Genomic DNA, 284278 nt, shown 5'->3' with positions numbered 1-284278 from the left:
AAGATTGCGCCACGTGGATGGACAGATAACGTTTTGATTTTCCTGACGTTAGATTGGCCGGAGCAGACGACGATATTTTTCGTTTCCGTGGTTGGGGGAATAAGAAAAGGATTGGATGCCCTTTTTTTTTATAGGACAGAAATGGCCTTGAGTTATTGAAATTTTCTTGGAGCTTCCTTTATGGTATGGGTATTTAGGAACAACCTTAGTCTGGCTGAAAGTGAGAAGTTGACAGATTTGCTGTTTGTTTTGTTCTGTTTTTGCATCATTCTGATTGGCAATTGCATGCCTCTATATATATATATATATATATATTATTAAGATAACTGTTACAACACAAATAGATTATATAAAATAAATTTATAAATTAATGTAATTTTATAAAATTTATTAGATCTATTTTATAATAAAAGTAACTTTATAATTTAACGTATTATATCAAGTCACATCAATTTATAAGTGTAGGTGACGATAACATAAAGATTTGACATTCAAGTGATGGTGTGATATACAGTAAATTTAGTACTAAATTGGTCAAAACGACTCCAAGAAAGACGAAGAGATAATCAATACACATCAGGAAGGCCGTGGAGACGACATGATTAAGTTCATGCAGCACTTGTACAAGAGGTGTGTCCAACACTACAATGGCAATTAGGATAGGAGGCAAGGCTATATTAATGTGAAGCATATCTAAAAGTAAATTGGTGTAGATAAGTAATGTAAATGATGTATTCGATCTACACACCGACCTAAGAATAAAATAATTCAATTTAAAAAAATTGGACGATGCTATAAGGGCAACTACATGTCTACAACAGGAAGTAAGGCTACAAGTTGAAACGAATCCAAAAAGATTGCTTTATTAAGTACAATTTATTCCTTGCAACTCGAGCACAAGTAATCTAAATTGCTAGTGATTGAAAATTTGCATGCTTGTCACGATGAATATGTACCCGAACACTGTCCACATCGCAACCCCACACATTGAGAATTGGTTTCTCCAAAGCATTGGATTAATTCTCTCACCCATGACTTTTGTGTAAGGTCTTTCGTGGTATTAATGGCGCATGCGATATATGGGGTATGTGACTAGGGTGAGGTTGTAAACAAGGTAGTCTTAGAAAATTTAAAGTACTTGTTCACCCAAATCCGAATCAAGATACCCAACTATACCTGAATCCATACCCGGGTTTATAATGCGATCTACGTACCTATTTGAGTTAATCAGATTATAACCTAAGCGGGCCGGTACCTAATCTTACATGATTATAAAAATTCGGTATCTAGTTGCTTGAGTTATAATCGTGTCATCTTTATAAGTTGACCTTTTTTAAATGTTTAACCGATCATAAGTACCAAGTATTAATCTAATATTCGTGTTATATAATTGTACCCGCATCAAGGTAGGGGCGGGTATGAAATCCGAATATCCCACCCCAATAAAACCCGGCCGGCAAATACCTAGCTGAATGAATAAGGCCGTTATCATGAATGCCAAGCTAGCACGCAATTCATCAAGACTCAAACGTCGAAATCATGCAGGTATTTGCAGGAAGGAGTAAATTGTCTGAAAGTGTCGTGTATTATTGATCACTGATTCAATGTAGGCAACTGTCAAAGCTAGCATCTTTCCTAGCCTAGCCTGCCATAAAAATTCAAGATAGACATTATTATTCTAACGTATCTAAATTACGTTAATGTCTCCAGTACTTTTCCTTGTAGACCTTATCTTATGCATGTCTCTATCTATGTTCACAAAGTCTTCCACTACCAAGTGCCAACCAATTCAGTGTAGGTATAGTACTGTATACATGTTGGGCGACAGGATAATTAACTTTGAGGGATATTGTTGATGATTGAAGGGGTTGTGGTCACAGCTGTTGAAAGGATAGAATTCGAGCTTTTCAAACCCTACTTTTGGAGTGGCAGCGGGTGAAATCAATGTTTGGTTATCGATTTTCATCACACTTAATTATTTATGCAACCTTTTTAATTTAGAATATAATACTCTAATTATTCTAGTAAAAAAATCTCATTTATTGTAGAGAAATAGTAATTTATTAATCTTATAAAATAATGTGACTTGTTATAATTCATCATATTATAAAATTATTTTTATTATAAAATAAATTTAATAAATTATATAAAATTACGTCAATTTGTAAAATTATTTTTATATAATTTCTTTGTAAATGTAGCAGTATTCATAAAAAAAACCTATACCCATAAAACTAGACTCAAAGCGTCAAATATTATTAATATTTAATTACAAAATTATATTCATCAACTTGAAAGCACTATATCATCAATACGAAGGAATGATCCAAGAGATTCAAAATTACACAACAAAATCAAAGCATTCCAAGCTGTTTTATTGAGAAAAAACAAATATGATATAAATATAATATATTTTAAATAATTGTTAATTTTAAGTGTGAAGGAAATAAAAGTATATCATGTTAAGGACAAAAGTCTAAGATATCAAAATAACATTACAGACAAAAAAAAAAAAAAAAGGATGTCTTCCTCTTATATATACATATTATTGAACAAACATTTATTGGCTGCAAATCCTTTATCAAGGCTGAAAATTTCTTGTGTTCCTATGGGGGGATCAGAGGATGCATGGGTTCAATGATCGAGTATGTCGGATATAAGTGACTGTCACTTCTTTCTGTACTTGGTCAATCAGAAAATATCTTAGAGCTTGTGCTCATGATTCTTTTCGAATATGCCTCTTTTATTTTGCAGGGGTCTCTCTCTCATTTCTTTAGAATACGTACCAATCGAGTTAGGTCTGTTGTGGCGCTTAACCTGTTCGAAAATTACATAAAATAATTTTAAAGTAATTTAATAAATTACTTATATTTATTGGAGCCTCTTTTATAGAATTTGTACAAGATTTATAAAAAATCTATAAATTCTCATCTCTCCCTCACGTCTCTCTTTCTTTCTCTTCTCTCACTGCCCTTGATCTTTCACCGCAGTGAAGATAAGTTTTATGCACACTTAAGCTCTCCTATTTATAGGAGAGCAGATCACTACGTTGCAGCAATCTGCTGCATGATGCTTGGGGAGGTGCCTAACAATATAAAAGCACCAAACGGTGCCTAACATGCCAAATTTGAGAACGGTGCATGTGCAGCAACTATACACCACCTGCACTCACACTTGGGTTGACTCAACAATCACCCCCTCCACCCAAGTGTGCCACACCAGGCTGCTTGCAAAGTGATTCATTCTTCAAATGAATGCACCTCTTTCTTTGACATGAGAGATTTCTGCTATCGAATACGCTCCAATGCATCTTCAGGTACGTCTTCAAATGCTTCTCCAAATGCATCTACAAATGCATTAGCATCGTCTACATCCACGGAGCTTGCAAGGAATTTTCTTCAGATGAGATATACAAGTGCTTCACTGCACAATCTCAACTCTCTAGTATTCTTCTTTCACTCGAGTCCATGAGTCCGCACTCATGTACACCTTGAGCAAACCGAGCTTAACTCGAGCCACAACCGAGCGAACAATCTACTTGGTGCCTTTACAGCTTTCAAATCAGGCTCCATAATCCTACAATCACACCAATCTCCAACTTGGAGACTGATTTTCAACATGCTAGCCTCTATCTCCAGCATGATCCCTTATCATCTATACAATTTTACAGCTCATGTCTTCAACTTAGAAGACTAACTAAAGTGATGCATAACTTTAGTTCATCACGTACAGTGCCCTTAATCAACACATACATACAGGGCAACACATCTCCTACTGCACTAGGAATCAATAGTCTCGCACGGATCTTGACACATATCAGAGAACCTGTTGCTGAGGTCTCCATCTCTGACTTGACTGACTCATCATCCTGCTGCTGTCTTCAGTCGCATGTGCCCATCTTGTGTGCAGTCTCCGACTTGCATAATCTCTCTTTTTGCAAGATTTTCTTCGTAGTTCACTACCTTCATTCAGCATGATATAGTTTAAGGTAGTAACCACCATGGAAGTCTGATAGTCTTGGCAGCCATGTGATCATCAATTTTAGGTGTAGATATCAATGGAACATCTGACGTTTTGTTCTCATCTCTCACACTTTTGCTTCATGTCATGGTCTAGGGAGATTTCTTCATGTCCTTATCTAATTCACACGACTATTACCACAAGCCAATATCAATGAATCATTGGTGACCTTCCATATCTCTTTGAGAAAACACTACTGAATGACTGCTGTCTTCAAGCTGTCTTTAACAGCATTGTGCACTGCAAGAAATGCAACGCCATGTATTTCTTCAGTCATCATATTCACAGCATCATTCACAATTTTCTCCTGATTTTAGGAGTCTCTTGTGGCCTGTCTTGCCATAATTTATAATGAGTCATCTGTTATCCAGATCTTGACTTGCATCTGTCCTTACTATCAACATTCAGGACCAACAACTCGAGATCTTGCCAGAATCTCTTCTGCGCACCTCCTCATCTAGGATAAGATCTCTTACATTGAGAAACTTCAACTTCGACTTCTTTGCAGAATTACTCATAGCCATTCTCATGACCTCCCAACCTTTTGACCACAACGTCAAATGTTATTGGGCAACAATAGTACCTTCTGCCTCTTCTGAAGTTGAACAATTTCTTCATCAGCACTTTGTTATTTGCAACTGACTTTTCAAAGAAAGCCACAATGAGATCCGTTGCGGTTCTCTTCTTAATAACATTATGCTCCATGAGTTGTATGACTGCCAAAACCTGCTGATATAACAAGTTAATCAGCATCGTCCAATGATTTGAAATTTGCTCCTCAAACTTCATGATCCCAACTGGCTTAAATCAAGACCAAACGAACTGAGTCCGGCAACATTGGACTCCAACTAGTTGACATCAAGCCCTAAAACCAATGAGTTTGGCACGACTCCAACTGGCTGCAATCAAGCCCTAAACACATGAGTCCATCATGACTCCAACCGGCTGCGATCAAGCCCAAAACAAATGAGTTCATCATGACTCTGACTAGCTACGATCAAGCCCACAACTGATCTGCAACTATGAATGGTTCAGATCGAAAATACCGATGGCGAATCTCAACATTCCCATCGTACCAATGAGTCCGGAATGATCCAAATAGTTTGTCAGCACTATTTGATCATCGTAATGGAACTCCAACTGGCGTGGATCTAGCCCAAAATGATCTGCAACACGTGGACGGTTCAGATCGAATGTACCGATGACGAATCTCAACATTCCCACCGTACGGATGAGTCCGGAATGATCCAAATAGTTTGATATCACCATTTGATCATCGCAATTAGACTCCAACTGGCGTAGATCAAGCCCAGAATGGTCTGCAACACATCGACAGTTCAGATTGACAGTACTGATGGAAAATCTCCATATTCCAACCATACGGATGAGTCCGGAATGATCCAAATAGTTAGAAACCACTATTTGATCGTTGAAATCGGACTCCGAATGGCTTAGATCGAGCCCAAAAAAAGATCTAAAAAACGGACGGTTCAGATCTGTCTGGCGCGTGGGATGCACGCGCTCGGGTAGGGCGTCTGGGGGTGCGTTGGCCCGTGGACGACACGCGCTACAGCAGCTGTGTGCGAGTGGGGGCGCGTGTATTACACGCGCTAAACCTGTGTAGGGCGCGTGGGGGGCGCGTGTCCATCACGCGTCTTCAACCTCTGGAGCGCGTGGGGCGTGTGTGGCTCAGTCTTCTTCTTCCTCCAATGCGCGTGGGGGCGCGTGAATGACAGCAGATGCACGCGCTGACCTTCTAGGGGCGCGTGTGGACTCCTCCGACCTCCGTTTTCGATTCCGTTTGCGGCAACGGATTCGTCTAGACGCGAGGAACACCCTGTAGTTGTCAAAAATTGATTTTGAACAACTTGAATTTTCGGACAGCTCGAACCAGAGCTCTGATACCAATTGTTGTGCCTCTTAACCTGTCCGAAAATCACACAAAACAATTTTAAAGTGGTTCAGCAAATTGTCTACGTCCACTGGAATCTCTTTTATAGAATTTGTACAAGATTTACAAAAAATCTATAAATTCTCATCTCTCCCTCACGTCCCTCTTTCTTTCTCTTCTCCCACTGCCCTTGATCTCTCACCGCAGTGAGGATAAGTTTTTCTGCACACTTAAGCTCTCCTATTTATAGGAGAGCAGACCACTACATTGCAGCAATCTGCTGCATGACGCTTGGGGAGGTGCCTAACAATACAAAAGCACTAAACGGTGCCTAACATGCCAAATTTGAGAACGGTGCATGTGCAGCAACTATACACCATGTGCACTCACACTTGGGTTAACTCAACAAGGTCATCTTTTAAGATAAGAGGATTTGAAGGGAAGGGAAAGGAACGAGCTGCATGTGCACTACTGTCATCAACTTTGGAATATGCCATTCCTTTGATTCTTTCTTGATAAAATCAATGACAGTGCTCACTTTCTAATATTCTTGTCTCGGAGGTATAAAGAGTTAAGTGCTATGTATATATAAAGATTTTACCAAAATAAATTAATTATAAAATGATTTAGTTTGACGTGAGATGTTAAATATTTTTTACAATATTTTACAATATAACATAACATGATCATACACATTAAGATATCTCAATGTAAATCTTTGCAGTAGAAATAGGCTTGCCATCTGATCGAATTCATTCATCCTTAAAAAATAACACTCATATTTTTACTGGTGATTTCGAAGAGAAGTGCTTCATTTACAAACAAATATTAAAAAAAAATCAATTCACAAATTGTTGTGGTTAAATATGATGCGCTTGATTGTAAAATTCTTTAATTTCTTTATAAAGCTGTTGAGTTTGGCTTGATTTTCTACTGAAAATATCATTCTAGAGGCTTGGCTTGACTATTGCTCAACCTTGAATTGACTGTGGCTTGATTCTAACTCAAGAGACCTTAGCTCGATAGTCTGTTCGAGTGAATCTTCAGATAGAGAATTTGCTCGACACCTGTTCAACAATTAGTTAGAATAGGAAGTAAACCTATGAGTTTACTTGACACTCAATTTGATTGAATGTTCTGAAATTAGGGTTCTCGGGCCATGGACTATAAATACATATTTTTTTCATGTATTTTTCAACTTATCAATAGTCGAACATTGTACAGAGAGAGAATCATTTTGTGAAGAATCCTAGGAGTTTATTGGGTATATTGAGACTTTGGAATTGAGGATTTTGTGATTGATCTCTTGTACTCTATCTTTGTTCATACTAAATTCGTTGAGATCGACTTCAATAATGGACATAGGCTCACATTGATCCGAACCACTTATATCTTAATATTCTGTGTGATTAATCTTGTTATTTCTTTTGTTTGCTTCCGTTGTTATACTTCAAATTAACTTTTAATTACCACTTTATCACAACAAAAATAAATTTAACGACGCATCATATTATATAACATTAATTTATAAATTTATTTTTATCAAATTTCTTTACAAGGCGCTAAGCATTTCTCCGTTCCAAATGCACGAGCTAGTCGAGCCTGCTGGTCATGCATTTTAAAATCATTTTACAAATTATTCAGCTTGATCATTTTAGTTTGTTTGGCCTATGCTTTTTGTTTTGACTTTTAGAAGGGAGATCTTAAATATGGGGGGAGATACCATAATTTGGGTCGACCGTCGACGGATGGTGCGAACTATTTAGGGATGAAAATCTTCCCGTTCTGGCCGGCTTGACGAGGTAATGCATGGCAGGGTCTACCTCTTGTCTCTTGAGTACTGGACAGCCCGTCGGTCGATTAGCCATCCAGCAAAACAGTGCTTACGAGATTATTATCACGTAATCATGATCGATATGATGATCCTTTTAACGTAACATCATGTAAAATCCAAATCGAATACTTTAATAATTCTCATGACTAAAATATCTTGTCTAATATATTGACAAGCACGGGCAGAGAGTGCCCTATATTTTACTCAACAAAGCTAACCTTTGTTGTCCATATATATATATACATGCGCATGTATATATATATATGGATCGATCCCTACCATCCATATGGTCCCTACCATCCATATATATATACATGCGCATGCATCGATCCCTACCATCCATATGGTCCTCTAGAAGCAAGATGGGGAGATTTGAATATGACATCCAACTAAATTTAGCTGGATGGTGGTCGATGCATTATCATGGATTCATGGGTAAGTATTTCCTGACTACAGGACTGTGAAATCACCACAGATTTCTTTTGAAAAACCCCTTCTGATCAATGCTGTGCAAAATTTTATCTCAGCTTAAGTTGGAGACAAATGGTGGTGGGTTTGTGACACGTGTACCAACCACACATGAGTGGCAGCCTAGTAGGGAATCTACTAGAGCTCAGTGCAAAAGTCTCCAAGATTAGGTCCGGTCATCATAGAAACTTTCCCAGTCAAGAGAAAGGACTAGAACAAAAAATATGAAATAAATCAATGAATATTTACTAATGTAATAAGGATATATCTCATGACAGCGTGCAACGCACCTCTCGGCCTTAACCATTGCTTTGACAGCGGCTACAATTGATTTTCTAGCATTCTTGTAATCATGCTCTACTTACGTATATTCAGTGCATGATCTTAGGCTAGACAAGTTTCCATATTTATCCTGACAGCTACAATGTAAATAGCTTATATATATGTAATGTTACGACATGCAATACGGCAGAGTTTTCCTTCATAATATATATTGTTTTATGGTATCAGAGCGTCATCCGTGACCTCTGTCAACTTCCTCTCTAATGGCCGGCTCTTCTCCCCTGTCCGTCAACCCAGCCAACATTCAAAGTTTAGTGACAGTGAAATTAACCAAAGACAATTATCTCCTATGGAAAACTCAAGTCCTCCCATATCTGCGTGGACAACGGCTTTTCGGGTTTGTGGATGGATCTACTCCTCCACCACCTATAACCATTCCCGATCCCAACACAGCCACCTCTTCCGATACGACGGTAGAAATTCCAAACCCAAAATTCACCACCTGGTATCTTCAAGATCAGGTAGTACTTAGCACCTTGGTGTCTTCCCTGTCTGAAGGCATCCTTGCTCAAATGGTCGGCCTTACCACCTCCAGAGAAGTGTGGTTGTCACTAGAGAAAATGTTCTCTGCGCATTCAACCGTCCGTGCTATCCAAACTCGTCAATTCATGGCAACAACCAAGAAAGGTAATCAGTCTATCTCTGAATATTTTCAGAAAATGAAGTCTTTTGCAGATACCTTAGCTGCCATTGGACAGCCTCTGCTTGATCAAGAGTTCACAGCGTATCTACTGGGTGGTCTCGACACCACCTATGATGCTATCGTCACCTCAATTTCCACTCGCATTGATCAAATGCCCATTGAAGAAATGTTCAGTCATCTTCTCAACTTTGAACTCAGACTTGAACAACACCACTCTACGCTTGAAGCCACCGTAGGGACAGCTAATGTAGCAACGAGACAGGACTCACGTTCACGAGGTGCGAAACAACCACAATATCAGCGCTCCTCTCATCAACAATATCGGGGCCGTGGACGCAACACCCGTGGACGAGGGAATCATTTTTCCTCTTCTGGCCAATTTTCGCCATCTCAGTCCAACAATACTCGGCCAACTTGTTAGGTATGCAACAAAACTGGACACACGGCCATCCAGTGCTATCACCGATTTGATCAAGCCTTTCAAGGACCTCCTCCCAACATGGCTGCATATCTGACTGCACCTTCCTCTGCATCTGATACAAACTGGTATCCCGACACTGGCTCAACAAATCATCTCACCCATGATCTTCAAAATCTCAACCTTCATGCTGAACCTTACGTTGGCAATGATCAAATACAAGTGGGCGATGGGGCAGGTTTGCACATTCAACACATTGGTTCTACTACTCTGGATACTTCTACTCGTTCTTTCTCTTTATCCAATTTATTACATGTGCCTACCATTAAGAAAAATCTTTTGTCTGTTCGGCAATTCACTGACGAGAATAACGTGTTTATTGAGTTTCATTCCTCTTATTTTTTGGTGAAGGACGAAGCCACGGGGACAACACTTCTACGCGGCAACACTAAAGATGGCTTATACACTTTTCCAACCCCCTCACACTCCTCTCCTCAGACCAATTATTGTCAACGTGCTCCTCTTGACGTCTGGCATTGTCGCATGGGACATCCCTCATACGCCACCGTTCGTCAACTCGTCTCAAAATTTTCTCTTCCAGTTTTAACAAATAAAAATCCCGGTGTTTGCCCCGCTTGTCAACAAGGGAAAAGCCATCGACTTCCTTTTTCTCCTTCGACGTCCATTTCTCAAATGCCTCTTGACTTAATATTTTCTGATGTATGGGGACCTTCCCCAATTTTATCCTCAAATGGAAATAAATATTATGTTTCATTTGTTGATCATTTCAGTAAATATACATGGCTTTTTCCCATTTCTCAGAAATCCGATGTCATGAAAATTTTTATTTCTTTTCAAAAGCTTGTTGAACGACAGTTTAATTGCAAAATCAAATCTGTCCAAACCGATTGGGGCGGTGAGTTTCGCTCCTTACATACTTTTTTTGCCACTGTTGGAATCCAACATCGCGTGACTTGTCCACACACTTCCGAACAAAATGGCTCAGTTAAAAGGAAACATCGCCATATCGTCGAAACCGGCCTTTCTCTTCTATCTCATAGTAGTGTTCCTCAGCTCTATTGGGATGATGCTTTTCTTACCGCCGCGTACCTTATTAATCGTCTTCCCACGTCTCCTCTTGGCATTTCTCCACATGAAAAATTACATAAACAAGCCCCTGATTTTTCCTCTTTCAAAATTTTCGGTTGTGCATGCTTTCCTTTCCTTCGTCCTTTCAACAACCACAAACTTGATTTCCGATCTAAACTTTGTGTTTTCCTTGGCTATAGTAATCTTCATCGTGGTTATAAATGTCTTGATCTCACTTCCGGTCGCATTTTCGTCTCTCGTCATGTGATATTTGACGAAGCTTCTTTTCCGTTTCGTACTCCTCCTCCATCGTCTGCCACTTCATCTGCGTCTCCCTCTACAACATCTTTTCTCCCTTTCGTCTTCCCTCCAACCGACACGGACGCACTCCCATCTCAGCCTGCTTCCCTTCCTGCGTCTTCTCCTTCAACCGAGTCTTTCCTTCCGTCAGTCCCATCTGAATCAACATCGTCTGGACCCTCCACTCCTCCTCCCGACTTCCTACAGCCCTCCTCTGTCTCTCCCCTGCCATCTGATAGTGCTGCTGCCGAAGAACTCCCTCCACTTCGTACTCACCCCATGAGGACTCGAGCTCAGAATAATATTGTCAAAACTAAAGTCCCTACAGATGGCACGGTTCGGTATCCTCTTCCTCGGGCATTACTCACCTTTGGCTCTGTTCCTGAAGCACCCACGTGCTACTCCGAGGCCTGCAAATTTCGAGAATGGCGTGCTGCCATGGATGCTGAATTTTCAGCTCTGATGAAACAAGGCACCTGGTCTCTTGTACCCGTGCAACCTGGAATGAATGTCGTCGGCTCCATGTGGGTTTTCAAAACCAAACATAAATCAGATGGAACTCTCGAACGGCGTAAAGCCCGGTTAGTCGCCAAGAGATATCATCAACAGCAAGGCATTGATTTTGCTGATACCTTTAGCCCAGTGGTTAAACCCACTACCATCCGGTTGGTCCTCACCATTGCTGTCTCTCAAAACTGGTCCATCCGACAGATTGATATTCAAAACGCATTCCTTCATGGGACCTTATCTGAAGAAGTTTACATGAGCCAACCTCACGGCTACATCCATCCCAGCTTTCCTCATCACGTTTGCCGGCTCCACAAAGCTCTCTATGGGCTGAAACAAGCCCCAAGGGCCTGGTATTCTCGGCTTCATGACCATCTTTGCACTCTTGGTTTTCAGAACTCTGCCTCGGACAACTCTCTCTTTATTTCTCGGCATGGCTCAGTCACTACATTTGTGTTGGTTTACGTCGATGACATCTTAATTACTGGCTCTAGTCCCTCTGCAATTAACGATCTTATTTCTGCTCTCAGCCTTGAATTTGCAGTAAAAGATCTTGGAGGATTAAGCTACTTCCTGGGAATAGAAGCTCTGCCCGTTGCCGATGGACTCATTTTGTCTCAAAGCCGTTACATTACCAACTTGCTGCACCGAACAAACATGCATGAAGCCAAGCCCGTTTCTTCACCTATGTCCTCCTCTCAGAAGTTGTCGTTACTTTCTGGTTCTTCTTGCTCCGATCCCTCCCTCTATCGGAGTGTCGTTGGTGCGCTACAATACTTGTCGCTAACACGTCCGGATATTTCCTTTGCAGTGAACAAAACTTGTCAGTTCATGCACAACCCAACCGAAGAGCACTGGACAGCAGTCAAGCGAATTTTGAGGTACCTCAAATTTACAGTTGATTTTGGCTTGTTAATTCGTCCGACTACTTCCACACAGCTATCCATCTACTCGGACGCCGACTGGGCTGGCTGTCCTGACGATCGTAAATCTACCTCTGGCTTTTGCATCTTCTTGGGTCACAATCTTATATCCTGGAATTCCAAAAAGCAACCGACAGTCGCTCGTTCCAGCACCGAAGCCGAATACCGAGCCATCGCCCATGCCACAGCTGAATCTCTTTGGCTTATTTCATTGCTCCGCGAGCTCGGTGTCTTTCTTCCACAGCAACCGGTTCTGTGGTGTGACAACATCGGCGCCACCTATCTCACTGCCAACCCCGTTTTCCATGCACGTACTAAGCATGTCGAAATCGATTACCATTTTGTGTGAGAAAAGGTTCAACAAAAATCACTTGACGTCAAGTTCATTTCTAGTAAAGACCAGTTAGCTGATGGGCTAACCAAACCACTTGTTTCCACTCGGTTCTCTTTCCTACGAGACAAGCTCAACGTTTGTTCAGCCACGTTGTGCTTGAAGGGGCGTAATAAGGATATATCTCATGACAGCGTGCAACGCACCTCTCGGCCTTAACCATTGCTGTGACAGCGGCTACAATTGATTTTCTAGCATTCCTGTAATCATGCTCTACTTACGTATATTCAGTGCATGATCTTAGGCTAGACAAGTTTCCATATTTATCCTGACAGCAACAATGTAAATAGCTTATATATATGTAATGTTACGACATGCAATACGGCAGAGTTTTCCTTCATAATATATATTGTTTTATAATGAAATCCTAAATTCTGAATTGGATGGCGTTTGATGAGTTATGGAAAAAAAAAAAAAAATCCTCCAAATTTTGTTCTCTTGTGCAGAATGAGGCCAGTATATGAGCATATATTATGCAGCAATGAATGATATATTGCAAGGCTGAGATACTTTCATATCTGCATCTTCGAAATACCATTTCATTGTTTCTATTTTTACAGAGACACACCTTTTTTGCAATGAAACCTATAACTTGAGCCTCTCTGATATTGCTTCCAGGAGTTCTTCACAGAAAAGCCATGGGAATCTGCCCTGCTTCTTCATTAGGGTACCTGATTCCAAGATAATATGCAGCTAAAAGAAAGAGGTAAAACTGGTCCTAAATCATCCTAAAATTATGATTCTCTGTGCACCAGTTGTTCGTCATTTGATTTGATAAGCATCTAAAGCATATGTAAATCTGTAAGCTAGCAGTTAGCAGTCACTAGAATGCTACAAATATGAAAATTTAAGAAAGTCTTATCTTTCTGCCTTCACTTTATAAATCTTTTTCTCCACTAGTAGCATGCCTAGTAAACCCAATAATTTGGGCCTGACTCTCATAAAAATCCCAACAGATCTTTCAAAAAACAGAAAAGAAAGGAAAAATTGCCTTGCGTATGAGTTGGGCATCCTGCGGTGACGCGATGATTGGTGCTAATCTGTGCACATAGCCTTGTTTCTACCTACAATGATAAATTTCTCTCATACAGGACACAAATTTGGGAGGCTATTGATATTTTTTAAAATATGAATGAAAAAAGAAACACTAAAATGGCACCCTTGATATTCAAGCTCTTTAGACAGTCAAGTCCCCCTTTTCAGCAATATTAATGCAAGTAAGAAGCTTTCTCCTAACAGATTTATCCTTAATCTGTTTGTGCGTACTCTGAAGTTAGATCACAGTGTTTTACTTCTATAAAAAAGTACTCAATATCATTTGGATGGTTTGTACGTAATTTGCTTGTGTTTGGATAGTAAGAAAATTCCTATATTTTGTAACCATCAACTTTTCGCCTTGAGAGAGAGAGAGAGAGAGAGAGAGAGAGAGAGCATCAATTCTCAGCAAAATACCCTTCTATTATGGTTCTCTGACCCGATTGAAGCCTTTTCTTTTCCTAGCGGCTCGATTTATTTGCATTCTTGTTTCACACATAAGGTGTAAGTTGAGCAGTCAATACAACTTATTCAAACGATCAGAAATTTGTTCAATGCTAGCTACCTTCCTTACTGCAATGAGGTCTTGAACTTAATATGAGCTGTCTTGATGTGGTGTAATATTTTGGCAAAAGTATAGAAGCAACAGCATTGTGAGACAAGTACGGAAATAACAAGGAATTATTATTCAGCAGAAACAGTAGTGACGCTTCAAGACAAACACCAACTCAGCAACGGAAGAAGACACTGGACTGGTTCAGAGACTGGATGATCCTTTGGGATGATATATGACAATATGATTATAAGCGTCTAGAGTCAGAAAATCATCCAGTATTGGGGCAGTGCATTGCCGGGTGAAAATCTTGCAAGCCTCCTTGTACATTCCTTTCTTAAACTTCTCTTTGCCGACCTCACTCTCAATCCTAGCCATCTCTTCTTCCACCACCCTTCCAAAGAGCTCCTTTGTCACTTTCACCCCAAGTCCATCTCCATTCAATTCCACTTCATATTTCAGCCACTGCCAGTTCTGAACCCTGCTAATCTCAGCAGTTGCAGCATCTTCCATGAGGTTGTAAAGCGGCACTGACCCTGATCCAGTGAGCCATGCTGCCAAATACTGTATCCCAACTCGAGTATTGAGCCGAAGACCATCCATGGTGCGCACTCCTCTAGGCCTTTGCAAGAGGTCTTCTTCAGTTAGGGTGGCCGAGTCTTCGCGCTTCATGGTTTGGATCTGGTTAGGGGCATGGCCCATGTTGTTGGTAAAGACTTCCATGCAAGCTGGGATCAGTCCAGGGTGGGCTGCCCAGGTTCCATCGTGCCCTGCCTTCACTTCTCTTAGCTTGTCCTTTTTCACCAGATCCAATGCTGCCTCATTTGCTGCTGGATCATCCCTAATAGGAATTTGTGCTGCCTGTTCAAGAAAATAAAAAAGTTCCCAAATTTTACTGAGCTACAAATAGTCCCAAACTGATAAATAGCTACAAATAGGAAAGTATTAGAAGTGTTAGATTCACAAAGAAGCTGTCTCTATTTTAGTAAAAGAAGTTTTAGAATCTGATGTATCAATGATCCATTTGACTGGGAACTAAGGATTGCATACCATGCCACCCATGGCATGGACACCACGCATATGGCACGTCCTGATGAGGAGATCAGAATAGCTCCGCATGAAGTGTTGAGTCATGCCAACCTGAACCCTGTCTGGTAGCAGGCGATCCGGATGTGCCTGGAAGGTCTTGACATAGCTGAAGATGTAATCCCATCTTCCACAGTTCAAACCGACAGAGTGATCCCTTAGCTCATACAGAATTTCATCCATTTGAAAGACTGCTGGAAGTGTTTCGATTAGAACGGTGGCCCTGATGCTCCCTCCTTCTATCCTTGCCATTTTCTCTGCCCTCTCAAACACGCTGTTCCATATTTTCGCTTCCCTGCAATAAGAAAGAGCTTAATTTCACTCTTCCACAATTCGTCTGACTCTGCTTTTGGAGTAATTTTAAGAACAAGAAATGCAAGCATCAATTTTTTTCGTCAACTTTTTACGTACCTTGAATTCTCCATCTTAGGAAGATAGAAGAATGGCCCAAACCCAGCACCTTGGTTGCGGCGGAATGCTGCATGATTGTGGTAAAAGTAGAGGCCAAAGTCCACAAGGCAACCGGTAGCAGGTTCACCATCAATAAAGATGTGTGCCTCGGGCAAGTGCCAGCCTCGCGGGCGGACAAAGAGCTTGGCTATCTGATCATTCAGCTTGTAAACCCTGTTTCTGGCCTTGTCATGAAAGGTTATACTCCCATCCACAGCATCCTTCAAGTTTACCTGCCCTCTCATGAGGTTCTCCCAACTTGGTGACAGTGCATCTTCAAAATCGGCCTATGAAATTAAACAACAAACCTTTATTCTCAGTTTCCATTCAGTAAACTAACATCAGATTTGATTACTATCTAAAGACAGAAACTTCGTTCAATGATAAGGTTTTTTTTTTTAACTTTACTCATTAATCTGCAGGACCCGACAACATGTATCAGTGCATACATGTCATAATGAGAATTACAATCTCTGTTTTTCTCCAAATAATGATCAAATTTAGCTGTCTATATTCCCTACTCAACTGTGTTAAAATATAATTAAAATGATATCATAGCATGCATATGAATCCTGAGTTCAAACCCGACTCTACTTAAACTATTTCATATATGCTTAGACAAATGGTGGTTTAGCACTATTAACATTCTCGAGAGCAAACCGACAGACGTACTAACCATGAAGACTTTTGCACCAGAGTTGAGTGCATTGATGATCATTTTCCTCTCCACGGGTCCTGTAATCTCCACCCTCCTATCAGCAACAGATGGTGGGACTGCAGCACACTTCCACTCTCCTTCCCTTATGTTCCTTGTGGCAGGATCAAACCCCGGCATCGCCCCCTCATTGTACCTCCTCTTAGCTTCCCTCCGACATTCCAATGCATATTTGATATGGCTTCGGAACTCACGCTGCAAATCCGCAACAAACTGCAAAGCATCCTTTGTCAGGATCTTCGCAAACTCTTCATCATAATGTCCCCTGATGTCCACTCCTTCCGGCACGTCATATCCCGAAACAATCTTCCTCGCCATGGGAGTGGGATTACCAAATGTCCCCAAGTCCATCATCTTCTGTGCTTTTCTCTCAACAAAATTGAACTTTTCTTTCAGTGGTGTGGAAATGCGAGAGGCTGGAGAAACGTATATATAGAGAGGGAAAGTTTCTATTTTAATCGGTGCCCAAAAAACAGAGATGCGGATAGCTATGTCTAACGCTATCGTTATGGGATTATTTTAATTTTGGAGTGCATGGCTTTATGCGCGTAATGATGATCATGGGTGACGCTATTATTCTGCATGATGGGCGTGGAGGATAAGGGAATCGCTTCGAGTGTTGTGCCGGCCTCGGGAGATGCAGCAGCTATCGGTGAGTCACTAGTAATAAATCAGAGAGTCACACGGAGGATTTGAAGGATGATTTCAATTTCAAAGGATTGGCAGGAGTTGCTGCTGAACATTCGGATGAAGACTTGGTTGTAAAGATTAAGTCAAATATTCTGTGAATATTAGCATGTTATACTGAAGGAAATGCTAGCATATTATACTGATTTGGGCAATTGAATTTAGATTACCTAAAATTTCTTTGAGGTTTTGTCTTTAGAATGGAAAAAATAAAAAAATAAACAATTTACAAGACATCAACATGTTTATTGTTAGCATATTATCAGTCGCAAGGGCAACTTTAACTAGGAAAGTTTTATTTGATTATTGTATATTAAATTTAAAAATTTTATTTATATTTACAATTTTAGCTACGTAACCATACAACCATACGCGTGTCAGTAGTTGAAAATGATAAATATTTTTTAATTTTAAATCTAAAGTTAAAGTTAAAAAAAAATTACTAATAAAATGAAGAGGCTGTTACTCAATATATATAATATGTACATAAAATTATATGATAAAAGATATTTATAATCATAAATTGTGCAATTGCTATCTAATTATTTTAAAAAAAATAAAAAAATATGAGATATATATAAAAAATTAATTTTATAATAAAATTTTTTATTTTTTAAAACGATTATGTGATATTTACACGAACAACTTTTTAATGGGCTTGAAAGCTTTTTTTAATTGTTGAAAGGTTGAATCAGGGATATGGGCTTTGCTCGCTGAAGAACAACTTTGCATTGTCGCAATGTTACAAGAGGGGGCCTAAAAAACTTAAGAGGGTAGTAGAATGGGCTATCTTTAGCCCAAAGTGGAGGCCTATTAGGGTTACTGTCGGAAGCATTTGGCCCACCAAATACAGCACCGCCCACCTAACGATTATATATACCACCACATCACAAAAACGCGTCTTCAATTACGGGAAGAGCAGCCTCTTGAATTTTGATTCTGAAGCTGTCGGTTTTCGATCGTCTTTTTTCTCTCCGATTGCTGTCGTCGTTACCGTGTTTCTATCTTCTTTCTCTCACCGGTAAGGCCTTTATATACCTGTGAAATTCCTGAGGCGGCGGTACAAGTACGATATTGATTTCTAGGGTTTCGTTCGTGATCTGATTCGTTAGCTCAAATCCCCGATTTTTGTCTTGCCTATTCTGATATCTTCTACTGATTTTCACCTATTATTGATCGTATTTGTATCAATTTTCATACACAATTTGTATTGTATTGACTCTTAGTCTGCTTTAAAAAATTGGATTTTCGGTTTTGGGGTTGGGGTCGTAGTTAAAAAGTAAATACAAGAAAGAAAAAAGAAAATTGACTCTCGATTTTGGGTGTTGTGTTTTGTATTCTGGATTTGTTGGTCGGGGTTTGTATTTCTTGTATTTTTGAGTTTTATTCTTGATTGAGAAGAGTTGTGGTTGTGAATCACATGGCGGCAGGGCGAGTCAATGTTTTCAGGAGAACGGACTTATATAAGCTCTCCGAAAGAGAGTATGACTATTACAGGAATGATTCTTGCGGTGTGGAATACAATAGGGCCTGTGATCGTGCTGCCAGACGTAAGAATGGGTATCATTATTCATCAAGAACTCGTGATTCGGGGTCTAGAAGAGACAGGTTTGGCGCTAGGACTGAAGACCGAAAATTGGATAAGTTCTCTATCGGTAATGAGCTCATGGTTCATAATGATGGGGTGCGGATGCCTCCAGAGAAGAAGAGGAAGTTCTCTCCAATTGTATGGAATAGAGAAGACAAGGACGTGAGAATTTCATCTAAGAACAGAGTTGTCCCAGTTACTTATCCGTCTCCTCCTCGGCCATCCTCTCCCAGTTCCAATAGTGTGGCACTGGATGTTGATTCAGATGTCAGTATTTTAGAATGCGATGTCACAGGATGTGAGGTTTTGGGGTTGGAGAATTCAGCAGATAAGCCTGTTGTGGCAGATCTGTTGGTAGGTTGTTCTGGATTCAGTTCTCAAGCTGATTTGCCTCCTTTGGCGCCGTCAGAGCAATTTGGGGATGATGAATATGGAGAAGACAATGTGGAAGAGGAAAAGGTTACTCAAGCACCGAATATTGCCATGTCGAGGTGGGCGTCTGACAGTGATTCTCCCTCGAGGTCGAGTCCTGAAAGTGGGGAGATTCGAGTAGGACTCTCAGTAGGTGGTAGGGCTAGGTCATCTGGATCGGAAGGAGAAGGTTCTGTTGCGGCGCTTGTCACTGAAGATGCATTTGGTGAAAACGAATTTTTAGATTCTGATATGATCGATATTGATGAAAAGAGAGATGGTCATGACTATGTTAACCATTCTGACTCGGACTCGGAGGATGGTGGTGGTTCCCATCAGATTAAAGAGCCCAGCTTGCTTAACCAAAGAAGCATAAACATGCTTCAGAGTTGCAGAAGTGTATTTGAGTTTGAAAAACTTAACAAAATTAATGAAGGAACTTATGGTGTTGTGTATAAAGCCAAAGATAAGAAGACGGGGGAAATCGTGGCCTTGAAGAAGGTGAAGATGGGTGTAGAAAAGGAGGGTGGTTTCCCTATTTCATCTTTGCGGGAAATAAACATTCTCTTGTCTTTTAATCACCCTTCTGTAGTTGGTGTTAAAGAAGTTGTTATGGATGATCTTGATAATGTTTTCATGGTTATGGAGTACATGGAGTATGACCTCAAGGATCTCTTGGAGGTTATGAAACAGCCTTTTAGCATAAGTGAAGTTAAATGGTTGATGCTACAACTATTAGAAGGTGTCAAATATCTTCACGACAATTGGGTGCTTCATAGAGATTTGAAGACATCAAACCTTCTTGTGAGCAAGGAGGGTGAGTTGAAAATATGTGACTTTGGGTTGTCTCGCCAGTATGGTAGCCTGCTGAAGCCATATACACCTATTGTGGTCACCCTTTGGTACAGGTGAGCTCTGGCCATTTACTTGTTATTTGAGAACAGTTGTTATCTCTCCCCTAATTTAATTTTTTTGCATGTCTGTCTGAAACTGGCATGGGTAACATACAGAATTGTGATTTGTCCCATTGACGAGTCTTGCATTCTAAGTCCAGGACTTAAGTTTGCCCATCCTTTTCCCCTCTGGGAGTGTTAGTTTAGTTTTCTAGATGAAATGTGTTGATGTCAAATAATTTTTTGATGTTTCACTCTGCAGAGCACCTGAACTACTGCTCGGTGGAAAACAGTACTCAACAGCTATTGATATGTGGTCAGTGGGATGTATAATGGCTGAATTGGTGGCAAAGGAACCACTTTTCAAAGGGAAAAATGAAATTGATCAGCTTGGCAAGGTTAAACTTGCTCCTTATTTGCTGCATCTTTTTGTTTTCTCCAGTATATGTTGTATGATTTATTTTTGGGTTGTCCAGTAATGCAGTTGGTTAAAATGTTACAGATTTTTCAAATTCTTGGTGCACCAAATGAGAAAATTTGGCCTGGACTAACAAAATTGCCAGGAGTTAGACCAAATTTAAAGCAACCGTAAGTCTCTCTCTTTTTAACCCTCCTGCTGTGGCTTTCCATTGCTTTTGCCGAACCTGCTCAGCTTGTGGAACTTTTCTACAGAACTATATGGATATCAGCATATTTGCACTCCTGTCGTAGTAATTATTGAATTTGTTTCAGGCATAACCTATTGCGGACCAAGTTTCCTGCAAGATCCTTCACAGGATCGCCAGTTCTCTCTGAATTGGGATTTGACTTGTTGAACAGCCTTTTAGCATACGACCCAGAAAAGGTAAATTGTGTTTGCAAATTTTTGAAGTAGAATTTGATTCCACAACTTGGGGGGGTTTTATGCTCCTGAAACTTATGAAGACCTTCTTGTCTTTGCAGCGGATAACAGCAGAGGCTGCCCTAAAGCATGATTGGTTTCGTGAGGTTCCTCTTCCTCGATCTGATTTCAAGTGTAACTTTTCTGTCTGGCATGGCCAAGAGAGGTAGTATGGCAAGCTGGAAACCTAATAATACTTAAAAGAGTGAAGTTCTCAGCTTTGTGCAATAGCTTCTTTTGCAAACTTTATATCCACCTTATTGTTCCTAATTGTTGGTCATCTTCAAGAATACCAGAGAGCAAGATCCTTTAGAAGAGCAGTGAGAAAGGAGTTTGTCTTGGTCAAGAGTAGTGGATTGATGCATAATGGTCTTTGGGAAGGTTTGGAATAACAACTAACCCTTTTGTTTTTGAATCTACATCCTTCCCCCTCCCTCAGTTTACATATGCCAGGGATACCTCATTGTAAATGATGAAGCCGAGGCTTTAAATATTAATACAGTATCGCCTTCTATCATATTGCAGCTTCTTGTTCTTTTTAATACAGTATTTCCTCTTCTTTTTAATCATTATTTGTTAATGATATGACAATCAACTTCCTCTGTAGAGAATTTCATTAATTTATTAGACAGCTAAAGGAAGGATTTCTAGTATCTGTTATTTATTACAACCATTAAAAATTCCGGAATAAGTATTGTTATGTTCAGATGCAATTTTTGTATCCTCGTATCTTAAAAAATAAATAGTGATTAAATAGATAGAAAACATTTTATTAATTTTTTTGTACTCTGATTGATGGACGATTTTATGTGGTCTCTGGAGGTATCGGAGGGTTGCTTTGTTAGTTGTGACCTCGTGGATGTTGAAGACCCTGGACTAGTCAACACTCAGCCAAAGCAGCTATGTTTCTGTTTGCAATTCTGTACCTTGTGATTTTAATTTTCAATCCCTGCGCATTTTGCATACTGTGTTCTGATAGGAGGACGTTGAGGTAAAATTTACCTGTGCCTCCATTAAGTTTTTATTTTGGTACAGGTGCTATGGTTGAAGTATGTATATAATCAGTTGGCAGGTCTTTTTTTTTAAGTTGAATGTTCATTATGATGATAATTAGAACTGCCATGTCACTAGTTATATTCAAAATTTTATAGGTTATAGATTGCTATACTAACGGAATTAAATTGGAAGGAAAAAATGTCAAGTTTTGCATCCTGCATTATGTAATTTGTTGGCTCGTGATGATAACTATGATTTCATACCTTTATTATCATTATTAGTATTCGTATTGTTCCTTTCTTTCCACCTTTTCTTATTATTTTCAATTTTTGTTGGTACATATGAATTGAGTTGAACTATCACTTGCCGGGGGGGTGGCAAAGGTGTCTTCCACTTACGAAGGCAAGGCACTTTGCCATGCAACTTCATCCTTTGAGGCAGTTTTGCTGGTATGTTCAGGACTTGCTCTTGCCGGTTTTCTTATGGCATACTGTTTGTTTCTATTAAAACTGCGGTATCTACATATTGCTCGTTGACAAAAAGCCTTTTTAATAAATTCATGCCGGTTGGAGACCATAAGAAGTAAGTAATAAAGTATTCTTTATTCGTCTGAGGTATAATAAAGCGATGCGAAAGCTGTGTGATCACCTTGAAAGTCTCTCTCTCTCTCTCTCTCACTGGAGTAAGACATCTAATATCTCTGAGTATCCTAATTTTAATATGTTGACGGTAAATTATTTTTTCTGAACTCTTCTCCCAGCAAACACAATTACAAAATAGACAATTCTGCTCGTGCAATCCCACTCTCTTTGGCTGTGTCACGGTATGTCCCAGGTTTCCTATCAAAGCTACATGAGATGGGTTAAAGATGTTAACGATGATTATGATGATTGATGTAGGAGGTAAGGATTACAGGACTGACATTGCTGAAGGACATCATGTCCCAAAATTTCTCTGGAAACCCAAAATGGCGTAGATAACATGGAAATATTGTATATTCATTGATGGTAAGTAGGAAGATGGGTTTTCATTACTGCCCAAATTTAGATATATCTGGAAATTGTATGTAGTAGATTGGGTGGGATTGTTGTACAGCGGCGGTAGGGATAAAGATGAATTGATTTTGTGAATCCTGATTCATGAAATCTATATCCGGAATTGCACTCATTTCACTTATATCTTTTTCGGGCAGGTGCCCTCATTTCAGGGGTGACAAGTAGTTATTTGCTATTCATTACCTTTTGCTATTTTTCGTAGAAAAACAATCAATAAAGAGGACCGACCATGTGACATCAAAGTTCATTGTTTGTAAGCAACTTTTGATGTATTATCAACTTGTTGCTGCAAAAGTGGAATTATTCAATGAATGAAACAACCGACCATGTTACTCGAGTCACAGTTTATTCTACAAATTCCCCTTTTAAACGGTCGAAGATTACAACTCTTAAAGATTTCTATATTGAATGGCTACGGACCTATAGGCATTACACGATGCTTTGTTGGAATTGTTAGTATTACATACTTATTATTTTTGCGTTATATTTGTTAAACTCGATTTTAGAGTTGTTTCAACTCAGACTTATTTTAATTACTATTGTAATAAACAAAAAATTTGATAAAAGAAAACAAAGGAATATATAAAAAAGAGAGGAGTATTTCAGGCCTTAAATATTCTAATCTATCTAATATTCAGTGACACGAACTCTCAAATTTATTTATTTTTAATTATTTATGAAACATCTTTAATCATTAAGAAAAAAATAAGAAAAATATAAATTTGCTAATAGTTTTTTTCTTAACCATTAAAAATATAATATATATATAAATATATTTCTATATATATATATATATGTATATATGAGTGAAAATATTTAATAGTCATGGTATTATTTTCCTTTTTTAACTTATTATCAAATATTATTTGCCGCCGCAAAAAATGAAGACTTCTTTTATCTACATACACTTTCTCCCAATTCAACAAGGAAATTAAATCATAAATCGGTGCCTCTGCATTCCTCATTCCTTAAGTGAATTGAACCATGTAAACGAGCTTCCTTTTAAAGAGCAGAAAACATGTATTCTTTAATGGGAATTATAAACGTATAAATGTATATTTCCTCTTGAGGAAATTATAAGAAGATCTTGGGAAATTACAGCCCACGACCAGTACACTAGCCTAAGAGAATTAGTACAAGAGAGAGAAGATGAATTCTTCGGAAATGATACAGAAGAAGACCTTCATCACTCTGTTTGTGAAATTGACTTCATCTCTGATTGTCTTACCACACAAAATTAGTTCAGTAATATATGTTCTGTGTCTGTCAGTTACACCTAGCGGCAAATTCCAATACTACGTCAAATATCGATACCATTTGAAATCTCCAACAGAAGCAAATGGAATGCAAAGTGCGCAACGGTCATCCCTGTTAAAACTTTGAAGGAAAATAAAATGAGAAACACAACACTTTGCTAAAGCAAGTGTGAACTGCTTTGAATTCGAATTGTGTTAATAAGTGTCTTTACATGGGCTCCTTTTATACACATCTTAACAAAGTACAAAAGCTAGAAAGTAAGGAAAAGACAAGTGCTTTTCTGTTACTGCTATACAAGGTTTCTTTTACACTTTACACTAATGCACTGAAACACATGATCATCTTCACATTAAGGACAAGTTAAAGTTGTCTACTGCCTTGGTGTGCTTTCTGCTATGCAGACATTGCAGTGTGCAGGCTGTAATATCTTTTGCTTTGATGTTGTTACTGTGCTTCATTAAGGTGGCTGCAGTACCTTTAGTTTGCTTTCTCAACTTTGAGACTCCCCCTCAAGATGGGCATAGATGTTTAAAATGCCCATCTTGGACAGTAAAAATTTGAATGGTGCACTTCCTAATGCCTTAGTAAAGATGTCAGCAAGCTGGAACTTTGAGGAAATATGCACGGGGTGAATGACCTTGGCTAACACCTTTTCTCTAACAAAATGGCAATCTAACTCAATGTGCTTGGTTCTTTCATGGAAAACAGGATTTTTTGTAATGTGCAAAGCTGACTGATTATCACAGTAAAGGATGGCAGGTTTGGTGTGTGTGATACCAAAATCTTTTAACAAAGAAATCACCCAAATCAATTCACAACTTGTTTGAGCCAAGGCTCGATACTCTGCCTCTGCAGAGGAGCGTGAGATGGTGGCCTGTTTCTTTGATTTCCAGCTGACCAATGAGTTTCCAAGAAAAACACAAAATCCAGTCACGGATTTCCTTGTTTCTGGGCAAGCAGCCCAGTCTGAATCGCTATATGCCTTGATGTGGAGATCAGATTGGGAAGGGAGGAGAATACCTTGACCTATAGATCCTTTTACATACCTTAAAACTCGATGTGCAGCTTGCATATGAATTTCACTTGGTCTGTCCATAAATTGGCTCAATATGCTTACTGCATAACTGATGTCAGGCCTTGTTATGGTGAGGTAAATCAGTCTCCCTATGAGCCTTCTGTAGCTTGTAGGATCTTTCAATAAGTCTGAGGGTGAGTGTGAGAGTTTGTGGTTCAACTCAATAGGTGTATTCGCAGGTTTGCACCCGAGGAGACCTGCAGAATCCAAGATTTCTAGGCTGTATTTTCTCTGACATAAATGAACTCCAGCAGTGGACCTTGCAATTTCTATGCCCAAGAAAAATTTGAGGGTTCCAAGGTCTTTGATTCTGAATTGAGAGTGCAGATATGCTTTGACTTGGTTGATGGCTTTGATGTTGGAACTGCCTATGATGATATCATCAACATAGACAAGTAATGCTATGAATCCTTCTTTAGTGTTTCGAGTAAAAAGGGAGTAATCAGACTTAGAATGTTGAAATCCAATAGAAATAAGGGATTCTGAAAATTTTGAGTGCCATTGCCTAGAAGCTTGCTTGAGTCCATAAAGAGATTTGTGGAGCTTGCAAACCATTTTTCCCTTTGCTGTAGACTCCCCCTTACTGTGATAACCAGGAGGCATTTCCATGTATATTTCTTCATCCAATGTTCCATGAAGGAAAGCATTGTGGACATCTAATTGGGAGAGGTGCCAATTGAGGGCAGCAGCCAAGGCAAGGAAGATTCGGACAGTTGTAAGCTTGGCAACTGGACTAAAAGTTTCTTGATAATCAAACCCCTCTCTTTGGGTGTATCCCTTTGCCACTAATCGAGCTTTATGTCTCTCTATGGATCCATCAGATTTAAGCTTGATTTTATACACATATTTGCACCCTACTGCCTTCTTGCCTTCAGGCAGCTTAGTCAAAGTCCAGGTTCCATTGTCCTCTAAGGCTTTCAACTCAGCATTCATGGCATCTTGCCAATGTTTTGACTTGACAGCTTGTTGATAGGATTGAGGTTCTTGAAGAAGAGAGATTGAGAAAGCAAATGATTTGTATTGGGGAGATAGATTGGAATAGGTGAGATATTTGTGTAAAGGGTGTGAGATAGACTTGGTATGAGCTAGTTGGCAGTGATAGTCATGAAGGTAAGCAGGGGGGTTTCGTGATCTGTCAGATCTTCTAAGATGGACAGGTGAGGTGCTTGGAGAGGAAGGTGAGGAAGGGATATCTAGGTGCTGTTCAATGTTTGGTGAATGGGGATTAGTGTTGAGAGTTAGAGTTGAGGGATCAAGGCTTTGGGGTGTGAAGGTTGAGAGTGTTGGTTCTGGTATGGGAACTGGGAGAACCAGATTTTTAGTTGGAGTTATGGGTTCAGCAACTTGTTTTTGAAATGGAAAAATTGATTCATAGAAGACTACATCCCTTGAGACAAGGCATGTATGATCCTGAAGGTCATAGACTTTATAGCCTTTAATTCCAGGAGGGTAGCCTATGAATATACACTTTCTTGCTCGAGGGTCTAGTTTTCCTCTGTTGTTCTTCACAGTAGAGACAAAACATAGGCATCCAAAGACTTTTAGGTGGGAATATGATGGAATGGATGAGAAGAAGGTCTCATATGGGGATTTGTTGTTAAGCACAGGGGTTGGGATTCTGTTAATGATATGTGCTGCTGTTAATACAGCATCTCCCCAGAACTTTAATGGAAGGGATGCTTGAAAAAGAAGGGATCTAGCAGTGGAGAGGAGGTGTTGATGCTTTCTTTCTACTACCCCATTTTGTTGAGGGGTGTATATGCAAGTCTTTTGGTGTATGATGCCATGTGAGTTATAAAAGTCTATCATTTGAAATTCCAACCCATTATCAGATCTCACTTGTTTGATTTTAGCATTAAATTGAGTTTCACACATGTGAATGAAGTTTTGTAGAATGGTCCTGGTTTCTGATTTGAACTTCATTAGGTAGACCCAAGTTACTCGAGTTTTGTCATCCACTATGGTTAGGAAATATTGGTGACCTTGAATGGATGGTTGAGAATAGGGTCCCCATATATCACAGTGAATTAACTCAAGAGGAAAAGATGTAGAAATGGTGCTCAATGGGAATGACTTTCTTTTCTGTTTTGCTAAATGACAGATTGTGCATTGTATGTTGCCATTGCATTTTACATTTGAGTCATGAGATTGAATGATATTCATCCTCTGGTGAGGTACATGTCCTAATCTAAAATGCCACAAATCAAAATCTGGTGATTGGTTACAGCTTGAGTCTTCATTGTGAGGGAGGTGGATGTTTTGGTTTGTTGAGGTGCTTTGAACAGCATGGCATGAAGGGGTTTCAGGCTTGAGAAAATAGAGGCCGTTTGATACTTCAGCAAGACCAATCGTCATCCATGAAGACAGGTCCTGCATGAAGCAAAATTTTTGGAGAAAGATGAGACATATAGGGGAATCCTGGGTCAGCTTGCTAGCAGATATGAGGTTAAAGCTGAAACTAGGCACATACAGAACATCATTTAAAATGAGTTTGTCTGAGACTTTGCAGGTACCAATGTGTGTAACTTCAGCATAGGTTTTGTTTGGGAGGTGAACTCGAGTTGGTTTCTTAGAGGTGACATTAGTGAGTAATGAAATGGAGCAGACCATATGGTCTGTAGCCCCAGTGTCCAGGATCCAATGTGTGTGTGAGTTTTGATTGTGATTTGCAGAAGAATCAAGACATGTTTGTGGAGAAATTTCACTACTAGTTTGAGGGATTATACCTGCCATGTTGGAAGAGTGGTGAGTGTGAGTCTGGGCATTTGTGGAGGTTGAAAAGTCATTGCTGAGTGGGTTGATTGGTGAGTTTCTTTCCTTCAAGTTGAGCTGAGAAGTTTGAGCATTGACAAGAGTTGCAATTTGCTGAATTTGTGCTTCAGTCAGGGGAAGCTGTGGAGTCTTTGAGGTGCTGCTCTCATGTTCCTGAGTAGTAACTTGGTTTACTGAGTGACTTCCAGGTGAATATCCTTGTTTAGACTTGGTGAACTTGAAGTTGGGTGGGAATCCAACTAGTCGATAGCATTTCTCCTTTGTGTGGCCCATCTTCCCACAATGGTAACAAGTGACTTCTAACTTTTCTTTCTTCTTGTTCTGGCCATGATAAACAGCCAATACAGAGGACTCATTTAGAGGCAATGCAAAGGTCCTAGCTTGCCTTTGCCTTTCTTCCTGCAAAACCAAGGAAAAAACTCTGTCTAGTGAGGGTATAGGACTCATGAGGATGATTTGTCCTCGAATGGCATCATAGGTATCATTGAGTCCCATTAGGAACTTGAAAACTGTATCTGTTTGTTGAATTTCACCAACGGTATCCAATGTTTTGCAGGTGCATAGACCACATGAGCAGTGTGGCAAAGGCCTGTAGTTGTGTAGTTCTTCCCACACTGCATTGAGTTGTGTGAAGTAGTCACTCACAGGTTGTGTTCCTTGAGTAATGGATCCCAGTTGCTGCTGCAGCTGATATATGCGCACATTATCAGGTTGTGCAAATCTAGCCTTAAGTTTTTCCCAAACTTCTTTGGCTGAGCTGACATAAAGTACATTTGATGCAATTTCTTTTGAGATGGAATTCAAGATCCATGAAAGGATCAAGTTATTGCATCGAAGCCATGGCACATAAAGGGTGTTGTTGAGTTGAGGGGTCTCAATGGTCCCATCTAGAAAACCGAGTTTATTTTTGATTGAAATAGCTAGGGTGAATGATCGGTTCCAAGAAAGATAATTTGGTCCCATGAGATGAGGTGTGACCACCACAGTATTTGCATTGTCACTGTGGTGTAAGAAAAATGGGCTATTAGGATCTTCTGATGGAGAATTGTGATGTGGTGCTGCCTCAGCCATAGGAGCAATGAATTACAGATGAAGTGAAGCAGAAAAAAAAAGGGGAGAGAAGATGATTGAATGATAAGGTGATGAGAGTAGCAGGTTCAGACCTGCTCTGATACCATGTTAAAACTTTGAAGGAAAATAAAATGAGAAACACAACACTTTGCTAAAGCAAGTGTGAATTGCTTTGAATTCGAATTGTGTTAATAAGTGTCTTTACATGAGCTCCTTTTATACACATCTTAACAAAGTACAAAAGCTAGAAAGTAAGGAAAAGACAAGTGCTTTTCTGTTGCTGCTATACAAGGTTTCTTTTACACTTTACACTAATGCACTGAAACACATGATCATCTTCACATTAAGGACAAGTTAAAGTTGTCTACTGCCTTGGTGTGCTTTCTGCTATGCAGACATTGCAGTGTGCAGGCTGTAATATCTTTTGCTTTGATGTTGTTACTGTGCTTCATTAAGGTGGCTGCAGTACCTTTAGTTTGCTTTCTCAACTTTGAGAATCCCGGCGGAATCTCTGTTAACAGTGTCATTTGGTAGTGAAAGTAATGGTCTTCCCGAGTACAAAAAGAACCAGTGAGAGCTCAATAAAAAAAACTGTATTTAGAAGTGCCCTATCAATTGTCCATCCGAATATGGTCACCCCCCCAAGGTTGGACTGCATATACATAACTGCAAAATCGAGCGAGCTTGATTAAATACTATTTAAGTATTTCAATGTGTGGATGATACAGATTATTTTTGTGATGTGATCATCCTTTGCAAGGTAAATGACTCGTTGGTCTTAAGAACCATAAGACCCAAATGCAGCAGATTTTGACAGAGGGAATTATGCAGCAGAACCTAATCAGTATAATGGGCTGATCCCTAAAACATGTCTCTTTTAAATCTTGTCAACAGAAATCTTGGGCTTATCTGTGAGGAAGAGAGTAATTATAGGTCTCCTGAAGACTTGCAGAAAGTAGCTTGTTAATACCACTTGCATCAATTTTTAATGAACCTAGACTGTCCGAACCAAAAATAGCAAATAAAACCATGAATTATGAGGAGATTACCATGGAGAAAGGAAGTAAATGAAAGTAATAGTTAAGTGAGATTATAATCAGATCTATCTTCAACTGTAATAAGAAAACCTTAATAGATAATTTATGAAATAAAAAAATGCTCTGCACAAAGTGTTTATGGACATACCGAGAGCTTGTCTCTTATGGTACAAGGACATGTTTGAAGCCAGTTGACTATTTGTGGGCACTGGGACATAATCGATCGATTCCATATCACTTTCTGAGTAATTTATATGCAATGGACCTGCTGGAATAGCGGCTTCCATGCTTCTGACATTATTTGAAATTCCTGTTTGAGATGCATTATCGGAGTTGCATGTAAGTAAAGCATGCCATCTGCTTGTAACTGATGCAAGACTTTGAGCTCTATGTGAAATCTTTGCTGCTGACTGCAGAAAGATTATGATCCCAACCAGCTCAACAATAGAGCAGACCTATCACAGCCGTAATTAAGCAGAGTAAGAAGGAAGCTAAAGTGAGTTCTTGAAATATTACACAAAAGAGTGTAATTTATCACTTAGTTGTGGGGAAATGCTAAGTGCTTCTATGCCCATATATAAAATCAATGAGAAGACGAAAACCAGAAGAAAAGCCTCAGCTAAAATGATTGCTAGTATTGGATTTGGAGGTTTTCTAGTTCAGAATATTGTCCAGTAGGACTGATCCATCCACATAAGAGCCCCTCCCTCCTTTTACAAGTACCCTACCACATATGAACCTTTATAATCAATGACTATAATTCAGTCATGGGTACTTTGTTGGAGATGATGATATTGCCAAAGAGGAACAAAAAGCAAAACTTTGTCAGATGAAAGTGATTATGTAATGGAAGTAAGACAAATGCATGGCAGCAATTTTTTAAAATCAGATCTACAAACTATATATGAGAACTAAATTATGCTACAATCATGACACTCAAGCTTGAAAGAGCATATTTGATTCACCCTTACTGCAAAATCGCCGCCATTGGAGAAGTTGATAATTCCTTTATTTCCTGTGGTCTCTAATAGAGCCAGAAATTGACTAGCCGTCACGAATAAAAACTCCAGAAGAAGAAATATTCGGAACCTGTGGCTAATTTTGGATAGATGATGCTTGAGTCGAATGTGTTCCTCTATGTACAGAGAAACATCCAGATCGCTTTCTAAAAGCTTCCCATAGTTTTCAAAGTGTATTATTTGCAAGTTGCACACCAAATTGAAAAGAACTGTGCCTGATAGATAGATTATGGCTGAATAAGTCCACGATACCAGCAAGGCAAATAATGTAGCAATGGATTGCCACCATGAGTCATTGTGCACATAGACCATATGAATGACCTCACGAGCAGTCTTCAAAAGGAAGCATGGTAATAGCCACACTGCCAACAAGCGGAAGAAACCCTAAACAAGAATAACTCTCAATACAACAACTCATTGGTGCAGCATAAGTTGAATACATAAGAAAAGGTCTGCCCCAAATATTAGTCTAAATCAACTACTCCCATTGATAAAGCTCACGGGACGTAGTTATGAGTGACACAACGAAAAGGTTTTTCTTTTTTCTTTTTTGGTGCAAAGAAGGGAAAGGGGAAAGTCGGAGATGGTAAATAAATCCTCTGTAAGAGCGATTCTCAGTCGAGTTCTACTGCAAGTAGGCAAATTTCATTTAAGACCTTCTAGTCATTAATCAGTAAAGAGCACGATTTTCATGAATTCCCTAATCGTGCAAGTTTAAACAATCTCAAGTGCAATAAACAAATCTAATCGCCATAAATAGATGTTTCCATTTATATGGGAAAGAACATCAAATTCTAATCAGCAGTTCAATTATATGTATAAATTTGAAAGGCTCTTGGTTGTGTAGAACAAGAAAGAAAGAAAATGAATCTTTACTCAAAGCATCAATAGATTCAATGCCCCACCTTCCCAAAAAAAAACATAAAAAGAAGGGGGAAAAAAGTAAGAACGAAAGAATCAAGTTGAAATATCAAAAGGGGAGATTTGGGTATTGCTCACGTTGATCTTCTGCAAGTATTCTTCGCGAAACTGTGCCATATTACCATGGTACCGATCGACAAACAGGAACTTTTTAACACCATACTTGCGAAGGTTATGAGAAATGCATAATAGAGAACTGGCTGCAACTAGAGACTCAGAAACCAGAATCTCAATCTCAAAGCTTTTGATCTCATACTTCTCGCAATCAGAACAATAAGAACGCTCGATCAAAGCAAGAGGAAGTGCAACACCCAGGAGAAGAAATGAAACCCACGAGAGGGTGAAGCTTATAAAAGAGAACTGGCAGAAGCCAAAGATTCTGAGAAAGGTTTCTAATCGGAGGAGGGAGTGGTCAAGTTGGGTGTCGTCTAGTACTTCTTCATGTTGGTGTGAGTCTACTCTAAGCGGGGTATGGGCTGATTCGGCTGAAGAGGCTTCTGTTTGCTTGTGAGGAAGTGCCATGAAGTGAGAGAAATGTCCGTTGCAAACTGCAGAAATGGTTCTTTTTCACAAACTGGAAAGGCCGACAACGAGTTTAACAGAAGGGTATGGATTTCAAGAGAGAGAGAGAGAGAGTTGTTGGTGTGCATTGAAGGTGAAAGTGGGACAAAAAGCAGATTAGAGCCAAGAAGTCGTTGTAAAGCAACGTGGGAAGTGTTTTTATTACAGTTTGAAGAGGAGTACGAGGAACCAGATTAGGCTCCACACAGATCCTTTGGATATTAGACCAATACTTGACAAATTAAAAATGTCTAGATATCTTGATAAAAAGAAATTTACAAATTAATATGGTTTGTTAGTATGCAGCAGATCACAAAACTCTTTCAAAATCCAAGTCTACATCAAATTAGAAATGTGGCTTGTTGCTTAAGAAAATGTTTGAATCGAAATCTTTCTTTTGTTAATCGTGCGAGCCTACCGAAACTATACCAACTCAAATTTCAATCGAAGAATTTCGTGTTATTTGAGTTGAAATCGGACAAAGACATTAAAGAATCTCTTCTGAACTTTCATCAATTGAAAATGACCGATTTGAGTGGATGGATGGTCGGCGGATTTCACGACTCCATTGAAACCTAACGGTCTCTGTTTTTGGCAAATTCCTGATTTCTGGGTATAAGTCCCACTTTTTATTGGGACAAATTTATGTCAGGCTGAATTGAAATATCCATTTCGTAGGCAGGCCCTCTTGGATATGAAAGGCATCTAGAAAAAAGAAGAAGAGCGCGGTCTAAGCTATACGAGGAATGGTAGGTTTCCATCACATTTCAAGCCTTTATCATGGTTGGAATGGCAGTACTTGCAGACACTGTAAAAGTTGCAGAAGTTGGGAAACGCCTTCAACAAAGTAGGCTGCAATACGGCGACCGCTGTGGCTCCCGCCAGTTCCTTTTATGGTTTTTTTTTTTTTTTAATTATATATATTTATATTTTAATACTTTTAAATATTTTTTTAAAAATAAAAAATTGACAATATTATTAAAAAGCATTTACTTAATCGTTAAGTAGTAGTAGTAATAATAATAATAATAATAATAATAATAAAAAAAAATCCGAGTAGTACACTAATGAGGAGAGTAGAATTTTCTAATAAAGTAACACCCCTTTTGGTGGTTTTACATATGATCTCATTTGATATCATTTTATTTTATCTCAAAATTTAAGTATCATTTAAATAAAAATATTTTTTAATTTTTTAATTTCATTTTATCTCATCTCAAGAATTAAATATCATTAAAATACAAACACTTTTGAATTTCAAATTTTTAATTTTTTCATCTAATCATTATAATTTTCTTAAACTTTTGAACAAAATACAAAATATAATTCAACTTTTTCAAATCTCGAAATAAAAATTATATTAAAAAATTATATTCTAACAATATTTTAACTTTATAATATTCTTATTCAACTTTTTCTCTCTCATTTTATAAAACCAAACCATTTCAATATTATTCAAAAACTATTTTTATTTTCACAAAATTTCCATCTCAATCAACCTACAAACGAGGCCTAAAAACTTATTGGAAAAACTCACGAGTTAAAAATATTGTAAATGACACAAAAGTAGCGTACATCGAGTCATTATACATTAAATAGAATGCTTAAAAATAGTGTCAATATTAAAGTCTTGATTTTCAAAGTTTGGTTGAGCCTTTTGATATGCTCCCCTTCCCTTTATTTCACAAACTTTGCTTGATGGAGAGAGAAACAAAGAACTCTTCATACAGCATTTTAAAGCAACCCCAATCATTAAAAATCATAAAGTACATGTCTTTGAACTTCTTTTAAAATTTCAATAATATTTCAACATTAAATAATAAGAAAAGTGTTACGGTTACAAACAGATTCTATAAAAATAAACTTATAAATTGACATAGGTTCATATAGTTCGTTAAATCTATTTGATTAATAATGCAACATCAAGCCACATTAATTTATATATTTAAAAAATAAAGAGATTTCACAAAATTACTAAATATACAAGTTAATGTGGCTTGATGTTGCACGTATTGAAAAGTAGATTTAATATATCAGTGGAATCTCTTTATTTTAAAGCATTTGAGACAAATGCTAAAATTAGTTATAGTATTTTTATTTGATAACTTTAACTTAATTTGCATATATTACTTAATAAAATAATGGCGGAGAATAAGACTTCATACTTCCAAATTTATATATTATCAAAGATAATTGCCTAGCTAAGTGGATGTGAAGTGATCCCAAAACTTGGGAAAGAGCTCAACATGACAACATCATAGGAATTCCAAATTAACTGAGGATCAGTATCAGTTATCTGTCCCAAAAGATTGTTGAGTTATGAATAACAATCAATGGCAGACTAATTTGTTCCAAATGCATCCAATCATGAAGATTAGTTTCAATCTGGAATTGTAAGGGAACATCATAATCAACGCAGTTGTAAAGTTGCAAGTAACTTCCACAGCCTCGAGATTTCGAAGGAGCAGTAGACAGAGACGGGAACGAAGGTATTAATTAGAACTAGGAGAGACAATCAAAATCAAATTCATTTTTTGTCTTTCTATGTGAGAATTAAAGAATGACGTTGTGTCATGGATACAGTGCAGGTTGCGGCTCAGAAACTCATGGTATGATGAAAATGAGCAGGAGCAACACCTAAAAGATCATGCTCAGATCGATCTTGGAAGAACCCTACAATGGAGAGAAGATAAATGAAGGCCCCGGAGCTATGGAATCACAGAAATGCAGAAGAGAATATAGAGAATGAGAATGACTTTGTACAATAGGAAACCATGATATAAATCATATATAGACACTGTTAATTGTTAGTGCAATATAAGGAGAGTATTGCAATACAAAGATAATAGTACAACTGAACAAAATAATGTATATGGAAGATCGATCGTGGGTGGACTAAGGTATGAAAAGTGTTACAGTCAAAAGAGATCCCACAAATAGACGTGGCTTGATGTGGATTTGTTTTGTTAGAATCTTTTTGTAGCTATAGTACTTCTCGGTAGGAAAACGAGGATCCATGCTAACACCCTGTCAAATGAGGCTAGTTGAATTGCCTGCTTCTTTTACCATAGCCCCTTCAACTATATATGTGTGTGTGTATATATATATTGTTTTGAGTATATATTGAATGATCATAGTCTAGAGGAACCAAGAGAAAGAGCACGAGTGACCAGTTCCCTCCTCAATATCTTTCCCGCAGGAGATTTTGGAATGGAATTGATGAAAGAGACGCGTCGGACCTTCTTGTATGGTGCAACCTGCAAACAGAAGTGCATGCACCAGACCAGGTCTGATCAATTAGTAAGAACACCAACAATATTGTGCAACTTGTGCCTGCTAATGATCCTGTATACACTAATTAAATGATGAACATAAAAAAAAAAAAAGTTGAAACATATATACAAGGGAGGATCTTCATCATCCTCCCTTGGAAGAATATGTGATAAATTTAGCCAGGTAATTAAGAGATATATGTCTTTGTTTTTTATCCTATCAAGATTTGGTGGGAAAAGAATCAATCAAGAGGTCAAAAACTTATGATGTCTCATTTAAACAGCTAAGAATATCATGAAATCTATAGATCCAAATCACCCAATGTCACCAGTTGATGTCCAAAATTACGGGTACATTCCAATTAAATTAGGCTTTGAATTTCATCATGAGTTGTCTCTATTGAATTATCTGGAAGGAAGGTCACCTGTTTTGCCATGAAACCTATAACTTGAGCCTCTCCGATATTGCTTCCAGGATTTCTTACCACAAAAGCCATGGGAATCTGCCCTGCTTCTTCGTCAGGGTACCTGCTTCCAAGGCCCAAAAACATGTTAAGCCGTCCTAAATCTTTCAAAAAAAGGGACCCCTGGCAACAGTTTCTCGTCAATAGACAGGCATAAAAAAAATATGCAAATCTGTAAGCTAGTGCAGATAACAGTCATTAGAAGGCTACAAATACGAAAAATTAATCAACTTTTATATCTTTCTCATATGGAAAAAGATGCCAAGCAATACAACTATATAATATACAACAAGACACTTACGGAATCACAGCAGCATCTGCAATTTCAGGATGTGATAGAAGTAAATGTTCCAACTCAGCTGGGGGAACCTACAAAATAAATGGAGTGATTGAGATGACACTGCCTACTATAACAACTAATGTTATTTTGTTTGAACTTTGAAGGCTATCTCCAGATCAATCACCTGATACGCTTTGTATTTTATCAGTTCCTTTAATCTGTCAACAATGTAGAGAAATCCCTCTGAATCGAAATAACAAAGGTCCCCAGTCTTCAACCACCCTTCTGAATCCAATGTTTCAGCAGTTGCCTTGTCATCACCAACATAACCTGCGTACACACACTCCATGATTCTGTTCATCAAACAAAGCCATTATCTTGTTTAATGACATATAAAACACAGCAATTGTCACGTAAAAGCCCGCCTTGTCAATTAATGTTAAAAAAAAAAAAAAAAAAAAAAAAAAAAAAAAGGTTGTAAATGGAATAACTCAGTAAACGACCGTCACCATTCATGACTGTTGGCCCTCGTAACCAGAGCTCCCCTTTCTGGCCAGGAGGTAAAGCCTCTCCAGTAACAGGATCAACTATCTTGGCTTCCATATTTTCAGATAGGCGACCCACTGAACCATGCCGACGGGACTCCTCCGGTGTCACCATTACGGCCCCCCCTCCTCCACTCTCCGTCAAACCGTATCCCTGACATAAAACAACAAGAAAAGGTCTACCTTTGACGAGATCTTTGAAATGTAATGTTCACCAACATTTATTGAGAGCCAGCCATCTGAATATAAACAAATAATAGTCGGCAAAGAGTTCTTTTACACGATGATAGTAATTCTACTTACTCCATAAATGAAAGCCTCCATTAACCTAAACCTTCATATAAATATATATATATATATATTTATTTATTTATTTATTTCCCAAAATCTTAATCATCCAATTAAAAATAGTTTAGAACAACGACATACAATTGCTACTACTTTAGAAAGGAAAATACTAATTATATGTTGTGCCTTGAGTTGTCCTGAAAATAAACACAAAATAGATAGAGACAATATTTAAGTGGTTCGGCAACTTGCTTACGTCCACTGAGCGGAAACACTATATTTAAAACAACTTTATCTCAAATGGCACTACACACTTCTCACTTCACTCTCTCAATAGGAATAATTTTTCCTTCAGATGACCTCTCCTGAGGTTGAACTCATCTCCCTCCATATTACATCGCTGGACACAAGCTAGAGATGTTCAATGTCCATTTCACGTGCAAACATATGGGAGGAACACAATCATGTGAATTGGACACCACCAATATATGGGCACACATAGTGGACAGCACACATGAGGTGGTCCCTCAATATTATATATAAGTAAATTTATAAATTGATGTAGTTTGATATGGTATATTAGATTATAAAATTATTTTTATTATAAAATAAATAATTTTATAAATTTATTTTATGTAATCTGTTTGTTTGTGTGATTGTAACAGTTATCTTCGAATAATAGTTAAATTTGTTAGATATGTGTGTGTAGATTCACCCACGTACAAAAAAAGACAACACTCACCTGCATAATCGTCACGTTGGGGAACTTATCCGCGAAGCGCTCGGTGACCTCCTTTCCGAGTGGTGCGCCGGAGGATCCTAGCAGCTGGAGCGAGCTCAGATCGTACTTGTTGACGAGGTCAGACTTGGCCAGCGCCACCACAAGCGAAGGCGTAACCGGTATGAAGTTGACCCTATACGGTGTGGCTGCAGTATCTCAGTCTGAATTTGAGTCTGATTCCGATCCTTCTCCAGCAGGAGCTGTCGAGACTTCGCTAATTGGGCGATCAAGTTCCGGTGAGTTAGCAACGCACCTTTGACCCTCCCGGTCGTTCCCGAGGAGTACAGAATCGCCGCCGAGTTTGACTGACTCACTTGGACTTGCTGGACTCGGTCAGTGCCATTATGACTTCCGTTAATCATTGAGAGAAACTCGGGGGAGTCGAGGAGTATGGTACCTAGAGGAAGACTGGGGAGCTTGTGGGAAGTAGAAGAGGTGGCGAAGGCGATGACGGGGTTACAGAGTCGGACCTGGTAAGAGATTTCAGAGGCGGAACCGAGCGGATTAGAGGATGAAATGGTGACCCCTAAGGCCAAGAGAGCGAAATAGAGAACCGGAACGTGGAGGGAGGGAGGGACGAGAATGAACGCAACGTGGCCTTTGGACAGAGAGGTTGAGCTTCGGAGAGAGGTCGCAAGGGAATGGATTTGGGACAGGAACAGGGAGTATGATACATGGACTCCGGTGGAAAATTCTACGAGGAAGGTGGTAGTAGAGTTGGAAGCAGGGGATCGGAGGAGGAGCTCAGAGAGGATGAAGTCGGCGATGGAGAGCGGTTGGGAGAGAGGAGGGAGTGGGACCCGGGGGCGCAGGCTTTGAAAGGTCTTAGTTTTATGGCAGAAGCCGCTGTTGGGGTCGACGGGAGTTCTGGGATTTGTTTGGACGTCGGCCATGGAATGTACTGGCGGCAGCGGCGTCGGAGATTGGAGAGCATTTCTGCAGGTAGCTCGGATATATATAGAAGAAGAAAGATGAGGTAGTTTAACGTTTGAGTGTGACCGTTGGTTCAAATTGTGGACTGTTGTAATTAAGCGTTTGACCACTAACTCATAGTTATAATAATATCTTTTGCATTGATATCTATTATAAACTTTTACGTATCATTATAACTATTTTTTATATATCTTTTACATTTATTTATTTAGAACTTTTACATTGATATCTTCTTCTCTTCATAGGAAAAAGAAAATAATATTGAGCATGTATATAATATGTACTAGTGGAGGCCAAACGGCACGTTTGCTTAGTTGTGTTTTTTAATTGTCTTATATAAAAATTTGTTTAGAGCAAATTTGAACAAAAAAACAAAAATACAAACAGAATTTTTTTTTTCTATGATCATTGTAGTTCTCAGCCATATTGCAAAGGGTCAATAGAGAGAATATTGAAATTTTTGTATTGCTGCTGATTAAATATTTCTAGATCTGCAGCAAGTTGAATCATCTATTAGTTTTTTGAAATTTATACTGCAATAGTCTCTATAAAAGGCAGATGCTCCTATATGTTAAATATTTAATGTGATTAGAGAATGAATAAATATGTAAATAATTAATTTACAAAAAAAAAATAAAAAAATAATTAATATGCTCCTATATGTTATATATTTAATGGGAATAGAGAATGAATAAATGTGTAAATAATTAATTACAAAAAAAGTAAAATAAAAAAATAATTAGTATTTTATTATAATTTAAAGTTGAAATGTTTCATGGTATAGAAACTGTAGGAATGAAGAAATTTATTTTATGAATTTTAAGTTGTGAAATTTAGTTTAATGTGTTTTTTTGGTATTAATTATTATTTTGCATTTAAATTGATCTTTACTTTAAATTAGTTTAATGTTGGACTTTAATTATTTTATTTTATTAATATTGAGTTGTAGTGTTTTTATTTGGCTCTTATTTATTTTTTTATTATACATTTTTCTTTTGTTGAACTCTTCTATTTTCGGAGTAGGCCTGTGTTGAGTGTATTTTATTTTTCTTTTGGGCCCAGTCCAACTCGTGAGCTTTCAACTCAACCCACTAAATTGTTGTTAGATTTCCCTTCATTTTGGGCCCAAGCCCATTCGGAGACCCAGCCTAGCCCGTGAGCCATGAAACCCAGCCCTCTCTCCTTGGCAATACAGCGTCGTTTGGCATGCCTGAGGGCTTCTTCTTCTTTTCTTTCTTTCCTTCTTAGCGCCGTTCACTTCCCTTCTTCTTCTTCCTTTAGCTGTCATAGCTCTCTTCCACCATTCTTCAACTGGTAATTTTCAACTGGCAAGTAGAAAATATGTACACTATTATTTGGTTTGATTGAACTAAAAAAAAAAAAAAGGGCTGAGTTTCATTTGTTTATGCTTCATTTTTTTTCCTAATATTTTTAAATATAGATGAAGATGGATGGATTTGGGAGAATTATGTCCGCATTGATATAAAATAAAAGTAGATATATTTGATACTATGTATATATGTGAGGTCAAATCTCGCATTGACCAAAAGTAGTGGTCTTAGATATGAAAATTAAATATTCGGTGAAGTGAGAAGAGAACACGAACCAGCATGTATGCGGAGTTTTGTTGCTGCTTGACTATCGGTGAGGTGAATGGAGTTCTGCTCAACTGTTGGTAAGTGCAGCACTGGTTTTTTTCAGTGAAGGGCCAAATCGACTGCTTTACACCCAGTAGATTGACGCACCAAATCGACTGCTGCAATTCTTTTTTTCGGTGAGGTAAGTGCTGATGCTAAAATAGCACGTAAGTGCTGTAGTTTTGTCGGTGGCCGGCGCCATGAGGAAGGGTAGCAGGTGGATGCGAGATTGGGGGCTAGGGTTCAGTTTGGTCTTCGCACTTCACTCTTCATAGTTTACACACAGAGTCAGGGGTACAACACAGATAAGCGATATTTACTTGTACACGGACACACATGGATAAAAAAAAGGGAATTAGAAATTTATGTTTATTCCTTAACAATGTGATGGACATGTTATAAACCATCTTGTATTGTATGACCACATTTAGTCGTCGTAATTGACTAAGTCGTAGTCGTCAATTGAGACTTTTATAACCCTATAAATATTGGTATATTGATATCAGAACATACAATCAATGAAAGAAGCATCTCTCGTTCTCTCTCTATCTTTGAAACTCTCTCTCTTTTCTCAATGATTCACAACACGTTATCAGCACGATGCGTGAAAAATCTTCCTTACGCCGCATGCTTGCCGCGATCTAGGACTTTGAAAAATATGAAGAAGCTAGCTTGAGTAGATACCTTATCTCCAAGCTTGCCAGCGAAGGAGGTTTTACCGCCGAGCCTGGAAACGGCGATGGCCACGATGGCTGGGGCTCCATTGGGGCCTTGAGGAATCCTGAAGCTTCGGCTGAGGAAAGAGAGATCAGTGGCCATATTCGGATGTTTGAACGGCGTTGTACGGACCACCGTTGGATACGCTGGCGGATCCAAATCGAATCAATTTTGTGCCTTCATGGGTTCAGAACAAGCGCCAGCTGCTGGTCTTTTTCCTTGAGCACTTCCTTCGCCAAGGTTCTCGTCTGCCGTGGCGAGGAGCAAGGGCCTGTCCGTGCCTCCATGGAGGAAGAACCGATACATGCAGAAGATGGGTTCGGAGTTGAAAGCCATCACTGAGGGCTTGGATTTGGGCAAATCCTCAACAAGCTATGATCCACTTCCTTCTGTATCAACGTCACACTATCCTCGGCCACAATCCTCAAATCTCTCGAATTTTATTTCTTTTATGATCTAAGGATTTGTTGGTTTTTGGTATAAACGGACCGCTTTGGTGGGTTTCATCATATTCTCGGGACCCAAAGAATATCCGGTGGGTTTGATCCAATGTGGGTTTCATCATCTAAAGCACTCTACAGAGCCTATCTACGGTATCACTCTCACACTTTTGGTGTATACTCTGTTCTTGCGAGTCTGCGCAAGAATCAGAGAACAGGGACGACGAGGATTCAAGGATGGAAGGAAAGTCCTCGCCAGCAGCCCACGTTTTGGGCTTGTTGGCAACATTTGAACAAAGAAAAAAAAAAAAGAAAAAAAAATGAAAGAGAAGGAGACCTACATCAGGCACCTTTGGAGCTTGTGCCAAAATAAGTAGGACCCACGCCTCGCAAGCTATATTCTTATTTTTAATTTCGTGCTAAACATTTCAGTTTCGTGGGTTGTGTTTTTTGACTTTCTGACATGTTTATTTTATTTGATAGGTGATGATTATTGAGCACATTTTCTGTGAGAGATTGGACGACCGGATTAGGTATGGAGGGTTCGTCCATCCCCACCAGAGCCAAGAATAGATCCGATACCACCAATCCCGATCTGCCATGCCAGTCCTCTATTTGTTCCCTCTCTACCATGCTCGTCGATCTTGAGGAAAGAGAGAGAGGGGCTGTGAGGTGGTGTCGGCTTGAGGAAGAAAAAGTCTCCTTCCTCTGTATTCTGTAAATTCTAAAAATCTTTAATCTTAATCTCACAAACTCAGATGCCAAGAATTGTAATGAATCTTGTAAGGAACTTTGAAAACAATAAAAAATCAATGCATAGAATACAAAGAATTTACGTGATTCGATCCTAATGATCTACATTCATGACAGCAACAGTCAAGAGATTTGAATATGCACTTGACTTGTTCAATTAGATTTGAATCTTTACATGCAATGAGCATGTCATCTATATACAATAGTAGATTTACTAAACTTTCCCCAAATTGCTTGTAATACACACATCTATCATACCCACTTCTCTTGAAACCATGTTCAACCATGTGTAAATTAAATCTTTTGTACCACTACCTCAGTGACTATTTAAGTCCATATAAAAAAAGATTTCTTGAGTAAACACATTTGATTTCTGTTGAATTCATTAGTAAGCCCTTTTTGTGGTTGCATGTATATTACCTCATCGAGTTCTCCATACAAGAAAGTTGTTTTTACATCCAATTGTTCCAAGTACAAATCTTCATAAGCAGTGTAAGATAACAATAGTCTTATGGAGCTATGTTTTACAACTGGAAAAAAGATTTCATTGTAGTCTATTCCTTCTCTTTGAGTGAACCCCTTAGCTACTAATCTTGCCTTATATTGTAGACCCTCAATCCCTAGAATGCCTTCCTTTCTTTTGTAGATCCTTTTGGATCCAACTAGTTTTGATTTCTCTGGTTTAGAAACCAATTTCCAATTTTTATTCTTATTAAGAGACTTAATTTCCTCATGCATGGCTAATTTCCACTTATGAACCTCTTTGTTTGCCATAGCCTCTTTATAAGTCCTTAGTTTCATGTCAATAACCTCTTCTACGATAGTTAGTGCAAAAGCAGTTAACTCTGCTTCCATACCTCTGAGGAGGTCTAATTACCCTCTTTTGTTTGTCCCTTACCAGATTATAGGAATTAACTCCACCTTGATTTCGGTCATCTAAGCTTGTTTCCTTAGTTTTTCCATATTGATCATCCAGTTGAACTGGTGAGGTTTCAGTTTGCTTCACTTCAAGTTGTATCTTATATAAGATAGGATCTTGTGTTGATTCAGTTTTCCCTACTTGTACTCGAGCCATTTATTGTTCATTGAAGGTCATGTCCTTGCTGATTATATACTTTTGTTTCCCAGGTTTATCAATCCACAGCTTGTAACCTTTGACTCCTTCAGGATACCGCACAAAAATGCACTCTAGGTTCTAGCTTCTCTGTTTTTACGTGCATAAGCCACACATCGAAACACTTCAAGTACTTATACTTTAAAGGTTTTTCAGACTACATTTCTTATGGGGTTTTGAAGCCAACTGTCGTCAAGGGACTTCCCACATGTGAAGTCAACTCAGTATCTCATTCCTCGAGTACAAGTGAAGTCCTCTATTTATGTAATACAAAACAAAACTGATTAAATGAATAAGATTCTGTTCCCTCAGCATGTTAATATACCCAAGACTTCCAACACATGTGCAGGCTGTGCAGCCATATGCTACCATGTGCTTTATGTTAGTTTCGGTTTGGTAATTTAATTTGAGATTAAATATTAAAATATTATATTTTAATATTATTATTATTTAAAAATTAAAAAAATTAAAGAAATTAAATTATTTATTATATTTTATATGAGAATTTAAAAAAATTATAACGATAAAATGAAAATTTTGTAATTGAATGAAAATTTTGAGATTTCTTGAGGCCGGAGAATCTTCTATTATTGTGTAACATGGTGTGCCATGTGTTGAACGTGATTTGGATCTTATCGTGTCATTGGGTAGCAAAGGAAATTAATAGTAGAAAATTATAAAAATAATTCTCAGTTGGATTATGATATGTCCATATTAAAGATTGCAATATTTTGATCTAATTTATATTAAATCTACAGGTGTAGAAGGTCCAACAACAGGTCACCCTCTTTATTAAATACTCCTCCTAATTAAGAATGTCCATGTTTTACTCTAGGGAAACTCTACTCTCACAAAGCATGTCCTGCGAGTTTTTTTGGACCGAATTATTTTTTATTTAATTTAATTTATTTAATAATTAAAAAGGTATTTTTTAATAATTTTATAAATTATTTTACTTGTAAAAATATTTAAAGGAATTTAAAAAAAAAGTGATAAGAAAATCTTGGTAGACTATTCGGTGGCGCTAGCTAGGACTGTTCATCCGGGTTCCAACCCGGGAACCCGGGTACATCCGGGCCGGAAACCGGGTCAAAATGTTCCCAAACCACCGATTGGTTACTAGGTGTTTTCTTGGATTTTTTGGGTAAAGGTGGGATAGAATGGGTAGGCTGTTGTGTATATGTGGATGAAGAAGTTGGTAGATTCCCATGCTCTTCCACATCAACTGAAAGAGAAATGGAGTCACTACCAACCCCTTGAGTTGTACCGACATTACAACTCACAGAATCTTCTTCCATCTGTTACTGAGTAACAAACACAGTAGAATAAAAAATCAAACACAGCAAACAAATAACTGAACATTATATAAACAAAAAAAATAATATTGAGTTCAGAGACTAAAGAAATATTTTCAAACTCTGGTCATAAGGGGCACTTGGCCCTTGTTTTTCTGCTGTTGATTTGTTTCATGAGGCACCTTATCAATTAAACTCCAAGATTGTAAAGTTAAAGAGAGATTTATAATATAATTTTTATTTTAGAATTTAAAAAAGTTAAATTATTATTATTTTTTATTTTGTTTAGAAGTTTAAGAAAGTTATAATAATTAAATAAAAAAGTTAAAAATTAAAAATTAAAAAATATTTATATTTAAATATTAATATAAAAAGAGATGAGATAATTTCATAAATTTGTGAAGGCAAACTCTGGTCCTTGTTTTTCATAAGGGGCACTTGGCCCTTGGCCCTTGTTTTTCTGCTGTTGATTTGTTTCATGAGGCACCTTATCAATTTAACTCAAATAAGTCTATTGGATGTGAATATCATTTCAATTTAACTCAAATATATTATTTCTAAAATTTATTATCTCAAAATTAAATTCATGTTTATCATCTCAAAAGCAATAAAAGATGTTTTAAAAACAAGATGGTAACATGTTTAGTAGAATAACACAATTTATTAGAGTATAATGCAACATGTCAATTTATTTACAAAAGTAATCAAGAAATTTATTGATGGACATGGCAGTCAAGTAATCATCTAATTACATATAATTTAAACATAACATTTTACATAATTCTCTTCTACTGTACTAAATATACACACCTATGATATTTGATAACCATTAAGAAATTGAAGTACAGGGTTGAATCATACTTAATGTGTCGTGGGAAGGTGTGGTTACCTTGCTTCAACTTGGCAAGGGGGGTTCATCTCTTATATGCTTTGCATGATCTTAATAGGTATTAAAAAGAAGGTGAAGCATTTTCCATCCAGAAATCTTCTTATTTATATTGGGATATACAGAAAGTAGCTTGACAAAGCTTTGAAAATTTGAATAGTGTTACACTGCTTTACTTAATATTCTCAAAATCTCAAACAAGATAATCCAGAGAAGGAAAGAAAGCAATCTCTGGAAAGAAAGCAGTACAAGATGCATTACAAATTAAATTTCTCACGCTCATAAGGTTTCACCGTTTCGTTGGCAATAAAAACAATTAAAAATGTGAAAGTCCCAATTAATTTTCTTATATTTCCTCAAAATCATAAAAAGGTTGTGCAAGATTGGCAAATGTGAAAGTCCCAATTAATTGAAAAATAAATAAATAAAGAAATTCTATGCAAAGGCTAATGTCCATGAATGTTTCTAGGAATTAATTGGTGGGATTTAGTAATAAGTAAGATCTTCTCATTTTTACTTAAAATGGATATGTTTGTTCAACACAAAACATGAGACTTTGACATAGTCTGATATTTCATAAAAGCAAAATCTACTGTGAACAGAATTTATTTATCTATCATAAAAGCAAACGTCACAGCTCTATCATAGTGGGTTAATTTCCAATTTCATTCAGCCATTCTTCTACATATGGGATTTCAATTCTCTCTCAACCCAAATGAGCAGAGACAAAAAATAAATAATACTACATGTACCAAAGCCATACATCTGGTACCTCTATTTCTAGAAAACCCAAACAGATAGGAAACAAAAAAAGGCAACATATAAGAAGAAAAATCCCTTAATGCTATCGGCAGAGAAGGAAAAAAAACAGAGAAGAAAACAAACACAGAAGAAAGAAAATAAACCCTAATGCTATCGGCAGTCTAAGCTAAACAAACACATTATATAAGCATCTACTTACAAAGATCAGCACGGGGATGACGATGAGGCACGAGGGTGAACAAGCTAGAGTTTCGGAGAGACTCAGAGAGGGACGATGGCTATGGTTTTGGAGAGATTGAGAGAGGGTTCGGCGCGAGAGAGAGGCAGGAGATGGGTTTGGCGTGAGTGAGACGGGTTCAGAGGGTAGGGTTTTTTTTTTTTCTACCTTATATACACCCGGTTAACCGGGTTCCGGATTATAACCCGGGTCTCATAACCGGGTCCAGACCGGGTAGTACGGTCATAGGAATGCGGGTTTCAGCCCGGGTCAAATCTGGGCCGAAACCCATAACCGGGAACCCGGTTTTCCGGGTTCCGGTCCGGGCCGGTTTTTAACCGGCCCGGATGAACAGTCCTAGCGCTAGCACCACTCTTTACATTAAAAGCTTGTTGTAAAGCTTGTTGTACAGGTGACATTGGTAACAAAGCTTGTACGGGTTTCTTATTAAGAGGTCGCCAAAGATCTATGAAGGATTAATAGTACTTATTATTAAGGATGACGGATTAATAGTTGTTTGAGTTACTACTAAATAGTCAAATAATTATTAAGAGTAATTCTACGTATAATTATAAAGTACGTGAATATCACGTAATCGTTTTGAAAAAAAAAAAAGTGATTTATTATTAAAAATTTAGTTTTTTTTTTTATATAGATTTCATATTTTATTCATTTTTTTCAAAATGATTATGCGGCAGTTGCATAATTCACAATTATAAATATCTTTTCTCAATTATCAATATCAACTATCCTTGAATTCTTTAATAGGGATGGGGTCTGAGCTTGATGGAGCACCTACAGCTTCCTCTCGAAGAGTATTACATAATAAGCTAATACTTATAGATATATCTATTATATATATAAATGCCAATGTGGAAGCTACAATGTTTTCATCTAATATTTTTAATTCCAAATTTACTCTCTTGCTTTTACTATTTTACGTTTTAATCTCTCTGTTTTCCCCTTTCTCTCTTTGTCTCTGCTCCCGATTCCCCTCCCCTACCTTAACTTCTCTTTCCATCGAACGCCACAGTTGCAACCCAACCAACGCCACCCATCGGCTCCCCATCTCACTGAAGACTTTTCCTTCCCCACGGACCTCCCTCTCCTCTCTAGTCCCAAATGTCACCATTACTTTACCACTATTGGTTTTGGAAGTATATGTTTGATCATTAATGTGAAAAACACTATTGCTTGCTTCGATGGCTTCTTCAATTGCAATTGGGATAGAATCTGGTCAAAATGCACAACCATCCATCAACAGTTAGGCATGGCCCATACTCCATAGCAAAGCAAATCCCATCACAACAATAAAATATCACGAATCATTAAATTTCCCAAATATTAAAGACAAAACGCATGGTCTTAAATATCATTGCGGCGGGGAACTCATCATTGACAGTGTGCTCATGGTACCGTCGACTTGTGGCAGCAATTGGTGAAGAAGGTTGTGAAGGAAAAATCAGGAAGAGAAATGGTGTGTTTCGGCATGGCTGTGGGGAGAGAAAGAGACGGTCGGATGTTGGGGTTTCGGCGTGGGGTGATGTCGTTGATGCTGCAGCGGTGGCTGCAGGTCATGGTGGTGGCCGACGAGAAAAGAGGGTGGCTATGGTGGAGAGAGAGAGAGAGAGAGAGAGAGAGAGAGAGAGAGAGAGAGAGAGAGAGAGAGAGAGAGAGAGAGAGAGAGAGAGAGAGAGAGAGAGAGAGAGAGAGCGCTGACTGGACATGAGGAGTGAGAATGAAGAAGAAAATAAAAGAAGGGAAAAAGTTAGGGTTTGGTGGGTTTTAATCTAGGCCATTTATTCTAGGATTTTAAGACCTAATTCAACAGTGAGGATTTAATTATAGATTGAGCTACGTTTTATTTTTATGATCACTTTTTTCCCCCTTATGGATGGATTTAAAGTTGAATAATAGTATTTTTATATTAGATTTTATTTATAGATCACATTTTTTTTTTCTCTTGTGATCAGTGTTGGATTTTTTCATGTACAGTGTTATATGTTGGATTGTGATAATGAAAATGAATATAATTGTTGAATATTATTGAAGATTATGAAAATAAAATAAAAAATTAATTAAAAATAAAAATTAATTTCAAGAAATATAAATAATAAAAAATAATAATATTTTATTATTATAGAGAATGTGATGGCTAACTTAATGACGATTTTAAGTTTTGAGTGATTAATTAAAAGTAAAAAAAATACATATTTTTCAAATTTTGAAGATTAAGATAGCTAATCCAATGCAAATGCTCTAATTAGCTAATTACTTAGCAAATAAAAAAATACAAAAAATAAAAAGTCAATCATTTCAATGGAGGTAGCTCCTTGAGTCCTTATCAATGTTTTGAATATTGTACCGGATGTCGTACCGGTTAAGACACTGAAACGAAATATTTCGGTACCATTTCGTGTACCATTTCGGGATAGTCGATATATAAATAAATTATATATATAAATATATATATATATTATATTTCAAAATAATATTCTATATGTGAATAAATTATACATGAATACATATGTATATATAAATTATAAATAGTCTGGTATGAATTGAGGGTAAAAAAAAATGAGATTATAGCTTAAAAAAATGAAAAAGAAAAAGATAAAGGTATGTGACGCCCCCAAATTCTGTTTGGGATCGGATGGACATTTGAAGCATCGAGACATGCAACATAAGATTACCTGCCCCCGTTCATGACATATAAGATGTAATGTTCATAACATGCATCTAACACTATGCAATATTCGTAACGGACAATTTTTTTCTTTAGCAATACTATGCACCAAATTGAAATATCACAAATGTTTAAAATATACTTTATATATAAAAACTCATTGAATAACTAAGATCACAATACTGGTTCAAAATGGTTATGATCCAAAATGTACTGGAGATGTAACTTCATCGTACAAGTAGTAATTTACGTTAACTACTATATTGACATTGACGTCGTACCGTCACTCAGTCAACTATGTCTAGTTGGTCAGCTTCTGATTCTCCTTCAGATCCTATAACAAGATCTACCATTCGGGAGGAATGGTAGTTGGGACTACCTGTGACGCCCCCAAATTCCGTTTGGGATCGGACGGACATTTGAATCGTCAAGACATGCAACACAAGGTTACCTGCCCCCGTTCATGACATATAAGATGCAATAATCCTAACATGCATCTAACATTATGCAATATTCGCAGCGGATAATTTTTTTCTTTAGCAATACTATGCACCAAACTGAAAATATCCCAATACTGAAAACTTACTTCATACATAAAGATCCATTGAATAACTAAGATCACAGCACTATTCCAAAATAGTTATGATCCAATAGTATTGGAGATGCAACTCCATCGTATAAGTAGTAATTTAACTACTATATTAACATTAACGACGCACCGTCGTTCAGTCGACTGTGTCTAGTTGGTCAGCTCCTGATCCTCCTTCAGGTCCTGTAACAAGATCTACCATTCGGGGGGAATGGTAGTTGGGACTACCACAGTGAGATTTGATTACAAATCTCAGCAAGTTAACAAAAAACTTCCATACAGACTAATGATGCATGTATGACAGTAAAAGCATAAATGCATAATCATATTCATAAGTAATTAAAGCATAACTTAGTATACAACATAGCATAATTGACATAGCTTAAATTGAATCATGAACTGAACTTGACTTGACATGAACTTGATCTGAAACTTGACTTATCATGAACTTGCTCTGAAACTTGAATTAACATGAAAAATACATACTCCACAGTTGTTGTGGCCCCATGTATTCTACGTGTAAATACATACTCCACAGTTGTTGTGGCCCCATGTATTCTACACAAACTTGACTTAACATGAAAAATACATACTCCACAGTTGTTGTGGCCCCATGTATTTTACGCATCACAATTGTAGTTAAATACATACTCCACAGTTGTTGTGGCCTCATGTATTCTACACAAACTTGACTTAACATTTAAAAATACATACTCCACAGTTGTTGTGGCCCCATGTATTCTACACAAACTTGACTTAACATGAAAAATACATACTCCACAGTTGTTGTGGCCCCATGTATTTTACGCATCACAATTGTAGTTAAATACATACTCCACAGTTGTTGTGGCCCCATGTATTCTACACATCATAATGTACTCAAGATGAAATGTGACTGGAATACGAAAGGACTGAAGTCCTGACATAACATAACGTGACTTGAACATAACTTAGAATACATGACCAACTTGAGATAGAAACATTTCGTAACATGGCATAACATATAATAGACAACATATTTAACATGACATACTTGCAACAGTAAATATTACATGACTTGACTTACATGTAATAAATGACATACTTAGCATGACGTACTTGTAATGTACAGTAATACATAACAGAATATATTATGTAACAGATAAAAATTGATGACAGAATAAATTCTGTATAATAGACAATTACATGATAACTTGACATGGCATGACACATATGATAACATACATACATACACTGTAGTTCCTTTACTTAGCACACATAAACAGTAGACTGCTAGTAAGTTAAAAGCTAACTTACCTCGATCTCCGCGTTTCTTATAAAACTTCAAGTGCGATCACGAGGAACTGTAATTAGTGATTCTAAAAATTAGAACTAAATCACTAATAATTTGAAATATGGAAAATACTAACTTAAAGAGTAAAATTTTCATTTTACTCTCTACATGTGGGAAAATGACCGTTTTACCCATAACTTAAGGATTTTGCATACTAACTCCAAAAGTTTCCAAAATTTACATTCCTCATATAAATTTTGTCCTAAACTTAAATATCAACTCAGAAAATTTAAAACAAAACACAACTATGAAAAACACACTATGGCCGAAACATCCATAGGCCATTTCCCTTGATTTTTGTTGCAATTCCTTCCAACTTCAAAACTCATGCTTAAACCAAAATTTTGCAACAAATATCTTCCAATTCTAAGTTCAAAACCATACTTAAAACATCCATTTAGAAAAAGCTAATAATTAACACCAAACTTTTTTATAAAAAGATCTAAGCACTTGAATCATAAATTTTGACCTTAAATCAAAATATCTCCAAGAATTTCAAAAATCAAATCTTACTTCTAACATATTCATAATATCATCCTAACATCAACCATGCTTTAAATCATCAATCTAAAGTCACCAAAATCACAAAATAACATTTGGAGTTTTTGGTTTTACACTTAGTCCAAAAACAGAAACTTTTTCCTCAACTAGTTTTGATAAATCTCTTGATCTATGACTTATAATTGTATGATCTTCAAACCAAACCATCACATGGTTTAAAAAGATGTCCTAAAACATATATAAGCTTCTAATTCAAGATCACATGGTTAGAAATTAACCAAAAACATAAATTTAGCCAAGAATATCCACACTTTGGCTTATTTGAACATCTCTTTGCATAAAATTTCATATCTTTGAAACTAACATCAAATATCTTTAAAATAATAATATAACATGTATATAAGATGCTTAGGATTCTCCAATAAAATTATCAAAGTCATTAGAATAGGTTTAGACCACCAAAGAGTTAAACTTTCTCAAAACAGAAACTGTTTTTCCTCTTCCAGTTTCTAAGTTTCTAAATTTAAGAAAATCTTTCATCAAAACCTTTAATCATGCAAAACTCCTCAACCAATAGTCATATATACATGTTAACAATACTCCATAAAAATTTCGGACCAATATCTATCCATTAGCTTGGTCAAAAACTCCAAACTATAACATACTCTCCAGATTCACGCCCAGGATGACCTTTCCATGGTTAAAAATACTTTTGACCGACCAAATGACCATGGAATGATACGAAAAAATACATCTACGGAAACTAGACTCAAAGAGGAACAACTTATATGAAGGAGACTTTATGATAAAACACTTACAAAAGCTTCGAAATAGGTGTGCAAAAGAACTCCAAAAAGCTGTCCGAGAGAGAGTGTTTGGTATTCTTTCAATGGAAAGCATAAATGAAGATAATTTCGTAGGGAGGGGTGGCTGGAGATACTTGTGAATAAGATATGGAAGAGATAAGGCTGGAGTGAGAGTTAAGTATAGGACTCTCTTACCCGAAATGAGAGTTAAGTGTAGGACTCTCTTACCGGAGTGAGAGTGGAGTGTAGGACTCTCTTACCTAATAATATCTACAAAATTCAACTCAAGATATTTTTACCCAATAATATCCACGAAATTAGTTTAAAATATTTTCTAAATGTGGAGTAGAATTGGAAGAGTAAGGTGGTTAAAATCTTTCCATGTGTATTTTAAATCTATGTTCTTAAGATATTTTCCAAATGTGTATTTTGCTTAGGTGTCATGATCTCACACCTTGATTTCATTCACAATTCCATCTAATGGTTTCTCTTTGTGCTAAGTATCTAATACTATTCATTATGTGTGGTTAAGATCTTGCCAAGTATCCAAATAAAATTTCGCTAACCTAATTTGGACATTTCACACTGTGATTTTGAAAACACTGCGTTTAGTACGTTTGCCGAGATTACTATTCACTCCAAAAATAAACGTAATAAACTTAGTACTGAAAAAATCCTAAATATTCAATTAAGCCTAGTGGTGTAGACTATAATGTATTCTGACACTTCTAATTATCTCAAATAATTAAAATTGTATTTCTGGCACCATAGTGAGTGGTAACACTAACTATGTTGACAGGCTAAAACCTATGCGATTAGTCGATTCGTGTAAACCTACGGAATTTTCACGAGGTTCTTAAGGTCAAAAGAAATTCCACAATTGAATTTCTAGCGGGCTGTTACACTACCACAGTGAGATTTGATTATAAATCTCAGTAAATTAACAAAAAACTTCCATACAGGCTAATGATGCATAGATGACAGTAAAAACATGAATGCATAATCAAATTCATAAGTAATTAAAGTATAACTTGACGTACAACATAACATAACTGACATAATGTAAATTAAAACGTGAACTGAACTTGACTTGACATGAACTTGATCTGAAACTTAACTTAACATGAACTTGTTCTGAAACTTTACTTAACATGAAAAATACATACTCCACAGTTGTTGTGGCCCTATGTATTCTACGTGTCACAATACAATTAAATACATACTCCACAGTTGTTTTGGCCTCATGTATTCTATGTGTAAATACATACTCTACAGTTGTTATGGTCCCATGTATTCTACATGTCACAATACAGTTAAATACATACTCCACAGTTGTTGTGGCCTCATGTATTCTACACGTCACAATGCAGTTAAATACATACTTCACAGTTGTTGTGGCCCCATGTATTCTACATGTCACAATTGCTGTGACCCTATACTTTATGTGTCACAGTTGTTGTGGACCCCACGAAACTGAATGTAATTCAAGATGAAACGTGACTGGAATACGAAAGGACTGAAATCCTGACGTAACATAACGTGACTTGAACATAACTTGAAAGACATGACCAACTTGAGATAGAAATATTTCGTAACATGGAATAACATATAATAGACAACATATTTAACATGACATACTTGCAACAGTGAATATTACATGACTTGACATACATGTAATAGATGGCATACTTAACATGACGTACTTGTAATGTACAGCAATACATGACAGAATATATTATATAACAGATAAAAACCGATGACAGAATAAATTCTGTATAACAGACAATTACGTGATAACTTGGCATGGCATGACATATATGATAACATATATACATGCATTATAGTTTCTTTACTTAGCACACATACACAATAGACTGCTAGTAAGTTAAAAGCTAACTTACCTCGATCTCCGCATTTCTTATAAAACCTCAAGTGCGATCAGGAGGAACTGTAATTAGTGATTCTAAAAGTTAGCACTAAATCACTAATAATTTGAAATATGAAAAATACTAACTTAAAGAGTAAAATTTTCATTTTACCCTCTACATGTAGAAAAATGACCGTTTTATCCATAACTTAAGGATTTTGCATACTAACTCCAAAAGTCACCAAAATTTACATGCCTCATGTAAATTTTATCCTCAACTCAAATATCAATTTAAAAAAATTTAAAACTAATCACAACTATTAAAATTCTATAGGGCCGAAATTCTCATATGCTATTTCCATTGATTTTTGTTTCTAATTTGTTTTGATCAACCTTTTGATTTATGACTTATAAATATGTAATTTTCAAACCAAACCATCACATGATTTAAAAAGATGTTCTAAAACATATATAAGCTTCTAATTCAAGATCACATGGTTAAAGATTAACCAAAACATAAATTTAGCCAAGAACATCCACATTTTGGCCTATCTGAATATCTCTTTACATAAAATTTCATATATTTGAAACTAACATCAAATATATTCAAAATAATATTATAACATATATATGATATGCTTAGGATCCTCTAATAAAATTATCAAAGCCATTGGAACAGATTTAGACCACTAAAGAGTTAAACTTTCTCAAAACAAAAACTGTTTTTCTTCTTCCAGTTTTTAAGTTTCTAGATCTAATAAAATATTTCATCAAAACCTTTAATTATGCAACAAATCCTCAACCAATAATCATATACATATGTTAACAATACTCCATAAAAATTTTGGACCAAGATCTCTCCATTAACTTGGTCAAAAACTCCAAAATATAATATATTCTCCAATTTATCTCCTAGAATGACATTTCTAGAGTTTAAATAATATTTGACTGACCAAATGATCTTCAAATGGAACAAATAAGTTATCCACGTAAACTAGACTAAAAAAATGAATAACTTATATGAAGAAGACTTTATGATAAAACACTTACATAAGTTTCGAAATGGGTGTGCAAAAGAACACCTAAAAACTGTCCGAAAGAGAGTGTTTGGTATTTTTTCAATGGAAAGTATAAATAAAGATAATTTCATGGAGAGTGGCTGAAGATACTTATGGACGAGATATGGAAGAGGATGAGGCTGGAGTGAGAGTTGAGTGTAAGTCTCTCCTACCCAATAATATCTATAAAAATCAGCTCAAGATATTTCTATCCAATAATATCTATAAAAATCAGTTCAAGATATTTTTATCTAATAATATCCACAAAATCAGTTCAAGATATTTTTACCCAATAATATTCACGAAAATTAGTTCAAGATATTTCTTTTTTTTTTATCCAATAATATCCACAAAATCAGATCAAGATATTTTCCAAAGGTGGAGAGTAGACTTGGAAGAGTGAGGTGGCTAAGATCTTTCCATGTGTCCAATTAAAACTTTTCTGACTATATCCAATAATCAATAATACTCTTCTAATACCATATTGAATAATAACACTAATTATATAGTTAGATTAAAACCTATACGATTAATAAATTTGTAAAAACTTATGAGGTCTTCACGCGATTCTTAAAGTCAATAGAAATTTTACCATTGAATTTCTACCGGACTGTTACATGATACAGGCCGAAATACAGGCCAGTATGGTCGGTATTTTAGCCGGTACGAAATAGGTACCATACTTGTACTGGTCTAGTGACCGGTACAAAATATACCAACCAATACGATACGGTACCAAAAATAATGGTCCTTATAGCCTAGAGGAGACAATATGGGGAAAAAGATGCGGCTTCCACTCCCGCATGCAGTTCCACTCAAAAGCAAGAAAAATAAATTTTCTCATCTCTCACTATTGGTGGATCCCGTCTATTTCAAAAACCAATTGGAAAGTTGAAGACAAAATAAATTATCACATTATATATCTATATCAATATTAATATGAAAATTAATATAAAAAATCAGGCAAAAATAAAAATAATAGGAAATAGTAAATGAGAAGGTGAGAAAAAAAATTTAAACAAAAGTTAAATTAAATATAATAAAAAATGAAAAAAAAATATCGACTTTACATATAAGCCAACCTTCTCATCAGGTATATAATTATAACTGTTAAAAGTTTAACAAAAGTAACTGATAAAAGTTTAACAAAAAGAGATTTTGAACGTTTATAATGTTGTTTCAGTTACATATAGGTATACATGTATATATATGGAGATATAATGCATAAAAAATATTAGAAGCATTTATAGTAAAAGGAAAAGAACTAAACATTTCATTCTAAATAAATTCATAAAGATTACATTAAATCAATTAAATTAGTTAGTAGGTCTAAGAATAGAACCAATCTATTAAAAAATTCAAGCTAAAGAGAAAAAAAATTTATTCATACAAAAAATATATGATGTTAACTATTTTTGTCAATACATGTACATTTATATAAATATTAAAAAATAGAATAAATTTTCTACATATAAAAAGGAAATAACGTATTAGAAAGTAGAGGACAAGAAAGAGTGGTAGAAGAAGACAAAATCGACAACAAGCAAATTCAAGAACATTTAAATAAGACCTTAACTTGTATATAAAGTTTATGTTTTTTTATAGGCTGCCAGGGTGACACTATTACAGAATAAGCTAAGGGCCCGAGCCCATTTACTAACCCAACTATTGGACTAACCCACACTCGATCAGACTAATAAAGACCGAAAGACAATGGCTGGCCCATGGCCCACGACAACAAAAGACAATTAACAAACACAACTCAATCTAAAGTGCTTCGTCTTCCTCCAGAGCCCTTCTTCCTCTTCACGCCGTCTGAACCTTAGCTTGTAACAGTTTGTGAGAAAACTTAGGAAGATGCCTCGTACGACCACATTAGAATGCCCTGGTTGCCCTTCTCTTCGAGCAGTAACCTTCGACGCGCTTGGTCTCATCAAAGGTTAATAATTTTGTTGTTACAGTTCTCTAAACCAATCGAAGTTGGCGTTTTTATTTTTGGCATTCCTATGCTTATATACATAGATTTATGTATACATAAATACATATGCTTTGAATAATAGTTATCGAAGCCCATGGCAAGCAAGGAGCGGTTCCTAAGGTGGTTGAGAGGTGGGGTGAACCGGACTCCTCGAAATGTGTGGTCGCCGCTTCTATCATTGACCGTAAAATGGATCCGGTCCGTGTTAGGAATTACGAATTCTCGCGTTAATCGAATATTGCATTTTAAGCATGTGTATATGGCAATATGTTTTGGTTGATTTGTTTCTTAAACATTTTAGTTCCGATTGTTAGATATTTTTTAAAGTTTAATGATGTTCAAGGAGTTAAATGTAGAATTGGGTTTAAAAAAAAACCGTATAGATTGCGTTTCTGAGCTTTTATATCATGGCAGCTGTTTTGATTTTCACTGGGTTTCTTTTGCTGTTGAAGGTTTCGCATTTGAGTTGCTTTTTATGAAGCTAATAGAGTTCAGTTCATTTTAGTAAGTTAACAAATAATTTGTGACTTCAACTTTTGCGTTAACTGGGGAAAAGGATCTTAAAAATTGCATTTGTAATTGTTCTTGAGTTTTTGGTTTTAAAGCATTGCACACTCTTGCTACTGTATGTGTGAATGCTCTAGCCATTCCCTTGCCTAAATGTGGTGACGATGATTAATGGCTGGCTTGCCAACACAATGGTGCATCGGTTCCCTTTATTGCAAAAAGTTTTAGTTTGTATGAGGATGATATATACTTTCAAACTTTATATGGGTGTGAATTCAGAATGTTTATCAATCAACCTTTAAAAATGTGATTCAGGTTCTTAAATCCTTTACTCTGGTACAGTTCTTCCATCATTCATTCTGAATATTGATGTTGTCAACGGTTCTCTTATTAATTTTTTCCGTTGCAGTTATTAGCAGTGGCAAGAAAAACTGGTATGGTGAGTTTCCTTTCAAGACTATGAATATGTGGGACCACATTTTGATTTTTAGGCTTATTGGAGTGTCCACTGATTATTTGTGTTCTTTATTTCTACTGCAGATTGAAGTTCTAAGCCCGATTAATGGGGATCTTCGTTTCATGGTTTCAAATGTTGACGATGCTGGTCTTCTTCGACCTGAAGAGGATGCTGTTGTTGGTTTGCATTTATTTGCCACACAGAAATCAGAGTCGACATCCAGGTACTGCAAAATTATAGGCTTTTGGGGTTTTGTTACCTGGTCTCTACCATATGTGCGTTAACTTATGACCTTTGGGAATTCATGATCAACCATTAGGTCTTGCGCTTTGCTTTCTTGTACAACAAAAGGAAACACAAGTATGAGGTCAATTCAAGTTCCTGATTCACCCGAAGTTTCTGCATCTATTGGTTCTTCGAGAACTTGGAGTGTTTGTGCTTCTGGCAATATTTCATGTTCTAAAGTGGATGGTAGTGAAAATTATGCTTTATTTGGTGGGTGAGTGCTCTAGGGCCCATAAGTTTACATTGGAGTGTAGAAGCTTGAATATTAACTACATCTTCATTTCGGTACTCAGATATCATAGCATTTACAAGCTTATTGATTTCAAAAATAATGTTTTTCTTGTGACTCATCACAGGAAGGGTGTTGAAGTTAATGTGTGGGATCTCGAAAACTGTGCTAAGATCTGGACTGCTAAATCAGTGAGCCTTTCCATGATCTGTTATTGAAAGAAAATCCAACATTGATATTTTTTAACATGCATTTTCCTTGCATTTATTTCAATTACCTCTACCCTGTGCAGCCTCCTAAGAACAGTCTTGGTATTTTTACCCCAACTTGGTTTACAGCTGCAACATTCCTGAGTAAGGATGACCACCGTAAAATAGTGGCTGGCACCAACAGCCATCAGGTAATCTTTCAAGCAAATTCTTCTTTCATGCTGGAGTGGATTACTTGATATTTCAAGCAGAATAGTGTCTGAGCAAATGGAGCTTGATTCTGTCGGGCATTGGGGTTTCACCTGTACTTGAATTTTCTCCAAATGAAAGAATATTAAATGCCTACATATTTATGATCATGAAATATTAAACTAATAAGGGCTGGTAAGACTATTATCTTATGAATAAAACTTTTTGATTACCTATAAAAAAGAAGGCTGGTAAAAAACCACTGATGGTTATACACTCTATATAGGGAATGGGTCTGATTGATTTTGTGATATACATTTTTTTACTACCTGTTACCATTTTCAGAACTTTGAATGTCTTCATATTGTATTCATGTTTGTTGTTCTTTAGGAGGAAGTGCAATATCTTGTTGTCTACTCTAGTTGCTCTATCTCAATTGTGATTATCTTGCCACCCAGAAACTTATATTTGTTGTTCTTAACAGGTTCACCTCTATGATATCTCTGCTCAGCGAAGACCCGTTATCTCATTTGATTTCAGGGAGACTCCCATCAAAGCAGTAGCCGAAGATTTAAATGGTTATACAGTCTATATAGGGAATGGGTCTGGTGACCTTGCTTCTGTTGACATGCGAACAGGTAAGTACCATACCATCATGTAGTTGCAATTTATTTACATTCAGAGGACGAATTTAACGTTCTCTCAATGCAATCAGTTAGTATAGGTGTCCTCTTTGTTAAAATAATCGGATCTCTTGGACTAGAAAAGGGAGTATTTTCTTTACCATCTGCATTTGTATACTTCCTGTGTACTTGTCTAAATAAAATTTTCTTGCCTACATAAAAAATTTCTTTACCATCTGGCTCATGTACATTGGTGCTTATCCTCACCAAATGCTTGCCATATAGTAACCAAAATTGTTACTTAAAGCGATCATGTTTTATTGGGATTTTGTTGTTTTTTTTTTTTTTTGGGGGGGGGGGGGGGGGGGTTGTTTTCGGTGTCTGTGTGGGTCGGTGCACATGAATTGGGCTCATTCTTTTGTATTTTTAATTTTTTTCTCTCCTCCATGTACGCTCAGATGGTGATGCATGAACTCACATGCCCTTGCTTACATGTGTGGAAAATGGTCTTATTTAATTTCTAAATCTTTTGAGGGATATCAACATTTGTAATGCTTTTTCTTAGTACTGTTTTGCTTTAGATTGTACTAAGGTTTATTCTGTTGTATACTACCTGTGTACTTGGGCTATGCCTATTTACTTTGAATAAAATCTCTTTTTTCTATAAAAAAAAAATCCAAAACATGAGGCACCTACTTCTTACGGCCAATATGATCATTTCATTTAGCTTCACTTCAATTGTTCTCTTCAACATACATGTATTCTGTGTTCTTTAAACAACATGATAGTTTCGTCAACATAGACAAACATCAAAATGAGTATTGAAGTGCAATGAATGTAAACTCAAGTTATCTCTAGAATTTTATAATCTCTTGATCTGATCTACTCACTTTTTTATGGATGTTTATGTCAGTAATGACCCCACATTGGTCCTTTTTCTTTTTATATGTGAGAGAATTATTTTTGAACTTCGAAAATGTTAATTGTGTTATTTATAGATTTTTCTGTACTCATAAAAGAAACATATTGTATTGTTTTCTAACTATTACATTGCATTAAAGTATTTGTTGAAATTGATATATTGCTTTTGCTAATTTTATTCTCACATTGGTTACTTTGAGTGATCTTTCCTGTAATTTTATTGATGAAGAAAGTATTTCATCGCAGGCAAATTGTTGGGGTGCTTTTTGGGCAAATGTTCTGGAAGCATCAGATCTATAGCCAGGCACCCGGACTTTCCAGTGATAGCATCATGTGGTGAGTATGCTACATGGTTTTCCTTCCATGTTAATTTACGTAGGAACTCATACTGAAACACATCCACGCAACCCCATTCAGAGCACAAAAAAACAGAGAAGTTTAGTTAGAGTTTCCTGCAATTGGCATCTCATGTAATTCAAGGAGAAAATCCCCCAGTCTGATGGCCCAAGGAGATTTGAACCTTAGACTTGAGAGGAGCATACCCCCAAGCCTAAGGCCTTTACCACTTGGGCCAACTCTTAGGGGTTAATGTTGATCTTAGTTTATACTCGAATGACTAGTTATATTATCTTCTAATCAGTGACACTTTCATTCTTTTTTTAATATATTTTAACTGAAAGGGTGTAAGTAGTTAACACTTCATTGGTGCTTTGATAAACATTGGTTAAATCATCGTTTAGCCTTTTGAAGTTCGAGTACATTTTTTGAGAAACAAGTTTTCTTGGCTACAAAAACTAAGAACTTGACTGATTTGTAGGACTTGACAGTTATGTACGCTTTTGGGATGTAAAGACAAGACAACTTCTTTCTGCGGTATGTTTATAATATAAATTTCCTCACCAGATTTACAATTTTGTCATTTGTTATTGGTCATTGTTTTGGCATGACTGCACTGTCTGTCCCGAAGGTCAAAACTCTTGATTCTGTTTCGAGGCCTAGAACAAATTCCGTGCTCTGATATAAATGAATCTGAAAACTTGTATTTGAGCTAATGATTGATGTCCTAACCATGTCATCTTTCTTCTTTTCAAGGTATCAGTGAAGCCATTTTCTGAGGATTTATCAGTTTCCTTGTGGTTATGAGGCCAATGGGAATTTTTTTTCCTTCTTTTATAGATAGATTCAGTTCATTGCTTCTACCCCACATTGCAAGTATATGTTAATTAATATGCTGCCATCTTTTCTGCAATTTGGCTCTTGTTGAAGAGGCATTCTCCATCTATGTTTGAAGAATCCAAGGCGAGATGGTCAATCAACATGACAGTGTCCTAAATTATTATTTTTTTGATAAGTAAAAATATTATATATATCAAAAGGAGTAACCAAGTATATTGAACGTATACACGAAAACACCTAGCCCATCTTAAAGAGCCCCTATTGACCCAAAGAAGCCCATGGAAAATAACCCAAAATACACTAATCCCAAAACAACCCAAAATACCAAAAAAAGGTACACTGAACCTCAACCCCCTGTTTCCCGTAGAACTAATGCCCAAGCCAAACTCCAACCCCAAACCCAGCCACAACCCCTTGTGTTTCCTGTCTTCACACTGCCCTCCCTTTAGACTTCCCTCTACTTGAGCTGCCTTCCTTAGTGTCGTAGTTGATTGCCCAAGAAAGACGCTGTAACTCCTTGTTTTTCTTGAAACTTTTGGTTTCAAGCGCATGGCTTACCTCGATCGCAGTGGAAAGCTTGGAGCTGTTCAATGGCTAATATATGCTAACCAATCAAACACTAAGCATTCTTAAACATTAACTGGCTCTTGGTCCATCATCAACAGTCATACGTTCACACTAGGGTCTATTGCTGTCTGGCTTGAGTTGTGCGTCTTTCCACTTTCATGGTTGGAATATGTTACTTCTCTAAGTTAGGTGGACACTTTCACAGAGATTGTGCAGTGATCAGAGTTTGATTTTCATTTTTCGGTTATATAAGCCAAAAATATTATAGTGTAGTTTAAACCCCAAGGGGTAGCTCAGTTGGTCAAGCCTTGGGTTTGCTCCCCAATGGTCACCAGTTCGAGTCCCCTCAGGACCACTAGAGGTTTACCTGGTCGTTAACTTCAGGGCCTCGTGGGATTAGTCGAGGTGCGTGCAAGCTGGTCCGGACACCCACGGATATCAAAATAAATATATATTATGGTGTAGTTTACAGCTATGAGTTTCCTTGTTGTCTGGCAACCCTGTAAGTAAACTGCATTTGTTTGCATCTAATCATTTTAATCTTTATTGTTGGGTGTAGGTTTTCCTGAAGCAGCATCTTACCAATGTTGTCTTCGATTCCAATTTTGATGGCGAAGGTTAGTTTTCCGATTGTCTTAAACCATGACACGGTCTTTTATACTCTGTTGCTCTATAATTAAATGATTAGCGGTATTCTGTTGTGTGAAACATGAAGTGATTGCATTTTCATTTGATGACTAGAACTTATAGTTGTTCTTTTGGTAAAATGACGGGAGATATTTTATTTTCATTAGAGGTCTGGGTGCTACATAGTTAATATTATTTAACAAGGCTTTCTACCTAAAAAAAAAATTACCAAGGCTTTCTAAGGATCAGATATGCTTTAAGTTGTTTGATAGTGACATATGATGCCAGTTTCTGAAGTTGCTTGACCCTGATGTTTTGTACACCTTTGCCTGGTAATTTACATGATGGTCTAAGCCTCCTACATATACATTTCTTGTTTGTACAAGCAGGATTTAAACCTTCTGTGGCAGATCCATCTCTAGATGCCGAACAAATTGCAAGTGAGACTGAAATTAGAGATAAGGAAGAAACATTGCCTGTGAAAAGAAAGAAGGCTTTAAAAAAAGATGAAGCGAGCAAGACGAAAAAGGCAACAAATGAAAACGAAGCAAGCAAGGAGGTATCCATAGAAAACGGACTCAATAAGAAGGTATCCATAGAAAACAAGAGCAGCAAGATGCCAAAATCCAAGAAAAGAAGCAAAAGATCAAAACACGAGGTTCTTGACGATGCATCATGATTGGGACGAATTCCATGCTTGTGTAAAATGCAGTGGCAGAGTCAAACCAGACGTGCATTGTTATTGAGGTACAATGAAAGAAATCCAAAGAGTGGAGGACAGCTGCTGCGAATCCAATTTTTGCCAAGAAATAGATTAGGAGTGAAGTGATGACATTGTAATTCGTTCGGCTACGAGGTGAAAATACAGCTTAGCGTTTAAGCCATGCTGAGGAAAGAAAATGATGTTAATTTATTTGGTATGGTGACCTGTCCTTAGATTCCAGCCTACATATATATGCAAAACATGATTTTTGGTCGGATCAATAAACATTGGGACAGTTATTGCTCTATCTCCATTTTGTTTTATTATAAAGGACAATGTTTCATCCTTGCTTACTTTTGTGCTCACCATCACACTTGCCTTTCATACAAGTCAACTTACCTTTAAGCATCTAAGTGCAGATTAAAGATTTGTTGGTGATGCATTGCGCCCTCCCCAACGTTAGCTGGCTGGTAATGGAGGTTAAAATACTTATCCAAGCGGAATTTGAATCTTTTGTCAAATCTTACTAGCCTATAATACTTAAAAAGTTAAATGTTCATCATTTATTCCTTCTTGGATGGGAATGGGAATACAAAAAATGTAACAAAACAACTCCTTTTTGGTACCACAATTACTTGCCAGATAAAATGCTTATTGCTTAACCGTGATAGATCGCACAAGTGCTTTTGGATCATAACTGTGCTTTCGATCATAGAACCTACAATCTTTGAAAAATGGAATACAATGCTTTATTCACTAGAATAAGATTATTCACCATTACCAATTACGTATTTGGAGATCAAACTTGTAAGTTAAGCATCAGTTTCCACATCTGATTATGAAATCGTCAGAGAGTACAAATAAAGATAATAGGCAAAAGATTCACTTAATAGTGATCTGCTCAATTATGCTTACACTGTCAGAAAGATCAAATGCAAATTGCTTCAAATGAGTATTGCGTTCTGCAGAAACCGCAAACCAAAAGCAAGAGAACAGGTATGGAAAACATGGTGGCAGCAAGTTACTGAGATGCAGCTTTCTCTTTCTTGTCTGACAAGAGCCTATCAAAAAGAAACCAAACAAAACTAACTTCATTATTGAAGTTATTGAACTGCAAATGTTTGGTTAAAAAACAATGTTTACTATCAAATTGACTTTCTGGTACAAGAAAGTAAAACTAATGAAAGCAACTCAGAAGTTGCATATGCATACAAGCATACCAATTGAGCTGTCCCTGGGCCTTGGAACAGTTTATAAGAATTTGGATAGGGCAGAGATGTCTCAGATTCAAAGAAGACTATTTGAACAAATGAAAATAAGCTTTGATGTAATACTACTTGAATAAAATGATATCTGAAGCTTAAATAAAGAACAAAATAAAGGTGCCACCAAGATTTCTAATCATTTTTCTTTCTCCACCCCCGCCAAACCCTCCCACCCTTTTTTGGGGCTACATAATGAACTGAAATAGACTTTCTTTGTTGATAGCAGCGCAGATGAAGAAATAATAGAGGAAACAGAGGCTGAAGATGAAGTTTTCATATTCACATATATGGTGTGTTTACTAGGCAACTACTGATATATATATATATCAGATTTAAAAATGAATAAAATAATGTAAGCTAATTTCCAGCTCATGTAACAAACTATAACAGAATATTTCTCATTCTATTAATCTGGTGCAGCCGTAAGTATTGGAGATGAACTTGTATCCTGTATTCTCAACATCCCCCCGCAAGATGGAGAGTAAATGTTGATTACTCCCATCTTGAGCAGCAGCCGATTGAAAGTGGGGGAGTGCAATGGCTTAGTAAGTCAGTCTGCGAGCTGGGCTGAGGATGAAACATGTGCAGTAACGATCTGACCGGCTAATATTTTGTCACGAACTAGATGACAATCTAGTTCGATGTGTTTTGTACGCTCGTGGAACATGGCATTAGCCGCAATGTGGAGTGCCGCAAGGTTGTCACAATGCAGAGTGGCTGGCTGTGAAATGTCTATGTTTAAATCATGAAGCAAGTAGCGAAGCCACGTTACTTCACATACAACGGATGCCATAGCTCGATATTCGGATTCGGCAGATGAACGTGAGATAGTGTGCTGTTTCTTGGACATCCAGGAAACGAGGGAGTTTCTGATGAAGACACAAAACCCTGTGGTGGAACACCGTGTGTCTGGGCAATTTCCCCAGTTGGCATCTGAGTAAGCAACAAGTGCAAGTTTTGATGAAGCTGGAAAAAACAGACCTTGTCCTGGGGTGCCTTTGAGATATTTGATGACTTTGGCAATGGCGTTATAGTGTGGTATTCTGGGAGTTTCCATAAATTGGCTAAGCAAGTGGATGCTATAGCTGAGGTTGGGCCTTGTGTTTGTGAGATACAGCAGCTTGCCAACTAATTTCCGATACAAAGCAGGATCATGAAAAGGTTCTCCATCATCTTTGCTGAGTTTGATGTTTGGTTCCATGGGAAGAGGTGATGGTTTGGAAGCCAATAAACCAGTTTCGAATAAAATATCTAGTGCATATTTCCGTTGACAAAGTTGAATACCATGTTGTGAACGTGCAATTTCCATGCCAAGGAAATACTTGAGTGCACCGAGTGCCTTTATTTTGAATTTGGTTGCCAGGAAGTGCTTGACAGCTTCTCGGGAAGTAACATTAGAACTCATCACGATGATGTCGTCGACATACACGAGGAGTGCAACAAAGGATGTAGGCGTTTGTTTGGTGAATAGACTGTAGTCCGATTTGGACTGTGTGAAGCCAAACTCAGCAAGGGTGGAAGAGAGCTTTGAATGGACGCTTGCCGCAAGCCATATAGGCTTTTTTGAAGACGACATACTTTGCTGGAGGAGGCTGCAGGGTGGCTGGGAGGAGGCTTCATATATATTTCTTCAGCAAGTTCGCCATACAAGAAGGCGTTGTTGATGTCGAGATGCTGGAGGTCCCAGCCTTTGATGGCGGCAACAGCAAGGAGGCAGCGTATAGAAGCCAGTTTTGCAACCGGCGAGAAGGTGTCGTGAAAATCTATGCCTTCACGTTGGGTGAAGCCTTTTGCGACCAAACGAGCCTTAGCTCTTTCAATTGTTCCATCAGCATGAAATTTAAGTTTGTAGATCCATTTACAATCAATAGGCTTCCTACCGAGAGGGAGGTCAACGATGGACCAAGTTTCATTAAGCTCTAAAGCAGTGAGCTCCTGTTCCATTGCTTTGCACCAAAGAGGATGTTTGGCGGCTTGGGAATAAGTGGATGGTTCAGTGGTAAGAGATACGGAAGTGGTGAATGCTTTAAAGGTAGGGGAGAGGGAAGCATAAGACAAAAAAGAAGAAAGAGGAAAAGATACTTGCTTACCTTTGGTCGTGTGTTCATCAGGAGCTGTCACCGTGGATGAAGATTGGGTTGAAGCTATGACTTGTTGGCAATGGAAGTCATGGAGATAGGGGGGAGTCTTTCGGATCCGAGTTGATCTACGGAGAGGGGGAGTGGATTGGGTGGGAGGGGAAGTGATAGTGGGAGATGATGTGGTGGTGTCAATTGAGGGAGAGGTATTGTCGACGTAAGTATCTGGGAAGGGATATGGGGTAGATGGTAATGTAGCTGGGATAGGGGCAGGTTGGTCCATTTGGGATGTGGAGGGAAGAGGGGTGGTTTGTTTGAGAGGGAATGAGTCTTCGTGGAAGATTACATCACGTAAGAGGAATATTTGGTTGGTGTGAATGTCAAGGAGTTTGTAGCCCTTGACTCCATAAGGGTAGCCAAGGAAGATGCATGGGCGAGCTCGGGAATCAAATTTGGTTCGTGTGTGAGGGAGGGTAGAGGCATAGCACAAGCAACCGAAGACTTTGAGATGAGAGTATGGAGGTTTGCGATTGTATAGAACTTCAAATGGAGATTTGTAATGAAGGAGTGATGTGGGTGTTCGGTTTATTAGGTAGACTGCTGTGATGATGAATTCGGACCAGTATTGCATAGGGAGGCCAGATTGGAATTTGAGCGCACGGGCCACATTCAAGATATGTTGATGTTTACGTTCGGCCAAGGCATTTTGGTGGGGTGTAGCCACACATGTGAGCTGATGTAAAACACCTTTGGTTTGGTAAAAAGATGGCATTTGGAATTCGGCACTGTTATCGGATCGTATGGTCTTGATACTTGTTTCAAATTGGTTTTGAACTAGAGAAAAAAAATTCTGAAGGGAGAGTCGAGCTTCAGATTTTGATTTTAACAAGTATATCCAAATGCACCGAGTGAACTGATCGACAATGGTAAGAAAAAATTTAGTCCCATCGTGAGCGGCAGATTGATTTGGCCCCCATATGTCTACCGAAACCAATTCAAAAGGTTTAGTTACTTTATTTTCAGATTGAGGGAATGGTAATTTGTGATGTTTTGCTTGTGGGCAAATGGCACACGGATTGTTGTGATCAAAATGAGGCTTGGATTTAAAAATTGAAATGTCATTTAATACGTATTTGGTCATGGAGCTATGTCCAAGCCGATAGTGCCATAAGGTAAACATGTCAAGTTTTGTGCTGTGTGAAGTGTAAGCTGTGCTAGAAGGATGTAATACAGGGTGAGAAACAAATTGTAAGGCCGTGGTATGTTGTTGGGGTAGCTGGAGATGTTATAAGCCATTAAGTACAGTCCCCACTCCAATCGTCCTCCAAGCTGAAAGGTCCTGAATGAAACAAGAGGTAGAGGTAAAAATTAGACAACAATTTGAGTGAGTGGATAAAGCCTTGGCAGAAATGAGGTTGAATGAGAAATCTGGAACACATAAGGCATTTTTAAGAATTAAACAAGCAGAAAGATGCACATCACCAATGTGTGTGGCTACCGTGTTGTGACCATTAGGGAGCTTGATGGTGTGATTAACAGCTGTGATGTTGTGAGTAAAGAGATGGGGACTAAAGATCATATGATCTGTAGCGCCCGTGTCAAGTATCCAGGAGGTAGTGGTTTTGTGATGTGTATTGGTGAAATTTGAATAAGAAATACCAGACATGGGAGACGTGTTAGAAGTAGTGGAACTAGCTTGCACGTGGTTCACGGCTGGTGAGGAATGAATGGATGATTGGTTGAGCAAAGCAAGGAGGTGGCTGTACTGCTCCTGAGTAATAGGTGGTCCATTGGTGAGCTGGTCCTGCTCGACAGAAGATTGATTTGCCGAAGATTTGGATCTGAAATTGGTCTTGTGTCCAGGTGGAAATCCATTGAGCCGATAGCATTTATCCTTTGTATGCCCTGGGATACGGCAGTGAGCACACACTGGAAGATTCGGATTTGCCTTAAGACACCTTTCGAGAGAGTGACCAGGGACGTTGCAATAGGAGCAGAACAGCCGTTCTTTGCGTGATGATTGACGCTGGTCAGGAACTCTAGCAACCATGGCAAGTGGTGCAGGGACAGTATGTAATTGTCTTCGGCGCTCCTCGTGTTGAACCAAAGAAGTCACTCGATTCAACGGGGGTAAGGGATCGTGGAGTAAAATCTGAGCACGAATAGAGTCGTAAGAGTCATTTAAACCCATTAAAAATTGCATTACCTTGTGGCAATGTGTATTTTCCAGCAAGGTTTTGAGTGAACCACAGATACACAAAAGCATTGGTTCATAAATTTCCAACTCGTCCCAAAGGCATTTGAGCTTGTTGAAGTATTGGCTCACTGAATCGGTATCTTGAATCAGTGATGAGATAGATTTGGTTATCTGAAAAATGCAAGGAGCATTTTGGATTGAAAATCGCTCACGAAGATCCTTCCAAATGTTGGCTGCCGAGTCGGCATGTGCAATTCTGGATCAAAGGTCTGGACCAACAGAGTGTTGAATCCAGGCGATGATCATATGGTTGCAACGCTCCCATGGGGCAAGAAGAGGATCAGATTCACGAGTGGGTTTTGGAATTTTGCCGTCAAGAAAGCCGAGTTTATTTTTTATGTTGGGAGCACGTCGCAGAGTGCGCGCCCAGGTCACATAATTTTCCGTAGTGAGGAGGTCGGGAACTAGGGGAGAGGAAGCTCCTTCTCCAGGTTGAATATAGTATGGACTGGCGGGATGGTGGGGGTTGGTTTCAGGGGAGTTGGTTTCAGGATTGGAAGACATTGAAGAATCGGATTCAGAGTCGGTATTGGAAGAAGTTTCATTCATGGCTCTGGTACCATGTTGATAGCAGCGCAGATGAAGAAATACTAGAGGAAACAGAGGCTGAAGATGAAGTTTTCATATTCACGTATATGGTGTGTTTACTAGGCAACTACTGATATATATATATATATATATATCAGATTTACAAATGAATAAAATAATGTAAGCTAATTTCCAGCTCATGTAACAAACTATAACAGAATATTTCTCATTCTATTAATCTGGTGCAGCCGTAAGTATTGGAGATGAACTTGTATCCTGTATTCTCAACATTGTTGAGTTTGGAAATGAATGGACTTCAATGGAAGCAGGTCAAGCAGACCCCTTATCTGTTTGACATTATGCTAATAATTTGATTCGATTCACATTTCAGCGCTTCTCATTTACACCGCAAACTTACGTAACAAGGGGACATCATCTTTCTCGGACATCTTTAAGTAATACAAAAGTATATAGGAGAAACAGAGGAGGTGAAATTATAGTAATCCAACGTTAATCGCACGCTAGTTGTTACTTACCCCTGACCCTTTGCCCATCGAGAGAGTTGATAGAGTTGGACGGTCTCATTCGAGACATGGCATGTCAAAAGTAGATAATTGCGGGGCTGTACCATCCACGCAAATCTCATGAACAATGCCGAGTAGATACACATTGCTACAAGCACCCAATTAACAGCGAGATTAGAATCTTGACCAGATAATATACATGCCAAGAAAATCCCAAAACTAACTTTTTAACCAGACATATTCAACCTGCTGTCATGTTGCCCGAAATCATCTCCGGGGGTTTCTTCATGTCCGCCAACCCCTGTTAAAATCCGCAGGACATAAATTTAAATGACTCACAAAAGCGTGAAAACTAGACCTCCACTTCATAAGAGCGAGATTAATTTATTAACTAGGATATGTCGAACACGCAAACAAAACTCCACATATAAACTTAAATAACAATACAGAATCGTGAAAGCAGAACATACAGCAGCTACGAATCCCCAATTGGCAACAGGTCCCCAGAAGTGAGTTGTTTTCGGACCAACTGGACTGTTCCAGAATGCCCTGAAAGCAGCCATGTATCACCAATCCTTGCCTGAATAGCCCTGTAACAGTCGACAATAAAAAATAAAAAATAAAATCAATAATTCAAAGTTGTTCGAGTACGAGAAAATTTCAAGATTCAGTTGACAACCGAGAATATTAAAGAAATTTCTGGGGACCAATAGCTGAAATTTGGTCAAACACAAACAGAGAATAGATAAATTTTGCTCAACAAGTGCTAGGGCATAGTTATATCAAAGCCCAAATCTGCATGTATCACTTTCGCAAGATAGAAACAAAAATGCGATGAAGTTGATGAGATTCATCAGCTAAGAACGAAAAAACCCCTAACCCTAATACCTTAGGAAGATGGAGACGATCAACGACTAGGTAACAGAGAGGCTATGGGAATTGGTTTGGTGAGGGAGGGGTTGGACGATCTTTGTAACAAACTTAAATAATTTTGATAAAATAATAGCTCGCTTCAAGTGAGAACCTTCCCAGTTCCCCCAAAAAAAAAAGATTTTATTATTTTTTTAAAAAAATATATTTTTATTATCTTTAATTATTAAAAAAAAATACTAATTTTACTAATAATCACTAAGTAAAATTTTTTTAAAAAAAATTAAAATATTTGAACAGTAATATTAAAAAAAATTAAGTAGAATTTTCCATAAAACAAAGAGTTTAAAAAACAATCAAATTGTATTTACCACCTAATTATTACGGGCATAAACCCACTACGGTTAATAATCTAAGGTCCAAATGAAATTAACAAATATGCTGTGAGGTATTAATAAAAGAAAGAGAAAACCTTCATGCGTGAAGTCTGATTTTACATCTATTTGTTGATTTTAAATATACGTTGTGAATCTGGTGTATTTGTTGCTCTATAATCATATGTAGATGTTTCTATTTCTAGGTTGTGGAACATTTTTTTCTAAGTTGTAACGCTATAATGGAAGATTCAAATTACATAGTCTATATTCTAAAAAGATTAGTCAATAATATAATTAGAGACTTATTGAAATTTTATAAAAAACAAGAATTTTTCATTCTCAAATAATATATAATCTCATACATCACCTATTATATTCTTATCATAAGAGGTATTACATTACCATTATTGGGTCTAAGAAATCGGGGGTTGATCTAGTGTAAATAAGAATAGTTATCCACTTAGACCCTATTTTTCCCTCGACTCTCATGATTTTTAGATTGTGATTTGTGAAACTTGCTAAGGCAAGCAAGAATATTTCAAGCTTGTCATAGACAATACTCGATCAAGTCCACTAGTTGTCCTCCTCCCCCCTCCAAGGTACCACCTACTATTCAGCTTCAACCTCATTTTCTTGTAACACTTTCTCTAGTAAATAGAGATTATGATTTTGGAATTTATTACCGAGATTCGACTTAGGCATGTTTAGAGTGTGAGATGAGATAAAAATTTTATAAATAGTAATAAGATAGTTGTGAATAATAATGCGATAATTTAAATTAATATTTTATAAGATTTTTGAGAAAATAGTTCAGTTTATGTGTCTGAAAGTCCCATTCTATTGTTACAATTATTGAAAATAGACGCACGAGAGTGTCCAAATAAATAACTCTTCAATTAAGAAACAGTGTTCAAAACTCTTCAAAATGAAACCAGGCATAACTTCTTATATCTCCAAAAGAATCAACATGATCATTGTACTACGTAACAGGAAACCTGAATATTAAGACAGGGTGTTACTGAAGAGAAGTAGAGAACAAAGAAAGCATAACTTAATAATTATAACCAAGAATCATGAGAACGTACAGATCACGAGGCAGCCTTGCATTGCATGGGCGGCTCTTGAGCTATTAATATTGGACGTGGAATCTTACCAAAACGTTGTTATATGCGACAGCATACGCCTGCTCATATATATTTCCATCGATCGATCACACTAGGTAACCAGGCCCATCTCGCGCGCTTGATCATCAAACGATCATGGGACAGGTCCTCGAAGGCTTTGCTGTGGCAATGGGACAAGCCCTACTAGCAGAGGGAGCAGTAGTCATCCCTGGTCTCATCGAATTCTTGAATGCTTCACCAACTGCTTTCCACGCCATTGGTAATGAAGAACACCCTCCATTCCTTGCTATTTCACATGCATATTTCAAAGGCGTTCCTTTCTTTATTTTCCCCTAGTGATAAACAGATTAAACTATGTTTCGGAGGAAAAAATTAAAAATATTGACTTGTCTATGGTACGATCGAGAACACAAATTCAATATTAATTGGTGGCATGGTTATATATAATTTATTTATTAATTTTCTTGTGACTTATTGGTTTACTAATAATAATTTATTTATAGTTAAAGGATGTCGAAATTATAAAAATATAATCAATTTTATCGATTATATATTTTACTTTATACAAAGAAAAATAATATGTTAATAAATCTCTTGATCTTAATAAGCTCGATAGAAACTCATTTCTTTCTAACTTAAAATCCACCAAGACCCGTCTCTTTTTCATTTTTCCTTAGGGGAGGAGTGATCGAGCTAGCAGCTCCTCCCTTCCTCTCCATTCTTCGTCACGCACCATTGGTATTTAGGTCATGTTTCTAGTTTGTTCTTTCATTTCTTATTTTCTTCAAGCTCAACCAAGTTTCGGGTTAATGCTTTTCTATGAGCAGACATACGTGTGTGCTCCACCACACCGTTCTCTGGTTGTCAATCTACCAATACTAGGTGAAACTATTGCGAAATGATTGCCACGTGAGGCTCACACGTAACCTAGCCCACACATAGATTTCACGCACTTTGGAGTCTCTGGCGACAACACGTGCCTCACCACTAAAACTAGCATCCACCCCACTCCAACTCCACAGTTGTGTGTTCCCCACACGTCACCGCATCACATGTAGATTTTGTAACACTAGTGACTTGGGTTAGCCAATGCTTCCTATTCAATTGTGTTATTATTTTCACTAACCAACCACTAGTGGCATCCTAATCTTCTAAGACCATCATTTAAAATAACTCTTCCTCTATGGGGAATATGTCATATTTGTCTTTAACATTAGTCTCGAGTCAGAGTTTAAATTCAAGACTCTTTTTTTTATACTATGCATTTATTTTTCTTTTTTATGCTCTGCAATAACTATAGTCTATAATGAGGAATTTGTTGAAGAACTTTACCTTCTTTTCGTGTATCTTCTTCATTATATTCTAATGATTCAATGAAATGCTTAGAAAAAGACTCGGAACTTTTTATTCGAAAAAAATGAATCGATTTTACGTGACTTAAGCTCGAGAGAACCTTCCATACTAAACTTGACTCGAGTAAGTTAATAACCCCGAAGAGTAGTGAAGCTTGACTATGAACGCGTTTTAATTCTAGATGAAGCAAAGAAACGGTTGGTGAATGCGGGATATGAGCAACTCTTGGAAAGAGAGGATTGGAAATTGGAAGCCGGGAAGAAATACTTCTTCACCCGGAATTACTCCACGATCATCGCTTTCGCAATCGGTAAAAAGTACGAATTTTTCACTATCCTACGGCTTGGTTGTAGAATGAGCTATTATTGTGGATTTAGTTTCCTTAATGCTGATATTGTGGAGCCTATGCTTAGATATGTTGCTGGAAATGGATTTCATATCATTGGTGCTCATACTGACAGTCCTTGTCTGAAACTGAAGCCGGTTTCCAAGGTGACCTCTTGATTTTGTTGCTATTCCCTTATTGGAAATATTACTCGTAAGATTATGTAGAATTGGGTGGTTTAAGGTAAAAAAATTTACTTTTTTTATTCTGTGAATGTGTGTATGGCTTGTGCAGGTAACCAAAGGTGGGTATTTGGAGGTTGGTGTCCAAACGTATGGGGCTGGTTTGTGGCATACTTGGTTTGATCGTGACTTAACGGTTGCTGGAAGAGTGATAACCAGAGAAGCTAAAAATGGTTCTGGTTCTGTTTCGTACTCGCATCGTCTTGTTAGAATTAAGGAGCCCATCATGCGGATCCCGACCCTGGCGATTCACTTGGACAGGTTATCTGCCAGTGTGAATTGTTGTCTCACCTGTTTTGATATTAGGAAAAATTAACAACACATAAATCCTAGAAATATGTTTGTTCTTTCTTGCCTTCTGTTGAACATTTTGTTGTGTTCTGTGAACAGGGGGGTTAATGATGGATTTATGGTCAACACACAGAATCATCTTCTTCCTGTCTTGGCAACATCAATTGAGGTATTCTTGGCATTACACAAATTTAATTATATGCTTCTGTCCACCATTGTGTGTGTGTTTTAATTATTATAAATCCTAGAAAATGATTATGAGGAAGTGTATCCTTTTTTCCCTCCTCATATGAAGTCAGGACCAGAAAATTAGATTTAGTATTTCTCAACGTGAGACCTTACAGGAATTACAATTCGTATGTTGAGTGTGACTCTGCAATCACATCAGGTTAACTTGGTAGATTGAGATGTGCATTTTTTTTTTTTTTTCCGAATACCAGCATAGGTTGTCTAGAGGAGTAACTGAACCTCCGAAGAATATGTCTTGTTTAAGGTTTGAGTACGTCTTCCTTCTGATCAAAAGCTTGCTTTATCCTATGAACTATGTTTTGCAGGCAGAGCTCAATAAAGAGGGTGTTGAAGATGGTTCAGGCAACCGTGGAGGTCAGGCTAATGGAAAAAATGGTAATGAAAGAACTACCACTAATAGCTCAAAGCATCACTCGCTCCTATTACAGGTAAATAGTTTCTTTTTCTTTTTTCTCTTTTCTTCTGCGGGTGTGGCAGGATCAATCTTTTTATTTGTAGATTTCAGACTACATGAATGTGTTAGTGGCATGATCACAAGCAGCTGTAACACTTTCAGTTGGACTATCTCGGTTTGATATTTTTGGGTATGCTTGTTGACGATGGTGTTATTTTTCTTTCTTTTTGTTTTTTCTCCCTAGCTGCTTGCAACTCAGATTGGCTGTGAACCTGATGATATATGTGATTTTGAGTTGCAAGCATGTGATACCCAACCGAGTATTATAGCAGGTGCCACAAAGGAATTCATCTTCTCAGGGCGGCTTGATAATCTCTGCATGTCATTTTGCTCCCTAATGGTATGCCTTTGTGTATAGGTTGCCTACTCTTTTTGTTGAGACAGAAATAAGTGCTTCCCATATAAAGTAGTTACATTTTCTTTCATTCTTTTCCTCCTAATTGTGTAGTGCGACCTTTGTTCTTCTCAACTCATGTCTTGTCTTGTCTCAATAGTGTACCAAGAAGGTAGTAAATTATTGGAACAGTCTACTTATTTTTCTCTTGTGCTACGTATCATTGGGTAACTCCAAATTACTTTTTAGGTACTATGTGTAAACAGACTGTTATTTGGAAATGGTGCTTGCCATTTTGTCAGAAACCTGTGCTTACTTTCCCTTTCTTGGGCAACATGCTGATTGATTCCTTGAACTGCTAAATCATAAATCTCCTTGAATTGCATTTGGAAATTTATCAAAATGAATTGACATGACAATATTTTCTGGAATTGCCACGAACTATAGAAAGTGTAGTAATGCAAAATACTTGTTTGATGACTGATCTCCGACTTGCCCTTACAGTCCACTGCATGTTTTGGAACTGAAACATAACACATGCAATATATTCTATCCACCTATTGTATATAACATCAACATTACTACTTTCCTTGTCGGTTTTCCTTCAATATAGTAGAAAAATGTCCAATATGTTGTTTTTTTTTTTTTTTAAGTATAGATCAGCTAATTTGGATCTGCCACTTATTGGTTTCAATTCCAGGCACTGATAGCTTCATCTTATGAAAGTTCTCTTGAGGATGAGACTGGTGTTAGAATGGTAGCCTTGTTTGATCATGAGGAGGTTGGGTCTAACTCAGCCCAAGGAGCTGGGTCTCCTGTCCTGATAAATGCCATGTCACGCATTACAAGTTCCTTTGACCCGGCTTCTAAGGTGATAACTGCTCTGTGTCCTGTTGATCTGGGTTTTGATTGAAAATAGGAAATGTTCACTTTGATCCTCCGACAGATCACAAGCCTTCAAAACCTCGATTCTGATTTATTCTTATTTTGTTATATAGATATAGTCTTGCTGATTTATGCTGCTAACTAAAGCAGTCGGAAATGCTGCCCATTTCTTGCTGCAATGCAATCTTTCTTTTCCATCCAAAATATCTCACAGAAGGTCAACTTTTGTTGGCAGTTTCTGACCAAAAGAGGAAGAAAATCCAACACTTTTTTTCTGAATTAGTTTTTGAGATTTTTGTTTTATTCACCAATCACATTTAGGGTGTGGAAGGCAGTAAGATCACTGAAACAATGGTCAACTACCTTAAATGGTTTAAATCCAAAGTTGGTGCTTTTCAAGTAGATTTGCACTTCTTTCTTACATGAATTGTGAAGTCATGTTTCCAGTTTTTTACCCAATTTTGAGCCACCATGGCTCGTGCCCTTTTTCTTACGCAAGAATTTCAGTTGGACTCCTTCCATTCACCACATCTTTGCATCAACTAAGTGGCATAATCATGTTCCATTCTATACACTTAGTGATTATGTTTTAATTTAGAAGCTTCTCGTTTTCATTGCGATTGATTTCTTTCCAGTTGCTCGAGAAAGCGATCCAGAGGAGTTTCCTTGTGTCTGCTGACATGGCGCATGCATTACACCCTAATTATATGGTGCGTTACCTACTGTGCTTATACTTACCAGCCTTGGCAATACTTGGATTGTTGCACCATGTTGATATGGGGTTCCTGCTTAGGACAAACATGAAGATAATCATCAACCCAAGTTGCATGGAGGGCTTGTCATTAAACACAATGCAAATCAACGCTATGCAACAAACGCGGTCACTTCCTTCATATTCGGAGAGATTGCAAGAAAGAATATGATTCCGATCCAGGTAAATATCTCCTTACATCGTGTCTTAAGTTGTGAAAAGTTTAGGGAGTTGTTACTGTTATTGAATATATATTAGCAACCCTTTTATCATTCAAAACAGATTTTATTTTTTTGGTAAGCTCTATACAACCTATATAACCAAATGAAATTGTGGTCTTTTTGCATGATATGATAAGTGACTAAAGCAGAGGAAGAGGTTATGATGATGCAGGAATTTGTGGTCCGCAATGACATGGCATGTGGTTCGACCATTGGTCCTATGCTTGCAAGTGGCATGGGGATTCGTACGGTTGATGTAGGCGCACCTCAGCTATCAATGCATAGTATACGAGAGATGTGTGCTGCAAATGATGTGATTTATTCATATAAGCATTTCATGGCCTACTTCCAAGAATTCTCTCGTCTTGACGCAAATCTAACCGTTGACGGAGGCAAAAGTAAGGAGGTTGAGGAGAGGAAAATCCCTTTGACCCCTTAAAAAGATGAGAACTGCTACAAACACAAAAAGATTATATAAAAGTAAACTCACAAACTGACATAATTTTATAGAATCTGTTAGATCTACTTTACAATAAAAATAATTTTACAAGCTAATGTGTCAGATCAAGTTGTATCAATTTGTGGTTTACTTTTATATAATCATTTTGTGATTAAAATACTTTCCTAAAAAGATTATGGAAGGGTCCAAGAAGTTTGAACTTTAATTGCAATATATATGTATAATTAATACCAAATCCATCATGGGGTTTAGCTCTTACAGTCTTTGGGATGAAAGAATTTGGACATGAAAAGAAAAATAAATTGAAGTATTGAATGGTTTCACTCTCAGTTTTTAATTCCAAATATGCTACTTTTTTTTTTTTTTTAATCCTCAGCAAGCAAATTTTATTAAAATAAAATATGATACAGGTTAGAGAGGGTGGAGTTATCTAAGAAAACACCCCAAAACAACTACAATGCAAAAGAGATGGGAAAAAAAAAGTTCTGAAACTAATTTTTTGTTCTTTACTCAAGTACTACAAAGAGGGTACTGTCTTAAAAGACGTTTTGAATGTAAGTTAGCATTGGAGGCAATGCAAGCGGATGCACTGTAGTTGAAAGTTTTAATATATTTGTTGGTGAGCTTATTAGTCTCTTTCACAAAATTACTGGTTAGGTAAAGTAATAATATGGATAAATTAATATCGGAATGGCAGATATGTAGTGGTGGAATAGTCAACTTGCACCTCTGAAGTGGTACGTGAAGACCACGCACCGGTGGAATGGAGGTGGGGTCAAGCCGATTCGAATGATCGGAAGGTGGGGAGTTTACCGGTACGGCCATGTAGTCGACGGAGTTGATAGAGTGTAATGGCGCTTGAAGGTCATGCGCAGAAACAAGTCACGCGTGAGGGCCACAAGCCGACATTTTGGGTGCGGTTTCGCATCATCTTAGTAGATTGGTAGGAGGGAAATGTCGTGGTGGGGTACGTATCAACTATTCATGATAGGAGAGATATAGATTTGAGAAAATTCAAACTTATGGAAAACACTATCATAGAAGCATATATACAAAAAGATAGGGGAAAATGAAATGAAAATGGAGAGAAATGTGGAGCTGAGATTCACACATTTCTTTTCGGCAATAACACTCGAAAGGATCGATTTTTTTTTTTTTAAAGAGAAGGTAGAGCTTCTCTGTCTAGAACGAGAAGAAGGCTTTATAGTACCACAAAAATAAGAGAGAGAGAGAGAGAGAGAGAGAGAGAGAGAGAGAGAGAGAGAGAGAGAGAGAGAGAGAGAGAGAGAGAGAGAGAGAGAGAGAGAGAGAGAGAGAGAGGCTATTGTCTATTAGAAAATAATAGAAGTGTTAGGACGTTGTGATATGAGGCATACAATTACAACTGAAGTAGAAATGAGAAAGAATAAAAGAAATAATAAGGAACTCTAATTATAGAAGAATTTCACTTATAGCAAAAGGATTATAAGAATTTCTCCATTAATAAGGAGAGCACAATTGCAATACTCTCTCTTATAAAAGGAGAAAAATACACTCTTTTCTTATAAAATGAAAGACAATATTTAGGAGAAATCTTACTATTTTTCTCTCTAAAACTCTCTCTCTTTCTCTATATTTTTCTTTTCAAAATGGGATGGGTTTTTAAAAATAAAAATATGTATTTATAGGAGTTAAAGGAGGTGAAAGATGGCGGTTTGGAAATGTGAACGTAAGCTTTATATAGGTTGTCAACTAGTCACTATTTTTGACCCATAAAAGTGACTTTGGCGGTGGAAGATGGTGGAAATAAATGTAAACGCAAGCTTGATATAGGTTGTCAACTAGCCATCATTTTTATCCCATAAAAATGACTTTACCGCTACAAGAAGTAATTGAACTTGGAAAATATAACTGATGGGAAAGTAAAATTCAAGCAAATGACCAAAAAACCTAATAGAGAATATATAAAGAAATCACAAACATAAAAAGGAAAATTGATTCTAAAAAGACCCAGTCTTATGTTTTATGACACGTTGTCAAGAATGTGTTACCATTTACACGGTATTGGATGTGGTTCAAGTTTTAACATTGAACAGATTTATATATGTTATAAAATTCAAATAGATATATTAATATGAAAAATTTAATTTGCAAGCTAGTGTATAGTGTGCATTTTTAATATAATTTATTTAACATAATTTGATTTATAAGAAAAATTTTATAATTAAATTTCTTACAAATAAAATCTTTAGAGAGTCTACTCTTCGGCTATCAAATATGAAAACTCAATTAATATTAGATTATAGACAGATCTCACGTGGTAGACCCGGGAGAGTTGGGTATTACACTATTATCTAATATATCTATTGGAAATATTGTCCCACACCGAAGAGAGGTGGAAATTTTGTGTAAGACGGCAGCTATTTAAACGTAACTCATACTCTGATTAAAATCACGCAGCCACGCGGTGAGCACAGAGCGAACTATTCTTTCGCCTTTTACTAAAGAATACCGTGTGCTCGCCGCAAATAGTGGCATACGCCTATTTTTGGAGGGGTTCCTTCTTTTGAGGTAGCCCCTTACAATCTCAGCCAAGTATTATAAGTACTCGTATTGGTTATATTGAAAGTTAATATATTTTTAAATCTTAATAAAATTATTTAAAATGAATTTACATTATAAGAGTACTGGCATTGTTTTATTAAAAGTTAATATATTTTTAAATTTTAATAAATTTATTTAAAATGAATCTATATTAGATTTATCAAGATGTATTTCAAAAATTTTAAGTTATAGTAATTATTGTTCTTTTTCAAATTTGAAAGTCTATTAATTTAGATTTAAATTAATATTTTATTATAATTTTATTTTATTTTAAATCAGGAATCAATTATTTAAGTATTAAATTAAACTATATAATTACAAAATATGAATATAATTACAAAATATGAAGAAAAAAAAAAGTAAAAATATTATTATTAAAAAAATAATATTATATTATTATTTTGATGAATCTATATTGGATTATATATATGAATGTTTTAAATTTATGAAAAATATGTACTTTTAAAGATAAATTTGATGAGTCCAATGTTAGTACTCTAAACAAGGTCTTATAAAAGCTGAAAAAATAATGGAATAAGAGCATTTTCAATGGATTATCTAAAGTTAAAGGACATTTTTTATGAATGTAAGATGAATTTAGATTTTGACTATTCTATTTATATAAGTCTTCACATTGAAATAGTTATTTTTTTATTATATAATAATAAAATAATATAAGATAAATTTAATTTTAGCTATTCACATCAAATCTACATATTAGATATCTATTTATTTATTATATAGTAATGAGTAATTAATAATTTAAAAAATATTTAATTTTTTTAATTATTAATTTATTTTATTTTATCATATTTTAATTATTAATTATTAGTTTATTTTATTTTATCACATTTTGTTATTTAATTTAAAAAAAACTTGTGAAAGTTTATAAATGTAAATAGAGAGAAGAGGGAGAGTGTTATAAAAAAATAATAAAATAAGATTTACTATATGTACAATGTAAGCTCAAATTTGAGTTTCTCTTTAACAATACTATAGCTAAAAGCTATAAATTTTATTTATAGATAATCCATTGCAGCTGTGTTTTATATCTAATAGTCAAAAAATACAATAAATTTTAGAAATGACTAATCCGGTAAGAATGCTCTAAGGCTAGGTATAAGTGCTACATCAAATATGCTGTAAGCGTGTGTAAAATTACTTTAAATAAAAAAGCAAAAGAATATAAAATTTATATAAAAATATTATTTTTTTAATAATAAATTATTTTATTTTAAAGAATAATTATTTTAAAAGAAGTGAATAAATATGTAATTTATATGAAAAAATTAATTTTTTAATAATAAATTGTACTTTTTAAAAATAACTAAATACTTATACACTTTATCACTGTATATAACAATATTTATAAAGACAAATTCTAAACCAATCATACAGACAGAAGGCCCTACGGATAGCATCTTATGTGGAATAAAATGCATAATTTTTTTATTAAATAAAATTTGTGCGTTTAGTTGAAGCTGAACTCCTGAGGAATTCCTCCACCCACGTTGAAACGGTGCGTTTCACATTTTATTTTAAATTTTTCAAAATCCCCTAGCCCTCTCTGCCCTGCCCTCTCTGTGAGACTTCCCTTCCCACTACAGAATCTTAACCTTAACTAACCCTTCTCTCTTTTTCTCAGGATTTTTCTCTAAATTTGATTTGGTCTTTAGGTAACTCACTATTCTAATCTCAATTAAGAAATAGATGAATCTTATTCGAATTGAAACTTTTAGAGATATAAAGGTCAAGATTGAGGATTGATGAGAACCCACTTAAACCTTCTCGATTGCTTTTCCAAAACCACAATTCCATGACCAAAACTTAAAATATAAAGATAATTCACTACCGTACATAGTAATATTTATAAAATAAAAAGGTTAATTAAGGCAACAGGATTATTTTTATGAATAGTTCAGCAACCAGCCTAGCGAACCTTTAAAATCGGTGGGCCCTACAGCGCTATTACTATGTTCTAACTGTCAATTCATGATCTATCCGAATATGTTCTGATATACATTTCACTATGGAAAATACTAGTTTCACTCTATTTAGGCATGTTCCGAAAGAGAGTGAGAGAGCGGAGAGCTTAATGAAGAAGTCACCTGACTCCCTTTCATCGGACATCGAAGGAATCAAAATGGGCAAAAGGCATATTTTCTTGTGCTGCATTATACGCGGCTATATATTCCGCGGCTTAATCAATCATAAATGTACACACAACGCAAGTTAGCTGTGAAGAATTGGTTGAAGCCATGGCCAAGGATGCATCACAGAGCCAAGTAAGCTCAGTGGTCTCTCATCTCATTGACTACTTGAACGCTTCTCCTACTGCTTTCCACGCCGTTGGTAACTGCTCTCTTTCTCTCTCTCCCTCTCTCTATTCCGTTTGTTTCCGGGGAAAATCCTCCACAAGAAAAGAATAAAAGAATTGAAACTTCTCATATGTCATCTCTCACACTCCCTTTCTCTAGATTCCGTTGCACTTCAAGTAGTTTTTTTTTTGTGAGTGATTGAGGTTGAGGTTGAGGTTGTTTGTCAATACGTTGTGTTTTAGATGAGGCAAAGAAGCAGTTGAGAAGCGCGGGATACTCGCAAGTTTCCGAGAGGGAGGATTGGAAATTGGAAGCCGGGAAAAAGTATTTCTTTACGCGGAATCACTCCACGATTGTTGCTTTTGCGATCGGTAAAAAGTACGGCTCTCTTGTATTTTTTTCTTCTGTTCTAATTTTATTTTTTGTACTTAACTCTCCGCATTGAAGTTTGGAGTCGTTTGATTGCTGGGAAAATGTGGGAAACAAAAGGAATCATATTTGTGAGTTTTATGCTTTTAGCCACCTATCAAAAAAGTTTTATGCTTTTATCCATTGGGAGAACCTAGTTAACATAGGATACCTTTTTTTCATAGGTAGTTAGCATAGAACACCCTTTACTGAGCTTAATACGAACCATTAGTGCAAATTGCTTTGGTTCAATGGTTGTACAATTAATTTTTCTTGCTACGGAGTTAGTTTATTTATTGATGATACTGTGGAACTTGTACACAGGTACGTTGCGGGAAATGGATTCCATATAGTTGGTGCTCATACTGATAGTCCTTGTCTGAAACTAAAGCCTGTATCCAAGGTGACCTCTTGGTTTTGCTGAATTAAAATTGTTAATTGTATGAGGTTGTACTGAGTTGGATGGTCGAAGTTGGCCTTCAACTTTTTAAGAAATTGGGTGGCTTGTGCAGGTAGCCAAAGGTGGGTATTTGGAGGTTGGTGTCCAAACATACGGAGGTGGCTTGTGGCACACTTGGTTTGATCGTGATTTAGCAGTTGCGGGAAGGGTGATAATCAGAGAAGAAAAAGGTGGTGCTGTTTCATACTCCCATCGTCTTGTTAGAATTGAGGAGCCCATAATGCGGATCCCCACCCTGGCGATTCACTTAGACAGGTTGTCTTTGGATTGAAATATGTAAATTAATTTTAAAGTTACCAGTTTTTTATGTGATTGTTCTCTCCTTCCTTCTATTGAACAATCTGTTATGTTCTGTGAACAGGGACGTCAATGATGGATTCAAGGCCAACACACAGAGTCATCTTCTTCCTGTCTTGGCAACATCAATTAAGGTAAACTTGGTTTAGACGCATTTATATGCTTCTTTCTATCTATGTATTTATTTGTGTAACTTCAAATCATAGTTTTCCTATCCGTTTTGTTCTGAAGTTTTGTTTCTTCTGTTGATGGTTATCATTCATAGAACATGATTACGAAGATGTGTACTGTTTTTCCCTCATTATACGTAGTCCACTCAAGAAAATTCTATTGAATGTTTCTCAACGTTACATTTTACAGAGGTTACAATTCATAAGTTAAATTTGACAATGTGATTTCATTAGTATGAGTTGCTATATTGAGATATGCATTTAATTGTTTAAAAAAGCCAGTGCTGGATGTTTAGTCATGAATTATGTGTCTGTCTGATCTAATGAAAAGAGGAGTACTGAACCAGAGATGCGTATGTCTTGTTTAAGGTTAGAGTGAATTCTGTTGGCCTTTTGATCATATTTTTGCTTCTTGCTATAAACTACCTTTTGCAGGCAGATCTCAGTAAAGTGGTTTCTGAAAATGGTGGAGTTGAAAGTGGAGCTCAAACTGATAAAAAAGAAGCTGATAAAAGAATAGCCACTAATATCTTGAAGCATCACATGCTCCTATTACAGGTTAGTAAATTTTTCTCCTTCATCTTTTCTTTTGCAGGGGTTGGGGTTGGGATGGTGGGGAAAATTTACTTCTATTGGTAGAGTCCAGATTCCATGAATGTGTTAGAGGTTTGATCACACATAATTGTTACACTTTTAAGAGTACCTCAGCTTTATATTTTTGGTTATGCATGTTGGTGATTATTATTATTTTTTCTAGCTCCTTGCAAGTCAGATTGGCTGTAAACCAGATGATATATGTGATTTTGAATTACAAGCATGTGATACTCAACCAAGTATTATTGCTGGTGCCACAAAGGAATTCATTTTCTCTGGGCGGCTTGATAATCTGTGCATGTCATTTTGCTCTCTGAAGGTACGGCTCTGTATATAGGTTGTTTTTTCTTTTTGTTGAGATGGAAGTAAGAGGTGCATATTTGAGTCAGTTTTTTACGATACCAATTTCTTGCTTTGCATTGTGCTAAAGCTATGCTCCATTTCTTTATCATAGCAAATATGGGAGCCTTTGGCATTCTTCATGGCAGATAAGGACTTATTCCTTATTGATTTAGGACATTGAAAATATTCTATTTGTAACTTATGCCTTATTAATTTATCTCATTGTAAATTTTCTACTTGGAACTTATGCCTTATTGATTTATGACAATGTAAATTTTCTAAAATTCAAAAATTTATGAATGTAGTGATTTATGCAATGATTTTCCTCTCATTTATGAGATTCCCTTGATCTTCTTCTTTTGCAATGTCAATGGGTTGGTCCTGTTATCTATATTTTATGGTCCTAGATACACATTGAATCCGATATCTTAGTCCCACGGCCAAGTATTTTATAATGTGTCACAATTTTTTCTCCGTGACCTTTGTTCTTATAAACTCCTAGTATCTTGATCTCTTCTTGTCTCATATACTACAATGCATGAAGTCAGTTATTGAAACCATCTGCTTCTTTTCTCTTGTGGTATGTACCACGGGGTGAGTCTAAACTACTTGATATTTTATCTAATCAATATCTGTCGTTTGGGCTTGAGGCTTGGCCATTTTTTCAGAAACTTGTGCTTAGCTTCCCTTACTTGGGAAACATGTTGATTGATTACTTGAGGATAAACTCCTTAATCATAAATTTCATTAAATTGCATTTGGGAAGTTATCAATATGAATTGACATGAACAATTTTTCGCCAAAGACTCGAGAAATTTATTTTTGCAAATTTCTTGCCTGTGCTTTGGTCCAAAGACGTACTTTTCTGAACTCTAATTCACCCAGACAGCCCACTGCATGTTTTTGGAATTGAAACGTAACACCGACAATGCATCACCATTGTAACTTTCTGATATCCTCATCTATTGGAGGAAACATATGTACTTAGGCCTTGTTTGTTTAGCCAAAACCAAAAATCTCATCTCATCTCATCTCAACTCATCATTACACCTTTTTCAAATCCCAATACAAAATATAATAAACAATCTAACTTTTTCAAATCCCAATACAAAATTAATATTCAAAAATTATATTATAACAATATTTTATTTATTACTATTTAAAACATCTCATCTCATCTCATCTCATCTGTGTAACCAAACGGGGCCTTAGTTATTTCAAAGCAGCTGATCTGTGTATGCTACTTTATGGTGTCAATTTCAGGCATTGATTGATTCTACTTCTTCTGAAAGCAGTCTTGAGAACGAGACTGGTGTTAGACTCGTAGCCTTGTTTGATCATGAGGAGGTTGGGTCTAACTCAGCTCAAGGAGCTGGGTCTCCTGCCATGCTAGACTCTTTATCACGAATTACAGACTCCTTTGGCCCAGATTCTAAGGTTATAACTGCTCCATGTTCTTCTGATGAGATTCTGAGTCTTGATTAAAAACGCATGTTCACTTTTATTCTCTGAATGATCGATGCCTTCAAAATCTAGATGCTGCTGAACTAAAGCAATTTGAAAGCCACGGAATGCGATATTTCATTTACTTCACAGTCTGCAAATTTATTTACTTTTATTGTATTTGTTTCTTTTTAGCTGCTTGAGAAAGCAATCCAGAGGAGTTTCCTTGTATCTGCTGACATGGCACATGCATTACACCCTAACTATATGGTTCGTTGCCTACTGTGATTGTAGTTTACCAGCATTGATAGTATTTGGTTTACTGCAATATGTTGATATAGATTCCTCCATAGGACAAACATGAAGATAATCATCAGCCCAAGATGCATGGAGGGCTTGTCATTAAACACAATGCAAATCAACGCTATGCAACCAATGTGGTCACTTCCTTCATATTCAGAGAAATAGCAACAAAGCATAACCTTCCCATTCAGGTCGGTTTCTCCCTACATTGGCTATTATGTTTGTGAAAATTCTAGGGTACTAGATCTGTATAAAATGGAATTTCCCAAATTGAAAACGGAGAGACAAAGAAGTTCTCTCTCTGCCTCTCCCTCTTGGGCCATCTTAATGTTATGGTAATATAAATTTGTGTAGCCTAAAAAGTGATTAAACCATAAGAACCACTTATAATGCAGGAATTTGTGGTCCGCAATGACATGCCATGTGGTTCAACCATTGGTCCTATCCTTGCAAGTGGTGTGGGGATTCGTACGGTTGATGTAGGCGCACCCCAACTATCAATGCACAGTATTCGAGAAATGTGTGCCGTAGATGATGTGAAGCATTCATATGAGCATTTCAAGGCTTATTTTCAAGAATTCTCACATCTAGACGCAAAGATAACAGTTGACGTATAGGCTTGTGTGTGTGTCTTTGGAAATTCTAATGCCCATGTGAGGTTTTTGCTCCAAACACATTCAGCATGGTTATGATGTAATAATGCGCGAAACGATATTAAATGAAACTGGAATTTTGTGGTGGATCTGCAAAGTACTTGGTAGTATTCAAATAAAGTTAAATTAAATCAATGCAAGCAGCTTGAAATCTTTAGTTTCAAATTTCTACTTGTTTGCAGATCACTTTCAGTAGCACTTTATAAAGCTTCACAGAAAATCCTGGAACATTTTTATTTATCGTTTATATTCCCTGCAATGTGATTCTTTCCAGCCATAAGGTTTAAACTTTCCCATATTTAGTGAGTTCTAAGAACAATTAAGAACTAATGCTCCAATGTTAGCCCATTTTGTTTTTGCAATGAAAAAGAAGATCACTAGTCCTTTTTCATCGAAGAAGGTCGAGCATGGCACATGGAGTTTGGTATTAAAAGATGTTTCTTTTTCCTCTTGACTGGCCGCTTGATAAATTGGCTTCCTGTTGTAATCAAGTTCATAAATCTGATCAAAGCTTCCAAGCGACCTCACGGTATGTGGTGGGAATATGGGAGTAGCAGTAGTATTGATGGATTACTACTTTGAAAATGCTTAACGTGCGCAGACACGCACACGGACAAATCTGGTAGAAACTCGACCGAAGACTTGAGCAACACAATTTTGGGCTAGTTCTTGATGACCCAAATTCAGAAAAAAGTTGTCAGATTGACAGCACCATGTATGATTAATGGAAGTTGTTTATATTAAAGAGATAATATAGTGCAACAGGTCAACAGAAATCCCCCATTAACAACGAGCAGGATATCCATTATTCGCAGGCATAATAAGCCCAAAAGAAAGGCCTGAATTAGGCGTATTTTTCATTTGCATAAGCTGTTGTCCCACATCGCAAAGATGAGAAAGGTTGTGTTAGGTGGGAGCCGTTAAAGAGGCAGCTCGTTGCCAGCTTTTAACCACGCAGCCACGCGGTGAGCACAGAGCGAACTATTCTTTCGCCTTTTACTAAAGAATACCGTGTGCTCGCCGCAAATAGTGGCATACGCCTATTTTTGGAGGGGTTTCTTCTTCTGAGGTAGCCCCTTACAATCTCAGTTCTAAATCTTTTCGGCGGTACTTGAAACTACAGTGGTACTGTTCTCGTACATGTTTTTAATTTAAATATTCTAAAAATTATAGTTAGTAGTTATATTTTTATTTATTTCAGTTTCAGACGTTAGTTGGTATTTTATGGATTTTTCAAGAAACAAGTAGATATTGTTTAAGAGAGAACCTTTAAACCCGGTCTGGCTATTATAATTCAATAAACAGCCGTCCAATAATAGCCTTCCATGTAGGTCCTTCACTTTACAGTTCATGTGCGTGCCTACACCTCACCAAAACTCTCCAAATCTTCTCCCCGCGCTATTCGTCTTCCACTAACTCACCCTCACAAAATGCAACTCCACCTTGCCGAGCCTTGATGGAGCTCGACCCCAAGATCTACGATGGACGGACGTCTACCTCTCGAGCTAGCATCATGAACATGAATAGGTGGTCGATTGGCTGTCAAGAACCCTCTTGCAATCGCCCTCTCGTAGCTTTAATTCTAGCAAGTACGACGATATCTTGTCCTCCACCACTAACTTTATGATCTCCTTGTCCTCTTCATTCGATGGTGGGTCCGTTGTTAGAAATTTTGTTGTAATTCACTAAATGTACTTAGGAAGGAAGATGGAAATCAAAGAAATGTATTATACTGAAAAACAGAGATGCATAACAGGTGTTTGATAAAAAGGTAGAAATGAGTCATAGAATTTTCATAGCCACAAGAGTGCTTCTAGGGAGATGCCGATGCGAGTCCAACGAAGGAGGAAGGGGAGGAGCAAGGTGCAACTTTTTGAGCTCTGAGTGGGTGGTGAAATCATCGTTGTTGGAAAGTAAGGTTTGGAAGTAGATGGCAGGGAGTTGGGTAAAGAGGAGGTATTTGAGATGATGAGGGGAGTGTAGAGTCTTGACTGGTTTTGCGTCGTCGTCCTCACCATTGTCAACGGTAGGACCACCATAGTCGTCCAATTTGCCCTTTGAAGAGTCTTGGGTGATCGACGACTGTCAAGATTGCGTTGGAATGGGGGTGAGGCCGCAATCGACAATGGGGAGGTCTGCACAAGAGACATTTACGATGGTGGCCATGCTATTATTTATTATTATTTAATGAAAAATCTGATGTGATAAGGTTCATTGTCCTTTAAGTAAAATTGCTGATGTGGCATATTGTCATTTGAGGGCTGTTAAAACTAAAGGAATAGCCCGACCGCTTCAAAGTGGTTTCTATTGTTTAAAAAGAAATGATATTTGTAGTTGTAGAAATGGTGAACAGTCGTTTTGAAAAAAATAATTAATATGGGACTTATGAAAAAAAATTAATTTTTTAATCGTAGACCTCACTTTTTTTCAAAACGATTGCGCGGTATTTATAATTTCACGACTGTATATAACATTATTCTGTGAAAACTCTGTTTGCAATCACCTGCCCTCAAGCAGCAGGTAAACGGCTGGCCCACTGCTAACATGGCAAAATATAAAATGCAACGTATTGTGTTTCTTCCTTCTCCGTTTGTAATTCAATCCGCAGTGTCTCTTCCCTCTCTCAATCCCAACCCGCACAAGCCATGGCCTAAGGTGACCCAAGGCTTGTTTGTTGGATTTTCTTGTATGGGAGCAATTCCATCTAGCCTGAAATTCTAGAGAACTATGTTCTTGGGGAACCAATAAGAGATTCATTGCAAACCGTACAAGAACAAGTTGATTTTACACGAACGTAACAAAGAAATCTGGTTTGGATCATAAAATGCCAGCACTTTCAAGCACACCCAAATATCATTGTCTACCTTATCAATCTTTCACGTTATCTTGCTATTGAGTAACCATATCACTCACACAGAATAAATGATATGCCTTCGGATTTACACAATACCATTTGCATTTATTAATGATTAGCATGCAAATCAACCCGCTAATTGAAATGAGCATGAACCCTTTGGTCGATGTGTTTTCAATTTCAAACCTAAGATATATTAAAATCAATTACATGTAGAATAATTAATTCCACTTGCTATCTCAAAGGATTCAACTACACTTAGAACCTTGTCATTTAATGGGCTGCAATTTCATTTACTAGATGAAGGTTAAGGAACATGTAGGCACAAAGAACTAGCACCATAATCGATTGTTTTTTCTTCCTGTCAGGCAAGCACTGAGCCAGTGGAAAACTAAGTAAATATGCAGACATCAAGATGACAAAGATTGTCAACAACGCAAAAAATGTATATCACCAGCGTGCAGTTCCACGCATTTATATTATGTATAGGTTACTTGATTAAACCTCAACAAGTTGACAGCAGCTGCCGTGTGCAATTTGGAAAATCAAGTCAAGTGAATCAGATCAGTTGAAAAATTCAACCTTGTATCAGAAAAATGGGGCAAAAAATACAATGCTTTCAAAGAAAGCAATGCATTTATAGGTAAAAGGGAGGCTGCTTTCACGAAGTGAGCACCTTCTGAACCTCAGTTGTGACCTCTTTGGGAGCTTTTTCTGCATGAAGATTGGCAACAATGCCCTTCTTGGAATAATAATCAATAACCTGCATTCCAAACCACACAATTAGGATGAGGGAAATTAGTCAAGCGTTGCCCCAAAATCCCAATTTAACCATCCAACTCTCTGGAAATCTCCTCCCAAACTGTAATGGAATATCATGTGTACCAACCCTCCAAACTATCTCTGTAAAATAATGATGACAACTTCTTGACTCGGTTCACAGGGTAATCAAAGATGGCTTATTATAGTTAACAACAACAAAAACAATTGCAAAAGGGAACCAAAAAAATAAAAAACCCTCATAATTATATAACCTCATCAAAACCCACCCACTCCCTCCAGGAAAATATACTATAAAAAATAATTAATGTTGAAATTCAATTGTGATTATTGTCAACTGATTGGTTCTAAAAGGCTGCAGATCACTGATAATTATCACAAAGAACGATAGTTTCATATTTTTCATTTATCTGGACTTAACCAATCAAATTAAAATCTGTAGAAAGGGCTGATAGAAGGAATACTGGTTCAGTTTGCTTGTGAAATGCCTCCAGCCTTGATTTGAGAACTGCTGCAGTATCATCCTTGCGCTGAATCAATGGTTCTCCAGTAACCTTAGACAAACCAGAATGAGAAGTTATTTAAGAATGACAAATCAAGTGACATATTAATATATAGGAAGCATACTAACATTGATATTGCCCTCCAGACCAGATTAACATGCTGATGGTTAATAAATAGAGCTTTTGCTGCCTCTGTATTTTTAGCAATAATAATTTATGTGCACGCATCTTATTAAAGCTCTTGGATGTTGTCAAGATTCCTAGAGGCATCAATTACATTTTTTAACCAAAAGAATCAAAAAGGAAAGAGCATTACATCATCAGATCCTGGAACTTTGGGAGGTGCAAATTTGGTGTGATAGGTTCTACCACTGGATGGGTGTATCCAGCGGCCAGTAATTCTCTCCTCTAAGATTGCATCATCAATTGCAAAGTTGAGCACCTTATCAACTTTGACTCCCTTCTTTTCCAGCATTTCATCAAGCTACATAAAGAAGGAAGAAAAAAAGAAGCATGGTTAGAAATGCAAGTATACAAACACAATTGAACAGAACAGATCAAGGAGGCAGAACTGAGAAATATTCAAATAACAGTGTGACACCTTTTGTGCTTGGACCACTGTCCTTGGAAATCCATCAAGAATGAAACCTTTCAGACATGAGGGCTTCTTCAGAGCTTCATCTATAATGCCAACAACCATGTCATCAGAAACAAGTTCTCCCTGCAAAACGGTTACATAACACCTTCTCAGCAATAATCTAGAATAAGGACTAAGATGAAAGCTATTATACCCAACTAAGCCTTAATCCCAACTGAGGTTGGCCACATGTGTCCTTTTACTAGGACAGAAGCAGACAGAACAAATCTTACAACAAAATAAAATACTAAAAATTTGATTCCACCTTATCCATAGCCTCTTTAGCCTTAACCCCAAGTGGGGTTTTTGCAGCAACAGCAGCCCTTAACATATCACCAGTAGCCAAGTGGCACAAGCAGTAGTCATCCTTAATAATTGGTGATTGGGTACCCTTTCCTGATCCAGGTGGACCTGCATCATACAATTTTTTATGCTTATGAATACAAAACTTGTCTGCCAATTTAACCATTTCACAGTGGCATGCTGTTAAAAAAAAAAATGCAAAAATGACAAACTAATGCTCAAAGCCTTGAAAAAAAAAACCAAATTTATGGCATCTTGATATTTCTAGGTGCCAGCAACTAGAATAGACTGAAACACATAATTTTCCATTTTCTTCCTTGTATACAGCCTTGTGCAGGTGGGGAGGGCCATTAAGCTGGATTGAAGTGAAGGTTGGAATCAATGGGAAATACAACCACAAGACCAAACAGGCTAAAATTACAGCTTAGCCATTCCCAGCTGCAGCACCATGGTATAGAACTTAAAGGTAACAGTGGACAATGCCACTTCTCAAAGTTGGATCTATGGTCAGGCCTAACTTTAAGGTATTGTTCCACAATATACTTCTTAGTTGCTTTAAGTCTCATCACCCCAGGCCCCAGCGGGGCAGGATGAGCAACCTTGCAATCTCTACATACACTTGTTGTCAATAGCATATCCAGATATTCTTTTGTTTTTATAAGCAGATATATTTTTTTTTAAATAATTGTAAATTCAGATGTTCAAGTACAGCACTGACTTACAAACTTGGCATCTAACAGATCAACACCATGATTTAAAGACCCATTTCTCTGAAAAACCGGAGATCCTTTTTTTTTTAAGTAATTAAAAATTTTACTGGAAAATGCATACGCCAAGCACACAGAATGTGTACAAGAAAACCTAACTAGAAACCTAAAAACTGAAGATAAGAATGAACATGATTGAAGCTGGATTTTGATGCAAATAAAAAAAGTAGGATTTTACTACACATGCATGACAGCAAAATGAAAGTCCAAGAAAACCTTCTATCACTAACAGAACCAAGGGAAAAATAAATTTTTTTAAAAAAAAGGAGAGAATAAATTGCCTACATCCTGAAAAACATCATGGATAAAGTTGTATTATAGTTTAATTTCTAAGATTTGTTAAGCCTGTCACAGAATTGTGGTTAATTGTAAGCCACCAACTCATTCTCCATCTGCAAGACCCTAGGTACTTTGCAGAAGAGTGCTATACTAAATTCTTATTTTTTTATTGTCACCGGGTGTTTGGAACAGCGTACTAACTAATCCCAGGGGTGCACAGGTCCTCGGCAAGGAGTTTCCTGCAAGTGCACCTCGGGTAATTTAAGAAAAAAATCTCTCAGTCCAATAGCCCCTAGAGATCGTTTGCACCCAAGGGGATTTGAACCTTAGACCTAGGGGAAGCATAACCTCAAGTCCAAGGCCTTTACCACTTGAGCCAACCCTTAGGGGGTTTATATACTAAATTTGCAAGTTTCTTTTCTTATTATTATTTTTATTTTATCTTCTAAGTTGCAAGCAAAATACTAGCATCTAGTGGATAAGGGAAGTGTATTTACATTAAAATGTGAGCAGCAACAAAAATTATTCACCAGAAATAAATTCAAAATCACCATCTCTATCCTAAATGACAAATATCCCCCAACAGGAAGGGATAGTATAAACACATCGAGTAACATATATTCCAGATCCAATACAACAGTATTTTATCTCAACTTTAAATGTTAAATTTCCGCCAAATAATTGCTTGTTTTCTACATTTATAAAACTTCAAAATTTGGAAACTTTCATCTAGTCATGTTTCCTACATCTTCTCAGTAACCAAACAGTGGATTAGAATAAATCTGGAAACCACATAACATATTAAAAAACCGACATCTCAGCCAAATATTTCCCAGCAAGAACCCTTAGGAATGGCAGTAAAAACCCTGAAAGCATCGAAATCTTTCATCGAAAACGTATTACATTCTTGGATCTGAAAGGATTTCAATTACAAAGCGCCAACATTTCCACAGAAGGGAAAGATATAATCGAACAAGGCAAGCGCATATGAATGTGTTTGCGTAAATATATAAATAAACGAATACCAACGAGAATGAGGCGCTTGTCTGGCTTGTCGGAACACTTGAAGCGACGGAGAAGCTCAGACATGAGATCGACAGAGGGTACGTCTTCCAAATTCGCTTGTGCAGAACTGGCCGCCATTATGGTTAGGGTCAGGGTCTGTGTTAATGCTTATCTCTCTCTAGGACTTTTAGTTCAGAGCAGAGAGAAACGGGAGAGAGAGACGTAAGGTTCTTCACTTGGGTTCGGACCTTCCGACGCATCAAACTCGAGCAGCGGTCTTACCACTTACCAGGTTGTCTTGAAATGACTGTGCTACCCTTATATCTACTTTGAAATGGCGCATGTGTCCTACTTCTTTTTTCCTTTTTTTTTTTTTTTCTTTTTTTTCTTTTTTTTTCTCCTGTAAATTTATCGACATGAACCCCATACTTGGTACGTTTTTGTTTTCTTGGGCAATTAAAAAAAAAACTGGTTTTCTGTTTCATGTTTTCTCATTGATTAGATCAGAAGGTCTGTTATGTTTTAGTTTGGAAGTTATCGTTTCTGGTGACTTGATTTGCTTCCAAGTTTTGAAAGTTCGGTGACTTGATTTGCTTGGAAGGTTTTTCATGGTTCATGCCTTGCTAAAAGCTGAGTTTGGACGTTTAGTTAAACTGAGATGAGTTAAATTTTTTATAAATAATAATAAAATAAGATGATGAAATATTTTTTATCAAACTTACTTAAAATTAGTTTAGATGTATTTAGATGTTAAAATAGATTTAAATTTATTTATGAAAAATTGAAAATTATTGTAAGTTCTACGTGTAAAGAAATATTGAGTTGAAAAAGATTGTAAATCTCATATATAAAAATGTTTTGAATTAAAATAAGTTTAATCATTTGAGAGTCGTATATTCGAATATTAGATTAAGTTTAAAATTAGAAATTCACTCCAATAACCAAACGGAATTGTGAGATTGAAATATAATGGCATCTTGTCCACGTAAACACACTTAACCAATAATTAATAATAATAAAAAATTACAATCGTACGGTACCTAAATACTTCATAATTTTTTTAAAAAAATTAAGTAAATAAGAAATTTACATAAAAAATAATAATTAATTAACTTTTTAATAATAAACTTCACTTTTTTTTTTACTCACTTTTTAAATGGTTACGCGTCCTCCTACTGTACGTGGTTTTACTGGCTTCATGTAAGCATAAGCGAGAAAAGAGCTAAAAACACCGAGAAAATATGGATATATACCGAGTAGAAACATTGTCAACCAGAATAGCAGATATAAATAGAGCAGTTTCCTACTACAATAATCATCCTCAAATGTCAAAAGGAAAAACACAGGATACTGGTCTTAAACACAAAATTGGGTCAACACAGAGTGCAGCATGTGCAAAGCTCTCAAGTTCACTCAGCATCTTCATTTCTTGACTTCTTCTTTTTCTTCTTACCATCGGCAGACTGCAGGTCCTCTCCATTTGCATCCTTGCTCTTCTTTTTCTTCTTCTTAGCTGTTCCATCCTGCTCCGCATTCTGGCCATCCTGTAGCTCCAGCTCCTGATCCATTCTGCGTTTCTCCTTCTTTTTCTTCTTCTTTTCAGACTTAGAATCCTCCAGGGCTTCACCATTTGCAACAGCAGTTGGGTTATCATCAGCAGCAGGCTCACCATTCTCTGCAGCTGCACCTTTTGATTTCTTTTTCTTGTTTTTCTTTCCTGAAGCTTCCACGTGAACTTCTTCGGTTTCCATCTCTGTATCTGCAATGAGAAAACCCAACCAGTCACAAGTGGTTACCATCAGGAGAACCAATAAATTATTGTAAATATGCAAGGATACAATGTACTGAAACAATATGCTCCAATCAAATTATAGCTACAATCTGAAGGTATGGCAACAAAAATTCCTGGTTCGTTTCAATGGAATGATTGTTCACATCAAGTTTGTCAGGCCACAGTGCAAGTGAACATGTTCATTCCTGATTCCAAACAATACAGAACTTTATTGCAACCAGTTGTAATGTGGCCACCTGAATTCCTGGTGCATTCTCAAAGGACTAGTGGTCACATCACTTTGTCGCACCAAAAGGGAAACTATCATGCCCCATATCCTAATGCTATAATCCTAGCATCATATTCTTTCAACATGATACATGTGAATTTATGGCACTATCATTTTTTTTAATATCTGTGGGTGTCCGGGCCAGTTTGGGCGCACCTCGACTAATCCCACGGGGCCCTGAAGTTAACGACCAGGTAAACCTTTAGTGGCCCTGAGGGGAATCGAACTAGTGACCATTGGTGAGCAAAACCAAGGCTAGACCAACTAAGCTACCCCTTAGGGTTTTATGGCACTATCATACCTTTACTTTCTGCACTTTCAATTGCATCTTTCATCACATCAATATTTTTGCGAGGTGCAACTCCCTTGTCATAAAAGTCAAGTCGCTCCTCAACTTGTTGCCTAAGTTTCTCACCAAAAACAGTAGTTGCCTTATCTGCATCACAATATAGGGCAGCAAAATCAATTCTAAGGGAGGCAAAAGCTTCAATGCAAGTGATATGTTCCCAGAGATTGCTGTATGAAAAAGGTTAAAAAAGCACCTGCAAAGCAGTCAATGCGCGATGCAATAGAACACTTGTTTGCAAGAAAACGTGCCATTCTGCCTTTGTTCTTTGCAGATGCTCGACCAATGAAAGACGAATGGAATATCAGACCATACTTGGGTGTGTTTCCTCTTGTTTTCAATGCCCTGAAGAGGATAACAAAATATGGAATATGGGAACTTAAAATTTCTCATACAAAATAGCATCAACTGTCAAATGAATAAAGCAGAAATAAAGATATATATATACAACAACATTAACAAGGCCATAATTTCAGTTATATCTCACGAATGGAAATCCAAGCTAGTTGAAAGAAAATGAACCAGTTTCAGATTTTTGAGTCAAGGTTTCTCACAATTTCAGCAGCAATTCTTCCAATATAAGAGAATAAAAGGTAATGAGTGAAACACCTGAAGAGTGCCTTCTCTGCGCCAAGGATCTGAAGGGTAGAAGCTGGGCACTTGGCCAAATTCGTGAGACTACCAGCATGAGAAATCAAACGAGCACCAACAACTTCACCAATTAAAGAGGCCAAATTTGGTGCAATGTCATTCATCTTCGAAACCAGATAATCATAAAGCTTCCTCCTATACTCAGATAGGTCCATTACCCTCTGTGCAAATTGGTGGACGTTTATCAAGTCAATTGGAGACAAATCCTGTCCTGCAGAATATAGGGGAAAAGGTCCCAAAGTGAATAGAGTACAACGTATGGATCACAAGCAACAGAAATATGTGATATATACCCATGGAAGCCTTGGCAGCATCTACAATCTCCTTTGCTTTATCTTCATCTCCAACTACCTCTGTCAAGCCTGGGATACTTTCGTCAGACAACTTTGACTTATCCTCTATGTATTTTGCAACTTTGGCATATAAATAGTTGTCGCTGACAATCTTCACCAATTCAGGAAAATGCCACGAGTACCATTCTCTGCATTAACATGATAAAATAGAAGCTAGTTACATGCTTTATGGAAACAAAACAAAAAAACCACTTGAGCTTTCCACAAAACAGTAGATTCTCCCAATCATTCCACCAAGGGTATAAATTTCACGAATTATGAGATTAACTAAGAAGCTTTCCCAGAGGACAGAGGAAAACCAGTTTGGATGATTTACAGGACCACAAATATGCTCGTTTCTAAATCATAAAATATTTGTGTAGAAATGTAAGCAACCTACCTGACTCGCATTGAGAAGGAATTGACATCCTTATCAAGAGTATCGAGAAGGAAGATTGCTTGAATCACCATATTGTCGACACGGTTAACATTGAACTTCACTTTTGCCCTGCTGTAACTGTGTCCCAGACCAAGTTGGGCCTTTTCCAAGTCTCCAGTCTATGGAATTGAAGACAAGGAGGAGTTATATAAAGTCTATCAGAAGAGAGGAAAAAAAAATAGTTTCTTGAACAAAAATAAAACAGGACAAATAAGGTCAGAAGCAGGGGATCAAAGAAAAATGCATACCTTTAGGTCCTTTAAAAACCTATCAAAATGTAGCCGCACACCACGAAGAAGCTCGTGAATAAAGTCGCCACTTTCACATGGAATTTTAGTCACTTCATGGATATGTGACCCAACCTTAGTGTCCACTACTCCTAATCTGAACTTTAACTTCTTACCTTCCTTGACTTTTGGGAGATTAAGCTCCAAAAAGCTTCTCAACTCATCAGTCATAAGCCCTGAAACCCCCAAAAAAATCTATTAAGCAAGAATGAATCAGCTCATTAGAAATTTGATACAATACATAGAGAGAAGTGGTGAATAAAATTTCTAAATCAGCATTCTTTTCGTTATTTGAAACCACTGAAGACAGAATTAATCCTATTCAGGGTAGCGCAAGCACTTGACTTGAATTTCTCATATTCTACATCCCACATGACATGAAAATGTATATTCATAACACAGTCAAGCAATATTCAAAGTTTAAATGACCAAAACAAAAACGCAGAAAGATAAAATGCACACAATTCCCAGAAGTATAAACTAATAGCATGACTTGGAAGCGCATAAAAAGGGGATCCAAGTATTCGATCTCACATACTTCATCTTTGGGGCCCAATAAGTAATGAAGGGTTACTGCACTTTAAGTTGAGTAAACTTCTTCACGTTTTCAATAAGCAAAAAAGAGTAATGTCTGTCCTCACTTGCTTTCTCCGTTTTCAATCGATTAAGCAGAAGATTACATATCTTTTAGCCAACCAAAAGCGCTGTCGAAGTTTAAGCGCTATCGAAGTTTAAGCGCTATAGCTACAACCACCAAAACACGCAACAAAACGTGGCCACGACATATTGAGTGTGAAAATTAGGGCAAACCGAAAAATATTTTTACTGGAATAACGAAAACCAAGAAGCCAAACAAGAGAGAGCGAAGTTTGGAGTCAAAATCACCTTCGGAGATGGCGTTACACTGGTTGAGGGCGTCGAGGGCAGATTCGAAAGGGTGAAAAGCGGCTAGCTGCACGACCTTCCCGAAACGGTTTAGGTCCGACACCGAGTTCCTGACCGCCTCGGTGTTCTGACCGATCTCATCGAGGCCGTGAGCGAGGAACAGCGCGTACCCAGAAGCTGACTCGTATAGAAGATACAACGCCATTGAAGAATCAAAACCAGACAAAACAAGAAGAAAAAAGCGAGCTTTTTATTTTCTTGACCAAACCCTTTTCTCTCTCGCTTTCTCTTTTGACTGCCTCTGAGAATGTCCTCTTAAGACTGAAAGAGCAGCAGCATTAGATTAGGGTTTAGGGTTTTCAGTGACGGACTTGAGGTGAAATGGTGAGCAATTATTAGGTACGGTTGGGAGTACGTGATATTTTCATCTCTCACCGTAGACGTGATATTAAAAATTAGTGATGGTATCTGTTGGATTTCAATACTCGAAATTGACTCTAATTAATCCTACGATAAAAGTGAAAATATATTAAATAATGAGTGAATTAAAAATAAATTTAATTTAAAATAATAATAATAATAATCATAATAATATTATTTGACAACTTTTACGTTACACACCATTTACTCTACCTAGTATAATCTAATTTATAAGATTCAAATTTTAAAAATTTAATTTTTAAATCAAATTATGTTAGAAAAATGATATGCTGCCTAAACACATACAAATAGAAACATAGAATTATTCAATTAATTAATCTTATGATAGAATGTAAGTAGTTATAATTAAGTTGTAATAGAAAAAGTTTTTGGAGAGGGTGAGGTTCACAACAAACTCTTAAATTCATTAAATACAAGGCATAAATAAAAACCTAATTAGAAAAGAAAATCCTACTCTTACTTCTCACTTTTTTATTTTTTAACTTAATAATTAAATAAGTATTTTTTAATAATATTATAATTTTTTATTTTTTAAAAATATTTAAATGATTAGCGGGAGTCCCCAACGTTGGTAGTAGCACCACCCAATTGGGAAAGAGTGGTGCTAGAGTCACTGAAAATACCTCCCAAAAATGCATCCCGAATGATGCATTTCATTTTTTCATTTTTCTTTTTTATTCCATACATTTTTTTAACCATAAAAAACATTTAAAAAAAATCACAACATTATTTAAAAAATTTTCCTTTATCACCAAGTAAAAAAAACAATTGTTGAACACACATTCGAGATACTATTTTGGTAAAAATAGTATAAAAAAAAATTCGGAACACACATTTGGTATACCAATAGAAATAGTATATCTCAATGGGAAATGCTATCAAATAATTGGTTCGATTTCACGAGTGGCTGATGCAAAGATGGTTGTTGGAAACTTGGAACAATCCATTAGTCGGAATCTCGAATTGCTTGAAATGTCTATGATGAGAAGTCATATATTTAAGGTAAGTGAAGTAGAGACTATCATTTTAGCATCTAAATGGAGTCTAAATATCTCAAATTTGGCTATTGAAGATCTTTGAGTTTGACCCAGCACTTCTTGCATTCTTATGATTATGTAAAACATCTAATCTAATCTCGTCTCATCATTACAACTTTTATAAATTTCTACACAAAATATAATAACAATTCAATTTTTTTAAATCTTAAAACAAAACTAACATTAAAACATTATATCATAATAATATTTTATTCAACTTTTAAAAAATATATCATCTTATCTGTATAACCAAACGGAGTCCTAAATAAGGCAATTTGTTCATCGGAAGCAAAACTGATAAGACGATCACAAGTAGGTAGGGCATGTGTGATAATGGAGGCTAGTAAGAAGTGAATATAAGCATAAGAGAAAATTTTTAGAGAAATGCTACAGCCACGAAATATAAAATGCAATGCAATGCATGAAATCGATCACATTAGTTAGTGAATTTATTTTTCTACTAAAACATATCTCAAAACTTTAAGGCAAAAAAATGACTAATAGCCGAAGGAAAAAATGTGTCTCCTCATTATCCCTTTTTTAAACATTATTATTGTCTTATTTCATGTTTGTGGTTTTTTAATACTATTTTTTATTTTATTTTTTAATATTTTTATCATATATTCATTTTATAAAGAAAAATTTCATATACCACACAATCATCTCATTTTCATTTCATTATATAAGATGTGACATATTTATCATTATTATATAATCATTTATTTGATTATTCTTTATCATTCAATGATGATAAATATATGACATCTTACATAATAAGAAGAAAAAAATGAGATAGTGGTATGTTGTATAACATTACTCTTTTATAAATTCTCAATTCTTCTATGTGTGTGTACGCACACATATATCCATTCATATATACATATAAAAAAGTTGAGTTTACAACATTGTTATCAACTTTCCATCAGGATTGAGAGCTCAATATATATGTAGTCGCCCGCCCTCCCGATTGTGCTTGGGTTGCCCCCGATGAGAATCCAGAACAGTTGTAAATTCGTCTAGCAGGCACGTATCTAGTTGAACAGTCGCCGATGATTCAACCGTAACAAGCAGAGAGGAAGAATTGTTAAAGGGCTCACTGGAGGAGTGAGCTGTATGCAGAAGAGGGAGAGAAAGGGACGATAGTTTTTGCATTCTATAGTTTTGTACCATTCACTGTAATTTACCAGCCAATATATGCTGGAGAATCGTAACAAACTAACAAACTTTGAAATATTCTACTAGCTACTAGTGGCCACGTACACCACTACTGGAATTAAGAGTAATATGAAGAAAAACAGGAAATACAATCAGATTAGTAATGGGCCTGGATCTAAGCCCATTATTGCCTCTCCTAGTCTAAGTCCAATGATAGAAGGAGCCTATTGTACTGCATGCAAGATATTAGTGGCCCATGTCTTTAGGAAGCCCATCATGGCCCAAGGCCTGGATTCTATCCCTCTGCCGATAATCATCCCTAACCTCGTTACCTCAGAGCCCTCGACATCTTGCCGTAGACTGTGACATCAACCAGTTCACTTCTACAGCCATTCACATGCCATCTCAAACTCAACCCAGTTAACAATTCTTCATTCTTTTCGCCTTAAGTAATAATCCTCTATCTCAGTCAAATAAAATGCTCCATTTGATTTGCATGAGACTGCAATTAAGGCACAGAGCTTCAACAATTAGCCATGATCACTTGTTCTCAACCTCCTCTCTTAAACCCATCTCAGAACTCTATAATTCCAAGGAACCACAATCTCCAGCAGTCCCCTTCCTCCATGACTCCTGTGGGTTGTGTTGGAAAACCTCCCAAGGGTGAAATGCCCAAGTGTGAAATGGTTTGTGGATTTACAACCACCCACCCATCCACCAACCATCTACCCATCCACCGTATTCTTTGTGGCAGCAAATATTGACCAAGAGAATTCTTGATCAAGCTGCACCGAAAGAGGACTTGAAAATTGCTATGTCTTGTCCCCCATGATTCTCCTATAAAAGGAGATTAGTTGTGAAGATAAAATTATCCTCACTGCGGTGAGAGATCAAGGCAGAGGGCTGGGCGAAATTTGGGTTATGGGAAAACCCAGAACAGAGGCCATTTGAGAGAGATAGAGAGTTATTCATGAGCGTTTGTAAAATTATACAAACATATTGAAAATATTGATTTTCCGCTTCAGTGGACGTAGGCAAGTTGCCGAACCACTTAAATATTGTTTCTCTATTATCTTGTGTGATTTTTGGACAAGCTGAAGGTACAACAATTGGTATCAGAGCTCTGATTTGAGCTGTCTAAAAATTCAAGTTGGTTGAAATCAATTTTTGACAACTCCAGGGTGTTCCTCGCGTCAAGACGAATCCGTTGCCGCAAACGGAATCGAAAACGGAGGTCGGAGGAGCCCACACGCACCCCTAGAAGATCAGCACGTGCATCTGCTGCAACTCATGTGCCCCCACGCGCATCGGAGGAGGAAGAAGACTGAGCCCCACACGTTCACGCGCCCCCACGTGCTCCAAAGGTAGAAGACGCGTGAAAGACGCGCCCCACGCTCCACCCACTACTTCAGCGCGTGTCCAACACGAGCCTCACGCGCAAAAAGTTGCTGAAGCGCGTGTGATCCAAGCACCCACGCGCCCCTAGACGCCCTACCCTGCGCGTGCATCCCACGCATCAGACAAATCAGAACCGTCCGTTTTTTAGATCTTTTTGGGCTAGATTTAAGCCATTTGGAGTCTAATTTCAACGATCAAATAGTGGTTTCTAACTATTTGGATCATTCCGGACTCATCCGTATAGTTGGAATGTTGAGATTCGCCATCGGTACATTCAATCTGCACCATCCACGTGTTACAGATCATTTTGGGCTAGATCCATGCCAGTTGGAGTTCCATCGCGATGATCAAATAGTGCTTGAAAACTATTTGGATCATTCCGGACTCATCCGTACGATGAGAATGTTGAGATTTGCCATCAGTACATTCGATCTGAATCGTCCACATGTTGCAGATCATTTTGGGCTAGATCCACGCTAGTTGGAGCTCCGTTGCGATGATCAAATAGTGCTGACAAACTATTTGGATCATTCTGGACTCATCCGTACGGTGGGAATGTTGAGATTCGCCATCAGTACATTCGTTCTGAACCGTCCACGTGTTGCAGATTATTTTGGACTAGATCCACGCTAGTTGGAGTTCCATCGCGATGATCAAATAGTGCTGACAAACTATTTGGATCATTCCGGACTCATCCGTACGGTGGGAATGTTGAGATTCGCCATCAGTACATTCGATCTGAACTGTCCACGTGTTGCAGATCATTTTGGGTTAGATCTACGCCAGTTGGAGTTTCATCGCGATGATCAAATAGTGCTTGAAAACTATTTGGATCATTCCGGACTCATCCATACGATGTGAATGTTGAGATTCGCCATCGGTACATTCGATTTGAACCGTCCACGTGTTGCAAATCATTTTGGGTTAGATCTATGCCAGTTGGAGTTCCGTCGCGATGATCAAATAGTGGTGACAAACTATTTGGATTATTTTGAACTCATCCATACGGTGGGAATGTTGAGATTCGCCATCGGTACTGTAGATCTGAACTGTCAATGTGTTGCAGATCATTTTGGGCTAGATCTATTCCAGTTGGAGTCTAATTGAGATGATCAAATGGTGATGTCAAACTATTTGGATCATTCCGGACTCATCCGTACGGTGGGAATGTTGAGATTCGGGGTACTGTCGATCTGAACTATCGATGTGTTGCAGATCATTCTGGGCTAGATCTACGCCAGTTGGAGTTCAATTACGATGATCAAATAGTGTTGACAAACTATTTGGATCATTCGGAACTCATCCGTACGGTGGGAATGTTGAGATTCGCCATCGGTACTAATGATCTGGACCGTTCATACTTCAGATCGGTTTTGAGCTTGATCGTAGCCAGTTGGAGTCATGACGGACTCATTTGCTATGGGCTTGATCGTAGTCAGTTGGAGTCGTGACGGACTCATTTGCTGTGGGCTGGATTGTAACCAGTTGGAATCGAGATAGACTCAGTTCGTTTGGGCTTGATTTAAGCCAGTTGGGATCGTGAAATTTGATGGGGCAAATTTCAGATCATTGGACGATGCTGATTAACTTGTTATATCAGTAGGTTTTGGTAGTCATACAATTCATGGAGCATATTGTTATTAAGAGGAGAACCACATCGGATCTCATTGTGGCTTTCTTTGAAAAGCCAGTTGCAAATAATAAAGTGCTGATGAAGAAATTGTTCAACTTCAAAAAAGGTAGAAGGTACTATTGTTACCCAATAGTATTTGGCATTGCGGTCAAAAAGTTGAGAGGTCATGAGAATGACTATGAGTAATTCTGCAAAGAATATGAGGTTGAAGAGATCTTATCCTAGATGAGGAGGTGCGCAGAAGAAATTCTGGCAAGATCTCGAGTTTGTGACAAGATAGACCACAAGAAACTGCTAAAATCAGGAGAAAACTGAGAATGATGTTGTGAATATGGTGACTGAAGAAATACAAGACATTGTATTTCTTGTAGTGCACAATGCTGTTAAAGATAGCTTGAAGACAACAGTCATTCAGGTGTGTTTTCTCAAAAATGCGTGGAAGGTCACGAATGATTCATTGGTCTTGGCTCGTGGTAATGGTTGTGTGAATTAGATGAGCAAGTAAAAAGAAGTCAGTTTTACTTTTCCTCATCTAAATATGAAGAAATCTCCCTAGACCACGACATGAAGTAAAGGTGTGAGAGATGGGAACAGAATGTCAGATGTTTCAGGGACGTCTACACCTAAAGTTGATGATCACATAACTGCCAAGACGATCAGACCTCCATGGTGGTTACTACCTTAAATTATATCCTGCTAAATGAAGGTAGTGAACTACGGTATGAAAAAAAATCTTGCAAGAAGGGAGATTATGCAAGTCGGAGACTGCACGCAAGATGGGCACATGCGACTGAAGACAGCAGCAAGATGATGAGTCAGTCGCCCAGATCAGAGAAGGAGACCTCAGCAACAGATTCTCTGATATGTGTCAAGGTCCGTGCGAGACCATTGATTCCCAGTGCAGTGGGAGATGTGTTGCCCTATATATAGATGTGTTGATTAAGAGCACTGTACGTGATAAACTAAAGTTATGCATCACTTTAGTTAGTCTTCTAGTTTGAAGACGTGAGCTGTAAAATTGTATAAATGATAAGGGATCATGCTGGAGATAAAGGCTAGCATGTTGAGAACCAGTCTCCAAGTTGGAGATTGGTGTGATTGTAGGATTATGGAGCCTGGTTTTGAAAGTTGTAAAGGCACCAGGTAGATTGTTCACTCAGCTGTGGCACGAGTGAAACTCAGTTTGCTCAAGGTGTACGTGAGTGTGGACTCATAGACTTGAGCAGAAAAAAAATCCTAGGGAGTTAAGATTGTACAGTTAAGCACTTGTAAATCTCCTCTTAAGAAAATCTCTTGTAAGTTTCATGGATGTAGACGATGCGAATGCATTTTGAAGATGCATTTGGAGAGGCATTTGGACATCTATTTGAAGACGTACCTCCAGATGCATTTGATAGCGAAAATCTCTCATGGCTAACAAGCATTCTAACGAAGGAGTGCAATCGTTTGAAGGATGCAGCCGTTTGTAGCATCCTAGTATGACACACTTGGGTGGGGGGTGATTGTTGGAAAACTCCCCAAGTGTGAAATGCCCAAGTGTGAAATGGTTTGTAGATTTACAGCCACCCACCCATCCACCAACCATCTACCCATCCACCGTATTCTTTGTGGCAGCAAATATTGACCAAGAGAACTCTTGATCAAGCTGCACCGAAAGAGGACTTGAAAATTGCTATGTCTTGTCCCCCATGATTCTCCTATAAAAGGAGATGAGTTGTGAAGATAAAATTATCCTCACTGCGGTGAGAGATCAAGACAGAGAGCTGGGCGAAATTTGGGTTCTGGGGAAACCCAGAACAGAGGCCATTTGAGAGAGATAGAGAGTTGTTCATGAGTGTTTGTAAAATTGTACAAACATATTGAAAATATTGATTTTCCGCTTCAGTGGACGTAGGCAAGTTGCCGAACCACTTAAATATTATTTCTTTATCGTCTTGTGTGATTTTTGGACAGGCTAGAGGCACAACAGGTTGTCCTTGGAATCAGCCATTTCAGCTTCAAAGAAGTTCAGCATTGAGAACAAAGAGACTCCCAACTTAGTTCTGCATCTTTTGAGGAATCATGGCTTAACGCAGACCCACATTAGAAACTTAATAAGCCATCGTCCACTATTGCTTGTAGCTGACTTGGATAATACCCTTAAGCCCAACATCAACATGTTTGAGTCCTTGGGGTTTTCCGGCACTAAACTTGCCAAGATGCTTTGCACATACCCCCGTGTGCTAGAAAGCGATGCACACTCTGTGGTTCAGTTTTTTAGAGCTCATGGTTTCAGTGATAAGCAAAATATCAACTATGACCATGAAGCGTCCTAGATTTTTAAGCCAAAGTTGGAATTTTTCAAATCGATGGGATTGTCAAATCTGGAAGTTGCAAAAATCTTATCCACAGCACCTTATATTCTAGAACGGAGCCTCGAAAACCAAATCATTCAATGTGTTCAAGAGCTTAGGCGGATTCTTGGGACTGACGAGAATGTCTTACTGGCTATAAAGGCACGCACAGGATTGTCACTGAATCCAAGGTATTACATTTGATACAGGCAAACATGTCTATGATCTTAAGCCATGGTGTTCCCCGGTCATTGGTTTTGAAGATGTTTTTTATTAAACCAAAATCGATGCTTCTGAGTAATAATCACTTTAGTGAGATTGTTCATGAAGTTACGAGATTGGGTTTCGATCCCAATAATCTGCCATTTGTTCTAGCCATCAGTTCCATGGCACAAAATGGTGAAACATTGTGGGAGCAAAAGGTGAAAGCATTTAAAAGTTTTGGTTTGTCGAAGGATGAGATTTATTCAGCATTCAAGTTGCAACCCATGTGTATGAATTCTTCAGAGAAGATGATCAACAAATTGATGGATTTCTTTGTTAACAAACTGAAAATGAAGCCTTCGATGATCTCCAAGAATCCGAATCTTCTGCAGCTGAGCTTGGAGAGGCGGATTATTCCGAGGTGTTCAGTTATGCAACTTTTGATATCCATGGGGTTGGTTAAGGAAGATACCAACATTGTTCATATGTTCAAAATGACTGAGATGAAATTTGTGGAGAAGTTTGTGAGCAAGTATCAGAAAGAGGTTCCTAATGTTATCAATGAGCACTACGGAAAGATAGAATTTCAAGGGTTCCTTACAGATTTAAAAATGTGAGTAATTATGCAATCATCAAATAATTGGGGCATTGCTAAAAGATCATGTGTTCATATCGACTTCATTATGTGACCAGTGGGCTGCTTAATTTTATCCAAGGAATGCAATCAGTGATTTAAGGTTGTGTTTGGTTAGCCAACTCAACTCAATTCATCTCATCTAATCATTACAACTTTTCCAACTTCTAACACAAAATATAATAAACAATTCAACTTTTTCAAATTTTAAAATAATAATAATATTAAAAAATAATATTTTAAACTTTCATCTCAACTCAACCCACTATCTAAACGGGTAAGAGCTTGATTAGGTTTAATCTGTCTGCATTATTCTCTACACACAAAAAATACACAACCTCCTACCATTCACACAACCTCTACACACCACATTTTTATTTTTTTTATCAAATATTCAATATATGGATAATGAATAGAAGAATTTAATTAGTTTAAGAAAAATAAACTAAACAATATTAAAAAAAATATGGTGTGGGGAGGTTGAGAGTTTGTGTAGCATACTCTACTCTAAAAGTATTTGTGAAGGTATAATGTTTCTCTAAAAGTATTTCAAATGCCAAGGATTGTAGGATTCTGGTGTGTGAGGCCTTATGATTAGATTTTACTTGGAAACAGTAAATATGGCATTTATTCTTTCAAAGTGGCCTTATAAGAAAAAATGTTCTTTCAAAGTGCCCCTCTAAAATGTTTAGTGTCCTTTTGTTTTCTGCATGCGTATCTATTTCTTTGACTTGCATTGACGGCTGAGAAGCTATGCCCTTGGCGTTATTTTTTAATCTTATATTTTTGTCATCTCTAGCTTTCTTTTACAATGAGATTTAGTGAACTTATATTAGTTGATTATTCATAATTGAACATTTTCTATTCAAACAGTACTTCAGTATTGTCAATTGTGCTAATTCTGTGGCATCATGTGAGGCCTAATGTGGGAAATGAAACTTGTTGAAGACTCTCAGATGGCCAGCTTGAATAAGTACAGTTTATAATGAAAGAATTCAATTTATTATTACATAAGTGCCTTTTTGGTAGCTAGGGCATGACTTAAGCAGTTAGGTGTTTGTTGTATAATGTAGCACCTATTCTTGGGTCTCTATTATAACCCAAGTGGCTGCACTTCAGATCCTCCACTGCTATGGAACTCCTAGAAAGTGAATCATGGCTCGAAGGTGTAAGTCTCTGTTGATGGTGCATTTTGTTTGTTAGTAGCAGACATTGCACTTGTCCTAGTTGGCTAGCTTACAGACAGGTCCCAGTGGGGACTTCTAGTTCTTCTAGTGGTAGAATACTAATGTTACCTACTTTTCTTGTATTTCATCTGCAACTTAATTGTTGCCTTGTTCATGCCTGTCCTTGTTCTCATCTATAAGGCAGCAATTGCAGTATCTAAGAATTTCAATCAATGCCAACAAATGCCTCTCAATATTATTTGTCTATCAGCTTCAATATACATTGGCAAATCCCAACAACACGAGGTCAGTCGTTTTAATTGGCTGAACAAATGAGGAGATAACCTTTCAAAATCATTGACATTCTTTAGGCTTTGTTCTTTTCACTCAACTGCCAATATATATACGTTTCATTTCTCATATCCTCTCCTCTGATCCTTTCTATTGAAATCTTGAGACGTATACTTACTTTAATATATCTAGTTGCATTCACTTATGCTTCTTTTTGTTTCTATATTGCTAGGCATAGTTGCTAGAGCACAAAAAACTCATCAACTGTAAAGGTGGCTTGCATCCGATGAGACTTGGTTCTGCAAGTACAAAAGCTTCATTTTTGGAATTTTAAAGATTTTGTCATAAATCAGAATGCAGAGAGCCGCACCTAAGCTTTGTAAACCTCCAAATTCATAATTTTAGATTGTCTGGGCAGACATAGGCTTCGTAAAACACAGTATTCTTTTTAGGTTCTAGCATTTCACTCTGTTCATTCTTCCAAAATATTTTAGAGGTTTTATAATGATGTGAAGAAGATCTCAAATTGGCGATGGTCTGTGTCAGGCAACTTCATCTGGACAGGTCAAAATGCTGAGTTAATACCACAATCTGCTTCTGGACCCCAAGAAGTTTTTGTTGAGGTACAGTACATGGCATGTTATTGAACTCCTAATGTTGGTCCACATGAGTATTAAAATTTGGAAGGTTACTGTATTCTTAGCAAGTGCTTGCAGCTCAAGTCTTAACAGAGTCTTGTTCATAACGAAGCTTCTTGTTGCTATATTATTTCTAGAGTTGGTATTTCTAGTTGTTGCTTCTGCTATTAATGGTCCACTTATGCAAGTGTGAACCAGATGGATAAGGATCCCCTCCATATCCATTGTAGAAGATCTTTTATGATAATCAATCTCAACGGTAGGTCCTTTCTCTATTTTATGTTGCTGCGATAAAAGCAGAGGCAAGTTGTCATCCTTCCTCTAGGCTATCATATGTGTTAATAATACTGAATTGAATGAATTATTTGATGAAGACATTCGATAATGTTAAAAGATGAAACCAGCAAATGGTTGGCCCCATCTTTGTACTAAAGGGGCAGTTATATGTGAGAGCCTATATTGTCCTGACCTCTCTGCATTCACTTCAACAGTATCCTTTTTAAACTCATCCCATTTCCTTATTATATCTTAAATGCTTTTTTTTTTTTACACCAGCAGTCTCAAAGTCTAAATGCCCAAATATGAATAGAGATCCACATTAATTGTCTTGTTCAAATTGATGGTTCAAGTTTGGAGAGAAATAGACATATCATGTGGGTCCTAGAGCATTTGATTCTATCAGGGTAGCGTCACTCTGACGGCAGATGGTGAAAGTGTCTTGCCCATTTATTGTTGTTGTTTGTGGATCCCTAATTGCATGGCCTACAACAGTCATTTCCTTTTCTCAATTGTATTTGCAATCATTTATCTTTCTACAAAACCGGAATCACTCTGTTAAAAGGCAATCGTATCCAAATAATATGGATGACAGGTTATCAATAGTATCTCACATGCTATATTTTATTACCTCTTTAGTTCCCATAATCAGTGTCAAACACTCACACCTTAAGAGTTGAGTTTTACATTTAAAGAAAAATGGCATTGAAAATTTTGATCTAAAAGTTGTGCAGGACCACATGGGTTGAATCCTGACATGTGCTCTGGCGCTACCATATGCACCAGATCATGCCCCTTGGAAAGTGCTCTTACTAGTTACTACCACATGCAGTGCCTTTAAACCAAGAAATCATGACAGAATATATATCTATCAAGGGATTCGATCTAGATGAAACTTCAATGATCAATCATTATGCGAGTTCTGGGCAAGGCCTAGGGTTCTGATATTTTTCATAATGGCTTTACCTGTTCTTGGTCCCAAATGCAGAACAATCAAAATGAATGATCCAGATCGGTTTGAGCCAGGCAGAAGAAGATATTCTCAAGTGATGCTGAGCTTGAGCTTAATGCGTGTGCTTATTAAGATCCACAACCTCATGTTTTAGTAGTTTGACTTAAAAAAAAAAAAAAATAAAAAAATAAAAAAAAATAAAAAAAAATAGTAGTTTGACTTGACCCTTGGTTGTGACCTTCCTAAATAATGCCACTTCTGTTGATAAGCTGCCTTCGTGCAGGATATAATGGTTGCCGATGCCAAGAGGATATTTTATTAAAGACCATTGCTAATTTGCTACATATACAAAAAAAAAAAAAATTATAAAAATAAAATTACTAATTATTTTGATTTCATGTAATATATTAGATCTATTTTACACTAAAAGTAATTTACAATCACGTCAGTTTGTGAATTTACTTTTATAAAAATTTTTTTGAAATTAAAACATTTCTTTTTACTACAAAGAAGATAAATTTAGAATTTTTTTTACACCAAGCATAAAAAAATTATTTTTTGACAAGAAATCCAAATACTCTATTGTATTGACAATCCTCTCTCTCTCTCTCTCTCTCTCTCTCTTCCAAGTACTGTCTCAACATTTCACATTTTCTATTTTCTAATTGAAAAGTGACAAACACACATCACTATCCAACTCGACGACAAGCAAAAACACAGGCTCAAATTTGAATGATTATCTTCAATAGTTGTGATATCTGCAAAGAAGCAGTTGTATGAAACCATCAACTGAAAATTAAGGTAAAAAAATTAAAGAAGTCTACGACAGGAACAAGGTCAAGATCAAGGCCAGTATTCAGACTTTCAGAGCCTTCTGCCGAGACATTGGAGCCTACGAGAAGGAATATACGAAGTGAGAGATTTGACGACGTTTTAAATTTTTAATGCTGGCGCTGTTATCAGTAGAGCGATACACCGTTTGCATTTTTTTTCAAAAGAAAATAATAATTATTGTTAAGGGGAGTTGTGGATCATCAAAGTTATATGAATATATTAGATCTAAAAACTAATTAAAAAAATTATAAGCTAAGAAAATAAAAAATATTCTACTGAAATTTAATCATTTAAATAGATATATTATTTCTTATTGAATAATATTAGCTTAACCATATGCTATTTAATTTTTATTTAATAATATAGTAAAATTAATTAACGAAACTAAATAAATCTCTACTTGCACATGTAGTAGTTACTGGTAGTGTCCAGTAATAGTAATACACCTGAAATCCGACAGGAATCGATGCTAAAGAGAGAGGGAGAGATTGAGAGCTTGCAATCTCTAGAAGAAAAGGCGCCATGTGGAATCACTGAATGCAATAAATCAAGCTACCCCATCTCCTCCTTTCTAAAACTTTGATAAAAGAAGAACGGATTTATTTATTTATTCATTGTTTACTGTTTCCTGGGACCTGGGCACTGGGCAGCATGGATAAGTCTTTATTACAGGCAGTGCCCTCTAGTTGTTGGCATACATTCATTTCACAGGGAGAGAGAGAGAGGATTACCACTTTCACATATCATTCACACAGAATTTATTTGGACATAATTTCCTTCTTGGGTCTTTCTCGTCTAGTCATCTTCCTCAAAGCATCCAATATAAACCCATTTCCTTAGTTCTGTTTGTCAATCTAGGACTTCAGTCTCTGTTTCTCCTTAATTTATTGGAGCTTGCTCTTTTTTTATATTTATTTTTATTTTTATTTTTATTTTTGCAACTGCTGTGAAACTAGCTCAGAAATACAACATTCGGAAAATCTTGCTTTGGAGATTGTAAGGTAAAGTTGGCAGCTCTTATATATGTTTTACTTTATTGGGTGTTCTTGCAAATTGTAGAAAATCCAATATCAACTGCCACAGCTATGCTTGGTCTTTGCAAGGTCAGTCTCCCTTTCACTGATAATTTCTTTTTTCCTGATTCATGTTTATTAAATGCCAGGTTATACGGGGTTCTCTACTTCTCTTATTCTGCTGTTTCCGATACCATGAAGCATTGACAAGAGGAGTAGAGTTTTTCAAAATGGGGTGGTGTAACTTGTTTTTGCTTTTCTGGTTTACATGGAGTTTCTTTGTTCTCGCTACATATCAGTTGCAGCCCTCTCAAACCCAAGTGCTTCTTCAACTTAGAAAGCACTTAGAGTACCCACCACAATTAGAGATTTGGAGTGATCATACCAAAGATTTTTGCGTTTTATCTTCATCAAAAGTAAACATCACATGCCAAGACAATTTTGTAACTGAGCTCCGAATTATGGGTGATAAGCTTGCAAAAGTAAGCGGCTTTAATGGGTTTGCAATTCCCAATCAAACTTTGGCGGAGAGCTTCTCTGTGGATTCTTTTGTGGCTACCCTGGCGAGGCTAACCAGCTTGAGAGTTCTTAGTCTGGTATCTCTGGGCATTTGGGGTCCATTTCCGGATAAAATTCATCGAATCTCTTCACTTGAATATCTTGATTTCAGTTCAAATTTTCTTTTTGGTTCGGTTCCTCCGAAGATTTCTACAATGGTGAAGCTTCAAACTCTTAAACTGGACGATAACTTCTTTAATACTACCGTCCCCACTTGGTTTGATTCATTATCTAATCTGATAGTTCTAAGCTTGAGGAACAACCAGTTTAAAGGTCCATTTCCATCTTCAATTCTGAGTATCGCTACTCTTACTAATCTTATCATGTCTAGCAATGACATTTCTGGGGAATTACCAAGTCTCAGTACCTTGAGTAGCCTAAGCGTGCTGGATTTAAGTGCAAACAAATTGCATTCTGTGCTACCTGAAATGCCGGAAGGATTGGAATTGGCTTTCCTAAGTAATAACTCCTTCTTTGGGAAGATTCCAAGGCAATATGGCCGATTAAGTCGGCTTCAACACCTTGACATGTCACTCAATGAGCTTGGGGGGCTACCTCCTGCTGCACTTTTCTCTTTACCCAATATTAGCTATTTGAATATTGCATCAAACATGTTTAGTGGGTTATTTCCAGACCACCTAAGCTGTGGTAGCAAACTTGAGTTCGTTGATATCTCTAACAATAGGTTAATGGGTGGACTGCCTTACTGTTTGAGAGCCAATTCAGAGAATAGAGTGGTTAAGATTGATGGGAATTGCTTATCCATTGACATGAGGCATCAGCATGCAGAACCATATTGTGTGGAAGTCAACGTGAAGAAACAATCCAAAGGCAAAAATGCTAGAATTTTTGTGGGTTTAATTGTAGGAATCTTCGTACTCGTGGTGCTTCTGGCTTTTGGCTCACTTTTCTTGTGGAGAAGGTATTGTCCCCGGGGGTTATCGGAGCAGCATTTGTTGCCGAAAGCACTGAAAGATAGCTCGGCTGCTGGGCTCTCCTCTGAGCTTCTAGCAAATGCAAGTAGGTCCTCCACTAACAAGAATGTGAAAGCAAACTTTCCCTTTAAAAGGGCTATACTGCTAAATACTGCCATATAAATAATTAAATCTATCTTCTCCTATCAATTTAACTTTTTGAGATAAGTGGTAGTTTCACATTATATCAAAGTAAAGATCCTGAATTCAAATCCTAACCCTACACTTTACACAAATAATTAAATATTTAATGCGTTGGATTCCCTTATTAAATATGAAAACTCTTGAGACAAGTGGTAGTTTCATTTTGCCTGAATCTGAAAGCTAAAAAAAGGGTTTTATATGTGAACAGATGACATGATTTTGAAATTTGCTGAACATTTACAGTATCCCCGTTTCTTCTTGGTTAGGATTTGTTTCTGAAGCTGCAAAGTTAGGCATGGAAGGTCTCCCTGAGTGTCGGTCTTTTACTTTAGAAGAGTTAAAAGAAGCTACAAACAACTTTGATAACTCTGCCTTTATGGGAGAAGGATCGTGTGGAAAGGTACCGTATAAAACTTTTGATCTAGTATAAAAAGATGATGAAATGTACAGTAAAGATTACTACGATCATATGGATTTTATCAAGTTTTGAATAATACCAACTATAGTTAGTTTGGTAAAGGACGTATGTTCCCCAACACAAGTATTTTGCCGCTTCAGGAAGATTGTCGTTATTCTTGGTTCATCATCAGGAATTGAGATGTGAGTGACCACTCACAGACACAGATGAGCATCTTAATTGAGCTTAGTTTGCTCAATATGAATGTTGAATGTGACAGAAATCGAACCAACCATCTAAGCTTTTATATCTATCACACTAGATCCTTTCCAACTCTCTTCCCTTTGTCTTGCAGCTTTACAGAGGAAGATTAGGGAATGGGATCCTAGTTGCTATTAGGTGTCTGCCTTGGTCAAAGAAGTATTCAATTCGAAATCTGAAACTCAGGTTGGATTTGCTAGCAAAGCCTCGTCACCCGCATTTGGTTGGCCTTTTGGGGTACAGTGTTGATGTTAGTGGGAGAGATGATTGCAGTGTGAACAATGTCTTCCTCATATCTGAATATATGTCCGGTGGGAGTTTTCGTGCTTATCTTTCAGGTAACCTGATATCTAGTGTCAAACCATTGAATGCTTATAAGCCGTTATGTGTTTGCTGTCCATTTTGTGGTTTTACTGCTGGTAAATGTCCTTAAAGTTACATATCATTCTTCTTCTAAAATATCTCAGCCATCAACTAATGCAAGAGGACTCAAACAAAGATGACACTTCTCTTGTTATTAACAAAAAAAGGGGAATATGAAATATAATTTCAGTGGGATTCGGCCTTCCCATATTTTTCATTAGTGGCATAGACTTGCGCTTCATATTCTAAATATAGCAGCTTTATTATATTTGCAGGGAATAGCTGCAGAAAGGTTTTCAATTGGTCAGAGAGATTGGCAGTTCTAACCAGTGTTGCCAAGGCTGTGCACTTCCTACATACTGGAGTTATTCCTGGTTTCTTCAATAACAGCTTGAAGACAAATAATATCCTGCTCAATGAGCATTGGGTGGCAAAGTTGAGTGACTATGGAATGTCCATTATCTTGGAGGAAACTGACAAATTTGGGGTAGGGACCCTTTTTTTTTATCTATCGCTTGATTAGCCTTTCAATAGAAAGTTTTGTTATTGATTAGTGCCCTTGGTTTGCAGGCAAAAGGAGAGAGTCATAAATCATGGTAAGGATTTTCCTTAATCAATCAATAACAAACAGAGCAGGCAATTTTTTTTTCAGTTATTAAGTAATTTGCTGTTTCATCAGCTCTATGAAATGCATCCTTACTGCAAGTTAATCACATTAGTCAGTATTGGTTAACATTTTAACTATGTCCATGTCTTCAGGCAAATGAAAAAATTAGAAGACGATGTTTATAGCTTCGGATTCATATTACTTGAGGCACTTGTTGGACCTTCCGTATGTGCTAGAAGAGAGGCATTCTTGCTAAATGAGATGGTATATACTGAGTTCTGACTAACTTCAGAGTATAAATGTGCATTGTCAAAAATCCTGAAAACTAAACAAATCAGCAGTTCCAGTGCATATCTTCACCATGGTTTTGTTGGTATAACTACTCCCACTACTTTATGGTGTGTCCCAGAATTTTCTGCACACGGGTACAAAATTGGTGGATAGTCTTTTCCCCATGGTTTTGATATATCCTTGACACTAGATTCTTCATTTTTGCAGGCATCTTTGAACAGCCAGGATGGCCAGAAACGTATAATTGATCCAATTGTGCAAAACTCTTGCTCGCAGCAATCCTTATCGACTGTGATTTCCATAATGAACAGATGTATTTCTCTCGAGTCGTGTAGTCGTCCCTCTATTGAAGATGTCCTTTGGAACTTACAGCATGCATCTCAAATTCAGGCAAAAACAGGTGATGGTGATCATAGATTCAACACTAGTACTGCATCACACAAATGATTTTTCTGCTTTTTATTTTATATTATTTTGTTAATGTTGGCATGGAGGTGAATGTAGCTGCTCTAGAATACTTCCATTTCATGGCTGATGTTGAATATATTGCAAACTCTCGAGGCCATGTGGAATGCCTCTGCCTCCATCTGCGCCAACCTGATATGTGTTGTTAGATTTGCATTGCTGTAATTGTAATATAGAATCAGTTTACTATATCGTGTTTGTAGTTTTCATCAATTGTCGAAATCTAGTCTCAAGTCGAATGATAGAATACTTTTCCTTGACAAACTTGTATTCATATTAGTATGGATTACAAAAAGTTACCAGAACTGTTTACACTTGAGAAACAGAAGGGTAGAAAACATAATCGTCTCTCAGAACTATTTCAAAGCATTTGCTACAGAACTTCAGCCCAAGAATGTGGTGGATAAGATGATAAGTTCTAAGTTAAAGCCTATCCAATCCTCTAGTGAGTTTACGTGAAGACTAGGCAACATTTATATGTTGAAGATGTGATATATCCACAACTACAAGCAGTGGTGATCCATATTTTCAAGATGATAATTGATAAGTACTAAGTTAAAGCCTATCCAATCCTGTAGTGAGTTTACGTGAAGACTAGGCAACATTTATATGTTGAAGATGTTATGCATCCACAACTACAAGCAGTGGTGACCCACGTTTTGAAAATATAATATACCCCTATATTTTATACATAATTATATAAAATGGCACCCCTAAAAAAAATTATAATTTTCAGATGCTCTCTAAAAGTTTTTAAAATTTTAATATATCTAGAAATGTATCTCTCCAATTTTTTTCTTATAGTCCCCGAATTTTATTTAATTTCTATATATTATTTATTTTTTAGGATGTAACCCTCCAAAATTAAAATTAAAACTGAGTTTAGGAGAAATCATAAACTTATTAATATAGATTCCAAAAATATAGATTTCAAAGTTTTTTGATATACAATATTAGGCTTCTTAATATGGAATCTAAAGTGAAAATATAAGAACAATTATTTAAAATCGATGATCTACATGAAAATTAGTTGAAAAATTTTATCCTCTAGACTTCATTAAGTAAGAAATGAATTTATTTAAACTCTCAATTATAGCATTCTATATTTAGTGTGATATGAAAATATATAGATTTTGCATGAAATCTGATAAAGTAACTTACATATTATAACAAAAGATGATATTCTAAAAGATCATTTGATAGTTTATATTAATAAAATAAATTCTAAATATTTTATTACAAAAATAATAATAGATGAATATTATATCATAAAACATTATCGTTAGAATCTAAAACAAATATTAAGTTGTGTTTAGAATTTTATTTCTACATTTATGTAGCAAATTACCGAGATATAATTTTATATGTAGTTATGTTTTGATAATTTTTCAATCTCTTTTTAATTTATATAAAAGAAATGATATTGACAGTTTTAGAATGTACAAGTCTCGCCTATACGCTTTGAAAAAAGTAGGTAAATATAGGATCTACATGAAAAAATTATTTTTTAATAGTAGACCTTATTTCTTTTTCAAATGTAGTGCATAGCATTTACACGCCTCACGACTATATATAACATTACTCTTTATATAAATACGCTAAACAGTAAAAAAAAGGCCCCCCTTAACACAATTACTGTTCCGCCACTCACTGCAAGCCCAAGTCTCCCCAGATGCACGGCCAACTTGAAACTCAAGAAGCCTTTTCTGTTTCCTGCTTTCCTGTAATGTTATTATAGTAGTTTGCTCTGGGGAGAAAAAGAAAATAATTTTCATCAAAACTCCTGTTCTGATTGTGTCACTTTCATTATGGACAATGTTGCCTTGGAATTACAAAAGTAAAGAAACCAAGTCTACTGTTTTATACTGTATCGACCCAAACAGAGGATACAGAATCACAAGTAATTTTTCTATGGGAAGCGTGAAATTGTGACTGGACCAAAAACGGCAGGAATTATCTCAATTAATGAACATAAAGAAAATGACATGCCAAGCACAAGCAGGACATTCAAATTTAAATTCAGGTCAGGAGACATCTAAACAATATGCAAGGAAATATAGAGGTATGAGAACTGGGGACTACCTGCTTTGCACGGATTTGGAGTTTTTCTTTCCAGGTACCATCTGCAACAGCGATTAAGGAATCTGGTTGAGCGAGATGCGAGCAAGGACATACCCAAAAACTCAAACCTTTGATGTTGCTTCGCTTCTCTCGTGAGACTCAGAGGTATCTCCCAGTCGGTGTTTCACCTAGCAATCCTCCGTGCATTTGACATTCACAACTTGATCAATCTCGAGTTGGCCAAGGATTTCATGGGCGCATGAGTGTCAAGTTGCGTTTATTATCAACAAGTGTTTTTCTTATGAGTTGAAAAAAATGATCCTTACAACAATTTCTGGAAATCAAAGAAATTATTGCGTTTTATGAGATGTGAATTTACGCAGTCTAACAACACTAAAAGAACAGGAAAAAAAATAAGAGAACGAAATAGGAAGAAGAAGCTTGAATTCAGTCAAAAGGTCGAGTTTTGAAATTGAATATCACCAGTTATTCAATGTTGTTAAAGCTCTTCAGTTTCAAGCAAATTTGTCCATTCAATGTTGTTAGAGCTTGCAGTGTGCTTACTGCAGCCTCTCTGACCACTAGAACACCAATCCCTACTCTTTCTTGAAAATCTCCTTACGAATCACCGTTTCCTTCTAAACCAACTCTCTTTTCTTCTTCTTCTAATCCTATGATTTCTCCGGCTTCTGATTCTATTCCCCCTCCTTCTACCACTCCTATTCGAAGATCTTCTAGTACAGATGGATCTCCTGATTATTTGCAAGATTTTCACTGTCAAGTGAAATCTCTTTCAACTCATTCCAATTACACTTTCATGGATCCTTCTTCCATGCATGATATTACACTTTATGCTCTTTTTTCTTCTTTCTCATAACCAACCGTATCCTCCTCAATGCCGTTTATTGTTGCTGTTTCATCTCAACAAGAAGATCTAGATTATCACGAAACATTTTCCATGTAGATAACTTGATTGCCGTTCAATGTCTGCTTGCTATTGATCTAGTTTATTATAATGTTTTCTTTATCAATTAGATGTAAATAATGCATTTCTTTGTTAAGAATCACACGACTATTCCTCCTAGTTTTGCTTGCTAACAAGGGGAGTATCAATTTCATCCTTTAGCCAAATCATTATATTTGTTGAAACAAGCCCCTAATAAAGTGGTACTTCCTTGTGTTAATGCATATATGCTCGAGATTTTGGAGGATTTTGGTTTCTTGGGGCCAAGTCTATTTAATCTCAACAAAATAGAATAGATTCCAATGCAAAATGAATTCACAGGAGATATGTGTGTGTGTTGGATAGTGTTGAAGTGTATAGCTTATACAATGAAAGTAGGCAGATGCCGGAATGAACAAAGAGGAGCGGCATGGAACCAAGTTATTCTTGTAATTTTTTTTTAAATACGTCCGTACATTTAGGATTAGTATAAATACAAATTATGTAACCCTACTTGACATATACTAGAATTTTACACCGTTCGCTCATGTGGATGTAGGAACATTGCCAACCACATTAAATCTTTATGTCGATTTTTACTATTTTTCTTTTTTGATTATTTTGTACAATTTATTTCGTACAATTCATTTTCCATGGAACAAAGTGATTTTTCACTAAATTATACTTAATTTTGCCACTCCTTTCAGAACCTAAGTCACCCTGTGGACTCTTCTCAACAGCCACATCTTGATGGAGCTCATCCCGTTGTAGAAAAGGTTTCAACAACTCTGATCGAGAATGTTTTCTCTGTACTTGAAGGTATATTATTGGTTAGTGTACTTGAAGGTATATTATTGGTTAGTGTGTGTTTTCTTGGACACACTCGTTTCATGGAAATCGAAAAGCCAAATTAAAGCTGAACGTCTGATCTGGCTCTACCTTCTATCTCTTGCAAAACAAAGTAAATGGCATTTTTGTTTCTCAATGCTAAGAAAATAAGGCAACAAAATTCTGAAGTAAAGGAAAATCATTTTCTTTAACATATTATTATTATTATTATTATTTTTCAAAGAGAAAAATTTTGAGTTAAATAGGTGAGATGAGAGATTTTAATTTTTATTTATGAGTTATGCGTGTATCACATTAAAGTTGGGAATAACGATACACGCATTACTCTTTTTATATGATTATGTTTTAAAATAAGAATATTTATTTAAAATAATATTATTTTTAAAAATTATTTTATAAAAAATACGTATCTTTTAAAATATAATATCTTCCTAAGAATAATTCTGGAACCCTCGTTGTAAAATTTGACTAAAATAGTTAGGACTTGAGACTCTGAGAGCACTTGTGTTTTTTTATTAACATTAAAAATATATTAAAAAAATACTATATTTTAAATTCCATTCGATTGATTGATTGATGTGAGTAAAATATACATACATTTTAAGCATCAAAGAATATTCAAAATATGGGTCCGGGAATCTGCAGAATCATTCCATGTCTGCAGTGGACCACACACGAAGGACAAATCATTAAGAATCCTCTGCGTCGGCAGTGGGCCATGCACGAAGGAATATGACTCCTGATAACGACAACATAGACCGGGACGAAATAGTTCTAACCCATTTCTTTTCTTTCTTTTAATTGTTTATAATTTAGCTCCTTTAATCTGTGAAAATTATTATTATTATTTCATTTTCCATAAGGCTTTACCATGTAATAAATTTCGTTAAAACGGATTTTCACTTTATTTTATTTTATTTTATTCTCTATCTTTATCTGATAAAATAATAATAAAAAAAATAGATAATGAATAGATTATTTCATAAATCTATAAATTCTCTTTAATTAATATTTGGATTCAAATCTTATGACATATTTACAGCAACACAATGTTGAAATTGTAACTTGAATTTCAAGGAAGATATATTAGAATTTTACTAGTGAATTTATCATCTAATACCATATCATGTGATGATGAGAGAATGATGAAAAAAGAAACGATGAATAGATTTACTCTATTAGAATATCAATACCAAATATTACTTAAGAGTCTAGAAAACTAAAACATGTCACCAACTGATCACTAAACAGACAGAAATGCTAAGAAATCAACAATGGCATGAAATCAATCCAAATTGATTGTTGATCAGAAGGACAACAGGAGACCAGTCTTAGATACCCTGTTTAAGCATCGATCGAACCCTCGTTGGAAGACCATAAAGCCGAATAAACCCAGCAGCATCAGCCTGATCATAGATCAAGCTGTTCTCAAAAGAAGATATATCTTTCCTATATAGGCTATAAGGGCTCTTTCGGCTTGCCACTGTAACAGAACCTTTGTAGAGTTTGAGGATAACTGAGCCGGTTGTAGTCTTCGTGATCTTCTCCATGAATGCATCCATCGACTCGCGAAGTGGGTCGAACCATCTGCCTGCATACACTAGCTCCGCATATTTAAGGGCTAGTGAATCTTTAACTTGCATGGATTCTCGATCAATTGTCAAAGACTCCAACTCTTGTACTGCGGCAAAGAGGATTGTCCCACCTGGAGTTTCATAAACTCCACGGCTTTTCATACCAACAAGTCGGTTTTCAACCATGTCAACTCTGCCAATTCCGTGCCTCCCACCAATCTCATTGAGAACATCAAGTAGAGATGCAGGCGAGAGCCTCCTCCCATTGCATGAAACAGGAAGACCTGATTCTATCCCAATTTCAACATATCTGCAGGAAATGAGGGAAATCAAGGCATGGGAAAGAGAAGTGATAATATAGGAAACCCATCAATAGATAATTATGCATAGAGGTTAAACTGAAAACTTTAACAGGGTAACATACTCAGGGTTATTGGGTGCATCTTCGGGGTCCACAGTCAACATGTACATATCCTTCGTAGGCTCATTTGTTGGGTCTTCCAGGATGTCACCCTTTAATGGCATAGATCATACACACATGAGAGAGAGAGAGAGAGAGAGAGAGAGAGAGAGCAGAAATTAGCCCATCTCTTACAAAAGTTTCTGAACAACATATGCAGACCAACACTGATTCGAAAATCAGGAGCTTTTTTTTATAGATGAAAATCAAGAGCTTGTGACAAGACAGGAGGAATGATAGATCAAATGTCTGTTTGATAATTCTATAACGCAACAAAAAATAGGAAAAAAGTTAAATGTTACCTCATGGCTAAGGTGCCACAAGTTCCTGTCCCTGCTGTATATTGATCTCTTTGTGACGGGGACAGGCACATTATGCTTCTTAGCATATTCAATAGCATCTTCTCTCCCTGTAATATCCCATTCCCTCCAGGGAGCCACAACATTTAGCTTGGGATTCAGAGCAAAGAATGTGAGCTCGAAGCGCACCTGATTACACAAGAATGCAAGTGAGATTTGTGTAAGAAGTAAATATATGGCAGGTCATAAAATTTAGATCTCAATCACGAGGCATGCCTGATCATTTCCTTTTCCTGTACATCCATGAGAAACAGCATCAGCTCCAACTTCATTGGCAACATCTACCATGGCCTGTTTTTCATAATAAATCGTTATGAAGAAGTAATATGTCAAAGATTAAACAGAGCAGTATATAATTTGAAAAACAACATTGATATCAAAGAGAAGAGAAAACAACATTGATAACAAAGAGAACAGAGAGGAGAAGGGCTCTTCAACCAAAACCACATCCCCTTTTGATTAATTTAAATCACAAAAGATTGTTATTGGTAGAGGATCTAAAATCCGGTTACAAACGTTGGATTGCAATATAAATAGACAATAGTAAAGGCAAGTAGACTTCTACAAAAGCTCCAAACAGTATTTATTATAAATTGCCCTCTAAGATCCACGAGCTTTCCGTATATTTTTTTCACAAGCTCTGTATCTAGAATCTACCAATGTAACAAACTTCAAAATAGGGGTTCACCTTTGCAATAACAGGGCGAGCCATCGAGGTTCCCAGCAAATATTTCCTCTCATAAATTGCACCTGCTCTCAAACAAGGATATATGAAGTCTCGTACAAACTCCTCCTTTAAGTCCTTCACCACTAACTGAGAAGCCCCGCTAGCTTTAGCCTTCTTTTCCAAGCCTTCCAATTCTTTTATACCCTATGAATTTAGCATATGGGATCAACCACACAAATAAATAAGAAAGAACTCAGTAATGCAAAATGGTCTGGTCTTAATGAACAATATCATCTGAGAACACAAAATAAAGTAATGCAACTCTGAAGCAAGCATGTCGCTACTTAAAATACCTGACCAACATCAGCAGTGAAGCAAACAACATCACAGCCATAGTTCTCCCTGCAATGGAAAATTAAGAAGAGAGAAAAAAAAAACCTATCACAGGAAAGCAAATAACTCCACTAGATAAACCTAGCACCATAATACATTTCCTAAATAAATGTTTGGACAAGAGTCTAGAATCAAGAACAATAGTCTAGAACAAAAGAACCTTGAGGCACTTCATGTCAACAAACATATAAGGGGAATGTTCCAAGCAGAAAACAGGAGGTAAGAAACACAAAACAAGAGACATACCTCAGCCATGGGACAATGACTGATGTGTCTAAGCCACCACTATAGGCCAACACAACCTTATTGAATTTACCACGGAATCCTCCATTGTGTATAGATCCAGAAACTTCCACCTCTCTTTCACTTTGCAACACTGCTCGAATAACTGCATCTCGAGGGAAAATGAACAGTGTTCGGCAGCTAGAACAAGTTAACCTCTAAAGGTTTGTGTAAAAATGTTTGAAAGACATACATGTACTCAAGAATATGGCATTAAGAAAACTGTCATATTTAAATATTCAAGCTTCGTTGCTCTGATATATCATGTGATACAATCTGCAACAATCTAAATCAAACACAGACTGCATCTCAACTTGGATTCAATTTAGGATACAAACATGGAGTAGGCATATTAAACCTCAGGCAGCATGAATAAAATAGCTTCAAACCCCTGAGTTGCAGAATATGTAAGAATACACCATTAAGTGAATCCATATATCGAGGAACAAGTTATTAAGGTAAATGAGCATATTATCTAAGTTGTTGGCTTTAGGACATTTTGCAACAGAAAAGCAGACACACAACCATCAATATCCTAGGATAGATTTTTTCTTTAATGAAACAGATAAGGTACAATTTATTTGTTTGAAATATTAGTCGTCCTGGGTGTTGTGATCAAAGAAGTTTAAAAAACTCTGGTGTTTTCAAAAGAAATATAAACAAGAACAAAGAGACCCGTTAGATTAAGAATTGACACCTAGTTCAGCTTTCATGTAACGATCAAGAATCCTTAATCTATATGTTGTACAATTTGGACTCTCAAATTTACCATTAAGAAATTTTTGGTTGTAAATTAACACTGAACGTACTGGTAGTGGTGATCACATGGTGTGAGTTGCGGTGGAGGCGGTTCGGATCAAGACGATAGAGGGTCGTCAGTAGTAATGACATGGTATTAGTGAGAGAAATGACAATTGATAACATGATGGTCAACACTATGATAGTTTTGGGGTAAAGGTGATGGGGAAATAGCAACAGTAATCTCATTTTGGCAGCCCCCCCTGACAATTTTGAATCTTTGATACAATTCCATCAGTAGAAGTGGCAGTGGCAATGAACTGCTGCAGGGGGCGGGGGTGCTGCTGGGGAAGGGCACAATGGTTGAAGGTTTTCCGACTTCTCACATGCAGAATTTGTACAATGACTCCTCCACATATGGAACTTGAAATTCGGACCCGTTCAAGTCCCATTGTCAAAATAAATTTTGTCATTCATTCAAATGCAGCTTGGTTGAGATATAGCAAAAAGCATTGAGAAACTCTGTTCATTGACAGTTAAAAGTGAACTTCCAAATACAAAATGGAGAAGATTTCAGTTGTATAGAAGCCACGGTAGATCGAAGATTAGAAAAAGTCCAACACAATCTATATTCATTGATTAACAACATGATCTGCAACGACCATAATATATATTAATAAAATATCCAAAGAAATCCCACGCTTTGGAGCAATGAGTTAGTATTCCAACGCTATCAAGCCTGGTTTAACCAAGTTCTACTTTCCTTTCTTCCATGCCTGTCGCAAAATAAAGATCCTATACTCATGCCAACAGAAGCAAATCTACTTCTAACGCCACAAACCGAACAAGATAATAGCTGAAACATATAACCAAACAACCTCACCTTGATTGTTACGAGACTTGGTAAAATTGCCAGTGTTAGTAGTGGCTGCAACAGCATGGCCATGAAGCTCACTCGTTCTAGCCGCCAACTGTCAATAGAATTCAAGTAATCCCAGCGATTATACGATGAGGATTATATATAAAGATGTGGATAACTACCATCTATGAACTTTAAAGAGGACTTGGCATAAGTACCTCTGGGAAAGAAGACAATATTCCCGGGCAATATACTCTTTCGTTGTACAGGAATGACTCTGTAATCAGTACCAGTTACATATAGATTCAGAAATTCAATTGGAAACAGCAGAAGCAGGCATAGCGTATGCAAATCAACCGTTTGGAAATCCAACTCTCTTTTTTCGATCTTTCAAAAGACGCAGCAGATTTCTTGTTTGGATCACAATATTAATTTCATAAAACTATCCAGAAAAACACGAGCGAATAATTTCATTAATTTGCTGCTGTTACTTTATCTGGGTAGGAAATTTCCCACCAGGTTTCATAAAAAAAGATACATTTTCAACAGAAATATTTTTTTCACAAGAGCTTATGAAAAAATATTTGCTCAAAACAAATGGAGCACATAATATATTAAAAGGAATAAATAACAACCATACAAAAGCCTAATTTGTGACTTTCCGATGCGCGTCAGAAATGCATCATATCAACGAAAAAAAGAAGAAGAAAAGAACAGAAATCCGCAATTAACATGCCCGGACAGAATGCGAACGAAACATGCAAAATAATTTCAAAGAATGAAAGAAAAAACCCAAAAAAAAAAGAGTACCTCTCTTGGGTGGGAGAAAAGCGAGGCTGGTGGGCGAGCATGGCGAGATTGCCTTCAACAGAGCCATAATCGCAAAGCCTAAAATATATCTCCGGGAGTCTCTCAAATCTCTTTGCGTACTCTGTTTTGCCTCTGCAATTCTCTCGGTCAGTCGCGGTTGTTTTATAGAAAGACAGCGCACTGTTTGCTAGGGTTGAATCTGAAAGATTCACATGGCTTTGGTGGACCACCCCACTTCTGTGTCTATATAGATTTTTAAAATATTTTAAATAATTTTACTTTTTTCTTAAGTAAATCACTTTGAGTGCAAACTGCAAAGCCGCCGAATAGGCGAATATTAGCGTACATTAAATATAATATTGGTGTGATTAAAAATATTGAAATATTTAAAAAAATATAAAGTCACATGGAGTCCTTAAAAACCTACGAGGGATAACGTCGTGTGGTAGTAGGGTGGCGCTGAGCAGACAAGGGAATCAGACACCACGCGTGTAGGCCAGAAAATTTGTCAGAAATAAATTAAATAATAATTTTACTTACAGTTTTAAAACGTGTACATAGATTGTAATTTATCATTAAAAATTTATTATTTTTATATAAATTTTATATTTATTAAAATATTAATATTAGCCTAATCAAATTTTAGTCAAAAAGACTAAAAATCAACTGTATTGGAATAGTCAACACTCTATAACTTAAGTTTCGAGTTATAATAATTTTAAAATTTTTTTAAATTTGATCAACTACTATTCACTTTCATAACATTATTTTATTCTAAAAATAATTTTAAATAAAATTTAAATTATTGATTAATATATAGAAAAATATTAAAATATTTATTATTAAAATATATAATATTATATTATTATTTTAATTTTAAAATGTATAGATTAATAAGAACTAATTTTTTCAATAACTTTGACTTGAAGTTGCCAATTGTGACTTTGAAATGAGAATTTTTATTTTAAAATAAAAATTAAAAATTAAATAAAATATTATTTTTTAATTTTATTATTATTTAAAAAATTAAATTATAATAATAAAACGAGATTCTTACTTCCCCAAACCTAACTGCCAATCGATCGTGTTAAAGAATGCACACATGGTAAATATAATCTATAAAATAAAGAGAAAGATTTGATTCGTTTATAATGAAGATATTGTTCCAAAGATTCTCGAGTGGGATTCCAAACAGTAAATATTGTCGACAGCATCTCCTTAAAAAGTATTAGTCAACTAAGGTTAACGTCTGTATCTTTAGTTTCCATCGCACGTCTCTCTCTTTTCTTCCACGACATCAGGATTATTATATTCATATTTATTTGATTGATGCCGACAGTTTTATTTTATCGTTATAATTTTTTTAAATTTTTATATAAAATATAATAAATAATTTAAGTTTTTTAAAATTTAAAATAATGATATTATTAAAAATAATATTTTATTTTATTTTTAATTTTTATTTAAAATTATCATATTTCATCACTATTTAGAGTCAAAAGCAGTTTACTAACTCTGTTTTTTCTCTCTTTTTTTATTCGAATTCTTAAGTATTGAATAACAAATATAAAATAAAAATAATAAAATAGCGATAATTGAAAATATAAAAATAAGGAAATTAAAGGCAACTTGGTAGGACGGACACAAAGATACGGAACCCACCTGAAGAGGTCGGCTGGACTTTTCTTTTTTTTAGTGAAAGATTCTATCTTCAAGTCACGGACCGTGGCGGAACCACATGCATCGAGAGGGGCCATGCCCCCAACAAAAATTTTGATAAACAAAAATATACTTTAATTTTTATCTATAATTTTATAAATATAAAAAACGATTTCTTTCAAAAATTTATAATCTCTATATATTTTATAAAATATAAATATACTTAAAAATATCTTACCGATAAAAAAAAAAAAACTATATACTTAAAAATATATTTTCAATTTTTTTCCAATAATCTCAAAATTTTGTATAATTCTTATATATTATTTATTTTTAACAGTGTAGTCTCATTACAATTAAATCAAAATTAAATTCAGGAGAAATAATAAATTTACTAATATAGATTTCAAAGTTTTTTGTTATACAATATTAGACTTCTTAATTTTGAATCTAAAATAAAAATATAAGAAAAATCATTAAAAGTTGGTGATCTATATGAAAAATAGTTGAAAGGTTTTATTCTTTAGACTTATTAAGCAAGAAAAATCTTATTTAAGGTATCTATTATAATATTATATGTTTAATGTGATATGAAAATATTTAAAGTTTACATAAAGTCTAATAAACTAGCTTACATATATACTAGAATGAAATATGGCATTCTAAAAATTCACTTGATAGTTTATATAAAATAAATAAATTATAAATATTTCATTATAAAAATAATAATAAATGAATATTATTTCATGAAACATTATCGTAAAAAACCTTAAACATATATTAAAATGTTTTATTTTTATGTGTATATTGCAAATTATCAAAATCTAATTTTATATATATTTATGTTTTTATTATTTTTAAATTTCAATATATCGTATATTATTTGACTTCCCTGAAAAAAAATTCTTGGTTCTACCACTTGTCACAGAACAAACTTCATAAAATATTTACAATAAATTATAAATTAAATTTTAGTATTTAAATTATGTGAATTATACATTCCACACATTGGCTTAAAAATATAATAATTCTTTCATTTCTTTTCTTTTTTCAACAAAGGAGGCCGTGGACTTTCAATTCATAAGAGAAATTCAAAATAGAAATAATTGTTTTATACTTATCAAGTTTAATGTCCGGCAGCTTAAAAATAGTTTAATGTACGGCAGATTGTTACATCAAGAATATATTTAATTAGTTAATAAAAATATTTACAAATAAATTTGTTAATCAATTATAAGTTGACAGAAAAGACATGTAGGCATGCGTTATCTCTTTGCTATTTCCATTTCGAGAGCGTGACTAATGAGCATGCGTAATCTCATGAAGTAAAATGATAAATTAAATTGGTTTAAACATAGCGAGAAATTGGCAAGAGTTAATAAATAAAATAAGATTGGATTTAAATGTTGAGATATGTTATAAATAATAATAAAAATATATGTAAAAAGTAATAATAGAATGTTGAATAGTAATAAAAAGTAATAAATAATAATAATAAAATAATAAATAGTAATGAAATATGTTGATAAGTGTTGAGGTACTCTTAACACCCAAACGCACCCTTAAGTCAGATAAATGTTGCGCAAGTCATTTGAAGAAAAAATGATATTCATAATATAAAAAAAACAAAAATTCAAATTAAAATAAAAAGATAAAATATATATATACAAGTCTTAAATACACAAATCTCATAATGCAAGTAACCTTTAATAAAAAGTAGACTCCACCTTTAAAAAAAAGGTTAAAAACTCTTCTTCTTTTTTTAAATTAGATTTATATTTTTACAAAACATTTGTGCAATACTTATGTATTTAGACTTTGTACTTGATATTACATTGACATAAACCCCAACCTTTGATTTGGAATTCAAAACATCCTCTCATCCAAATGTAAAAAAAAAAAAAAAAAAAAAAAAAAAAAAAATTGTACCTTATAATATTACTCGAAACAAAAAACAATTAATTTTGTCTATTCTCAAAATCTAAAAAAGTAAGATCGAGCATTATCTCCAGTACCGATGTCTATCAATTGACAAACGACGACGCATGATCATGATATATAGCGATACCATTAATAAAATTTCCACCGAGAAAGATCGACCATTCGTTTGATTCGAAATCTATATACATGAATGATTAATATTCAGTGTGTTGGTTCTGAACCCACATGCAATCTTCTGTACAGACTCTTCTCCACCTCACAATTCTCGATATTATTGTCGCAATCTCACCTGTACAGTGGTCCAATTAAAAGATACTATGGATCTTCAACATGTTGATCAAATGCATGCTTTGGAAATTAGGGCAAGTGGCAAACAGGTCCCATACATATACGACCATCACCATTGGCAAGTTGTATTTGTTTTTATAGGTAGAGTTTTGCTATTCATAAGTTTTTATTAAATTCTTTTATTAATTATCTATATATCACATATTTAATATTAAAATAAATAAATAAATAAAAAATTATCTATAATATATGAGTCTTATAAATAGAATTTTTCTTATAAATAAGGTAAGTTAAATTGATATAAAAATTAAAAATTGAATAAAATATTATTAAAATATATTTTTTAATAATATTTTTATTTTAAAATTTTAAAAAAATTAAACTTAATATTAAATTTTATATAAAAATTTAAAATAATTAAATAAAAAAAATTGAGATGTGCGATGGAAACAAACGATTACCTCTTTATTAGTTGCAGGGTACGGAATCATGTCCTTATTCGGTCCCTTCAAGCACAGAGGTACCAGTACTACGACCATGTAATATCATCATATATCTTTTGAAAATTAAAGCGAAACGACAACCTAAATTACCGTCCTAGATAGCTATAACAAGCATGATTCAACATCCATCATGTCCTATCAAATTCTCCGCCTTTCTAATTATTTGTTTCTTTACGTTAGTGATTTTATGATTTGTAAGTTGGCTAGGGAAAATGTATTTTCGTACAGCGTTCATGAGAAGATTTATTTTGTAGTATTAATTGAAATTTTAACTTCTTCGTACAGATCATATACAGCATTTAGGATTACATCTTCTTTATTTTCAATTATACTTTAATATGAGATAGAGATTTTTATTTATAAGAAAATTATATTGAGATGAAATAAGATATATATCATAATCATTATAAAAATTAAATCAATATATTTATTATATATAACCTAAGAGAAAGAATGAATCATTTAGTTTAATTAAGGTACTTGATCGTGGGGGTTGAACCTTGTGCATGGCATCGCCTCATTTGGTTGTGCATTTAACAGAAAATGATATAGATATTTTGAATAGTAATAACATTTTTTACTTAAGATTAGTGCTATCAGATGAATCGAATCGAGTCGAATTCAAACACATGTTTACTTGTTTGAACTCGAATAAAACTTGAATATCCTTGCTCGAAATCATTTCGTTAATCGTTAATATTGTTCAAATTCAGTTCGAGCTCTACTAAAAATAAACAAATGACTCAAGCTCGAACTTGATTTTTTATTTTGAAATTTCTCATCTTAACTTTTGATTAATAAAAAAAATTTAAATTTTATAAAAAAAAATTCAAACTATTTAACTATTCAACCAAGTAATTTTGATTCAAAGTTTTTATGGTATAACTTTTTTAATAAAAATAACTTATAGTTATAAATTAAAAGAATAATACACAAGATAAATGTAATAAACTAAACTATTTAATACATATAGATAATATAATAAATCCATAGTTGTAGTTGTATGATATATTATTATACAAATTATCCTATACAAATTTTGGAAACATAACATATCTATATTAAATAGTTAACTAGAACTAAATTAATAATATATAATTAAGTATATAAAATATAACTAACGTGTAATATATATATATATATATATATATGTATGTATATATATATAACATATTCATCTATAAAATATATTACGAGCTCAAACGCGTTAAGCTGAACTTGTATGAGTTTTATTTATAAGTCTAAACCAAGTCAAGCTGACTTTATACAAGTTTTACTCATTTAATATTTAAATTTATATTAATATTTACAAACATCTCATTTATTAAATAAACCAAATTCGAACTGAGTATATACGAGCCGAGCTCGAGTTGCTCACGAACTACTCTATTCATTTGAAACCTTAGTTAAGATCATGAGATGAGAAGGTTTGTATAAAAATATATATTTAGATAATGAAATGAGATGAAATAATTTTTTCTATTTGATATTTGATAAAAGAGTGGGCCTATTAATAATTAAAAATTATTGAATAATAGTTATAAAGATTTTAAATCTTAATTTTATATATTAAAAGGGATGCAAGATAAGATATATGTGGAATATAATGACATTAATTGTGGGGGTGTGAAGGAGATGAGATGGGTGTCAGGAATGGATTTTTGAATTGTCTGGTAAATATTTACAGTGTAGAGATAAAAAAGATGAGTTAAACCGTTTGGATATACACATAAAACAAGATGAGAAGATTTGCGTTATATCTACGTATCGAAACCGGCCCTCATGTTGGGTGCTTCTTCACATGAAATACACATAGAGTACTGCCTTTAGTAGTTTCAAAGCTTATCACATGCATCGAGTCGAGTTACTATATATAAGCAGTAGGCCAGGCGACCTGTTTGATCATCTTTATCTTCTTTTTCTTTTTAATGAGCGAGAAATTTTATCATAGTTTGAGAACCATTATTTTAGGTAACAACTAAGAGCATTTGCACCGGAATATGCAAATACATAATTAAAGTAACTTTTTAAATATCAGGCATCAAATCTGACTATATTGAATTAGACAAAATAAAATTTTGTAGCTTTTAGCTACAGTGATGGGAAAGAAATGATCAAATTTGCTATGTACTGTACAAATGTCAAATATTTATTTTATTAATTTATGTATCTCTCTCAGCTTCCATCTTGCACCCAACATTGAATTAATAATTAATAATTAATTTATTAAATAATTAATAAATTAAATATTTTTTAATTAAAGTTAAATTCATGATAAAATTAAATAAATTAAAAATATCCAAATTAAATATTTTTTTAGATTAATATTATTTTATTACTATATAATGAATAAATGAATAATTCAATGTAGATATTTAATGTGAATGGAATAGTCAAAGTTAAAATCATCTCATATTATTTTATTGTTATATAATAAAAAAACATAGCTATTTCAATGTGAAAATTTATATAAATGGAATAGCTAATATCTAAATTCATCTCATATTCATTAAAATTGTCTTTTAAATATGAATAATCCAATAAAAGTACTCTAACAAGTACTATATTTAATAAGAAAAATGATTGATACAGGTATTTTGGTGTAAGAATTGTGTATGAAAGGAAACGTAAAAAATGAGGCAGTGAGATGTGTGCGCAATTCCTGCGCCAACTTCCCTGTCTGTAGCATTTCTGATATAATAATACAACCGTTTTTGCCCAGCAGTGACTATTCAACATGCTCGTAGGCTAAATTTTCTCTTTTTTATTTGTTTGTTTTTCTTTTTCATATCCTTTTTTTTTAATAATTAAATTTTTAATTATTAAAAAAATTAAATATATAAATAATCAAAATAAAGAAATAAAATGATAGGACATACAATGATTTTGCTTTTGTGGCGAATATATATATATATATATATATATATATATATATATATATATATATTGCAGTCCACGCAGGCTTATCTGCCTAGTAAGGGCGCAACATATATATTTGAGTACTTGTTTTATGACCCCAGTCAAGGACGTACGAAATAATTGGGAAGAAAAGTTTCGTCGCATGCAACATAAGCTTCTTTTCAAATTATTCAGGTGTTGGTTTCGTTTTTGTCGTCAAGCAGGCATGCATTAAGAAATTAGAGGCTTTTACAAAGGTGGCTGATATTGTGGCCTCAATTAATGGATGATTCTGTCTCCATGCAAAAGTTGTTTGAATCAGCTTCTTTTAAGTTTGTCTGGTTACCAACCAACAACTTCAGTCTTTTTTTTTTTTTTTTTTTTTTTTTTTTTTTTTTTTTAAATCAGCCTACACAATAATGACAAACATTTGGCAAAAATTTTGAGTATCATGTCGAAGTCATAAAATTATCAAAGACTCAAGAAGCAAGCATTCAAATAAACAAGCTCATGTAAAACACATGCATTATGTAGTCTCGGTCAATAGGAACTAGGGAGTTATAAACTGCCCAAAATGACATTGTTTTGTTTTAGAGTAAATTACACCCTCTCTCTCTCTCTCTCTATGTTGTAGTTATCAAGCTTATTCCCTCTCAACTTTATCAAGTATCTTGAAACCCTATATTTGAAATTCCGGATTGGTTTATATGTTTAATGGAGGACAAGATTATCTTCAATAGAGGATAGGGTCGTGTTTTGGATGCTGTGGAGTTGGATTGTGTGATTAGGTTCAATTTAGAATTGACTTTGGTGGATGATTTAGAGCTTCAATCCGAAACTCCAAATTAGTTTAATTAGTGGTTTGGATTGAACTCCTAGATGATTTTAAAGTTTCAAATCCGAGCCTCTAAATAATCTAAGGGGTTCAATCTCTCCTTAACCTAATTTATGATTGAAAGTCTAAATTACAATCATAAATTAGGTTAGGGGTCAATTTGAAATCCCTAACCTAATCTATTTTGGGGCTTCAAAATCGAAACCTTAAACTAGATTGGAGTCTCAATATGGGAAAAGAAGTTCCATCTCAATCTATATTAGTCGTGCATTGATAATTTGACTCTGATACACTATTGGTTATTAATTAATTTTTTGTAGTTTGTACTTTTGTTATCATTTTTTACCTAATTGATGTTCTTCTCTTTTTGAGATATCATATGATTCATATCCTCACATTCATGTTTTCTTTTCTTTTCTTTTTTCATTGGAAGACTTACATAAACTTTCTATTGAAAGTTTTTACCGAAATATATTTTATTATTTTTACTTAATGATGAAGAAATTATTTTTAAATGAATTTATGATTTTTTTATTTTTAAAAAATGTTTAATTACTTTAAAAAAATGTTGAAAAAAAAAGTAAAAATAAGAAGAAGAAAAAAAAGCCTGATCGGTAGAGATTATCCATGTAAACCATCTGTAAACGTAGCATTGTCCTTCCAAATTTAACACGACCGTCCAAATTTAACACGAGTACTGCCTTTAGTAGTTTCAAAGCCTTATCCCATGCATCGAGTTGAGTTTCTATGTATCTGCAGTAGATCGGGCGACCTGCTTCATCTTTATCTGTCCTTTTTTTTTTTTTTTTTTAATGAGAGAGAGAATCTTTATCATACTAACCATTATTTTAGGTAACAAGTACTATACTTAATAATAGGATTGTTTTCTGGTTGCCGTCCAACAGTGACCCCGTTAGATGGGCTTCTCAGGCTAACTAGCTATCCCTCTTTTTTTTTTCTACACTAATAATTAATTTCCAAATCATTAAAAAAATTAAATATATAAACGATGAAAATAAAATGAACATACTATCATTTTCCTCTTTTGGTTAATATATAAAAAGAAATGATATTTACAGTTATGATTGTGCAAATACTGTGTAGTATTTTTGAAAAAAGTAAATTATCATATGATCTATATGAAAACAAACTTTTAGATGTATATTTCACTATTTTTCAAATAATTACGTGACGGTTACACACTTCACCATTATATATAACATTACTCATATATATATATATATATATATATATATATATATATATATTTATATATATATTGCAGTCCACGCAGGCTTATCTGCCCAGTCAGGGCGCAACATTTATATTTGACTCCTTGTTTTATGACCCCCAGTCAAGGCCGTACGAAATAATTGGGAAGAAACTTTTAAAAGTTAATTCGTAGCATGCACTTAAGCTTCTTTTCAAATACTCGTGTTGATTTCGCTTTTGTCTGAAGCAGCCATGCATTAAGAAGCTTTTAGAAAGGAGGCTGGTATTGTGGCCTCAATTAATGGATGATTCTGTCTCCATACAAAAGTTGTTTGGATCAGCTTCTTTTTAAGTTTGTCTCGTTGCCAACCAACAACTCGGTTTTTTGTTTTTCTTTTAAAATCAGCCTACACAATAATGAGAAACATTTGGCAAAAATTTTGCGTATCATGTTGAAGTCATAAAATTATCAAAGACTCAAGAAGCAATCATTCAAATAAACAAGCTCGTGTAAAACACGTGCATTACTCGTCTCGGTTAATAGAAATTACCAAGGAATCATAAACTTTCCAAAATAACGTTGTTGTTTTGTTTTAGGATAAATTACACCTTGTCACATCTCTCTCTCTCTCTCTCTCTCTCTCGATGTTGTCGTCATCAAGCTTATTCCCTCTCCACTTTAACTTGTAAGTATCTTGAAACCCTATATTTGAAATTCTGGATTGTTTTATATGTTTAATGAAGGACAAGATTATCATCAATAGAGGACATGATCGTGTTTTGGATGTTATGGAGTTGGATTGTGTGATTATGTTAGATTTTGGATTAACTTTGGGGTATGATTTAGAGCTTCAATCCGAAACTCCAATTTAGGTTAGGGGTTCAATTTGAAATCGCTAACCTAATCTATTTTGGGACTTCAAAATCAAAACTGTAATCTAGATTAGAGTTTCAATCCAGGAAAAGAGGTTCCATCTCAATCTATATCAATCGCACATTGATAATTTGATTATGATATACTATTGGTTTGTTAATTAATTTTTTATAGTTTGTACTTGTGTTATAATATTTTTCCTAGTTGATGTTATTTTCTTTTTGAGATATCGTATGATTCATATCCTTATGTTCATCTTTTCTTTTCTTTTTTCGTTGGAGGACTTAGCAGAAGATCTTTGACAAATGATTTCCTATTTTGTTACCTTTATTTTCTATTTTAGGTTTACTGTAACTTGTGACACTGTTATACTTAGTTATTCAAATTATTTGCAATATTTTTTAGATTAATTTGTAATCTTTTAGACTACTTTGTAACAGGTTAGAATTATTAGTTAGCAACTTATTTATTTATATTTAGATATAAGATTTAATTTTATATATTTAAGATTTTCAAGTTTTATATTAATATATAAAATTTTGGAGTGAAAACATATATTGGATCAAAATTAGCCCAAACTAAAATCAGATGACCTACTAAAAAATGGTTTAAAAAAAATGTTCTGAATGTATTGAGATTCATGGGTGGTCGGATGACCTAGGGGCCAATCTGCCTACTCGACATTTGGATGAGAACACCCACACAAATAGGATGGAGCCGGAGCCGGACCCGAGACCCGGAGGCCAATCTCATCTCCGCCCATACAGGGGCGGGGGGTGAGTAGCCTGCTAGCTAGGGTCGAATATCATGCCTAAACAAAAGGTTGAAAGAATGTGCCAGCCTCGCATTATAGAGCTTAAATGCTCTATTTTCACCTTTAATTGAGATTTGAATTTATTAAGTTAGTTTAGGATGATTAAAAATTCAAAGCAAACAGCATGCAAATAAATAAAGAAATATATGGCCATAATTATCACTTCTGTGGCTAACCGGTCGGTGTCAACCTCACTCGAACAACTCCAATCACATTCATACAATTACTTCAATCACTTCACTGCAAAGTATTATAGAAAATTGTCTTTGACTGCGTTTAAGTTAACAAACTTTCAATTAAACAATCTTTACACACGATAGCATATTAAAATTGAGAAATATAAATTTATATATATTTTTTATAATTATTCTCCTACTTTTTCATGAATAATAAAATATAATTTTATTTTTATATATCTATTTTATTTTTATTTTGCATTGAATTAGAAGATAATTATATATTTTTTTAAATATATAACATTACCACTTTCATAACTTTATTTTAAATAAATGATATTTTATAAAAATAACTTATAAAAGTAATATCATTTTATAAAAATACTTTATACAAAAAATTGTAAAAAAATTATAAATGTAGAAAAATTATATTATCAAGTTAATGTGTAGAGTATGTTTACTAAATGAGTAATTCTACTCATCATTCTCCCATCGTCTTATGATGTGGCATTAAATGATCGGAGATTATTTATTATATTTCACTTTTAAACCTATCGTCTAATGCCACATCATAAGATGATGAGAATTAAGATGATGAATAAATTTTTTTTTAATAAAATGCTTACGTAATATAATTTGATTTAGAAAATAAATTTTAAAACTTGAATTTTTAAATAAAATTTTATTATTTAAAAGATATGGGTAACATATTGAAAATAAAATAACTATAATCTTGATTCCCTTCTCTCTCAAGCACACGCCCTCGTAATTATTTGTCAAAACATTGGACGAATGGTCCCCTATATTGGGGGGTTTGATTAGTAAGATGACGAAGTGATTAAGAGCAAAATTAGGAAAAGTAATGATATTCAATGTTGCGTGATCTCCCCAATAATTTGATTGTCACATCATCTGATTTCTCGCTAAGCTATCTTTTTTGGTAATCCCAAACAGTGAAAACCCCTTAATTAATCCAATTTGTTTGATCATTACGATGATTAATTCTGATTCACCGTGGGGACTCCCTGTCCAGTGCCTGTGTGAGATCCGTGTCACTTATGCACCCTGTCTCCTTTTTTTTTTTTTTTTTTAAGGGATATGCATCCTGTCAAGATTCCTGTACGGGATTTTAAAACAATAAATTATATTCACGCTATATATATATATATATATTATAAGAATAATTCTAGATACAAACACTAGATAGACGAGCAAGTCTTTTTCTTTTTTTTGGAAAAGGTAGATTTCATCAATAAAAAGTATTTTTTTTTACATTTTTTAAATGTGAGGCTCTTTTTTTTTTTTAATATAAAAGAGTTGTACAAGATTTGTCTATTTAGATTTATACAAATGATTTTTCTTATAAAATTATAACTTATCTTAAAAATTTAAATTGATAGAAAGATGTAAATTTTATTATTTATATTATATTCTTAACCGTTGTTTCAAATTTCGTACCGTACTGGTCGGTATATGCAGTACCGGTCATTGGTCTGGTACATAAATTTTATCTATTTTGTACCGGTTCAAATATCGGTGCCGGCCGATATTTCGGAATACGTAGCGGCCAGTATTTTGGCCTTAACTTTTTTTTTTTTTCATTTTTTCAAACTACAAGCTTATTTTTTCACTCCTAATTCATACTAGGCTATTTATAATTTATATATATATATATATATATATATGTATAATTTATTTATATATACACTATTATTTTAGAATATAATTAATATATATTTATATATATAATTCATTCATATATCGACTATCTCGAAATGATACCGGTATCGAAATATTTCGTTTCAATGTCTTGACTAGTACGACATCCAGTACTGTATTCAAAATATTGTTCTTAATACTTTTTTTCACATGTGTGTCATACTCTTCCTAAGTGAGGGAGCTTAATATATAAAAATATTGAATTAAATGTGATATAATATAGATTCAGGATAACTTAAAATCTTTATTTTGACATCATGTAAAATTAATACTTAATATCAAAAATTTAAATTGATGAAAAAAATAAAATTTATTATTTGTATTATATCTTAACGTTCCTTTCTACAAACATCACTGAACGACAAACGTACCATTGATTTCACTGGCGAATATGGGCCATTCCTGATTCCTCTTTACCATCTCTTTGTGCGGTCGAAATCCATCATTATTAGGACGTTCGAATCCGTATGCGAATCGACCACTCACATTAATGGCTATGAGGAGAGGTCTCCTTCCTAGACAGGCTTTTTTTTTTAAAAAAAATAAAAAATAAATTATCATTATTTTATTTTTTATTTTAATTTATTATTTAAATATCTAAAAGTGACTTTATTCGACTTTTTTTTTTAATAATTTGTCACTTTTCTCTTTTATGCTCACTGGCATCCAATGATGAGTGAGCCATCGGTCTTTGCTAGTGGAAAAGAAATCACTTTTTAATATATTTTATTATTATTTTTATATATATTTTATTATTATTTTATATATATTTTTATTACTATTTATAATGTACCTTAACACTTCTCAATACCCAAACTTAATCTTAAATTGATTACTTATAATTATTATTATTGATGGTATCATACGAAATTGAAAAACTTAATGGGAGGCTATCATAAATGGACATACTTTTAACGGAAAAAAGAAAAGAAAAAAAAAAAAAGAAAGAAACGATAAAGAAATTTACCATAATAAATTAAAAATTATAAAACGATATAACTGTTTAAAAAATATGACGGATAAAAAAAAAAGAAAGAGGAAATAAATTAAAAAAAATATAAAGAATAAATACTTAAATAGTTTAGAGAAATAGTAGAAAAACTAATAATATTGCTTAATTTTAATGTCATATGTTTAATCTATTTTAAAATAAAAATAATTACAATTTATAAATTATTTATTTATTTATTTATTCTGAGTTTAGCTACATACTATTACTTTTGTATACACCTTTCATACTTCACTATGTGATTGGCTAAAACAATTATTATATATTAAAAGAGAACTGTTACAGTCATAAAGAGATTACATAAAATAAACCCACAAACTTATGTGACTTCATAGAATTCGTTAGATCTGTTTTATAATAAAAGTAACTTTACAATCTGACGTAACATATTAAACTATATCAGTTTGTGGGTTTACTTGTATGTAATCTATTTGTGGTTAAAATATTTTCTTATTAAAAAAGTAACGTAACCAATAATATTAATAAAGTGTGTAAGAAATATATAAAAATGACTTAATATAAAATTTTTTATTATGAAATAGTTACCGGAAATAAAAGTGTCTTATCTTATATATGGGCCTAAGCGCCTTCTAATATGGTCTTGGTTACCTTCTTAATCAGGCTATTCAAAGATTAATAAATAATATAGTTTATAAAGGCTACTTTTTTGTGGACGCAAGTTCCTGCTCTATGACTACGTAGAGAAGCCGATATTTTCTTGAGCTTTTGTGGCAATAACTCAGTTTTTTTTCGTCGTCCTTTTAAAATTGGAGTGTAATCTTGGGAATATATATTTTTAAAAAAAAATTCAACAGATAAATAACAAATAATGAAAGATTCAAAACAAGCATTTAAATAAAGAAATATGAGAAGAACACGAAACTCTCAAATGGACCTTACTTACTGACGATTATATGTGCCCAATAAGGCAAAGCGTGACAATCTCAGATTGAAGCCCAATTCAACTTTTCAATAGTTCATTAAGAATATGAAGTAATAAATATTTGAATAATACAGTTGAATGGTGACGATGATGGTTTGGACGTTGATACCATGCTCTCGTATATGAATTAAATAATAAATAAAATATGTAAAATATAAACGAAGAGAGACATATAAATTTACTTAGTTTAGCATAAAAATCTACGTTCACGGATGGTTTGAGGGTAAAATATGTAAGTACATCTTTTTATTATGTTTGGTTATTTTACAGTCTCTTATGATCTCCCAATAACCTCTCAGGCAATGAGCTTCCAATGAACTGGACCCTAATCCATTTTATATCCAACAAAAACCATTCTACTAAAGTTTTGTCTTCTATGTTGATTTATGAAAACTGCATGCTTCCGTCTGTACCTCTTCCCGTTTGTGGAGCAAACTAGCTAAAATTATGAACCGTGTGTAGGACACGACAACTTCTTGCTGTGCTGCTCTCCATTTGTTTGACTGGTGTTCATGCACCAAAACAGTTAAGTACGGGACTCTTTTCCCACCTTAGTTCACTGAGATAGCTCCAATAAGATCGCATGCAGTTGAGCCGAACTTGAGCATTGGTAGGAATCATTAGCAACTTGTTATTTTTTTTTTTTTTAAATTTATTTGCTGATATGAACCTGAGCAAGCATCTTTCTTCCGCAGGCTGTTGAACTCAAGATATCAGAAGCAAGAGACAGTGGATTTGGATTCCCCGAGTTATCATCTTACGTATTGAAGAACAATTTTTCTGCATTAATCTCTCATCCTATGAGCAATGCAACCATATTTTTCTAGGCTGAATTCCGGTCTAAACCATACTCATGGAAGATTTTATTTACTCAAGCAAGGATCTTGATTTTCCAAGGTCTCAGGACTCAATTTTACTTGAGTCCTTATTATTTCATCAGGCTTCACAAGATGTTTGATGTCCTGCACATTGCCAAGCTTTAACAATCCTGCCCTTTCTGTTTCTATCTCTGACCATCATGCAGCCTTAATCCCTCCATCTTCACTTTCAAGGCCTGTTCCCCCCAGCTGTTTGCTTGTTTCGAAATGACTTCTGTCAACAGGATTATAGGACTAACAATATAGTAAACACCAAAACGAGAAGATAAAAGAAAACAGATGTAAAGACAAAAAGGAAGGAAGAAGAGAAGTCTCGAAACAAGAACAAATAGAAACGATGTGAATTTATTAAATAAAATGGTTATAAAGCTAAGAGAGCTGACAAACGGAGCCATCATTTGTATATGTAGTCCTATTATTCTTTGTAGGCCAAATGAGAAAAATACAATCAAAGAAAATAGCGAAACTCAAGTCACCTATTGTGGTTCCTCTGCCCCTTGTAGTATACTTCCAATCTTCAGCTTCTTTCTTTTTTTGGATGTGGACGAGTCAATTTCAGTTTGCCATAATATTCTGCACTGCATCAAGTCAAGCAAACGTGACTGCAAATGCTTATTCATCTCCATGACGTGCTTTGTCGTTCTTGTGGCCCACATCCGATTCTCTGTGCATGTTTCCACCTTCATTTGCATGGCTGCCAGTGTTTGTTCTTTCTGCTTGAATTCCAATACACAGAAAGAGGATCTTGACAATTGCTCGTACATATAGCATAACATCTCAAAATTAAACTAATAAGACATAACATTTTCTATGAAATTTCCTATTCTTCCCACTTTTCCTACAGCAAGAAGTCATGGCACATCATATTATGACACAATGTGACACATTAGTCTTCTTCGGGTATAAAGTGCAAACTTAGTGTTATTTGGTGATTCAATGGTAAATCGGGTCTATATGTTATGTTATGTTGGGTCCACCCCATGTGTGCCGTCCACTCCATGTGGTTCCCATATAATGCCCATGTGCTCATGTGCCCATGTGTTGCCCAAGTGGTGATGTTTCTCACATGTGCCTCCAGTGAATTAAGCGTTGGATTCCAGCGCATATGTGGAGGGAGAGGAGCTCATCCTCTCCTATAAATAGGAGAGGATGTTTGAAGCATAAACCATCCCATTGAGAGAGAGAAGTGAGAAGTGTGTGTAGTGCTATTTGAGATAGAGTTGTTTTGAATATAGTGTTTCCGCTCAGTGGACGTAGGCAAGTTGCCGAACCACTTAAATATTGTCTCTATCTATTTTGTGTTTATTTTCAGGGCAACTCAAGACACAACAATTGATATCAGAACTTCGGTTCGTGCTACCCATAAAATTGCAGTTGATCGAAATCAATTTTTGATCACACCACAACGTTCCTCTCGTCAAGATGGATCCGTTGCCGTAAACGGCATCGAAAATGAACATCGGAGAAGCCCACACGCGCCCCTAGAAGATCGACGCGTGCATCTGTTGTATCCCACGCGCCAGACAGATCAGAACCGTCCATTTTTCAGATCCATTTTGGGCTTGATCTAAACCATCTGGAATCCGGTTTCAACGATCAAATAGTGCTTTCCAACTATTTGGATCATTCTGGACTCATCCGTACGGTTAGAATTTTGAAATTTTGTGTCTAAATTTTTTTAATTCAAATGGAAAGATCTAGAAGAGATAGGAGCTCTGAAAATGCCAGTAGTTTTGGACGTCGGTCCACAGTGTTAAATGCCAAGTTTGAAGTAGAGAAGTTCGATGGAACAAGCAACTTTGGCATGTGGCAGTGTGAAGTCGTGGACTTTTTGATCCAACAAGAGTTGAATATTGCGTTGGAAGGAAAGCCAGATGATATGACTGATCAGGGTTGAAAAAAGCTTAATACTCAAGCTTGTAGTACAATCCGATTATGCCTTATCAAAGAACAAAAGTATTTTGTCATGAGAGAGACAAATGCTAAGATACTTTGGCAGAAATTGGAGGATAAGTTTATGAAGAAGAGCATTGAGAGCAGTTTGCACTTGAAGAAAAAGCTCTTCAGATTCCAATTTCGTGAAGGTAATTCTATGTCTGAACATTTGAATAGTTATAACCAAATTCTTGCTGATTTGTTAAACTTGGATGTTGAAATTGAAGATAAAGATAAAGCTTTACTTTTGTTAAATTCCTTGCCTGATACATATGAGCATTTAATTACTACTCTACTGTATGGGAAGGAAAGTATTAGTTTTGACGATATATCTAGTTCTTTAATTAGCAATGAGTACTGTAGAAAAGATAAACAGGTACAACTAGATACATCAAGTGAAGCGCTAACAGCAAGAGGGAGGCCACAGTCAAGATATCCCGGAAAGAAGAAAGGTTTTCAATCGAAAACCTGAGCCACATCACGTGGTCCATCAGTCAAAAGAAAGCTCGTCAGAGACGAGTGTTCCTTTTGTCACAACAAAGGACACTGGAAGAAGGATTGTCCCAAGCTGAAGGGACAACAGCAGAATCAACCCACCACAGCCAATGTCGTGGACAGAGATGATGATTCAGATTTTTCCTTGACAATTTCATCATCCATTTGTCATTCCGATGAATGGATTATGGATTCCGGATGTACCTATCATATGTGTCCCAATCGGGACTGGTTTACTGACTTCACAAAGATTGAAGGTGGAGCAGTACTTATGGGCAATGACAGTGCCTATAAGACTTAGGGAATGGGTAGCATTCGGTTAAAGCTGCACGATGGCAGCGTCAAAACTCTGACAGAAGTTCAATACGTTCCGGACTTGCGAAAGAATCTCATCTCATTGGGATATCTGGATTCAAAGGGATTCAGAATCACCATTGAAGACGGAACTCTCAAAGTACTATTGGGAGTTCAGGTGGCTATGAAGGGTTTAAGACGAGGAAACTTGTACTTCTTGCAAGGAAATACTGTTGATGGAAGAGCTTCCACAGGTTGTGAGAAGCTAGATGAGACTGATGCCGACACCTCAAGTCTGTGGCATAAGCGTATGGGACACGCAAGAGAAAAAGCTTTGCAAATCCTGGTAAAGCAAGGCTTACTCAAAGGTGCCAAGACTGGTAAACTGTCTTTCTGTGAGCACTGTATATTGGAGAAGCAAAGGCGGATCAAGTTTGGAACCGCTGTACACAATACACAGGGAATACTTGACTATGTACACTCTGATGTTTGGGGACCTACCCAAAATGCATCTTTGGGAGGTAAACATTGGTTTGTAACTTTTGTAAATGATTATTCTCGTCGTGTGTGGGTATATATGATGAAGAATAAAGATGAAGTGCTGCAAATCTTCCTTGATTGGAAGAAAATGGTTGAGACTCAGACCGGCAGAAAGATCAAGTGGCTCAGATCTGATAATGGAGGTGAATACACTTCAGATCCCTTCATGGAAGTATGCCGGAGAGAGGGAATTGTCAGACACTTCACAGTATGAGGTACGCTGCAACAGAATGGTGTGGCAGAACGAATAAATCGTACTTTACTAGAGAAAGTGCGATGTATGTTGCTGGATGCTGGATTCAGTAAACAATTTTGGGCTGAAGCTGTGACATATGCCTGCCACCTCATCAACCGACTACCCGCATATGCCAATAACGGGAAGACACCCGCTGAAATGTGGAGATGTACACATGCTACTGATTATGACTCTTTACACGTTTTCGGATGTTCTGCTTACTATCATGCTAAAAAAAGTAAGCTTGATCCTAAAGCCAAGAAAGTAAAATTCTTGGACTTTAGTACTGGTGTAAAAGGGTATAGATTTTGGTGTATAGAGTCTAAAAAGGTGATCATCAGTAGAGATGTTACCTTCAATGAATCTAAAATACTAAAGTCACATAAGCATAAAGATTCCAGTGATGGCAGCCATGATAGCGAAACACCTGGTGATTCATAAAAGGTGGAGTTTTCCACTCGAAATGATTCAGGAGAAACAAATGGAGAGCACGGACAATATGAGGTTGATAGTCCAGTCACAGTACCTCCAATACAACCTGAATCAACAGCAACCAATAGACCGAGAAGAGAGAAACTTGTACCAACACGTTATGCAGACTATGTGACATATGCATTACCAGTTGAAGGGGGTGAGATCCCAACCACTTACAGAGAAGCCATACAGTCCAGTGAACATGTTGAATGGACAAAGGCAATGAATGAAGAGATGCAGTCTCTTCACCAGAACCAGACTTGGCAGCTTGTGCCGCTTCCAAAAGAAAAGAAGATAATTGGCTGTAAGTGGATCTTCAATCAGAAAGATGATCAAGCTACTAAAAATGGAGTGCGATACAAAACTAGGTTGGTAGCCAAGGGCTACGCTCAGACAGAAGGAATTGACTACAGTGAAGTATTCTCTCCTGTTGTGAAGCATTCATCCATTCGGATATTGCTAGCTTTGGTTGCAAAATATGACCTTGAGTTAGCACAGCTTGATGTAAAGACAGCTTTCTTATATGGTGATCGGGAAGAGGAGATTTATCTGTCTCAACAGAAGGATTCAAAGAAGCTGGCAAAGAAAATTGGGTATGCAGTTTGAAGAAGTCTCTCTATGACTTGAAGCAGTCACCTCGGCAATGGTATAAGCGGTTTGACCGCTTTATGATGGATCTCAAATACACTCGTTGTCAATACGATCATTGTGTATATTTCAGAAAACTTGCAGATGGATCTTTCATTTATTTGCTTTTATATGTAGATGATATGTTAATTGCATGTAAAAGCAAGGGGGAGATAAGTCGCCTAAAAACTCAGTTAAGTCATGAGTTTGACATGAAAGATCTGGGAGAAGCTCGAAGAATACTGGGGATGGAGATCAACAGAGATAGGGTGAAAGGTACAGTTCACCTTACTCAGAAGCAGTATCTGAAGAGAATACTGCAACGCTTCAACATCGACTCGAAGACGAAGCCGGTGAGTACTCCTATGGCCCCATATTTCAAGCTCAGTGCATTGCAGTCTCCTAAAACTGATGAAGAGCGGGACTACATGAGAAATGTCCCATATGCAAGTGTTGTTGGAAGCTTAATGTATGCCATGGTGTGTACACGACTTGATATCTCCCAGGCCTTTAGCTTAATTAGCCGCTATATGCATAATCCCGGAAAGATTCATTGGCATGCGGCTAAGTGGATTCTACGGTATATTGTGGGGACTGTAGATGTTGGTTTGCAGTTCGAGAAGAGTGAAGATAGTCTAGTAACTGGATATGTTGACTCAGACTATGCAGGTGATCTTGACAAACGCCGATCGACAACTGGATATGTGTTCACTATGGCTGGAGGACTAGTTAGTTGGCGATCAACTTTGCAGTCGACAATTGTACTATCATCAACTGAGGCTGAGTACATGGCTGTAACGGAAGCCGTGAAAGAAGCCATTTGGTTACAGGGATTGGTAACAGACTTGGGTTTTAAACTGCAAGAGGTTACCGTTTACTATGACAGTCAAAGTGCAATTCATCCGGCCAAGAATCAAGTATATCACTCTCGAACAAAACATATAGATGTCCGTTTCCACTTCGTACGTGAGATATTGGAAGAAGGGGACATTCTACTTCAGAAGATTGGCACTGAAGATAATCCAGCAGATATGTTGACAAAAATCATCACAGGGATCAAGTTCAACCACTGTTTGGACTTGATTAATATCTCATACTGCTGAGCACCTATAGGTGCATTGGCGCCTTAGGGCGCATTTGGTAACGGAGATCTCTCATGGCAAAAGAACATTTCGATAAAGGGATGAAATCATTGGAAGGATACAACATGTAGTATCCTAATATGGCACACTTGGGTGGAGGGGGTGATTGTTGGGTCCACCCCATGTGTGCCGTCCACTCCATGTGGTTCCCATATAATGCCCATGTGCTCATGTGCCCATGTGTTGCCCATGTGGTGATGTTTCTCACATGTGCCTCCAGTGAATTAAGCGTTGGATTCCAGCGCATATGTGGAGGGAGAGGAGCTCATCCTCTCCTATAAATAGGAGAGGATATCTGAAGTATAAACCATCCCATTGAGAGAGAGAAGTGAGAAGTGTGTGTAGTGCTATTTGAGATAGAGTTGTTTTGAATATAGTGTTTCCACTCAGTGGACGTATGCAAGTTGCCGAACGACTTAAATATTGTCTCTATCTATTTTGTGTTTATTTTCAGGGCAGCTTAAGGCACAACATGTTAATGGTCTGTGCATGTGTCAACAATCGCACGCTGTTCATGAGAGAGGAAGAGACCTCCAAATCAAACATATGCTGGTTTGATGAATGAGTGCTTCGCGAATCGAAGGAAGTTTGCGTTCCTTTAAAGGAATGACGCAGGGAAAGGAGAGTGGCTGTTCCCTTGGATGAGTTGGCTGGCTGAGGATACTTGTCAAGCAAAGAAACATGAAACTGGTTCAAAACTCCCGAATGGTTTGATGCAGAAAGCAGTGAGGATTGCGGAATCACCATCATATTAGTTGCTGCCCCTGCTTACAGATGAAAAAAAAAAAATCTTGATCATGCAAAATTGGTGGTTATATCAAAAGATATGTATGCTAAATTTTGCATGTAGGTATACATCAATACACGGATTCTAAATATAAGATCATGTCGAATGTATCAATATAAATGTGGGCATATGCAAGTAGACATTTATATGTAAGTAGACACGCTTCCACCAGTTAAATTGACTTTTCTGATTGTTAATCTGAATTCAGTAAGATGGATAATTCTCCAACAACATGGTATTTCAGCCTACCTCTCCAAGAAAGGGAAATAATAGACAACAAATTTATGCATACCTTTTTTATGGTTGAATCTCCGAACGATCATCCTGTTGACTACATCCCATATGCAGATGGTGCAGTCTGTAGATGCGGATATCAGACCCAATCCACTGATGGTCAATGCAGTTATGGCTCCACTGCATGGATGGTAGGAAAAACTGATTTTATTACATGAACATGGGATCAAAATCTATCCAAATAACTAACCAATCTGACAAAGGATGAAAATTTAATGCTCAATGTTCATTGCATGCATCTATACACTTGTGAATGCGTGTGCATGTGAGTGGGCATGTTCGTTTACAATCTGCACTTTCAGTGAAGTTTCCAAATGGGTTTCAAAGCCAAAGAACCTAGTAAAGATAAGAGGAGCTAGTTTGTCATGATTCAGTCCCCATATGAGAATCAAATTAACTCATAAAAATATGAGATTCAAAGTCACTAGGTCTTTCAACAGTTTATTCCTGTGACAGAAGAGATTCAGGTCTCCCATGAGTAACTGGAAACTCAAGCTCCATACATTACTTGTGTCCTTTTAACACAACTGCTTGGTCTTCTGCAACAAAGAGAGAGTCCTCCAATAGTCCAATATCAAGCTTGTTGACAAAAATTCTTCCGTCTACACACCCACAGAACAAAATCTCCTCTTCTGGGTGAAGCACACTTGCAGTTACTCCTAGAGGATAAACTTGAGTTTGAATAAGCCTTCCGGTGACAAAGTCCCAAACCTACTTGATACAGAATAAACGTTGTGGTAAGGAGAAATTCCAATGTCAACAAGAAATATTAGGAAAATGAACAATGATGCATATAGTTTGGTCACCTTGCATGTACCATCAAGGGAGCTTGATACTAAAAGTGAATTTGAGGTGCCTGATGCTGTCAGCAGACTGGTGATAGAGGATACATGCTCTGATGAATAATGTAACAGAGGAGGCCAGCTTCTGGAATCTTCCATGTCTATCAAACTTCCATCAATTTAATTGGAACAATGCATCATTAGAAAGGCTCTTAATCTTTTATCTTTTGTCTGCCAGAAATTAAGTACCAAAAGAAAAAGAATTGGCGTTTACCTAATTACTGACCAAACACAGATCATACCATCCTCTGACCCAGAAATAAGAAGTGAATCATCATTGGAAAATAGCAAGCAATTCACTGATTTGTGATGAGCATGCCAAGTCTTGAACAATCTTCCACTAGCAATCTGTGGTTTATCTCAAGCACATCAGAATGTAAAACTGTCATCCCCCCACGAAGTTGACTCACTCATTGCGCCAAAAATTGAAGAAAAAGAAGTAAGAAATATGGATACTAATGGCACATAAAGATATTTTTAGAAGCACCATGCAGCTGCTAATTTAAAATCAATGTAAAGGAATTTATCATATGGAACAGGCTTTGGCTGCTCCATACCAGGAGAGAACGTTTTCTGTTTAATATAATATATATCTATATAGATAATACAAATAATGCAATTTGATAGAGTGCTTGCTAACCTCCCAAAGATAAGCATTTCCAGAAAGTGCCCCGCCCGCTAGATATATGCCGTCATTTGTGCAAGAAAGTGGCCCAATGGCCTCCACGGGGTAACTCCGAAGGGGTGGTTGAGGCTGAAGATTAGAAAATTTAAGTGAAACAAGTGGAACTTCTTAGGATAAACAGAGTTCTAAAGGCAAATTGTAAAGTCGAGCCAGAAGTTAAATGAAAAGCTTCAAATTCATAGACGATCTCCAGCAAATTACAACTGAGCAACGATTTTCCCCAGTGCAATAATCATTTTTCTCACTGAAAATGAAAAACAAACCTCAACTAAACCATATTTTTGTGCTAGGCATAGATCTAATTTTTTTTCTCCTTATCTTTTTGATGCATTTTTTGAGCAGCCAAACGAATCATAAGACTATTAGATATAAACGAACAGCGACAAAATTAGCCTAAAAAAATTCATAATCAGATTGAGTGAATGTTAACATTTAAGGGGGAGAAAGGATTTTTAACTGATACAAGACCTCAGTACAAAAACCAACATTTCCCAATTGACCAATGATGATCCATTGAGGCGCGATCAATCAAAGAAAGAGTCGAAGTTTGCAGCAATTATCCGAACATTCAATGACTGAAATAAGTAAAAGATAGGTAACGAAGAAAAATTCAAGCACCTCAGAAAGCATATAGCTATTTACATAATCAAAGTACAGAAGCAGAGGATTAAAGTTACACATTGAACGGATCAATTCCTATTTGCAATTGCCCTGAAACAAACCTGCAACATCCTATATGGAGTCAAGATTCATCAAAACATGAAATCCAATGACTTTCTATTGACTATTTAAAAACTGATCATAAATCCATCTTGATTATACTATGCATGCAAAATGATCATGTTGGGTTTAATACCCATAAGAATACTGATTATCGAGGGAAACTCATAAAACTGAAATGGAAGTCTGTGCTGATCATTACCTTATTCAATGCCCAGAGAAAGATGGCTCCACCGCCAATAGATCCATGTCTGTGAATCTGAGAAGCTACAAGGAACTGCTGTCTCAAGCACAGTAACCCGTGAGCAGGGGAAGCACTGGTGGGTATGTGTAGGAGATGATCCCCCGTCTCCATATCCCAAATTGTTATGCCAATTCCCATGCTCTTATCACTGCAAACCACCAAAGCCTCCCTACCCTTGTCCATCTTTGCGTGTGAAACTCTGTGTAAACAGCGATATATAGAAATTCTGAAGCTTTTTTTGCATGCGAAGGACTTGCTTTGAGGAAGTGCATGGGCTGAATGACGCACGGCACGCAGATTTGTGAAAGTGACAAAAGTAGTAGAAGAAATTATTATGCACAGTTGGCATATCTCGCCTATCTCAGCACTCGCGAAGTAAAGACTATGGCCAGTTGGCTCTTGTACAAGTGTGCTACATGCAAATCAAGAGTGAACTGTCAAGAACCCAGCGACAACATGGAATTGATCATGTTGGCGCATCCGACAGAGACTCCCACGTAAGCATCGGATACTCCGAAATGATGAGGTATTTGTAATGACCCTACAACTTGTGATACTGATAGTACTGTCATTGTCAGAGCATTGGCAATGGTCTAACCATTGTTAAGTCTAAATTTTAGCTAGAATTGTAAATTTTAGCTATAATCAAAATTTTTAGCTAAGTCCATCACATTGAACTAGTTATTTTGAAGTAAAAATAATAATATAATATTTATATATTTAAATAATAATTTTAAATACAACACAAAACTGCATGCGAAAACGATGGAGCTGGGCGACTGAGGCATGCGAAAACGAAAATGAAAATGAAAATAGAGACAGAGGCATGCGACGGAGCTGGGCAGCCCACAAGTGGCTCAACGGAGGTCAGCTGCGCCAGAAGAAAACGTCATCAATCTGCATGGCCCCGTGACTGAGAGAGAGATAGCGTGATCATCAGAGAGAGAACAGAGATTAATTTGGAAAACAGATCGCACAGCGTTGAGGGGAAGAACCTCACTGTGAGACGCGACCGTTAGTGCGGCTGACGTGCAGTACTTGGCGGCATCTTCTGAGGCGATGTGGAGGTGCAGCGGCGTAAGCGAGGCTCCGGTTGGCAGCCCTGTTTTTCTTTCCTAAAAATAGAGCTCATTGGTCAATGACAATGAGGTGGACGGAGGTCAGCTGCGACGGAGCTACGTGGCCTGCAAGTGGCTGGACGGAGGTTCTCCAATTACTGAAAACGAAAACACTTCCATGCAACGGAGCTCCGGCATAGAGAAAAAAAAAGAAAGAAATGAAGAAGGAGCAAATCAATTGCAGGTGAAGAAGCAGAAAGAATAAAATAAGTTTTGGCTGGACAACAGTCGCTCGCCAAGTTTGGAGGAAGGGATACAATTACTATATCAGTTATGTTAAACTTTCAAGTTTTAGCTAGACCATTACAGATGAATTTATGCAAATTTATGCTCTATTTTAGACTTGCATGGGCAATGACGTTGCCAATGCTCTCATGCATTCATATTCCATAATAATACTTAATAAGTGCTCTTAGATTTGAAGCTTTATTTTGCAATACGAGTGACAGTTGTATGAGTGAAAAAGTTCATACTTTTCACCCTCACATTGCCTTTTTTTAAAAATTGCACCCGAAATAACTAAAATCAACAATTTACACCTTCAACTACCAAGTTATTCCTATTTGCACCCCTTGACTTGTTAAATTTGATGGAATCCTTGAGGGGAGATTACTTTTTAACAATCCATGGATGATGTACATGATGTTGGTGATCATAACTGCAGTCTCGATTCTAATCTTTAATTTCCATTTTACAAGCACCTTTCTTTATTTTATTTTATTTTATTTTTCTTTTCTGTCCTTGATTGCTTACCACCAATATTGAATTAAGTAATGTGATTAATAACAGCTTTCAATCTCATCACGATCTCCTAATAAAGATTGTGATTTGTTTAAAACCTGAAATCCAGACCATGTATAACCAGTTTTAGTCATGCGGGTATGGGTCGGGTTTGTTCTGAGTCGAAACTCGTAACTAGAACCCAAATAATTAGGTTCCAGACTTAGCTGGGTTGGATGAACCTTCCTAGAATAAAGAACTTCCAATTTTAAAGTACTTCAACATTAATTATAAAACTACTATATGTATTTTTCTCTTTTTACAATTTAAGACCTCGATTTTTAATTTTTGTAAAATAAATATTTAAGTATTAAAAAACTTACAATTATTAAATACGTTTGAAAAAGAATTAACAGAAGACAAAGTCTATCTTCGTTTTTTTTTGAGAAATTCTATTTGTAGTCTCCACCTAAAGGATTGAATTTATTAAATGAGAAAAAAAATCATTTTAAGAGAGATATTTTTGTAATTTTAAAAAATTTTAAAGATAAAATTACTTATGCCTGCATTATAATCTCTAAATAAGGATGAAGGTAACATTACTATTTTTTTTTTTTTTTGGATATAATTGGAGAGGGGATTTCGAACTCCAGACTTTTATTTTGAAGGCTGGGGGTAATCCAATCAAGCTACGTGCATTTGGCATATCAATATGCACTTAAGCTAAGAAGAGGTTGGCCAAAATACTTAACTCAGATTTTTTAATTTCATATATTAACTTTAAAAGATTAAAAATTTTGATATGAAATTATAAACACGTTGAAAACCCTTACAGTGATTTACAATTAACCCTATTCATTATATATATATATATATAAAAGAGGTTTTAAAATAGTTATCCTTAAATGTTTTTTTTTTTTTCTCAACAAATAGGAAATTTTATAGATAAACTATCATATATAAGATATAAGTTTAGTGGGGTGAGAATCCCTAACAGTTTTTTCAAAGCCAACACACATTACGACACAAAATAAAAAGAAAAAAGAGGGTGATCGGAGCCGAACAATTAGCTTTCACCCAAATCCCATAAAGGGAGACAGTTTGGTGACAATTTTGAAATAGTCTGATTAACAGACTATAAGACTGTAGCTAAAAGCCACAATAAAGGGTATGCTGCAACGTGTTGGTTTGGATTGACTGAAAGGAACTACCACTACTATTTTCACTTGATTTTTGATTAAGGAAAGCGGTAACATAAAAAAGTAAAAAATTAAGACGAATCGCTGGTGAGAGACCTCCATTGTTGGTGACGGCGAGTGAAACACATGCACCGCAACTGGAGAGGACGGAAAGGTCGAATCATGAAGAAGCAATGCCACTAATCGCAACCGTGCCGTGTGTGGTGGCAGAAAATATTTCCAGACGTGACGGCGCGTAAAATTCGTGCATAGCATAAACTAATAGAAAAACTAAAAAAAACAAAAAAAAAAAAAAATCCTAAGTGGCGATTGAAGCTGGTTGAGGAGAGACGTTGGTGGACTCGAAGCTCCAGCCCCGCTCCCCTGACGAACGGAGCAAAACTCTGGCTATGGATTTTAAAGGGAGTTTGGTGTAGAGAGAGAATGGAACAAAACTTAGGTGTTGATTTTAGAGCTCCTTAATGTTAAAAAGACATGATATTTATAATTATTAAAAATCATAACTACTGCACACTATTTTTTTTAAAAAAATTATAGAGATTCATTTATCTACGCTTTGCATCGGTCGGGCTTATAATAGGGGAAGAGCAGCCTTCCATTCAGTGGTTGCCACGTAAGAAAAAACTCAATAAGCTACTTAGGCTTCACCATACAGAACCACAAGAAGCACCCACACAGAAATCGTTGCTCTCTTCCCCTCTTATCATCTTCGTCAAGTATTCTCTCTTCTGTCTCTTTGCATCTAATCGCACCCTGCCTAAGGTTCTCAGAGGAATTCCACTGATGCAGTTGCTCGGGCTCCGGAGAAGATCCGAAGCCGAAGCTCCAACAAATGCAACTGGAGAATAAGATAGTGAAGAATCCATTCTCCAACTCCGAAAGCCGACTTCTCCGAACTCTCAGTCGAATCCACCAATAAGATCTGATTCTAAAACATAGCTCCAGAAGTAAAAAATCACGACAAGAAAAATCTCAGAATAACTTAATGATTGGACATTGAACAACACGTTTAGTAATGCCTAATTAGGCTGCGTCAGGGAAAAAAAGAAGAAGAAGAAAAACAAAGAAAGTGCAAAAACGAAAAGGAAAGAGACATTTCTTCACTCGATTGTGGATTTCTCACAAAAGCTTCCAATCAACTATTCCTGACGTAACTATTCGGTACTATTTCCCGAGATTTCACAATTGTAGAAAGCACCATACAATCACAAAATTCTCATTTTTGGGAAGCTTCTTCCATTTTCCCAGCAAACAGATGGGAAAATCAGAGCCTGACCTGTATGCTATTGTATGAACAATGAGACCACGAATGACGAAACCGCTCCATACCAACAATTCCGGATATCACCGGTTCGGTATCTCTTCAGGTGGTGGAAAAGCAAAAAAAAAATTAACCGAATCTTAGTAAATCGCCTCCACTCACGCATCTTGAACACCTCCTCACGCATCTCGTCAGGCGGTGGCAGATCGAAGCCATCTAATGAACACCCAGGTGAAGGCTTTCTAAATGGGGCTCGAATCGGTGAGGGGAAGATGCGTCATTATCATCTAGTATAATGAATCTATTGTAATTTCTGTGGAATTGTTGATGTGGCATGGTATTATTGAAGGGCTGTTTAATGAAGGGGAGCAGCCCTACCGCTCTCCAGATATTCTCTGATTTTTAACGTAGTTCAGCGAACGTGGGCCCGACTACCAATGGCAGCTTGGTAAAATGGTTCGCCAACGAGCCTACTTTCGCATACATAGATCTACTCTTGTCAGTTTGTACAGTGGCCTGCTAGCTCGCAGCTTTATAACGCCACGAATGGCGCATTCTGAGACTTCATCGCCGACTTCGTCAAGAAGTACACACTTTTCTCTGAGTCTGAGATCCCAATACCGATAATGGGCGGTAATTTTCCCACCATCATCTTCAATTTCTTAGCATTCTCTTAATTACTTGTCCAGGGTTTATGCTAATCCCAGCCTCATAAGTACCGACATTTGGCAATTGGTGCAGGTTCGGAATCGGAATCTGAAGCGGCTGCTTCCCATTGCTCGAGCTTGTGGCTCGCTCCTGACCCGAGCAAGCGATGGGGCGAGCTCTTCTTCCTCTGCTACACTCCCTTCTGGCTCACTCTCTGCTTGGGGATCGTCGTCCCCTACAAGCTCTACGAGGTTCATCTTGGACCTTTTAGTCGTTCCTTTCTGTTTTCGCACACCTTTCTGTTTGCTTTGTGCGAAACTAAGTAACGAAAAAAAGCGAATTCATTTGGTCCTTTTTAAGTCTATGCCAGCTTCTATATAGGTGTTTTTATGTCTCGTTGACTTCAAGTGTAACTGAATAATTTCATTCATTTATGTTGTTCAATTTTATACGCATAAGGACATGTAATGCTCACTTGCATTTTGCATATGATTAAGAATAGAAGTAATGGATTGCTAATCAAATCTTAAACTGTTGTCCGTTTCCAGTCTCTCTCGTTCTCGCTGAGATAATCTGTCAAACTTTCTATAAAAAGTATCATTTTCATACTTGACAGAGCTTTACAGAATTGGAGTATCTAGTTCTGGGATTGATTTCAGCAGTTCCTTCGTTCTTGATACCAATGCTATTTGTTGGAAAGGTACATTCTCGGTTTTTTTTCCTCAACTTTTTATATTGCTACTGCCACCTGAGCTTTTCAGAACTCTGTATAATTAATCGCTATTCAACTACGCACTCTGATGCCAAAATGCTGTTAACTGATTGCTTAAAAACATAATTTGGTGGTACGAATGCTAATGGAGGTCAACCTTAGTCCCTGTAGATTGCTTTTGTGCTCATTTTCCTTTTATTGGGAATTCTTTTGCAGGCTGATAGCCATATGTCTTGGAAGGATCGTTATTGGGTCAAGGCAAGTACTTTCTTCTTGGGTAATACTTACCATGATAATGATAAATTTATGGAACAGTTAAAGTTGTGTCGGGGGCATGCATCTTCTGGACAATGTGCGACTTGTTTTTATATGTACAAGATATTGTGTATAGTTGAGATGGACCTAGCTTTTGCACCGTCTTTGTGCATATTTGTAACCTTGTATTGCATCTGAGATATGAATATATAAATGTTAAATCTATGCTTAGCATGTATTCCTACTAATTGGCTATGACTTTGATGATAAGAATTGTATTACTCCATGAAAAAATTTTCAGCTGTTCCTTCTCATGTCTCTCGTGTCTGTGGTAGCCGGTAGTTGATAGAACAATTTGAACAGAATATCTAAAAGTAGGGGTTTCAAGTTTTGATGTGATTATCGGGGGAATTCTTCTTTAAATGGTTTCACTTTCATTTGGCTTTTTGGGACCTTTGTCAATTAAATATCTTCAGCATGAATTCAGTGAGATGTTATGATGCAACAATTCAGTGATAGATTGATATCTGTTTGTGTTGGTTAATGATACTTTTAAGCTTTTTGGTAAGATGTTGAACATATTATGAAAAAGGACATTGCTCCATAGATATATATTTTTTTGATAGGTAAACGATTATAATATATTAATAAGAAAAGGCTCCATAGATATGTTGCTACAACAAGAAGCTGAATTGATTCAATACATATTAATAAGGCTCCATGGCCTGGTTTATACAAGATTACTTTGGCATTTGAATAGTTCTTATCTCTCATCTGCTTATTATTATCAGTCAATCTGATCGGGTTGGAGATATGCCTCTCAACAAGTTATATCTTTTCTTGTATCATATTTTTTATTGTCCTTAAACTTAATTGTATTGTTATGGCAGGCCAGTCTCTGGATTATAATCTTTAGCTATGTTGGGAATTACTTTTGGACCCACTATTTCTTCACAGTTTTGGGAGCTTCTTATACCTTTCCATCGTGGAAAATGAACAATGTAATCCACGAAACAAAAAGTCCTCTGTAATTAGACTACATGTTACCGTGCTTAATCACTTATTTTGTTTCTTTGCAGGTACCACACACAACTTTCCTTCTCACACATGTTTGCTTTCTATTTTATCATGTTACATCGAACATAACACTTCGCCGACTACGGCATTCTGTTGCTGACTTGCCGGAGAAAGTTCGTTGGGCTACTGAGGCTGCATGGATTCTGATTCTTGCGTATTTCATAGCATACCTTGAGACTGTAGCCATTTCCAATGTATGTTATGAGACAGTTTTCACCCCCATTTCATCATCAAGATCTTACATTTAATCTTACCTGGATTCTGAATATAATAAATCATGGCCTGTGCTTGGATTTAAGGCTAGATGAATTAGAATGGTGCAGTATTACCAAGGCTTCCTGGTATATAGAGCTTGTTGATTCTTCACCATCAAATCTTCACAGCCTTATCGGTATCTGGAATCCAAACTTACTGAATGTGATAATCATCTTAAGACAATGTTTTCTTGTTAGTCTTTTCATTACCATCATACAAGTCTAACGGGTTGTTTGGATGTTGAGATGGTTCCATCTCATCCCATCTTATATCATCTCATCACATTTCAACATCCAACCACCACTAAAACATACACTTTTCAATTTCTAATCTTTAAATTTTTCATCTAATTATTACTTAATCATTTCGACTTTTCCAAACTTCAAAACAAAACACAAAAAAGAGTTCAACTTTTTCAAATCCCAAAACAAAAATAATATTAAAACATTATATTCTAACAATATTTTCAACTTTATAATATTTTTATTCAACTTTTTTCTCTCTCATTTTCCAAAACCTCATAAAACATCATAACTCAAAGCATTTCACTACTGTTCACAAAATTTTCATCTCATCTCATTCTCCGAGCATCCCCTAAAATGTGTGGGCAATGATTTTTTATGTTGAATATGTGCAGTTCCCTTATTATGAATTTGTGGATCGGGCATCCATGTACAAAGTTGGATCCTTGTTTTATGCCATCTACTTCATTGTAAGCTTCCCCATGTTTCTGAGGTAGGAATTCGACCACTAATCATTTTCAATTATTTGAGCTCTCCTTCTTTAGTACTTGTACAATTTCTGTACAATTTCACTTGCTGATTATATTGCAAGAATTAGGCATTTCCTTACTGTAACCATGATTGTGCATGCTCTGCAAATTTTCCCGTATTTGTCTGTATTGAAAAGAATGCCGTAGTGTAGAATATAACTTACAATCGTTATAGGCACATATCCTTGCCAGTGAGAAAATTATACGTGGGATTTTAGAAGAATATTGATTCTTCCAACCTATCAACATTATATTGGTTTACCTGAAGGCAATTAATTAATATATGTGCAGAATTGATGAGAAACCGGGTGATTCATGGGACTTACCCAGAGTGGCTGTTGATGCTCTCGGCGCTGCAATGCTGGTTACTATAATACTTGATTTGTGGCGCATCTTTCTAGGACCTATTGTTCCAGATTCAAAACAGTGCCTTCAACCAGGATTGCCATGGTTTCCAGCACTTGCCAATGAAACTTGATGGATGGATTTACAAAACAAGGACCCCTTTAACTTCTCAGCCACTGAGATAACCATCCCATGTAATTTCTTCTTGTTGATGCTTTCATGTGTGTTGTACCCGGCTAGATCATTGTATTTCTCCTTTTTTTTTTTTTTTTTTTTTTTTCTTTTTTTGTGTACATTTGAAGTAATAATCGAGCTAGCAGAAAACAATCATGTAAACTATTGCACTTGATAAACTCCCTTGCACTACTACTTGAAAGAACAATCCTTTTCATCCACATTTTGTAAATTCTATTCCTAAAATCAGAAGAAGGTTACCACACAAACCCCTGGGGATTGATTCAAGAGGTAAGGGCTTTGGTCTAGGAAGTTATGTTTCATCCAAATCTAAGGTTTGAACCAGTTTGGATGCAAAACACAGTTTTTAGAAGTCAACAACGTGTTGCGTTTGCACGTTCTCCGTTGCTTTCATCAGATAATTTCTCACTTTGAGAATATTGTTCTAGCAATTATAATGTGTTTTCATAGTTGTGTGATGAAAATAATAAATAAGAGCTTTGCTACTCATAAGCCCATACATCACATACCACATAATTTTTTATTTTTTTTATTTTTTAAATTTTATTTAGTTTTATTCTTTTTAAAATAATAGAATTCTTCTATTAATTATTCATCTACTACACATTTAATAAGAAAAAAAATTAAAAAAATAATAAAAATAGTGGTGTGTGGTATATGAGGCTTATGAATAGAATTTTTCAATAAATAATTATTTATTCTTTTGATTTGGTGTATAAACTAATAAAAAGTTCTCCTGTAGCTGTTTTCTTTAATAATATTTTGTTTTCTTTAATTAAAGATGTAAACACACCTGTAGTTGTTTTATGCTTTGTTTGGATAGTAAAAGTGTTTCATCTTATCATTACAACTTTTTCAAAATTTCATATAAAATATAATAAACAATTCAACATTTTTAAATCTCAAAACAATAATAATATTAAAAAATAACATTCTAATAATATTTTATTCAATATTTGTCTCAATTTATCTCATTTTAACTCCCTATCAAAATGGCACATATTCAACATTTTAGGAAAAATTGTATTTACAAATTGATATAGAAGTTATCATTCACATGTTTGGTTAACGGAGTAATATTAATATATTAGAAACTTAATTTATTTTTTAAATTAAAATTATTAAATTATGTTACAATAATAATTTGTGATGTATAGGCTATTAAGTAGAATTATTCTAACTAAAATATAGATAATATATATTTTTAGTAAAAAAAATAAATATGCAAAGACTAAATTAGAATAAAAAAACTCTATTTATCACTCTATACTATATATGATTTTTTATATTTTATCTTTTTCCCTATCAAACAAGAGGTGTACGGATGATGAGTAGAAGAATTCAATTAATTTACTAGAAGTAAAACAAAAAATTTAAAATTTAAAATTTTTTAAAAAAAAATTGAAAATAAGTGAGTGTGATGATGAGGATCAAACCAAGTAAGAATACTCTTTCAAATTAGACGAACGGTAGTCGAATCCAACGTGGGGCCGGACTGAAAACAGAATTTTGAGCGTTAGAAGCTGTTTGCACAACAACAACAACGTGGAGATAATCAAGAACATGGAAAACGCCTCCATTGGTAGAGATTCGCTTGCAGCTTACGCGATTTATCATCTTTCTCTATTCTGATTCTATTTACTTCTTCTTATAAATATTACCGACTTTTTGGAATCAAATTATAATATCAAAAAAATCCCCCCACAAACAAATAAGGGAAGTGATCATTATACATAATATGGCTGAAGAAACAACAACGCCCTCTGCAGCAATGGAGTACCCGATTGAAGCAGCCTCCGGCGTCCACTTCTCCGGTTTACGTCCCGACGGCCTTCTCGTCTCCCCCGCGTCGTCTCCAGCTTCCTCGTCTTCTCAACGTGTTTTGTCCTCCATCCCTGTAAGCCCCGGTGATCTTAGCGCACCTCCCAAACAGCCCTTCGTCATCGGTAATGTATATGTTATTATACATGAGTATATGCATTGTATGTTGCATATTCAAATTATTCTGTTCTTGGGACCAGAACTCGGAGATCGCCAAAAAAACCGCTCTCCGCTTTTGCTTTTAGTGTTAAAAGGGTAATAAAGAAAAAAGGAATGCTCTGATTGACAGCTGAGAGTGCATTTTCAATTTCAGTTTTCTCGGAATCCAAACAGACTGTGAGCTTGATCATATTCTTACGGATATTGAAAAATGAAGATCAACAGTACTTTGTCTGCATTGTGAGTGGTTAATGCTACGTGACGGGAAACACAGTGGAAACGTTCGTACGTTAATTAATCTTTTGTAAATTTCTGAAAATTTCAGGGGTATCGGGAGGTACGGCATCGGGCAAGACGACGGTGTGTGACATGATAATTCAACAACTCCATGACCATAGGGTTGTGCTTGTTAATCAGGTATATATAATTCCATTTTCCTGATAATCAATCTGTTTATTATAAGAGTCTTATGAAATAGGCATATATACGCATACCTCGATGAGCTTTGCAAAGCTTATATTTGTACTACTCGAACCCTGGAGGGATATTTTATATCAACAGTTTCTGAAAAACTCCAATGGAATTTAAGAAACAGAATATGCTAATTGTTGATTCATTTTTTGGATACAAAGATCAACAATGGTTTGATGGCTCGGAGATAGGAGGGCTATAAACGGAAATTGGTTGATTGTGATCGATAGCGGAAAATAAAGGAGATGATATTTTTACTTGAGCAGGCACTATTTTGCTTATGTCTGCGAACAGCCTGTTGAAAGCAAATCTACTATGAATTGTAAGAAATATATTGTAGAGCTCGTTGCAATAGGATTTCTCTCTCCTTTTGCTCTATCAATGATTCCCAATACCAAGACGAAGAGGAGGAAGATTGACCGCATTATTTTGTGCCTGTTTGAGTCAATTGCTTGTGCAGCCTTCCTTCTTTTTATTTGTTGGACTATCTTGCAGGTTCTATACAGGTGTGCGACAGGACTCGCGTCACTTGTCATGTCTTTCGCTGTTTTTTGAGACCCTATCGAAAACAAAACTCCAATACAGAATCTAACAAATTAAGAGAATACCATATTGGAGATTGCTTAGTTATTAAAAAAAAGTTAATATAATTGAACCTCTTATTATTCCATTTCCACCTATGGAGTGGTCCAAAAATTAAAAATCACAGTAATATATAATAACGGCAGGTAAAACTTAGTCTTGCTCTAGTCTGTGTAGTTTTTACCGTCCCTGAGTTTCTAATCTATTGGAGTGGTACCCTACTTGTGCTTTGTTGCCTATGATGTTTCCATCTTTTTTTTCCTCATGGATGATAATATTTTTGTTACTATTTCAACTGAGTAAGATTCGTTAGTTTCTTTATAATTTTTTTTTAATAATTTTCTTAGGACTCATTCTACCGTGGCCTAACAGATGACGAATTGAAACATGTCCACGAGTATAATTTTGATCACCCAGGTAAGCCTACTATGGACTAAGAGAACTTTAGGCTTTGAATGTCTTGTGAATGTTTAGTAAGCTGGTTATGGTTTCTCCGTAGATGCATTTGACACAGAACAACTCTTAGAGTGCATTGGCAAGCTTAAATCTGGTCAGCCTGTTCATGTGCCAATATACAGTTTTAAGGACCATCGAAGGTGCTGTGACAGTTTTAGGCAGGTATATTTTATGTTTTATGCAAAAATGAACCTAGTCTTGGGGTGCAAATTGATGTCGGGCTTGTGCTCTCGGTAAAGTTTGTGCAATGTTTGAGCCAATGTCACTTTAACAAGTTAATGCAGACAGAAAAATATGAAATTGGGACCTGTAATTTAATGGTCTGACCCACTAATGTGGATTCTGAGTGTACTTGCCATATTTTTCTCTTCTTTTCCTTTTTAAAGCAGGGTTAAGAATATGGAAATATGTAAATATAATATATTATAGTATCATTAGTCGAAAACATAGATCATTTTAATTGTCTGCACTGTTGGCTAATTGTCTCAATTTGAAGGCTTACTTACGAAAATTTTCATTTTGTTTTGTGTTTGTTCGTACTTTGGCAGGTCAATGCATCTGATGTAATCATATTGGAGGGGATATTGGTTTTTCATGATCAACGTGTCCGCAACTTGATGAATATGAGGATTTTTGTCGATGCAGGTTATAACTTGTTAAAATTTTGGGTTTGTGAACCAAAGATTGCTGATATTCCATAATATAAATACCATCACCAGCTATTTATGGACACTATCCTTGCCTAATGTCCGTAAATAACTTTGTATCTGCCACTAATCTCTGTACATTGTAACTACTGTTCAGAGCACTTTCAACTGGTATAATTTTTTTATCCTCTGATCACCATCTTTATGGTCTTACATTTTTATTTAGACGCTGATACAAGGCTCGCCCGAAGAATAAAGCGTGACACTGGTGAGAGGAGCAGAGATGTACACTCTGTTCTTGAACAGGCAAGAATCACTTTGCTTTTCCTAAACTCATTGATATAACATAATTGAAACCGAGGCCAGGAAATACTCTGCGTGGGGAAGACTTCTTATAAACAGCTTTGGCAGGTGTTTAAAAAAAATGAGAATGTAATGTAGTTGGCCATGTATAGACGTGGGTCCATGTCAACGACATAGTGAGAAGTGCATTTGGGCAAACCAAGAGCTCATGTATGATGCATACCCTGCAGGCAGAAAGAGGATCAATGCCTTTATGAAGGATTGGAGCCTTAAGCACCTTCTCGTGCTTATTTTAAAGTTTTATCTTCTACAGGTCCCTCTGCAAAAATACAAATGAGAAAAGATCCTAGCTATAGATCATCATACAGTAACATCGCCATACAACATACAAACATCCATGCAATAGTAACAACTTAAAGTTACTTTAAAACAAGGGAATAGGGATCAGACTGCAAATTGTCATGTTTTTGTTTTATCTTAGTTTAAACACCAAGACACATTCATGATTATTGGTGTTGGATACCGTGTCCAGTAACTGTTTTCTTGCCTGTGTCATTTTGTTTCTGGTCTCTGTTTTCTTGCATTTTCAGCATTCCTTAATTGTTGGGTATCTAGTCTTCCGTGTTCGAGTTTTGATTGTGAATGAGTTCCTATCATTCACAACATAAAATATGGTCTCCGACTATTTAATCAACTTGCAGTATTCAAAGTTTGTCAAGCCGGCATTTGATGATTTTATTCTTCCATCGAAGAAGTATGCCGATGTCATCATACCCCGGGGTGGCGAGAATCATGTAGCAATCGATTTAATTGTGCAGCATATCCGCACAAAGCTTGGTCAGCATAACCTCTGCAAGATATATCCCAATCTGAATGTAATTCTTTCTACATTCCAGGTATTCGTCATCTCTTCTTCTTTCTAACCAATGATAGGGTATTGCTTTGTTTTGTGAGTTAAGACTGGACATTACTCTGATAGCATAACGATGGGTGAGTATTAATCCCATCAATTATGATTTTCACTGGGTGAGTATTAATCCCAGCAATTATGATTTTCATTGGGTTCATAGAGATGTGAAATGTTATGAGAGAAGAGTACAACAAATATTACATGGGATAGAATCCAGCTACATGGTGTGCGCCTGAGTTTCCTAATCTTCTCAAATTGAGCTTCATTTTATATTTCCCTGGTGCTTTATGTAATGCTGGGATGTATTTTACAGATAAGAGGCATGCACACTCTGATTCGTGATAGGGAAATAGCAAAACATGACTTCGTTTTTTACTCAGATCGTCTAATTCGTCTGGTATGCAGTGCCTTTGTTTACACTAAGGACCATTAGTTTAGTGTCTAAGCAATTCTAAGAACCCTTAATTTTTCAGGTGGTGGAACACGGTCTTGGTTACTTGCCTTTCACAGAGAAGCAAGTAATCACTCCTACAGGTGTGTTTAGGGGGAGGGATGAAAAATGGTACAATAAAAATCATGTAATAATAGATTCAGTCACGAGTTGTGTAAGCGTTATGTACTCTTTTTGAAAAAAAGTAGGAAGCACCTTTAAAAAATTAATTTTTTCATGTAAGTCTCATATTTACTCATTTTTTTTCAAAAGGAGCAGCAACGTTTATGCAATCTATGACTGCAAATATCATTTCTTATTCAAATCTGTTTATTATGGCAAACAAAAAAGTTGCACTTCATTGAAGCACACACTCGGGATGAAGTGCAACAAGTATTGTCTATTCTCGGTGCTGCTATGTTTAACTCTGCAATAAATCACTTGCAATATCTTGTCATTCTATTCCAGGATCAGTGTACACTGGAGTTAATTTCTGCAAGAAATTATGTGGTGTATCCATTATTAGAAGGTGAGCACAGAATCAAGTGCTGTTTTGTTGGGGATGATTGGTTTTGGATCAGAGAAGAACCTCTCTTCGTTTGATGGAGGAATTTATGTCCTTTTTTAATCAAACTAATTAATAATCTAGCAATTGTAAAAGTATGAGCATGTAACTAATTTTCGAAACTGTTTATATTTTCAGTGGAGAGAGCATGGAGAACGCACTACGTGCATGCTGTAAAGGAATTAAAATTGGAAAAATCCTCATCCACCGTACAGGTGACAATGGGAAACAGGTATTAACACACAACTTGAAATGTGTATTTATTGAGTTCTGATTCTTTTAAATGTGAGAAAGGAGTTCCCTTCATATATCAAACTCTCCTTCCTCTTCCATGCAGCTAATATATGAGAAGCTTCCAAAAGATATTTCAAAACGGCATGTGCTCCTTTTGGATCCAGTTCTTGCTACTGGTGACCATTCAACTTGAATCATATCATTATCATAATATATATATATATATATATATATTTATATAATCAATTTTCTGTTAAAAAGGCAACATTTTTCATGAGTCTTAGAAAAAGCATAGGTTTGTTCAACAGTTTTTACATTGAACTCAGTCTTAAAAGGTGGACTAAACCTAAATAGTTTTGTAAATAGATTTGGCATCAATCTTTGGAATACTCCATTGATTGAAATCAACAGAATTAGTTTCTTCAACAGAAAAATCTTCCTCATTAATAATATCAGGCGGTATACTAGACCTGAACTCATAGATGAATTACTTCTAAACATCCTATTGTTATATATATTTATATATATATATATATATATATAGTTATGTGGATGAAACAAGAGACAGAGCCTTCTTTACTTGTTGCAGGTAATTCTGCCATCCAAGCAATTGGACTTCTTGTAAGAAAGGGTGTCCCGGAGTCTCAAATTATTTTCCTCAACCTCATATCTGTGAGTTATAATAAGTCCAAGTTGCAGATTTATTTTTGGTTCTTCTAAGTTTTCCTCCATGATTTCCATGCTGAAATATAAAATCTTTTTTTTTTTTTTTTTGTTTGGGGTTAATGAATTCAGGCTCCTGAGGGTATACATCGAGTATACAAACAGTTTCCATCCCTAAAAATCGTGACTTCAGAGATTGACGTGGCACTAAATGATGAATTCCATGTGTTACCAGGGATGGGTGACTTTGGTGACCGCTACTTTGGAACTGATGACGTTTAGGTTGCATGGATTCGCATTTTGCCACAAAATTTGATCTGCTTAATAAACTCTGTTGTTATGTTTTCAGATATGCTGCACACCCACTGAAACCTTTTTAAGTGGTTTAGTAATAATAACCAGTCGATTGCACGGAAAATTATCAATTATTATTTATAATTTAATTGTAGATTTAAAAGTAAGAAGAAAATTAATTATATAAAAAATTTGAAATGTTTCGAATTTTTAAAATTCTAAATTATAATATTCATTGGTATGCTAAATATAATATTTATAATTTTAAAGTGTGCAAATTCCGTATCCCTTTAAAAAAACAAAGATGTGTAGGTCTCAAATCTATCCAATTTTTTCAAAAAATAAATAATATTTACAGTTACAAAATACATAAACACTGCACACTCTTTTAAAAAAAAAGAGTAAATATCGTACTTATATTAAAAAATTAATTTTTTAAATAATAAATCTCACTCTTTTTTAAAATAGATAGACGAAACTTATACAATCTATGACTATATCTAATATTACTAAAAAATGTAGTCTTGTAACAGTATCCAACACACCTTGAGTTGATAGAACCTTCCAACAATTTTGATATCACCACAATCCGAGCTCTGTATGATTTTTACAAGAATAGAGATGGTGGAAAAAGAAAAAAAGGTTACAAGTACAAAACTTTTGCCTCGCTGCAAGTATTATTGCGACTCTAATCTTATAACACTGCAAAGAACGTCAAAAGAATCGACTACTACAGTACCAGACGAAAAATGTGTAGTACCCCACAAGAAAATCAACTTGCAATGGAATTCATTCGACTGAAAACCGAATAAGAGGCTACATCATCTACAACCCCCTAAACTCTACAAATTAATCGTACTCTGTCTATCTGGAGGAGCAACATACTGCCACAAAGAACGATATGCTGGAATATTGGCTGCGTCAACCCCAAGGGCAGAGAGGTTGCGACCGTACTCCTGGTCAAAATATTTGTGTTAAGTACATGCACAAACGTGGGAAAATCTTAAAGGCCGCAAGGGGCGGGCATGGAGGCGCTTACAGATTATGTTTTCCTTACCTGAATATCAAGGAATAGTTGCATACAGATCTTGTCCGTGTCAGACACATTATGATCCGACACATCTGAGCTTGCTCCAGCTCGTCTTTGTGCCCCTTGTCGTATTCTCTGGAGTGAAGACTCCGTTTTCCTAGCCTGGTCTCATGATGAAAATGGAAAGTTTTAAAGATAATATTTCAATTATAAATACTGTAAGGCAAAGGGAATCCTAGAAGAATAGAAATTTTACAGAATTAACTGGCATTTAGAAACTAACCACGCTGACAAGATCAGCAGCTAATTCGTAATAACGACCAGTGATCTCAGTTGCAGCACCATGCAGTAGTTCGCTCTTAGTTTCCCTAGTCAAGTATATTGTAGCTCGCTCTCCATCCAAAAGAGCCTGGAAGGAGTTGGTTAAAAATGCTATTTAAAAAGTTATCTTCCAATGTTTAATCTGTAAGTGTAAAGTTGGCAAATGAACTTGAATCGTAACAAGTGTTGCATCCACAGATGAATGTGGCCAAAGCCCCAAGTACTACTGTCCAGTGAGTAAAATTAACAATCAGACATCCATATGGATGACCTATATTTATTTACTAGCATCGATCAATCTACTATGGAAAAAATAGTTCAAATCTGTAAGGTAATTCGGTTTCTAGTAGATAGAATATACTGCCAGAAAAAAAAAGGTCAGTGCAAATTATCCGAGTAACTATTGTTTTTTAGGTCTCTTTCCATATTCCGACGTATGCAAAAAAATGGATTAGATAAATCTGACACTTCAATGCACAGCCTCACCAAGTATACAAGCCCATGTATTACGCTGAAATTTAATAGATCTATTGTAGGTTGCCTAGCTTTTTCTCATGTCCACATCCCAGACTTCATATACATTGATCATGCTAATTGACTCAAATGGTACAAGCATACATATGCTATGTTTGAATTCTAAAAGGCCTCGATAAAATCAAGAGATTCAATGAAGATGGTATATACAAGAAGATGCGAGAGATTCTCATCCTTAGGCCGTCACATATCAATAATCAAATGAAGCTGATAGTTTCCTGTCTGAGATAATTTAGAATAATGAAATCTACACTTGGTTTTAAACTGCTGCTTTGAAGGAAACAATCAAGGAATCTAGCAACACTAGATACTTGGATGGCACAAAAGATAACAAGCTCAGATATTGCCCATGAAAAAATAGAAGAAGAGAGGATGACACAAAACAGCTATAAATTAAAAATAATTGCACACCTTCAGGGGTCGCAATACCACAGACACATATGGTGAATGTCTGACAGGAAGAGGTTTATTAGTCATCCTGTAAGTTGCGGTTATTCCCTTCAGCTGTCTCAAGTCCTGCATTTAATTTTGAGAAAAAAAAATATGAACGAAAAAGATTCAGAACTTATAAAAACATTCAAACATGAGAACTAAAAAAGAATTCCAGATGCTAACAAATGAAATAGGGCATAAGATATTCATAATCGACAGTTCCACGGCTCGATTAGAAGATAAATCAAGTCATCACCACACCTATCACTATCAAGAAAATATTTGAAGCAATGGAAAAAAATAAGCACCTTGTCACCTTCCATGGCCAATTCAAACAAAAGAATTAAAGAATTATAACTTACCTCAATTGACTTTTCAACTAGTGCCTCTATTATTGTATTAATTAACAGAGGAACCAAATCCTTCAATGACTTTCCACCTTGTAAAATGCTCTGTTTTATTGAATCAAGAACATCGGCAGAGCATGAAGACAGAAGTTTGAGTACTCGTTCCAGGTAGTCACCACAAATCTCCTTGGCCAGAAAATTTATGTCATGAATGATCTGCCAAATCCAATAATCTCTATCATTTTGTGAGTTATCAAAATGCATGTTTGATTTTTCTTTTGAGACAAATTCTTTTGTTCCTAATTCATGTGACATCTTTACAGAAAGTGATGAGTTGCCTAGGCTAGTCTGAGCCATCAATCTCCGACATATTATTAGGGGCATGAAAGAAGGAACAAAATATTTCCATAATTTTCTTCTTCTTTTCTAGTGTGGCAAGCTATATTACTAAGCAAGACTACAACACATGCCCACAGTTGAGAACAAAAGATCCACAAATCACAGACCAGCATGCTGTATATTGGCAAACTAAAGGACCAAGATAAATAGTGAATAAGGATATAGTGCTCACATAGATAAAATCCTCTGGGACAGCTGAAATAGCCCATTCACATCCAGGGCTGGAGCCTGTATTACCCACTTTACGAGCAGCCAGTCCAGATGACAACCAATTTGAGTATCTAATGCATATTCAAAAGTAGGCAGTATGAATATATCAGCTGAATATAGTAGACTTTCCAAGTTTCAATATAATAACCTCGAAAGAAGCTGCAAAGATAATCGAAGAAACTTGTCAGAGCAAGAGAGGACAAGAACATCTTCTCTCCAGCAGGATCTCAAGCTCTCCAACAAAGTAACACTTTGTTTTAAAGTCAATTCAAGAGAATTTCCTTGAGCAGAAAGCACATTTTGAACAGGCACAAGACTGGTGGCATTGAGTGCAGAATCTAAAGCCCCTGCTATTTCCTGAAACCTGAGGTAAGAGTAGTTTTAAGAGCAGCCCACATCATCAAGTAATCTACTTAACCCAATTTATAAGAAGACAAACCATAAGAGTTGCAGAGGGTACCTCAAAGAGAAATAAACCCCAATGTTCCATTGCTTCATGAACTCAATGTACACAGCTTCTGATCGGAATTTAGCAACAGCAGATCTAGATGGGCAGTACCCTTGCATGAAAATCAGAGCTTATTAGGTAAAATGAACGAGATGCTCTATATGCATAACACATGTAACATTATGGTCATTTTAGTTGTGTCAAAGTTTATACAATCTTTTTTCTTATCGGTAGTTGTGTCAGAGTTTTCACAATCTTGAACGTACAATCTAAGAGAGGAAGAAGAAGAGGAGAGAGAGAGAGAGAGAGAGAGAGCTGATCACTACCTTCTAGAAGAGCCAAGAAATCTAGGCTTGATTTATAATTTTTTAAGAATTCCGTGGGCCTTCCTGGAGAAAAAGCGCCTGGTTTTCCCTTTTGGATTGCAAGAAGAACCTCTTTAAGGATGGAATTGGCCAAGAAGTCAAATACATGCAAGCCTGAATTTTCTGAACAACCCAACCAGTATCCAACCAGTTAATAGCATTCAAAAACAATAGATATGAATTTGTACCTACAGAAACAGCTGATTATCTAACATGCCATAACATGACCTTTTTCTCATATTTGGTCAATCATCCAGATATTGGCAATGTTGTAGCTAAGATAGAACGAGGTCAACAAGGTTCCAAAGTGATAATTGATGATGCAATGCATACTCAATTGAGGGCTATGAGCAAAGACGTGCTTTATTAAAAAAACTGGCAGACATGCTTCATTCGCAAAGCTATTGCTTATAGATAAGTTTCATGGCAAAGCACAAATTAATAGGCTGTAAGTTAAAGATAAAAGCAGTCAAAATATGATCATATAAATCTAAGAACGGCTTTTGTAAAATAAAGACCAATGACTGCACCAATGGATGAATTTTTTCATTGTCGGGTACTATTTAAGATCTTAGGTTTTTAATGGAAGTTCCATTCTCACAACCTCAGCCATCATAAAATCTGAGATAGTTTGAGTTGTTGGTATCAACAAAAAATCTAGATGGCAATACCTGTAGAAGAAATTTCCAGTAAGAATTTACAGTCTTTATCTATACTTTGCTTGATTTGCTGATAATCATTCTCGAGTTCATCTGTGGATGACCCTGCAACTACCGCTGATGTCTCATGTGGGATAATTTTCTGTATCAATGGAGCAACTATAGTTGTACGAAAAATTTCTTCTGCACTCCTAGTGTTATCAATAGCGGCATAAGCACGTAAACAATTGTAAATTGCATTCGCATCCTGGTGCTCAAGCCCATCTGTGAAACAATGTCCTAAAATTGCATCTAATAATAGGCTAGCACTCTGAATCCTCTTCTCCATGTTTTCAATGAAGGGCAGGTTCTGTACTGGCATAATATAGAAACGAGATGAGCACAGAATGAACAAGGACCAAAGACTCAATGAACAAGTATATGCTTTTTTAAAATCATAACTTCAATTTTTAACAAATGCAGTTACTGATAAAAAAAATTAACACATGAAGTTGGGTAAGGGAATGAGATCGCCATAGCAAGAAAATTATCTTTCACATTATAAAACATGCTAATATTAGCTCGCCCGTCAGTTCAATTGTAGACACCATTTTGCACATGACCCACCCCTACAGGAAATCTGAAATACATTCTTTCCTTTCCCCAATTAAATGCTGAGGCTGGAAAGAGCAATTGTGTCCTGCCAGCCCATCTAGCATCTGACAATAAGCTTGCACTTTGAATGCCCTTCCTTTTTTTTTTTTTTCTAGATAAGTAAAAGTAAAACTTTAGTATAGGAAAAGGCATAGCCCAAGCACACATGGAGTATATACAGAATATGCCTTACTAAGCAAGAGTGAGGAATACAAGAGAAAACTGTCCTGTTTTGACAAAGAAAGACAGTATACATTCCTAGGGATCACCATTTTCTGTTATATAAAAATGCATAAGATTGGGTTACCTTTCAGTTCAGAAGTCTGACACACCAACACACACTCTTGACCTCTTCTTCGATCTCATACAACACATCAATAGAGACAATACCATGCACACAAACACATAATTCAGTAAGCAACCCTTTTTAGCTCCCATGCTTCACATGGCAGAAACTTTTTTCAGATTCGTTGAGTCTTGAACATCCTTTAACAGAAATCTCTGTTTAGCTTTGGAGCTCATAAAATGCTTACTCATTGATCAATCTTTTTTTAAACTCACCTTAGTCACTTTCCAACTACAAATAATTAATCACTCTCAGAACAGCTAAGAACACCATACCTTGATATCTTCAACCATCATGTCATATAATTTATAACTAGGCTCCGTTTGGATAGTAAAAGTGTTTCATCTCATCTCATCTCAGCATTACAACTTTTCTAAATTTCCACACAAAAAATAATAAATAATTCAAACTTTTTCAAATCTCGAAACAATAATAATATTAAAAAATAATATTCTAACAATATTTTATTCAACTTTCAACTTTCATCTAAAACTATCTCAAACTGCACCTAATTTTCTTGTTGTGCCTCTTACAAGCAACTTTCCCAACTTCTCAGAAAATCAATACTTACAATAAACTTAAAATTATTTTCTTCTCCCTACTTTTCCCCTCCACATGCATACACTCACGCAAAGCAAACATATAATTCCACTATCCTCCTTTCATTCTCATAAAGAGTTAAAAGATATAAAATGAATAAGAAATAATATCATCTCTACTGTTTTCCTTTCCTAACAGTTAGTCTTTATAAGAAAAAAAGGCCCTAAGTTCTTCAAACACCTCTATAGTTATAAATCATAAAAAGATGAGTATGCAACAAAGAAAGACAGATGTTATTTAAGTTGGTGAGAGAACTAATGGTCAAGCTGATAGATTTCAACAGATATATATCTTCCATAATAGTTAAGCTTCCTACTTAAGAAACAGGATCAATCTTAATACTCTTGTTCACTTTAAATGTCATGATAAATTTATCATGCAAGATCTTATTCGAGTTAAAGAAATGGGCAATTGAAAGAACCCTAGATAAAACGCCAAACATGTGTAAATGTGGCAAAAAGAAAAAACTATATGTGAGGGAGAGCAATAAAGGACCTGTGCATGAGCCATATAGAACTTCAACCGATTCATCTCACTGGCAATTCTCTCCAAAAGCATGCTCTGAGTCTCTCTGAGGTTTGTCCCATTCTCAACATGTTGTGTGGAAATCCCATTGCTCGTAGAATTCTTCTCAGCCAAATCTGCATCTCCATTTGACCAATCAGCAGGCATACTCGGTAGTTCTTTTATTAGTTTTTCAACCTGCACATTAGACCATTGTATTGTACAAAAATAAACATTAAACAGGGATCCAGATCTGCAATAAGCCAAGAATCAGATCCAAGGCTTCTAAAGGCAATTGAACCAAAATTGTAAATTGAACCTGAAAAACACACAGTTACACTTCATAAAATTGTTTAGCTCACTGAAATCAATATAAGACTGCAAAGATTTCCGCTCTATTTGAATTCTACACGGTGTGTCATCGAGTTTGCAAGAACCAAAGCTGTGCAGAAATTCCAATTATGTCAAACTCAATCATAGTGCCTTCATTACCCAAATGTTTAATTGTGTGATCTATGTAATTTTAAATCTAATTCCAAATACATTAGTAAATTAAGCAACCACAGAATGAACTCCAAACTAAACCAGCCACTTAATAAGTCACAAATGTTATCCCTAAATCAGGCATTGCTAACCTGTTACAAATACGAAAACCAAATCTTATGCTGGTCTGTTCTAAATCCGACTAAGCTCAAATAAGATCCACACACAAACACGCAGACGTACCTTCGACACCACTTTATATGTGTCGAGCAAAAGCTCCAGGGTCTCTCTCGCAGACGCGGCCTCCGACCTCTGATTCAATCCATTTCTGAGAGCCACGAGCGAGCGATCCACGGAACCCCTGTACTGCTCGATCTTTTCTCGGAGCTCGACCAGCGGGGCCCGCATTCGCACCACCGAAGCATCAACATCCACGAGTTTGGTACTGAGATTAACGAAGTCGGCGTAGTCGCGGTTAATCAGGTCGATGAGCTCGTGGTTGAGGGAAGCGAGATGGGCATCGAGTTCGGATCGGAGAGTATCGAAGGGAACGAAGGTTCGGAGCTCGGAGATATAGGATTCCGAGTCGAAGTTCGCGGAGAGGAAGAGAGAGGGCTTGAACCAGAGTGGGTGAGAATCGAGAGGGTCGGAGAAGAAGTCCGTGGCGGATCTCGGCGGTGTTGCTGCCAGGATCGGATCCGCCATTCTGAAATAAACCTTTCCTGTTGTGTTTGGCTGCAGAGAAAATTAGCTTCCTCTTGAATATGGAGAGAAACGAAATTAAAATTTATGCGTTTGAATGAAATTGAATTAAGGGCCAGAAGTAGTGTGTAGAACGTCGGTAAGACTTGACTTGCCGTTGCAGGAGATGCATCCAAATTTTCTCGGATCTATAGCACCCAGAGCTCTTTAAACTGTTTATTGCGTCAAATATTTTCTTTACGACGATTACATTTTCTCGACTGAAGCAGCATTTTCACAGTATACTAAAACGTAATAAACACATTTTTTTAAAAAAAATAATCGATCATAGTGGCGTTTGTAAAATTATACATTAAGATCACATTTTTGTCTTTTTTTTTTTTTCAAGGAAAATAAATTTACCAAATGGCATTATGATAACATATTAAAAAGAGAAATTCTTCTTATAAATTAAAAGAAAAAAAAGAAATGTTATTCTTAAATAGGTAGGTATAACATTCATGGTAAAATATTTATATAGGATATTTGATAATAAAAAAATTAAATTAAATTAAATTTGAATCCTATAAATCAAATTTTACCATTCAAGAACTTTATATATTAAAATAATGAGGAGTATTGGATTCAGGTCTAAGACAAAAATATGATATTTGAAATAATGTCACACGTCATCTCAATTTTTATTATCATCTTATCGTCCCATAATATGTCATTAAATAATTAAAAATTATTTATTATATTTCACTTGCAAACTTATCATCTAATATCACATTATAAAATAATAAGAGAATAATAAAAATAATAATGATGAATAAATTTGTTTATTTTATTATCAAGTTAGATTCAGATTCCTCCCTGACTTGATTAACACCACCCTCAAAAATCAGAATATTCACTTTACCCCTGGAAAAACAAGCTTTTCTAATGGCAGATTCTTTGATATTATTCATTGTCAAGTTCAGCAGATTCTTGGTGAAGAAAAAGAAAAAGAAAATAAACAATTTTCACCAATAATCTTTGCTTCATCATGAATAAATATCGTCAAGGAACAAACTCCTTTAACAGGACCCTACATGCATACCAAATCGGAAGTGACATTAGGGCTGTGCAAACAATCCGTAAATTCGATTGGCCCGTTTATAGTGGACCGACCCGACCCGAAAATTTTACGGATTATTGCATGATCGGATCTGCAACCGACTAGTTAACGGGTTTATATTTTGATTTCAACCCGTCCGTATATAAAACCATTCTTATCTTCAGCTCTCAAATCCTAGCCGCCCAAAGTGTAAAACCCAGATATTCATGAGTTGCTATAAACCAGGCCTAAGGCTTAAACCCCATTTCTTAATCCATGGAAGAAGACAATCAGCAGGAATTAAAGGCAGACGAAGAAGCTTCTGCTATCGCTTTGATCCATGGAGATTATCCTCTCGTACATTCCTCTCATCGACCGCGCCGTTTTCTCGTCCCTTCAGCACGACGGCGCACGCGTACAACCCGCGGTCCAGCGTGTGGTTGAAGATCGATCAGCCACCAATCAATCACGTCTTGGCCCTCCGGTCGTCGCACTCGACCCTCCTCTACATGCAGTCCTCCCTTCAGTTCTGTACTGCACCAACCCCCTGCTCGTTTGGCAAACAGACCCGATTGTTGCGCTGGCGGGCCACCGCGTCGTTGTCGCCCAAAGTCTCTGCAACTCTTCCTCTCTGTGTGTCTCTCTCCTCAATTAATGGATTTTGAGATATGGTTGTTGAACCAGGAACTAGGGATTGTGTTGGCAAACCAGGAGCCAACAAATCTAGTTTGCCAACACAATCCGGCGTTGTGTGAGCTGATAAACTAAATCAAATGTTTTGTTTTAAGTGGGGAACCGATTATGAAGAAGGAAGCTTCGGTCAATCCATGTGCAGGGATCCGAATTAGGCCTTGGCCCTGTTACGAGTTGATGAAGGCCAGCAAGGGGCAACAGCTTCAGATCATCTAGTCCCTTGGATTCATCCTCGGAGTGACGGCCCTCGAACACTTCCGTCAACTCCCCTTCTTCCATCATTTGGCTTCTATTCCACGATGATCGGGCCATACGGGTTCGACCCGCTTTTATTTTGATCGGGTTGGATCGGATCGGATTGGCGCCTTATTTGGAGTATTTCGGGTCGGGTCGGTCATAAATCCGGCTAGTCCAGGTCGGGTTGCAGGCCTATTTGTAGTCATTCTTTACCGGGTGTCTGTTTGAACTTAACAATAAGCAGTGACACTTCCTAGGCCTGCAACCTGACCTAGACTAGCCGGATTTATGATCGACCCGACCCGAAATACTCTAAATAAGGCGACAATCCGATCCGATCCAACCCGATCAAAATAAAAGCGGGTCGAACCCGTATGGCCAGATCACCGTGGAATAGAAGCCAAATGATGGAAGAAGGGGACTTGACGAAAGTGTTCGAGGGCCATCACTCCGAGGACGAATCCAAGGGACTAGATGATCTGAAGCTGTTGCCCCTTGCTGGCCTTCATCAACTCGTAACAGGGCCAAAGCCCAATTCGGATCCCTGCACATGGATTGACCGAAGCTTCCTTCTTCATAATCGGTTCCCACTTTAAACAAAACATTTGATTTAGTTTATCAGCTCACACAACGCCGGATTTGTTGGCTCCTAGTTTGCCAACACAATCCCCAGTTCCTGGTTCAACAACCATATCTCAAAATCCATTAATTGAGGAGAGAGACACACAGAGAGGAAGAGTTGCCGAGACTTTGGGCGACAACGACGCGATGGCCCGCCAGCGCAACAATCGGGCCTGTTTGCCAAACGAGCAGGGGGTTGGTGCAGTACAGAACTGAAGGGAGGACTGCATGTAGAGGAGGGTCGAGTGCAACGACCGGAGGGCCAAGACGTGATTGATTGGTGGCTAATTGATCTTCAACCACACGCTGGACCGCGGGTTGTACGCGTGCGCCGTCGTGCTGAAGGGACGAGAAAACGGCGCGGTCGATGAGAGGAACGTACGAGGATAATCTCCAGGATATCTCCATGGATCGAAGCAATAGCAGAAGCTTCTTCGTCTGCCTTTAATTCCTGCTGATTGTCTTCTTCCATGGATTAAGAAATGGGGTTTAAGCCTTAGGCCTGGTTTATAGCAACTCATGAATATCTGGGTTTTACACTTTGGGCGGCTAGGGTTTGAGAGCTGAAGATAAGAATGGTTCTATATACGGACGGGTTGAAATCAAAATATAAACCCGTTAACTAGTCGGTTGCAGATCCGATCATGCAATAACCCGTAAAATTTCGAGTCGGGTCGGTCCACTATAAACGGGCCAATCGGATTTACGGATTGTTTGCACAGCCCTAACTATAAATACTTGCATAGCGTTCTCATTCTTTCTAATCTTAGTTCTCATTCTTCTTCTTGCTTATACATTTGAAAGAGAAGTTCTTTATGTTGGCAACAAGGGGATGGGGAACAAAACAAAAGCAGTGGAGCCAAGCCAAGAATTTGGAAGAGGCTTCACTCACTTTATTCCCACCTTCACATATCTAACTCGAGGGGAAATAATAACTTACAAAGACTATACTTAATTTTACAGACAAAATGGCTCCCCAGAAAGCCCTTTTGAAGAGCAAAATTCATTGAAACACGGGCTTAGAACCCAGGAGTACAGAATTCTAAGGAAGAAAGAACCATATGTGCAGGAAAGGCCTCACATGAAGTAGCTGAGAGCCGTTCTTCTTCTAGAACCCCCTTCGCCATAAAGTTCATTCCATTGTAAAAGCTCAGTCATGTTCACGGACTCGGAGGAAACACTTGCACATACCTATTCCCACATAAAAATTAAAAAAATGAATCAAAAGTCAATTGAAACTCTTTTTTTTTTTAATAATAATTAAAATACTAATAATAAAAAACAAAAAGAAAGGAAAAGGTTGTGTTATGTTAGTGGATATTTAAGTTTCACTTTACCCGTTCATGAGCATATTTAAAGTCATCCATGTTTAAAGGCCTTATATCTGCACTACCACTCAAAGCTGGAGCAGGTCTACCTTCTGCTAGAGCTGCAGCACCCTCCTGAAAGTTTAACATAATCACAGATGATTGATTTGCTTCTATACAAAGAGCACCTGCATCATCTGCTGGTTATAAATTTATGTAAACAGACGTTATTTTGGTCTCTCTCTTTTATGTCACAGTTCACTAAGATTTCACAGTTTCTTAAATGTGCATTTTACTTTTAATATTATTTGCAAGTCACATGCACCCAGTGGATTTTAAACCACCATCACCACCTCAATCCCATTAGCACGAGAGTAATGCCTAGATACAGTAGTACGTGGTGAGGATGTCCTTTTTGAGCTAAAGATATGGAAAATATACCATAGATGTATATAGCAAGGCTTTAGAACCAAGAGCAAATATGCATCAAAGGGTTCCAGGGACACTTTGAAGACCATTTTACTGGAGTACTTTGTTAAGTAGTCCTGCAGCATACAAATTTGTACTCCCAACCCATCAAAGGATTTACACTCAAATTTAGTGGCTATCTAATAACCACCAATCGTTAGTGATAGGCTGGAAGGACCACCTTATATGTATTCTAGGAGTATCTAACAATTACTCATTTGAATAATTTGGTATTTTGATTAGCAAACGTGATATTAGGTAACTAGATTGGCAGGTCAAGATTTGGTGCAACCCGCCCCAGATAACTATGACAAAATACATAACAAGTGAAGCGTGAGAACACTGTTGAGCAAGAAGAATAAATTGCTGAACTGCTCATTGATTAGATAGAAGCAACAAACCGTTTTTTCCTTTCCCAATATCTCTTTAATTGGACGGTGTGCAGCAGTTACACATAGATTCTGCAGTGACAGATCGAATATGATGAGAGTGAATAATAGCAAAGCTGTCAACTATCAATAAAATAGTAAAAAAATCACCTTCAGGTCACTGCCAGAATATCCATCTGTCATATTTGCAATCGCATCAAAATCAATGTTAGGAGCCAAGTCCTCTTTGGCCAGTATAACTTTTAGTATCTTTGCTCTATTTGCAGAATCTGGCAAATTTACCATCAATCTGTGGAAGAGCACCCATCATAAAAATATGAGCCTTAGTCACAAAGTTATCAGGAAGTGGAAATGGAATAACTGAGCAAAGCTCAGAAAAATAAACAACCTAGCACGAGAAATGTATGTGCATGTAAGGTGTATATTATGTATGTATGCAAGAAAATTTTGGGCCCAATTTGCAATGATGTTTTACCTGCGGGGAAGCCTTCGAATGACTGCCTCATCAAGGTCAAAAGGTCTATTTGTCGCTGCAAGTACTAGAACCCGCTCTGTGTCTTTTGTTCGCAAGCCATCCCAGTTCACCATAAATTCATTTTTCATCTTTCGCATGGCCTCATGCTCTCCTGGATTTTCCCTTCGGCCCAACATGCTGTCAACCTATAGGAGGGAGGACCAAGTAATAAAAGATTTTAGGGTGATTGAAAAAACATAAACTCCACATGACAGGGTTTAAAAAAGCTTACTTCATCAACAAATACAACACTTGGGGCAATTTTACTGGCAAGTGAGAATACAGCCTTCACATACTTCTCACCCTCACCAAACCACTGCAGTCAGAAGGACAAGACCATGACTTAAAAATCATTAAATAAAGTGGTTAAAGAGACAGTGTCACCTTTGACAAAGCAAGTTATCATTGTTAACCTTGGACGTGATGCTTGACATGGAGATGTTAATGAAGTTTGCACCAGCGTCAGTAGCCACAGCTTTCGCAAGCATTGTCTTACCTGTTCCAGGGGGACCAAATAATAATATGCCCTTGCAAGGCTGGACACAGTATATAAAGTTAGATTATTTCTAAATACTTCACCATATAAGCTCAATAGCAGATGTTTATACAAGTGCTGTGTTCAACAGTACGGGCATGTCAAATCTGAAAGAAGCAGTGAGTGTAGCTAATAGAAAGCTTATGCAGGAAAAAGGACCCAAGGGCATGGAGATGGACAAGCAATAAAATAAGAAAAATCTAATTTCAAGGTCAAAGACATTAAATTACATAAATAGTATCATTTATACTTAAATATAAATGAAGAAAATCAGAAACCCTTTATACATATATGCTTTACACATATAAGCAACTTTTCAACGACCTGAGTCAGAACTTGAGCAATGACAATGCAGCAAGTTAACAATTAAAAACAAGAGTAGAACGGCTTTTAGAAAACAATTTAAACTCTCGGCTAAACTATTATAGACCAATGATCAAAGTAAAAATGAATGCCGCCAATAGAACACCATAACGATTGAAACAACATCATAAGAGCAAAGTGAAAGTTTTTCCATGCCTTTATAAAAAGACCTGATGCATGAAACCCAACCGGTTGTTTCGACTGACCCCAACCCCCAACTCCGGTCAGAACTGGCAAGCTTTGATTGGTTGGGGCAGGGGTCACTAACCGAAACCTATTTCTGATAGGATTCAGGTCCGTTGTCAAAAATAAATTGCTCACAATTTCCTCATCGGTTCATCATTGGCGGCAATGCCGCCACCATCCCACCACCAATGATGAACCAATTGATAACAAGTGGTGTTAGCTTAGTTTGGATTGCCTAAGACCATCAGTTAGTTCCCACTAGAGGGCCCGTGTCTGTAATGCCCCAATGGAAGGGGGGGCAAACCACATGACCTGTACTCCAAAAGGACTAGTCAATAATACAATTGGAGCTCCATTGGAACCTTGTAAAGAGCAAGAACTTCTCCTTCCCAAACAATGTAAGATCCTATGCAACACATATTCTTTTCCTTATTATATGGGGTATCACAATCTCCCCCCCCCCCCCCCTTAAAATTCCCGGCATCCTTGTCGGGCCCATCTATCGTAGTTGGCACAGCTCAAGACCCACATTTCTGGTTGGGATAGGTTTTAATACCATTTATAATGCCCCAATGGAAGACCCAAACCACATGACCTATACTCCAAAAAGAATAGTCAATGATACTATTGGAGCCCCATTGAAACCTTATAAAGAGCAAGAACTTTTCCTTCCCAAACAATGTGAGATCTCATACACCACCTACACTTATCCTTGTCATCTGGGGTATCACAGTGTCCAACCTTAATTTCAGTGATTGATCCAATACATTACTAAATTGTAACTCCCAATATTTATATAAAGCAGCACATTGTCAGATAAAATATATAACCTTAGTTAATTGGCCCTTGCAAAAAAGTTCAGGCCTTTGCAAAGGAAGCATCACCAACTCCTTCAATGTATCCTTTACATTTTCAAGAGCCCCAATATCATCAAAAGTCACTCCAATGTCAGTGGGTGGAATAACATCGGCTAGCAACCTCTTCTCAAATTCATTTTCTGTCGCAACATCCTGATTTCAGCGAAAACAATCAGTATGAAAATTATTAAACAATAGGTGCCCAAAAGAAAATAATTCAAAACTACAATCTACCCATGGGAAACTATGATAATCACCTTAAGTGACTTTTTTAAGCTCTTCGATTCATTGTGGATAGCCTGTAAGATTCTGACTCCATACTGGATACTGCCAGAATTGCAACACGGCATTACAACTGTTTAATTCCCATCAAATGACTAATATCTCAGCCAAGAATGAATGATCATGATGGCTGTAAGTTTCATTAATTACCTCTCACTAGACAATACAAGCCTAGCATCAGGATTAGCTTCAGGATTATGCATTAGATGATGGCTTAAAGCCCATCCAACTACCTTATCTGCACCTGCAATATGCAACAAAATAGAATAAAACAAAGTAAAATAAAACTGTAAACTCATTGTGTATATATAAAAATGGTTCATACTTTCATTTGTGAGCATTTGGTCCTTAATGCATAATGCCTCAATTCCTTCACATTCCATACCATTCCGTCCAAGAACCTAGGCATAAATCAGATGTAACCATGAGTATCATTTGGAAAACACCTCATTTTAAAATCAAGCAACAATGCACAACAATCAGTATCATCGAAGATTTCTTTTTTTATAGGCAGTATCGCTATCAAATAAGACACAATGCTCCCCATGCACTAAACATATAACATCCTAAATGAGGCTTTCAAGATTCCATACTTTTATAACTTATTTAAATAGCCAATTGACTATAGTCCCAATCTATTAAGTAATTATGAACTTAGTATTAAAAGCAACAATAATGCTTGATTCTCTGAAATGTGTTTTGATAAGTGATTATCTGAAATGTAAGCAGGGCAGAATCACTGACAGTGCGCAAGTAATTCAGATTTCCTTTCATTTTGAGGGTTTCTGCATCTTGATCCAATTGCTGCTTCCATGATGCAAGAAGCTCTTCATCCTGCAATGATCTATAAGCTTTCAGAATATATTGAGAAAGAAAACCCAAGTAACTGATCGGATAGAATTCACTACACAGACCTGTGGCATGTGTATGATTACTTTATTGGGAAAAAGTTTAGTCAAAACTTTTGTCGACTTCGGGACTTCCTTACCCCTCTCATGCAGCCTTCCAAAACTATCCTGAGAAAATCAAAAGACAGTAACATTATACTCCTGAACAATTCTGTCAGCCACAACACAATTTCAGAGTTTTCAGTCAGCAACCTATACAATAGCCACTTAAATATGTTTATCTTTGTGTCAAAGAGAACACATAGAAATGTTCAAAAATATAAAAAGCAAAGATTTCCATGCATAAAAACTAGTTATTAGTGTGAAAGAAATCAACTTTCCCGCTTCTACTCTCCATGATATATATATATATAATAGGTAAAATATAGATATCATACACTAGAAGTAATCTTAACCTGAAAAAACTCAATGAAAAAAGAAGTGAAAGAACCCCATATAAGACTTTAAGTCAGTTCAAAATACGGCCCAGAACAACGTAGTTATCTGCACCTTTCCCTTTCAGAATTGCATTTCAGCTATCAAAAATTTCTATGTTTGCAACATGTAGTTTTAGCAACTACAAGCCAAAAAGATATAAATTGACGGTCTCAAGCCAACTCAAGATAATTGTTGGCTTTGGTGGTCTAGCATATATTGTTGGTATATTCAAAGATGGGTTAGTGCCGACCATATTTGTCATTCTGAGTTGGTGATGGGACTTTTATCTTTCATGTGATCTTTTTTGTGTCAGCAGTATGCCCGTGGTATTGTACAGATTTTCTTTCTTAAAAACACATTTACCTTCAAATTATACAAGTTTTTAGATCTTATGGCTGAAGAATAAAATCACACATACAATTCAAACCCTAAAATAGTAAAGTGAATATCCTTTTCTTTGTCCTTGCTGTATATTTAAATAAATGAAGCAAGAGGAAAAAGAGGAACGATGATGATATGCAGTGAAATTACAAAGCATCAAAATAAGATTAACTTATAGAAATGACTCCATAAAAGTCTATGCATAAAGAAACCAGAAGATAATAACACTGCAAAGGAATGAGAGGTGCTTTAACAACAAGGAGCGAGCTGCGGAGGAAATCTGGAATTTTTTTGTCTTCTTTGGTTCAGTGGTTTTCTGCTATTGTACTCAAGGGAGGAAATGTTCATGAGTTTTTGTTTTCTTTTCAACTTTCTAGAATGTAATTAGGTCTCTTTTGTATACTTCCTGTGTACATGGGCTTCGCCTAGTTTCATTCAATCAATCAAGTTTCTTACTTAACAAGAAAAAAAAAAAAAATAACACTTCAAAGTGTGATGACCATTTTTTTCATACCAAAACAACCCACATTCACAATGGGAAAAAGTGAAACCAAAACTTGCAAAACCTCAAGGCAAAATAGGGAGCCATGACTATTTAAGAGGTATAAGCTCTACCGGGAAAGCCAAGTCAAGAAGTGCGGTTTGATTGCTGCCAAATTTTGTAAAAAGCAGACCACCAGGATGTGACTGTAAGAAAAACAAATATACAGTGAGATCATCACAATTGTGCATAACAAAGCTAAAAAGTACCGGCTTCACATGTATCCAAGATTTGACCTATACTCGACACTAATGACCTCTTATCACACTCTTTTCTAAGTCCACTTTCTTTTGTTCTCTTAAATAACTATTTTAAGTCGCCAAGAAAGAAAAATGACAAGTCACCATTCCAAATGCCACCCTCAAAAAGTGCGTTGCTCTGTTAAGGAGCATAAAAGCAGGTAAATGGCATAATGCTTTGATGGCAGGATGAGGATAGGATAATCTAGTTGGCTCACACCGTAGTGGAAAGCAGCAAACATATCAGAGTAGACTTTGATGAATACTTCTCCACCAGGACCTATTTTAAACTCCCTCTCTCCCTCTTTCAGAGTTGTATGCCTCTCAGTCTTGGTAGCAAGCGATCCCCATTCCCATTCCCCCTTCCAGATGAAGGCAGTTTGCACTTCATCCAGGCACTCCACCTAGGCTAGGTGACCTCCCCAGCACCACTGCTCCTAGCCTTGATAAATGATGTGTTGCAGCATTCATTCATATCTAGTAAGTTCCAAATTTAATAATGAAAAGATATATTTTCTGGCAAAAGGGGGGCAAAATAAGAAAAAATAAAGTGATCGGGATTGAAGCATATAGTCAACAAAATGCACCATAAGGAATGCAGACAGCATGATCTGATAGGCCAAATGCATGCTACATATGTAACAGACATGATCGAGGGGAAATTAAGTCCCCAACATGGTTGACAGATTCAGAATCACATTAACATTACCTTCTCTTTGCGATTATCAGAGTGAGTGTGCAAAACGATTACGACCACGTTATCGCAAAGCTTTTCAATTTTGCTTTTGAATGTAGACAATGAGTCTACATTTCCGACAATTGACTTCTCAGCGTCTTTCATAAATAGAATGAAAGGTGTGCTTCTACTTTCACTGGTCACAACCTGATTATATGATATTATCAAGTCATCGAGAAGATAATGAAACAAAAAACACAAGATCAAGTTCAAAGGACTCAATTGATTAATGCAGGGAAGAAAACTACCTCAAACAAAGTATTAATAAGTAACTTATCCAATTCTTCGACGCTCGTGCTATCCAAACGAAGATCCGTAACTAAAATAGAGATTAGAGAGTCAATAAATAGCAAGAGAAGATGCTGAAAATAATAGTACAAGGTGAAAGGGTCTAAGCTTGTCGAAATGTGTAACTTGGGTAGGAATTTACCATTGCAGAAGAATCCATGGCCTTCCTCACAGCGACCCCCCAGATCAACCCCATCTTCTATGGCTTTATCAAACCTTACACCAACTTTTGACAATGGATTCTCCTCAAAAACTAATGCCACCTTCCCACGGCTTCCACTAGGTGGCCCCCTACATATTTGAGTTCACAAAGCATACTTTATTACAGCACTGTCGCCATAAAAGTTCATCTTGTAGCAAAATAACATGATAAAATGTAACATCACATTCAATTGAGAGAGGAGGGAGGGAGACATGCACACACTGCCGAAGGATGAATTCTCTTATAAATATAAAACTCAAGTTCAATTGAAAATCAAACGGAGATCAAAAAGGCAAACATCATCTGGAAAGGAATTATTCCTTGAGACAAGAAGATAAATAACCATGGTAAATTATTCAGAATCATTTTACCGTGAAGGGGATGCTGCTGGACATGAGCCACCCAAAGTCGAACCATTAAATCTTACTCTATCACCTGCATAGTTCATATTCATGTAAGTGTTGCCAAGGGGGGGGGAAATTGAAACATCCAAAAGGTGGGTAAATGCTGGAAGCATCTATAGATATAATTTAAAATGGCATACCTATTTTAAACAAGTAATTTTTGGATGTCCCAGAGGTAGAGGGCACAGTTTCAGTCTCTATATTAGGTTGAGAGTCTAGGCCATAAGAAGAAGGTGCATTTGAAGAGCTGGGTGGATCCGCTTCACCAGCTGACGGATGATCCATGCTCCTAGCCAAGTCCATGGTTGAAGGACTTTGTTTGGGGCTGTTACAGGACTTTTCTGCATTATATCCATCCTTCAGCAGCTCTGCTTCCTTTGATGACAAACCCTACAACACATTTATTATAGATATTCCAATTGATCAGCTTAATCATCTTTAATAAAGACAAGTAATATGGTACCCTGGACTGAGTATAAGAGGGTCATGAATGGGATCCTACATGGCCTAGGGTGAGAACTTTTTGCTCTTTATAGCGATTCAAAAGGACTACAATTGCAACCTATACTGGTCCTTTTGGAGTATAGGCCTATATTTAGCCTGGGCTTTCCTTGGGTAGCTCCAAAGGTATCGGAGCCAAGCTCAACTAGAAATGTATGATTTAAGCCATACCATCTACAGTAAAATAACCTAACAAGATCAAGCATCCAAGGATGAGAGATTGTGATGCACGGAATTAAGTATAAAACAGCAGTGAATGGGATCCCCTATTGCCAGGAAGCAAGACGTTCTTGCCAAGGATAAGTAGTATCAAATAAAACCTTTTTTAACAACCAAAGGAAAACTCAAACAACATTTGAGCTTACACTTCAAAAGGACTAGTCAAGGCTACTACTGGAACCCCATCTAATCATTCCAAAGGGCAAAAATATATCACTCCCTTGCAAAGTCAGATCCCATTCACCACCCTCTTATACTCCATTCAAGGTTTTTTTATCGGTAAACAAGATTTTATTGATCAAAAGAATTAAGTATACTCCATTCAAGGTATTACACCTCGCATCCCCTCTTTAAATTTTTTAATATTTAGTTTTTGATAAGTACAATCTCTCATCTTTATATTCTTTAAGTCTTCATTACGTCAATCCATTGTGGGTGACACAGCTCAAGTCTCGCACTTCTTTTTTTTGATAAGTAATCAAAAGTGTATTAATCAAAAACAGGCCTAGCCCAGTATGTGATTGGGGTTGACTTAGATACCATTAGTAACGATCCAAGGAAATTCTATACTTCAAAAGGACTAATCAATGTCAAAATTAGAGCCCCTTGGAACTATTATAAAAGGCAAAAACTTCTCATTTTCGGGCAAAGTGGGATATCATTCACCATCCTCATATCCTAAACCTAAGGTATTGCAATAAAGATCACATCAAAAGAGAACAAAACAATGGAGTGTAATGAGCAGTAGTCATTGGAGCCCATCAAAACAGTCAGTAAGGAAAGAGAAGAGCTTAAATCAAGTATTAGAATAAAAAAAGATGCTATGCATGAATGAAATTCTAATTTTACGCTCGAGAAGGTAAATTTATCTTACACCCAAAAATGAATGGCTATCAAATATGAGCAATTTAGCCCCAAAGTAGTTAGCAAGTGCCTTTGCCAACATCTCTTGATATATTTCAGACCCTACAAAGAGATTTGTAAACAAAAATTCCAATTCAATTTTTTGGAAGGTAAGTCAATAGAACCTCGAAACATATCTTGAATATTAAACTTTGCACAAAATACTCACATACCTGCTGGACCAGAAAGCAAAATTCGAGGGTTCACAGTAGTAAGCTCTGAGGTGTACTTTGCATGTTCTTTATGCTTCAAGTGTATAAATGAAGCTGAAATCAGCACATTTTTTGTGTTCTCGCTGCAAGAGAGGGAAAAACATGAAACCCCAAGTTATTATTGCTTAATTCATCAAGAGCCATCCAACAAGCTGTTCACCAGTCAACAAATGGGCACAAGGAAATGACAGCTCTATAAAATGTTTTTTTTTATTGGCACCGAGTGTCCCATAACAAAATCCCGACTAATCCCGAGGGTGCACAGGCCCTCAGTTAGGAGTTTTTCCACAAGTGCACCTCGGGTAATTAAAGGGGAAGTTTCCCTAGTCTGATGGCTCCTAAAAATTGTTTGCACCTAAGAGAATTCAAGCCTTAGACCTGGATGGAGCATACCACCAAGACCAAGGCCTTTACCACTTGAGCCAAACCCTAGGGGTTACTAATCTATAAAATCTAAGTTGGTAAACCACAACACACCTAGCTAATAATAAATTGATCTGATGATTTCCAATGTTGAATGAGAATATAACTATATAGAGCTATAAACACACAAGTGAACATAGATTCCTAATACTGATTTATACCCCCACTATGCACTCCAAAAAGTTCCACTGATCAAGGTGAAATGTTCTAATGCTGAAACCTGACTGAGCAGAGGACAGGAATCGGGTTCGGGTGCTTCAAGCAACCCCACACTACCTTTGATTCCCCCTTGTTGCTTCTAGCATGAAATAAAACCTTTTGGTGGAATTCAGGTCCCTAAAAGTGAATTTCATCCATAGCAAATCCATGGGAAAAGTCCCCAAAGAAACATCAAGAAAACTTTCCCTTATATCCAAAAAAAGTTCTTCAGAATTCACAGACCATGAAATTTTAAAAATAAGGTAAGCCATTATCTAACAAAACAAACTGGTTCATCGATAAGCAAGGGCCTTTTACTTATTCTTGCTGCATTATTACAATCTCTACATTAAAACTTAAAAAAAGAAAAGATCCTTCAGAAGTTAAGCACCACCATCATTTTCTTTTTCCAAGTAAGAAGTACAACAAACATTTACTATTTAATCCTAGGATATTAGGTCTCTAAGCCACCCTAGAGCAATATAAAGCAGCTGCATTACCCAATGCATTCAATAATTACTTAGTAATATTAGTTTTTCTTCTTCTATCGCTGACAGAGACTTTGAAACCAACAATTTGATAACCAAAGGGTACACTAAAAGTTAGAACAGATACAAGAGTTGCCTTAACATAGGTAGGATTCAATATGTTTAGAATATCTAGGTTTTTACCCAAGACAAAAGCAACTACCAAGTCACATAATATCCCCAAAACTCTTTTTTCATGACCTCAATCTAGAACATAAATAAGGGAAAACAAATTAGAATATAAAGCAAGTCATTAAAATGAAATTGTATCTTCTTTTTTTTTTTTTTTGAGAAAAGTAAGAAGTATATTAATAAAAGAATAAGCAAAAGCTACGTTCAGTACAAAGAATGTCCTAGCTACATAGGAGCACTAGAAATAAGGAAATCATGTAAATCTTGGCCATTAAAATTAACGGCAATGGCCCAAGTACAAAGAGTTTTAAAAGAGAAAGCTTTCAGCTCCTCCATCGATCTCTTTTTGTCCTCAAACGTCCGTTCATTGCGCTTCTGCCACACACACCACATAATACAAATCGGAATCATCTTCCATAAAGCCTTAATCTGGTTGTTGCCTCTTAGATCAGTCTAGCTAGCTAGTGCCGCCACTACTGTCTCCGGCATAACCCAACCCAAGTTTAGTCTACTAAAAACCTCGTTCCATAACCCTCAAGCTACCTCACAGTATAGTAGAAGATGATCCACGGATTATTTCCCCTTTCTGCACATACAACATTAATCTAAAATGATCACCCTTCGTTTTCTCAAATTGTCCGTTGTGAGGATCTTGCCCAAGGCAGCGGACCACACAAAGAAAGCCACTTTGAGAGGTGTCTTGTGTTTCCAAAGCCTTTTCCATGGAAACTGAGAATGATGCGCTTGTGTTAGAGACTTGTAAAACGCGCGTACCGAAAACATGCCTTTACCTGAGGGTATCCACCACAATAAATCTAGGAGTTGGTTGCTTGGTCTGGTTGAATACAACAAATTGAAAAAGGCTTCAAAACTATCCATTTCCCAATCTTGTGCCGCCCTGCTAAAATTGATGTTCCATTGGATTTGCTCCCCCACTAACACCATAACGTCTGCCACTTATGCCTCTTTGGCACTTGCAACCCTAAACAATGACAGGAATAGTTCCTTAAGCACACAATTACCACACCAAGTGTCATACCAGAATTTGATCATGTGCCCCTCTCCTAAACGAAGCCTGGTGAACCGAGAGAAGACCCCCCACCATTGCCTGATATGTTTCCACAATCCCACACCATGAGCCCCTCTCACTTCCTTAGTACACCATCCACCCCATAATCCACCGTACTTACTCTCAATCACCAACTTCTAAAGAGCTTCTGGTTCTCTATAGTATCTCCATAACCACTTTCCAAGTAACACCCGATTAAAGATTCTCAAATTTCTAATGCCCAATCTACTATTCGAAAGAGGCCTACACACCTAACTAGATTAAACTTGAACTCCTCACTCATTCCACCCCACAAAAAGTCCCTTTGAAGTTTCTCGATTCGAAGTGCCACTCTTGCTGGAATAGGAAACAAGGACAGGAAATAAGTCGGAATGTTAGATAAGGTACTCTTTATCAGTGTAGTCCTTCCCCCTTTTGACAGGTACATTCTCTTCCACCCTGCTAATTGACTCTCTACTCTCTCAATCACTGTATCCCAAAGAGCAGCTACTCTCGAGGGGGCCCCCAACGGAACGCCCAGATAATTCATAGGGAGTGAGGCAATCTTGCACCCCAGAGTATTAGTCAATTGTCTTAAATGCTGAACACCTCCAACAGGCACCATCTCTTATTTGTCCAGGTTCACTTTCAACCCTGAAGCTACCTCGAAGCAAAGTAGGAGCACCTTCAATACTCGAACCTAGATTTAGTCCACCTCACAGAAGATAAGAGTGTCATCTGCAAACAATAAATGGGAAATGTTAATACTACCCCGTCCCGTGGGACCGATTGAGTAACAGGTCATTCGCCCATTGGCAACCAGGACTGAGATCATTCTGCTCAAAGCCTCCATCACAATGACGAAGAGTAGCAAGGACAACGGATCTCCTTGTCTTAGACATCGTGTGCTATCGAAAAAACCAGTTAGGCTTCCGTTTATTAAAACTAAGAATTTCACCATACACCAACGGATCCAAGAACGCCATCTCTCCCCAAAACCACACTTCCCCAGAATGTCAATAAGAAAGTCTCAGTTAACATGGTCATACGCATTGTCCATGTCTAACTTGCATATAATCCCTGAATATCAAGCTTTCAGTCTACTGTCCAGACATTCGTTGGCAATGAGCACTGCATCTAAAATCTATCTATCCTTTACAAAGTCATTTTGGGGCTTTGAGATTATCTTTCCCACGATCTCATTCATTTCAATAATATTTATCTCTTACTTTAAAAAAAAAAAAAATTATCTTTCCCACGACCTCACTACCCCATTGACTAGGCTAATGGGTCGAAATTCTTTAATATCCTCCACCCCCACCCTTTTCAATATCAAAACAAGAAAAGTGGCCTTTAAGCATTTCTCAAACTTTCCAAACGAATAGAACTCCTGGAACTCCTTCATAAGGTCATCCTTTAATATCTCCCAGCATGTTTGGAAGAAACCCATAATAGAAAACCCATCAGGACCCAGTGCATTGTCCATAGCCATTTTCCTTACCACTTCTAACACCTTCACCTCCTCAAAAGGCCTCTCCAAACGGTTTGCAACCATAGGCCCAATGGAGTCAAAAGCCAACCCCTCTAACTTAGGCCTCCAACCCTCCTGCTCGAAAAGGAGCTGTTCAAAAAAACCAACCACATGATTGTTGATCACCTTGCATTCTGCCCCATCAATTTTTAGCATCTCAATATTATTAGATATCCTGTGAGAATTAGCTACCCTGTGAAAAAACTTAGTGCTACGGTCACCTTCCTTCAACCATAACGCTCTTGACTTCTGTCTCCATGAGATCTCTTCTAGTAAGATCATCCTCTCAAGATCTGCAACCAACACTAACTTTTGGGCTACTTCCTCCTGGTTCAAAGGCCTTGACTCTTGTAGCCTTTCTTGCTCGTGGATCTCCCTTTGCTTGATTTTCTTGAGTTCCCCGATGTTACCAAAAGACTGCATATTCCACAGTTTTAAATCTTGCTTCAGGGCCTTCAGTTTTCCGGCAAATATGAAACTAGGAGTACCCTACATCTGGTAAGAAGACCACCAATGTCGGACCCTATCCACAAAGCCTTATGATCTCAGCCACATGTTTTCGAACTTAAAATGTCAACGCCTTCTTTGAATCCCTCCACAATCCAACATGATAGACCAATGGTCTAAGCACAAAAGTGGCAATCTCTTTAGTCATACCTCCGAATAATGAATTTCCCACTCCGGGGAAATTAAGAATCTATCTAATCGAAACCACGTCTAATTATTGGCCCACATAAAACTACCCCCCGCCAATGGTAAGTCCACTAGGTTCAACTCAAAAATGCATTCCGAGAAATCGGACATTGCTGAACACATTCTTTTGTTTCCAAAACACTCGTTTGGAAATCTTGTTACATTAAAATCACCACCAATGCACCATGGGAGATCCCACCAGCTGTGTCACCCAGCTAATTCATCCCACAGTAATCTTCGATTGTTGTCTGAGTTAAGGCCATATACACCTGCAAGGGCCTGCAAATAACCATATGTCACATTCCTAAAGGAACATGCTGCCGAGAACAAGCCTATGAACTACTTCCTTTTTTCCACCACTTGTTGGTCCCACATCACCAGTACTCCTCCTGAGGCCCCATTAGCTACCAAATACACCCAATCTACGTGTACACAGCTCCATATACTTCGTATTATTTTTGTAGTAATAACTTTAAACTTCGTCTCCTGTAGACAAACATGTCCACCTTCCACCCACATAGTAAGTTTCTTATTTGAAGATGCTTACTAGCATTATTAAGACCGCGAACGTTCCACGAAAGGATTTTTGGCTTCATTTATTAGACAAGGCCAGCCCGTTCCCTTCAAACCTATCCCTACTAGAGCTACCTTCAGAATTCATGGACCATGTTAGCCTCTTGAGTTCACGTTATTTCTTAGAATCAGTTTTCCTTTGTTGTTGATGACCCACTTCAATGGCTGTGAATAATGCCATGAATTGCTCCTCATACCCTTCACACTTCAGTCCCACCATGTCCTTTATATCGCTTACTGTCTGAAACACCGAATCTGAAACAAAGGCTGGATCTGGGTACAAACAGTTCAAGGGGATAGGATTATGCACTCTGCACTCCCTCTACTCCTCCATGTTTTGGGGAACACTCCGCACTCCTTATACCTTCGATTTCATAATAATCTCTCTCCTCATATTTTCTCTCCATACAAATGCAAAAAAGCTTTGGTTCATTTCTTGCCGTCGAGGATGGTCGTTAGTTAGGGAGGGCTATTTTTTGACGTTGATCTACGATGGTTTTTTCTTGGAAGCTTGTGATTGAAACTAAACTATTTTCTGTCGTGAGAGAAGGTGGTTTGATACGCATTACTAAGAGAGGTAGGAAGATCAAACAGGAGCTTTTGCTGGGTCTAAACACTACGCAATGGCTAGGGAGAGCCTTGGAGGATTGTGCAATGGGAGAAAATAATTTTTACTCGTCTAGGAGGAAAAGCTATCGGATTTTTATAGTGCAGAGAGGCTTGAACAGCAAAGGTAGATTTCTGGAGGTGTCCGTCTACGGTGAGGGGGGACGAATGAATTTTATCCTTATTCCAGAGGAAGAGGGGGGGTAGGGGTTGGAGAAGATTGAGTGAGGTGTTGAGGGAGAGTCTCAAGTGGAAAGAAGCAAGAATGAATCTTCTGGTGGTGCGATGAGGAAGCCTTGGAGGGAAGAGGTGCATGTGAAGTCACATAAGGAGGTAGTCACGGCAGCAAGGGTGCAAGGTGCGTTGAGAACTGGGGTTGGTGGGGGAAGCTTTGATGCAGGCGCGTCGCATCGAGCCCCTCGTGGTCAATTGCGGGAGAGAGATGCAAGTGGGGAAATTGCAGGGGGAGGTGGCTAAAATTGTGAAGTGTGTTGGGGCTAATAAAGGTGGGATCGAAATAGGGAGTTTTAGGGGAGGGGGAGAATAGGCCATGCAAAGGCTACGGGCTGAAAGATCATCTCTGGACTTCATAGGTGGGCCGCTTGCTAAGGCCCATAATCATTATTATGGGATGGATAGGAGGCTTACGGGCTGAGCTGGACCTGGGCCTCAGCCCAAGAGGCATGCAAGGGCCCGGCAGGAGTGGCTGGCAGGGGCAGGAAAAAAGGGAGTGGGTTCGGGTTTGGATGCAGGGAAGGGATCTAGGAGTGCGCTCTGCACTAGCTCCTCCATTGCTGAGCCATAGGAATCAATGGGAACACCCTGATCTCTTCACAGATAGTGCCGATCATGGAAATCAAAGGTATAAGGAGCCCGGGTTTTGTTCAACGAGTGAAGTGGACCTTCGAAGATAGTATTACGAGGGGAGGAAGAAATTCCAGGCCACGCTTTGGTAGTGGTTGACTTGGCTGGGGGCCAAGGAGAGTATTTGAAGATGGTACATCATGACTCATACCAGTTTAGGGAGTCACAAGCCAGTCCTTTGGTCAATGCATGTGCTCACGGGGAAGAACCTGCTGCACTGGTTTCTATCCACCCAAGCAACAATAGCAACATTCAGGCCTCAGATTGGGTATTACACAAGGCAAAGGAGATTCAACGTTGTGTGGGAATGTTGTGTGAAGACTATGAGGACCAATTCATAGCTCTCTTGGCAGCAATTGAGGCTGGACAGTCTCATCCTAGCTCGCCTAGGGAGCTCAATTCTTATAAGAAGAAAGCTAGAGAATTAAAAAGGCTCGATTGGACAGCCAATGTTGGAGTAAGCGAGAGGAGCTCTAACCGAAGAAGACCGAAGGGAAGGGCAATGGAGGTTATTTTATGAAACTAAAAATTGTTTGATGGAATGTAAGGGGGTTGAATGAGAAGATAAAGTGCCTCAAAGTTAGAAACATGCTATGTAAATGAAGAGTAGACATTGTATGTTTGAAAAGAAATTAGAATTTATTCCCCTTTGCATTACAAGGAGTTTGTGGGGTTGTCATCAAGTGGGGTGGCATTACCTACTGTCCCAAGGGGCCTCAGGTGGCATCTTAGTGATGTGGGATAAAAGGGTGGTGGAAATGATGAAAGAATGTTTGGGGGATTTTATGGTGGCTTGTTCCTTTAATAATGTTGTAGACAGCTTCCGGTGGGCTTTCGCTGGAGTTTATGCCTCATATATAGATCGTACTAGAAGTTTATCATGGCTAGAAGTTTATTATGGGATGAGTTGGCAAGACTAAGTAGCATATGGGACTGATCTTGGTGTATTGGTGGTGATTTCAACATCACTCGCTTCCCGAGTGAAAGATCGGGTGGCTCTAGTTTTAACCCAGCTATGGTGGATTTCTCTACTTTTATTTCTGAACACGATTTACTAGATATTCCTCTTGCAAGTGACTTTTTCACTTGGTCTAGCAACCAAGAACTCCCCTCTTGGCCAAGGATTGATAGATATCTAGTATCACCTGAATGGGAAGCACACTATCCAGATCTCATTCAAAAACGGCTCCCCAGGTTGTGTTCAGATCACTTTCCTATCCTCCTTGATTGTGGAGGTATCTGCGGCGGCCCAAGGTACTTCAAGTTTGAGAATGTGTGGTTGAAGTCAAAAGGGTTTCTTGACAAAATAAGACAATGGTGGTCTTCCTATCACTTCTATGGAAAACCTAGTTATGTCTTGGCATGCAAATTGAAGTCCTTGAAGAAAGATTTGAAGGTATGTAATGAGCACAAGTTTGGTGATGTGGGAGGCCAAAAAAAATTCTCTTTTCAAGTAACTCAAAGCTTTGGAGGGAGTGGAAGAGGAGAGGGAACTATCTGAAGAGGAGAGGGCTCACAAAATCCAAGTGACAACGGATATTGAAAGGGTCTCTCCATTGGAAGAAATATCTTGGAGACAAAAGTTGAGAGCACTATGGTTGAAGGAATGGGATAAATGCACCAAGTTTTTCCACCAGTTGGCTAATTCACATGGAAGAAACAATGCCATATAGATGCTGATGATTGATGGGGTGGCTTCCTCAAATCAAGACGAGATCTTTGATCATGTTTGTAAAATATTATGAGAACGTACTCTTGGAACAATTTTCCTGGAGACCAAGATTAGATGGGCTTACTTTCAACGTCCTTGGCTCACAGGAAGTTGAACAGCTTGAACGGCCATTTGAAGAGGCAGAGGTCAGGGCAGATTTGAAAAGCAAGGCAGGTGACAAAGCTCCAGGCCCAGATAGATTCTCTATGGTTTTTTTCCAAACATGTTGGGAAGTGCTCAAAGAAGATGGGAGGTTTAAAAACAGCCTTCATGCAACTTTTATCGCACTCATTCCAAAAAACCGGGAGTTGTGGAGGTTAATGATTATCATTCCATTAGCCTGGTGGGCGGGGTGTACAAAATTCTCTCCAAAGTTTTGGCAAATAGATTGAGTAAGGTGATGGATAAGTTGATATCATAGCCTCAAAATGCTTTTGTCAAAGGTAGGCAAATTCTCAACTCGGTGCTTATTGCTAACAAATACCTAGATAGTAGGCTCAAGTCAGGAGAGTCGGGGCTATTGTGCAAGCTGGACATGGAAAAAGTTTATGATCATGTCAATTGGAGATTCTTGCTTTACATGCTCGAGAGATGTAGTTTTGGTGTGAAATGGTGTACTTGGATCTATCATTGTATTTCCACGGCCTGCTTCTCGGCTTTAGTGAATGGCTCACCGAAAGGCTTTTTTAAAAGCTAGCGAGACTGGAGACAACGTGACCCTCTATCTCAATTGCTTTTTGTTTTTGTGATGGAAGCATTTAGCAAGATGATATCAAGCATCATGGAGGGTAGTTTCATATCTAGATTCTCAGTGGGGGAAGCCACTACTAGCACTCTCATCATGTCCCATCTATTATTCGCTGATGACACTAATTTTTTGTGGGACTAAACATGATGAAATCCAAGCCTTGAGGGCTCTTCTTTTATGCTTTGAAGCTATATCAAGGGTTGAAAGTGAACTTGGCCAAATCAGAAGTAGTGTCGGTGGGGGATGTTCCTAATGTGGAGTGGATGGCTTCCATTTTGGAATGCAAGATATCTCAGCTGCCAATGAAATACCTTGGCCTTCCGTTGGGTGCTCCGTTCAAATCAATATCTATTTGGGATAATGTTCTAGAAAAAATGGAGGGGGGTCACCCTTATCAAAAGCATTATTTCCAACTTGCCAACTTATTTCCCATCACTATTCCCACTCCCCATCAAAGTGGCTCATCGCATGGAAAAACTTGAACGTGACTTCTTGTGTGTGTGTGGTTTTTTTTTTGGGGGGGGGGGGGGGGGGGGGGGGGGGGATTCTATGATGAGTTCAAATTTCACTTGGTGAAATGGGCCAAAATCTGCTTTCCTATTCAAGAAGGAGGTTTGGGTATTCAGGACTTGCAGTTTTTCAGCAAAGTTTTGCTTGGTAAGTGGCTATGGAGATATAACGATGAGAGGGGGGCTTAGTGGAGGAGCGTCATTGAATTGAAGCATGGGGAAGCATGGGGAGGATGGTGTACCAAGGAGGTGAGTGGGCCTCATGGGGTGGGGCTATGGAAGCACATAAGAAGAGGTTGGGACACATATTTCAGATATACCCGCTTTAAAGTGGGTGATGGATCCAAAATTAAATTTTGACACGATGTATGGTTTGGTGATATGGCACTCAAGGAAACTTTTCCACAAGTTCATGGCTTAGCAAGCATGAAAGAAGCCTCAATTGCAAACCTCTTCATACTCTCTAACAGCACTCCACAATAGAATGTCACATTTCTTAGAGATGCACAAGATTGGGAAATTGAGGCTTTTTTAGCGTTTTATAACCTAGTTTACTCCACCCGGTTGTTCCCGGGAGCTGAAGATAAGATCTTTTGGTGCCCTTCTAAGATAGGGAAGTCCTCAATCTGCTCCTTCTACAAAGCCATGACAGTACGTGGTGCAAATTCATTCCCATGGAAGAGTATTTGGAAGACAAAGGTGCCCCTAAAGGCAAAGTTTTTTGTATGACAGCTTCCTTAGGGATGATCCTCACTCTAGAAAATCTAAGGAAACATCAAATCATAGTCTTGGATTTGTATTGTATGAATAAAAAGAGTGGAGAGTCGGTTGACCATCTACTACTTCATTGTGAGATTGCCAAGAGATTGTGGAATGAAGTTTTTGCTTAGGTGGGATTAGCTTGGGTGATGCTGAGACAGGGAGTGGACCTCCTAGCCTCTTGGAAAGCCATCCAAGGTAACTCTCAGATTGAATCTATTAGGAAGATGGTTCCAATATGTTTATGGTGGTGTATTTGGAGGGAGAGGAATGAAAGAAGTTTCGAAGATCAAGCGCGATCAACAAAGGAGCTTAGAAGTCTATTTTCCAATACTTTACTCCATTGGTCGGTGTAATTGATTTTCATGGCTTGTCATTTCATGAATTCCTTGTATCTCTAAATTAAGCACACATAGGCATTGCTCTTGTATATGTCCCATATACTTGGGCTTTTGCCTATCTTTTGATCAATAAAATCTTGTTTACCGATCGGGAAAAAAAAAAAAGCCTGCACATACTACTAATTTGGAGTTGAAAAGATATAAAAGATTTGAAGAGATCCAATGAATTGCAACAGCTTGATGCTTATAAACAATAGTGAACATAGAATATCATGAAAGAGATATACCTCAAATAGTAAGGGAAATTATCAAATGAAACATCTATGTGTCTGCCATCAATAATTCCTGCACGAACGTCTTCTCGAAATACTGCACACCGCAGAGACATACCCGATGTTGATGCTGGCTGCAAATCCCTCATCCAATCGTTTCTTTCTTCCAAAACCTGTTTACAGATACTTTTGCTCAATTTCAGTGTACAATTAGATGATTGAGCTAACATCCTGAACAAAGGCCTTAGCAAATCATTCACCCCAAAGAGTTTTACATTGCCTGCCTCTATGCCAGAGTCTGGGTTGCAATCATGAAGAGTGCTCTTCTCTATTGTTCCAACTTCTGCAGCTTTATCACTCTCGACGTTTGGTGCCGAGTTGCATTCCAGATCAAGCTCAACTTCCGTGCCATCATGAACAAGAGAATGAGGAGGATTCTGACGACCCTGGTGGACTTTGTTGGTGGTCTGAGTTGGAGACTTCCAACGAGAAAGATCCCGTCTCATGCTAGAAAGAGAGGCCAGTATGGAAGCTCCAGCCACAGCTGAAGCATCCCCTGCCCTCCTTTCAAGGTGCAGAAACTTGCCAATACCACTTTGAACCTCTGCACCTTTGACTGAAATCTCATTTATCAGATGCTGAAAGACCTATGTTGACGAGGATTAAGGAACACATACACACGGTGATAGAAAATATGTTGGTAAAGATCTGTGTTGATAAGCATGAAAGATCAATGTTTATTTATGAAATCTTCAATTACTAAAAGAAAAAAATATATATGAATACAGTTCAACACAGGAAAACTCTTCCAAAAAAAATCAACACAGGGAAATATATGAGGAAGAGCATAAAAAGGACTAGAAAAGAGTGTGGAGAGAAAAAGAGAACTAATTTAACTAAACACCCAAAACCTAAAGAAAAGGATACGTAAGCATGGTTTGCTCCAAATACCAACTCATCACCCGAGTTCAACACACAGCTGCCACCACCCTTCTTGAGAGTTGTCCCATTCACTTGCACTGTTCCCTTGCTCCCTAGAATATCTAGCACGGCTACATCACTGCCGTCACCCTGATCATGTCCATAAACAATTAATTACACTGCATGTACATGTTAAATGTACATGTTTCTAAGGAAATTATCACCAAAAACACAAGAAACCAAGTATTCCTATGTACAATCACAGCAAGCTAAGTCATAATCACAGGAATGTGCTTGCCTGTGACCAAAAAAACAAAGCCGAAGTTCGTATTAATCCTACCAAATTTTTGCTACTAACCAAAGCCCAAGATATATGTACCTGCGTGTGCTTGATTCTGCATAGATTCCCGTTAACACTCTGATCCTTCAAAGGAAAATGGCAGTTTCTACTTGAACCAATCACAAAGGTCTCGGTGTTGATGGGAACATTTCGATTCTGCATCATACAAAGGAAACACTTAACACACAGAAAAAGTTAAACCGAATTTCCAATTCATTTCAACCCCGAAATATGTATGAGTGTGCCGCCTTATCCGATCCTTGAGCCGAAAATAAAAGACTGCGATACCAAAAAAACGCAGCTAACCAAAAGAAATGCTTTAATTGAAGCTTCGCTAACTAATTCAGCAAGACAGTATAGTTAATAAGCACCCAAAAACCAGAAGGAAAAAGAGAAAACCTGAGCAGACTGTGATAGAAGCATGCACCACGGAATCGAGTTCTCGAAGTTCGTCGCCGGGTTGTTCCGCTTCTGGTATACACTCCACGAAGAGAACGAACTCTTCTGCTTATCCACCATCACAGCCGGCGTAGCCCCTTCAAAACCAAAAGCAAATCTCAAAAATTGTAAAATTCTTAATATTTAATAAAAATGACAATTCAAAATACGCAAACAGAGGAAAAAGCTTCACAGAGAGTGAGAGAGAAACGCGCACCCTGAGCGATCGGCGCCGCCACAGGGGCGGCCTCGCCCTTCCCAGGGCTGACGGCGTCACCGGAGGTCGGAGCATTTTCCGATGTCGCAGGCCCACAAGATTCCTTAGAATTCTCAGCCACGGCTGTAGTCGGTTTCTCCAAGGCACCGCCATTATCACCCTGAAATCAAAGAAATCAATTGCTCAAGAAGCCCAGAGACTTCGACGCTCCCACAGATTGAACAAACCAAAAGCAAAAGCGTTGAATTCGAGTAAGAGTTTTCGTTCGGTGTGGTGGGAAGGAACACCTTTTGACGCTTAGGTGAGGGAGGTTTATCTTCGGAGGAAGATGATCTCTTGCTGTTGTTGTTACCAGAGATAGATCCACTTCGCCTCGTTGAAACCATGCCTATCTCTCCCACGCTCTCTCTCCCGGTCCTGCTTTTCACTCTTTTTGTCTCTCTATTTGAACGCTGTTAACGTAAGAAATGAAGAGAGGGTATAGCGAGAGAGAGAGAGAGAGAGAGAGAGGGAGAGAGATAGATAGATACATAAAACAAGGAACATTCTTTATTATAATTACGATGCAAATTGCTTTGGTTCATTAATCTGTTTCCATTCGGTTGGTGCATGGAGATATTGATAACCCCCATGTTTTTTTAATTATTTATTAATTTATAAAACATATATATATATATATGTTTGTGTTGGAATTGTACAATTAATTAAGACCCACATATAATATGTGATTCTAGTTTGTAAACAATTATTTGCTTTGACTTTTGACTCTCCCCAACATCTCCTCAAAACAATTATTTTGTGTGGGTTGGTCTTGCTTTTAAAGTTTTAACCCTTGTTATTTTTGGATTATACGATAGAGAGTGGATATCAAGAAAAGCCATCGGTTGTATTTTTTTAATGAATTTTTAATTTTTTAAATGTTTTAATAGATTTAAAAAATGATTGAAAAAACAAACAAAAATAAATTACACTATCGATAGGAGTTTTCGGTAGTCTTTCTCGATGGGTGTAGCATTAGTATTATCCTATTTGAATACAACCCTAATTATATAATGCATCACTCCAAGGGTGATGAGATATAGACGTTTTAAAATGAGAAATTATATTTAAAAACATATGTGTATAGTATATTTAATAAAATATTTATATGACATAATTTGATTTAAAATAATAATTTTATAAATTAAATTTTATTATTTAAATTATGTGAATGATATGTTTTATACAGCGACTAACATCCATCCGATATAACTGGTCAATGGTATGATGATGTGTTTTAATGCAAAAGTCAATTAGTTTGTACGTTTTTTTTTTTTTTTTGTTTTACATCATTTTCAGGTCCTAATGAGATAATAAAGAATTGATGACGATACGATATTAAAATAAGAAAGAAGCTATATTTCTGTAAAAAAAAAAAAAAAAAATTGGAATGGAAAATCACTCTTTTTCTATTCTTTTATAGACATCCAAAAAATATATTTTTTGAGGTGTTTGGTTGGCATGGAAATCAAATGCATATATACCTACCACTAATCCATAAAAAATGACTATCAACCACATATTATAACAGTATAAGAGGATCCAAATCAGATGATATTGAGTAGTCAAATGACATGTTGATAGCCGTGAAATACCTTGAGTTAGCATATTAGCATAAAGACAGTGGAAAATCATGATCTTTTTCTTATTTGAGCAGTTTTGTGTGTATTTCGATATTTTGGTCATATATTTAGTTATAGATATCAAAACTACACATATGATCCTAATTTGAAAAATTCTTTTCAACACGCACGTTATAGTCACCAAGCTATGCTTGGTGTGCATCTTTTTCAATGTCAAAATCTACTATTTTTCCTTCCAAATCTCTATTTTTAATTATTTTTTCTTTTTATGGTAATAATTTATTTATCGTTTAAGAAGTGATTATGAATTCGATTTAGGCCATATTTTTTATAGATTACTTCTTTTATTACATATTTAATTTTAGCATAATTATTGAAATTTTGTTATTTTTGATAAAATTCTGATAATAATGATTTTTCAGCTATTACATCTTAGCTCGTGGGTTGAATTTAGACATTTTTTAGATTTGATAATTTTGAATTGAACATTAAAGGTATTTATCTGTATTTTTGAGAGATTCTCTTGTTCTTTTATTTGTAAATTATCTATTGAAACTAACCAGTATAATTTATCTAAATTATGTCCGGCATCATATAATCTCAAATCATTCCCTCCAAATGATCATTAACCAGTAACTTTAAGTCCTTTATAACTATTATGTGGAACAATTAGCAGTTTTCTTAGAACTGTAACTTGAGAAACAACTTCAGAGTAATTTTAGATATAAGTTTTAAATAGACAAATTCATACAAATTTTTTATAAAAAAGTGGGTCAAACTAATTAAAAAAAAAATTCACAATTTTTTAAGGTGACTTTCACTTTTTTATAAAGACTTGCACGAAATTACCTGTTTAAAACTTGTATAAATCATAGACGAGGAAAATGACAAGAAATGCATTAAGTAAGATAATGTGCAGTGATACGGTGCAAGTGCTTAACTGAAAATCAGCTAAAAAGTTTTCATTGATGAAACATTTTCTTTTTTGGTTTTTTGAATAGACAAAAAGGTGGGAGTCGGGAAGGAAACGGGGACCAGAATGCATGGATGCTGTCTCGTCCATCAAAGAGTGTGTGCGAACCAAAAGACTAAGAAAAGAAATTATTTGCAGAACAATGATAGCTTTATCATTATTTTATTAATTTTTTATTATTTTTTTAATTTTTTAATTTTTTTAAAAATTTTTCTTTTATTTAATGATTAAGCAAGTGACTATCATTAAAATTATATATTTTTAAAATTTTTTCTTAATAACTAAGGATGTTAAAAAAATATTTAAAAAAAAATGATAAAAAAATAAATACACTACAAGTAATAAAATAATGATAAAAGAGTAGCAAGTATACCATTACCCTTATTTGTATAGTTATAGCGTATGCAACTTTGTGTAATATTGTTTAAAAAATTAAAATATATAAAATTTAAATAAAAATTTATTTGTTAATAATAAATTTTATTTTTTTAAAATAAAATGTACCAAATTAATACACTCTAAAGATGTAGGTAGGGTCATGTAGGTATAGAAGTTGACGTTGACGGGGTTGGGGTGGATCAAGTTTCCTTGCAAGGGTAGGTACAAAATACGTGCCTCAAGGTTGGATTTCAAAGTGATATACAAATATGAATTTTATAATATTTATTAAATATTTAATAATGCCTAAAAAATGCACAAAATAATAATAAATGTTATTTACTCACTTTATATACATATTAATAAAGATTTGAAAGAATCTTTATCCAATACTAAGAATTAAGAAAAATTGTGATATAGTTTATTATATAAATATATACATATATATTATATATAATTTTTTTACTGATTCCAGATGTTCAAGAAGAAAATTTCGACTAATTTTGAGAGTGCACTTATCATTTACACTTCCATTCAAAGGCATATGTCATTGTTTTCATGGTATCAAATAACTAAAAGTTTGCACCTTTCACAATCCACTCATGCCCTCACCACTTATTAGCTCATTCAACCATCCTTCACCATGCAAATTGTCTGTTGCCAAATTCTCATCAAACTTGATCCACTCAACTATTTTGTTGTGGGTGTACAAATTTACGTACCCACGGTGAATGGAAAATGCTAGTCTGTTTTTTGACTTTGTCTTTTTATTTTAATCGCTCATGTATTTATTTATTTTTTAAATTTTTTTCTTTATTTAATAATTAAGAAAGTGACTTTTAATATTTTAATATTTTTTTAAAAAATATTAAAAAAATGTAAAAAAAAAAAAAAATTATACTAATGGACACACCCAATAATCAAAACTGGGGGAACACTAACACTGCCCCTTGTGAATATATATAGTCGGCCATTCAAAGTCCGTCTTACAAAAATTCTTACCTGACTTCCAAGATATATAATATTTCATCTTATTACAGATTTTGTTCTCTAGGCACCTTAAAATTCTTACAGATTCTACCCTTGACTTTGGTCTCCGAAAATATCTTAAGGAAGATTGTCTTGTTAATGTCAAGTGGGAGTCTCGAGCATGTCACGATAATCATCTCTCCCGTTGAAATGATGAAGAGTTAACCTGGAGAGTGGTCCAGCTATTTAACTAAGAAGACACCATCCAATAGCCCAGTGTCACGTAAGCTGCTTATTGTTTTTATCCTGTATTTGCATACACCCAATTGATATTTATACACCCCACTCCTTAGTTTTCAAACCCTCCCTCGCTTCTTCGGTTCGGTTTTGCACATAAAAATTTTTATCTTAAATTTAAAATTTTCATTTTATCATTATAATTTTTCAAAATTTTTATATAAAATATAATAAATAATTTAACTTTTTATTAACTTTTTCAAATCTCAAAACAATAATATTTCATATTAAAACTCAAAATTATCATCTTAACATTCTTTACTACCAAATCGAACCCACACTCATCCCCGATGGCGGTTTACCTAGATGGTGGCACCGACAACGCTCAACCCAAATGGTGGCACAGACGGGGCTCGACCCACAACAAAGCACGAACGAAGCTTGACCCCGACAGTGGCACTGCCCTGGCTGGAGCTTGCCCTCTCGCACGACACCCAACAAGCGCAACTCTACTAGAAGGCCATCGAAGAGGCCATCGATTCCGCCGTGGAAGCCTTCAAGTCCTGTCTCTCTGAAATTCGGTCCACTTCCTCCGTCCATTTACACCAAACCATCGTAAATTTCCTCAACTCATCATCCCCTCTTTGTCCTATGTTTCGTTGGGGAAAAAATAAAGGGGGAAAAAAAGAAAAAGACAAAAACAAAGTTTGGATTTTTACCATTCAGGCTTATAACCTCCATTCCGAGCACCTACTCAAATTCGATATTATAGCCGTTCTTCGCAAACTTCTCTGCCAGATCCAATTCCTCTTGGCCCTCAAGGTTACCCATTTTCCTTTTTCTATTACTCGTATTAGGAGTTTTAACGCGATTTCTTAACTTTCTCACCTCGATTGTTATGGTTTATGGTGTATAATCTATCAACTTCTAAGATTTGTGCCATTGCCTTTACCTAAATTTTCAAAGATATTCAGTGAAAACTCTGGTATAAGCCTCAAGTCTCAGTTTGGGTTTGGGTTTTTTTTTTTTTTGTTTTTGTTTTTGGTTGGTGATAAGAGAAATTGGGAGCATGTAATTGCTTGCAGAAGACTGGGCTCTAGACTAGTAGATAAATCCGACAATGCCATGATTCAGTGGGAAAAAAATGACAGATAGATGGGCAACAGAAATGCGGCGGGCCGATCGATTTGGGTTTCTGGTTTTGTTTCAATTGTTAAAGTGATCATATCACGGAGTGGTCGTTACAAACCGATCGTTTTGCACATGACCAACAACGATGAGATGACGGCGACGAAAAACATTGAGGATGATGGTTACAGACAACGGTGAGGACGATGACAAGGGACAAGGATGAGGACGAATGTGTTTCCAATTCATGAATATTCACCGTAATGAGGTTCATTGTACCTTAGGTAGAATTACTAACATGACAAGTTGTGATTGGAGGGCTACTATTCTCAGTTATATAGTCCAACCGTCCAACAACGTTACACAATGATGAATGTTATACGTAACACACACTCACACACATATATATATATATCAGCTATTCTGAGAATTGAGACAACAACAAAGGAACTCCAAAGAGAGAGAACGACACATACGTACTCGAGTGAAGACTTGGCTCCAGATGGACTGATTTCCATCTCTTTGCTCATTACTAATTTTTATAGGCAAACGCAAAATGGCAAAAATTAATACTAGATATAATTATAGGGCATGCAAAAAGATTTACTAGTTTAAAAGGAATCTTTGCCATAATGTACAAGTCCTACGTGCACTTTCTGTTTAAAACTTGTATATCCTAAAATTGTATCTAATATTACTCTTTATTACAAAATTGTATTCAAGTCAAGTCCATCTTAACTCAAACGTCTATAAAAATCCGACTCAAACTCGAGTAAATACCAATATAATAAAAATTCTACTCTCAAGCCATTAACAAGGCAACGGAAACTGATTCCACAATCTTCTACTCTTAAAATGTCAAGTGAATGATAAATAGATTGATTTTAACACGGCTATCCCAAGTGTTGGGTCGAGTATTACAACATTATTGATTGTTATGTTGGTACCTATAAGCCGTCTTTTAATTCATATATATAAATATATAAAATATATTACAATTGTTTTTTCAATTCTACCATAACCAAAACTCATCCTCAAACTATCAAGTTTTGACAACTTGTTATGAACACATTTTTACAATATACCTATGGTTATGAACTCATTTATCTTAACTAATTCCAGTGAAACATCGCATGTTTTGAATTTTCAAAGTACATTGATTTTTCTCTTATCTCAGCTGGAGAATAATAGTTAAATCTTCAAATGATCGGTCAACTTAAAGATGATACCCTTTTTGATTGGGCAGTTGTATGGTCAGATTGATTGTGGCTCGCAACTGACTAGCCTAGCACAAGATGCAAATCACAGTCTCAAATATATTTTATAGCAAAGCTATGGCTGGGTGATTGAAAGCTCCCTACGGAAAAGTCTACCCGTAGATGACTGGTATGTTCAGCTGTCCAACAAGTCATTTGTCCCACTTTTGACATGGTAGTAACTCTGTAATCAAATAAACGATGCCCACTTGGCATGAATTCGAAACCATACACATTCGGAAAGCTCAGCTACTAATATGTAGAGAACCAAAGCAGTTTTGACCCTTCATGTTAAATGCATGACGAATGGTGGTTTCACATCAAGATGCCAAAAAAACAGTACAAGTATCTCCCGGAAGACAAGCTCTGAGTTCATGAAACTTTTATCGAGTAAAACACACAAAAATGTTCTTACATTACTGCAGAGAACCAAGAAAAAGACTTGTTGAAACTCGGTCTACGACTCTGCATCTTAAGAAGAAGCACCACTGCGTAGTTGAGCCTTTGGTTTCTTAGGAGCCAACTGAGTCTCAGGCTGCATAATCAGATGCATTCATAGAATTATGTCATACCACTTGACTGATTTAGCATACTATCATAAACAAGATAATGAGTATACAAGCAAGTTTTTATATACAGAAATCAAGCAGTTCCACACTAAATAACACCAAGCACATCAAATTTCCCCCCATCAAGCACTCATTTGAATTAATAACTACTTGCTATATCTCAATTACCTCCTTTCTGACAGGTTCTTCCTTTTCTGACAAAGTCAACTCAATATGGCATGGAGATGACATGTAAGCTGTCAAACAAATTTGTAGGTGAACATCAACTAACATGGAAAAAGATACTCAACTCAGCAGTCAATAGAAAGCACTCACGGTTAATTCTTCCATGAGCACGGTAGGTGCGACGCCTTTGCTTCTGGGCTTGATTTACCTGGATGTGAGATATATAGAGTGAATCCACATCCAAACCTTTCACCTGGAGACATTCAACAATACACCCTGTTGTTATTTAGCAGAAAGAGAATCAGAATAAGATAATTCCAGACAATTATTTTTTTTTTTATAAGTATAATTCCAGACAATTATTACAAACCTCGGCATTACTCTCAGCATTCTTAAGTAAATCTAGAATAAACTTAGCAGATTTAACAGGCCAGCGTCCTTGTCCATTTGAATGACGGCTTTTAGCTTGTGCAGTTCGCCCCACACCACGACAAAAGCGCCGGAATGGAATGGCTTGCTTGTGGGCCAAAACATCCTCCAAATACCTTTTGGCCTTGACCAGATGCAACTTACGAATGGAATGGGCTGTCTCCCTTGTATTCTGCACAAGCGAAGGTGAAATGAATCCAGGCACATAAACAGTGAAAAGAAATAATACACCAAGAAGCAGGTAGAAAAAAACTATGCTAATAAGGTGCCAAAGATGCACTTATACCTAATTAACTAAAAGTTCCATTTTTCCTTCCTATATTATCGTAATGCAAACTTTAGAGTTGAAGAAGAGCATTAGCACATGGGAATTCAAGTGAAAAGATTTCCCTCCTTAATGAGGTCATATCATTTATGACATTTATTTTTTCTCTTTACTCTGGTTCCCCTTTTGTATTCTGGTTAAGGAGAATATATCATATCCCCTTCTTCCCCTTCACGTTTCACCCTTTCTAATGAAATCATTTCCTTTGTGCTGGAAGGTAGGGTGAGTCGCGCAATTCATGAATAAAGACTCACCTCTTAAGTTGAGAGAATAGAACTTTAGGAGAGACTAGCACCATAAAACTAAGTTCAAGAATTTAACATTTGGCTAATAGCCACTCAAGTAGGTTTTCAAAAGTATGGCTAATATTTTGGAACAACCACTGAGGTTTATATTATAAAACCTTGGAGTAGGTTTGTAAAAGTTTGCAAAGTACCCTTCATGAACCTCAATAGATCCTTTCCATCGGTTTAAAAATACAGAGTGAGCAAAATCTGATGATATGCAACATCATATAACAGTCAAACGATTTTGAGAAATTTTCTATCTGAACAACGCTAGTGAGTTTGCTCAGAATACACACATCATATCTTTACAATGATTATCACAAGCCAAAGATAATATCATATAATAGTCGAATGATTTTAAGAAATTGTCTATCTGAACAATGCTAGTGAGTTTGCTAAGAATACACGCATCATATCTTTCCAATGACTGTCACAAGCCAAAGATAATATCATATAATCCCAAATTTGATATTTGATATAGCAATCAATGAAGCCAATAGCTTTTATGCTAAATGGCACCTAAGCCCACACGGTAATAGGTTAAGTACCATGCGAAGTTTGGTTCCAGCTCCAACAGAATAAATAAATAAACAAAGTCATCCAAGTGTTTTCCACAGATAGAGTGATCTAAGATTAGCAAAAAAACAAACTGCACATACATAAAAAGAAACATACAAATAAAGATTAACAAAATTAGTTTAAAATAAAAAGGTATAATCAAACACGACCATATCTGCCTAGCCATGAACTGAAAAATAGCATAAAACTGAACAATTATGCACACAACACAATGAACCACGTTAAAAACAAATTCCACATACAAAAAAGTGAAATTCAACAAAGTTGACGGAAGGTACCTTAAAATGAACTCGGAGGTCGGAGCCTCTGGCTTTGCAGGCTGAAAAAAGGTCAGAAAAGCATGTCAACTTTCTATTGCATTAAAAATAGTTGCTGAGGAAACTATAATAAATAAAATAAAATTTAGAATCTCATATGTTATATGTATGTTTAGCAGACAATAAACAAGAAAAACCGACCAAGCCTAGAGTTATAGGAAGTTTATCTTCTAATAAAATAAAAGCGAAAATTTTAGGATCAAGATATAAACTTTCTTTACCATCCCGTATTTTCTCGGCTATCACACAAATAACGAAATAAGATCTCATGAAACTATATAATTGAATTGTTAAAAAAGTGAAATCAACATACACTTAGTGGGGTTGTCTGGCTCCCTCGAAAACTTCACCTGAAAACTCAAAACAACGCATTTCCTAGGAAATCAAAAGGCCAAAAGAAGGGAAAAAAAAACAGAGAGAGAGAGAGAGGCAAATATTTGTTTGCTTTTAAAAGCACGTAAAGTAAAACGCAAGTGATATCAGCAGAGGAACTAACCATGCCTGCTGCCTCTCTAGTCACTGCTCCCTTTCCGAAATCCCAGCCAAAGGAAACGAAGCTGATCAAGGTCTCGTTAGTCTTCAGAATAAACTAACGAGGGACAGTGAAACCCTAATCGAGAAGGTAGGGTTTATGAGTGGGCTAGCCCAATACTTATTTGTATGTTGATCCGTAAAAAGAGTTGCCCATTATGGCCCATATTTATTCCAAAAGGGCTTGAAGGTTGTAAATCCAGTGGGGTATATTCAGTCATACAAGCCGAGCGTATTTCAAGTGATTTTTCATTTAATTGATTGACTAGAGAATATGAAATGGTAGGATTGTTGTTTTATCATTTCGAATCATCTCGACTAATTATCTGTTACACTTTTAACTCAACGCGATAATAAGAGTGGAATTGAACTATGTGCCCGATGAGATTAACCTTTTTTTTTTGGCTCTGACTGAAGTTCTATGAATCGAGGTAGGGATCACTTGCTCGAGAATTATTTCTGTAATATTTTGGCACTATATATGTGAAGGCCAGAGATCATTGATCTTGGAAAACACCCAGCGGCACAAAGAGATTGTTCTTTATTTTGTTTGTTTGTTTAAGAGAAATATTATATATATATATATGAGCATTCAAATTAATGTTGGGTTTGTCGAGGTTTATATTTTTGTGGTTGTCCGATTTGATAACTCAATTTGACAAAGATTCATCAAGATTCTTGGTGAAGTTTCAATGAAGCTTGGCCTAATAGGCCTAAGCAAAAGTAAACATAGACAAGCCCTTTTAGGGATCCGAGGCTCCAAGAAAAATTTTGGACCCTGTTTGTAACTCAAGAAATGTTAGACAAAAAATTTGTTTGAAGTTTGCGCGACAGGTCGTTCAAGCGAGACTCAGATAGAGAATTTATTTGAGACTCACTCGAATGAATAACTTAGAAATTATGAAATTAGGATTTCTATCGTGCATCTGTAAAAAATATATATGTGTGTGTGTTTACTATGAATAGTATGACCAGTTCTGAGCAATGTGATTTTGCCCCATAATGTATTTTGATATTCCTTAAGGGATTAAAATCTTCTGCACATTTGTGAATATAGGTATATTATTGAACCACGTAAATTTTTGTACTGTCATGTATTGTTTTCACAACAATTAATTTGTATGAAGCAGACTAGCAGTGTTGTCCATTTGGTACTAACATTCATAATCACAGACATAAATATGTATGAGGAGAGGGTGAGGCTTGTTTGGCAACACAACATATCTAAAGTATTCTAAGATATTTTATTTCTAAATATAACTTAAATATAAAACACTTTAATTATAAATCTTTAATTTTTTTATCTAATTATTATCTAATCACTATAATTTTTTCAAACTCTCAAATAAAATATAAAATAAAATATTACTTTTTCAAATTTCAAAATAAAAGTTATATTAAAAAATTATATTCAAATAATTTTTTAATTTTATAATATTTTTATTTAATTTTCTTTCTTATTTTTTAAAATTCAATCGACTATTTTAATTTAAATTATTTTATTATTATTTACAAATATATTAATATATATTTTAAAAATGTATAATACGAAGAATTTTTCTTTATATTATTTTAGAACAGTAGTACTACTGATCTTATTAGAAAGAAGGGAGAAGATCAGATTTCAGTGCACTGTTAATAGGGAGGGTGGATGGCACTTCAAATTTGATCATGTTTACCAGGTTGCCGACCTCTACATGATGATGTACAGGAACAGGAGTAGTTGTGCTCTCCAGTAGTACTGCCCCAAGTAAATTATGATAAATATGAGTAAATTAAACCAATCATATTGCAGCAGGCTGTTTCAGAGATAGGATAACATCGATCATACGTACCTTACCTTTCTCAACTCATGATGATGAACCTTTGTTTTCATCAACATTGTCAGGATAAGAATGAGACCGACATGTTTTTTTTGTTTCACATCACTTGAAGACAAAAAGATTTTAAAAAGGGGTTGGTCACATGTAGCACATGCGTACTGCAGGTGAATTCAAGCAATAATATTGCGGCCTGAAGAGATCCTGATGGGCATCATGATCTTGTGGGAGATCCCATTGGGATTTCATGGGAATACAAGTTTGTCGTACCAATTAACTTTCTGGGCCTGGTTAGCAAAACGAGTGGCTTACATGCATACACACACACACACATATATATATATATATATATATATATTTTTATATGTGTACTCGTTTTGTTTGTGCTGTAAAAAGGTCCAGATTAGCGGCTTAGGCGCTAGCTGATCTTCTTCAAATTAAAGCAACAGGCGGCCATGATCGAGCTAGAAAACTTCATGCCAACCCATGCATGCATGTGATCAATTTGGGATTCAAATATCTCTTAGCTAGGGTTTAAAGTGAACGTGGGAAATATAGGATTCAATTCATGTATATATAATATATTAATATGTATGGTTCAATTCATATATCTATCTAATCTCTCATGCCTTATTGTTAGGTTTCAGAAATTAGAGAAGGCTGAGAGCTATTTCACACGAAGGAAATGGAGAATACTTGAATATTTCTCTATATATTAATAGCCGTAGCACTGTTCAACCAGCGAATATTTATATACATCTCAAGCATAACAAACTAACTACATTTCTAACAATAAAGTAAAAAAACCTACAGAATAATCAAATAATCAAATAATCAAAAGAACATTCGAGAAAAGAAATACATGAAATGTGTACGGTATCATCCATGCCCAGACTTATGATTTAATGCAAGATGACATGTAGTTTCTATAGTAGATAAACGGCCTGCAGCTGGGAGATCTTCATTGTGTAATAGCCCCCCACAAGATGGATAATAGAGATTAACTATTCCCATCTTGGACAAATGTATTTGAAGAAGATATGAGGGCAAGGTCTTGGTAAAAATGTCAGCCAATTGGCTGTTTGAGGCAATATGTGCAGTAGTGATTCTTCATTCTTTGATTTTATCCCTTATTAAGTGACAATCTAACTCGATGCGTTGTGTTCTTTTGTGAAAAACTGGATTAGCAGCGATATGAAAAGCTGCTTGGTTGTCACAATAAAGTAATACTGGCTGTGGATGATGAATCTGAAGATCATTGAGAAGATATTTGAGCCAAGTAATTTCAGAACATGTGGAGGCCATAGAGCGATACTCAACTTCAGCTGAGGAGCGAGAAACCACAAACTGTTTCTTTGACTTCCAAGAAACAAGAGAAGCTCCAAGAAATACATAATAACCAGTGACACTACGGCGTGTGTCAGGACATGAGGCTCAATCTGAGTCACAATATGCTCTAAGCTGGAGTGGAGAAGAAGATGAGAGCAAGATGCCTTGACCAGAAGCAGCTTTGATATATCTGAGAATCTTATGTGCTGTGGCCAAGTGTGATGTTGTTGGATGACTCATAAATTGACTTAGAAGCTAGACAACATAGCATATATCAGGCCAAGTGATTGTGAGATACAACAAGCGACCTATAAGCCGTCTATAAGTACTCGGGTCTGAAAGAGGAACACCAGAATCTTTGCTAAGTTTGAAATTCTGCTAAAGAGAAAGCTTAAGAGGCTTACTGCCAAGTGTCCCTGAATCAGCCAAAATGTCCAAAGCATATTTTCTTTGGCATAAGTGAATGCCCTTGGAAGATCTTGCAACTTCCAAGCCAAGAAAATAGCGCAAACAACCAAGGCCTTTGATCTTAAATTGAGTGTTAAGGAAACATTTAAGGGAGGCAATGGACGATGAACAATTTCCAGCAATAATAATATCATATACATAAACTAGAAGGGCAATGAAAGAAGTTCCATCTAGTTTAGTGAAGAGACTATAATCAGCTTTAGATTAGTGGAATCCAAAAGCAATAAGAGAGGAGGAAAATTTAGAGTATCATTGCCGTGAAACTTGTTTAAGGCCATAAAGGCTTTTGAGAAGCTTGTATACTTGGTTGGGGCCTCCTTTGGTGTAACCGGGTGTTTTTCACATATAAATTTTCGGAAAATGTTTCGTTATACTCGATACCTTCTTGTTGTGTAAACCCCACAAGGCGTGCTTTCAACCTTTCTACAGACCCATCAGCATTAAATTTGGTCTTGTAGACATACTTAGAGTCAATAGCCTCTTTCCCAAGAGGCAAATCAGTGATGAGCCAAGTTTGGTTTTGTTCTAAGGTCAAGAGTTCAGCTTCCATGGCTTTACACCAACCGGGGTGTTTCATAGCTTATTTATAAGTAGTGGGATTAGAAATGGTTGAAATAGAAGTAGAAAAGGCAGTAAATGAAGGGGAAAATTTCTGGTAAGTTAAAAAATGAGCAAGAGAACAAGAATTACCAATGTTGGACTTGGACACCGACTGAGAAGAGGCTGGAAGTGAGGTCTGGTTGCAGTGGAACTCTTGCAAATACTGTGGAGCTCTTCTAACTCTAGTGGACCTGCGGAAAGGGGGGTTAGATGGTGGAGAAGGGGGTCAGACATGTGAGGAGGGGGAAGGATTTTGAGGGGAAGGAGAGACAGATTTGGAAGGTGTAGATGAGGTTTGTAGGGTGGTCTGATTTTGAAATAGGGCTGGAATGTGAGATTGGGTTGAGATTTGGATGGAAGGGGCAGGATGTGGAGGTGTGACAGGACTGAAATTCAGGAGATTGGTGGGAAAGTCAAGTGAATTAGGTAAGGGTTTAGTAAAAACAAGTGTGGGAGAGGGGTTGGATGAGGGATGAGGTAAATGTTGGAAGGGAAATGTGGATTCATGGAATATGACATCCCTAGAGATGAAAGTGGTTCGTGATTCAAGATCAATGAGTTTGTAACCTTTAGTACCAAAAGGATACCCTAGAAAAATGCACATGCGACCTCGAGGGTCAAATTTCTTCCTATCTTGATGTAAGGTGGAGGCAAAGCATAGTGAACCAAAAACTCTTAAATGAGAATATGAAGGTGGAGAGTTAAAAAGAAGTTCAAAAGGGGTTTTATTGTTAAGTAAAGGAGTAGGAGTCCTACTAATGAGATATGTGGCTGTTAAAACATAGTCATTCCAAAATTCAAGAGGGAGACTAGCTTGGAATTTTAAAGCCCGAGCTATATTGAGAATATGTTGATACTTTTGTTCCACAACCCCATTTTGTTGGGGTGTGGCAACACAACTAGTGTGATGAATAATGCCTTTGCTGTTGAAAAAATCGTGCATAAGAAATTCTTTACCATTGTCACTTCTTAAAATTTTGATTTTCATATCAAATTGATTTTCAACTAAATTGGCAAAGGATTCTATGCTTTTTCTGGTTTTAGCTTTATTGCGAAGAAGATAGAGCCAAGTACTTCTAGTAAAGTCATCAACTATGGTAAGAAAATAATTAGAACCATCATAGGCAGGAACTGAGTTTGGTCCCCAAAGGTCACAATGCACAATTTCAAAAGGTCAGGTTGTGTTATGTTTGCTGTGAGAAAAATGAAGTCTATGAAATTTTGCAAGTGGACAAACATAACATGGTTTTGTATTAATGATACTAATGTGGTCTTTTACAATAGGATCTGCAATCATATTTAAAACTGGAAGTGATAGATGACCTAGGCGACAATGTCATAGGTCAGTAATATTATGAGAATGTGAAACACAAGTTGTTGGTGAAGTTTTGTTGAATTTTGAAAGGGTTGAGGCTAGAGTAGATGGAGAAATAGCAGTATTAAGCAAGAAATAAAGTTCATTCCTCACTTCCTTCCCAATCGTTGTCCATGAGAGAAGGTCCTGTATGAGACAAAAATCAAGGAAAAAAAAAACTAGACAACAGGTGAGTGAAGCAGCCAATTTCTTGGCAGAGATCAGATTAAATTTAAAAGAGGGAACACACAAAACATTGTTAAGACAAATGGAAGATGACAATTGAACAATGCCAGTGTGTGTAACAGGAACATTAGTTCCATTTGGGAGCCTAACTGAGTGAGAGATAGAGGCTGTGATGAAGGTGAGCAGAGAAGGGCAGCAGACCATGTGGTCTGTTGTGCCTGTATCAATGATCCAAGGAAAGTTGTATTAGACAAAGTGGAGTGTGTGCTGGTGGATAAACAAAGGGATATACTACAAATGTGAGGAGTCAATGTAGAAGGGAAATTGGATTGAATCTGATTAGCGGAAGGTTGAACAGCAGTGGAAAGCTCCCGAGGTTGAAGTAAAGCCAGAAGTTGTTGGTACTGAGTCTTAGTGAGACCCACTTGAGCATTACTGATATTCTCTGGTTCAGAGTTAGATTTAGCAGCAAAAACAGGGGAACCATGGTTGCTACTGAACAAGTTATGGCCAGGTGGGTAGCCATGAAGCTTATAGCATTTCTCCATCGTATGTCCAGACATGTTATAGTGGGTACATATTGGTGGCTCAGCATTTCCGACTTTAAAACATGTATCAAAGGTGTGACCAGTGATTTTACAATAAGTACAATATACTCTGTCTTTCTGAGGTTTGGATTGATGGGAAGATTTAGTGGGGTTTGGGTAGGCTTTTCTAATGGCAAAGGCTAAGGAGTCAGGGGAAGGGTTGGTGGAAGCCATCTGAGAATGGCGTTCTTGTTGTTGAATTAGAGAGAAGACTTTGGTGAGTGAGGGTAATGGGTCGAGCAACATAATTTGATCTCGAACAAGAGAATAAGTATCATGTAAGCCCATCAGAAATTGAAACACGCAATCACATTGATAACAATTGGATAATATTTTCATTGAGCCACAAGTGCAAACAGGGATAGGATCATAAATCAATAATTCATCCCAAAGAGTTTTTAGCTTGCCATAATAAGTACTTACAGTGTCAGATTCTTGAAGTAATCCAGCTAAGTTCTTCTTGACCTGGTAGATTCGTGGGCCATTCTGATGAGTAAACCGATCCTCAAGGTCAAGCCAAATCTCACGTGCATCATCAACGAACGCGATGCTGGATCGGATGGAAGGACAAATGGAGTTTTGTAGCCATGAGACTACCATGTCGTTGCAGCGGTTCCATAAATCAAGAAGGGGATCATTTGGGTCAGTGGGTTGAGGAAGTAAGCCGGAAATGAAACCCAATTTGTTTTTCGCACGGAGAGCCCTCCTCATCGCACGCGACCAGGTAATATAGTTATCATTGGTGAGGAAATCCGTGACTAAAATCACTGCAGGACTGTCGCCATTGTCTAAGCGAAATGGGTTGTGAGGATCTGTAAGATTGAGGTATCGTCTGAAATGTCGGGAAAATCCTCCATGGATGGTGCTCTCGAGGCTCTGGATACCATGTTAGGTTTCAGAAATTAGAGAAGGCTGAGAGCTATTTCACACGAAGGAAATGGAGAAAATTTTAATATTTCTCTGTATATTGATAGCCATAGCACTGTACAACCAGCGAATATATATATACATCTCAAGCATAACAAACTAACTGCATCTCTAACAATAAAGTAAAAAAACCTACAAAATAATCAAATAATCAAAAGAACATTCAAGAAAAGAAATACATGAAATGTGTACGGTATCATCCATGCCCAGACTTATGATTTAATGCAAGACGGCATGTAGTTTCTATAGTAAATAAACGGCCTGCAGCTAGGAGATTTTCATTGTGTAATACTTATGCCTTAAATTAAGATTTAAAAAAAAAAAAAAAAAAAAAAGACGGTATCTCAATTTTCTTAATAAAAAAGACTTAAAATTAATTTCAAGGGTTTCTACCCAAACTTAAAACTCTAGGACTAGAAGATCATCCAAATCCGTTAATATCGAATAATATTAATCAATGATCATCTTAAAAACGTCTTAAGTAAATGCCATACGTCGACTTAGATGCTCGGAGGATATAATATGGAATATCAAAAAAGTGCTATAGCACGTGTGTATATGTCTCTAGTGCCACTAAATGAATTATGTGGTGTGTTTTGTTGAATTATGCGGAGAATATTCTGAATTCAATTAATTGGGATCAGATAAAGAGTATAAATATATATATATATATATATATTTATAAGTGGCTCTCAATCGTCGATTTATAATCTTTTTAGAAAATGGATTGAAGATATGTTTGGACATATATGCAGCATATTATAATAATTTTCCTTTTAAGTGAATGATGTAATGTTCAAAGGTTGATACTATGCTTAGAACTTGAATGCATATTGATCATTCAATCAAATTCTATATCGATCAAGCATACTTTTGCTGGCCGGAACTTCATGAATTTACGTACGTGGTGAAAGCAGTCAGCATGCATGCAGCATCAGAATTCAATTCATAGCATATATAATATATACCATTAGATCGAATATTATTGGGAACAAAGGCGATCGAAAACCTTTGATTGATTAATTAGCTGTCTTTTCATGCGAATTTGTAGTCATGATAATTGATGAAAATATTCACCCAAATTAAAAATATTAAGTTTGAATTATCTATTAATCATGACACGTCTTCTGCTTGCCTTTTCACATGCAAATGTAATATTCCAAGGAAAAAATTTTTGATTTTGGGGTATCTCTTGCTATTAAAGCATGCAAAAGGCAATATTCAAAATTCGTGAAAAAGGGAAAGAAATTAATCATGTAAGGTACATGATTATTAAGTTTTTATGTACATGACCTCTCGTTAATTAATTTGTATGATTAATTTTCAAATAACCTAATTAATAGGTATGATAGTTAAATGTGATATAAATTATTATATACATAAAAAAAAGGTCACTACAAGAGAAGTGAGCTTTTGTAACTAAACTTTTGTGACCAAAAAGACTATTTTCCACGAAAACCGTGGGAAATAGTCATTTTGGTCATTAAATTTTGGTCACAAAAGCCCGCTTCTCTTGTAGTGAGTGTACAAATTATTATATTTAAATAATACGTACCTTAATTATATATGATCCTTACATATTCCACTTGAAACTTCATCTCGAATCATTAATTTGTTCATCAAAGAGATGTGGGCTCGTTTGGATTTAATGATGAGATGAGATGGTACTTTTAGATAAAAGTTGAAATTATTTGAATAAAATATTATTTTTAATATTATTATTGTTTTGAAATTTTAAAAAGTTGAATTGAGATTTGAAAATTTTGAATTATTTATTATATTTTGTGTAAAAATTTAAAAAAATTATAACAATGAGATAAGATAAGATGAAATAATATCTAAATCCAAACAAGCGTGCATCATGTGCATGTCTTTATAAATTAAAGGAGTCATTGGCCTCTTAATTTACAATGACCTTGATTATATATTTATGTGCCTAAAATGTTGCAAATTATGTAAATATCTCCCAACATGAACAGTATACATATAATGAATTAATAAAATTCCCAAGCTAGGGATTAGACTATGTATATAACATTGGTAAATTAATTAAGGACAATTTATATGGTTATTTTGTTTTTTCCCACAATAAGATATATGAGGGGAAAAGAAAAAAAGAAAGACAAATTCCCAAAATATTAATTTACAAGTGGAATAATATTAATGCAATGTCTGCCTAATATTTGGTTGGAGCTAAAATATTGCCAAAATATCTAAGTTCCAACTGTCGGCTCCCCGAAGCTACTAACTACTTCGAGTCCGGACCATGACCTTGAACCCACCAGCCATATGGCCAGTCAACAAAGGAACAAAAACCGGCCGGTCCTCACAAACAGGGACGATCTCGAACCGCCTTAGTATCCTTGCCACCACGTACTTCATCTGTGTAAAAGCCATCTCCTTCCCAAGACACACCCTCGGACCGGCCTGAAAAACCGGAAATTTGAAAGGACTTACCAGCTTCAACTCCCCTCCACCTTCGATCCCACCCGGTTCATCGAACCACCTGTCCGGATTAAACTCGAACCGGTCCTTCCCCCACAGCTCCTCCATTCTTCCCATCCCATAAGGAAAATACGTGACCCTATCTCCCTTCCCAATCCGAGTTCCGTCGGGCAAAGTGTCACCTTGAAGAGCGTGCTTCGAGTCCCACGCAACCGGCGGGTAGAGCCGCATGGACTCGCACAAGCATGCCTTGACGAACTTCATCTCCTTGAGTGTTTCAAAGTCTAACGGCTTTTCACCATTTTCTAGCACGGAATTCACTTCCTTTACAATCAGTTCCTTTTGGTTTGGGTACTTGGAAAGCAACCAGAACAGCCACGTCATGGCCGAGGAGGTCGTGTCTCGACCGGCCATGATGAAACTTATCACCATGTCTCTCACTACCTCCTCACCGTGTCCCGCCAATAACAACCTCGACAGTAAGTCGCTCTCGCAATATCTGTTTTCTCGAGCTTCTTCGAGTATTCGCCTTTTGTTTCTTATGATCTCGAGCACTGAGCCATGCACGAGTCGAAGTGCATCTTTGAGTTTCTTCTCTGATCCCAGGTTCAATACGCGCTTGATCTTCCAAAACCAGAACACCGGGGCCATTGAGCGCATGGCGCTGATCTCCGAGGCACTGTCAAAGGCTTTTACAAGAGGCGGCACCGCGTGATCTAGGTCAAGGCAACTGGGGTCTGTGCCCAACGAGACTTTGCAGATGGTGTCAAACGCAAACCTTCTCAGTATTTCCTGCAAGTCCAAGACTTTGTTACTTCCAGCGGCCTCCTCAAGCAACGGTATCAATCGGTGATCGACTTCATCTTCAAGAGTTTTGACAACGAACTCTCTCAAAGACCTTGTGCTAAACTCATGGCTCGCTAGCTTGCGCTGGGTGGACCATAATTCACCGTCCACGTTAAATATACCGTAGCCAAGAAGATCGCCAAGGATCTCAGTGAAAGGCGTGCCTTTGGGGAAGTTGCTGAAGTTGGTCTTGAGCATGTACTCGACGTTGGCCGGGTTTGCGGTCACAACAATACGTCGCGCACCAAGCCGGTGCACTACAACGGTCTGCGTCGGAGACTTTGATAACAGGTCTGTGTACCAGTCCAAGAGACGGTAGCGGTTTTTATAGAAAGAGATAAGGCAGCCGATGATTGGGTGTGTAGGAGGGCCATGATCATCACGACCAGTACTACTGGTACTGTGAACTGGATGAAAGATGAATGAGAAGAAGGAATAGAGAAACAGGAAAAAGCCTAGAGAGATGAAAGCAAGGAAGATAAACATGGCTGATCAGCAGCTCCGCCTTAGAATATGTCACTCAGGACGAGTCACTAGTGGCGAGAGTTAATTGAAAAATAAGGGTAAGAAGGGAGAGATATATATATACACGTACGCGGTACACATGGGGTGAAAATTTGCGATAAATAGAGACTGGAGATCAGAGTGGAGAGAGATGAAGAGGCGGGGAGGGGCTGGGCCGGGCCGACATTGACGTCTTGGCTACATTAGGTTTATAAAAGAAGATAAAAAAGATCAGTACTACTGCATGACAATTGACACGTTGTTCACGAGCTTAAAATTAAGAACAATGAAAGTTGAAACGGCGAATCGGGTCAGGAAGGAAAAGGACAATTCGAACAATGAAACATGCATCTGTTACGGCGCCGAAACTATAGTACTTTGGCGCAATAATAAACTAAGAGTTACCGTACTACGTGCAAAACTAGCTAGCTGTTAGTACTAGTACGCGTTCGGGCTGAGAATAATTTAATTAACTTACAAGCAAATATATTTGAAACCATTTTTATTGTTGATCGGAATTACTCGTGAATAATTGAAGACAAAACCATGCATGCATGCCTAGCATGGCTTAATTGTGTAATTTTATATATAATTATAAAGTACGTAAACGTCATGTAATCGCTATAAAACAAAATAAAATATATTATTAAAAAATTAACTTTTTTACGTAAATTTTATATTTTATTCACTTTTTTAAAATGATTACGCGACAGATGTATAATTTATAATTGTAAATTATTTTCTCCTATATATATATAATGTGTTTAATTATTTTTGAATTTTAATATATATGTTCGTTTTATCATATTTTTGGTGTTTGCGGAATTGGATAGAAGAAAATCCCAATGCATTAATGTCATTAATATTGTTAGGTATGGCCATACAGTACTGCTCAATATATAGTTAAAGAAAATGATTAATTAGGCCGATTACCTAGCTAGCTAGAGTTCTCATTCGAAGATTAAAATCTTGAATGAGAGAGAAAGCTTTATGAAGTGGAATCTCGCTTAGAGGTATCTATAAAATATCCATGTATGACTAATATTATCATCTGTTTATAATTTATTTCTTGTTCTAGTCCCAACTAGAAGTTAAATTTTTTTTTTTGAAAAGCAACTAGAAGTTAATTAAGGAATATTAATGTGGTAAACAACGATAGTAATTAAGTCTTTTGAGATTAATATATAGTATGAGTATTCATATTTTAATTAAGAGAATTGGAATGCTCATTCCCATTCTTTAAAAAATAAGATTAATTTGTTTGGTGACAACCCATTTCTTATTGCCCCCCTTTTTTTAATCTAATTGGTTGAATTAGATTAAGAAAATCCCTAAATTAAGCAACTCAAGTTCCTAAGGAATAGTTATCCTTAATTCCTCCCCTTTTTTTTTAAAAAAAAAGGAATGACTATTCCTCAAAATGAGGACGGACTATTCCTAGCTTTTTTTTTTTTTTTTTTTTTTAATGACTACGATCTATTAATTCCTTGTATAAAAGTCCAAACCATGTGATAGACATTCTAGACAGGATTAGCTATGTATTTTCTTATTATCAGGTCCTATTCATGACCAAACATGCACTACAAGAAAAATCTCGTTTTCGTCGGAAATAATCATTTTAATTATAAAATTTTAGTCGCAAAAACATGTTTTTCTTGTAGTGACGTACACTTTAAAATTTTGGAGTCGCTAGAATTGTATACAAGATTATTTAATATTTTGCCACAATTATTAGTTATTGTAATTAATAGCCAAGAGTTTGATGGTCTGATGGCCGGCATATGACCCTGTTCTCTAAATAGAAAACTTGAATTCGAAACCAATGCTATCCCCTTTATCAAAAAAAAAAAAAAAGTTCTAGTAATTAATAATATGCTTGCCTAATGAAGGTCCCTATGGAATACATGCATCTAACAAAGCTTTCTTAATAAATAAGATAATTTTATAAACATAAAGATCGAATTAATTGAAAGAGGTCGATCGAGAAATAACTCTTTATTATAATTATAATAGGAAAATTAGGATGCAGATACAACTTTATTTCAAATGGAGGATTTTTTAATTTTATTTTTATAAAATCAAGTCTTTTTATTATTTTTTAAAATAAAGATGTAGAAAAATATCTTGCATGCGCCTAATAAATCAACCGTCGACATTGCTACGTGTTGATTTTTCGTAGTACGTGTAATAAGCGTGGGATGAGATATACTACATTTCCTGTAGATTGAATTTCTGCCCTAAGTTCTACGCCGGCAATAACATTATTCAGCTCATTGACATTTTTTGCACGTTAGCCTACATAATTTTCAGCGCGCTGCGGCTCCAAAAACATCACTCATTTCACGTGTTAAACAATATTGTCGTGCTCGATCGAGCATGCATTCTTAATTTAATTCTTCTACATAGAGGCGACTTGGCGCACGAATCTCACTAAAGAAAAATAGATTTTTATAATTAATTTATTGTAACAAAAATACTATTCACAACTAAAATACACAAAATCTAAGGTGTCACTACCAGTTTTATTAAAAAAAGAATAAAAGAATGTAAAAAAAAAAAAAAAAGAAAGAAGAAAGAATATATCATGCATGCAAAAGAACTAATTGGAGAAACTCGTATCCTCCCTCTTCGGTGATTGCAGTGTGCAAATGTTGAAAACCACTCTAAGTGTGAATGCATAGATTACACAGCTACTGCACATGCACCGTTCTAACACCCAATGTTGAAATTTGCACATATATGTTGATTTTTAACTAAAGCTGCTATAGCTGATAGTTAGCCATCAATTACGACTGATTGATTAGTAACTTGTTTAGGGGAACTTATTCTATAAATAGGAGAGTTATGATATGTAAATGGTGTGGACAAATATCAGAGGAAGAAATGATGTAAGAGAGAATTTGTAGAGTTTTGTAATATCGTACAAACTCAATAAAAGAGGTTCCAGTGAACGTAGGTAATTTCACTACAACAAAAATCATTTTTTGGAACGAAATTGCTTTGGGACGAATTGGAAATCGTCCCAAAAAGTGAGATTTTAGAACGAAATTTAAATTTCATTCCATAATAACGACAGAATGCCAGACCATTCGAACGCATTCGAACGCTATTCTTAGGGATGAAATTTTTTGTCTCAAATAAGTTAACCGTTCGACCGTTAATGACTAACCATTCGAACGTTTAATTGTTACCGTTTAAACGTAATATTGGCGCGATAGGCAAAATTATTTTGGAGGGAAATTGACAAACCGTTCGAACGGTAAATTATAAGCGTTCGAATGATGCATATTCACCGTTCAAACGTTATTTGAAGCAGTCGAACGGTGACCAAGGTTTTAATTTTTTAAGTTTTTTGCCAAATTATATTTAGATTAACTAGTAATTATAAAAAATTGGTTAATTAAATAATATGAATAATCTAAATTAAGAATTAGTTTAGAAAATATAAAACAATACTATTTCATACTTAAATACTGAATTTACAAAATACAAAATGTTGTCCATACAAAAAACAGTAAATAAATAAATAAAATATATCATAAAATAATTAAGACCATAAGTTTTTACACACTTCCTCGACTGCAGCTATACGTTCCTCTATTTGTGTTAGTCGAGTAATGATGGTGACCTGAGTCGCAAACATGACAGCAAACTCTGTACGAAGCTCAGACACAGCAGAATGGATCTCCATACGCACTGCTAATGTCTATTCGTTGATCGCTGCATGCACTATCTCAGTCATCTCCTCACGAGTAACACTGTGGACTGATGCCTCGGCCCGTGTAGATGTCTCAGCAGCTGCAGCTGAGACTCCATGATCTCCCAGCTGTGCATCTCTGTGAGGATCAACTGGTTTTGAAACATGTGCACGAAAACGCAGTCTCGAATGTCCCGTGCTACGTGAGAGGGTGGTGCTATTTATCGGTCCCATCGGCTCCCGTCTACGCTTGGCAACATTTGGCACAACACCAACACATAGTAGATATCGGGTGATTAAGATTCCAAATGGTAGTATATCCATCAAAATGTACCGAGACTCTGATCGAATCTTATCGAATATATACCCCACCAAGTCGATAGGAATGCCACGAGCGACCCGTATCATAAATTTCGTCCGATCAATGCCAACTTCTGTCTTGTGCTGCCGAGAGTCAATATTATTGGCAATTATCAAATTTAATATCTTAAAGAAAGAAGATAAATCTGTCTGTTTGATGCTCTTCGTCCCGTCATACGGTGGAGCATCTGGACCGACAACCAAATCCCTCACCTCGAGATCAGCAAGAGTATCGACCTCATCAGTATAAACTGATGCCTCCTCCTCAGCTGTCTCAGCCTCAACTAAAGGATCAGACTCTTTAGGTACCACATTCGGATATGCATCTGGCAGCCTAAGAATACCGAGATGCTCAGCAAGTCCATCCCGTGAAAATACAACGGGTACTCCTCGGACAGTGATCCTGTAGGCTTCAGAATCATCTACGCTGGCACTGCCGAGTTCTCTATAGAACTCAGCAACAATGTCAATGTAGGAGACTGGCTCCCATGCTTCCTCCCGCTCATCCAAATACTGTGGGCAATGAATGACCCTCCCAGAGAAGACTCTGGAAATCAGAAATCTTCACTGGTCGCTCCAGTGAAACTGTCCTTTCCCGAACTGGACCACTACTACTCTCACCAAGATTACGTCGCTTACGTGCTAGTCTAGAAGTAGACATTATAATCAACCTGAAATTTATAATTACAAATTAGATATATAACATTAACAAGAAAAATACAATAAAAAACTATTTACAGTAGTTTGAAATAAATAGCAATTTAATAATATTTGATATTATAAACAACATTATTTTTAATAAATATATCTCTCAATATCAATATTAATTAGATAAATATTAATAGAAATATAATATTAAAAAAAGACTGGAAAATATTAGATTTCTAATATTAATGTATTGGAAAATAGGCTGACCGTTTGACCGCATGAATAACCGTTCGAACGATTCGTGTAACGGTCGAACGGTTACATTATATCGTTCGACGTTAATGAATAACGTTCGAATACTACTCATAGCGTTCGAACGATATTCGTGTCGATCGGGATTCCAAGTCGAGTCGACTTGGCCATTGAAATCCATGGAATCCTTCGATTCCATGGATTTTACACCAAAATAAATGCAATAAAAACCTAAATAAACGTTCCTAACATGGATTTATGCAAATCTACCGATTATTTTGATGTATAAATCGGTTTATCCTAAGTTAAACAATTAATCTATCAAAAACCTAAATCTAAACGGTAAAATGCTTTAAAAATGAAAAATACTGGTAGTTAGAGGTAGAGGCTTTGAGTGGGCATTGTTGACGGTGGCGAAGACGGCGTTCAACAACAGAGATTGACGGTTTGGAGGCTTAGAATGGAGGAAATGCAAACGTAAACTTTCGTTAAAATGACGTCGGGATGGCTTTATATATGCAGTACCGTTCGAACGGTAAGTTAATACCGTCCGAACGTATTAACTGAAAATTAATACCCTTCCCTAATTAATCCAAATTTCATAATAATAAATGTTATTTAAATGCAATATTCGGTATTAATTATATTAAATATAATAATTAATTCAATTATAATATATTTTAACTGTTAAATATATTAAATGCAATATATTTAATGCACTTATATATTATTAAACACTATATATTATATTTATAATTTTTTATATATATAGCATATATTATATTATATTTAATTAAAATATATTATACTATTGAATATTATATAGTATATAGTATAAGTTATATTATATAGTATAATTAATATAATATAGACTACTATATACATGAAACTATATTCATGTATTTATATAACATATATATTATATGTGATATTAACTAATATATATATATATATATTTAATAGTCTATGTATTACATGACTTGTTTAGTATATTTTTCATATTATATTGCAGTTATAGGCTAATTAGATGACACTCTCTATTCTAACACTATAAATGACACTATATATAATAGTAGATATCCTATTATTAAATAATATTATAATAATAATATAATATAATAAACACTATATATATGCATGTGATACATATAACCCTATGCTATGATACCATATATATGTTATATATAATAGGTTAATATATGTACTTGACTATAGTACTAGATGTAATATGATATTTTATATTATATATGTTACTAAACTATATAATATATGTTTGATTATATATTATACAGTTATATTACTATATCTCTAAACTATAGTATATTTACAAGTTATTATATTTAAAGGTATAGTACAAAAAAAATATAATAAGCAACATTTTAATTTGACGTTTGAACGGTTTAAAATAACCGTTCAAACGTAAAATAAAACGTTCGAACGACCATTTTCACGTTCGAACGTTTAATTAGCGGGAAAAATTTTTTTCGCTAATCTATTTGACGTTCGAACGTTTATTAAATAACCGTTCGAACGTCAATGTTCTACATTTACACGATAGAACCTCACAATCTCACACTCGTTCCAGTCGACTTCTAGTCGCTCCTACGCTCATTTTCTTCTAACCAACGCCATTATTCTTCAATCCAGCCCTTAAATATTACTAACTTCTATCAATCTCTTATATTTTCGGATTAAGAGGTTATTTTTACCGTTTGGTGAAGAGTATTTAAGTTTTGGGCATTGGGTATGGGTGGATTTTTCGGTTTATCTCTCCAAATCAGGTATTCCCCTTAAATATATTCTCATTTTAGTTTTTATATAAGTGTTTTCGTTTGCTATAATGAGTTCGTCATATAGTTTGCTGTCTTTTGATATAATTTGGACTGTAAATGTTGAGGTTTTCGGAGGTTGAAAATTACTGTAATCTGGAATTAATCCGTTCGAACGGTATTTGTGTGTCGTTCGAACGTATGTCCTTAGATCGAACGGTGACTAGCACCGTTTGAACGTTATGTTGGTCAGTGTTAAAATAATTAACACTTTAAATGCAAGAATTGAATTAAAAATTAATTATTTATAATCTACATTTAATAATACTTAAATACTTAAAAGATTAAAGTAATCAAATGAGAATGAATTAAATTACAAATCATCTAAGATTTAATAATACTTAAATATTTAATAGTTGAATTATTCAACTATAGGTTAATACAAATAGTTTTGTTTTAATAACACAAAAATACTTAATCTTTGAATTAATAAAATGAATTTTAAATAAAATACAAATAATCTAGATTTAATAATATTTAAATACTTAAAAGTTAAAAATAATCAAATGAATTTGAATTAAAATATAAATTCTGAATTATAATTAATAAAATGAGTGTTAATTACAATACAAATAGTTATAATTATTAACTATAATGTTAATTAAAATATAAATAGTTATCATTATTAACTAGAATGTTAATTAAAATACAAATAGTTATAATTAATAAAATATTTGTAGTAGAGGGAAGTCATGATGGAGAAAATATTGATTTCTATGGAATTATTATTGATATAATTGGAAGGAAATATTTGGGAGAACTTGTAGTGTATCTGTTTAAGTGTGATTGGTGTGATTTAAGCAATACTCGAACTGGAGTCCGTGATGAAGAATATTTTTTGAGTATTAATACATCAAAAAAATGGTATGAAGATGATCCTTTTATTTTAACTTTTCAAGCATCTCAAGTATTCTACTTAGATGACCCGAAGTTAGGAAATCAATGGCGAGTAGTACAAAAGTATATACCAATAAATATATATGATGTTATCCCTCAGGCAGAAGGACGAGATGAAGAAGCAGATGATCCCTCTACTCAAGAAGCATATCAAGAGAGTCAGCCCATCTTTAATTTGTTTGTGGATTGAGCCAGTATGAGATGATTCCATTAAATAGAGAAGATATTGAGGCTGAAATTGTCGATGCAACAATTGAGCAAAATGTTGATTCCACTGAAGTATCTACAGATGATAAGTCTGAATTGTCAAATGATACTGATACAGATAGTGATTGACAAATTATGTTTGCACAGATAGTTTTATGAAATTATGTCTTCGAAGAGAAAGGAAGTTCACATCCCATCTCCACCTGTTCCTAACTCTCCGTTAGACTCACCATTAGAGATTGACTCTACAGAATAAGGTAAAATTCTAATACTCATAAAATTTATTAATTAAAGTTATAATAGAAAATTGATTACAATGTTATATATCATGATGACTTCACAATACAATTTCGACAAGGTCGAGGCACTACTAGAGGCGTGACGTTGGAAAAATATCGTAAGGTGGGTAAGATCAAAGTTAACATTCTTGATGAACATACCGGAGGCGAAGGACAACCAGCAGCTTGGCTTGCATCGCATGTGGGTGCTCTTACACGAACTTATGCACCTTTGGCAACAAGTTCATGGAAGAAAGTCCCCCAAGATGTTAAGGACCTTATCAAGAAGCGTTGTTTGGTAATGTTTAATAAACGAAATTTAATTGGTAAACGATTTTATTTTACTTTAAAGTTAGAATATTATAAATGATAATATCTTTGTCTAAATTTTTTTCTGTAAGGATGATTTTGAATTAAATTTTGGTCGGAGAGAGAAGCGTAAAACTGTGGAAGAGCTTATGAGTAATGCATTCCGTAAGTATAAGGCGAGGTGTCATGAGCATTATAATAAGTTTGAGAATAGTGAAGAAGCACGCCAAAATCCTTTTCAAAATGTGCAACCTTCTGATTGGGAAAAACTTTGTGACATGTTTGAGGATCCATCATATAAGGTATAATTAATTTAATTATTTTAGTCGTCCTATTTTTAATTTCTCTTTCTAATATTTTCAATTCTTATCTAAGAGCGAAGTTCTATAAACAAAACAAATAGATCAAAATTGAAGATTACTCATCATGCAGGCTCAAGATCTTTCCACCGTCTCTCTAAGAAATTGGTATTGTTATTCTTTTATTTGTATATAGTTAACTGAATATATGAATCATAATGACTTTATATCTTAACAAATCTTTATTATAGCAAGATTCAGATGCCAATTATGATCTGACAAAATTATATGCTGCATCACATACTAATCGTAATGGAGAGTGGAGTCATCCTGATACCCGTCAAAATTATGTAAGTATTATAATTTGTTTTAAATAAATATATTTGAATATTTATGATGATATTAACTATTTATCTTATGTGTAGGATAAAATGGTTGCCCTACGTGTTGAATTTGCGTCAGATCAAAATTCCTCAAATAATGATGTTGAGATTTTTATATAAGTTCTGGGTGAACGTTCAGGATATTTGAGGGGTTTGGGTCGCTGTGTAAAACCTTCTCCCTCTTCCTCTTCTTCCGAGTCTGCCTCTATAGCGCAAGAGAATGCAAATCGCAGAATTGAAAAATTGGTTGCAAAACAACAAGAGTTAGAGGCTCAATTGGCGAGACAAGGAAACATGGAGATGCGCCTCAAACAACATGAAGAAGAACAAGCAGAGTTCAGGAGAGATATGCAACTCCAAATGCAATAGCTTATGTAACAGTACAGGCCTCCAACCAACTGATGATTTTTTACGTCTAGCTTATGATATTATCTAATTATGTATGAACAATACTAGTCTCATGGTTATTTATTTTTCCACACTTATTATAAAACTTTTGTGAGTAATTAAACAGTTCCTAATTTATGTTTTTCAAATATTATGGATGTCTATTTAGTTTTTTTATAATTATTGGTTTTAATAAAAATAATATCCGTTCGAACGACCGTGTTACGTTCGAACATTAATGGGTAGGTCGTTCAAACATTAATGACCAAGCCGTTCGAACGATACCAGATGCTCAAAAAAACGTTCAAACGCAGGTCATTACCATAGCGTTCGAACATTGATCAGCACCATTCGATCTCTTCTACCGTTCGATTTGTTCATTTAACGTTCGAACGTAATTCTATTGATCATTTGAACGTATCTTGAAAACCGTTCAAAAGATATATTAACGTTCGAACGGTAACTGAGAAGCATTTGAACGCCATTCTGGAATGAATTTTAACTGTGACAAAAAATGTCATCGTTCGAACGGTATCGAACGGTCAATTTTAAAATCGTTCCAAAAGATATATTTTGGGATAAAATTGTGATTTTCGTCCCAATATATCTTCTGGGACAGTGATGTTGGGACGACCTTGGGACGAAATTTTTTCGTCCCAAAAAATCTTTCGGAACGAAATCTATATATTTTCGTCCCAAAAAAGATTTTTTGTTATAGTGAATTTGCTGAACTACTTAATTATCGCCTTGTGTGATTTTAAATAGGCCAGAGGCACAACAGCAAAATCAGATACAGTGTTTGTGGTTTCTCATTTAAGTGGTTTCTTTGTTCCTCTATCAGTGTTCTTCATTCATGTTCCAGATCTTGAAAGTTGGACCACTTCCAACTAAAGCGTCATATATATCCTTCTTTCTCAATCCAGATCTGAACAATTATGAATTGCATGCTTTAAAGTATAGATTACGGATTTCAAAGAAGAAAAAGAAAAAAGTATAGACTCTTTTTTCTTCAATGGGCCAAAATATATATAATGCCCATTCAGAAATATTGATTCAGTCTAGATTCAATCATATACCCATTTTTCAGTCTCTACCCATTTATTTTTTTGCCTTTTTCTTCAAATGAATTCTATAGATTCAATCCATTCATTTCCATTTTTTCTTTCTCATAGAATGCCCATTTGGAGAGTTTTACATTCACCACGTGAAAAATGGAAAAGATATGTTTGGATAAATGATTTAAAATGGGTGTATATAGATATCGGTTTCTAATTTCAAAGAATGGAACTATCATTCACTTGTAGGGTTGTTTGTTGTTGTTGAAGGGGGAGGGGGGAAATTAGGATTAGGGATGGAGGGAGATGGGGTAATAGATAGGGGAGGAGATGGAGCTTGAAGGAGAAGGGTCTGGTACCAACTTAAAACACTCTATATGGAAAATAATGAAACAAACCGTTTCATTTTATTCTATCTCTCCCATGCTTCACAAATTCCTTTCCCACTCATTCATTGAAACGCCGCGTTTAATTTTTGAGCTGGCATCCCATGAGTTCATGCACGATTTGTCCGCGAAATGGACTGAATTTAGACTTTTTCTTCTTAATAATATATTAATGGTCATGTAAATTACTAATAATAATAGAAAATGAAGGAAAATTTAGTGTTTAAATTTCAAACGTGGACTTCTCTTCTTATATATAAATCTAGAAGGGATTAGTGGACCTACCACCTTATCCATATATACACTTTGATATTTATATATATATAAATATTAAGTACAATCAATTTTTTTATATTTTATTAATATAATTAATTATATATTAAAAAAATTAATATAATTAAATACATTAATAAAATATATTAAAATAATTATCTGTAATACTACCTATATATATTATGTACGTGTGTATATATAAATATATAATTAGTTTCGTTCGGGCATTCATCATGTTGTCCACTTATAGAAGTGTGTTCACACCGGCGTTGACAACAACTGATAAATATTGCATTAATTCTCGTCTTGCACTGAGTTTTCAAATACGGATGGTGCCGTGCATGTCGATATTTTTGGACTCTTTCAATTCTTGAGGCCACACGCAACGAAATCATTATCGTTATAAAATTTTGTTCATGTTGTTATCATTATTATATTTTATATCAAATAAAACCCCACACGGCTGAAAACTACAAGCGTATAATTTTTCATACTAGTAAAAGCTTTTGTTATGTTGTCATTGTCGTCGTGTTATTATTGTTGCTATATATTATAATATAAAAAAATCTAGTTATAAATATAATTGTATTTTAATATGTGTATTAATTTATTTTAATTGATCAAAAATAAATTTTATTAAAAACAGTGTAAATTTAAATTTTAAATATAAAATAATTAATATTAATACGTAAATTAGTACGCGACTTTACTTATATATAGCAAAACTCTTATGTAATACTTAATGGCTTCAAATGTTGTTCATTAAAAAAATTTATATGTAAATCTCATTTGCCTTGCTAATGATATTGGAGGAAGGGACGAATCTACATGGGTTCAAATTTTATTTTTATAAAAGTAATAGAGTATTTATTAATAACGAGTATTATAACTTTGACTTGAAATATACATTATAAACAAATTACAACATTAATAGTTTCACAATATACAATCGTATCGATATGGTCTAGTCCAAGCTGCATATCTCCACAGACTCACGGTCTAAGAGATAACACAATTGAAACACGAGGAAATTAAAATCATTTTGAACAAAAAAAAGAAAAAAAGAAAAAATACGACTAGCATCAATAATGTATAAATCTAGGGAAACCAAAAGGAGTTAGAAATACCTTATGAGGATCCAGCTTGCTTTGCCAAGAGGCGAGCCACTTAGTTTGCTTCTATATTACAGAGAAGGGACCGAGAAGGATAGTCTTGCATTGTAGATAAGTGACTATGCATTTTTTAATTATTTTTTTAATACTTTTAAATATTTAAAAAAAATCGCAAACTCACTAGAAATCATTTTCTTAACTATTAAATAAAAAGAAAAAAGAAAAAAACAGTATCTATCATTTTGGAGGCACCATCCTCGACCCCAAGCATTTTCTTATTGTATATATGCATGCTGAAGATCAGAAACGTTGAGATAAATTGCCATGGAGTAAAAGGAAGAGTGAAATCAGTCCATAATTATTGAGTGTTGCATCTACCTCTATGCATATGCATGGCTATATATATTGAACTAATATAAAAGAGAGAACAATATAGTAAAGCTAGCTAATTGATATAATAGTATTTGCTGCAATGTATAAGAGCGGTTTAATTAGAATATTATAAAGATTTTTCCTTTATCATTCTAATGCGTTGTTAATTTTTAACGAAGATTAATATCATTTAATGATGTCATGTGAGTCGCCAGAAATATGTCATAATGAACACTAATGTAAGTGTTATAAGGAATTAAACATGAACGACATAGATTTTTTTACGAGTTTTGTTAGGTACAAGTAAATTTGTACACTATTGATCATTTTTATTTTAAAAAAAATTGTATAAGAAAAATTTTGAGAAAAGATGAAAATATCTTATTTCATAAAAATTATTTATTTTTAATTCACATCGTTTCTTTAAATATATGCATTATATATCAATATTCGTGTACGAAAAACTCTGATTGTAAGAATATTTTTCCTTTTTTTACTATCATATAATATAATATAAATATATTATATTTATACGCGACATGAAATCTGATGCCAATCCAAATACTTATAATTTGTTGAGGAAAAACTCATCCAATTTGGAATTGTTAATGTTTATACTAAATTTTACGTTAAAATGGTTTAAAAATATTCCATATGATAGATTTAATCCCAAAACTAATTCAAAGAGTACATACTGCATGTTGTTTAGGTACACTTTCCAGCCTATTAATCCTCATTTTGCACGAGCCAAAAAATAAAAACAAAACAACGTACAAGCGCCGTCTTTCTTTGCGAAGGAGAAATAAAGGGACAAAAGTCTTTGAATAAAAAAAGATGAGAGATCGTCAGAGATTTGAAAGTGACATGCATGAGTTGTGTGTGTGTGTGTGATTTTTGGGCATGACAACACTAATCATAATAATAATAATTGAAACGACAAATCACACTGCCCAATAATCGCGTACTAAGAATTTTACTGTATATTAATTTATATATTAATATTAATATTTTTTATATTTAAAATTTAAATTAATATTATTTTTAATAAAATTTAATTTTTAACTAATTATATTAAATTAATATATAATTATACTTACAATTAAATTTTTTCTTTAATAAAATACTCCGTACCCAACATTTTTTTTCAGAAATAGGAGCTGGACTCCACACACACACACGTGATTTTATTATCAAATTTTAGTATGGCTCAAAGCCTCAAAGTGCTGGCTAACCACTCGTCGCTTTGGCTTTATCTTTTGGGTCTTCTATCTATACGTAGCTTTTACACTTCAATCCAATACAAAATGGGAAAATGTTAATTATATTTATAAAATCAAAAAAATCTACGTAGATATTTTTATGTATTATTTTACTTATTTTAGTTGTATTATTTTTTTAATATAAAATAATTATTTTATATCAATTACATAAATGAAAATAAAATTATGCATACAAGTAGCAATATTCATACAAAATAAAAATTAATAATCATTTCTTCTTCTTCTTCTTCTTTTTCTTTTAATTTTAAATTTTTTTAAATATTTTTTCTTCATGCTAACTTGAATTATTTTTGGATTGTGGGCCATGTACTTGAAGTGTTCAATTATTCTCCACATGATGATTCTTTGTATCTTTTGGAAGTTGCGTGTATACAAGAAGTTAGAAATTTATAAATGGTAAGAAATGAGACTGCCGACAATAATTAATATATATAAAATAAATATTTTAATCAATTATATTAATAAAATGTATAAAAATATATAAAAATAATTATATATAATAAAATTCTTAAATAAAATAAAAGTATCAATAATTATTTCCATATATAGCATATTAGGAACAACTACAAGTGAGATTCATGAGCTCCACAATTACATAGAATCGGACCTAAAAAATCTATTCACGTTTGTATTTTTATTTCACTTATCATCAACAAAATCCAAATCTTCCAATAATTATAAACAGCATCATCGATCATTTTCAACAAGTTATTATTTAAAAAAATCTCCAAATTGGGTCGGTGAAGTTTCTCCAACACAATCTATAAATTTACCACAATATATTCCTAAAACATGTGAGAAGAAATGTTTTCTTTTAATCTTTTAAAATTAGATCATTTTTTCAAAAAAGAAAAGGAAGAGGAATCGATGGGAATGATCAAATGGGAAATCTGGCATATATGTTGGGTGAGCCAGCACATTTATAGAATGTGATAAAGCAGGAGAAAAGGGGACAGCCACAGCGCGCATGTACCAACAATGCGCGCTGTAGTGATGATTGATTGCTTATACATTTTGATGGCATGCAATAAAGTTGATGTGTAGGTAGCTAGATGGATAGCTGGCGGGTCCATGCAATTAATATTATCTCGAAGCTTTTTTTTCGTTTTATATATCTTCCATGCAGCTTCAAGTTGGCTCAAATTCCACATACCAAAAACCTTTTTCTTTTATTTAAAACTCTATGAGATATTGGAGTTGGGTATCATATGACAAGTATGCATCAAATCTTTTGTGGGAGATTGGACGACACCATCATGTTGATCATCAACCTGCTTCCCATGCAAGTAATTAATTAATCAGCAAAAAGAGATGTCTGATATCATGCTGCGCTCGCGCGCGCTTTTATGGCCGTAATATCTCCCGGCCATTTCAACATGAAGAAATATACATGAAGTTGTTGTAGTTTGGTTTTTGGGTGGATGACAAAATCACTCACATTCCCATGCAGCTTTTGAATCATGTATTCTCAATAGATTCACTCAGATTTTCTTTCCATCGTTTTTATCAAATAAAATCAATGATATTCATTTATTTAGTTCTTATCCCATAGGTTTATTATCCATTATCTCTATGGCTTTTCAATTTTATCAAATTTTTTAATAAAATGCTTCTGCGACATTAAAAGAAAAAGAAAATTATGAAGAAAGGAATATATATATATATATATTTTACCACAAATCTAAGACTCGTCTAAAGTGGAATTCACTCTTAACTATTTCGATAGAGTGGAAACGGCTCTTCAATGCTTAAATCACAAGGATCCATACAACGTTTTTTTTTTTAAAAAAAAAAAAAAAAAAAATCAATCATTCAACCCCCTGGCCACTTTGGTTTAGAAAAAGAGAGAAAAAGGCTTTGCTCGCTTCAGCTGAAGTCGACCAACACAGAGAATATAACACCAAGTGGGAAAATGTCGGCTCTGGCAATAGCTTTAACCAGCCAACGGATCATGGGTATGGTGCGGCATTTGGCACTCAACCCAAACAGCGCAAATACTGTGCTTTAGTTATGAACCTAAATTCTCTTTTAAAGACCTTTTAAAAACCTGTCACCATCTCCATCATTGAAAATATATTTCTGAAGTCGCCCCTTCAAGTCATTTTTGTGCTACCGCGTAATAACAGAGAAGCATAAAGACAAAATAACCGGAAGTTTATAATACATGTGCAAAATAATGAAATGTATCATTGCTTACGTAAGGTGAAGATCGAGAGAATGGCCCAACAATTTGTTTAATTTTCAAAACAAGATCCCTATGTATTTTAAGTTTTTGGTTTAAGTACATGCATGGTAGTTGATACTAAAACTTTAAAGGCACAACTATACCTAAAATACACCATCATACAAAACACAACTGTCCCACAGATTTTCCTTCAGATCATAATGGTTCCATTGTACACTAATCCTATGCTACATCCAAAACAAAGAAAAAAACCAAACCCTACTTACTCTGGATGTGTAAACGTGGAGGGCAAAACAAGCAGGCTGGTAAAACATAAAGAAAGAAAGAAGCCTGGTCAAAGTCGGAAATTAGGTTTATCCAGTAGTCCCTTTCAGCCGTGTAATCAGCTCATCCTGCACATATGATTTCATGCATCAATTAGGTATAAACAGAAGCTGATAGAGAATGAGATTTTTTTTTTTTAGTAAGTAATAAAAGATTTTATTGAAACGACTGTATAGGTGAAGCCCATGTACACAGGATGGAGAATGGGAAGTTCAACAGTTATATCTGAAGGGGCGTGACAAAATATGAGGACCTGAACTTCCAACTCTACTAGTGTTTTTTTTTTTTTAATATAATTAATAAGAACTCTACTAGAAAATAAAGGATACTTCTAAGCTGGATGCTGATAAAATTGTCTTAATACTTGCCTTCTTTCCTTTAATGGAAAGACCTCTTGCCTTCAAAAGGGCACGAAGCTTCTCAACTGTGAAGCTCTGGAAGTCTCTACTAGATGCCTGACTGTTTGATCCTTCTGCACATCCAAGAGTGCAAAAAAGGAAAAAATTAGGTTAAAATAAAGCACAAGATCCTTAATTTATATGAAATGCATGTCTTAACGATTAACAGGTCCAACAAATTTAATTGAATTTCCAACATCTAAAGCACATTAATCCATCCTCTGCTCCATTTTATATGAATTGCACGTGTGAAAAATTGGATAATAGAACACAAGACCATAAGAGCTTACCTTGTCGAGTACTAATTTGACTATTGGCTCTCTTAGCTGAAGTTCGGGCATCTGGAGTTCTTTCAGCGACCCTGAAATGATTAAATGATAGAATGTATCAGACACGTTCAAGTTTGCAAACTGGCAACCGGGCGCCAGATGAAAAGGTTTGTTCAGAAGTAAATGATGCTTCATAAACTAATTTTTTTATGAGTAAATTCATGATATAAACTTACTTATCAAAAAAAAAAAAAAATCATGATATAAACTCACGCCATTTTGTAGCCGAAGAGAGTTAATGTGTAGTAAAAAATCTAAACCCTTGGAGTATGGTCACGGAGATACCTAAGAATTATTGTTCTTTTGATCGGTAAAGATACCTCAGAATTTTGATAGGAGGAGATACACAGAAGTAAATATAATTAAGGTAGGTCAAACCTTATTTATCTACAAGATGTGGCAAACATTGCTCATCCATAAGATAAGGTAGCAATACCTCTTTCTAGAACCCTCGGTTGCAGTTAAACCCTTCACATCCTTTGAAATGGAATCGCTCTTCTGTCTCCTAAGCATGAGTGATCTGATCAATATGTTCTGCTGGTTTGTTTTTATTTGTTGGTCCTCTGGATGTACAAGAAAGTGAATCAGAGCTTCCACAGTCATATTGAAATCTATCAGGGATCACAATGATGTGGAAAAATTTAATGAAAACGTCACAAAATAAATAAGGATCATAATATCATTTCAGCTATCCTTATTTCCATTTTGTTCGGTGACATGAAGAAAATAGAAATCGTATATGGTATGGAATATTGTCTTGCCAACATTTTGTCCATAATGTTTTCTAACAGACAACAAGCAAAAATAGATAGAACATACATTTCAGATAACTTGCAATTTATAACCAATCACCTCAATGTACCATTATGATTTCTCTGTTCAAACATTTAGAAACACATTACTACTGATAAAAAATTATATCACATTACAGACGTACAGTCAATATCATTCCACAAGAGTCCTATAACGTCAGGAGATTCAGTTTGATAAAAATTAGAAAACACACCTTCAACAGAAATGTTCAGTCCCTTGAATAAAAGATACGGGAATTCCAATAGAATTTCTAAATTGATACACTTGCCTAAGAGAGAAATGTCCAACAAATAGGAAAGCAAAGTAAGAAAACATGAATGCAATTGCAAATGCAAAGTACAATCCCTAAAATGAAAACTGAAGGATAAGAGACCTGGAGGTGACGTTTCATGGTCACAAATATATACTCGCATTCCACCCTGCACAAATTGTTCAAACGTAAACAAAAGGTCAATGCCCCTGTGACAAGAATCTAATGAATTTGAATGGTTACTAATGTACAAGAGAGTTAAGACAAATTATGTACACGAAAGAGGCATATCAAAGAGAAAAAATCCAAAACGAAAAAGGCACGGATGAATATAGATGAGACAAAAAATATAATAACTCATTTATTTTTAAGTTGCTTCTTTTAAGATCAAGAAAGAGAAACACTATGAAATAAACATTCATAGAAACCAAAGATCTAATTATCAACTCTAAGAGTAAAAAGTAGATTTTTTAAGGACTCTCGTAAAAGGCTTGCTGCCGCATCACATGTTTGATCCATAAAAGAACACACTCATTCAAATATGGCAGTAAAGTTCTACTGCTGAATTCATGAATTCCTTGTATCCTTAGCCAATCATGCCTAGGTGTTGCTCTTGTATATGTCCTGTATACTTAGGATATGCCTACTCCTCATCAATAAAAATCTTTATTTACTGATTTAAAAAAAAAAAAGTTTTATTGCTGAAATGGTCTTGGGTTCCTATACAACAAGTTAAGTCATCCAGCCACCCGATAGAAATCCATCAAATAGATAGGACCAACTTCTTGGATGACAGAGGAAAACCAAGGACAGCAGCTTAACCTGAGCCTTCGGGATTATATGGTCCTAATATTTTGTAATACCCAAAATTGAGTATGAGAGGGTGGTGTTGAGATCTCACATTGTCTAGGAAGGAGAAGTTTTGTGCAGTTTATTGTGTTTACATTGATTTCAAGGGTCCCCAATTGTAACATTAAAGCCTGCTCAAGCTTTCCTTTGATTGCTACAAATGGTATCAAAGACAATCCCAACCATAAGTGTGGGATTTTAGCCGTGCCATGTATAATCGAATGACATTATGAGGACTTTAATAATTTAATGGTGAGGGTATAGGGGAATTGTAATACCTCAGATTTAGTATGAGAGGATGGTGAATGAGATGTTACACTTCTTGGGAGTTAGAAGTTTTTGCAATTTATAATGATCCAAATTCACTCAAATGGACTCTAATTGTAATATTAACTAATCTTTTTCCTACAATAAGCTCAGATATGATGTGGCTTGAGCTTTCCTAGGTTCATAACATATTTAATTTAATGAGAAAGTATGCATAAGTTACAGAGACCAAGACCATAAGTAGGAATCTCCAAGGCCCTGAAAGAAATTAAAGCCTCTCTTATGTATTCTAGATAAGAGATGGCATGGGCAGAATTTTTGCAAATGCTGAAACAACCATATTGCAGTGCTTTTGGAAGAAGCTCCCTGGACATTTATAAACTACACAGTGTCCAATAAATAAATGCTAGAAGCTCATTCCTACATCATCATATAGGGGCTTCAGCATTTGAGGAACTGAAAGGACCATAGTCTATTTGCACACATGAATCTCACGAATATATGGCCTAGCCCTTTATCTCTAAAGTTTCTACTTCTTTGAAGGAAAGGATTCTGAAACTTATGGTATCTCTGGCAATATGAATTGCAACTATATTCTTGCAGCAGGGTGCTGCAGGTTCCATGTTTTCTATCCAGAACAGCTTATAAAGCTGGAAGCAAAATAAACAAAAGGAAAAAAGAAGAAGCAGTATCTGTTTACAAGAATCAAATCCAAAAACTATGTAAATAAGGAATGGCAGTACCATGATGCATGGGATCCCACATTGTTTGAGAAGGAGAAGTTCCTGCTTTTTATAATGTTCCAATGGAGCTCCAATTATATCATTGACTAGTTCTTTTAGAGCATAGGTCATGTGGTTGGGGCCTTCCATTGGGACGTTACACAACTAATTAATCCCGGACTTCTTGAGAGCATGGTGGTACTATCATACAGGGTAAGTGACTATGTAGCAAAACAGTGATTGCATGTATGAACTAATATCCACACAATATGAAGTAAAAGAACAACAAAAACAGCAATTAGTTGCCTTTTAAGACAGCATTCACTTGCCTATTGTTGAGGCTGTAAATCTGAGAATGGGTTGTGAGTGCATAAGCATGCAAATTACATTTGAAGAAATCAATCAATCATATTTAAGAACTGTAGAATTTTGTGACTCATTGTAAATCTACTTCTCTATGAACCCTCGAAAAGATCCTGCAATTGACAGCCAAATTTATCCTCAGGGAAAATTGCTAAAAAGCAATTGTATCACATTGTATTTCACATCAACTCGGATCTAAGGTTATCAATAGTAGCAATAAGTCACTTGTGAAACACACTCACAAAAAGACTAATTATCTGTAAGGATTGTGACCTCCTTAGATCTAAAGACTAACTGCTTTTTCCAGCTCAGAAACAAACATTGGGAGAAGGTACCCTTCTCTAATTCATCCAGAAGCCTACATTCAAGCTCCAACATTCTGGTTATTGAAAAACAAGGACCAACAAGTGTCATACACCTTATAATGCTTATTCTTTGAATTTGAAAGCATATTCAGTTTACAACCAATTACTACTTTAATCAATACAACGCAGAAACAATAGTTCACATGAATCAATGGCCTCAAATGCAGTTCGTACAATCACATCCTCGCAAAACCAGATAGCATATGCATGCAGAAATTTGATGCATGTCTATATCCAGTTCTAATAATATGCACAAACCACTTCAATCAAACAACTTTTTATTTCCAAACAAGCAAAAAATATTTCGACTGTACTAAAGATGATTACTTTAAAAATCACAAGCAGTACTAAAACTCTCTTCTCCCACAATTATTCCAGTAATTACATACCCAACCTAATCCAGGTATATGCAAAAACGATAAACAACTAAAATCTTAAAAAAGGTACTTCCATAGATCATGTCTCCAATTGAATCGTTTAACAGCATTCATCACTCACAATCTAAATAAATAAAACTCGTCCAATTGCGCATGTATCAGAGATCAAAAGCCCTAAACCGCCTGTTTGGTAACCAAGAGAGCATAAAAAATAGCAAGATTTACATATTTTGGTAGTGCGAACATAAATACGAGTAAAACAAATCCACAACCAACTTAAGTGCTTGCTTGACGTTTAGTTAAAAAATAAATTTTGTTTTTAACCTCCGCAAGCCCCCAAAACAACAAACATTATCTTAACAAATTTCCCTCGATTTTTTCTCGGCAACCAAAAAGAAAACTGGGTAAAACTGCAAGGTTTTAAAAGTTTTAAATAGAGTGAGAAGGCGAAGAGAGATCACCGGGTTTGAAGAGACAACGGTGGAGGAGAAGAACCCCAGGGAGGGAAGGTCGGCGAGGAACTTGGACGCGCCAGAAGCCGTTGGATGATTCGAATCGGACGGCTGAGAGGACGACGAGCCCTCCATCGCGCCTGGAAATAAAAAAAATAAAAAAACTTTCGAGAAGTACGGTGACAAAAGAGCGAGTGAGTCAAGTGCGTAGAACTAAGTGCACGTTTACCACTTGGCTATATATACGGGACGTGACGGGGCGGGAAAGGAGCTCTGTAATAGTTGAGTTTTACCGCGGAGTCATGCTAGGCCACCGCCAACAATGACAGCTGGTGCCGCTGGCATAAATTTAAATTTTTATTTTTTTATATTTTTTTTTATATTTTTAAATATTTTTAAAAAATAAAAAAATTTATTAATATATTAAAATTGATTTTCTTAACTAAAAAAATTAAATAAATTAATTTTATTTTTTACCGCATTAAACATTTATCTTCTATTTATTTATAGTAACAACGGATTCAATTCTTAAATTTTGATTTTAGATTATGATCAGATATTATTTATTATATTTTATTTATAAATTTATTATATTTCATAAATTTATAAATCTATATTATGAAATGATAAGAAAATAGAAAATGAATAAATTTTTTTTTTTAAATTATAAATTTTGATTTTTAAGATTTAAATTAGAAATTATATTATGTAAGTTGTATGTAATATAAAGATTTTAAAATAACAGTTATCTTGAAATTCGATCTCTTGTAAGTTGCAAATAACATATTTTGGTCCAAAAATGTGAAGAGTCAAGTTAGAATTGGAACAATTACCTTATTATATACAGAAATTATAAAAACTATATCACAAGCTACCAGTATATATCTTGGAATAGGCAGTGGATTTTTCCTTGCCTGACATGAAAATGGGCCGGGCAGTTATTTTTGTTGCCTCGCATCAAAATTTACTCACTGTAAATATCATTTATTTGAGCATGCGGCCCCTCCCCTCTTCCTCCTCTTTCTTTAGCTACAACCGCTCAATCCTTTATATCCCATTTTTGCTTCTCAACCTTTATCTCTGATCTTCATCTAGGTTATTAATCCATTCTTCTGTTCGTGATTTAGGTCACATTTTATTTGGTTGATTTGCTTTCTATCTTTATCTTTGGTTCTCTTATCTCTATTGTCTAATTTTCTTGTTTTCTTTTTCCCATGTTTGCTTTCAATTTGGTTATAGTTGTGGTTGTTTTATCCTATTTGTATAGCTTGCGGGATAAATACAGATGAAACTTTCTTGGGACAGGGTGGCTAACATGATAACCACTTTGCCCAAGTCAAGACTAGGGGTGTGTAGCTGACTTGATCTTTTTTTTGATCCGGTCTGGAATTTGAAAATTCGGTTGAATTTGGGTAATTATATATCCATATTCGATTATTTAACTAGTTATTAATAATCATGTATTAAAAAAAAACACAATTTTTATTTCAAAACGAGTTCATTTTTGTATATGCAAAAACATCGTTTTGCATGTACAAAAATTAGATGTAAAAAACTAGAGTTTTAAAAAAAAATGGAGTTAATATTAGATACCAGTTATACCAACCAATTTTACCCAGGCAGGTATCCGCCCAATTTTATGAATCTGAGTACGGATCTGGATATTTCCGCGCATATCTGGATGCGCACTGCTAGTTGGGGCAGAGTTTTGGGAGACAGGAATGGGTGCTCAATCAATATAATGCTTGCTCTTATCTATTTTCCAATCCATTTCTTATCAAATCTCAATCTTAAGTGTTCTAGAACACTGGGGGAGAATCCCATTATTCTAAAATGGAATAGAGTCAATGGACAATGCTAATTTAAAAATAAACTAATAAAGAGAAAAAATTCCGTGAATTAGGAGACCTGGTAACTATTCGTTGTAGGGGTGTAAAAAAGAAAATCTAAAAATCGGTTGAACAGAATCAGTTCAGTTCAAGTCCAGTTTGTAAGCGATCTAGTGCTGTATCAGTTTTCATATTTTGAAACTTGGTTCAGACTGAACCGAACCGGTATATATATTTATAATTTTTTATATTATATCATATATATTTTATGCTAAGTTGCTAAGTAATATAACATGAAACTTTAATCCTATTATTCAAGTCTATTAATTCCATAACATAAAATTAATATAACACGTGATATAACATAAAATTAATATTATAATATTTTTTAATATAACATATAAATTTTAAGAAAAATTAATATAACATAAAATTTTAGTTTTAAACATAAACATGAATATAAATATTTCTTTTAATATATATATATCAATGATAAATATATTTTTGGCATAATAAATTCTAATATATGTATTATTTTTATAAATACATTTTTACATATTTAATCGTATATACTTATATAAAAAGTCAAGAACTTATATAGACTATATTTAATTTCAATACTATATTAGTATGTGTTAATTGTTATAAAATAATATACTTATACTATAATATAAATAGACTAATAATTGAGTATATATAAACACCATATTATTACTGTAACACTCCACCTAAAAATCTCTTCAAAACTTGGCTTTAGCATTCATAATCCTAACTGGCATAAGTTGTGACTTTTGAAGAGAGGGAATTTTTGGAATTTGAGTTGGCTAAGGAGCTTACATTATCAATTTAGTTAGTATTTTTAGAAGATTTTAGTGCAAGATTGATTTTGAGAAAATATAAATTTTTGGAGCTTGATTGTTTTTGTAGTATTATTTGAGAGTTTTTTAGTGTAATATTATTTATATTGGAAATATGATGCCAATAGGTCAATGGGAGAATGACACATTAATAGACTAGACAATTGAGTTAAATGTTAGATAGATTTAGAGAAAGCACGAGAATGGTTTAATAAGGGCTCTAGTTTAATAAGATGAGATAAGTTAAGGATAAACACAAAGATCTTAAATCATACTTGATAGATATAAGACTTTAGACCTTATATGATGGACATAGAGCTTTAGTGTCCTAATTCACTAAAAATGTAATAGGCTGAGGATAAGTGTTAAAAGAGAAGTTAGAAACATCGTGTATACGCATGATTTGAAAGTTTTTAGATGATTTGGTATTATTCAATATTTAAATGTTGGGATAAACTCGTGTAGTATTATTCTAAGTTGTAAAATTGTTCCAAAGTCAATTTTGTAGACTTATATTTAATGGAAATTAATCATACATGCATGCATAGAACCATTAAAAAGATGAGTTTCGTCGAAAGGGCACACCCCGTCGTTATTGCTAGGCTGTATCATGGCAGAATTTGAATAATCCTAATTTGCTCCTCCATCTTGCTTTCTCATTTTGACTGGTGAGATATTTAATTTTTTAATTTATTAAATTTTAAAAATATTATTAATATATTGATTCTTTTTTATATATTTTTAAAAATATTAAAATATTATAAATAAAAAAAATTTAAAACATAAATTTTACTAGAAGTACGTCAAGTAATGATCCGCTGGCGGACTCATAACGGGGCTAAGATGAGGATACTTTCCCAGTTCCTGACAACTGGTAATAGTTTCTGAAAGCCGCTCTACAAAACTGGGGGCGATGCCCAAGTGTCGTTACACCAGCAAACATAATGGCGCAAAGCACGCTCCGGTGCACATTAGCTGTGGGCAGCAGTGGCTTTCATTAAAAATCGGATAAGATCTGTCCTTGAAAAGAGATATTAAATCAGGACAAACCGGATAAGCATTGCAAATAGTTCGCTAGACAGTTGACCACTCGACTCCATCACACGATAATTGCACCCCCACCCATCACAACGTTCCACGTGTTCGAAGTTAATCTAAATATTATTTTCCTACTAACAAAATCTTTAAAAATGTAAATATAAAATGATGATAAAAATTTATTTGTAATTCTATTTATTGGTATATTAAATATATAATTAATAATTCTTTTTAACTTTAGCATTTACCTAATTAATATGTAAATGTTGCAAAATCAATATATATTTAAACGGTCCAGATTACAGGTGTATGATAAGTTTCGTTACAAATGTTATAAATCTAAGTTTCCTACACTGTACTTATTATGTCAGAGATCCTACGCTTGTCCGATTCAGAGTTGCAAAGTGATCAGATAAAGAACGAGAGAGAGAGAGAGAGAGAGAGAGAGAGAGAGAGAGTTAAGAGACTGTTTTAGGGTGATGGCGGCGATGGGCGAGAGTCCGAGGAGTGGGTTGTCGAGTCCAGAGGCAAAGCTGGGGATGCGGGTGGAGGATCTGTGGGACGTGATGGAGCCACAGCTCAGTCCCACTGAGAAGCTCAACGCTTGCTTTGAGAGCATCCTCGTTTCTGCGTTTCCTCCGTCTTCTTCAAATATAGGTACTATAAATATTTATATATATTAATTATACATATACATAGACACATGCATGTGTCTGTCTTTGTGTTTGTGTAACTGTTGATATTGGAGACAAAGGCTTGTAATTGTTGAACATCGGACATCAAATTGAGGGTGATCGTAGGTGAACTTCGCATGCAAAGTTTAATATGTAACGGTTATAGGCATGGATCGGGGTCTTTTTTAGATGTTTTAATTTCTTATGCTGGTTTATGAGGAGGTACCCAAGCTTTGGAACAAGGGGATGGGGGAACGCTACTGAAGAGGAGTAGCTATAACCTGGATAATTCTCTGATCTATCGATCGAGAAATTTGTTGTGGGGAAGAAAGTAAGGAAATTTTGAACACAATTTTATTCTTGAGCTTTTCTGGTTAGCCAAACGAAGAAATGTAACTAGATGGGATATATTTTTATTTTATTTTTTGATAATTAACTAGATGAGATAGAAATTGCTTTTTGGTTGATTGCTGTTTATTATGTTGCGGTAGCTTGATAAACATTGTCAGCCGATTATCTGCGACAATGCGACTGCTTTCAAAGCTTTCTGGATCAATTGACTAACCAACATCAGTTATTTCTGTATTCGCATTATAAGTCGTTATAGAATGGGCCTACAGGCTTTGGCATATGATAAACATGATGTGCAAATCGTATTGTTTTCTCTTTATCCAATATTTTTTACTTTTTTTTTTTGGTTGATCGTGCTAACCGCATCATGATTTTCGCATCCAGTTGAGATTAGATCGGATGCCAGTCTAGGCGAAGCTGTTCAAATTCTGGCTGAACATAAAATTCTTAGCGCACCGGTTGTGGATGTTGATGCACCCGAGGACGCCAATTGGATGGACAGATACGTTGGCATTGTTGAGTTTGCAGGGATTGTTGTTTGGATTCTGCATCAGGTTAGCATGCCAAACAACTCATTTAATTGCTGAAGGAGAAACCTACAAAAGCTTCTACAGTGTTTGTGTGTGTGTGTGTGTGTGTGTCTATATATATATGTATATAATATAGAACTACCACTAAGAAGGCATAATAGAACTATGGGACATAAGCAGATGTAAAGATGAATTCTATATATTTCTGCTTATCAAATAACTTGATGTATTTTCGTAGTACCCTTAACTCTCTTATTTAAGATTTATTTCAACACGAATGTATTACATTGACTTGGCTATCTTCACAATTCCAAAACTGAAAAGTTGACAATCTATGCTGTTGGCAGTCTGAACCACCATCTCCCAGGAGTCCACTCAGTCCAGCCAGTGGAACTGCCCTTGCAGCAGCAACTAATGGATTGAATCCTGAACTTGGGTGTCTAGGCCCCGAATCTGCAGCAACAACTCCAGGAAACTTTTTTGAAGCTCTGACTTCTTCTGATTTGTATAAGAACACAAAGGTTCTACATCTTATTTTAATAACTAGTTTAAAATGCTTTTTTCATTTCAGCTCTCCAGAAAAATTGCAGAAAACACTTGTTAACTTCATTGCATACAGGTTCGCGACATCTCTGGGTCATTCCGTTGGGCTCCATTTCTCGCTTTGGAGAAATCCAATTCTTTTCTGGCCATGCTCTTACTGCTTTCAAAGTATAAATTGAAGAGTCTTCCTGTGGTTGATTTGGGTGAAAGGAAAATCGATAACATCATCACACAATCTGCCGTTATTCATATGCTAGCAGAATGTGCTGGGCTTCAGTGGTTTGAAAGTTGGGGAACCAAGAAACTATCGGAGCTTGGTCTTCCCATGATGACATCTGATCGTGTTATCAAGGTGCATCTCTCTTCTCAGTTCATGTTTGTGGATGCTAGGTTTTTATCCACGTCCTCAGTTCATAATGATCCGGTAAAAAATGCTGTTTGCTTGTAATACCATAATTGCATAAGTTTCTTCTATGTAAAGAGTGTGAAATCACCACTTGTTCCAAAAGCTTATGCTGATGGGAAGAGTTAGATTCAATCATTTATATCTATCTTAACATTCCTCCCCACGTGTGAGCTAGGCTCCCTCTTAATAAGCAGGCTTAACACTTGGAACCTTTAATTAATTGAGTGAAGTTTAGAGTCAGGGTTTGAGTTCAGGACCTTTTTTCTGATACTATGCGAAATCATTACTTGTCCCAAAATCTTAAGTGATAGGAAGAGGTAGATTGAATCAAAGGGTTCCCATCTAGTACAATTAGATCTATGTTCAGATGTTACTTTTAGTTTAAGACATTCTCTTTGATATGTTTAAGCTAGAAGGATTCGAACCCAGATGAAGTTCTGGCCATCTCTTAGAGAAAACAGAACAAATGGATCTTGCAGGGTTCCCTAGAAATTCTTCAATTTCTTTTGGAAGTAGATGAATAATCATGTTTAGTAAATAGCTGGGACATTGAGTAATATCCAGAAAGGCATTTAGGGAATTGGTCTGATTCTATCTCTATTTGTTCTGTTTGAAGAAAGGAATGACCCCAAAGAATCGATTTTTCTTGTAGTTGTTAAATCTCTCACTGATGGATTAATGTGTGATATTCCAAATCCTCATTACTAATGGAATCGAAATGATTTCTGGATTGATTGGAGGATTCTTTCAATTGGCTAGAATCCATTGCTTGAACGAAACTAGATCCTTTCAATGATCTCTGTTTGCTTGCTTACCTTCATTTGCTAGAAAATGTCTTTGATTTATGATATTTGAGACCATAGAAGTATTTATGAGCTTGAAAACTGATATTCACATGATGATAAATTCTCTTATACGCTAACTTTATTCTGCAGGTTTATGAGGATGAACCAGTGCTCCAGGCATTTAAGCTGATGAGAAAAAAGAGGATTGGAGGGATACCTGTTGTTGAAAATGGAGGTAGCAGGGCAGTGGGTAATATAAGCTTAAGAGACGTTCAGTTCCTACTAACTGCACCAAAGATCTATCATGATTACAGGTTTGTGGCCAAATTACTTTCTAAAATGTTGTGTACTGTTTTTCCTGGCAAGGGCATTTGGGGCCTTGGCCCTACTAGTCTGTTGGGCACATGCAATACCCCATCCCTCTGCTTCTTTTGTTTCTTGCCCCTTTGTCATCCTTGAAGCCAAATAACACGCTGATGAAATTGATTGTCAAGAGCTTTGAAGGAGCTTATAAACAATAAATCTGAGTAATGTTCATGGTCAATGCTGAATCCTCAGCACCAACAGTCGTCTATGCTTGAAAAATTTATTGTAATTCGCCTCATTAGGGAAGTGATATGAAGGTTGGCACCATAATTAGGTGGCACACAGCTATGTTGTTTGTTTTTGAGGTATGGTTGCGTACATCTTAGATGTGCATGAAATGTTTATGAATCTGATTCATATTTACACTATGCTAATAGATGGATCTTTCTAACACACCAGAATTCTATGTTCAAATCATGATATAAATGTGTTGATAAATAGAGAACAGGTTTAATGAAGTATGCAATTACACTAAGTTTGTTTTAGGTGCTGGTCCAAACAAAGCGTTCGATTAAGCTGACTCCCTTGGCTCTCAAATGACATTTTATGACAGATCTATCACTGCAAAGAACTTCCTATCGGCTGTTAGAAGCTACTTGGAGAATCATCAGGAGGTCTCCCCAATTTTGAGTGGCATGATTACTTGCAAAAAGGACAACACAGTTAAAGAATTAATTCTCCTACTCGACTCTGAGAAGATCCACCGGATATACGTCGTTGATGATGATGGGAATCTAGAAGGAGTGATCACGCTCAGAGACATCATCTCAAGGCTTGTACACGAGCCCCGTGGCTATTTTGGCGATTTCTTTGATGGTGTTCTCCCCCTGCCCCAAAACAGCAGGGTTTAAGAGTTACGAAGAAATAACATTCTGATCGTTTCTCTAGCGGTTGTCATTTGTGGTTTCTTGGAAACTCGTCTAATATGGTGATGGTAACATAGTCAGGCTCCTGTAACTAATTTTCCTCCTGTTCAGTTGGACTAGTTTAACTTTTTTTTTTTTTTTTTTTTGTTTTTGTAACTGTATTCATGAACTTTATGCGATCTTTTTGGATTATGATCTAATAAGTAAATCCATTGTCCATCTCTTGCAAACAGAAGATTCCCTCGGCTAACAATAATTTTGGTTTGCTTTATTTGATGAAAATATGCCCCATAACAGAAGATAAAAAGATGTCATCACCATTAACCCCCCTCGAATGGAATGGAAACATGACATACTTGTTATGATATTTGCCTACTGTAGATAAACTTCGAATCGTTACCTTCGAAATTTTATATTTAGAACATTCCCTCCGCCAAAAATGGTCGTTATATCACTCATAGGAGGATATTCAACAAGATGGTTTCCAACTTGGGCAAGCTTTCTCCATGACGAGCGGATTGCAGCAGAGACAACTCCCACTGGTGATTTCTAATGCCACAGCCGTGACTACCAAAGTTTTGACAGTTCAATATTTGCCCAAACTTTGAGATAACACATTCAAACCTTGAAAAACAGTAACGATGGCACCACCAGCCACGTGGAATTATATTTGTAACCATATAGAACATGAAAGGGACCATTAATTTCCTCGAGGATTGCATTGAAATGTTTTCATAAAGAATTAAAGAATCCAGATTGTATTATGTACAATCACAATGTTTCATGTGGCCAATGCAAAACGATGGTACTGTAAACATATTCATCTTCATCTTTGATACATACATATAAGAAGCGATGGTGACAAGCAGGTTCTAACTTTCATGGGCAGTTCATGGTCTGGGCATGATTGAAAACATGGCGTTTGCTTAATCTGCAATACAACTGGAATAAGCGTAGCATTAAAACACAAAGCATTAATTAGTCTCATGATACTGCCGCAATATCCATGATTGTTTTTAAAGAAAAAAACTATTTTATAATAAGTGAGAGACGATCCAACCCAAATAACTCCATTAATTATTTGATAGTTATAATGAGCCAAAACCCTCCCATTCCCCGGGTCTGCCCCTGGTTTCACTTAATTGATATCTTGCCTGCAGTGGCAAAAGGATTATGGTTTGAGTTTTGTTACGTACAAGGAAAGTCACATACTAATCTGCGTACCAATACTGATTCCTTCATATTCAAAATTTAAATTAGCATTGTTTTCAATAAAATCTACTTTTTGACGAATCACATTAGATTGTGCACATTTTTTTTTTTGAGAAAAGTAAGACAAATTAGATTGTGCACATATTAGTGCGCAGTTGTACTTGTAACTAGATTTTTTCTTATGATTTTATGCAGACCTTCACAGTACTTTTCCAAAGCAGTACAGCTTAAAAAAGAAAAAAAACACTAATATCAAACGCTTACCTATTCGTTTCAGGAACAAACACTCAATTTTTCCTCGCTTGAAAACCAACCCATCCCCACTACCACTAACATTTTCATAATCGTTTCTATCACACACACATCTGGGCATAGTTTCTTTATGGTATTCTTCCATGTTTCTTTCTTCTAGTAGTGCAAGGAAAAAAAGATCATATGGCATCTATATATTATCAATGGTTAACTTCTATTATGGTTAACTTCTATTAAGATATTGACAAATTATAGCTTCTGCTGGGGAGTTCTTTCTTTTACATTATTTAAAAAAAAAAAAGAATCCATATGGGAATAAGTTTTTGCTATGAACAAAACAATATATATATATTTATATGCAGAGGCCGAATCATACCAGCAGCATCTCATGCATATGTAAACTTAGATCATATTGGTTTCTTGGGATGAACGCCTATTTGAGGTCTCATCCTGAAAAGATGACAAAACGTATTTAGGCAACAAAGCAGCCAAACTAACCATATTTCCACTTTTAAAAACATTTCACAATGAAAAGGCAAATATCAAGGATGACACTCACCAAGTCAGACAACTGGTCTAATATACAGTACATGGAACTCAGCATCATCTCTAGAGTATCTTTAGCTAATTGGAACTTCACATCCAATTCTCCCGAGTGAGACTGTGCATCGTTTTGAAGCTATACATAGAGTAGTTATAGTCAATAGGCATGTTATATGCACGTCCATCTATATCTATTTCTCTTTTCAGTTTCTAATTTTTCTTTTTTTATAAGTAAAAGTAAAACTTTATTAATTGAAAGAGGCATAGCCCAAGCACATAAGAAGTATACACAGAATCTCAGTATCTAAATTGGCCAGTCCAAAAGAAAAGGATAGTGATCTAAGTGGCTTTCACCACTAAATTTCAATCGTAGGTGAGGATCTGAGGTACCTTCAAATCTATAACAGCCATAGGGTCTGCTGATTCTGTATTCTGATTTGCCATATTCCATGTCATTGCCTTCAACCGGGGCAAAGAGACCTAAATATGGTTCATTTAGGAAAAAGGAAAAAAACAGATAAATTTATATGCTGTTATATAACTGTAAAGAGATTAAATTCATCATTTCTGATCAGCTTAGTTAGTAGTAACTTAACAAGGTATCATCAGAGCAGGTAGACCCAAAGTTTCACTGTGTCTCCACTTTCGAAGTTAAAAAATCTCACCTGTTGGCACCAAGTCTGGGCCAATCATCCATTAAGTACTTTTGTAACCTTCTTGTTAGCCAAGAGGTATATTAGAATAATAATTTTGATAAGTCGGTCAATTTTATACAAGGGAAAGCACCAAATCAGGGAGAAGAAGAACGTTATAACAAATAGACATAGATCAATATACTAGGGAAGCTAGAGCTACTCTAAGCTGACATCTGAACATAAACTGTTTTTAGCACTAGGGATTCAAGCTCCTTCATTGCCTTATCACAACCAACGAAGTCCAGTACATTTCGTTCCCTCCACAAGCATCACATCAGACATGAAGGAACCATCCTCCTCACTTCCATGCTGCAATGAGCCATGTTCTGATTCCCCCAGCCGGCAATCAACTCCATGACCCTTTGGGGTATCACCAAATCTTCCTTTTTTTTCTTTCTTCTCCCCCCCCCCCCCCCCCCCCTTCTTCTCTCTTTTCCCCCCTTTTCTTTTAATTATTTTTTTTTATAAGTATCGTTTATGGCATCACCCAATAAACACCAAGGATGGAAATGCAGGGCCCATGTTCTTCGCATTGCAAGCATAATTGTATACCAATCCACTACTAATATTCTCCTCCTCAAATTATCCAAAGTATCCTCCCTGGTGCAGCTGTCCATGCCACCAGCAAAAGATCCCGATAATTCTTTCTTTTTTCTTATGTCCGGGACCTCTCCAAGGCAGTGCCCTTCGGAGTCACACCTATAGTGTAAACCCCGGCCCTATGCACCGCACCCTCAGAAGTTTTCATACACAAAACTGGTTTGGTTAAATCACTAGCTTTTCACCAAGTGTGTGGCTCCAAAGGATTGCTTGCACTTATGAGGCGTTGAACCAGAGGAGAGTGATACCCCAAGACCAAGACCTTCACCACTTGGGCCAACCCACTTGGGGTTAAATATCCTGATAATTGTTATGTTTTCTTCTTCGATTAGAACAATGCTTAATTCGGTAAATCCATTATTTCTTCTTATCAGCATAGCTTATTGGGACATGCGTTAATTTGTCATGCTCTGCGTAGCGGTAGACAATAAGGTTGTGTATAACAAAATCAAGTTTCTGACCTGATCCTTGAGCAAATCTTCCCGCCATTCTCGCTGAAACTTTTGCAGCAGAAGCGTCAATAGTCGTTGAAGTTCTGGCAATACTTCACTGGGAAAAAGTTTCTGAATGTCGTCCTTGCTAACATTCTCGTAAACACACCTACGGATCAACATGCGAAGGCATACCAAGAGCTGCAGAGTACAAGAAATAAATAAAAAGTGAACCTTTTAAACTGGTACCGCACTACCGCGTCACATAAAAAAGTTAATAGAGGACATCTAAAAACAACTAAACCCACAAATTGTTTTTTGGATAAGTAATTCATGGTTGTTAAAGATATTAAAAAGTTAATTTACACATAAACATGAGTGCCGAGAAATGGAAATGGAGGGAGATTACAGGATCGAGGTCGGAGTCGTGCTGAAGCTGGAGCATTTCGCGGATGACAAGGCGGTCGGCAGCGTCGAGGCCGGTCTTTCGGGTTCGCCAAAGGGCTTGGAGAATGTATTCCACCGAATCCTTCGAATTTGACATCACCAACAGCGGCAAGTGACCCCATAGACTGCGCTCCATTCTTCCGAAAACACAGAAAGAGAATACAGATAAGTTCTCCTACGAGAATCTGAGTTCTTCCCTCTCAACTTCTATTCCAAACCTTCTTGTCGGCGGATTTTCCAAAACGAGAATAGAAAAGCTGCAGAGCGTCGGGCTTTTGTTTTCGAGTTTTGCGACTTCACCCTTAATACGACGTAGTATATACTGTAACGCATTCGGGCAACTTATGTTGCCAGAGCATTGGCAATGTGCCCAATGCAAGTCCAAAGTAAATGGAAATATGAGAAAAATGTGCTGCATTGGGTTAGTTATAGCGTGAAAGCTTGACATATTAGCTATAGTAAATGTTAGGATTTTTTCATGTTTAAAGAGTGATTATTATGAGACTAAATGAATACTTTAATATTTCTGTATTAGCAGTTGACCTTGGATGAATTACACAGCATGTGATTTTGTTAATATTTACATGATGTAATTCAAAAAATTATACTTATATTAATTTATATTAAAGGCGATAGATCATATGTACGTGATTATTAGTTGAATGGTTGGTAATATATATTTATTAAATAATTGGATTGAGAGAAAAAATAATTAAAAAATAATAATTTTATTTTTTTAATAAAATTATTAATTAATTTATAAAGTGTATTTGTAAAATATTAAAAAAAGTTTATCAAACAAACAACTTTTCGCTGTGATAACGTCGCGGCGCCTCTACAATTACTGTTGGGGCAAGGCAAGGCAAGGCATGGCACTGATTTCGTAACAGAGAAGGTGGACGAGGGAAGAGAGAATGGCACCCCACGATCTCCGCCGTCCGTTCAAACGACCGGCTATCTCCGACCAACAGAGGCGCAGGGAGCTCTCCCTGCAGCGCCAAGCACAGAATCGCCGCGACGCTCAGCAGCATGCCCGCTGCTTAGCCTCCACCCTCATATATCTCCAGTCCCCGCATCCCGAATCCACCTCAGAGCCCCAAGTCGAAGTCGAAGACGAAGTCGAGCTCGAAACCGAACCCGACCCTGAAGCTTTGGCGAGCGAAATCGATATTCGACAGGCCTCGAAGCTCAGAGGCTCCCAAGCTCGAAAATGGTTCGCTAGACAGCTTATGCTTCCCGAGTGGATGATCGACGTCCCCGATCAACTTGCTCAAGACTGGTTTTTATTCGTTCTCTTTTATTTCGAATTGATTTCATTATTTTTCGTAACACCATTATTGAATTTTGTTTTTTGTTTTGGTTAGGTATGTATTTGCAAGGCCTGCTGGGAAGCGATGCTTCGTCGTTTCGACAAACGGTACAACAGTTAGTAGGCTACGGAACGGTTCTAGACTGCACCATTTCCCATCTGCTTTACCCAACGGGGCTAGGAACAGAGATGCATCAGGCTCTGCTCAATCCTATTCTATTCTCGATTGCATCTTTCACGAGGTACCCACATTAAAAATGCGATTTTTTTTTTTTAAAGAAGGCCGTTGTTTTTGTTGTGATAAAATTGTTGTTGTGACTGTCAGTCGGATCATACATACTACGTGGTCGACATGGTTTGCTGGCGGGGATACTCTCTCTATGAATGCACGGCAGAGTTCAGGTTCTTTTGGTTGAACTCTAAGCTTTCCGAGACTGGTGCTTGTGACCCGCCTTCTCAATATCATAGATACAGGTTTAGTCTGGTTCCGGTTTATAATTGTGACCAGCTTGGTCTGTCTGCGGCCTATAGCGGAGAAGCCCCTTACGTGAAAGACGGCTTGTTATTTTATAATAAGTAAGATCTTTTACATTGATAGGGTGCCCGATTATAAATGCACTAACTTTCTAATGTTGCATCGGCGGAGATCTTATTACCAGTGTATTTTATATAGCTCCGTGGAAACTGTACGGTTTTCTGTTTCAATGCTGTTTATATCCCTGAAAGATGCCCATCTTTTGTTATTTACCCATAAACAACAGGACTTCATTTTTCTTTTTTTTGCATCGAATAATTCTTTGCTCCTGTGGGATTATAATTGGGAACGGTTTGGGCTTGCTGAATTGGCGAATTACCTACTTGAGTAGGAAGTCCTAGGGCATTGCGTGGGTATATATTTGGTTTTGTCGTACTCCCTGTTCTGAGAAATATCAGCAGCCTGGGTTGTTATTCCATCTTGGGGTTATTTTTGGCCTGGATTGGGAGGTAAGCTGTTCTGTTTTTTCTGGTTTATTATGGATGGCATGCAAATTGTTGAATCATGTACATGACTATCTCATTTGCGTGGATTTGATCAGTTTTGTTATTTACTGTTTTTGAGGAGTATGATGGGGCGAAAGCAAGATAGAACCTCAGGCTTATTTGATTCTTTGATTAGGGTGCAACAAAGGATGTGCAAGGGAGCGCAATTTTAACTTGCGTCCATGTACAGCCACTTCACACTTTTTGTCTTATTTTTAAATCCACAGTTCTCATGTTGTTGACCTAGTTGTATTACATGTTGTATTTTATCTTTTATGGCTTGTTAGATTCCTTTGGGCCTAACGGCACTTCCACCCCTCATAAATGTGGAGAGGTGGGTGAGTTTGAGGGTATATATCCTGTTGGGTGTGAGTTAATTACTGAGAAAAAAGATATATATATATATATATATATTTTTGTGAAAAAAATCTATGTCCTGCCTAATAGCACTTTCTATGTTTCTTTCTTAGGCATGCACATTACCAGACTGGAAATACACCGCTAGCATTAGTATGGAAGGATGAAAACTGCAGCCAATATGTCATTGACACAGATAGTAAAGGACAGATTCCAAGCCAACAACAGGTATCTTGCGACTGAGTTCCATCTTATTGTGTTTCAATTTAGTAGAATTTACAGTGTTTGAACATTGATTTTGTGTTGTGTAAAACACTTGCATTCTCATTGCCAAACATGGGATCTTGTTTAAAGTGTGCATTCTTAATGGAGTTTTCTTCATGTTAATTTGTTGCTGTGTAGTTTATGGGCAAAAATTTGCATCTTGGAGTGGTATGTATAACTTAATTCTTTGCAATCATTTTGTCTGGTACCAAACACATTGTTTTCTCTGCAGTTTTTCTGTCGCATGCTTCTTATTACGTAATAGGCATGAACTTTCCACATAGGGAATAAAGGCTTTACCAAATGGACACACTAAAGCCAATACTGCTCTACATATTGTACCAAAATGCTTACTCATAGATATCCTTCTTTCACCATTCCATACTGGATGCTTGGATATTCAAAGATGCCAGATATTGAATATTTATTATTAGTCGAGTTGAGATTGAGAAAGTCAACTCCATAGTCTTGGGAAGATCATTTGTGATGTGGATGAAAGGTACTGTTTGGATGGAATACCTAGAAATAGATTTGGCCACATTTTAACATTTATTTCTCACTCCTGGGATGTTTCTTCATACAGGAATGGGAATCACTGTTACCATGATTTTGTTGATGAAATGTATTTAAACAAGAGCTTTAGCTTGGATTATGTAACACCCCGTTCCCGTAGGATAGAGACGTTACTAACAAACATAATAAAATGCCCGGTAAAAAGACTCATTACTCTGAAATACCTTATTTATTGAAAGAAACTTAACTGAAAGGATATAAATAGTTAATAAATAAATACCTTATTTATTAAGGCACCAGGGGGTCAGGATGCGGCATGGGTGATTATTGACAGATTGTCAAAGTCAGCTCATTTCATTCCAGTTCAGATGACGTATTCTACAGACAAATTGACAGAGTTGTATGTACGCGAAATTGTCAGGTTGCATGGAATCCCTTCAAAGATTGTATCAGACAGGGATACTCGTTTCACTTCAGTGTTCTGGAGAAGTGTATAGAAAGAGTTAGGGACAGAATTGACCTATAGTACAGCCTTTCATCAGCAAACAGATGGGCAATCAGAGAGGACAGTGCAAATTTTGGAGGATATGCTTAGAGCTTGCATGATGGACTTCAAGGGCAGTTGGATTAAATACTTACCCTGATTGAGTTTGCATACAATAACAGTTACTAAGAGAGCATTCAGGCGGCCCCATATGAGGTTCTTTATGGTCGTAAGTGTCGGTCACCCCTTTATTGGGATGAGGTTGGAGAACGTAGAATCCTTGGGCAGGAAATTATTCAAAATATGCGTGAAAAGATAGTTGTCATTCGGAAAAGGCTCGCCATTGCGCAAGAACAACAGAAAAAGTATGCAGATCAGAGGTGTCGAGAGTTACAATTTGAGGTAGGAAGCAAAGTATTCTTGAAAATTGCGCCGATGAAGGGAATCATGAGGTTCAGAAAGAAGGGCAAGTTGAGTTCGAGATATTTTGGACCCTTTGATGTACTGGAGAGGATTGGAGCTACAGCTTATAGGTTGGCTCTTCCACCATGGTTGTCTGCGATTCACGATGTTCTTCACATCTCCATGCTTCGGGAGTATATACCAGATCCGACACACATTTTAGAATACGAACCTCTCCAAGTTCGCGAGGATCTCACCTACGAGGAGTTTCCAGTTGGGATCCTTGCACAAAAGAATCAAGTCCTTTGTAAGAAGACCATTTCGATGGTCAAAGTACTTTGGAGTAACCATACGGAAAAAGAGGCTACATGGGAACTAGAGGAGGACATGAAGAACAAGTACCCATACTTGTTTGATTGAGGTACGTAATCTCGAGGACGAGATTTTTCTTAAGGAGGGGAGATTGTAACATACGAACCTAGAATTTAGGTTAAGTCAGTTAGAAATTATTTAGTTATGTTATGATTATATTTATTCTTTTTATTAAATTATCTCTATGGTAAGATTTTAAGTAATTAGATTGCTACGACACGTTTTCTAGAAAGATTAGTAATGTCTAGTGCCTCGTATAGGTCACGAGCTACGACGTGAGATTTCTGAAGCAGCGCTAAGAGGTAAATAGTATGATCATATAAGTGTACACGTAATGTAAATATTATAATTGGGTATGATAATATGATATGGTTTTGATGGTTATCTACGTTGCGCTAAGAGCCAAGTCAAGGTTAGATTGCTTTCACGAACTTCTATGAATTACGATGATTTACATGAAAGTAAGCCTATATATATGTTATGCTTTTACGGATTGTTGATTGATGGATTGAATGTTACAAAAATCACATGGAAATCATGATATGATCATATAATAATTTAAGATAGGTATTCTATGAATTAAAATAGCCAGATCATGCATGCTTCATTCATGTAGTACTTAGACCATATATGCCATGTATTGTTCATGCAATAACTTAAGTCAAGCATGCCATGTAATAAATAGCCTAATCATGTATGACATGTTCATTAGTTCTCAGATCATGCATGCCATGAAATGTCATAAAATGATTAAATCATGTTAGGCCATGTCATGTTATACTATACCATGTACAAGAATATATCATGTTATGCCATGCCATGTACAAGAATATGCCATGCTAGAAAAGTCTAAGAAGTCCAAGAAAATTATCATGCATCAAGAAAGATAAACATTTTAAGGTAACACGGATCCAAGCGTGTTTACCACAGTTATGCTAAGACGGTACCACGGACTCAAGCGTGGTTACCACAAGTTAAGTGAAACACGGACTCAAGCGTGTTTCACTCCATGTCATGCAAGTTAAGTGAACATGGACCCAAGCATGTTTCACTTCATGTCAAACAAGATAAGTGAAACACAGACTCAAGCGTGTTTCACTCCATGTCAAGCAAGATAAGTGAAACACGGACTCAAGCGTGTTTCACTCCATGTCAAGCAAGATAAGTGAAACACGGACCCAAGCGTGTTTCACTCCACGTCAAGCAGGATAAGTGAAATACGGACTCAAGCGTATTTCACTTCATGTTATGCAAGTTAAGTGAAATACGGACTCAAGCGTGTTTCACTACATGACAAGTTATGTGGTGCCATGGACTCAAGCGTGGTTCACCGTGAAATAAGTACAATTCAAGATAAACAAGTTACTCATGCATTCACGCTTCATGTTTGCCATGATTATGAGTGTTTCCACCCATGTTAATCCATGAATGTTATATGAAAGTTATGATAAGGCTTTAAAAACCAAATTTATGCTAAGCTAGATAGTATTTTACGGTATGATGTATTATTTACTGAGTTTTCGACTCATTTTTATTGTTTGTCTTTTTGTTTTCTTCTATGTTGATTGCCACAGATGGTGATTATGATGATGCAGAGCTGGATGGCCAGGAGTAGATTTAGTATAAGGACTTAGAGATGAATAAGTGTCATTTACACAAGGATTAAGTTTCTTTTATGTCATTTCAATAATTAGTCTTGTTTAAGATTAGCTCATGTTTTGCTTTATTCAGTTTCAAGTTTCAAGACTATTTATATCCTTTCAGTTAAGTTTCTTTCAATAAATAAGGTATTTCAGAGTAATGAGTCTTTTTACCGGGCATTTTATTATGTTTGTTAATAACGTCTCTATCCTACGGGAACGGGGTGTTACAGATTAGTTCATCTATCGTTCTTCTTTTAAGATAATGCTTTATGACAATAGATTACTATGTACCAGCTGTCTAGTTGATGGACTTTAATAACAGCTGTTATTTTAGCAAAAATGAAATAATGTTTCATGCCATCAATGTTCTTTTGGAAGCTTGCTCTTGTGGACTAGGTTTAAGAAGATAGAATAGAGAAATTTAGATTTCTAGGTCAACAAATTTCAGTACCTTTTGATACATTTAATGTCTTCGCAAACCTTATGATACCTGTAGCATGTATCACAAAAGATAAGATGACTATGTATTGTGATTAATTGATTTTTTTTTTATTGGGCCAGGTAGTTTTGGAGCTACAAGATAATGGGAGCTTGGCCACATCAGACGATCCTCCTGTGGTATTTGGCTGCTTAGATGGGGGATTTATGCAGAAGGTTTGATTATCGGAGTGTGCCTTTTGCAGTTTTTAATAAAATTTTTGCTACTGACGAAAACTTGATTAGCCTACTTGGTGAGTGATTTGATGACTGTTGGTGTCAACTAAGTCAAATGACTGTCTATACCTACTAAGTGATTGTAATGCATCCTAGAAACAGAAATAGAAAATTCTAGACATGCTTAGTGTCCATACATGTCTCTTCATGACTTTTTTCTTTTTTTTTTAACAAGCCAATTCTTTAATATGTATGTACACGCAGTCAGGATTGTGTTCTGGAAATCTTCTGCGCTTTGCAATCAGGAATGGAGGATTGAGTTTTGTGGATGGGAAGCTTGAGAAGGCTGATTTACATTATCTTGGCAAGTCCAATCGAGCACGTGCTTTTGCAGATAGTTACTCGAAGGTTTGTACAAACATTCATCTCCCTAGAGCTGATTGGGGTCCTGATACATCTCAGATGTTGATTACCTGGTCCAAAAAAATTACTAGATTCTTGCAATTTGTGAAGGAAACGCCTTAATGTTGTAAAAACAGTAGTTTTAACCGCCTTGGGAGTTGGGATAGTTTCTTATGACTAACCAGTGTAAGGTAGGTAAACCTGCACTGCTGGAAGCAAGGGGAAGGTCTTGTTGCTGTTGTTCTGTTATGCTTGCCTGTTCCCTTTCAGTGTCATGAGAGTAAATATAAAAGAAAAGGATTAAAAAGATTATGCCTTGAGAATGCTCAGCTTGTTTGCTCAATACATGTACTTATGAACAGATGGGAGATGTTATTCTTCGTTTGCTAAATTTCTCTGTGATTTGTAGTTGGTATTCCCAATATTGCTAATTGGGTTCTGGATGGCCATTCTATCCGTGCACAGGCTGTATAACTAGCTATTTTTTTATATGTTTTCTTAACCTCAAAAGAAAAAAAGAATTTAATTTCCTGCGCTCTCTCTCTCTCTCTCTCTCTCTTCCCTCTACCCCCCTCCCCCACTACTTAAAACCCACCTTCATATTTTTTATAATCGTATTAATGTAAAATGATTTCTTTAACGGCTTTCTTTTTGGGGTTTACACTTGCAGGTTATGTTCCAGTATATGGCTCGGCATTCTCCTATAAGATATGATGATCTGATAGGATCTATTAGCTCTTCAATTGATCAAGAAAACAAACCTTCCGATGTGCAGATGGATGGTTGATGGGGACCATCGGTGATAGATACCGGAGGTTCATGTCCTGTGAGAATCAGAATGCTATTCATGGTCTCCATGTAGGTCTTCTACAAGCAGCATGACGCCATTGCGATGCTGTACTCTCCCAAATGCTCCCATCATTTGTGATTCAATACTGAAGCTGACTCATATTCTTGAGACTTGATGGCAATCATAGCTACAGAATTTTTTATTTGGATCAGACAAGCGGTTATATACTTGTATTTGTTTGTGAGCCACTTATGGACTGCTGGAATCGTTTGCTTATAGTAATGTGAGATTTTTGCCACTTGCGGTGGCTTTCTTTCAGCGATTGGCATTTGTACAAAGACCCATGTAAGGCAAAAAGAGTTTTGGATACTAAGGTCTTTTCATGAGCAAATAGCCTTATTTCCATTAGAAAGAATTTTGGTTGCCACATCGGTTACCTCTAATAATTGGAATGTGCTTGACACCTTCAAACTGTTACCTCTTGTAGGTTTCACGATACAATACAAAGGTGGTTAATGAATGTGGTTTTCTGAAACAATAACACTTCCAACCATTGCACTCCAAGTGGTTGTCATGACTCATAACTATCGTTTAATGAAAAATAAAAAAAACACGCAAGAAACAGCTGCAAGCTATGACAATAACTATTATAATCTTAATTACTTTTATTAAGTGTACAGTATAATTACATCCAGATTCATTTTATTTTGCATGGATCAATCAAGCATAGAGATTTCTCTAAAAGAATTTCAAGGTACATTTCACGACGCCAGAGTGGTTGGTGCACAACTGTCATGCACACAAGCCAAGACATCTTTGTATTCCCTCGAAATGGTGAAGGAATCATAGACATTGCCGTCACGGCTTTTCTTGTACTCGAAGAGCAGAGAAGAGTGATTGAATGCAGTGAGTTTGACAAAGCCGAAGTCATAGTCTCTGTAAATGCTCCAGTTGGGTATTGCTGTGGTGAACTCTGATAAGTGTCTCCCTCCCCCTCCAACCACAACGTGAATTGTGCCATTCATGGTGCCTGAATAATGTGACTTTTCTGAATTCACGCATTGATTCTACACCGCCAGCATTGATATAAAAAAGATTAGAGAAATGCATGGAGGCCATATCAACATTCAAACTTGTTGATACTAATAATCTCGAAATCCAAAAGAGAAATAGTTTTAATGCAAGACAAGAGTTGGCTAATAGATCTGACAAGTTTATATCTCTAATCAGCTCATGGTAAATCAATGAGTTATAGATTAACGTTTGATTGACTAAAGCTACACATGCAAGTACGGCATCGCGGAAATTGCATGTTTCCATGGATCACATGAAAGCTCCATGTATCTCATGAAAGCTCATGTATCTTGTAGTATCCATTACCTGGTAAATAGGACATGTTCTTTCGTAGTTGTGGACATGGCCATAAAATGCGATGTCTACCCTGTACTTCTGCCAGAGCTTCTGCAAGCTTTCCCTTCCCATGGGCTCTTCAAATGAACCCTCCTTGGCATACCAATCGTTAGAGGAATACCCAAGGACACGGTGAGCAGCAAAGATTAACCATGGTTGTTTCCGTCTATCTGCTGATGCAAGGCAATGTTCAATGAACTTGTACTGTTCTGTTCCCTCCCTCCAGTCATGCTCACTGTCAGCTATACAGAAGTGAAACATGCCATAATCGGTTGAATACCTGCAGATTTAGATAAATCTTCGTCACAAAGCACAGAAAGAAGGGAAAACAATAATCACTACAGAAAATATAGGGATGTTAGAAACAATGGGCCAAACTGATCTGTTGAACAAGATATGGCAGGGATGCAACTACCCTTATCAGTTTAAGCAAACACAAAACCCAGGTGCCGGTTTCATAGGAAATGGCTATATTAAAAGAGAAAACAGAAGTTTGCAAATAAAAAAATTATAGGAGAAAGTTTCCATGCTGGCACAACTCCCACATACCAAATATGCCATAAAGGAAAAGGTGGCTTTACTTCAAAACATGAGGGAATCAACAACCACTTTCTAATGAAATAAACTGTTCTTAGGTGTTGTGTGAGCTAAACGCGAGTAATATTTTTACCAAGTGTAAAATCGTAGTTTGCAGCTAAGTGCAATGTCTAGTTGCTTGAGTAGAGTAATCTTTTGGGGAACCATGTGTATGTAATCTTAACTTCTACTGTCTACTAATCCTGAGGATGTTTCCTGTGTATTCTTGACAAGGAAGGTTTATTCTTCCATCTGCGCAACTGCATTGTTGAGCCTCTTTCTAATATTTTAACACTTCAACATATGCATCTGATAAATTGGAAAAATATAAAAGCAATTTACCAGAACTTGGCTCTATTCTCAGCAGGAACATAGAACATGGTCTCAGCAAGCACACCGCATTCCCCCCCTGAATCCATATTTTCATAGAAGGATCCTGTGTCCGGCCAGTCACGTTCATGATTACCACTGCCAGATAATCAAATAAAAGATCAATATCATCAAGTTACACCAATCTTACACCAAATGGAAAGAAATAACAAACAACTGCAAAAACCTTGCAATCATATATGGGACAGCTGATGCAATGGGCTCCACCTGCGACGTGAATTGGTCCCACTGTGAGATGTATCCATTTGCATAAGTTATATCTCCAATATGGAAAACTATGTCAATATTTTTCAAGTCCTTGATGAGCTGGTCAGTGGTATTCAGTGCTCCTGGCTGATAATCGTTGTACTCATTTGACCCATCACGCTCAGCCTGAAAATGCCAAAAGAAACTTCTGTCATGCACAAGAGATCAATTTAACCATCATCAACAATCACATAATTGCTAGTGAAGGGCTAGCATTTGGTTCTTAAACTCCGAGTAATGATCTTAATCACCCTCAGGATGCAAGTACCAGTCAAGATCAGAAACCAGTAAGTGAAAATTTTAGAATCTTCTAGTCCTCTTATTTTACAAACTATAAGATATCAGCAGGTGCCCACATGGCAAGGTCAGTAGATAGATTCAAGGTTCGACCTTAATCTAGTCCCGTGTCTAAAAATATGAGTATATAAACTACCTTCAACCATTAGTTGAATGTGACTTGAGTGAGTTTTCGTTACATGTCTATATAACAGGACCTCTGCAACGCACATTGGTTTCTTCGAGGTAAAGAAACACATCCTATGTCAGTTTAGTTTTAGGAAAAGTGACCTCCTCAGAACAGAATGCTGCTTTTCGGAAAAACAAAAAAAAATGTCTGATAGCTTGCTTCATTCCTAATAATTTGCTTAAAAAAGCCTACAACTGAAAATAAGATACAATATAAACAATTCCTTAACAACTTCTAATTATCTAGTAAGTCGTTATTCTTATTATAATCGTACAACAACCAAATTTTAAAGTTAAAACTAAGATTGGCCAAGATAAGCCATGTTAAAGCTCATCTAGCATCCAACCCATGCCACATGCACCGCTACAATTCTTCCATATATTACTACAAGCCATGAAAAATTCCATCAAATATCTGAGAGTCATGGTTTTTTATGTCTCACTTGCCAGATCACAGTTTTCATTCATATGGCTTCTGTATGATATCGACATAAGGGCAATTATACAGAGGGATGGAAATATATTTCACGGATGGAAAAGCATCATGACTGTTTGATTTTCAACCATGCTTTAGGAACAAATAAAAAAACAACCTTCCAATCAGGGCTTCTCAGGGAAAAATGATGATATCCATTGCCACAGTGCCCAAAAATTGATGATATGGGCAGGCAATAATGGAATATAAAATATTTGTAAAGGCAACGATGAAAATAATTGAGTCAATAAACCAAAGATGGTTACAGGCACCAGGAAATTATTATGGGTAAAATTGTTGGTAAGCAAGATAAGTTTTATTAATGATCAAGAAAAAGAAACAAAGGCATTATCAAGGTAGACATGGAGAGTTGGAGTATACATCATAGATTCATATACACCTAATGAGAGAGAGAGGATATCAAGAAAGCTTGGAAGCTATAGCCAGAAATGGGATAAAAATAAGCACATATCTCATCGCTTTTTCTATATATCATATTAGAACAATCCTATTAGTAGATGTCTTAATTCGCAAATATCATGATATTGTATAGAAATTTGTTTTCTATAGTTACTACTAAATTTAATTCAGTCTATACTCAGTCCTACCTTCCCCATGTCGCCAAATATTATCACACGTTGTAGTGAGCCCTGTCCAGGATATGGAGATGATCTAAAAGAATAGGTTTTGCTCCAGATATATGAACCATTAGATAAAAGATGGCCCATCCTATAAGTGTACCTGAAATACCATCATAACAACCTTCAACAGATTCAGATAGTTCCAAATATTTGAGGATAGGTTTATGTCTAGAAAATGAAATAACACATACACAGAGTTTGGCCACAAATTTACTAAGAAACTTGTGTGTATGAAACCTTGATCACGCCAGCCTACCGTGCGTGCAGGTGAACCTGCAGAGTAACAAGGAAATCAAGTAATGCAACTGCCTTGCAAACCCCCTCTATTGAATTATTACAACAAATGAAGTCTAGGTTGTAAAAACTTATGCTCATAGTGATAAGAGATCATGCCTAGAAAACAAAAACTGGTCCAACTGGAAACTAGAAGCAAACAAACTAACTATTAATTGTTTCTAGCTATATATATATATATATATATTCCTAAAAACTGGTCCACGGGCTACCCACCAGTGCGTAGCCCAAGTGGTAAGGGTGAACTTGTGTGCATGAGCCCCATGTCACTGGTTTGATTCTGCCTGAGATCGAACTGCAATTTAAGCGGGAGGCCATGTCGGTGGGTTGCTGTGCTAGTCTCCCTGGGGGTTTAGGTTCCATGGTTGAGTCCTAAGAGCTTTGCCGTGGGATGGTTCCCCCGTCATCAATATATATATATTCCTAGAAACAATTGAATATATATATATATATATATATATATGCATGTATGTGTGCGCGCACTTTTTTTTTTAGTAAAAATATTATTGATAGAACTAGGCAAATGCCCAAGTACATAGGACGCGCACACACATATAGACACATATACATATACATACACATACATATATCTACACACTACTGTATTCTAAAGAAAGGCTAGAAAGGGCTACAATGAAGTATTGTTTATCGAGAAGAGTCTTTCAGTTTTCTTTGAAACCTAAACTAATATTATAATGTGAGCAACATGATTGGCAGCAATTCTCAAATATATTAGAAAACAGATGATTGCGTTGTCATATTTTATTGATAGAATGGCTATAAATCAAGGACTTTTTTCATCATGAATAGCTTTCTTGAAAAAATGAATTAAATGGATCAAGCATTGTGCAATCAACTTGCAATTTATTGCTGTGCAATGTGGTGCAGTCATGGGTGGATTGAAACGAACAATACCACACATGCTGTTCTGATCAATTGTCAATGTTGCAGCCGCTGATTGAATTTGGGTTTTCCCCTTCACACCCCATTCAACAAATGGAACGGCTTCATTCAATGCATAGCCACTAGTCCAGGTTACTGTCATCTGTATAGCATCAATATTTTACGTAACATTCTGTTTGTATAGTAAATATAAGTATCCTGCATGTCCAAACTGGTCTCAAGAACCCAAAGAAGAGATAATTTATAAACTTTCAACAATAGCTGGAGGATCACTTATTTATATGGAAATGTGTTTGGAAATTCCTGTAGTAAAGGTAACAGTGGGGCAGGGACTGGGAAAAGCATCATCTTTGTGTATAACAAACTGAGATTTATCAACTTCTTGCACAAAGGCTTCCTGATTAACTAGTGTAGAACTCATAACGACCAAAATGAAGGGGAAAAAACTAATTACAGCAAGTTTCTCTTTGACATGCATATTGCTTAGGGGTGGGAGCTAATATTCAACACCCATCACAGGATTTTACAGCATTATTAATTTTAGTAAACTTACTTCATTCCAAGACTTCCCTTGAGCAAGGCGTGGATATAGAGGTGCCTTAGGATTGGCAAATGATATGAAACTTGAAACTGCCACCAGTTTAGGCTGCAATATTCAGTAGCATTAATTTCTTATTTGCCTAAATTAAAACAAAACAGGTTAATCTGAACTGTAAGAGATGAAGTAACATGAAGTACAGAAACCTTCACAGAGATCTAAGGTGAGAAGATACAGGATAAATACAGTCCAATCAAAGATTATATGAACATATTAATGAAGCCTAAGAACAGCCAGGAACCGTGGACACACATTTGACAAACCACCAGAAAATAATGCAAAGGAGAAATCTGCCCGCTGATTGATCAACTGGAACTTCAAATCAGCTGTTCCAGAGTTTGTATAATTTGAATTGGAGGAATTTGCGTACTTGAACTGGAACACAGATATTCAGTGTCACGTAGGTTAACTAGAGAAGTTAAAAAAAAAATTATCGAAACCCATATTGAGGAATTTGCCAGTTTTCTGTAATCTCAGGTTTTCTAAATTCACACTGGGCACACCTTTATTGGACTTGAGCATATATATGGAGCCTGATCTTCATCATTCACTGGTAGACAGGTTGACGAGCTGCCATTTCAAAACAAAAATATTCCTTTAATTTATGCATTAACAGAAGATGCAAACTTTTCAACATTATTGTCCTCCAAGTGCACAGGTTTGGTTCTCCCCATGAATATTATCTCCATACAAAAAATGACTACCATCTTCAAAATGAAAAGTCCGTGGAAAGCCAAGTAATTAGATTGCACTATTCAGTCTTATTTGTGTACTGAAAATTGACTGGCTTGACTGGACAAACTGGTACAGCTAGAGATGTAAATTACTTGAAGTTTGCTGGAGAAAAAACTGCAATCCAATCATTCACAGAGGCATCTGGGTTTTTTAGATTCACAGTCACCCATTCAGTATCCTCACCCTGTAATCATGTAAAGAAAACCACACATAAAAAACTTCATACCGCTACAAAAATTGGCATATCGTGAACATCAAAACTCGAAGGTAACCAATCAAAATTCAATGAGGTTTTACCAGACGACAATGAATTCATCATCCATGCTATAATCAAGACACGTCACCTAACTGTATTTAGCAAATGCATCCAAAAACTTCATCCACTGCTAGATTAGCCAATGGACTATCACAAATCACAATATAAACCGTACCAACATAAAACTAGCATGGCTTTATTATATGATGGGCGCAATTAAGGCGCCACAAAAAGCGGAAGCACTTTGATTCCCGGTCTACATGACAATCAATGAGCCAAAGTAGAAGTACTTCATCCTAATAGAAACTATATTTTAATACAATTAGAACTAAACTAAAAATCTCAATAACTTTGACCTTTCATATAAATTAGGCTTTCGCCTTCTAATTTTCAAAAAGTAACTTCTGAAAGATATTTGCTTTCGCTACTGAATGAAAACTACAAAAAATCATCTTTTTGATAAAGGACTATTGCAATTTGTACCTGTAACCCGAGAATCTGAGGGCTGGCTTTAATGGAGACAGAGTCACGCAGTGCGAGAGTGGTCTTGAGAATGGCAATATTGGACAGTGGCTGCTCGTCGAGCCCTCTAACGTGAGCAAAAGCGAAGCTCAAGCTTGCCAAACACAAGAGGTACACAATCATGTAAAACTTCAGGCAACGAGCTAAGCTCTCTTCCATTTCCGGGACTGCAAAGGAGAAACAATCTCCAAACCCCAAGAAGCAAACTGAATAATGGTCCTTATACTGAGTTCGTACAATTTATAATAATATGCCGTTTAGATGCCCAGGATTATCCATTTTTCCTTGTTTGACTTTTTTGTATTCCTTCTTTTTATGGGTTTTGGATTTTCTTTCAGGGCTGACAATGAGAAATGGAATGTCGTCAGAGGTTACATGGAAGGAAGCAGGGAAAGTCTAGCTTCAGTTGTAAGAAACCACGACTGGTCTATGTAGTTTCGTAGACTTACGCAGAAGCCGTTGAATGGAAGGTGTCATGTGCTTAGATATATTGAAGATAATTTTAACCAGCAAAGATAGCAACGAGCACTTTCTACAACACATTTTATAATTATTGAAAAATTCTATAAATCAGCTACTATTCGCATCACATACTCCACACTAATAACTTTTTATAAAACATGGGATAATTTATTATAGGATGTATAGATATTTTTTTATAAGATGTGAAGTGTAAATTGTGAATAGTGACTGAATAGAAGAATTATTTTATAATTATATTTTAAAATAAACATATTTTTATAAAGTGATATTATTTTTATAAAGTGTTACATGAATATACTTTTTTTTTTTTTGTAAAAATATATCTAGTTTATCATATAATTATGTAAAGTGTTGTAAAAAATATTATATATTTATTATTTTTTAATTTAATATGGATTTCATACAATAGTATACTTAATTAAATAGAGTAAAGTAAAGTATAGTTAGAGTTCGAGTTAAAGACTTATGCTTTAACTCGAAATGCTATAGCCACTGATTGTTGGGTCCCGATTGCGACCTGGTAATTTTTTTTACTTAATAATTAGGAAATATTTTTAGTAATGTTGCAATTATTTTATAGAAATATTTAAAAATATTAAAAAAATGAATGAACAAAAAATAAAAATAAAAAAAATAAAAAAGAAACTTTGTTCTTCTTGGGACAGTCTGGCTCTTTCAAAAATTTATGTTGATAGGAGGAATGGAACTTAATTATTTATATTATATTTTTAATATACATAAGTAATTATCTATTTATATTTTCATTCTTCAAATATATTTTTTCTTGTCCGATAAAATAGAAAATACCTATTACTATGATATTGTAAAATGTAGAGTTTTGGATACAACATGAATTCCCCCACTAAGAATATTATCAATGTGCTTGAAGCCTTGAAGCCCTCTAAATCATTAATTGCAGCTAGTAGGCATTACGATACAATACAAGGTGATCAAGGAAGGTGATTGATCATCAAGCTTTATTCTGACTGAGTGACAATGTAATAACTTTGACCATCCATAGCCATTTATTGAATTACAATACAACAACTCTGAAAGAAAAATACATCTCGTATCAGTTTGCTTCTGCAAATTTACAACAGACATAAGAAACCCAAGAAAAAAGAGACATTCTCAAGAGGCCAAAGTGCTCGGTGCACAGCTGTCATGAACACAAGCCAAGACATCCATGTATTCCCTTGTAATAGTGAAGGAATCATATACCTTCCCGTCACTACTTTTCTTGTACTCAAAGAGCAGATAAGAGTGGTTGAATGCTGTCAGTTTTGTAAAGCCAAAGTCATAGTCTCTGAAAAGGCTCCAGCTGGGTATTTCTGTGGCAAAGGATGATAAATGACTACCTCCACCTCCAGCGACAACATGGATTGTTCCATTCATGACGCCGGAATAGCTCGTGTTTCCAGATTTGACGCATGTATTCTATAACCCCGACATTGATGACAGACAAAAAAGGTTAAAAAATGGCATGGAAGTAATGTTGCTGTTTGGTCTAGAAATGTTATTAGACAATATAATTTAAATAATTGAAGTTACATTTTAAACTTGTGGAGATTTTTGCAGCATCCATTACCTGGTAAATGGGGCATGTTCTTTCGTAGTTATGGACATGGCCAAAAAAGGCAATGTCTACCCTGTACTTCTGCCAAAGCTTCTGCAAATCGTCCCTTCCCATTGGCTCTGAATATGCACCCTCCTCGGCATACCATTCATTAGAGGAATAGCCAAGAGGCCTATGAGCAGCAAAGATCAACCAAGGTTGCTTCCTTCTATCCACAGTTGCAAGGCAATGCTCAAGGAATCGGTACTGTTCTGATCCCTCCCTCCAATCATGTTCACTGTCCGCTATGCAAAACCGAAACATGCCATAATCTGTTGAATACCTGCTCATTGAGTTGGAGTTTCCATCATGAATCTCAAAAGGAAAAATCATTGTACAAAAAACAAAGGAATGCTTTAAGTTGCTACTAATCCATCGGGTAACTCGAAAAACGTATATGTGATTGTTTTTACCAAAAGTTGGCTCTGTTCTCAGCAGGAAAGTAGAAAAGGGTCTCAGCAGTCACACCGCACTCCCCTCCAGAATCTGTATGTTGATAGAAGCCTCCTGAATTTGGCCACGTACGTTCATGATTACCGCTGCATGATAACCAATAAAAGATTACATAACTTAACACAGAGATGAACTTAATTATTTGGAATTTATTGTTACAAGATTATGATCAGATGGAAACAAGTAACGGGGCAAACCTTGCAACCATAAATGGGACAGTTGATGCAATGGGCTCAACCTGTGACATGAATTGGTCCCATTGTGAGATGTATCCATTTGCATAAGCTAAATCACCAATAACGAAAACTATGTCGATGTTTTTCAAGTCCTTGATGAGTTGGTCAGTAGTATTCAGAGATCCTGGCTGATAATCAGCATACATAGTTGAACCATCACGTTCGGCCTGATATACAGAGGAAATGATTGAAATTAATCTCTTATTAATTAAACTCTTGGCAGAGGTTTTCAAGTACCCTCCCAAGGCTATGGAGATATCAGCAAGTGATTGAAATTCTCTCTTTTAAATTGCTGAGCAATAGATTTCATTCAGTCAATTCTCATAACTACCTTCCCAAGGTCGCCAAATATTACGACACTCTGTGGCGAATCCTGTCCAGGATAAGGGGATGATCTGAAAGAGTAGGATTTGCTCCAGATATATGAACCATTCGATAAGAGATGACCCATTCTATAAGTGTACCTGAAATACCATCATAACCAACTTTCAATAGATATCTTCGGTCAACAATTTAGGATAGTTTTATATCAAGAAAAATGTATAAAAACATACACAAAGTTGGGCCATAAATTTTTCAAGAAACTCGTATGTATGAAACCCTGATCACGCCACCCTACCGTCCGTGCAGGAGAACCTGCAGAATACCAAGGAAATCACATTATGCAACCGCCTTTCGGCTCTCTTTGAATCCGAAAGCAGATATCAATGAACTTGGTATGTCCCAAAACATTAGAACTTTAAAAAATATGATTCAAAACAATGCTCAAGGAAAGTTGTTGAAAGGTTTAAATTATAAATATAAAGATTACACTCATGGACTTTTGTCATCCTTAAAAACTTTCTTAAAAGCAATGAACTAGTTATTTATTGCAAAAAAAGTAGGCAATACTCGTGGGTAGATGAAACGAATAATACCACAAAGGCTGTTCTGATCAATTGTCAATGTTCCAGCTGGGGATCGAGCTTTAGCTTGTCCCTTCACAGCATATTCAACAAATGGAACGGCTTCATCTAATGCATATCCACTAGTCCAAGTTACTGTCATCTGCAAATATCGTCAAATGATCATTGCTTGAATCATTTGTATACATGTGTCCTTTTTAGTCCAAAATATGTATGAAAAACCCTCCCGATAGTGTTGAAATTTCCTAAATCAAGTCTTCTTTGGGTTTTATTACTAAAAGGGATGGAGAAAAGAAGATTTTATAGGTGTTGTTAACAGTTGTGAAATGAACTTACTTCATCCCAAGACTTCCCTTGAGCAAGACGAGGATATAGAGGTGCTTTAGGGTTAGCAAATGTTAAGAAATTTGAAACTGCCACTAGTTTAGGCTGCAATATCAAGAAACATAATTTTTCATTAGCATGCACACACAGAACAAAATCTTGGTTAATCTGAACTGTTACTGATGCAGAAACATAAAGCAGAAAAAAACCTTTACAAGTATCTTAGAGGAGAAATGGACATACAGTTGACAAACCGCCTGAAAATAATACGAATGAGAAATCTGCCCTCTGATTGATCAACTGGAATTTGAGAACAGTTTTGCCAGTTTTTGTATACTTTGAATTGGAGTAATTTGCATACTTGAACTGTAAAGAACATCAAATACGTTAATTAAGAGAACAAAAAAACCAAAGAGAATTTCCATTTTTTGTCTGATTTTAATTTCAAGGTAGTTCACATTGGAGACACCTTAATCGGGCTCGAGCATATATATGGCTCCTCTTCTTCACCAGTCACTGGCGAACAGGTCGATGCGCTGCCATTTCATAACAAAAATACTCCTTCAACTTGAGAGCATTCACAGAAGAATATGCAACAAAACTCCTAAACATGATTCTAATTAAATTGCATTATATAATTCAATGGTATTATTGTGTACTGAAATTGAGTAGCTTGCTACATTGTATTAATGGTATTAAGAGATGTATAAGATTAGTACTTGAACTCTGCAGGAGAGAAAACTGCAACCCAATCATCCTCAGATGGATCTGGGTTCACAACATTCACTGTCACCCATTCTTTATCCTGACCCTGTAATCATATAAAAGAAAAGAAAACACCCAACAAATTATTAAGACTTTTGCATAAACAATATTGATATATCATCATCAACACGAATAATCGAAAGATAAATTAATCATAAAACAACGCACGATGTTTGCATGTAATCATGTGTAGATACATCCAAAAAATATTGTACTTGTTGTCAGATTACTCAATTATTTATCAATAAGGGAAATGTTTTATATAATCATAGACTGTCACGCATTCCGTTGAAAAAAAAAAATGATAAATATGGAATTCACATTAAAAAAACTCTATTTTTTAATAATAAATTAATTATTATTATTATTATTTTTTTTAAAAAAATGTGTGATGCTTGCATACCTAGGACTATTTCTAGTATTATTCTTATCAACAAACAATTATAATTTTTGGACCACATTTTATTATTGATATATACATATATATTATAAACACTTACAATATAATTCCCTGTACGTGGTGTTATACAAACAACCCCATATAAAAATATTTTTTTGTAAATCATAAGATCATGCTCATTCCGATCCAATATTGAAATGTTAGGATTCCAAATCTGATAAATTTATCTGAATTTTTATTAAAAATATGAAAATGATATTGATCATGATAAGCTTTCATTAATATCAGGACTTGGAAAGATTAAAATATAAATAAAAATAAAAATTTCTTAATCATCTAATATAAATAAAAATAATAGTTTTTTAATCATCTTATATAATAATATTATTCTTAAGATTTCCATGATCCACTGCATGGCGCATGCAGCCAACCTTCCATAAAATAATCAAAATTAACTAAGGACGTACTATCTTATCTAAAAAGTACTTCAAACTTCAATATTTAATTATGTTCTTAAAATATTTTAAATGCACGAGCTTATGTAATCTATATTATATATAAAGTTTTGCGTACGTCCATAATAAACGATTAAAATATGTGATCCTCTTACAATAGGATGGAAAAATTTTCAATCGAATAATTATAAATTCAATTTTATTTTAAGTGAAATTATCATCGTTTGTTGATCATGAAAATTTATCAGATATATTCTTAAATATTCTTGTATCAAACATGAGCCAAAATAATGATATATTCTACTTGATGAACTGTTCAACGTAATATTAATTAATGGGTCAAAAGAAGACTCTTTAATTTAAGTTTTTGGTATTTGTTTTGTAGGTCCAAAAATATACTTTTTGGTTAAAAAAAAAAACTAATTAATTAACTGACACTTTGGCTTTTGATTATAATAAAAACAGATCTTTTATACAACAACAACAACAACAATAATAATAATTATAATAATAATAATAATAACAGATCTATCACGTGCAATTTACCTGCGTTATATATCCTATATTTTAATTTTGAATAATACTAGATCTCCTGCTGGGGGATTTCACTGGGAGCTACCGCTCCCAGCTTTTTATTTTTTTATTTTTTTTAGTGGTTAAGAAAAAATTATTTAATATTATTGTAAATTTTTTATATTTTTTTAAGTATTTAAAAGTATTAAAAAAATGATGTGAAAAAAAAAAATTTTTTTTGATCTAGCGGGAGCTCCCAACGGTGGCCGTAGCAGGATTCTTTAATTTTTTACAAACGAGTCTGGTAACTCATTGTAGTTGTTAAAAGAGAATCTTAAGTATATAGTCTGCTTTTAAAAAGTATATATTATATACATTTGTTTAAAAAGAAAGCATGGGAATCACATATTCCCAAATTAAGATATATGATTATTATGAGATCATGCTATCCATATTTATTTGCAACACATGCATGGAATCCATGGATATTGGCGCATGGCCAACCTGTGCCATCACATGATGATGCTAGCTCCTTAATTTTTATTTTTTAATATATTGATCATATTTCTCGATGATGAGTGTAGCTTTTCTCTTCTATCTGACAGCCATGCATATATATATGGACTACATGAATGGCTAGTTCTTCCACCAAGCAAACCAAATCAAATATAATATACGAAATTCTTCCTGCCGACGAATATGCCAATATGGGCGGCCTGCTCCTAATTAATAACTCAATAATATTAATTACTCTTCTCATAATTTTTCTTCTTTTTTAAAGGAAAAAATTAAAAAAACAATTGGTACTATTAATATAGACAATATATATAGCTAGACACCATTTATTCATCATATATGGTAACCCACAAAAAGTTAGAAATAAATCCAGCGGTCCACAAAAAATCTAAATACTCCAATTTTCTCTAAGATTATAAATTAATATGGTTTTATATATATGATATGTTATATCAACTTTATAATAAAGATAGTTTTATAATCACGTCAAGTGACGTCAACTTGTAAATTTACTTTAGTTATATCTCTCTTTGTGGTTGCAAGATCTCACTACCCAAATATTGCACGAATAATTGAAGCTTAAATTACAATGAATTCACATTATGACATGAATAAAACGAGAGAGAAATTAATAATACTTAGCAGCGTGGAGCAGTACTCAATTAGCATACATTAATTGTACGTGGATGAGAAAAGGCAAGAGAGATACCTTCAAGCCAAGAATGAGGGGGTTGGCTTTGATGGAGACGGAGTCACGGAGGGCAAGAGTGGTTTTGTAAATGTCGATCTCAGAGAGTGGGTGCTCGTCAAATCTGCCATGACCGTGACCTGATGCCAAACCCATACTCCCCAACCACCAGAGCATCCCCATTGTAAACAACTTCATCATCATCAGGCCGCAGTTCCAGGCCGTGTCTGCCATTTTTGTTAACCTAATTTTTTTTGGCGTAGAAGGATCGGGGGAGTTCTGGAATGAGTGAAGAAATGCAGATAAGAGAAGAAGGAATAAACTCAGCTAGCTGAAGTAGTTTTAAGAAGCCATCAATAGAGGTTGCAAGGGGTTATTAGGCTGTGAGGTAGAGAAAGGCAACACCGGCGTGTTATATATATAGAGGAGTTAGTGGCCAAGATCAGACTCGATGATCACGAGCTTGAAATAAAAGAGTAAATTATTGTTGTCACAACGTGATTCTTAAAGTCTTCACAACCTAACTTCCATGTTTTACAGTACCATTATTGCATAATATCCTTTTTTACCGCGTCTTTCTTTATTACTATTTTGTTCTTGAAACTTTTCTTTTATCATCATCATGTTCCTGCATAATGATTAATGGTTATGATTTTATAACTTGCATAGAAAATAAAGGGATTCTGCTACAAAGTCATACATGGTGACTACCGCGCGAATACGTTATTGATTATATATATATATATAAATATATATTTTAAAAAATTCACAACTTCATTTAAAAATATTTTCTTAATTATTAAGTGAAAAAAAGAAGTGCGTACGATTTTGATCCTTTAAATTTAATTAACATCAAATTCTAATTAATTTTGTCTAGCTGTTATGGATCAATTCCTTTAATCTTACTTTTTCTAGATTTCTAAAAACAAACAATACAATTTTTTTTTTTGATAATCTACAACTCATTCATTGAAATAAATAAGTCCTTACAACATATTGTTTTTGTCAAACCAAACGCCTGGCTTACAAAAGAATGACAAAAATCCCATCACATTTGATCAATATCACTAACTTTCCAACCATGTCTTACCAATTGATGTGCAGCAATATTCCCTAGCCTATTAACATGCAAAACTTGAACTTCTTGAAAAAAAGTCATCATTCTTCGAATATGATCTTGGATTAGAAAATCAAAATTAGTAATATAATCATTTAGATTATTCAAAGCATTCACAAGAAGCAAACGATCTGTTTCAAGCATTAACTTTGGAACATCCCATTGGACACACAATTGCAATCCTCTAAGCATAGCAGTAGCTTCAATAAATTTAGAAGATATACCTCCCTTTACACTTTGCTGCAAGCAACTAGAACATCACCATTGTGATCTCGAAGAAGCACTCCTACCCTAGCTATATGTTGATCATAAAAGATTGTCCCATCAACATTCAACTTAAGATAACCTATTGGAGGAGAGTTCCAAGATACTACTTTCTTAATGTGATTCTGTGAAATATAAAAAACCTGAAACTGTTTGAATTCTAACTTCAGAGATAAAGTATTATTGACCACCATTTGTGTTCCAAGAAGGACCTCCTCATATATAAACTTGTTTCTTCTATACCAAAGAGTCCAAGCAATTGCAATAAAAGTAGTCAAATTCTCTTCAGAACATCTTTCCCGAGCCATATTAACCAAATCCCAAAAATTCAAACCAGAATCAACATTTCTATACAGCTGGAGTTGGTCTACATGCATCTGTTTAACATTAGGACAATAAAAAACAGCGTGAGCGACATC

General features: G+C 36.0%; 24 protein-coding genes, 1 long non-coding RNA gene, 2 other non-coding genes and 1 pseudogene across 56 annotated transcripts; 13 read left to right on the top strand and 15 right to left on the bottom strand.

The window, feature by feature from the left end:
* Positions 1-14528: 14528 nt before the first annotated feature.
* On the bottom strand, positions 14529-17123 carry LOC122282015 (malate synthase, glyoxysomal). Its single transcript, XM_043093922.1, has 4 exons — positions 16627-17123; positions 15912-16237; positions 15465-15795; positions 14529-15275 (listed from the first exon to the last, which is right to left on the bottom strand). The coding sequence occupies exons 1-4, from the start codon at positions 17017-17019 to the stop codon at positions 14619-14621; spliced, it is 1707 nt and encodes a 568-aa protein (XP_042949856.1). The 5' UTR covers positions 17020-17123; the 3' UTR covers positions 14529-14618.
* A 1096-nt stretch (positions 17124-18219) lies between these two features.
* Positions 18220-23354, top strand: LOC122280661 (cyclin-dependent kinase G-2-like). 6 transcript variants are annotated; one of them, XR_006229983.1, is made up of 9 exons: positions 18220-18373; positions 18783-20259; positions 20507-20642; positions 20747-20832; positions 20977-21088; positions 21187-21290; positions 21421-22569; positions 22881-22943; positions 23020-23354. XR_006229983.1 is itself a non-coding variant. In XM_043091639.1 (6 exons), exons 1-6 carry the CDS (start codon positions 18773-18775, stop codon positions 21446-21448), a joined length of 1953 nt encoding a protein of 650 aa, XP_042947573.1. In that variant the 5' UTR covers positions 18247-18772; the 3' UTR covers positions 21449-23354. The 6 variants fall into 6 exon arrangements, 1 of the variants encoding a protein (XP_042947573.1); XR_006229979.1 differs by having other exon boundaries at positions 18247-20259; positions 21421-21505; positions 21947-22569; XR_006229982.1 differs by having other exon boundaries at positions 18247-20259; positions 21413-21505; positions 21947-22569.
* Positions 23355-24171: 817 nt separating this feature from the next.
* LOC122280566 lies at positions 24172-33760 on the bottom strand. 3 transcript variants are annotated; one of them, XM_043091521.1, is made up of 5 exons: positions 32406-33748; positions 31353-31790; positions 30536-30842; positions 29851-30016; positions 24172-24543 (listed from the first exon to the last, which is right to left on the bottom strand). In XM_043091521.1, exons 1-4 carry the CDS (start codon positions 32847-32849, stop codon positions 29874-29876), a joined length of 1332 nt encoding a protein of 443 aa, XP_042947455.1. In that variant the 5' UTR covers positions 32850-33748; the 3' UTR covers positions 24172-24543; positions 29851-29873. The 3 variants fall into 3 exon arrangements, with proteins under 3 accessions (XP_042947455.1, XP_042947456.1, XP_042947457.1); XM_043091522.1 differs by having other exon boundaries at positions 31359-31790; positions 32406-33741; XM_043091523.1 differs by lacking the exon at positions 24172-24543 and having other exon boundaries at positions 29498-30349; positions 32406-33760.
* A 1880-nt stretch (positions 33761-35640) lies between these two features.
* On the bottom strand, positions 35641-39584 carry LOC122280882 (annotated as a pseudogene).
* Positions 39585-57875: 18291 nt separating this feature from the next.
* LOC122280755 (WD repeat-containing protein 74-like) lies at positions 57876-64936 on the top strand. 5 transcript variants are annotated; one of them, XM_043091764.1, is made up of 12 exons: positions 57876-58051; positions 58173-58288; positions 59007-59036; positions 59138-59277; positions 59374-59553; positions 59696-59759; positions 59861-59968; positions 60451-60604; positions 61757-61846; positions 62328-62383; positions 63813-63870; positions 64270-64936. In XM_043091764.1, exons 1-12 carry the CDS (start codon positions 57970-57972, stop codon positions 64557-64559), a joined length of 1368 nt encoding a protein of 455 aa, XP_042947698.1. In that variant the 5' UTR covers positions 57876-57969; the 3' UTR covers positions 64560-64936. The 5 variants fall into 5 exon arrangements, with proteins under 5 accessions (XP_042947698.1, XP_042947702.1, XP_042947699.1 ...); XM_043091768.1 differs by lacking the exon at positions 58173-58288 and having other exon boundaries at positions 57912-58051; positions 59007-59031; XM_043091765.1 differs by lacking the exon at positions 58173-58288 and having other exon boundaries at positions 57912-58051.
* Positions 64937-73620: 8684 nt separating this feature from the next.
* Positions 73621-79500, top strand: LOC122282005 (probable aspartyl aminopeptidase). Of its 2 annotated transcripts, none has more exons than XM_043093913.1 (11): positions 73621-73865; positions 75141-75276; positions 75373-75451; positions 75579-75787; positions 75917-75986; positions 76372-76494; positions 76705-76860; positions 77555-77725; positions 78375-78449; positions 78533-78673; positions 78849-79056. In XM_043093913.1, exons 1-11 carry the CDS (start codon positions 73742-73744, stop codon positions 78849-78851), a joined length of 1287 nt encoding a protein of 428 aa, XP_042949847.1. In that variant the 5' UTR covers positions 73621-73741; the 3' UTR covers positions 78852-79056. The 2 variants fall into 2 exon arrangements, with proteins under 2 accessions (XP_042949847.1, XP_042949846.1); XM_043093912.1 differs by having other exon boundaries at positions 73622-73865; positions 78884-79500.
* A 2108-nt stretch (positions 79501-81608) lies between these two features.
* Positions 81609-81726, top strand: LOC122283467. The gene has a single exon (XR_006230871.1). It is a non-coding gene; the product is annotated as a U5 spliceosomal RNA (small nuclear RNA).
* A 2105-nt stretch (positions 81727-83831) lies between these two features.
* On the top strand, positions 83832-88877 carry LOC122282004 (probable aspartyl aminopeptidase). The gene is made up of 11 exons (XM_043093911.1): positions 83832-84106; positions 84315-84450; positions 84805-84883; positions 84993-85195; positions 85302-85371; positions 85843-85965; positions 86165-86320; positions 87607-87780; positions 87982-88056; positions 88140-88280; positions 88485-88877. The coding sequence occupies exons 1-11, from the start codon at positions 84013-84015 to the stop codon at positions 88704-88706; spliced, it is 1473 nt and encodes a 490-aa protein (XP_042949845.1). The 5' UTR covers positions 83832-84012; the 3' UTR covers positions 88707-88877.
* Positions 88878-89698: 821 nt separating this feature from the next.
* On the top strand, positions 89699-89816 carry LOC122283468. The gene has a single exon (XR_006230872.1). It is a non-coding gene; the product is annotated as a U5 spliceosomal RNA (small nuclear RNA).
* Positions 89817-92021: 2205 nt separating this feature from the next.
* Positions 92022-96145, bottom strand: LOC122282997 (adenylate kinase 4-like). The gene is made up of 6 exons (XM_043095110.1): positions 95891-96145; positions 93782-93927; positions 93481-93600; positions 93196-93363; positions 92841-92930; positions 92022-92359 (listed from the first exon to the last, which is right to left on the bottom strand). Exons 1-6 carry the CDS (start codon positions 96006-96008, stop codon positions 92258-92260), a joined length of 744 nt encoding a protein of 247 aa, XP_042951044.1. The 5' UTR covers positions 96009-96145; the 3' UTR covers positions 92022-92257.
* A 948-nt stretch (positions 96146-97093) lies between these two features.
* Positions 97094-101219, bottom strand: LOC122281946 (nucleolar protein 56-like). Its single transcript, XM_043093830.1, has 8 exons — positions 100871-101219; positions 99947-100161; positions 99660-99817; positions 99221-99408; positions 98886-99138; positions 98473-98621; positions 98232-98366; positions 97094-97629 (listed from the first exon to the last, which is right to left on the bottom strand). Exons 1-8 carry the CDS (start codon positions 101073-101075, stop codon positions 97280-97282), a joined length of 1653 nt encoding a protein of 550 aa, XP_042949764.1. The 5' UTR covers positions 101076-101219; the 3' UTR covers positions 97094-97279.
* Positions 101220-108882: 7663 nt separating this feature from the next.
* On the top strand, positions 108883-109688 carry LOC122281294. The gene is made up of 2 exons (XM_043092665.1): positions 108883-109058; positions 109100-109688. The coding sequence occupies exons 1-2, from the start codon at positions 108883-108885 to the stop codon at positions 109686-109688; spliced, it is 765 nt and encodes a 254-aa protein (XP_042948599.1).
* A 1328-nt stretch (positions 109689-111016) lies between these two features.
* On the top strand, positions 111017-111684 carry LOC122280662. The gene is made up of 2 exons (XR_006229984.1): positions 111017-111177; positions 111395-111684. It is a non-coding gene; the product is annotated as an uncharacterized LOC122280662 (long non-coding RNA).
* A 2641-nt stretch (positions 111685-114325) lies between these two features.
* On the top strand, positions 114326-119240 carry LOC122282730 (probable inactive leucine-rich repeat receptor-like protein kinase At3g03770). 4 transcript variants are annotated; one of them, XM_043094729.1, is made up of 8 exons: positions 114329-114863; positions 115025-116453; positions 116818-116951; positions 117304-117547; positions 117848-118059; positions 118143-118168; positions 118332-118443; positions 118678-119240. In XM_043094729.1, the coding sequence occupies exons 2-8, from the start codon at positions 115106-115108 to the stop codon at positions 118915-118917; spliced, it is 2316 nt and encodes a 771-aa protein (XP_042950663.1). In that variant the 5' UTR covers positions 114329-114863; positions 115025-115105; the 3' UTR covers positions 118918-119240. The 4 variants fall into 4 exon arrangements, 2 of the variants coding, with proteins under 2 accessions (XP_042950663.1, XP_042950662.1); XR_006230454.1 differs by having other exon boundaries at positions 114326-116453; positions 118332-118552; positions 118678-118812; XR_006230453.1 differs by having other exon boundaries at positions 114326-116453; positions 118332-118577; positions 118678-118812.
* A 4694-nt stretch (positions 119241-123934) lies between these two features.
* Positions 123935-129131, bottom strand: LOC122281613 (argininosuccinate synthase, chloroplastic). The gene is made up of 10 exons (XM_043093271.1): positions 128931-129131; positions 128339-128397; positions 128145-128232; positions 126488-126629; positions 126202-126250; positions 125870-126052; positions 125398-125472; positions 125125-125310; positions 124787-124875; positions 123935-124672 (listed from the first exon to the last, which is right to left on the bottom strand). The coding sequence occupies exons 1-10, from the start codon at positions 128995-128997 to the stop codon at positions 124120-124122; spliced, it is 1491 nt and encodes a 496-aa protein (XP_042949205.1). The 5' UTR covers positions 128998-129131; the 3' UTR covers positions 123935-124119.
* Positions 129132-144017: 14886 nt separating this feature from the next.
* On the bottom strand, positions 144018-154290 carry LOC122283013 (protein ROOT INITIATION DEFECTIVE 3-like). 6 transcript variants are annotated; one of them, XM_043095136.1, is made up of 9 exons: positions 153952-154289; positions 152985-153098; positions 152559-152692; positions 152309-152453; positions 152011-152213; positions 151501-151622; positions 150953-151188; positions 145156-145392; positions 144018-144913 (listed from the first exon to the last, which is right to left on the bottom strand). In XM_043095136.1, the coding sequence occupies exons 1-8, from the start codon at positions 154174-154176 to the stop codon at positions 145156-145158; spliced, it is 1416 nt and encodes a 471-aa protein (XP_042951070.1). In that variant the 5' UTR covers positions 154177-154289; the 3' UTR covers positions 144018-144913. The 6 variants fall into 6 exon arrangements, with proteins under 6 accessions (XP_042951070.1, XP_042951069.1, XP_042951071.1 ...); XM_043095135.1 differs by having other exon boundaries at positions 144018-144893; XM_043095137.1 differs by having other exon boundaries at positions 144018-144890.
* Positions 154291-158771: 4481 nt separating this feature from the next.
* Positions 158772-162750, top strand: LOC122282764 (cycloeucalenol cycloisomerase-like). Its single transcript, XM_043094779.1, has 8 exons — positions 158772-158924; positions 159033-159190; positions 159556-159639; positions 159868-159909; positions 160797-160907; positions 160986-161177; positions 161876-161973; positions 162302-162750. Exons 1-8 carry the CDS (start codon positions 158918-158920, stop codon positions 162486-162488), a joined length of 879 nt encoding a protein of 292 aa, XP_042950713.1. The 5' UTR covers positions 158772-158917; the 3' UTR covers positions 162489-162750.
* Positions 162751-164119: 1369 nt separating this feature from the next.
* LOC122280564 (uridine kinase-like protein 1, chloroplastic) lies at positions 164120-170209 on the top strand. Of its 2 annotated transcripts, XM_043091520.1 has the most exons (15): positions 164361-164496; positions 164685-164770; positions 164856-164947; positions 165931-166000; positions 166083-166201; positions 166588-166684; positions 166913-166992; positions 167691-167885; positions 168213-168296; positions 168373-168433; positions 168798-168858; positions 169033-169126; positions 169232-169304; positions 169718-169800; positions 169924-170209. In XM_043091520.1, exons 3-15 carry the CDS (start codon positions 164900-164902, stop codon positions 170071-170073), a joined length of 1215 nt encoding a protein of 404 aa, XP_042947454.1. In that variant the 5' UTR covers positions 164361-164496; positions 164685-164770; positions 164856-164899; the 3' UTR covers positions 170074-170209. The 2 variants fall into 2 exon arrangements, with proteins under 2 accessions (XP_042947453.1, XP_042947454.1); XM_043091519.1 differs by lacking the exon at positions 164685-164770 and having other exon boundaries at positions 164120-164496.
* Positions 170210-170640: 431 nt separating this feature from the next.
* On the bottom strand, positions 170641-178363 carry LOC122281782 (conserved oligomeric Golgi complex subunit 2). Its single transcript, XM_043093566.1, has 12 exons — positions 177640-178363; positions 176905-177111; positions 174843-175179; positions 174133-174294; positions 173819-173918; positions 173507-173722; positions 173321-173429; positions 172765-172965; positions 172382-172486; positions 171399-171524; positions 171143-171277; positions 170641-171041 (listed from the first exon to the last, which is right to left on the bottom strand). The coding sequence occupies exons 1-12, from the start codon at positions 178099-178101 to the stop codon at positions 170928-170930; spliced, it is 2274 nt and encodes a 757-aa protein (XP_042949500.1). The 5' UTR covers positions 178102-178363; the 3' UTR covers positions 170641-170927.
* A 3118-nt stretch (positions 178364-181481) lies between these two features.
* On the bottom strand, positions 181482-204948 carry LOC122281781. 6 transcript variants are annotated; one of them, XM_043093561.1, is made up of 28 exons: positions 204718-204945; positions 204431-204590; positions 204175-204311; positions 203815-203931; positions 203442-203585; positions 202775-203161; positions 202530-202687; positions 191541-191662; positions 191339-191430; positions 189885-190134; positions 189712-189775; positions 189281-189429; positions 189099-189169; positions 188824-188997; positions 187950-188021; positions 186543-186644; positions 186373-186462; positions 185954-186029; positions 185779-185872; positions 185604-185673; positions 185320-185499; positions 183819-183941; positions 183638-183721; positions 183367-183551; positions 183042-183180; positions 182904-182963; positions 182065-182169; positions 181482-181918 (listed from the first exon to the last, which is right to left on the bottom strand). In XM_043093561.1, the coding sequence occupies exons 1-28, from the start codon at positions 204814-204816 to the stop codon at positions 181805-181807; spliced, it is 3618 nt and encodes a 1205-aa protein (XP_042949495.1). In that variant the 5' UTR covers positions 204817-204945; the 3' UTR covers positions 181482-181804. The 6 variants fall into 6 exon arrangements, 5 of the variants coding, with proteins under 5 accessions (XP_042949495.1, XP_042949496.1, XP_042949497.1 ...); XM_043093562.1 differs by having other exon boundaries at positions 202790-203161; XM_043093563.1 differs by having other exon boundaries at positions 202799-203161.
* Positions 204949-211228: 6280 nt separating this feature from the next.
* LOC122280559 (60S ribosomal protein L17-2-like) lies at positions 211229-214294 on the bottom strand. The gene is made up of 7 exons (XM_043091512.1): positions 214161-214294; positions 213978-214014; positions 213626-213666; positions 212098-212328; positions 211878-211980; positions 211731-211798; positions 211229-211528 (listed from the first exon to the last, which is right to left on the bottom strand). Exons 1-7 carry the CDS (start codon positions 214161-214163, stop codon positions 211466-211468), a joined length of 546 nt encoding a protein of 181 aa, XP_042947446.1. The 5' UTR covers positions 214164-214294; the 3' UTR covers positions 211229-211465.
* A 9196-nt stretch (positions 214295-223490) lies between these two features.
* Positions 223491-225327, bottom strand: LOC122280892 (cytochrome P450 94B3-like). The gene has a single exon (XM_043091997.1). It carries the CDS (start codon positions 225241-225243, stop codon positions 223711-223713), a length of 1533 nt encoding a protein of 510 aa, XP_042947931.1. The 5' UTR covers positions 225244-225327; the 3' UTR covers positions 223491-223710.
* Positions 225328-241503: 16176 nt separating this feature from the next.
* Positions 241504-247201, bottom strand: LOC122281937. 2 transcript variants are annotated; one of them, XM_043093812.1, is made up of 7 exons: positions 246989-247201; positions 243708-243753; positions 243528-243602; positions 242958-243084; positions 242483-242553; positions 242163-242266; positions 241504-241862 (listed from the first exon to the last, which is right to left on the bottom strand). In XM_043093812.1, the coding sequence occupies exons 1-7, from the start codon at positions 247112-247114 to the stop codon at positions 241824-241826; spliced, it is 588 nt and encodes a 195-aa protein (XP_042949746.1). In that variant the 5' UTR covers positions 247115-247201; the 3' UTR covers positions 241504-241823. The 2 variants fall into 2 exon arrangements, with proteins under 2 accessions (XP_042949746.1, XP_042949748.1); XM_043093814.1 differs by lacking the exon at positions 243528-243602 and having other exon boundaries at positions 246989-247200.
* Positions 247202-251087: 3886 nt separating this feature from the next.
* On the top strand, positions 251088-255454 carry LOC122281498 (SNF1-related protein kinase regulatory subunit gamma-1). The gene is made up of 6 exons (XM_043093017.1): positions 251088-251360; positions 252113-252282; positions 252606-252779; positions 252878-253153; positions 254143-254306; positions 254912-255454. The coding sequence occupies exons 1-6, from the start codon at positions 251183-251185 to the stop codon at positions 255207-255209; spliced, it is 1260 nt and encodes a 419-aa protein (XP_042948951.1). The 5' UTR covers positions 251088-251182; the 3' UTR covers positions 255210-255454.
* Positions 255455-255918: 464 nt separating this feature from the next.
* LOC122281499 lies at positions 255919-259775 on the bottom strand. 3 transcript variants are annotated; one of them, XM_043093019.1, is made up of 6 exons: positions 259367-259772; positions 258988-259158; positions 257622-257711; positions 257248-257367; positions 257065-257138; positions 255919-256155 (listed from the first exon to the last, which is right to left on the bottom strand). In XM_043093019.1, the coding sequence occupies exons 1-5, from the start codon at positions 259538-259540 to the stop codon at positions 257091-257093; spliced, it is 603 nt and encodes a 200-aa protein (XP_042948953.1). In that variant the 5' UTR covers positions 259541-259772; the 3' UTR covers positions 255919-256155; positions 257065-257090. The 3 variants fall into 3 exon arrangements, with proteins under 3 accessions (XP_042948953.1, XP_042948952.1, XP_042948954.1); XM_043093018.1 differs by having other exon boundaries at positions 255919-256166; positions 259367-259769; XM_043093020.1 differs by lacking the exon at positions 257622-257711 and having other exon boundaries at positions 255919-256166; positions 259367-259775.
* A 459-nt stretch (positions 259776-260234) lies between these two features.
* On the top strand, positions 260235-267932 carry LOC122281068 (snurportin-1). Its single transcript, XM_043092314.1, has 7 exons — positions 260235-260683; positions 260769-260955; positions 261039-261289; positions 262204-262318; positions 266330-266422; positions 266687-266830; positions 267495-267932. Exons 1-7 carry the CDS (start codon positions 260319-260321, stop codon positions 267609-267611), a joined length of 1272 nt encoding a protein of 423 aa, XP_042948248.1. The 5' UTR covers positions 260235-260318; the 3' UTR covers positions 267612-267932.
* Positions 267933-268249: 317 nt separating this feature from the next.
* LOC122281067 (nucleotide pyrophosphatase/phosphodiesterase-like) lies at positions 268250-275586 on the bottom strand. The gene is made up of 12 exons (XM_043092312.1): positions 275087-275586; positions 274440-274531; positions 274116-274182; positions 273865-273987; positions 273568-273660; positions 273027-273156; positions 272009-272090; positions 271785-271917; positions 270157-270362; positions 269943-270068; positions 268995-269304; positions 268250-268681 (listed from the first exon to the last, which is right to left on the bottom strand). The coding sequence occupies exons 1-12, from the start codon at positions 275282-275284 to the stop codon at positions 268376-268378; spliced, it is 1866 nt and encodes a 621-aa protein (XP_042948246.1). The 5' UTR covers positions 275285-275586; the 3' UTR covers positions 268250-268375.
* A 969-nt stretch (positions 275587-276555) lies between these two features.
* Positions 276556-282920, bottom strand: LOC122282745 (probable inactive purple acid phosphatase 27). Its single transcript, XM_043094752.1, has 12 exons — positions 282500-282920; positions 279861-279952; positions 279611-279677; positions 279385-279507; positions 279154-279246; positions 278830-278959; positions 278467-278548; positions 278244-278376; positions 277874-278079; positions 277637-277762; positions 277197-277506; positions 276556-277045 (listed from the first exon to the last, which is right to left on the bottom strand). Exons 1-12 carry the CDS (start codon positions 282710-282712, stop codon positions 276740-276742), a joined length of 1881 nt encoding a protein of 626 aa, XP_042950686.1. The 5' UTR covers positions 282713-282920; the 3' UTR covers positions 276556-276739.
* Positions 282921-284278: the final 1358 nt, after the last annotated feature.

Source organism: Carya illinoinensis, chromosome 11, assembly GCF_018687715.1.
Source record: "Carya illinoinensis cultivar Pawnee chromosome 11, C.illinoinensisPawnee_v1, whole genome shotgun sequence".
In the NCBI taxonomy this organism is placed as follows: domain Eukaryota; kingdom Viridiplantae; phylum Streptophyta; class Magnoliopsida; order Fagales; family Juglandaceae; genus Carya; species Carya illinoinensis.
Note: the sequence above shows the minus strand (reverse complement) of the source record. Positions and strands in the feature narration are given on the sequence as shown.

What these genes read in the sequence shown, in the direction of transcription:
- LOC122282015 (XM_043093922.1), bottom strand. Translation starts at nt 17,019, where the DNA reads ATGATGGACTTGGGGACATTTGGTAATCCCACTCCCATGGCGAGGAAG. An exon ending in CCTAAGATGGAGAATTCAAG is followed by an intron (nt 15,796 to 15,911) that starts GTACGTAAAAAG and finishes TTCTTATTGCAG; the next exon opens with GGAAGCGAAAATATGGAACA. An exon ending in TCCATGCCATGGGTGGCATG is followed by an intron (nt 15,276 to 15,464) that starts GTATGCAATCCT and finishes TTTCTTGAACAG; the next exon opens with GCAGCACAAATTCCTATTAG.
- LOC122280661 (XM_043091639.1), top strand. Translation starts at nt 18,773, where the DNA reads ATGGCGGCAGGGCGAGTCAATGTTTTCAGGAGAACGGACTTATATAAG. An exon ending in GTGGTCACCCTTTGGTACAG is followed by an intron (nt 20,260 to 20,506) that starts GTGAGCTCTGGC and finishes TTCACTCTGCAG; the next exon opens with AGCACCTGAACTACTGCTCG. An exon ending in TAGCATACGACCCAGAAAAG is followed by an intron (nt 21,089 to 21,186) that starts GTAAATTGTGTT and finishes TTGTCTTTGCAG; the next exon opens with CGGATAACAGCAGAGGCTGC.
- LOC122280566 (XM_043091521.1), bottom strand. Translation starts at nt 32,849, where the DNA reads ATGGCACTTCCTCACAAGCAAACAGAAGCCTCTTCAGCCGAATCAGCC. An exon ending in AATACTTGCAGAAGATCAAC is followed by an intron (nt 31,791 to 32,405) that starts GTGAGCAATACC and finishes ATTCTTGTTTAG; the next exon opens with GGTTTCTTCCGCTTGTTGGC. An exon ending in GCGGCGATTTTGCAGTAAGG is followed by an intron (nt 30,843 to 31,352) that starts GTGAATCAAATA and finishes CGGCTGTGATAG; the next exon opens with GTCTGCTCTATTGTTGAGCT.
- LOC122280755 (XM_043091764.1), top strand. Translation starts at nt 57,970, where the DNA reads ATGCCTCGTACGACCACATTAGAATGCCCTGGTTGCCCTTCTCTTCGA. An exon ending in AGATCTGGACTGCTAAATCA is followed by an intron (nt 59,760 to 59,860) that starts GTGAGCCTTTCC and finishes TACCCTGTGCAG; the next exon opens with CCTCCTAAGAACAGTCTTGG. An exon ending in CAAGACAACTTCTTTCTGCG is followed by an intron (nt 62,384 to 63,812) that starts GTATGTTTATAA and finishes TGTTGGGTGTAG; the next exon opens with GTTTTCCTGAAGCAGCATCT.
- LOC122282005 (XM_043093912.1), top strand. Translation starts at nt 73,742, where the DNA reads ATGGGACAGGTCCTCGAAGGCTTTGCTGTGGCAATGGGACAAGCCCTA. An exon ending in TCTTGGCAACATCAATTGAG is followed by an intron (nt 75,987 to 76,371) that starts GTATTCTTGGCA and finishes TATGTTTTGCAG; the next exon opens with GCAGAGCTCAATAAAGAGGG. An exon ending in CATTACACCCTAATTATATG is followed by an intron (nt 78,450 to 78,532) that starts GTGCGTTACCTA and finishes GTTCCTGCTTAG; the next exon opens with GACAAACATGAAGATAATCA.
- LOC122282004 (XM_043093911.1), top strand. Translation starts at nt 84,013, where the DNA reads ATGGCCAAGGATGCATCACAGAGCCAAGTAAGCTCAGTGGTCTCTCAT. An exon ending in TGTCATTTTGCTCTCTGAAG is followed by an intron (nt 86,321 to 87,606) that starts GTACGGCTCTGT and finishes TGTCAATTTCAG; the next exon opens with GCATTGATTGATTCTACTTC. An exon ending in AGCATAACCTTCCCATTCAG is followed by an intron (nt 88,281 to 88,484) that starts GTCGGTTTCTCC and finishes CTTATAATGCAG; the next exon opens with GAATTTGTGGTCCGCAATGA.
- LOC122282997 (XM_043095110.1), bottom strand. Translation starts at nt 96,008, where the DNA reads ATGGCGGCCAGTTCTGCACAAGCGAATTTGGAAGACGTACCCTCTGTC. An exon ending in CAAGCGCCTCATTCTCGTTG is followed by an intron (nt 93,928 to 95,890) that starts GTATTCGTTTAT and finishes TGTATGATGCAG; the next exon opens with GTCCACCTGGATCAGGAAAG. An exon ending in CAGTGGTCCAAGCACAAAAG is followed by an intron (nt 93,364 to 93,480) that starts GTGTCACACTGT and finishes TTCTTTATGTAG; the next exon opens with CTTGATGAAATGCTGGAAAA.
- LOC122281946 (XM_043093830.1), bottom strand. Translation starts at nt 101,075, where the DNA reads ATGGCGTTGTATCTTCTATACGAGTCAGCTTCTGGGTACGCGCTGTTC. An exon ending in GCGCATTGACTGCTTTGCAG is followed by an intron (nt 98,367 to 98,472) that starts GTGCTTTTTTAA and finishes ATTGTGATGCAG; the next exon opens with ATAAGGCAACTACTGTTTTT. An exon ending in TGAAAGTGCAGAAAGTAAAG is followed by an intron (nt 97,630 to 98,231) that starts GTATGATAGTGC and finishes TTCTCATTGCAG; the next exon opens with ATACAGAGATGGAAACCGAA.
- LOC122281294 (XM_043092665.1), top strand. Translation starts at nt 108,883, where the DNA reads ATGGGATTGTCAAATCTGGAAGTTGCAAAAATCTTATCCACAGCACCT. An exon ending in GGATTGTCACTGAATCCAAG is followed by an intron (nt 109,059 to 109,099) that starts GTATTACATTTG and finishes TATGATCTTAAG; the next exon opens with CCATGGTGTTCCCCGGTCAT.
- LOC122282730 (XM_043094728.1), top strand. Translation starts at nt 115,007, where the DNA reads ATGTTTATTAAATGCCAGGTTATACGGGGTTCTCTACTTCTCTTATTC. An exon ending in AGGAAACTGACAAATTTGGG is followed by an intron (nt 118,060 to 118,142) that starts GTAGGGACCCTT and finishes CTTGGTTTGCAG; the next exon opens with GCAAAAGGAGAGAGTCATAA. An exon ending in GGAGAGAGTCATAAATCATG is followed by an intron (nt 118,169 to 118,331) that starts GTAAGGATTTTC and finishes CCATGTCTTCAG; the next exon opens with GCAAATGAAAAAATTAGAAG.
- LOC122281613 (XM_043093271.1), bottom strand. Translation starts at nt 128,997, where the DNA reads ATGGCTCTGTTGAAGGCAATCTCGCCATGCTCGCCCACCAGCCTCGCT. An exon ending in TTTTCTCCCACCCAAGAGAG is followed by an intron (nt 128,398 to 128,930) that starts GTACTCTTTTTT and finishes TACTGATTACAG; the next exon opens with AGTCATTCCTGTACAACGAA. An exon ending in CAGGAAAAGGAAATGATCAG is followed by an intron (nt 125,311 to 125,397) that starts GCATGCCTCGTG and finishes TTGTGTAATCAG; the next exon opens with GTGCGCTTCGAGCTCACATT.
- LOC122283013 (XM_043095136.1), bottom strand. Translation starts at nt 154,176, where the DNA reads ATGGACAAGGGTAGGGAGGCTTTGGTGGTTTGCAGTGATAAGAGCATG. An exon ending in GAAATGCTTATCTTTGGGAG is followed by an intron (nt 152,693 to 152,984) that starts GTTAGCAAGCAC and finishes GATAAACCACAG; the next exon opens with ATTGCTAGTGGAAGATTGTT. An exon ending in CCCTTGATGGTACATGCAAG is followed by an intron (nt 152,214 to 152,308) that starts GTGACCAAACTA and finishes TGTATCAAGTAG; the next exon opens with GTTTGGGACTTTGTCACCGG.
- LOC122282764 (XM_043094779.1), top strand. An exon ending in AGGATCGTTATTGGGTCAAG is followed by an intron (nt 159,910 to 160,796) that starts GCAAGTACTTTC and finishes TTGTTATGGCAG; the next exon opens with GCCAGTCTCTGGATTATAAT. An exon ending in AGACTGTAGCCATTTCCAAT is followed by an intron (nt 161,178 to 161,875) that starts GTATGTTATGAG and finishes GAATATGTGCAG; the next exon opens with TTCCCTTATTATGAATTTGT.
- LOC122280564 (XM_043091519.1), top strand. Translation starts at nt 164,289, where the DNA reads ATGGCTGAAGAAACAACAACGCCCTCTGCAGCAATGGAGTACCCGATT. An exon ending in GTATAATTTTGATCACCCAG is followed by an intron (nt 166,001 to 166,082) that starts GTAAGCCTACTA and finishes GTTTCTCCGTAG; the next exon opens with ATGCATTTGACACAGAACAA. An exon ending in TAATTCTTTCTACATTCCAG is followed by an intron (nt 167,886 to 168,212) that starts GTATTCGTCATC and finishes TGTATTTTACAG; the next exon opens with ATAAGAGGCATGCACACTCT.
- LOC122281782 (XM_043093566.1), bottom strand. Translation starts at nt 178,101, where the DNA reads ATGGCGGATCCGATCCTGGCAGCAACACCGCCGAGATCCGCCACGGAC. An exon ending in CATATAAAGTGGTGTCGAAG is followed by an intron (nt 177,112 to 177,639) that starts GTACGTCTGCGT and finishes TCTAATGTGCAG; the next exon opens with GTTGAAAAACTAATAAAAGA. An exon ending in TAGTTGAAAAGTCAATTGAG is followed by an intron (nt 172,487 to 172,764) that starts GTAAGTTATAAT and finishes AATTAAATGCAG; the next exon opens with GACTTGAGACAGCTGAAGGG.
- LOC122281781 (XM_043093560.1), bottom strand. Translation starts at nt 204,816, where the DNA reads ATGGTTTCAACGAGGCGAAGTGGATCTATCTCTGGTAACAACAACAGC. An exon ending in AATTTCCCTTACTATTTGAG is followed by an intron (nt 191,663 to 202,529) that starts GTATATCTCTTT and finishes CCTCTCTTGCAG; the next exon opens with CGAGAACACAAAAAATGTGC. An exon ending in CTGATAATCGCAAAGAGAAG is followed by an intron (nt 188,022 to 188,823) that starts GTAATGTTAATG and finishes TTTTTCTTACAG; the next exon opens with TCACATCCTGGTGGTCTGCT.
- LOC122280559 (XM_043091512.1), bottom strand. An exon ending in GCCAGACAACCCCACTAAGT is followed by an intron (nt 213,667 to 213,977) that starts GTATGTTGATTT and finishes ACCTTTTTTCAG; the next exon opens with CCTGCAAAGCCAGAGGCTCC. An exon ending in ATGCTGAGAGTAATGCCGAG is followed by an intron (nt 211,981 to 212,097) that starts GTTTGTAATAAT and finishes GAATGTCTCCAG; the next exon opens with GTGAAAGGTTTGGATGTGGA.
- LOC122280892 (XM_043091997.1), bottom strand. Translation starts at nt 225,243, where the DNA reads ATGTTTATCTTCCTTGCTTTCATCTCTCTAGGCTTTTTCCTGTTTCTC.
- LOC122281937 (XM_043093812.1), bottom strand. Translation starts at nt 247,114, where the DNA reads ATGGAGGGCTCGTCGTCCTCTCAGCCGTCCGATTCGAATCATCCAACG. An exon ending in CCATGAAACGTCACCTCCAG is followed by an intron (nt 243,603 to 243,707) that starts GTCTCTTATCCT and finishes TTTCTCTCTTAG; the next exon opens with GCAAGTGTATCAATTTAGAA. An exon ending in ACCGAGGGTTCTAGAAAGAG is followed by an intron (nt 242,554 to 242,957) that starts GTATTGCTACCT and finishes TAATCATTTCAG; the next exon opens with GGTCGCTGAAAGAACTCCAG.
- LOC122281498 (XM_043093017.1), top strand. Translation starts at nt 251,183, where the DNA reads ATGGCGGCGATGGGCGAGAGTCCGAGGAGTGGGTTGTCGAGTCCAGAG. An exon ending in TTGTTTGGATTCTGCATCAG is followed by an intron (nt 252,283 to 252,605) that starts GTTAGCATGCCA and finishes TGCTGTTGGCAG; the next exon opens with TCTGAACCACCATCTCCCAG. An exon ending in CATCTGATCGTGTTATCAAG is followed by an intron (nt 253,154 to 254,142) that starts GTGCATCTCTCT and finishes TTTATTCTGCAG; the next exon opens with GTTTATGAGGATGAACCAGT.
- LOC122281499 (XM_043093019.1), bottom strand. Translation starts at nt 259,540, where the DNA reads ATGGAGCGCAGTCTATGGGGTCACTTGCCGCTGTTGGTGATGTCAAAT. An exon ending in ACGACTCCGACCTCGATCCT is followed by an intron (nt 259,159 to 259,366) that starts GTAATCTCCCTC and finishes TGTACTCTGCAG; the next exon opens with CTCTTGGTATGCCTTCGCAT. An exon ending in AAGATTTGCTCAAGGATCAG is followed by an intron (nt 257,712 to 258,987) that starts GTCAGAAACTTG and finishes AACCATATTTAG; the next exon opens with GTCTCTTTGCCCCGGTTGAA.
- LOC122281068 (XM_043092314.1), top strand. Translation starts at nt 260,319, where the DNA reads ATGGCACCCCACGATCTCCGCCGTCCGTTCAAACGACCGGCTATCTCC. An exon ending in GGCTTGTTATTTTATAATAA is followed by an intron (nt 261,290 to 262,203) that starts GTAAGATCTTTT and finishes TTTCTTTCTTAG; the next exon opens with GCATGCACATTACCAGACTG. An exon ending in AGATTCCAAGCCAACAACAG is followed by an intron (nt 262,319 to 266,329) that starts GTATCTTGCGAC and finishes TTATTGGGCCAG; the next exon opens with GTAGTTTTGGAGCTACAAGA.
- LOC122281067 (XM_043092312.1), bottom strand. Translation starts at nt 275,284, where the DNA reads ATGGAAGAGAGCTTAGCTCGTTGCCTGAAGTTTTACATGATTGTGTAC. An exon ending in TTTCTGGTGGTTTGTCAAAT is followed by an intron (nt 273,661 to 273,864) that starts GTGTGTCCACGG and finishes TGAATATTGCAG; the next exon opens with CCTAAACTGGTGGCAGTTTC. An exon ending in GAGAATAGAGCCAAGTTCTG is followed by an intron (nt 269,305 to 269,942) that starts GTAAATTGCTTT and finishes CTAAATCTGCAG; the next exon opens with GTATTCAACCGATTATGGCA.
- LOC122282745 (XM_043094752.1), bottom strand. Translation starts at nt 282,712, where the DNA reads ATGGCAGACACGGCCTGGAACTGCGGCCTGATGATGATGAAGTTGTTT. An exon ending in AAGGGAAGTCTTGGGATGAA is followed by an intron (nt 278,960 to 279,153) that starts GTAAGTTCATTT and finishes CGATATTTGCAG; the next exon opens with ATGACAGTAACTTGGACTAG. An exon ending in AATTTATGGCCCAACTTTGT is followed by an intron (nt 278,377 to 278,466) that starts GTATGTTTTTAT and finishes ATGGTATTTCAG; the next exon opens with GTACACTTATAGAATGGGTC.